General features: G+C 35.9%; 4 protein-coding genes across 5 annotated transcripts; 2 read left to right on the top strand and 2 right to left on the bottom strand.

Moving 5' to 3' along the window:
- Positions 1–555: 555 nt before the first annotated feature.
- Positions 556–38738, top strand: ELF1 (E74 like ETS transcription factor 1). 2 transcript variants are annotated; one of them, XM_031958449.1, is made up of 10 exons: positions 556–765; positions 1276–1537; positions 11186–11233; positions 15197–15371; positions 15612–15719; positions 16642–16806; positions 25900–25983; positions 26327–26519; positions 28871–29338; positions 37592–38738. In XM_031958449.1, the coding sequence occupies exons 2-10, from the start codon at positions 1466–1468 to the stop codon at positions 38202–38204; spliced, it is 1926 nt and encodes a 641-aa protein (XP_031814309.1). In that variant the 5' UTR covers positions 556–765; positions 1276–1465; the 3' UTR covers positions 38205–38738. The 2 variants fall into 2 exon arrangements, with proteins under 2 accessions (XP_031814309.1, XP_031814310.1); XM_031958450.1 differs by lacking the exon at positions 11186–11233.
- Positions 38739–42490: 3752 nt separating this feature from the next.
- Positions 42491–110273, top strand: SUGT1 (SGT1 homolog, MIS12 kinetochore complex assembly cochaperone). The gene is made up of 13 exons (XM_031958451.1): positions 42491–42691; positions 42799–42856; positions 56258–56348; positions 59752–59821; positions 62343–62413; positions 64817–64870; positions 65712–65734; positions 67225–67259; positions 71608–71704; positions 72567–72674; positions 105268–105358; positions 108783–108964; positions 109701–110273. Exons 1-13 carry the CDS (start codon positions 42660–42662, stop codon positions 109800–109802), a joined length of 1014 nt encoding a protein of 337 aa, XP_031814311.1. The 5' UTR covers positions 42491–42659; the 3' UTR covers positions 109803–110273.
- Positions 110274–120194: 9921 nt separating this feature from the next.
- CNMD (chondromodulin) lies at positions 120195–136280 on the bottom strand. The gene is made up of 7 exons (XM_023500584.2): positions 136097–136280; positions 135480–135620; positions 130704–130844; positions 127809–127922; positions 125648–125801; positions 122611–122777; positions 120195–121611 (listed from the first exon to the last, which is right to left on the bottom strand). Exons 1-7 carry the CDS (start codon positions 136166–136168, stop codon positions 121393–121395), a joined length of 1008 nt encoding a protein of 335 aa, XP_023356352.1. The 5' UTR covers positions 136169–136280; the 3' UTR covers positions 120195–121392.
- Positions 136281–248961: 112681 nt separating this feature from the next.
- On the bottom strand, positions 248962–254363 carry PCDH8 (protocadherin 8). The gene is made up of 3 exons (XM_031958452.1): positions 251512–254363; positions 251142–251349; positions 248962–249920 (listed from the first exon to the last, which is right to left on the bottom strand). Exons 1-3 carry the CDS (start codon positions 254143–254145, stop codon positions 249547–249549), a joined length of 3216 nt encoding a protein of 1071 aa, XP_031814312.1. The 5' UTR covers positions 254146–254363; the 3' UTR covers positions 248962–249546.
- Positions 254364–288358: the final 33995 nt, after the last annotated feature.

Consider the following 288358-nt stretch of genomic DNA (forward strand, 5'->3'; position numbering starts at 1 on the left):
CTGTATTACAACTCAGTTTAGGAAACAGTGTTTGAGTGAATTCTTTTCCATCTCTTATTTTGTTTTAATTGCTAATTGGGGAGTTCTATGTTTTTGCTGATGATCTCTGGTATCCAGAAAATAGGCAAAATGAACTTTATTTAAATTAGAAACAGGGTAAATGACTTGGCATAACCTAGCTAGTTTTTTAAAGTTTTGAGGGCAACTGATTCATCACATCAACGTGTTTTTAGATCTCTGCCCTCCTCTTTAAGAAACAATTAAATAATTAATATCCAATGTTTCTATTCCTTGGCTAATATGAGTACTATCATCTGAAATATCATTTAGAATCAATAAATGTTAATGTGTTCTGATTTTTCATGCTACTTATTTCATGTCATGTTTTATGACCAATGATACCTCAGGATTTATTTAAAAATCCTTTCCCTTTTATATATATTTAGAGGTAGGTTTTATAATAAATATATACCTATTTTTTCAGAATTGTTTTAGTTCTTGAGTTGCCTTTATGCTCTTTTCTTATTATAATGTGCAGTTCTTTGCATGTTCTAATTTGCCATGACGTGGTCAGTGCTGTTTCCTTCCTGTTACTCACAAGCCTGTGCTGGAGATAAGGGTACATTTCAGTACATTAAAAAAAAAAAAAAAAAACCATTGAAGACTAGAAAAACACAGTAACTCATTTTTACACCATTTTGTACCTCAGAAGATTTTTTCTTAAGGGCTTGAAGTTCTTTATGTCTTCTGCTTATTTACAGTAAGGTAAAGACAACTTAAATATTTAGAACGGAACCAGAAAACATGACATAGGAATGATTATAGGTATAGGACAGGCTGAGCAGGGATGTATTACTAAGGGGAAAATGATTATACTCATGCTACTTTTAAGTGGGTAATTGACCTGGTTGGAAAAAATCGGTAGAAGGCATAAATTGATTTTGTATATTATTGCCTTGGTAGTAATTATATATTTGCTAATCAGATATTTTAAAATTAAAATATTCTGGATATAATGCAATTTTGGGAAAGTGTTTATGAAAAACTAATAAAAGCTCTCAACAAGTAAATACTATATGGTTGACTTGATCATACATAGTCTTATAGCTTGTAAGGCATCTCAGAGACTAACTAGTCCAAGTCCCTCATTTACATGTGATCCTTTTCATTGGGAGGAGCCCCCCTAGAATTGATTTAACTTTTTCCTCTTGCTATGTTACTTATTAAGTGCTATGTTAAGTGGAAGCTAACAAAGTAACTTGTTTTTGTTTTCAGGGGAAGACATCTCAATGAAGAAAAATAAGTCAACGGAAGGCTTCCTTTTTTTATATTAAAAGACTGGAAAACTCAGAAAATTTGTGTTTTTGACACCTGTGATTTGTACAGCAAGTTGAATATTGAAATCTTCATCTGATACTCGAACCTAAAATTTTTTCTCATGAAGCATTAAGGGGAATGCTTTATTATGGCTGCTGTTGTACAACAGAACGATCTAGTCTTTGAATTTGCCAGTAACGTCATGGAGGATGAGCAACAGGTATGAGACAGAAAGGAAATTATATTTAATTATCTTTGTCTTCTCTATTTGCATCTTTTAATTTTTTAAAAGAGAAATTTTAAAATATGGTTTAAAAACAAAAAGACCAAGTGAAGTTATCAATGAAAGTGAAACTAAAGTGTTTTAGGGAATGCAAACTTTTAATTTTGATGTGGGTCATGGACAGGCAAATTTATTTATTGCATCAAGTTAGTCATTTCTTTGGCATAACATTTTATGGCAATTTGAAAATTTCAGCCTACATGCTGAGAATTATAAAGTGCATGTCAATAATAAGGTTTTTTTGGGGAAAAAAACTATTATGAACTTACATAATATGTTCTATATAATTATTAAAAACAGGCTTGTTAGTATAATGTCCCATAATTAAAAGATGAATCCATGTGCCTCTGGGCAAGTCATTCAGTCTTTTCTGTGCCTCAATTTCATCATTTGTAGAATAAAGTAGTTGAATTTAGAAAAAATTTTTTTTAGTTCTAACAGGATTATATATTGTTTTTAATATACAAGATATGCAAGTGAATATGTGCCTAAAACAAACTTGAATATGTGCCTAAAACACTGAGAATTGAGTAAATATTTTTCTGCCCACCTCCTCTTTCTCTTTTCCCTCCATGAATCCATTGAATATGCTTATCTTTTGTATATTTTTTTTTTTTGGGGGGGAGAATCTTGATTTCTGGTGGAATTGGATGTATTTGAGTCTTTTTTTTTCCCCCTCTTGATTTACTTGCTTTTCCCTAAATATGATATTAATTTATCTCACTGGTAGGAACTATTTTTTTTTCTTTCCCCATTTTTTTCTTTCTAATCCCCATTATCTTACACAATGCTCTACATATAGTCAACACTCAATAAATTTAAATTCTCTATTTTGTGTAAATTGGCAGAAAGCTGTGGTATTTGAGAGACGTTCTTAGGAAGAAGAGTCAGTTACTTGGGATAGAATTATAGAACTTTGAGACTTAGAGATCAACTTCTTTTTACTGATTAGGAAGCATAATAAGGAATAATTAGTGTTGTCACTGGTAAATAAGGAGTAATTGGTTGTGGCAGGATCAGGAAAGGAAGGGTGGGTGCTGGTTGTCAAAAAATCTTGGTAGGACAAGGCAACTACTTCAAGATAAGGGTTACATTATCCTTGTTATAAATTAGTATATTCAAGAGTAAATAAACTATATGTATCAGGCTTTTGTTGGTTTTCACAGGACCTACTATCATCCATATTTATTTTTGTACTTTTTTACTTGTTACATTTAAAACCTGAAAGAAGTTCAGGTAGTTTCAGTTGTTACCCAGCTCTATGAATAAATCTCCTTTTAGGTAATAGTGAGGTAACAATTTTCTTATTTTTCTTGTGTTTAGACAACTTGAGTGTTTTTTGAGAGTATTGTTTAGGCTCTAATCTAAAAAAATTGAAAGTGTCTATCATTTATTAATATTAACTTAATAAAATGTTATTTATTACAAAATGAAAGAAAATGTAATTCAGTCTGGACTCAGAGTTTCAGTTCTCTTTCTGGAGGTAGATAGCACTTTTCATCAATCCTTTGGAATTGTCTTGGATCACTGTATTGATCAGAGTAATTCTTTCTCTATTGATTATTGTTACAATATTACTGTTACTGTGTACAATGCTCATTTTTCTTTATATCAGTTCTTCCCAGATTTTTCTGAAACCCATCCCTTCCTTATTTCTTATAGCACAATAATATTCCATCAAAATTTTGGAATAAATGATATTAAAGCTTTCTTCTGGATGGGGGCATAGAATCAGCAGGCACTGTACTAAGCATTTCACCAATAACCTATAATCTGTAGTCTAAATCTATGACCTGGACATGCATTTGTCGGCTCAGTAAAAATTTTTTGACAAATTTGATTTGAATTAAATGCCCAGAGTTCTATTAAGATAACACTGAAAGACTTGAAAATTTACAGAAATATACAGAAAACTGGTACTAACTGCTCCCAGCAATGAAAAATTACTGCTTCACAGCTTTCTCTTTCTAGGATAATATCCAAAATAAGTCTATTCTTCAAATTGTGTGCTTTACAAAATACACACATGGCAGTAATATAGCTCTCTATGGGAATGATGTTAATTGGGTTTTGTGGGCCTCCATTATTGTGTTTTTATTTATTTTATTTGTTTAGTCATTTTGGTCATGTCTGATTCATGACCTCATTTGAGGTTTTCTTGGCAAAGGTATCAGAATGGAGTACCATTTCCTACTCTACCTCATTTTATATAGGAGGAAGCTGAGGCAAATGGGGTTAAGGGACTTATTCAGGGTCATGCAGCTTGAGGTGTCTGAGGTCAAATTTGAACTCTGATCTCTGCTCTCCTTCATTTCTTTGTCTCTGTCCCTATCCCTGCCCCCCCCGCCCCCATCTCTCTCTCACTCTCTCCCATCCCTCTTTCCCTCCCCCCCACCTCCGCCTGTGTGGTCCCCCCACCCCCATATCTGTTTCTCTCTATGTCTCTGTCCCTCCCACCCTCTCTGTCTCTCTTCCCTCCTTCCTCCCCTCTCCACCCCATTCAGCTTAAAGGCCACGTTCATGAAATGTTTCCCAGACCCCCATCTGAGAGGTACTTATGCTCCCACCCCCTTTTGTGTGAGTATGTATGTGCATGCATGCTCAGGAGGAGGGCTGCATACAGATAGTTGCACAGATGCTTGTATGCTGTCTTGCCCATTAGAATGTAAGCTCCTTGAGGGCAACGACTGTTTCACCTTAATGTTTTTATCTCTAGCACCTGTTATAGTGCCTGACAGATCCAAGGTGTTTAATAAATGCTTATTTATAAGCAGTAGCAATGTCTTGTTGGTATTTGCAATCCCTGCAGGAAGATTCAACAACTTTTTCATTCTTCGTGCATGTGTAGCAGATAGGAATAAATAATGGTTCAATACTGAAAAAGATCTAATCATACAGAAAAATGAGATGTGTATCTCAAGCATGAGATTAATGCCCCAAGTTGGGCATTAATAAAAGTGTATCTAACTTTGTTTTTCTTCTTTACTTCAAGTGTTTTAGAGCTCTTTTATGAGTGTTTGCCTTTGTGCTTTTTTGTTTAGTTATTCTTCAGTGCTTTGCTTTAGGTAAAACAGCATTTCTGGCCTAGTTGAGAACTTTTGAGGCTGAGATTGTATCCCAGGCCCACCCTTTTCTCCCTTTCCCTCCCTTACTGGGCAGGGCTCAGTCCAGGATTTGTTTGGTGAGAGGCTCTTTAGGCTGTCCTGGATTGAGCCTGAGTGCAACCTGAGCCCCTGAGCTCTAGCTGCTCAGGATCCCTGGATCCCCTTCTGTCTAATTCACTCTCCCCACTTTGGTTCACTTTTATTGGAGTCTTTCTTGTTGGTAATTAAGTGATAAGCAGGAGAGTGTGGTGGGTGAGGAATCCTGTGAATGGGGCCAGACTTCTCTAGTGGAGACATCCTAGATTGTAGATTTAGAGCTGAAAAGGATATTAGAAATCATTTAGCTCCATGTCTTACTACCCTGGTTGAAGGCTTAGGAGCCTGGGAAGATAACAAACTACATTTGAGTTAATATTTGGACTAAAATCTGGCAGAAAGAATGTAGAGATGAATAAGCTTGATCCCTCTTAATATTAAAAACCACTCCTTATGTTAGGATCATTCCTTTATAACTTTCTGAAGTACCAGTAGGTTGAATTTCAAATTTAATTCCACTCAGTAAATTAACTTTTTAACTAATATTCAGTATTGCATAGAGTAATTAGTTGATGAGACATTTTTTTAATTGAGGGAAGATATGAGGGATCATAAAACTGAGAGGGCTCCTTAGTTAAGGAGATTAAGCACAGAAACAAGATGTTCCAGCTATAGGTAGTAAAAGAAGTGGATAAAAGGATGTTGAAAACAAACTCTCCTGTTTACTCACTCTCTTGAAAAGTCTGCAGTCCACTGGAGATAGATTTTTTTTTTTTTTGTTTTTGTTTTGTTTAACTCGTCTGAATTGGCATTAGTAGTGTTGCTAATGTAAGAAAGGATGAAGTCATTTTCCAGTAAGGCAGAAAATCTTGTAAAATTTTGTTTATTTAGTCTTTGGATATGGTGAACATTAGAACAGGTAATGAGTGCTGCTGATTTCAAACTTGGGGCCAGCTGCAGCAACTGGAAAAACAGGTCAGGTGCATCAAGCCACATTTAATTATATCTTCATTCTTACTGGGAAGTGAGAATAACGAGTCTTAATTTGACATTTTATCATGAGTTTTTGTAATGTTTGCAAAGTTTTGTAATGTTTGTAAAGTCCTCCCCTCTCCCATATTACTTTAAGGAAATACATACTACTTCGAGATTGTCTGAACTCCCAATTCTGGTGTTTTACTTATGTTTGTTTGTTTTTGTTTTTGTTTTTTTTTTCCTTATGTTCTTTTACTTATGTCTTATTTATTCTGTACATAACTTTTGTTCATATTTGTTGTCTCATCCATTAGATGGTGACTTCTTGAAATCAAGTACTGGGTTTTTGCCTGTGTCCTTGGCACTTACCTGGAACATTACTAAGTGCTTAATAAATGTTTGTTGACTGACTTACTATATTGGGCAAGAAAAAGACCAGAGTAAATGCCCATGTGCTTTGAATAAAAGGAACTGAAAAGCTTATGGAAACTCCCTCCCTCAATACTCATTCTCTGTTAATTTTTTTTTTTTTTTGAGGGAGACAGATGACAGATAAGTTGGTATAAAACATTTACTTGGAAGGAAACCATTATTTCAAAGAATTAGTAAAGATTCAGCTTACTTTTTTCCACTCTTGGAAGTTTTATTCAAAAGAGATTTTGTTCAAAGAGAATTAATTGATAATGATTGCAAATTCTCCTGTAACCTCAATAATAAAAAGATGTGATTTTATGTTCTAGAGAGTTCTAGTGCATTTTTATTTTTTATGCTTTATTTTTCTAATTATTTGGAAATTCTTATTCCTCTCCCTTCCCTTTTTCTCTCCAATAGTGCCATAGTGTGGTGGGTACTCAGTACTGTATGAGTAAATTCAGAGGCTTATTGTATTCAGGAATTGGCGACAAAATTGATTGTAAATGTAGTGTGTCTCTGGCTTTTGCAAAGTAATTTCACATGGCTGTATCTTTTTGTATGAAATAGAGAAATGTGCCTTGCATGATTAGAATTGAGTAATTCTATAAACTAATTGAACAACCACACATAAAGCATTTATTATAAATACTTAAAGTAATGTTAGTCTGAAGAGTGGTCTCTTAGTGTGCTGCCAGTTTCTTCTTCCTTTGGCCCTACCCTATTCAGTATTTTTATTGATAAAGGGTTGCTGAATGTATGATTTAATTAAAGTCCCTCCTGTGAGCACCTAACATATCAGGTGCTGGGGAGATACAAAAATACATGAATTCAGTTCCTGCCCTAAGAAAGCCTACAGCTTATGGGGCTAGCTATATCCCATATACAAATATGCTCCAGAAGGTGTGGTTGACACATAATTGAGAAGACAATAGAGAACAAATATATCCTATGACAAAGTTATGATTGAGAAGGCTTTCTGTGAGTTTAAGAATTAAGCTGATACCAATATTATTTCTTTACTCCTGTCATATTTCAAATGCTATATTTAGATTTTAAATATATCAGTATAGGATGAGAAAGGTAGCTCCTATGAAAGACCATCATGATTTTAAATGATCACAAGTTCAATATATGCTTATTTAAAAAATTAACTTAAGCTTACTCTGTTAGGAAAACAATAGTATCTATATCATAGAGATTATAAATTTGCTTTACTCTGTGCTAATAAGATTATAGCTGGAATGTTTTTTCTTTGCTTTTTAAAAATCTGCTAATCAGATTAAATATCTTATATTTTTCTCCCTGAATAAGATACCTGCAAAGCATTTAGCATAGTTCCTAGAAGCAGGTAATAGCTGCTTACATGTTTATTCCCTTCCCTTTTCCAATTTTTGACTTTTTTTTTTTGCATTAAAAAAAAAATCCCTATTTCTTCTTTTGACATCACTTTCACACTTCATTTCCAAATATACAATCCTTCTCTCCCTAGTGAAGATTTCTCTCTTTTTAAAGGAATTTAAAACAAAACAAAACAAATCAACAATATTTGGGAGTATAGGGTATATGCCACATCAGATGATCACTTATATTGCAGTGATAGTTTTTCTTTACTCTATGCTTATTATACTACACAGAATATTTTCTTCCAACTTGGGCCTCACATTTTTCTCAGATAGCTGAGAAACTGGGATATATCTACAAGTGGCTGCCTTTATTGCAATTAGTGCTATTTATCCTGGATTGAGAGTGACAAAAGGTGGTTTATTATAGGTTTATTCACTATAAGCTTATCACATTCTATGTTATTGCAGAGATGGAACTAAGACTAAATGATGGTAGTTTTTTTTTTTTTTTTAAAGCTCATTATAAGAAAGAACTTTCTAATGATTTAATCCAGAATGAAACATCTTTCTATAACTCCCTCAAAGTCCTTTTTTTTTTGTATGATACTTATTATCAGTCTCATGACAGTATTTAATAATTTAATTTTTTATTTGAATAATTCAAATTCAAAAAAATTAATTTAATAAAGGTTTATTAATCATTTTAAGTAGATGTTAAATAGTTGTTTTGGGGGAAATCATAGGGGAATGATTGTGAATAGAGAATAGTGAATAATTGAGAACAGTATATAATCTCCTTTTTTTTCTGATTTCCTTCAACTTATCTTAATTAATAGCCTGAGAACAGCGGATGTGGTTCTTAGATTGAAAAGTTATGTCAGTTTTAGGCAGCTTGGGTGTCACTAGGGCAGCACCCCCCTTTAATATTGCATTGATTATCATCTTGTGCTTAATTAGCTTAACATGACTGAGTTCCTTCTATCACTATTTTGGTAACATCTGTTATGAGGTTGTTTATTTCATGGAGTTCTTGTGAGATAACTAAATTATTTCCTTCAGGTACCTGCCTCATTTTACTTCCTACTTAATAAAATTACAGATAAAGTTCTTGTCCTAGGCCTCTTTGCTAAAGCATGAGTTTTTTTTTTTAATTGTAAATTTACATCGTTAACAAAACTATATATGCAATATATACAAAATAAACAAGTAATTAGATGGGACTGGAGGAGCACAAGACCCTGGGGGTAGGTCAGAGAAGGTGGCAGATGAGCTGAATTTGGATTTGGAAGGGGATGGAGACCAGGTGAGTTTTCATTCCAGACCCAGAAGGGAAGCAGTGCAAAGGCATAGAGAGGATGGGGTCAGCCTGGCTCCTTGGTTGGACTGTGTAGTGTGTTAGGGGGTAATATGGGATAAGACTGGAAGGGCAGATTGGGACCAGGTTGTAAAGGGTTTTTTAAACGACAAAAAGGAGTTATTTATATTTGATCCTAGAGGGAGTAGAAAAGCTGCTGGAATGAATTAGGATAATGACAGGATCAGCTTTGCCTGTTTGGAAGGTAGATCGGCCGGGTACAGAGGAGGTAGGGAGGACAATGAGGAGAGTATCCAAGTAGTCATAAAGTCCATAATAAAGTAGGAGGGAAAGATAAAGGCTTGAACCAGGAGTGAGTGGCATGGAGAGAGAAGCAGTCAGTAACTGATGGAGTACATGGGGTAAAGGAGATTGCCTCTTTAGGTTAATAACTGGGAAGACCAAAAGGATGTTGTAACCATGGTAAAAATTGGGATGGCTTAAGAGAGAGGGGTTCTGCAGTCAGGGATATGATGACTTTTTTTTTTTTTTTTTTTTAAACATGTAGAGTTTGAGATGCCTATATGGTTTGGAATTCCAGAAGGCAGTTGGTAATTTCAGGAAAGGGCTGAGGTCTGGGTAAAGATTGGGAGTCATCTGGGAAGAGGTTTCTATTTAAGAGAGTCATGGAAGTCACCAAGTGAAAGACTGGAGGGAGAATTCTGAGGGCCTTGGAGTGGAACAGTGGGTGGGTGTGATGATCTAGAGAAGGCACCCTGCAGGTAGGAGTCAGGACAGGGGATACAACCCCATGGAGGAGAGGTCCTAACATTCAGCATCATAGGAATAGCATTACAGCATCCAAAACAAGTTAATACCCATTTACAGTGTAAGGAATAAAGTCTTGATCTTTTGACCAGTAGACATTTCGCCCTACTGTGAGGCTGTTTTCCTTCCTTTCCATTCCCCTTCAAAAAAAAAAAAAAGTCAACCATATGATAATTTTCCCTTAGGTCTTTTTTTCTATGTGATTATTATGAGAGATGAAAATAGGGACTTGGAGCAATATTTTCAGGGCTGATAAGGACACTTATCTTCTTTTTGACACATTATCTATTAATTTACAGCCATTAGCAACTGAAAGGTTAATATAATCCTACAATCAGTGTCAAAGTTGCAACTTAAATTTCTGTCTTGCCTCCAGACAGCACTCTATCCATAGTGACTTAGGGAAACACAATGATTTGATCTTGCTTTTATTTTGAGGAAAATTTTGTTTGTTTTAAAAATAGTGGAAATTATAAATGTGTGTGGAGTTTGCCTTCAGTCGCCTCTAACTGGACATTCCTCCTTGCTCCTGGTTACTTTTTTCCCTTTTTTTCTTTTCGTCGCTATCCTATGTCTGGAAGCATCTTACTAATATACTTTAATGCCTAATAAACTTTTAATAGGATCCTATTGTCTGACAAAGCCTGATAGAAGGAGCTGGAGATGTTTAGATTGGACATCAGGGATAGACACAGGATAGTTATTTTTAAAAAATTGAAGGGTTGTGATATGGAAAAGCATTAAAGGGAAGTAAGTATATAGTAGAAGTTGCTGAGAGAAAAAATTTAGACTTCACATAAGGGAATTCTTTGTAACAATTGGGACTGTAAAAAAATTAAGTTCCTTAGGAATTGAGTTGGGGCAAGTGGCCTCCTTGTGCAAAGGCTGGAATACCCCCATGTCAGCTATATTGTAGGGGGGACTAGGGCCCCAACTGAGGTCTTGGATTGGAGTAAAGGTCTTCTGAAATGTCTTATCTTTTTGATTCTGTGTAATGGAGAGATCTTGGAAGGAGAAATTCTGAATTCTGTCTTGTCACCTCAGGCAAGGAATTACTTCTATCTGCCTTCCCTTGAAAAGGGAAAGGTGAGCAGTGTTTGGACTAGGTGGTCCTTTCAGCCGTCTTTCTGTATTTCTAATAGACAGGCATTGAAATGTTGTTTTTTGTTGACTATATATGTAGGCTATAAAATCCCCCAAATTTCTTTCCCTGTAAAATAGAAAATGCTCACAGGGAACCTCAGTTAATTGACAGTAATACTCCTGCTGAAAGTAATGAATGTGACCTTTAAAAGGATTTGGGCAGTTTGTGATTTTGAAAGTAATTTTCTGCATGAAGGAAACTGTCTGAAAACTTTTTCTTTTTCTTTTTTTTTTTTTTTTTTAACCACTGGAAACTTATGGCATTCCCTTCCATTCTTCTTTCTCTCCCTCAAAAACAAAATAAAAGAACCCTCCTACCCCCTACAAAACCAAAACATGGTCATAGAGGAGTTAGAGATTGTACAATATTAATAATCATAGCTAATAAACTGTATGTGATAGCTTGATCCATACTTCTGCTGAAAAGACTTTTGTTTCTGTTACATAGGAATGCCAGCCCTTGAATTCTGGCTGTGATGAAGATAAGGAAAACCTTGTAAGTTCAACATTCTAGTAATTAGACACTGAATAAACTAAGTTTTATATATTGGATTTCCATCATGATAAAACAATTAAAAGAATCATATGCTGTTTTCATGTAGTACATTGGTTATAATGAGCTAGAATATGATTAACTAGGAGTTTCTAATTTTTAGAGAAAAGCTGTTGTTTTATAATTGTTTAAGGTGTGTGGCACTAAACAGTCTTTTATCAAAACTGGACGTTATAATTTGAAGAGAATACAAAGGTCCTCAAAAAGGGGGTCTATATTTTAAAGTAGTTTGTAATTAATTGTTTCCATTTTAAGAGAAAGCCTGGATAAATAATTGCTTCCTTTTTAAGTTGCTTCATAAAGAATACTGACAGGATGTTACACAACTTTTACATACCAGATTGAACCCTGTTGCTAGAGAAATTGGGCAAAACCTAACAAGTTATTTGGTCAGCTCTCAAGCATTTTTATTTCCACATGTTTGGGGAACAAATTTATTTACTCAGTGAAGTTGGAAGGGGGTCATGCATAGTTTATTGAAGACTCTCTCAGAGCCTGTGCTGGATTGAATCGGGGAACAAAACCACTCTACAGTTCCTATCGCTTAACTGATTTTTTGCTTTGTCTTAAAAAGTTTTTAACTTATCATTGATTTTTATATGTGACAAAGAAAACTGTTTTAGCCTGCAATTTGAGTTAAACACTAGATTATGGTTTGATTTCATGTTAAATTCCTTTCTAGTGTGTTTGAAAAGTACCTTTCAGTGTAGTATTTTTTTTTTTTTTTAGTTTCTTTTCAAATGAGGAACATTTTAAATAAAATTTCATATTGTCAAACATTTAAAAAATAATTATGAGTAAAAACAATTTTTTAACATTTGTTTTTTGTTTTTGTTTTGAATTCCAAATTCTCTCTCTTTTCTACCCTCTCCTTTCCCAGAAACAGTAAGCAATCTAATATAGGTTATACATGTGCAATCATGTAAAACATTTTTACGTCAGTTGTTTTATGCAAGACTCAAATGAGAGAGAGAAATATACTTGTCTGCCTCATACAACGATTGGTTCTTTGGAGGCAGGTAGCATTTTTTATCATGAGTCATTTGGGATTGTCTTGGATCATGGTATTGCTGAGAATCGTTAAGTCATTCATTGTTCTTCATTGTACAATATTGTTTTTACTATGTGTAGTCTGGTTTGACTAACTTCCCTTTATATCAGTTTCCAGGTTTTTCAGAAATCATCCTGCTTTTTCACTTACAGCACAAGAATGTTCCATTACATACAATCGTTTACTACAATTTGTTCAGTCATTCCTCAATTGATGGGTACTCTCTCAATTTCCGGTTCTTTAATTACCACAAAAAGAGCCACTATAAATATTACAAAATTACAAATAGTGTTCTCTCTTGCTTCCCAACTCTTAAACCCCTTCCCCCCCTTTAAAAAAACTTGTGGGATAAAGACCTAGCAGTAGGATTGATGGCTCAGAAGTATGCACAGTTTTAGAATCCTAGTTCTAAATTGCTCTCCAGAATGGCTGGATCATTTCACAACTCCAAACAGTATATTAGTATCTCACTTTTCCCACATTCTTAGCATTTGTTTATCCTTTTACCTTTCCTTTCATATTAGCCAATATGATAGGTATGAGTACTGTCAAATGTTTTAAGGGCAAGGAGTTAGTTGTTTTGGAGGAAAAAAGTTAAGTTTTGGAATTTTTTTTAAAATCTGGTTTTGTGATTTAAACTATATATGGAGAATTGCATTGTGCACGCTAATGATATAGAACAATGATATCAATCTTTACAGACAGTATATTGACTTAGAGAACCTCAAAGTAATATTATATGAGTTGTATTTTTACTTATTTAGTTAAGTAATGCCCTATTACAATTTAATCTGCTTCTGCCTACAGTTTGTTGCCTCCGATGACTCTTATCTGTGATTAATAGACAATTCTTATAGACTTTTCCAAATCTAGGACACTGAAATGCTAAGTGACATCCTTCAAACTTGTTGCAAGTTTTTCTCCCTTCCCCCCCACTCTCCTGCCCTAGATGGCAAGTAATCCAATATAGAATTTTTCTAAATAATTTCCACCTTTATCATGCTGTATGAGAAAAATTAAATGAAAAAGGAAAAAAGTGAGAAAGGGAAAAAAAAGTAAACAAAAAAGAAGTGAAAATACTATGTTGTGATCCACACTCGGTCTCCACGGTCCTCTCTCTGGATGCAGATGACAGTTGAGTCTAGTGGGATTGCCTTGAATCAGTGTATTGTTGAGAAGAGCTGCATCCATCACAGTTGATTATCATATTTCTGTAAAGTCATCCTGCTGGTCATTTCTTACAGAACAATAATATTGCATAACATTCATAAACCATGATTAATTCAGTCATTCTTCAACTGATAGGCATCCATTCAGTTTCCAGATCCTTGCCACTACAGAAAGAGCTGCCACAAACATTTTTGTACATGTGGGTCCTTTGCTCTTTTTTATGATCTCTTTGGAATACAGGTCTTGTACAGATATGGTTGGATCAAAGGGTAGTTTGATAACCCTTTGGTCATAGATCCAAATTGCTCTCCAGAATGGCTGGATCATTTCACAACTCTACCAATAATGCATTAGTGGTATTTTGCTACTTTTAAATAAAGTACCTTTAAATAAAGTATATCCTTTCAGAATCATATTCTTGTAATAATCCCATTCTGTGAATCTTAGTGATAACCTAGAAAATCAAATTTCTTTCATCGCATTATTGTCTCTAATTTGTGTTGGTGATGTATTGTGTGCATTTGTCTACAAGCATGCAAGACGAGTTTCCTTTCTTGAATGTTGAGCTTTTGAATTTATAGCTAATTTGTTTCTTCTAATATTCCATGCACTGTCTTGTTTGGTAGATACTATGAACATTTCCCCCCCTTTCTGTTCTCTCTCCTGATTGACAAAACTGAAGTGACATTCATAGAATCAGGGATCTGGAATTCTCGCTGCTCCCTCCTGCACCTTCCTGACCACCTGTCCTTCCCTGTTTTGTCTTTCATTCTCCCTGAGATTTACTGGTTGAGGTGAGGGAGTGCTTCCCCCGACCACTTCCAGGGTCATCACTACTCCCTCAGTAGTCTTTCCTCCTCTAAGGTCACGAAATCTGTAGCTATCGCACAGTCCAAATTCTGGCAGTTGTTTTCTTAGCTTCTGCCAGAACATTCTCCTCCTTCCACTCCATGAGGCAGTGCCTGGTTCAGTCATTGTCCCCAGACTTCATCAAACATATCAGCATCCCTTCAAACACCCTGATCTTTCCCATCTTCTTGATACTTCCATCCCCCTGACAACAGGCCCCATTACTTCATACCTTGACTAGTTTGTTCTTGATCTTCTAGACATAAGTAGCTTTTCCTTGTTCTAGATCCTTTTCCATTCAGTTGATTTTTTTTTTTTTTTTGCCAAACTGATCTCCCCAAAGCTTAGGGTCTGACATCCTTCCCTTCAATAAACTCCAATGACTCCCTATCACCACCAGAATAAAATACAAAGGCTCCTGTTTCAGAGCCCTTCATAGTCTAATCTTGGCCTCTTTCCAGTCTTCTTGTACTTTTTATTCCTCCCTTCCCTTCCCCTCCTTACTCCCAATACTTTGAGATCCAGTGATTCCTTCCTTGCCACATCTCAACTTGGGGGGGGGGGTTGTTTTTACTGCCTGTTTCCAGGTCTGAAATGCTCTTCCCATACCTGGAATGCCCTCCATTTCTGTCTCCATAGAAGATAAGGACTTACTAGAAAGGAGTATTCTTAGAAATCAGAATAGTGTAAGCTGTTAGAAAAATTTCCTATAAAACATCAGAATTAAATTGATAATTGCTTTTAAAATGTTCTTTTAGTTTTTATTCAATAAATTTAGAATTAATCATTGTCAATTCTCACTCCTTACAAGGATTATTTATTTATTGATTTTTAAGCTTGGTGATCCTGCTATTTTCCCGGCTGTTATTGTGGAACATGTTCCTGGTGCAGATATCCTTAATGGTTATGCTGGTCTAGCCTGTGTGGATGAACCTAGTGATATGATTACTGAAAGTTCATTGGATGTTGCCGAAGAAGAAATTATTGATGATGATGATATCACTCTTACAGGTGAGTGACTATAATGTCCCAAATATTGTGATTTTGGAAAGGTGGCTTCCATGATTTTGATTTTTGATGATAAATTTGGAGATCACTAGTATAGATGTATGATTACAGCAGAAGGCTTAAGTTAAATGGGAATAAAATATATTCCTTTATAGAAATAAGAAATATGAGAAATAAGCATCCTATAAAATTTCATAAGAATGATCTGATGCCAATTTCACTTAGTTTCTTTCTGCATTGTAGTTGAAGCTTCTTGCCATAATGGAGATGAAACGATTGAAACAATTGAAGCTGCTGAGGCCCTTCTCAATATGGACTCCCCAGGTCCAATGCTGGATGAAAAAAGAATGTGTAAGTTTTTAGATAGTATAAGAGTTTTTATATGTAGGTGACTTACATCCCTAATAAAAAAAAAGCAGAATTTTAAATTGAGTTGTGTTAACTCACCTAATATGATACTTTCCCTACACCACCTATATGCTTAGATAGATATCTGCTGTATTTTTAAATAGGGGGCAGGTATATTCACTGCTTTCGTTTTAATTACTTGTACCTGTTTCTCTTTTCCTTTCTTCTCTAAATATTCTATCTTTGGTGACACCTTCTAGAACTATTGTGGCACTCTTTTTTAACTCATGTAATATATACGTTAAAAAGGTTTAGCACATATAACATATGTGTTAGGTTTAATATATAAATAAATTATCTAGGACAGTGTTTTGTATATACAGTGTCTGGTTTTTTTTTTTTGTTGTTGTTGAGAAAGGTGTATCATTCTTTTCCCAAATGAAGGCTCCTGTATAAAAATGGTTTAGAATTCCTATTTTTGCTGATTATTTGTTTATTCATCCATTCCTTTATTTATTGCAAGGCAGTTGGGGTCAAGTGACTTGTCCAAGTTCATATAGCTGGTAAATGTTAAGTGTCTGAGACTGGAATTGAACTCGGACCCTCCCAACTCCAGGGCCAGTGCTTTAGCCATCTAACTTTACCTGGAATTGTTAAAAATAGGTCTATGTGGTCATAATTCTTGTAGGTTTAGTAGTAATTTGTATAGCTAGTTATCAATATCCAAATAATATGCCATATGCTTGTAACATTTTGTTTTCATTTTATTACATCTTTTTTTGCCATGTAATTCAGGCATTCCTTTGAGTAATAAACTTAAGTTGGTAATTATAATTTTCTTTCATCCTAATTTGTTTTTCCTATAAAAATTAAAATTATTGGCTTTTATTTTCTCTAGAGGTAATTATAACTTTGTTTTCTTTAGCTAATATATTTGCTTCATCTGAAGATGAGATTGTTGTTGCACCCATTACCCATGTATCAGTCACACTGGATGGGATTCCGGAAGTGATGGAATCACATCAAATTCAAGATACGTACATAGAATCCCTGGAAACTACAATACCAGAACAACCTAAGAGAAAGAAAGGTGATATTAAATCATTTGAATTTAAAGCATTGTTTTCACTGTGGCATTGTATATTTCATTACTTAACTTTATATTCTTCTTTACATTATAATGCTCATAAATTCTAGAAACTAAAAGAAATCTGAATTCTCTTCTCTTTCTCTTCCCCTTCTTCCCTCCCTCTCTCAATGTGTCTATCTGTCTCTCTCTCTTCTCTCCCCTCCTCCCCTCTCCTTCCCTCCCTCTCTCAATGTGTCTATCTGTCTCTCTCTCTTCTCTCCCCTCCTCCCCTCTCCTTCCCTCCCTCTCTCAATGTGTCTATCTGTCTCTCTCTCTTCTCTCCCCTCCTCCCCCCCCCCCCCATTTTATTTATTAACCTTGTGCTTGTACAAAAAACAGGGTAGGGATAATTCAGTCCATATTTGACTCAATAACCCAGTAATATCACTTCTTGGTTTCTGTGGTTTCTCTCAGGTTATAGACAGTTGGTCATTGTCTTTGCTTTCTTTCTTAGGAATGTCCTTATATAACTCTTTTTGATTCTAGTAATTTTCTTAATTTTTGAGCTTTTTTCCCAAATAGAACAATGATCAGGCTTGGCAATACATTTTCTGCTATCTAGCTCATTTAAAAAATTATTTTAAAATGTATTTTAACATCAAAATACTTTTAAGGTTTCTTGTATCAATTGTCTAATTGTTGAATTGAGTCTTCTGATCACATCATTTCAAGCCTTGTAAACAAATTACAACAGTGCTTCTGAATCATTGAAAAGAAATTAAATCAAATTTTAATTGAAGAGTTACAACTAGGCTGTTTACTGTGATTAACCGTGAAAAAATTGGAATTTTTTTTCACTCAGTAGACCCTAACCCTTGCCTTTTGCTAGTTCAGACATGCTGTTGAGCAAGATTTTGCATACCAATGACAATTTTATTTTTCAAAGCACATCACAGGCTAAAGACACACCAAGCTTACTGAGTAGGCTTTTCCCTTAATTTATTAAATTACAATAAAATCTTACCTAGGTGAAGATGACTATCTTTGTTACAAAATTTTTTTACCTGACTGACCAAGTGAATGCTAAACTTAATCAAATGTTTTAAAAAAGAAAAGTACATTGGTTTTAGCTGGAATTAATGACCAAAAACACAGGGACCATATAACTGATTTAATATAATCCTGCTTAATCTGCATGAAGAGAAATGGTTAGATAGAAACATGGTACATTTTTTTCTTTAATAATAACTTGGAAAACAGGGCAGCTGGGAGAGCAGTAGACAGAGCACCAGCCCTGAAGTCAGGAGGACCTGAGTTCAAATGTGATGTCAGACACTTAATACTTCCTAGCTGTGTGACCTTGGATAAGTCACTTAACCCCAATTGCCTCAGCAAAAAAAGAGAGAGAGAGAAGAAAGAAAAAACAATACCTTGGGACTTCTCATTTTTGTAATACATAAGGTTAGCAGATAAGAGTTGTTCATTGTTAGCCTTTTCTGTAATAATTCTATGAAGTTGGCTCTTCTTAATGTTAGCAAAGCTTATTTTTGTGGTTTTCCAAATTTCCATTATTGAATCCTCTGCCTACATGACGCCTTTCTTTTTATTGGCATCTGTATGAGAGAATCCTGGAGCTTGACCAATCTTTCATCAGCAGCAGGTTGATGAAAAGGTTAGCTCCATTTTACCGCTTGCCTTCTTTTTCAACTGTGTGACAGTATGTATGCTTGGGAACAAAATATTTTCTTGCTCAAAAATCCTCATTTTTCTTCCTTTACCCCTCTACTGTTAGTTCTTTTAAAATCTAGAATTGTGACATAGCAGACTTATCATTCATTCTGTTGGACTATTTTTTTTTTAAAAAAAAGCAATGGTTGGAGAGAGAACTTCTATGTTCCCAAATATTGTAATAATTTCTCTTCGTGTTTCATAAAAACCAAAGAAAAAATGAAACACCTTTATTAAATTTATTAAATATTAGTTATGGTGATGACTGGGATGGTGCAGTCCTTTTCCATCAGGGTTGATGGTGGTTGGTTTACAATGGGGCATGGACTGTGAATTACGACCTTTTTTAGGGTCTGGGGAGAAGTGAGTATACAGTTGATGGCCATGTGCAGTCCATCCCTCATGCTCCTTTAGCCAGGCTGGCTTGCCTGCAGCACTCCTGGTAATTGGCTCTCAGTGGTTGATTGTGGGATCCATACGCCTTTCCTCTGCAGTGATGGTTGCCCTGAATGATGGTTGCTGGGTAGCTACTTTGGGAGAAAGACTGCTGGCTGGGGGCCCTGCCCTTCCTGGTCTCTGCCCGTAGGTGACAGTTGTTGGTGGGCCTGTTGTGCTCTCCCTGGAATGGCTGGAAGCAGGCACTGTGAGTGACGGTGTGTGTGGGGCATGTGGGGCTGCATCCCCAGGATATCTGGTCCTGGGTCTGGGTACTGTATAGGATATGAGGGGAAGTGAAAGTGGAAGGGTGATGGTAGTCTGACCACTTGACACATCTGTTCTCCCTCCAGTCTTCTGATCCCAAACCTCACACTCAATCAATTACATCGTGCTTGTCATATTGAGCGGCTGTTCCCTACAGTGATGGGGCAATGGAGAAGGCTCAACCTGGCAGAATAATGGCGTTTTTGTTGGCTTTCCTAACATAGCAACTTAGAAAATGTGCCAGACTGAATTCTAATTTAGAAAAGCCAAGAAAAAGCCAGGGTAGCTTAGGAAGGTAGAGAGAGAGGTCTGCTGAACTTGGCCAGGAGTGCAGAATAGTGGTAGTGACCATGGTGGCAACAGCAGCAAGAAGGAAGCAAGCCCTTAGATAGAAATTCCTGAACTAGTGCTGTGAGCAGGAACGGGGCTGTCTACATCCCTCACTTTGGGATTGCCCTTCCAGCACAGATCCTGCACTAGATCACTGCTACCGACTTCCCCTAATGTAGCCCAGGAGCAGAGCAGGGGCCCAGCACTAACGCTGCCCTGGGATAACCAAGGACAAGAGACCAAAGGATAGCAACTTACAGAATTTATAGAACTGCCCAACGGGGCTAAAAGTGAGCAAGTCGACCAACATTCTACTGAAATTAAAGGTCACATAGGCAACAGATCTTGCAGAACTCTTCTGAGGATCATGCTGCTTTGGAAGAACCAAAAATTTATAGGCCTCCAGACATGAGTTGTGAGAGAAAAAACCTTAGACTAGATAACCCTCTTCTCCTCCCTCCTTTCCCCTTATTACCCTCAGAAGTAGAGCTTATCTCAAATATAAAGTCCAAAGTCTAGAAAGTTGGTTGGGAGGATGAGGGAAGGAAAAAAAAAACCTGGCTATATAAAAGCTATGTAAAAAAACTGGCTATATAAAGAGATAATATGGTAACTGAGGACGCTCAAAACACAAACTTAGAAAAAGAGAATAGCTCTAGAGCAGGGGTCCTCAAACTACAGCCCGCAGGCCAGATGTAGCAGCTGAGGACGATCTCACCCAGGGCTATGAAGTTTCTTTATTTAAAGGCCCACAAAACAAAGTTTTTGTTTTTACTATAGTCCGGCCCTCCAACAGTCTGAGGGACAGTGAACTAGCCCCCTATTTAAAAAAATTGAGGACCATTTAACATCTATTGGTCATCCTGCCATCTAGGGGAGGGGGTGGAGGGGTAAGAGGTGAAAAATTGGAACAAGAGGTTTGGCAATTGTTAATGCTGTAAAGTTACCCATTCATATATCCTGTAAATAAAAGGCTATTAAAAAATAAATAAATTAAAAAAAAAATTGAGGACCCCTGCTCTAGAGTATGTATAAATAAAGCCTTAAAGAAAAATGCAGAATTAATACAAGTCTGTTAAGAATTCAAATTTCAGAGCTAAAGGAAGAGATTTAAAAAGAGAGCCAAAAAATGATTCAAATAAAAAACCCCAACAAATATAAGTAGTAGAGAAAAAAAAAGTGTGGGGGAAAAATGAAGAAAAAGATTAAACACTTTATGAAATGATGGAAGTATCAGTTTGTACAATCTTTGAAATCTAAACCATAACACAACACACACACACACACACAAAAAAATGTGTGTGCATATATACACATAAGTACATGCACGTATATACATACCACATCTAACTTATTAAGTGAAATTTTGAAGATTATTTAAGCTGTTCCTTTTAAATTATGAGTATACACAGTATAATATATCTTTTTGCCTTGTTAGTGATGTTTAAATGTTTAATCCTTAATTTCATTACTATGAAATTTTATCCATATTTCTGTCCATGGGACCACTTCATTGGATCATCTAAAGAAGAGAGAGAGAAGAAAGAACCTCTCAGATGGAGTCAGGTATTTGACTTGGAGAGGAAATTTTTTAATACTTTTTTAATAATTTTTAAATTTTTAAATTTTCCTTCTCTATTTCCAGGAAGTCAGATTCCTCACTAAGCAGGAGACTTATGCCCTAGAACTAGGTTTTCCTAGTTCTCGCAAGGTTATCCTACTTTCCTGGAGCTGCAAAATGAACTGTGGGTTTTTTCTTCCACCTGAACTCCTCATAGCTCTCTTGAGATTCCCTAAAAAAGATTGCTCTGATCTCTGGTAGGATGAAATATATTCAAATAGAAATTGGAGGATCTTTTGTCAGGTGTGTTATAGAAAGAACTCGCTTTTTAGGTAGTGCTTGAGCGATGTGATCTCTCAGACGGTATTCTGTGATTATAGAAACACTTGTGAAGTAGGTAAAGCAAATCTTGGACAATGAGAGTATCCCTTGTAAAGGCTAATTGATTAATACCTCTTGAATGTTGTTTGGAATTCAAGTAGCTGACATATATACATACAGAAGCCCAGTAATTAGATTTTTCCTCAGCTCATTGAGGCTTAATTTTTATTGAGCAATATAGTTCGATCTCTTATAATGGTTTTATTAAAATACTTTGTTAAAATTAAATTTAAATATTTAATTTGTTCTTTTTAATTTTAATAATATAATTACATATCATTATGCAATAAAACGTAATTATAGACCTTAAGAGAAAATGAATAGCAAGATAGAAATATACAGTATGGGAATATACAGTATGTCTGTCACTAGACTCAGCTAATATCAATCTATATTTGTAACCAAATCTTAGCTTTTTTGCCAATTCTTTGCAAACTTCTACTTTTATCCACTTATAATGCTCTTAAATCTAGCTTTTATAGTTTTGTTCTGAAGACATTAAAAGCCCTTAATGCAGTCCTTTCTGCCTGAATCAAATCTTTGCTTACACAGCCTAACTCCACTTTTTTTTTTTTTTTTTAATTATAGCTTTTTATTTTACAAGATAGATACATGGGTAATTTTACAGCATTGACAATTGCCAAACCTTTTGTTCCAACTTTTCCTTTCCTTCCTCCCATTCCCTTCCCCCAGATGGCAGGTTGACCGATACATGTTAAATATGTTAAATATAAATTAGATGCAATATAAGTATACATGTCCTAACAGTTATTTTGCTGTACAAAAAGAATCGGACTTTGAAACAGTGTACAATTAGCCTGTGAAGGAAATAAAAAATGCAGGTGGACAAAAATACAGGGATTGGGAATTCTGTGTTCATAGTCATCTCCCAGAGTTCTTTCGCTGGGTGTAGCTGGTTCAATTCATTATTGTTGTATTGGAGCCGATTTGGTTCATCTCATTGCTGGAGATGCCCACGTCCATCAGAATTGATCATCATATAATATTGTTGTTGAAGTACATAATGATCTCCTGGCCCTGCTCATTTCACTCAGCATCAGTTCATGTAAGTCTCTCCAAGCTTTTCTGAAATCATCCTACTGGTCATTTCTTACAGAACAATAATATTCCATAATATTATATACCACAGTTTATTCAGCCATTCTCCAATTGATGGGCATCCATTCAATTTCCAATTTCTGGCCACTACAAACAGGGCTGCCACAAGCATTCGTGCACATACAGATCCCTTTCTCTTCTTTAAGATCTCTGTGGGATATAAGCCCAGTAGTAACACTGCTAGATCAAAGTGTACGCACAGTTTGATAACTTTTTGAGCATAGTTCCAAATTGCTCTCCAGACAGGCTGGATGTATTCATTCACAGTTCTACCAACAATGGATCAGTGTCCCAGTTTTCCCACATCCCCTCCAACATTCTGCATTATCTATCCCTGTCATTCTAGCCAGTCTGACAGGTGTGTAGTGGTATCTCAGAGTTGTCTTAATTTGCATTTCTCTGACTAATAATGACTTGGAGCATCTTTTCATATGGCTAGAAATAGTTCCTGACTCCACTTTTAGGAAAGTTTCTGCGTTGTTCTCTGTAATGTTCTTGGTAGATTATCAGGGCATTGAAAAATGGAGAGATGTTGCTTAGGCATAGAGCCCTCCTGATAGTTTTGCCTTTCCTCTGGGGGCATCCTTGGGCTTTTCTTTCGAGCTTAGACCTAGTGGACCAGCAGCTTGCCTTGGACACTGAGCTCTCCAAGCCCTTTGGCTGTCACATCTGATATCTGATTGAAATAGCTTTTGCCTTGACAGGAGTAAAATCGTTATTTTTCCCCATGACTTCTTCACATAAGGTGAGTATAGCATCCTTGTGAAGCCCCATGAAGCTGTAGTGGTTTCTTCTCAGTCTGCTCATGGCCCCTCTGTGTCTCCTCACCTATGCCCTGGTTGGTGCTTAGTATTGTGTCCCTAAGATTATTTCTCCCCCTCTTTTCTTTTCTGGGGAAAGTTCTCACCTAGGTAGTAACTGAAATCTGGTTAACTTGGTTCACACCAGTATTTAAATAATTTTCTTTCTCTCCTTCCACCATTCCAGCAGAAGATAGACAAGTGGTTGCATATTTGTATCATAGTCTCTTTTGTGACTGGAAAATAACCTGAATAAGATCCATTTTACCATATTTGTATTGTGATTTCATTCAAGTTCTCATTTTTGTTGAGTCATTTTCAACTCTTCATGACCCCATTTGGGGTTTTCTTGACAAAGATTCTAGAGTGGATTTCCATTTTTTTCTCTAGCTCATTTTACAGATAAGGAAACTGAGGCAGACAGAGTTAAGTGACTTGTTTGGTGTCACACAGCCAGTAAATAAATGTCTGGGTCCAGATTTGAACTCAGCAAGTCACTTCCTGACTTTTTCCCCAGCGCTGTCTCCAATGGACTACAGGATTTAGAACTGGAAAGAATTTGAGGGGTTATTTAGTCTAATCATTTTGCAGATAAGAAGTCTTAAACATTGACTGTCTGTGTGATCTTGGGCAAATGACTAACTGAATAGTGGGTTTAATGTACAAATTATTTTTATATGCTCTCCTTTTGCATAATCCCAGCCTTAGTTTCCTTACCTTTAAAGTGAAAAGTTGATCTACTTGGACACTTAAATCCTTCCATAGGAACATATGATCCTATTTGCTGTATAAAATTTTATAATTCAACTGGATTAAATAAATAGTTAGAATTTGAACTGAGGCCCTTAGATTTTGGAGTTAGTATTCTTTTGAGTGTGTCCTGATTGATTGCTTCATCTGATCCTGGAGCAAGGAATAATTTTTGGGGGGTGGGGGGTGGGGCATTGATTACTGAAGGAGAGGTTAGCAAGTTTTATTTTCATCTTTTTGCCTTATCTGCCAGTGTTGTATACAAACTATCTGAGGTGAAGCTCTTTCATTTTTTGAAAGAGAAGATAACATTTATCTACCCCTGAATGAGGCCGTCTTTCAAATATTTAGATATTCTTAAACTCTAGCATCTGTCATAGAACAAGGAGGTGGGAGGAGCACCTTATAAAGAACAGATCTGGAATTCTTCACAAGGAATCCCTGAGATATATCCTGCTTATTTCCTTCACTCACCCTTTCCCCTTACCCAGAGCTTCTCTTATCCTGGTTTTCAACCCATCTCTTTCCCCCTCCATCCTTTTCTGTTACTTGAATGTCATTAATGCTTGAATGAACTTTATCTAGACTATTGTCTATTTAGAACCATGCTGACTCTTCTTAAAAAAAAAAAAACAAAAAAAAAAAACTAATATGGTAGAAATATTTCATAGCTCAGTCTTACCTTAAGTGGGTCTTACCCCATACTCTTTTATGGGCATTAAAATTAAATTTATGAGGATAAAAATTTTAAATTATGGTATTCAGATGAAAACATTTGCTCATAGTTTATAGAAATCCAAGGGTATACACATACATATATGTGTATGTGTGAATATATCTTGCAAGAAAAGTTATTATTATTATTATTTTTTTTTTTTTGCTGAGGCAATTGAATTTAAGTGAATTGCCAAGGGTCACACCCCTGGTAAGTGTTAAGGATTGAGATCAAATTTGAATTCAGGTCCTCCTGACTTCTGGGGTGGTACTCTAATCACTGCACCACCTAGCTGCCCTGTAAGAAAAGGTCTTAAACAGGAACCTGAAATATAACTAGTTTACCTGCCACTAAAACAGTGTTTTTTAATGTGACATAGATTTTTTTTTTGTCAAGATATTCAATAAGTTGTTTCCTAATGAATTGAAACACATAAGGAATTGTTAAACACATAAGGAATACAAGATTGCAGTCAACAGCAATTTCTGAGTTTCTCCTAAACCAATGTAGATGACAATAATAGGCAGTTATTAGAAAAGAGAAAATGGAAACTGAAATCTCTCCCTGTCTTTGAGAAACTGCCATAACAGTATTTTAGAATAAACTGATGTTGAAATCAGAAGAGAATGGTATGGGTTCATTTGGAGTCCAAACTGATCTAAAAGAAATATAAACTTCTCAGGAAACTAGCACATCTGTTTTTAAATATGCAGTACAGAATTTTTTTAGCAGTGTTGGTTCTGAAGTAAAAAACTTAAGTTTTAACAATTTTGTAGAAGATAAAGCATAGTTGAGTTTACTTTTTCCTAAGATTATTTTATTAAATCATTTTGTTAGTTAGTTATTTCTACTGTGTAAAATGTTCTATCCATTATGTTCAGTTTTTTTGAAAGTGATTTTCTTTATAGTAAATATAATTTTTGGTGAGAAAAACACATTGCACTATTTAGACAGAAATCGAAGACCTTGATTTAAATGGCATATCAAAAGATGAGAAGAAAATGAATTTGTTAATTGATTGATTTCAGGGAGAAAAAGTAAACCACTTCGACCAGATTCCCCAGCTACTACACCAAATATATCTTTAAAGAAGAAAAACAAAGATGGGAAGGGTAAGTACTACAAGTTGCTTATAATATGTACTTGTCAAACAGCATTTAAAATTGAAAAAATTTTATGGCAACATAAGGAATCAGTCTAAAAACTTTCCTGACATGCTGAAATGAGTTTCACTATTTATTTGATAAGGCTTGCCACTTCCCCTCAAGGAAAACAAATCCATAGAAATCCCCTTTTCCTAACTTTCTCTAATTAGAATAATCTGTTTTTCAGCCTAATTAAAAAAAACAAAAACAAACAAAAAAAAAGTTATGCCATTGTGTTATTCCAAAAGACTTTGTTGCTGATGCCTGGGGGGGAAAGGGAAAAAAAAATTAAAAAACACCTTTGTTTCAGGAAATACAATTTATCTTTGGGAGTTCTTATTAGCACTTCTTCAGGACAAGACCACCTGTCCCAAATACATCAAGTGGACCCAGAGAGAGAAAGGAATTTTTAAACTAGTGGATTCTAAAGCTGTGTCTAAATTATGGGGAAAACACAAAAACAAACCTGATATGAATTATGAAACTATGGGAAGAGCTCTCAGGTATGTAAAATTTCAATAGTTGTATTTGTTTATCGAATGCTGAAAATTGGTATGTTACAGAATAATAAAGTATTAATATGTTATTTTTAAGGATTAAGAATAAATTGATTGTAGAAAACAGAATATAGTTAAATTGAAATATCAAGGGGTTTTTTTTTTTTTTTCTGGAGAAAGGAAGTGAGGCTTTTATAATAATACTCTATGTCCTATGAGATGGTGCACTTAATCAGTTTTATGTCCTGCTCCTGTTTTTCTCTGTAAAAACAGGAAATGTGCAAAGAAATAAGTTGTGGTTGACATTTTGTTTGTATAGAGGTCAGAAAATTCTGAGCTGTGGTCCTCACAGGAATTGTGAATCAACCACAGTGTTATAAAATCTTGCACCATTAAGCTGTATCAGCATAAAGAACAAATGAAATGGCATTATACAGTAAGATAGGATTACCTAGGGGTAATTTGATTTTCAAGTACAACATTTATATACTGTAGTTGGATGTTAGATGAAAAATTTTGTATTTTAGTTATTATAAATTTTTTAAAATCAAAATGATCATTTTACTAAAGGAGCTTTTAGTTTCAATGTTTTTGAACTTGGATCATTTTGACTGAGGCTACAATGATTCTGTATTTGAAGGAGATAAAATTAGTCTTTTTAAATTAAAACTGTTATAGTTTTATGTTTTTTTATTTTAAAGATATTTAGTTCACCTGAAAAATTTTGTATCATTTTTACTGTACTGTACTGAATTTTATAATAACAGTATATTAAATTAGTAAAATAAATCAGTTTCTTGTAGGAAACTCAGATTCTTTGGCTTTGCAGGGATTATCCTTTAATAAAACTAATGACAGGGGCAGCTAGGTGGCACAGTGGATAGAGCACTAGCCCTGAAGTCAGGAGGACTTGAGTTTAAATCTGGCCTCAGACACTGGGCAAGTCACTTAACTCCAACTGCCTCAGCAAATCAAATAAATAAAATAAAACTAATGACAAACATGATGAATTGTACTGCTTTTATATATAGCTATATATTTATGAGTTAATGCCATTTACATAGGAAACTTTTTTTACATTTAATATTTTTTCCAATTACATGTAAAAATAATTTTCAATGTTTATTTTTAAGATTTTGAATTCCAAATTTTTTTCCCTCCTTCTCCAAGACAGCAAGCAATCTGATTATAGTTTATACATGTACAATCATGTTAAACACATTAGTCACGTTGTGAAAGAAGAAACAAAAAGAAAACAAAAGTGAAAATAGATCTGTATTCAGATTCCATAGATCAGATTCTCTGGATATGGATAACCTTTTTCTCTCATGAGTCTTTTGGAATTATCTTGGATCACTGTATTGCTGAGAAGAATTAATCTTAGTTAATCATCAGACAATGTTGCTGTTACTGTGTGCAACGTTCTCCTGGTTCTTCTCATTTCACTCAGAATCAGTTCATGTAAGTTTGTCCAGATTTTTCTGAAATCTGCCTCTTCATTTTTTCTTATAGAACAACAATATTTCATTACAATCATATACTACAACTTGGTTAGCCCAATTGGTGGGCATCCCTTCAATTTCCAGTTCTTTGCCCCCACAAAAAGAAATGGTGTAAATGTTTTTATACATGTAGGTCATTGGAAACATTCTTAAGCCTAAAAATAAACATTTGTTGTCACATTTCTAGGTTTGCCTAATAGAATTCAGCCAATTCTGTTAATAGGGAAGCCAAGGGAAAATGAAGGAAATCCAAATGTACCAGTATTTGTCATGTTCCTTTTTCATGGTCATGTTAGTTTCGGTTTTGTTCCTGTATGAATCCTTATGTTATGCTCTTAATCAAAGTCAATTTGACATTCTTGAGATTATCCTATTGTTACCACAATCTTTTGGAACTTATTATAAGCTGTGAAATAGTGAAAAGGGAGGGCAAGAAGGAAGTAAAGAGATGTGAAACTAGAGATTGATATAATTTACATCCTGGATTCACTCCTACAATCAGGGGATCAGTTTTTAGGTTGGTAGTCACTTCTGCATGCATGTAGACAGAGAAATAATTCTTTGTAATGATGATAATGACCCTAAGTACTTTTGATAGTTCTCAGAATATTAGTCAGTTTTAAAAAATGGCAGAGGCAGCTAGATGATGCAGTGAATAAAGCACCAGCCTTGAAGTCAAAAGGACACGAGTTCAAATACAGCCTCAGACACTTAATACTTTCTAGCTATGTGATCCTGGGCAAGTCACTTAACCGCAATTGCCTCAGCAGAAAAGGAAAAAAAAAAGTTCTTGTGGTGTGATTAATGTTTTTAATAACTCTTTACTCAATCGTACTTGTCTATGTTTTGAAATAGGTACTATTACCAAAGGGGTATTTTGGCTAAAGTGGAAGGTCAGCGCTTGGTTTATCAATTTAAAGAAATGCCAAAAGACCTTATTTACATAGATGATGAAGATCCTAGTTCCAGCTTAGAATCTTCAGATCCATCATTGTTATCTTCAACAACCACTTCTAGCAGAAACCAACCGACCAAATCCAGAGTGTCTTCAAATCCAGGGATAAAAGGAGGATCTGCCACTGTTCTGAAACCAGGGAATTCTAAATCTAAACTCAAAGAGCCTGGGGAAGCCCCACAGACACACCTGTCTACTCTGTCACCTGAGGTTGTGAGGACAGTTCAATCATCACAGGCTCCACATCCTGTTCAGCTCTTTCGGACTGTTCACCTTATGCAGCCAATACAAGCTGTTTCAGAAGGGCAAGGAGCTGTAACCAGTAACATGCAAGATGAAACATTAAATTCTTCTCTTCAAAATATTAGGTAATAAATATGTTTCTTAATTATAGATTATTGAAAAGTAACTTTAGTCCTTATTTGTACATGTAAATATTCAGAAATGAAAGTTAGGTAGATCTCAAGCCAGATTATAGGAGCCAAAATCTTTTATCATTGTTAGGGCTAACCTAACTTGCATGGGGGTGGGAGGGAAGGAGATAGGCTGAGCAGGTATTTAGGCTATTGTACCTATCACAAATATCAGTATGGTTTGATTACATGATTTTCCCTTTTTAATTTACTGATTTACCTATTCCTTTTAGTACAGATTTTTAATACCTTGATTGAACCAGACTAGTTGTGATGCAAATACATAAAAATCCACATATAAAGCTTAGGAGCTTTTATTTGCATTAGATAGAAGTGGTAAGGATCATACAAAATAGGTTTTTAAAGCCTTATAAGCATCTGAGTTGCTCAGGAGTTGCCAGGTCCTGGAATCAGGAATGACTTGAGTGCAAATATAGCCTTGTTTAACAAACAAGCTAAATTAAACATTTAGCTCTTTGACATTGGGAAAGTAGCTTAACTTTGGTCAGGTAGGTGGTGAAGTGGATAAAGTACTGAGGTCTGGAATAAGGAAGACTGATTTTCAGACACTAACTGTACAGATCCTGGACAAGTCACTTATTCTTGTTTGCCTCAGTTTCTCCATCTGTCATGATCTGGAGAAGGAAAGGGCAAACCACTCCAAAGGTTTTGCCAAGGAAACTCTTAAATATGGTCATGAAGAGTTGGTTGTGGGGGGAAAAAAGAAATCAGTGTCTTATAAATTTTTCTTTTTAGGAGCTTATCTGTTTATATTTCATCCCAAGGTGATCTTTCTTGGTGGAGAGAAACTATCATACTACTGCTAAATGGTCCAGATACACTTAGATGGTCACATAACTAGAGGCTGGTTACCAACATTGCATTATGTTGTATCCATTTAAGGAGGACTATTAATTATTCAGTAGGAATTGAAAGAAAAAAAAAGAAAAATGTTAAATATGTAAAAGATTTACCATCCTGCCCCAGGTATGAACCGGCACAGTGACAGAAAGTCCATATTTGCTTTTGTATAAATAAGTGAAATGGTGTGATATTCCTAGATTTGGGGAATGAAGAGAAATGGAAAAGATGAGACAAGTTGGATCTTAGTGTTATTTTGCTTGAATTTTGTCAATTTCTATGTCATAAATTAATTGTGAGTCCAAAGATAACTGTTGAATGGTTGGATTTTATTTTTTTGGTGGATTATTTTACACAAAGATTTTAGATTCTCACACTTGCAGGTTTCAAAGCATTTCAAGTCTATAAACATTAGATTTATAGAATGACTATTTAATTCAAACTAATTTCAAGGGTAGAATTGTGGATGAATGACATTTTCAACCTAATGTGACTATTTACATAAGAATTCTATTTTTAGACTTTTTTTTTTTTTTTTTTTTTTTTTTGCTAAGGCAATTGACTTAAATGACTTGCCCAGGGTCACACAGCTAGGAAGTGGTAAGTGTCTAAGGCCAGATTTGAACTTGGGTCCTCCTGACTTCAGGACTGGTGCTTTATCTACTGCACCATCTAGCTGCCCCTAGATTCATTTTAATAAACAATTTTTTGAGCAAGGATATGTTTGATAAACGTATAACAATAAACAGATAAACTGTTTGATTTTTGTATTTTTATCCCTAAACTTGGTGTCTGCCTCATAATAGATATTTAATATATGCTTATTGATTGACTGAATAAAAAAGTTCTACTATATTATTAAAATAGTGAAAGAAATTTAAACCTCATTATGAATAATAAACTTTTAAACTTTGGATACTAAGGAACTAATTTAATTCTTAGAAGAAGGGAGGAAAAAGTCAGATCCCTTAGGTTTAGTTGAACAGAATGAAAATTTTTAATCCTTATTTTTGGAGTACTCATTAGTCACTTCCTTTCTTCCTTTCATTTTTTGAGATTTTCTTTTTCGTCATTTTTTTCAAAAAAAGAGTTGGTTTTATTGGAAATTCATTTGCTAGTTAGTGTCTGCTGTTCCCTCACTTTCACCTCTTGGCATTTTGAACCTGTGGGAATGTTTATGCTTTTTAGGGGATACAGTGCCCACAGTCACTTTGTTTTCTATTTCTTTCATTCTCCTTTTGGGCATAATAAAAGTGTTTTCCTACACCTCGAGAATAACTTTCACTTTTGAAAGAGATGATTAAGTTGCAGAATGGAATATCACACGAGTGTGAGAGTAAAATTCTGTGTCACAAGTCAAAACAACATAATTGTCACATTGGGTTATCCTCAGTCTGATATAAATAATCTCGTTAGAATATCAGCTCCAAATGTGAAGGTCCTAAAAATATTTTAAATTCTCTACCCCATTGTGGATCTGTCGTCTGTTAATTTGTCATCTTATTTTAAAGCATATTTATGATTTTTAGTTTTTTAAAGGTAATGAATGCAGAATTTCCTGTTATATGAAGCAATATTTTCATTGACTTAACTACCTCTCTTGAGTTTCAAATATTCTTCTAGTTTGGATAAATTATAACTTGAAAACTGACTTATTTATCCATTTCTCTTTTGGATAGTTGTATGTAGTTCTAGTTTATCTTTCTGGAGATAATTATTTATATATTAAAAAAAGAGTCTTAATAGATTTATAGCTGCATAAAGTTAGAATGGCTCCAACCAAGCTTAAGGTGAATTGCAGTAATATGTTTAATACATTATTAATTTCCTAAGGGTAGTAACAGCTGGCAGGGGGAGGGAAGGAGAGGGGTTGGATGAGTCTTATTATTTCTTTTAGATGTAAAATTAAGGTTTCAGAGGACAGCATTTGAATTATATTCCAGATGAAATGTTTGTTAATATTACCAATGAGGATTGTCATTAGTACTGTAGTTTTTTGCTTTTTCTTACTGAATTCTAGAAAGATCCATCCTTATTCTCTTTCCATATCAAAGTGCTCTAATAACTCATATGAAAAGCCTAAGACACCAAATAGAAAATGATGATTGTGAAAACAAAAGTAGCCAGGGTCACCCATTAAGTAAGAGAAAGCCCTCTAATAGCTTCTCTACTTTTTGGTTCATATTGGTTGCCCCCAATCTGCGGCTTCTCCTCCAAAGGTTTTCCTATCTCTTCTGCCTTTTCCCTGCATACCTCCTTCATTTATCACTACCAGTTTGGGCTTCTTCAGTGTGTTTGAGCTTTTTTTCCCCCACCATTTCCATTTGGTTTACTATGCATGGTCATCTCAAGGTACTACCTGTTATTAAATTTTAACTATCCAGATGGACAACCTCAGCTAACTGGAATAGACAATTAAGAAAAAAAGGGGGTAAGTTTAGAGCGATAGAAGAACAATTGAAGAGGGCTCCCGATTTTTAATTGGGGAGCTGGGTTGACTTCCTGCCATTTACTCCTACAATCACAAACTACCTAATATCGAGTCAAACTTTCTGTCTATAAAATGAGCATGATAATAATGTACTACATACCTTCCTGGTTGTAAATCCTTAGGTACTACAGAAAGTGACACTTCCAGTTAGGTTTTTTTATTATTATTATTATTTGTATCCTTCTTGAAGAGGTACTGTTAAGATTGTTATTTTGCTTTTTGTTCCCAGCATTCATCAGAAACTCCTTGAACACAGCAGGGTTAAAAGTTGATTGAATTTTTTGAGGGGAAAAAAGAAAGTATTTTTTAAAATTAAAAAAAAACCACATGTAATTAATATAATTAAAGCTCAAATATATTAGTTATAGGATAGTCCTTTGACATCTTACTACTTTTTTTGCTTTTATTTTATATATTATGCAATTCCAAAAACATTGATCTTGGTTTCTGAATCCACAGAGGAGGGAGAAAATGACTTTTGCAGAGGAGTCATTTGAGCTTAGGAGCCTGATAAAATAGTAGCAAAAAGTGAGAGCTCACAAATGTGAATATCAGAACATTCTTAGAAGTAGATTCAAAAATCTTATTTTTACTATCAGGCCATTTAGTTTGGTGGTAAATATTCTTATAAATAACAGTTGCTGTAATTATTACAGCCCCAAATGTGAATATCAGAACATTCTTAGAAGTAGATTCAAAAATCTTATTTTTACTATCAGGCCATTTAGTTTGGGGGTAAATATTCTTATAAATAACAGTTGCTGTAATTATTACAGCCCAATACAATAATGGGTATCTAAAACTAGTTGATGTATACTTTCTACTCTTAGTATACTCTCTATAGTAATGTGCTAATTTTTTATACTTCAACAAGAGGCATTGTACAAAGGCTAGCACATTTTTTATGATGTGAAGTCAAAGAGAAGAGGATGGAATAATTAAAGAAGGAAAATCAAGAGAGAATCACCTTTTGCAAAACGGAGGAGGCGAATATATCCAAAACTACAGTTAATACTGTCAAGCTGCAGATAAACTAAGAAGAATGAGAAATGAGAACAGATCTTTAGATTTGGAAACAATTATGTAATTAATAATTTGAGAAAGTAGTTCGAGAAAAAGCATTGTTAGGAAGATATATTGTTAAGAGATTTGAGAAGAAAAGGAGTTTGGTGGATTGGGAAGAGCAACAATTGAGAATAGTTCATGTTTAAAAATATTTTGTGCATTTTTTAATAATTGCTTTCCAAAAAATAATTCATTGTAGTTTTTTTTTTCCTCCTTATCTCTGCTTCTTACCCTCAGCCTAATTAAGGAAGTGGACAAAATTCTGTATTTTGGGCACCATCACTGTTGTGTAGAAAAAGTGTTCTCCCATTCATTAATCATCTAGAGTCTAATCATTGTATTTGATCTGAATAGTTTTGTATTTTAGTGTTATCCTCATTTACTTGTAGCTGTTGTGAGTATATCCTCTTAGGTTTTCTTTTTTTTATTCATACAGATTTTCTCATATTTCTCTGAATTTCTCATATTGGTTATTTTCCAGAACACAATATTTTATTTTTCTTTGTGAGAAAAATTGAGATTAAGTGACTTGCTCAGGGTCACACAGGTAGTTAAGTGTCAAGTATGTAAGACCTGATTTGAATTCAGACTCTTCTGATTTCAGGGTCCATGCTCTTATTCCTTGTTCCACTTACCTGAACCTGTAATATTTTCTTATATTTGTATCCTATAATTTGTTCAACTATTTCGTTTTTCAGACCTGTTTGACAGATTCTTTATGATTCTATTTGGGGTTTTCTTGGCATAGGTACTGGAGTGGTTTGCTATGTATTTCTCCCACTCATTTTACAGATGAGAAAACTGAGGCAAAAAGGTTACGTGACTCATGTAGTATCTCACAGCTGGTAAATTTGCCAGATTTGAATTTGGAAAGTCTTCTAGATTCTGGCACTATCCACTTTACTACTTATCTGACCCATTCTGTAATCGGATAAGCATAAAACTTGGAACTTTTTGCAACTGCAAAAAACATTTTTATGAATATTTATTATAGTCTTATTTTAGCAAGAAGTTTGATAAGAGGGAACCTAAATATAGCATGTTAACTTGATATAGGAGAGTCAAAGGAAGGCTTTTACAAGCTTGAGAAGATGTAAAGGTTTTTTGTTGGTACAGAAGTAATTTTCAAATAATGTGAAAATGTTGCCATCTGAAAAGATAAATTAAGAAACTTCTGCTTGGTCCAAGGAGTCAGAAGTAGAATCAGTGAGTGGCAGAAGTACTGGAGAAGAGGTAAAGATAGTCTGTGAAAATAAAATCAAGGATTTCATCGGGAGGAGGAATATATTGTCATTGGAGATCATAAATCAGAGGCTATTTGACCACTTGAATGAGGCTTTGTGATTTTGAGGATCCCACATGGCTTGCTTTTCTCCTGGCTTATTTTTCCCCCCCTTTTCCTCCTGGTTTGAGGGACACCAGATTAAAATGCAAAGATGATGACAGTGGATACTGCCTCTGGTGCATTTTAGGAAGATATGGGTACAGCTGTAATCCATATCAATTAGCGATTGTTTTTGAGTTCCTTTTGATATGCAACCAGTGTTTCAGATGAACCATTGTAGACTTTGAGATACACTTTTTGAATCCTTCCACTTCAACCTGTCATTCACTCCCCTACATTTGTTCTTCTGTGTACTTTGTCCATTCCAAAATAAATCCATATCATAGAATCACATACTTAAAATTGGGAGAACCCTGGAGTCCAGACTCTCTTAAAGGAGGTATATGGAGATATTGCAGAGAACCTTTGAACTTGGATTGATTTAAAAAAAAAAAGTTACATTTTTATTTTCATTAACTTTTGAGTGAAATATGTAGCACTTCTCCATTTATTAAAAAAGCAAACAAACATTATTTGGAAATAGGGTCATAAATTCCCTAGACTTCCAATTCCTTGTGCATGACACAAAAAAAAGGTTAAGATCCCCTGATCTAGTTCAGTTTCTACTTTAAACGGTAGAAGAAAACTTAAGGTCCCAAACTAATTTGGTCAGTGTCGCCCACTAAATAACAGAGTTGGTAGAGGATTAGATTCACAACTTTCATTTTAACTAAAATAAACAGAACTTATTTATAATATTTAGAGCAATAAAAAACATAAATGAGATATCAACAACACATAATAATGGACAAAGCCTTGCTGTTAAAACAAACCATTTTTCAGATATTAAAATTTAGTATAATGTCCCTTGGGGACAAAAAGATACTAGGAAGTGCCTTGGGGAAAGTGTCCTTGAAACAGTAGCAATGAGTCAGCTAATGGTCCAATGCATAGCATGCCAGACCTGGAATTAGTAACACAAATTCAGTCCAGGCACTTAGTAGCTGTGCAGTGTTGGACAAATTACTTATCTTCCACTTTCTCAGTTTGCTCATTTGCAAAATGAAGATAATAGCAACTGCCTTCCAGGGTTGTTATGCAGATCAGATGAGATAATTATAAAGTCCTTAGCAAAGTACCTGGCATATTAAAAAAAAAAATACTATTGTAAATGTTAATCAATTATTACTATTATTGCTAAGTAATAAAAAAGGAAGTAAGTCATGGATTAGGAACTTGCTAAAATCATTTGCTACAGTGTAGCAAACTACCATATTCTCTATGTATGCTGCTTTTTTCACTTTTATCAAATAGACATACCTAATATCTGTAATATTTGAAAATTTGAAATTTACCCATACCCACATATAAAAAAGCCTGGTAATCTTAAATACAGTTTAATATATTTATTTGTAAAAGTAACTTAGTTGTCAACTACTTTTGCAGCTTGAATCCAGTTTAATGATGTTTTGAGGGAACTCAGCTGAGGTTCAGATCTTCAGCTTTATCTGCTGCATTTGTATTTTACATTATAAAATTCTATTTTCACCATTTTGGTTCTCTCTTATTATGCTCTTATGAAGAAATACTATTATTGGTTATTTGGTAGCTAGTAAAGGTTTTTTGATCCATTGTATGAGCTTCTTGTGAGGATAACAGAATTAAACACATTTAATGAAATTGAAAAGTAAACCAAAGAATCCTGCTGCAAAATGTTTTAAACAAAATTATGGTGATTGAGTTGTTCTTCAGAGGGAAAGAAGAGATTGGAGAAAGATAGGGGAGAGCATTCCCAGAAATGAAGACTAGCCAGTGAAAAGGCACAGAGTGGAAATGATTGCACGTTTTTGGCAAGTATAGCAAACAAGGCTGGTATGGTGTCACTGAATCAAAGATTAGTGGTTAGTACCTTTTAACAAGACTAGAGAGGTAGGTAGGAAGGGGTCATGCTGTAAAGCACTTTTAAGTTCTAAACAAAGGATTTGACATTTCCTCCTAGAAAGTAATGGGAGTTTGATTTGGTAGGGGTGAAGGTGGGAAGGTGATATGATAACAGTGACTCCAGAGTGATCCAGAGGGGAGAGACTTGAGGCATGGAGATCAACCAGAAGGTTTATTGCAATAGTCCAAGTATAGGATGGTGAGGATGAGGACCTGCATCTAGATTGTGGCTATGGGAGTGGAAAGAAGGGTAACTTAAAAGACATTTAGGAATTATAAAGTGAAAAATATATTTTTAATGAGAACAATCACCACTTAAGTTTTCTCAAGTTTTCTATATTTTATAGTCTTAATAGGTGTCTTCATATGGGGGTGTAGGTCACACTGGTCATACAATTAACTTATTCCTGCCAAAGAATGATATTTTAAAAAAATGTCTGGTCACCATAATTTTTCATCTTAAAACACATTAAAGATATCTGGATGTGTTGTCATTGTTCTTGTTTCTGTTTTGGAATTTCAACAGGACTCTCCAGACTCCTACCCAAGTTCCTGTAGTGGTTTCTCCTGGGAATCAGCAGTTGCATACAGTCACACTCCAGACAGTGCCACTTACAACAGTCATAGCCAGCACAGATCCAGCATCAGGAACTGGGTCTCAGAAATTTATTTTGCAAGCCATTCCATCATCACAGCCTATGACTGTCCTGAAAGAAAATGTCGTGCTGCAATCCACAAAGCCAGGCTCTCCTCCTTCATCTATTGTTTTCAGTCCTGCCCATGTTCTTACTAGCAATGTCCAGACCCTTTGTAATGGGACAGTCAGTGTGACTTCATCTCCATCCTTCAGTGCTACTACTCCTGTGGTGACCTTTTCCCCTCGAAATTCACAGCTGGTTGCTCACCCACCAGGCACTGTGATCACTTCAGTAATCAAGGCGCAGGACACAAAAGAAACTGTTATACAAGAAATGATAAAACAGGAGGTGGAAGATAACAGGATAGAAGACCTTGAACCAGAGCAGAATATTGAGCTGCAGTCACAGCCCATTGTAGTAATGGTGTCAAGTTCTAATGGATTCCCACCCCATGTGACTGTGAGAAGAGACAGTGAACATTTGGAGTCCATTTCTTATTAATATACCAAACAAATTATGGATGAATTTTAAAAAATTACTGCAATATTTTTTTGTTGTGTATAAAGGATTTGATTCTGAAGCAAATGTTATAGAGCACTGTAATTTTGATAATTAATTATTAGTCAAAACTTAGTTTTGCTTTTCTGTTAAATGTTTAAAAAAAAAAATCTGCGCCTGCTCCAAGGACATATTTTAGAATTAAAGCATGAAGGAACATGCATTTTATATTATGAAGGCTTTCTTTGCAGATCTTTGTCTCAGTTGCTATAATGTATCTTTAAAAAAAAAAAACCCCAAAACAAAACCTTATTTCTGATCCTACATTATGGTAGCTTTTCTGTTTCCAATGTAAATATATTAGTTCAATATAAGGCAACAGTTTATGTAGAAACTATGTTCGTTCCACTTCAAGCTTAACAATAGCAAATATCAAGTGATTTATCTCATGATACATTTTAAAAATTGATTTCTGTTGCCCATCTGCTTCCCATTATAACACCATATAATAAAAAATTTGGTGTGCAAAATGTAAAATGGAGGGAAAAAACTCAAAACCTTAAGCGCAGTCTTCAATCTATGTTGCTTTGCAGGGGCAAACTAGAGCAGTGCTGGAATGGTTTAGTCTGGGCTTTTTAACTTTCTATGTGATCTTGACTACATCAATTAATTTCAGTTTCCTCGTGAGAAATTAGGTGATCTTTAAGATTCTGGCCAGTTCTCAAATAATGTAATTTCCACACTCCCATAAGATGAAAAGAATTGCTATTATCTGTTAATATGTTATCAAGTTGGGCTCTAGGTCCTTTAGTTCTAAAATACTGATTTTAATAGTCTCATACTAAACATTTTATTTCACCATTTAAAATATCAAGTTTTTGTAAATAAATTACACCTGAGGAAAAAACATGTAAGAGTAGTTCTTGGTCAGCATTTTTTTTTTTTTTTGCCAACTCTCTCTCTCTCTCTCTCTCTCTCCCCGTCTCTCTCTCTCTTCTCCTCTCTCTCTCTCTCTCCCCCTCTCTCTCTCTCTTCTCCTCTCTCTCGTCTTCTACTTACTTTGGAGATTTCATTAACTTCTTATAGACTACTGAGTGATATTTAGTAAATGTTGGCTGTGATTTACTAAATGATATATGTGTGTATGTGTATACACACTAGTAGTCTGAATGAGGAGAGGGTACATTTTTTAAGTGCCTACTTAATTTTATTGAAAAATTTTAGCTTTGAGCCAATCTGGCTCACTTGTCAATAGCTTATAAAAATTTAATCTTTCTGTTCTTTATGTAATAGTGATGGGGGGTGGGTGGGAGTGGGATTTGTATACATATATATGTGTATATATATACACACACATGCTCAAATGCACACACATAAATGCATACATATCCAGGCTTTTGAAGATGGAGTAGTTTTAGAATACTTTTTCAACTGTAAATATTGTACATTTAATTTCACAAGGAAAAAAAAAATTAAGTTTTCAGCAAATTTATTTCCTAGTATAGAGATTTTTATAGATGAAAAATCATTATGTTTAGAAGCCTAATGTTATATGTATTCATATTATTATAGAGTGAATTTGTATTTAAGGACACATTTAAAAATTTTGAAATTTCTAAATTTTTTGTATTTTAATTGGTTTATTACTGAATAAATCATGTGAAAAGTTCAAGTATTCTTGTCTGTTTTTAGGGCAGGATCTTTATTTCTAAATATTGTACACTGGACTTTATATACAGTAAGCTTTTAAGCAGAATATTTTGTTAACTATAAAGGATTACATGTAAGTACTTGTATGAATGAAATCAATCTTTCTGGATTGTGAAATAAAACTTTTTTCTCATGATGAAAATGCCTTTTTGCCCCAACAGTAAGTAGTCTGCTCTTTAAGGCTATGTAAATGTGGATGATTTCATCCCCTTCATCAAGATAGTATTCCATCACATTCATATACCATAACCATTTTCCAATTGGACACCTTTCCAGATTCCAAATCTCGAGCATCAATGTGAAACGCAGATTTTTTTTTTCTGTAATTACTGGTTTTGTCAGAATCTGATGAACGTTACACTAAAAATAAGCATGATACGGGATTAGCAGAAACATTATTTGAGGTTGACTAAAGCATCGGTTGCTTTTGATGGACAACCTGAGGATTGAACATTAACAATTGTAAAGATGTTTAAGAATGTCCCGCCTTATCGTGCCAGAGTCAGAATGATAAAAGTACCCTAGCGCAGCAAGCAATTATACATCATCTTTCTGCCCCTTTCCCAGATGAACAATGAAATCTCTTCTGGGAGTCAAACCTAAGAATTCTTCCGGCAAATCCAACGTTAGACCAAACGGGCAGAACAATCTCCAAGCCCCACCCCAGGCGCACGACCCTTGGCAGGGGGCGCCAGAGCAAGAAGAGAGCCCTAGTTTTAAACGGCTCCCGGAGCTCCGCCCTGGAACTTTGGTCGCCTCACCGACCTGGAGGCGGAAGAGGGTCGTCAAGCCTTCCCTTCCCCCCCAGTTTAGCTACAAAGCCAGGGAAGAAACAAACTGATCTCGACTCAAAAGCCAACGGGCCTCGTTTCTCTCCGGGCTCGGATCCCCTTTTACCCCCGCTTTCTTACTTTTCTTTTCCTTTTCTCCCACTAAAAAGCGAGGGACTCGCTATTTCCTGCTCCGACGTCCCCGGAAAGGCAGAGAGCGCGGGAGACGGCTCGATGCTAAGAAACGGAAGTTGGACCTTAGACCCCAGTCCCAGCCCGGCAGCGAATAGGCGCTGAGGGAACCGGAAGCGTTACACTCAATACACGGAAGTCACAGCTCCCACTGCCTCTCTGTCCCGTCAGGTCTGGGCTGTGCGGTCATTCTCGGGCTTGTCGCCCGGGAAAATTCGAGATTGTGGCATGGTGACGTGACACGGCCAGTCGGTGTCCCAGCGCGTTCTGTGCGCCGTTACGTAAGGACGGCGGCTGAGGCCGGAAGGAGCGTGTGTCCTCTGATAACTGTAGCATCTTCTCTGTTTCAGGAGGAAACCGCCCTTCCTGGCTACCTGTGTGGGCCAGCCTACCTATCCGTCGCTACCTTTTTTTCCTTTTCCTCCACGCTAGCTAGCTGTGCGACTCCAGACAAGCCTAACACGGTAGAATGAGAATTATAAAAGTTGTCGTGAGGATCAAATGAATTATTATTCGTAAAGTATTTGGCATGACACGCGGCAGCCACTAAATACTTATTTCCTCCTTCATTCCTCTGTTTTTCCACACTCAATAGTCAAAGGTTCCAATCCATCTTTTCACTTGGAATTATTGGCTCCCATCAAAGCTTCCGTAAAAGACCTTTCCTGAAGTCCGAAAGCCAATCAACACGCATTTATCAGTCGCCCACAAGTATTTATTTAACTCCTCCCAAAATATTCATTTATACACATTTTACAGTTATTCATGTATATCTTATTTCCTCTGATAAAATGTAAGGTAATGACTACGTAGTTTGCATGTAGCAGGCACTTAATATCTTTAAAAAAAAATTTTTTTTATTTAATAGCCTTTTATTTACAGGTTATATGTATGGGTAACTTTACAGCATTGACAATAGGCACTTAATATCTATTGATTATTTTGTCTTGTCCTGAATTAATCCAGATGTATCAAAAGTAGGATATTGATTTGAACTTGTTTTCCTGACTTCGAGCCTTTACTCTTTACACATAATTTTTCACTGTTCTCACAGATGCTAAATAAAAATACCTTTCCCAGCTGTTCAGCTTTTTCTCCATTTGTTAGGAACTCATTTCTTTGCAGTTATTATTATTATTAAGCCATCACACAGCACATTGCTACACAATTTTGGTGTATCTGAGTAGATGGAATGAAAGGATATGGGTAATTCTGCCCGCGTTTAAGCATCAATTCAAATCAATGATCAGAGTGGTCCAATCATCGCTGCACCGACCACGTGCCTGTTCTGCCCCTCTCCCAGGTAATTCTCCAACATTGACTGTGTTTATTCTTTGTAACAAGATGACATCACAACTTGTCCTTTTAATTTTCTATTCTCCGCCTAACTGGTAATAATTTATAATTTTTTTATGTGCTTTTGGATTTCTGACAAGTTTATAGCCTTTGTGGAGCCCAATGGCTTCTCGTATATTCGCTACAATTCAAGAAGGGACTTTCTCGGGTGGGGGAGGGCGGGGAGAGGGGTGGTGCTGGGAGCCAGGCGAGGCTGGCGCCGGAGAGCGTGGGTAGCGCAGTGGGTTGCCTTAGTAACATGGCGGGAGGCGGGACCCCGCCGATGCCGCTAGTCCTCCGGATTCCCGTCAGCCCCCGCGCTTGCTCCCTCTTTCCCTACTACCCCTGAGGGTAGCTCTTCTCCTCACTGGCTGCTCCGGACGGAAGCTCGCTGGGTGTTTCTCCAGAAGTTTCCCCCCCACCCCGGGCAGCTGCAGCGACAGCGCGAAGTATGGCGGCAGCGAGACCCGCAACGGCGTCCGGGTGAGTGGCTGCGGACCTCGGGGGTTCTGCCCCTCGCCCCGGCCTGCCCCTTTTTTTCCTGCCCCCCACTCTGGTAACCGCCGCTGACGTGATTGTCTCCCCGGCAGGTTGTTCCCGCTCCTGTCGGACGGGCAGATCGACGAGGACCCCCAGGCGGCCGTCGAGGTGAGAGCAGCCGGGGTGACAGGCTGACCGTCCTGAGCCGTCCCTTGCCCTTCCCGACCCATTCCCCTCCCCCGCTGACAGGCGCCAGGAGAAAGTCTTCTCCACGCTGTGGAGCAGAAAAACAAACCGCGGCGGGCTGGGGGCCTCCCTTGGCGCTTAATCAGTAACTTGTTGGCTGTGTGCTGTGCGAGGCGCCAAGGGTTAAAGGGGGAAGCCGCTCCCCCACCCCCCTTGTGCTCTGGCAACCCGCTGTTGCACTTTGGCTTATCCTCGTGCGTTTTCTAGAAAGTCGCTGTATACAACTTCCCTCCCCCTTAATGTCCTAATTGAGAGAGGAAAAAAACAAGCAGAAATCCCTGTCGATAGGACAGCCTTTTGTGGGGAAAATAACTTGCTTAGGTTTTTCTGCTCAATGTCTTGTGTGGCTAAGTCGTGGTTGGTGCGATTGGAAGTGAGGGATGAGTATGAATTCATTCTCTATTTAGTGCGCACTCTGCAAATCAGACGGGATGGAGAAAGTTTCACATTTCCATATCTGCCTCCCTTGGAGTGCGAGGGGATGAGAAACACGAGATAGCGAAAGACTCTAGATCAGGAATCTGGAGACTTGGGTTCTTGAATGTGCATCCCTTGATTTTTTTTGAGTTGTTTTTTTTGTGAAATGTATACTTCTCCCTTAGAAAATCGAGAGGAAAGAACTTTGTGAAGCTGGAAATACTGAATTATGAGCTATTTTTCAGTGGGAAAACTTTATATTTTTTCAATTTCTTGTAAAAAATATTTTTAACATTCGTTTCTTAAAATTTTGCGTTTCGGGGCAGCTAGATGGCGCTGTGGATAGAGCACCAGTCCTGAAATCAGGAGGACCTGAGTTCAGATTTCAGGCACTTCATGAATTCTTCCTATTTATGTGACCCTGAGAAAGTCACTTAATCCCAATTGCCTCAGCAAAAAAAAAAAAAAAAAAAAAAAAAAAAGTGAGTTTCTGATTGCCTCCCTCCTTCCTCTTTCTACAAATCCTTAATAAGCCAAGGGGTTTTATACAGATTATACGTGTGCAGTCCTGCTAAACATTTTTTCCATGTTAGCCATTTTGCAAAAGAAAAAACAAAATTCTTCTCAAAACCAAGAAAGAAAAGTTAAATAAAGTATGCTTCCATCTGTATACATAATCAAGGTGGATATTATTTTTCATTAGTCCTGTGGAATTGTTTTGGATCATTGTGTCACTGAGAATTAAGTCATTTGCAGTTGGTCATCATGCAGTATCGCTGTTACTGTGTACAGTGTTTTCTTGCTTTTGCTCACTTCACTGCATCAATTCATTTAAGTCTTCCCTGGTTTTTCAAAATCATGCCACTCCTCATTTCTTATAGCACAATAATATTCCATTATCATCATATATCACAGCTTATTCAGCCATTCCCCAGTTGATGGGCTTCCCCTCAATTTCCAGTTCTTTGCCAGTGTAAAAAGAGCTGCTGTACTTATTTTTGTAAATATAGATCCTTCCCCCCCCCTTTTTTTTTTAATCTCTTTGAAAGTCAGGCCTAATAGTGAGTACTATTGTTGCATTAATGGTACTGTTGGGGTATTTACACTCTTTCTTAGCCAATACCAAAATGTTTTAGCAATTACTACTTTGCAATCTAGTTTGAGATCTGCAACTATGCTAGGCCACCTTCACTTTTTTTTTTTTTTTCATTGATTACTTTGATATTTTTGTTCTTTTATTCTTCCAGATGAATTTTGTCATTTTTTTCTAGCTCTATTAAATATTTTTTTTCGGTTTTTTAATTAGTATGACTGAATAAGCAAATTCATTTAGGTAGAATTTTATTATATTCACTTGTCCTATCCATGAATTATTAACATTTCTCCAATTTTTTAGATCTACTCTTTGCTCTAATAGAGTAAGTTTGATTAAATGTTAGATTCAACATTTTCTTTTTAATTGAGCAGATATGAATTGTTGGTACACCAAAATCCCTGATATGTGTGTATGCTTGATTTTTTTAGTGGTTGATATTCAGTACAATAAACTGAAAATACTTTATTAAACCAACTCCTTATCCAGCAAGTTTTTAATTTTTGTTTTAAAAAGCCTGGAAGATTTCATAGGAAGTAAGCTTTTATACAGTTATCAACAGTAGAAATCTCTTTCCAGACAGTTGCTTATTTTATGACTGGTGATTGAGGTAAAATTCCTATGAATATTAACCCTGAAATACTCTGCAAATCTGAATGGACTTTCACTGAATCTCAGAAGGAGAAAGAACCTTAGAAATTATTTAGTCCCCTTGGTACCTGGAAACACTTGGTCACATCCTATAATAATGCATCTTTTTTTTTTTTCCCATTTAAAGATCTCTAGTCATTCAGCACTCACTATCTTCTAGAGCAGCTCATTCTGCTCTTGTTCAGCTTTAAATGTTATGAAGCTTTTTTCTTAATATCTTAATCACACTTCTTTATAAACCTTTTGTTGCTCCTGTAAGCAATATTGAATAAATCTAAAGGCTCTTCCATGAAAAGGACCTGCAATTACTAATATGGTTCCCTAAATCTTTATTTTTAACTGATTGTTACATGACAAAATTTTTGACCTTTCACCAGTTGGTATATTTTCCCCTGAAATATTTTTAGCTTGTAGTGTTTTTAAAATGTGACAGAACTGATCACAATATTCTAGTACTACCTCTGATCAGGCCAAGGTATAGCAAGATGAGTTTTGCCTTATTAAGGACATTGTAATAATATTAATGGAATTTAAAGGTTTTTTTTTTTTTTTTCTGCTGATTTCTTCTAGATTCTTGATTCTTCTACAATGTAAGACTGAACATGGACTGTTTAATTTTTTTTTCTTTTGTATCAACAACTCCTAAGTAAGAGCTTAATACATTTTTGTTGTGTGAATGGACATTGTCCACAAAAACATAGAACTTTATGTACATAATCTATTGACTAGCTATACCTTTTTCTTTTTGTTAAAGTAGTTAATTATTTGAACCTAAGTGTAAGATTTTACCTTTTTGCCTATAAAAATTTCTTCTTGCTTCTTTATTGTTCTACTATTTGAATATTTTTCTTGGATACTGACATTGTTGTACTGTATGTTATTTATCCATACCAAATTTTTGTTGCCTATAGATTTGATAAGCAACCTTACATGTGTTTTTGCCCATGTCATTGATAAAAAATAACAGACAAGGAAGAATCAAGAAGAGATTCCCACTGTAGAAGAGACAACTCCAGATTGATAATAATAGATTTATCTCCAGATTGATATTTATTCCATTAGTATTTTGGGGTCCAATCCTTCAACCAATTCCAGAACCTTTTGTAGTTAATATTTGTCTTGTATTATGAGTTATATGAACTTTTTAATAGATTGTTATATATCAAATATTCAGAAGTTATGTAAAATGATTGATTTGCAAATATTAAATGAAGTGCTATATAAGTGAAAGTTCATGGTGTGAACTGAGGACTAGCATTTGAAAAATTATTAGATTTTGATACTTTACACTTTACCTCTGGCAGATGAGTACATGAGTTTCTGTAGGGACAAGTCTGCAAAATTCCTTTGTCACAGGAAAAATTGCAGGAGTAGGAAGATGAGATACTTTTCAGGCTTAACTGGAATTGCCTTCTTGTAGGAATGTCAACTTTATTATGTTTCTAAGTGAGATGAATCATAGTGGAAAATAGCAGGCCTTAATATTTTTTGAGCTCTTTTAAAAAAATTAGAGCAGATGGAAGGTAAATGGGATGGGCTAGTTGCTGTAAAACTTTTAAGTTTTTATTTTAACATCATTTTGTAAGACCACTTAACCTTAAATACAAGATAGTTCTTATATGCTAACGAAGGATTATAGCATATGTTATCATAGCATGTTAGCCGAAGCCAATTTATTTATGCTATCTGCTATTTAGGTGAAATTCTCTGTGGACTGTATTCAAGCACTGTTGAACCAATATTTTGTTCCTCTCAAAATCCTTGCAAGGTATCCATTTGTGGCACTATAACTTATAAATTTTGCAAAGCAAAAATTTGGAAACCCTATACATATCTATAATAAATATGGCTTTAAATCTGTTAATGGAGTTTTTGGTTCCAACGTATTTCTAGTCTTCAGATGTATTTCATTTATGTTTATTGTGTAGGCAATAGCAACCATTGTCACTAAAATGTTGAAATTCAGAACATTTTACTCCAGATAAAGTTCTGTTTGGACAGACGCCTGAAAGTTATCTGAATTACTTGTATTGATTGGAATTTTGTTATATTTCTTGCTTTAGATTTATGATTTCTTAGACTCAATTACAATGTTGTTAACAATGAATTTAGCATGTGTTCAAGTATTCTAATAATATTTTCTTTTTACTTAAAAAATTGAGCTATTTCATTTCCTTTCCTGAAGGGCCATGTAAACAGTACACAACCTAACAAAATCCTTGAAACATCAAAGAAAATTAAATTATGTTCCATATATTGTACTTATAAGGCTAGAAGAGATATAATGTAGTGGGGAAAATCCAGTGAGTCAGGAGGCTTGTATTTCATTCCAAGCTCTGCCATTAAGTAGCTGAGTTAGATGGTCCTAATCTATAAAGTGAAGGGGTAAGTAACTAATTGTCCTTTCTGAATCTAATTCTGTAATTTTTGAAAAGATTTACAGTATCCTTTAATCAAAAACACCATATTCCTTGAACGTTTGGAGTTAGAGATTTTATACCACATGCTGTATGTTTATTAATCCAAAAGAAATTTAGGGTTCTTACTTTCTTGTTTTGTTTAGTTTTTACTTTAAAACATGAAATAAAAGATTGTAAATTGTAGATGTGCAATTATTTCTCTTCATTTTATTTAAAAAAAAATGATTGTTCTATAGAAGGTTTTGCAAGGGTCAATGCTGAAAAAATACCCATGCATATATCTTGTAAATAAAAAGCTATAATAATAATAAAAATAATTGTTCTACCTAGCAATTGTAATTAAGAAGTACTAATGATACTTGAGAGTGGACTTGGGTACTGAAAGGGAAAGGTATTTTACTCATATGCTGTGTAGAATTATTGTACCTATTGGATGAGGGAGTGTGAATGGTAGACTTGGAGTTAAAAGATCCATGTTTGAATGCCAGCTTTTTTCTTTACTAGCTTTGGGCGAGTCATTTTGCTTCTATGATCCTCATTATTTTCATTTGTAAAAATAGGAATCTTACCAATCTCACAGTTATTGAGAGGATCACATGAAATAATGCATCTAAAGTTATTTGTAAACCTTGAAAAGGGAATGGAAATCTTTGTAGTCATCTTGTCCATGTCCTATTCATAAAGAACATTTTATTCGTAAAAAATATAACAGACTTTATGCAAAAGTTTGCATAGTATGTTTTTTTTTTTTTTTTTTTTTTTATTTAATAGCCTTTTATTTACAGGATATATACATGGGTAACTTTACAGCATTAACAATTGCCAAACCTCTTGTTCCAATTTTTCACCTCTTACCCCCCCACCCCCTCCCCTAGATGGCAGGATGACCAGTAGATGTTAAATATATTAAGATATAAATTAGATACACAATAAGTATACATTGCATAGTATGTTATGTAAATTTGTGCAAAGATGAGAATATGAATAATTTCCTAAGTAATTGAAAGATGTTGTTTATGTTTAGGATTTTTTTCCTTTTGGTTTCATGTTTGAGTTTTAGCACCTCTGGTTCAAAATTATAAAGACCAGGCAGGTATTTCTAAAACTTGCTGTATTGTATTGTCAAGTGTGCATTAGAACTAACTGTACTTTGAATTGAGAGTTCAGGGAAAAGTGAGAAAAATATTAAAATCTCATACATGGGCACCTTCATTCAGATTCTTCTGCATCATAGAAGTATTAAGTTACTTGGAACTGTGTATAATGCCAATAAATTAATTTCTTTTTGTCCTGTCACTGTTTAGCAAATAAATTTTTATCTAGTGGAAATCAGAATATATTACTATACCTTGGACAAGAAAGTAATTGCTGCTATACTGTATTTATTTCTTTGGTTCTAATTTAGTACAATAAATATTTATTGAGCAGTTACTGACTGCAAAGCCCTGTGTGTTTGCCTAGAGGAACTGAGCAAAATAGATCTTGTCCTGAAAATTTACATTTTACCACAGTCTGGCTGTGAACTATTCTTCAAAATTTTTTATTCAATTTAGCAAAAATCTGCTTTCTAACTCCCTTTCTCCTCTTATTTGAAAATGAAAATACATTTAGTCACACAAACAAAAAAATTTATATGCTTACTAGGTCCAGAAAACTTTTTGTTTCATTTTTTTTACTTAAGACATTTTTTACTCTTTGAATAGGTGGTAGCATCTTTTACCTTTAGTCCTCTGGAAGCATAGTTATTACATTGATCAGAGTGCCTAATTTACTTCAGAATTTTTTGTCTTTATTGTGTTGTTGTCATTGAATAAATTGTTGTTCTGATTCTATTTACTTCACTCTGCATTAGGTCATAAAAGTCTTCCCAAGTGTTTCTCAAACTATCTCCTAAGTAATTTCTTTTTCTTTTATATATTTAATATTTTTCCCCAGTTATATTCAAAACAAACAAAAAAAACTTTTTACATTTGTTTTTAAAGTTTTTGAATTCTAAGTTCTCTTCCTTATCCTCCAGCCACAATTAAGGAAACCACATGGGAAATTATGGAAATTATTTTCATAAAAGTCAGCTTGTGAAACTTGCTATCTCCCATACTAATGAAAATAAAAACCCTCAAGAACAATTAAGTTAAAGAGAAAGTGAAAAATAGGGAAAAACACTTCAAATTGTATTCTAACCCAATCAGTTCCTTCTCTAGGTTTGGATAAGATTTTTCATCTTGTCTTTCAGAGTAGTTGTGGATGATTGTGCTGCTGAGAATAGCAAAGTCATCCACAGCTGGTCATCCCGGAACATTGCTATCACTTTGTATACAGTACATTTCACTTTGCTTGAGTTCATGGAGAATTTTTCAGGATTTTGGGTTTTTTTTTATTTTCCTCTGAGAGCATCCTGCTCATCATTTCCCATCGAACAATAATATTCCATCACAAACACAGACTACAACTTATTTAGCCATTCCCCAACTGGTGGACGTCCCCTCAACTTCCAATTTTTTTGCCCTGAGAAGAGAACTGTTATAAATATTTTTTGTATGTAGAGATCATTTTCCTTCCCCTCCATCCCCCAGCTCTCTTTTGGTATTCAAGCCTACTAGTTGTGGTGCTAGGTCAAAGGATGTGCATGAATTTATAGCCCTTTGGGCATAGATCATATATCTTTTCATCATTTATCAACTGGGGCATGATTTGTTTTTTTTTTTTTTTAATAAATTTGACTCAGTTTCCTCTATGTTTGAGAAACGAAGCCTTATCAGAGAAACTTGTTTTGAAAATTCTTTTACAATTACTATAGCTAACTATCTCTCTCCCCCATTTATTTTCTCTCTCACCCCGTCCCTCTTCAAAAGTGTTTTGCTGCTGAACACTTCCTCCCCAAGATATCTCCCCTTTTATCATCCTACTCCCTTATGTTATCTCCTCTCTGGGCCAGTTCTGATGAGATGAAGGTTCACTTTTTCTCTCTTTCCCCCCTCTACCCTTTCTGTTGAAGCTACTTTCTTGCCTCTTTTTTTATGGCAGATAAATTGTGCCATTTTCACTCTTCTCTTTCCCTTTCTCCCATTATATTCCTCTCTCATCCCTTAATTTCATCATTTAAAAAAACCCAAAAGATATTATCCCTTCATATTCATCTCATACCTGTGCCTTCTGTCTATATATACTTCTAACTACCATAATACTAAGAAAGTTCTATTGAGTTGTATCATCTTCCCTTGTAGGAATGTAAGCAGATAAAACCCTTAAGTCACTTATGATAGCGCTTTCCTGATTACCTCCTTATGCTTCTCCAGAGTCCTGTATTTGAAAATCAGAATTTCCATTCAACTCTGTTCTTTTCATCACAAATGCTTGAAAATTCTGTTTTATTGAATGGTGACTACTTTTTCCTCTGAAAGATTATACTCAGTTTTGCTAGGTAGGTGATTCTTGGTTGTAATCTTAGCTCCGTTGTATTTCAAGCCCTCCTGTCCTTTAATGTAGAAGCTGCTAAATCTTGTGCTATCCCAACTATAGCTCTACAAGTTGTTTTTTTCTGGATGCTTGCAATATTTTCTCCTTGACCTGGGAGTTTCATAATTTGGCTATAATATTCCTGGGAGTTTTCATTTTGGGATTTCTTTCAGGTAGTGATGGGTGGATTATTTTTTAATTTCTATTTTACCCTTTGATTCTAGAATATGAGGTCAGTTTTGCTTGATAATTTCTTGAAAGATGTCCAGCTCTTTATTTTTTTTTGATCATAACATTAGGTAGACCAATAATTTTAAAATTATCTCACCTGTATCTATTTTCCAACTCAGTTGTTTTTCCAATGAGATATTTCATTTTGTTTTAGATTTTTTTTGTTTTATTGTATTTTGATATCTCATAAAATCATTAGCTTTTTTTTTTTTTTTTTTTTTTTTTTTTTTTCCTGGCTGCTTGTAATATTTTTTTCCTTAATCTGAGAGTTCTGAAATTTGGCTACAATATTCCTTGGAGTTTTTATTTTAGGGTCTTTTTCAGAAGATGTTCGATGAATTCTTTCAATGCCTATTTTACCTTCTGATTCTATTACATCTGGACAGTTCCCTTTGATTTCCTGTAAAATATTATCTAGGCTCTTTGCATCATAATTTTCGGAAAGTCCAATAATACTCAGATTATTTCTCCTAGATCTATTTTCCAAGTCTGTTGTTTTTCCAAGTGGATATTTGATGCTTTTCTCTAATTTTTCATTTTTTTGGTCTTGCTTGACTCATTCTTGATGTCTCAATGAATAATTGATTTCTGTTTCTTCAGTTCTGATTTTTAATGAGTTATTTTCTTCATTAGCTTTTTTTTTTTTTTTACTTCTTTTTGTATATGTCCAATTGAGTTTTTAAATGAGTTGTTTTGCTCTATGGAATTTTTTTCCATCTCACTAATTTTTTTTTTTTTTTTTTTAAGTGAATTATTTTCTTTTTCCAATTCACAAATCCTACTTTCCTGGAATTTTTTTTACCTTTTCCAATTCACAAATTCTGTTTTCCTGGGAATTTTTTACCTTTTCCAATTCATATTTCAGGAAGTTGTTACTTTTTTGTAAAGCTTCTCTTTCCTTTCCCCATTTTTCTTCTAACTCTCTTGGTCTCTTCTAGGAGAGCGTTATGTAAAGGGGGCCAGGTAACATTCTCCTTTGGGATATTGTCTGGAGACTGTTTGCTATTAGTCTCCTGGTTGCAAATCTGCTCTTTTTCTGTATAGAAGCTATCAATTGCCCTTTTGATTTTTTTTTAACTCATTTTTTAAAGCCTTTAGGATCTGTCTTCAGGGCAAAGGGGTTACCAGCTTCCTTTGCAAAGCAGGGAAAGGTATAAACAGGCTGTAAGCATGGAGGTATGGGAGTGCTCTGGACAAAAGTCCACCCTCCTCCCCTCTCCAAGCAGAAGTGATTCAGCACAGACGAGCTATAGAAGTGCCCAGTGGAAACCCACTGTGTGGTTTAGCGACTGCCCTAAGGCTAGAGATTGAGCAGTGAAAATGTCACTACCTCAGGCCAAACACCACCCCCCCAGCAGTGGATATTAGCCCGCCTCAGATGGGAAGTGTCTCTGCTCTGAAAGCAAGTCGAGCTGCGGCAGTTCTATTGCCCCAGGCCGAGCCCCCCACTGTGCAGATTAGAGGCTGCCCCAAGCTGTGCACCTTTGTTGTGCAGGTTCCTAACTGTCCCAAGGAAAAGCCCCGTACTGCAGGTTGGGGCTGCCCAGTTGTGCTATGATCTGTGCTGAGTCACTTCCGGTTTTGGGTGGGTATAGCCAGATCCTGTGAGGTTCTGGCGTTTTTTAGAGTGGCTTTGATTTCTCTGCTGATCTACTGTTTAGCAGAGCAATCAGTCTATACCAGTGTCGTCTCTGTAATTTTTTAACCACAGAGACCATTCCCGCCTGGTCTGCGCGATATGTTAGCCTCTTGTTCTCTCCCTGCTTGCACTGATCTTCTCCCCTCAGGACAAACCTATTCTGACAAAATTCCACATTATCTTCGGCTGGTGAGTTGTACTTCTAGTCTTCCTGGGTTTTACCAGTCAGGCGCTATTTTTGAGGCTGAATTTAATAATTGGTCGTGAGAGTATGAGAGCGCTTAGAAAGTCACATGTGCTTTTTGGCTCCGCCCCTTGATTTGTTTTTTTAAGGAATTATTTTTCGCAATTACTTTTTGTACTTCCTTTCCCAGGTGGTCAATTCTGCTTTTTAAGGCATTCTTCTCATTAGCTTTTTAAAATTTCCTTATTCAATGCTCTCAAATGTCTTCTCTAATTTTTTCCCTCTGTCTCTCTCACTTGATTTTCAGAGCTCCTTTTGAGCTTTTCCATAGCCTGAGCCTAATTCTTATTTTTCTTGGAGGCTTTGGATGTAGGAATTTTGACTTTGTTACCATCTTCTGAACGTGTTTTGATCTTCCTTGTTGCCATAATAACTTTCAGTGGCCAGAAACATTTTTTTTTTTTTTTTTTTGGTTTTCTGCTCATTTTTCTAGCCTATTATCTTTTAACCATTTGTTAAAGTAGGACTCCATTTCCTGCGTGGAGGGTGATTTGTCACAAGATTTGGGGGTTTTGTGCAGCTGTTTTCAGAACAGGAATTTGACCATAGGCCCTCTTTCCTGCCCTGGAGCTGTTAGGTGTATGCTTGCCTCTCTGTACTAGGAGATCTAGTGTGGGGGCCCTGGCTGGGGCAGTGCTGGGACTGCATACCACACCCCTCTCCACTAACCTTCCCATCCTCCCTGGTGTTTCCAGGCTGAGAGGTCTGGAAGTCTGTAGCACTGCTGCTGATGCAGAAGTCACAACTCACTGATACTTGGGTCCGAGCTGGGGCTAGGATTGATTGCTGGGCTCCCATCCTGGTTCCACAGACCTTTTCTGGTGACCTTCCAGGTCCTGTTTGGTATCTCTGGGCTGAGAAGTCTGGAAGCCATCAGCATTGCTGCTGATTTAGAGATTGGGCTGGGGGGCCATATCTGGGGTTGGGGCTGCATTCTGGACTCCTACCTGGTCTCACAAACTTTAGGCTGGAAAATGTTCTATTTCGTATTTTTGGGTGTTCTGATGCTGCCAAATTTGTTTAGAGAAATTTGGAGCAGTTTAGAGGAGAGGTTATACAAGTTTCTGTCTTTACTCTGCTATCTTGGCTCTGTCTTCCTAAATAATTTTTTACATCACAGTAGTTCAGTTACATTTAAATACCATAACTTGTTCAGCCATGAAATTGTCTTTCAAATAAGTTTTAATTGGCTTACTTTGTTTTTTAATATCACCATAGTTTTCCTCAAGTTTTCATTCTTTTCTCAGAGAGTCATCACATAAAACAAATAGAATTTTTTTTTTTTTTTAAGGCAAAGGAAAAAACTCTCAGCATAAAAGATTGATATATTGAACAAGTCTGAAAATATAGGCAAGAAAGTAAACCTTTTGCAGACCTTCCACTTCTGTAAAGGTTTGGACTGACAGTGTCTTCCCATATTTCTTTCAGCTAAAAAAGTAATTTTGAATTACTCAGAATTTCAATTTGTTGTGTGTATTTTTTTTTTCTTTTACATCGTGGTCTTTGTTTATAATGATTTCTTGGTTCTTTTTACCTTATTCTGAATCAGTTCATGCAGATCTTTCCATGCTTCTATATTCATCACATTCATTATTTCTTATAGTCAATAATAATCTATTGCATTCATGGATCAGTTTGGTTAGCCATTTCCCAATCAATAGGTATCTACTTTGTTTCCAATTCTTTTCTATCACAAAAAGTGCTAAATAGGGATTTTGGTGTGCCTCTTTGGAGAACTTGTAATATCTAGATCAAAAAGTAGGATCATTTTACTTAGTCACTTTATTTGCATAATTCCAAATTGGTTTCCAGAATGGTTGTAACTTTCATAGCCCTCTACAAGAATGTATTTAATGTGTCTCCCCAGAACTCCTTCATTAATGACTGTTGTCAGTAATTGATATTCTGACAGATTCTTTTCCTTCTTCTAGTCCCTGTTTTTAATAGTGATTAACCAGAGAAAATAAGATGTGTAGGAGTATAGAAGTTGAAGGAAATAGTGAGGTAAATTATTTTTAATGATTTTCTTATTGTTGAGGAGATGAGATTATATCATTGGACATCTTTTTTCAAGGAAAAATATGTAAGCATGATAAACTGGTTCTTTCTGTGGAGTAGAAATTTTTCTTTAAAAAATTTTAACTTCACTATTTATTGAATCCAAAAAATTGGGATTTGCAAGCAAAACCAAAAATTTAAAATGTATGCTTAAAGAAATGTGATAATAAACTAAAATATAAATAAAATGTACATGTTCCCAATTTTATATCAAACTTTTACTTGGCCAGCATAGGAATATTACAAATGAATTTTTAAAAGGCATTATTACAAATGAATTTTTAAAGGGCACAAAGCTTAAACATATATACAGATTACAATGTAATAAAAATAAGAAACTGAAAAGACCTAAATGAAAACTTAATAATTAACATTTAACTAACTAGTGAGTCAAGAAAGCAAATCTCAGAAACAATAATCATTTCAAAACAAAAATCATGTTTGACTAACACCTCAAAATCTCTATGATGCAGCTTGAGGAAAAATATACCTCTAAAAAATGTTACCAGAATAGAAAGGAGAATATGAATATGAAATTAAAAGTTAGAAACTCAAAGAAGCCCCCAATAAGAATGAAAAAGAAATCTTGGAGAAAAAAAGATAAATTTCAAAACAAAAAATAACTAAGAATTATTTTTTTCAAAAATTAACAAAAGTAATAAACATTCAGCATAATTGAAATTATGAAATAATACGAAATTATGAAATGTCAAACCAGAATTAAAAATATCAAATTACACCCTATTATGTAGCTGTGTATCAACAAAACCCTGAACAACAACAAAATGATTATCTTTGAAAACATCAATAACCCAGCTAATAAATTGGGGTGGAAATTCTCAAAGAAAATTTGTGGAATTGTGTGTGTGTGTGTGTATTTTTTTTTTTTTTTGGCTGAGGCAATTGAGGTTAAGTGACTTGCCCAGGGTCACAGAGCTAGGAAAGTATTAAGTGTCTGAGGCTAGATTTGAACTCAGGTCCTCCTCACGTCAGGGCTGTTGCTCTAGCCATTGCGCCACCTAGCTGCCCCATATGTGTATTTTTTTTTAAATGTCTTTTATACTTAAGATGTTCGTTTACCAAGTATTCTTTATATTTTTACTTGAATTTATAGGCACTGACAAGAGCACTGGAAGAGAAACCAGATGATGCAGAATGTTACTGCCAAAGAGCTTATGCCCACATTCTTCTGAAGAATTACTATGGTAACTCCCTTATGTAATACAGTGAGATTATATAAAAGATAAGATCTTTTTTAACATGTCATGAATAAAATAAGGATTAGTGATTATCCTTAAAGATTAAAAATTTTTTTCTTCCTTCATAAAGTAACAGATGAATCACTTTCAGACTTTTTTTTTTCCTTGAGGCAATTGTCATTAAGTGACTTGCCTGGGGGGAAGTGTTAAGTGTCTGAAATCATATTTGAACTCAGGTCCTCCTGAGGCTGGTGCTCTATCCACTGCACCACCTAGCTGCTCCTTGCCCCCATTGTTGTTCTTTAAGTAAAAAGTTCTAATAGTAAGAAGGCACATGATTGGAACCAAAGATTCATAGCTCATAGGATAGTTGAAATGGTACATGTTTTAAAAGATAGAAACCAAAGCCTTGAGTTAGAAGGGACCCAAAAGGTTAGTTAGCCCAGCTATCTCTCTCTACCTGATAAATGAGTCCTTTTTTTACTTTCCCTGGAAAATGATCATCTAACCATTACTTGGACATCTCCTAGTGATAGGGAACTCATGTTTAATGAAATACTCTTTAATTTTTAGATATTGCTAATTATTGGGAAGTTTTCCTTGTATTGAATTGAAGGTTTTCAAATAAATATAGCATAAGATTTTCTAAGTTTTTTTTTTAAAAAGCCCAACCTTCCAACAGAAGCTTTTGCATTATTATTGCAGCTGTGTTTTTGTACCAAAAACCAACATCTGAAAACTACTGTTTTTGACCATTACTATGAAGATCAAGAATTGAAAATAAGCCCATGTAGGAACCAAAGATTGACCTCACCAGGAGAACTGAGTTCTCACTAATGATTAGGTCAAATCTCTGATTGCTCATGTATGAGGAGATTATAAAAAGTGGTAACATATAGCTAGGTCCTGGACTGTGTTTTGGATAATAAAGTACATGAGACTAGAATAGCTAATGATACAGTTAACTTTGGGGACTTTTGTCTCATCTTTGATTTGATCCAGGAAGGGACCTTAATAATCCCTGTACTCCAATCTCCTCATTTTGCAATTTGGAACTAATAAATTAAATGTTTTACCTAAGATCACATAGGTAGTATATGTCAGAACTGGAATTCAAACCCAATCTATTGCTTATTGAAGAATGTTGAGGAACACCCTGAACTTGTCTTTTTGAATTGCTATATTTTCCAGCAACACTAGATCCAGAATATACAGGAGGCCTGAATGTATCAAGAATGAATATCTCCTCTCCACCCTCAACATATGACCTTAGTATTCTAGACCTAGTCACTCTGGGCTAGGTTGAGACATTGCTTGTGCAGCTGGGATCCTTGGAGATAAACAGATCACCCTATCATTATGTTCTAGCATTTTCTAAGTGGAAAGAATGCTGTTTTTGCCATTGCCTTGCTCCTCTTCTGGAGGTCTTTTTTTTTTACTTTTACTGTAGCTTTCTCATTCTAAGCTATATCCCTTTAGGTGGAGATTTTTATTTCCTTCTTTCTTTATTATACTATTATAAATATGCAAGCTTCTGTGTGGATTGTGAACTCTTTGGGCTTCACTTCAATGTTCATTCCTCTTGTAATAAAGTTGTCACATAAGTTTCATAAAGGTGTGATTGCCTCTTGATACAGTCTTGACACTGCATCTTACTAGGTCCATTTAGATCTAAGACTTTTTTTTTTTTTTTTTTTTTTGCTAAGGCAATTGGAGTTAAGTGACTTGCCTAGGGTCACACAGCTAGCAAGTGTTAAGTGTATGAGGTCAGATTTGAACTCAGTTCCTCCTAATTTCAGGGCTGGTGTTCTATCCAATACTCCAACTAGCTGCCCCCAGATCTAAGGTACTTTGGAACCTTAGGGCACTAGGGTCCCACTGTGAGCTTAACCAAGACCTATCTATAATTTTTAAAAAATTTGTTTTAGTGAATACATCCATTAAATCCCTAATAAAACATGGAGCATGAAAAACAAGTTAAAAAATCTTGGTGTAATGCCATATAATATCTCCATTAACTCTGAGGTAAGAGAGGTAATCCTGTCCTATAGGAGTGAAATGGAATAAATTTATTACCTGTCCTGCATGAAAAATCTATAGTTGTTTGAAGATATCTCTGGTTGTTCTCTTTATGTTCTTTTTTTCCAAATTAAGTATCATAGAATTTAGATCTCATTTGTCTATTTCATCCTAGTCACATTCTATTGGGATCCCACCATAATAAACCTAACAGGTGGTTATCCAATTTGAAGACCTCCATTGGGGGTATTGGTATTTTTTAGACAAGTCTGATTATTATGAGAAAAAATTAGGTAGAAATGATAGCCTTTCTATATTCTGCCCTAATCAAACCATAAGTAGGATATTGGGTGTAGTTTTGGACATTAGAGCTTAAATACACTGAGAAGCTTGACAATGTCCAGCAGAGGGTACTTAAACTGGGGAAGGGGGTTCCAAGCCATATGAGGACCTATTAGGGGGAAAAAAAAAAAAAAAAAAAAAAACCAGGATAAATGAAGACTTAAAAGGGTCCTAATAGTTGTTTCCTAGTATTTGAAAGGCTTTCACATTTTAAAGGGATTATACTTTCCTTGTTAGTCCTAGAGGGGCATTGTAGAGACATAGTTAATCTTGATTAATGGCAAGGAAAAATTTGAAGTTGTTGATAAAAATATCAAATGAATAGTTCAGGAATCTGATACAGCTTCACTGGAGACCTACACTGATACTGATTCATTAATTACAATTTTATCTATTGTTTGTTTTATTAAATACTGTGCTAAAATCTAGGTAAACTATTTCTGTGATAGCTGATGTCAGTATTTTAGAAATGTCTTTTCTGATTTATTTGAGCCTTGTATGCCTTTCTTTTTTTTCCCCCCAAATTGTCTTTTTACATTGGTTTGCTTCTTGGGAAATGTCTATTTTGATAGCAAAAAGCTATTTTGATATTCTAATTAACAGAAAAAACGTAGTTTTTAATGTTTCTGAAATATGGCTTTTTGTTTTGCATAATTTTTTCAAATAGCTATTTCAAAAAAGTTTTCCAAAACAAAAAACCTTTGTTTAAAATCAGAATTTAAGAATCATGGGTTTCTTCTCATCTTCCTTATCTACTACCTTTCTGAGCCTCTACTCCTTTGATGGTAACTTTCTTGGTAAAATATTTCTTGAATTTTGTATGTGTGTGTTAATCATGAATTAATCCTCATCTTTTACTTGACTTTGCTTATTTTTCTCATTTTTTTATGAATATACTTAAGTCCAATGTAGAGGAAAAAACTGATTTAAAAAGATTTGATTTGATTAAGTATCAGTGGTAGTGATTGTATAATGGACTATCTGATACAGTGCCATATCAGCTGGTTTAACTTCAACTTACTTTTTTTTTTTTTTTTTTTTTTTGTAGAAGCTATTATAGATGCAAAAAAGTCTCTTGGACTCAACCCACATAATTCCACTGCTCTGCTGAGAAAAGGGTATGTATGAAATATATAATGTAGTAATAACTTTTCTTGTTTGTGTTGAAACAATTTTTACATATTTATAGTAGAGTTGTAATATTCATGGTATAATAATGAATTTTAATGAAAATTTCAAATAGAGTTTATAATTGTTTTATAAGTTAAAGTCAAGAGTGGTAATAAATTTATTAGCTTTTTTTTTTTTTTTTTTTTTTGAATAGTAAGCTTAGGTATTGTTGAATGAATTTATCCTTTTTTTGGTCACTATCCCCTTTGGTTTACTGTCCTTAAATGTTTCTCCTGCTCTTCTACCACTGACAGTTTATTAAAAAAAAAAAATACAAACACATATTTAAAAAAAATTTTTTTTTATGTTAAACATGGTAGAAATACATGTTAAATCTGATATGTGCATACATATTTATACAATTATTGTACTGCACAGGAAAAATCAAATCAAACCAGTAAAAAAAAAAAGAAGCAGTAGAATAAAATGCAAGCAAACAACAATATAAGGAGTGAAAATGTTATGTTGTGAACCACATTCAGTTCCCATGGTCCTCTGTCTGGGTATAAATGGCTCTCTTCATCACTGAACAATTGGAACTAGTTTGAATCATCTGATTGTTGAAGAGAGAACCATGTCTATCAGAAGTGATCATCGACACATATATTTTAAATATTTAAAAAATGTTTCTACATTTTAAAAACTGTTTGGTAGAAGAGTAGGAGGAACATTTTTTTTTCCCTAGCAAATTTATTTATTCTTAATACACATTACTTTATGAATCATGTTGGTAGAGAAAAATCAGAGCAAAAAGGAAAAACCATGGCAGAGATAAAAAATCAAAAAAGAAGTGAACATAGCATGTGTTGGTTTACATTCAGTCCCTTTAGTTCTTTTTTTGGATGCCGATGCCATTTTCTTTCCAAAGTCTACTGTGTTTGCTTTAGATCACTGAACCACTGAGAAGAACCAAGTATTTTATAGTTGATCATCACACATTCTTGTTGTTAATTATGTACAATGTCTTTCTATTCTTCTTGTTTCACTCAGCCTCAGTTCTTGTAAATCTTTCCTGGCCTTTCTAAAATCAGCTTGTTCATTATTTTTTATAGAACAATAATATTCAATTATCTTCATGTACCATAACTTGTTCAGCCATTCCCTAGTTGATGGGCATCTACTCATTTTTGAATTCTTTGCTACCACAAAAAGAGATGCTACAAACATTTTTGCACATGTAGGTCCTTTTCCCGCCTTTATGATTTTCTTGGGATACAGACCAATAATGGCACTGCTGGGTCAAAGGGTATGCAGAGTTTTTTAGCCTTTTGGGCATAGTTCTGTATTGCTCTCCAAAATGGTTGGATTAGTTAACAACTGCACCAACAATGGATTAGTGTCCTATTTTTCCCTTATCATCTCCAACATTTATTATTATCTTTTCCTGTCATCATCTTAGCCAATCTGAGAAGTGTGAAGTGGTACTTCAGAGTTGTTTTAATTTGCTTTTTTTTTTTTTAAAGAAACATTGACTGTAAAGATTTCCCCCCAGATTTGCACTTCCCTTTTAATCTTGTTTCTGTTGGTTTTTGTTGTTGTTGTTGTTGTTGAGGCAATTGGGGTTAAGTGGCTTGCCTAGGGTCACACAGCTAGGACATGATAAGACTTAAGACCAGATTTGAACTCAGGTCCTCTTGACTTCAGGGCTGGTGCTCTATCCACTGTGCCAATTAGTTTCCCCTCCTCTGTTGGTTTTATTTGTGCAAAAGCTTTTAATTTAATGCAGTCATTTGTCCATTTTGCTTTTCATAATGTTCTCTAGTTCTTCTTTTGTCATAAATGGAGAAGGAACATTCTTTATGTTAGAAGTATTTGGTAGTGTTAAGAAGAAAGAGGATTCTGGTCATAATTGGGCTTTTGGATTGAAGGGCTTAGCTAGAATATTCTTACTTGGTGACCTGTGATGTTACAAAGTTGCAGTGTCACAAGATGCATAAAATACATACTTTGACATTAAACTTCTGTGAAGATACCCATGCCACCTTATTTTGTTTTGATGCCTCACATTATTATTAGTCAGAAACATCAACCATTGCCTTTGAACAGTGTGATGTAGTAAAAGAGAGTTGGACTTGAGTCAGGAAGGAGGGCTAATTTGGTGTGTGTCATCCCCCCTTCATATTTAACACAGTCTCAGAGTTTGTAGATAAAGTACTTTGTACATGTTTAAAATGCTATATAGTTTGAGCTTTAATTACCTAGCATATGAGGAAAAACCTTAACGGACTTCTTTTTGAAACTTTTTTTTCCAAAGTGGTGTTTAGTGAGATGACAAAAGTAAATTTTTGCCAATTAAAAAACACTAAATTATAATCATGCTAATGGTCTCATTTATTTTGGTTTTACTAAGATGCTTTGGAAAAGAATTTTTCACATGAGCATGGTGGGAAAAAGTTTAATTTGACAATAAGAAAAAACATCTAACGTTGGCTGTCTTTCATTTGTTTTGTTCTTATATACTCATGCCAGGATAGGTGAATACCATGAAAAAAACTATGCTGCAGCTCTAGAGAGTTTCACAGAAGGACATAAATTAGATGGTAAGTAACAATTACAGTGTATTTATCCAGTATTTCAGATATTTGAATTAGTTGTGGCTGTTAAGTGTTTACATCTAGATTTATTTATTACAATCTTAAATAAATTGCAGGATAGGACTTTTTTTTTCCTCTTCATAGCAATTTCATGTTTTATGAATTGAGTTGATTTTTAAAATAATTAGTCTGAGTCTTTTTCTAGCATTTAAAGCATAGGATAAATTTTCTAGCTATAGAAAAACAAAGCTATAAAAATTCAAGAAATATTTTTTCCTGTTTCAGACTGGTCATGTTATTTTTAAAACATAATGGTTTAGTTTGTGCTTGTTTTGTTTAGCATAAATTCATTATCAGTTTCTGCTCTGGTTTAGTGAGGTGGAAAATATTTTAGCAGTGGCTTTTCTAGAGAAGCAAATTGTAGGTTTGGTCACTTATTATGGTAGAGGGATAAGTAGGTAAGAGGAACCAATAAATTAGGGTAGAATAGCATTAATCTCACAACTCTTCTAAATTGAAATGCATGTGTGGAATTTATTACAGAGGTTTGACCAGTCAGGCATACCACTTAAAGGTTGTTAACCATTAGAAAACCAGTTCAAAGCATTTAATAATAACTTTTGGTTATAGTCATACCAAGATCAATATTATTATTATTTACTTTGAATTACTGACATTAATAATATTTTTAATTGGATTGTAGAAAATTCATAACTTTGAAGCACTATAATATGTTTTTTTGGTCTAGTAATAAAGCAATAAATGATTGAAAATTCCACAGTATGTATTATATTGCTATTCTAGAAGTTTCAACAGTCTCTTTTATCCAGTGTTATTTCTGTGCATGTCCCAAAAAAGGTCTTGGTTCAATTCAATAAGCTTTTTTTTGTTGTTGTTGAATATAAGGAAAATATGTGTGAGTCTTTAGATCTGAACCAGGCTGATATGAATTAACTTTGGAATTCATACTTTTTTTTTTATTTGCAGTAAAAACATATTTTTAACTTTATTTTTCTTGGTGTTTTGAGATGTCTGTGTTTTTACAACATAATTAATATGGAAATATGTTTTGCATGTTGCATTGTTTTTTTTAATAGCTTTTTATTTACAAGATATGTGCATGGGTAATTTTTCAGCATTGACAATTGCAAAACCTTTTGTTCAAATTTTTCCCCTCCTTCCCCCCACCCTGTCCCCTAGATGGCAGGTTGACCAATACATAAATACGTTAAAGTATAAGTTAAATACAATATATGTATACATGTCCGTACAGTTATTTTGCTGTACAAAAAGAATCGGACTTTGAAATAGTATACAATTAACCTGTGAAGGAAATCAAAAATGCAGGCAGACAAAAATAGAAGGATTGTGAATTCTATGTAGTGGTTCCCCCAGAGTTCTTTCGCTGGGTGTAGCTGGTTCAATTCATTACTGCTCTATTGGAGCTGATTGGGTTCATTTCATTGCTGGAGATGGCCATGTCCATCAGAATTGATCATCATATAGTATTGTTGTTGAAGTATGTAATGATCTCCTGGTCCTGCTCATTTCACTCAGCATCAATTCATATAAGTCTCTCCAAGCTTTTCTGAAATCATCCTGCTGGTCATTTCTTACAGAACAATAATATTCCATAATGGAATTCATACTTTTCTTAATAAAACGTATTGTTTATCATAAGTGTGTGAATATTTTTAATACTGGAGAGATAATTCAGTTTCAGAGTCTGTTCTTCGTTCCTGTGGGTATGTTATCTTTTTAGGCACTTATATTCATGTATTATGTTGTTCTGGGTTTTCTGAAGTGGCCTTTTTTTACTGATTTTTTTTTGTATGTATACACATATACAGACTGCTTCCCTGTCGTGTAAAACTCTGCGTAATTCTGCTTTCACCTTTTCTTTTATATGGTTATAGACAAAGTTGCTTCTCAGTGTTTGCAATGATGGCAAAATCCAATCAGTTTATAAAGGCAAGTAAAGCCAGTAAAGAGTTATAGGTGGAGTGGCAAAAGGAAATAGCTGCACATAAAATGCTTAGTGTCACTGAAATTCCCTAAAATCCAATGGGAAAATGAAGAATGTGCTGCTATTATATTTCAAGTCCCCATGCTAATCCAAATGAATGACAAAGAACCCTGATGAATAGAATTACATTTGTGCCCTAGTTGTATCATAGGATTTTTATGGAAACCAGGTAATCAGGAGAAAAACTGTAGGTTATATTTATTTAGTGAGATAATGGGAATTTACAGTTTAAAAAAAATTAATGCTGTTAAAATAACTTCTTTACATATAACTAGACATTAAAATGATTATTCTATTAACTATAATCAGATTCTTAATTGCTTAAAGAAGAAGTGCTTGTATTTTTAATAATAGTGTATTAAAATAAACTCATTACTTTTCAGATACAGATAATACATTCAGCATCTGGATTAAAAGATGTCAAGAAACTACAAATAGTAAGTGTAGCTTTAGACATTTAATATTTATTAAACTAGTTAATTTTCTCAAAGTACTGGATTGATTTTGTCTCCCTGGAATGATTTTTTAATAATTTCTCTATCCTTTGGGGAAAGAGGGGGAGTGTATGTGAAGCAATCAGGGGTAAGGGACTTAACCAGGGTCACACATAGCTAGTTAGTCTGAAGTGTTTGTGGTCATATTTGAACTCAGGTCCTCTGGATTCCAGGCCTAGTGCTCTTTTCCCTGTGTAACTTCACTGCCCCAATTTCTCTGTCCTTTTAACTTAATATTTAACTTAATAAAAAAAATTGCTGCCTTTAAATTTTTTAAACAGTATAAGCAATGTACAAAGTTGCCCCAATCAAAATAATTTTGTAGTAGGATTATCAATGTTTTACTTACAAATGTGTTCTATATAATTAATGTTTTATTAAGTAAACTGATATTCCATTTATTATGTTATTTCTGTGGGACTAAGTATTTCCTATAAAATTGTTCCGTATAGTTTTTAGAACATATAGATATTAAATACACAGTAAGTGAGGTATTCATGGAAGTAAATTTTATAATTTCAGATTTTTATATAGTATTATAATGGCAGTAGAATGGAGATTAGAAATTACTTGAATTGGAATGGTTTGGTATGAGTATATCAATAAAGTAAAGATAACCCTAGTATTAAATTACTTTCTCTCCCAGTTGAAAACGCATACTCAAGATAGGCATAAACGATTTGGATGATATGTAATTGTCATTTTGATTCAAAAAAAGAAATGTGTATGCAGTTATTTTTAAGCATGCCAATTGTGCCTGAAAATGTGTCCTTTTGTATTTTAGAAGAAGTATCAGAGACTGGAATGGTAAGCACTACACTTAAAAGTTTTTATTATCTTTGTTTTACTTTTATTTTAAGTGCTAAATATATATTTGATGTGATTCAGGATGAACAGATTCTAGTTCAGTGGTCAGTACTTATAGCATAATGATTGTTCATTATTTAAAAATTGAAATTAAATTCTATATAGAAATTTTCAGTTGTGCATATTATTTTGGAATGTTTTTAATGCTTAGTTTGCACAGACAGATTCATGTAATGTTTTTGATTTTTTTTTCTTTTTTTTCCCCCTGTACTATATTAGTAAGATATTTAAACAAACTGTTTCCTGAGAAGCAGTTAGTAGGTTAATTCATATTTTAAAATACTTCTGTGTCTGATGCATAATATCTTAACTTGATTATTATAGGTATTTGGTAAAATTGAATCTAAATTTTTGGCTTAGATTCCTGCTGTCTTTATTGAATTTAGCTAATTTTAGAGTTGAATAAAATCTTCCTTATGTCTCTTAGCATCTTTATCAAGTGGGATTATTATTTTATAGCTAATGTGAAAGAAGTCAGCACATATTTCAGTTACTTTAATATTTCTATTGAGATATTGATTTGATTTTTACTAGTGTTAATTTACCTTGGGAAAAATATATATCATTATCAATAATTCATATCAATCCAAATTTGGACTTTAGTCTCAGCTTTTATTTATATTGGCAAAAGTTAATAATACAAATATGACTGAAAAATCAAGGGTATAGTTGCTTTTGAAAGTAAGTGTAAATTTTCTAAAGTTAGGCAGTAATTTTATTACGTATAGATTTGTTAATTTTTGTTTTACTTTATATTGAAATTATTTTGTTATGCCATCCTCTCTTTGCTCTGCCTTAAATGAAGTATGTTACAGTGTATGCTAAATATTACACTTGTAGTTTAATACTTCTGTTGAGAGGAATATATTATTAGTAACCTTTAGAACCAAGTCAGGTCACTGACTTAACTCTAAATTCAGATATCTTTTAGTGTTGTTTTTATTTACATTATTGTGGTTGTTGTGTATATTTCTCTTTTGATTCTCCTTAGCTTATTTCATGTAAATTTTGCTGTTTCTTTGAATTCCTCATTTTCTGCAGTACTTATCACATATTATAATTCAATTACATTGATAAACCACAATTTATTAGCCGTTTTTCATTCAATCAACCATCAAACATTTATTATTACTTTCCTACTCTGTGCTGGGGCCTTTGAATACAGTTATAGAGACAAGCACATTTTTAAGAAAATGAGTAGAGGGATTCCACATGTTTACAACTAAGAAGAATAAAAAAACAGTGTTTACAATTTTTTCCTCTAAAGCCAGAGATCTTTTATTTTTGAGTCAAGTTTTCATTTAGCTTTTCCATTATCAATATACTTTATCAGGCTGTTAAATATAAAGTTTGAAAGTAAATGCATTTTGATGTACAATAATTGCCAGTCTAACTTGTAAAATTTTTTTAATTCAACATGTCTCAATCAGATTGTACAGCAGCAAACTCAACAATCAAAAATCAAGTAAGTATTTTTCTAAAATAGTGTTAAATTGTTCATTAAAGTGACTGTTGTTGGGGAGTTGGGTAGGCTAGGAAGGATCATTATTTCCTTCAAGGAAGATCTTCTACAATTTTATATTTCACCATTGCATTACAACATTAATTCCACGAGTATTTAGTGATTAGTACTGATATTTCAGTTTATTTCAAATAACCCTCTCTTGAATTTACTTTTATCTTGAAGTTACTTTATCTGATCTCTGATGTCATATTCCTTCATCACCTTTCCATAAATTAGGATCAGTTAGCTTCCTTCTCTTAAAGTGTAACAGTTACAGTAACTTAGTAAATTAGAAATGCCCAAGTAAGAAAACAGTAAGTTCTGTGAAAATTTAATATATTATGCCTCTCACTTTACTTTCATTATTGTGAAATTTTCATATAAACACTTTTAGCTTAATAAGAATGACAGCTACTCAAGGCCATCCATGACAGAAGACTAATTGTTATATATGGATTCACAATACAGGAATGAAAAATTGCTTGCAAGCTAGTCCTATCCCTGACAGAGGTAACTGTTTTGGACTGCTTCCCATCTTCGGCTGAAAAACCAGTTACATATATTCTTTTCTTACCTTTGGAAGAGCAAGGGAGATGAGACTAGAAAAACACATAGCACCTTAGTTATTACAGATGCTGAATTTTCCCAATAATTTTGGATTTTCATGAAAATTTTTTTGTTTGGGAAAACATCTTTTTTCAAGATTAGTGGGTTAAAGAATATAGGAAATATGGGAATTTGGTAATTGATCATTGAAAGAGGCGTATGTGTGATTATATTTACATACCCTTCTTCTAGGACTTCTGGAATCTTTTACAACACCATGATTTATATTGTTTGTTATATCACTACTTGCATGTACAATTCATATTTGTTGCACCACATCAAACCTGCACCAGCTGTGGGGAGAGTCATCACTGCTAGCCTGTGCTTTATTGCTATGTGCTTATGTAATACCTCCCATGCTGATGAGTTTGTGTATACCTGTTTCTGGTAAGATCCCAGCCCAGAAACCTGCTAGCAATATCTGGCTTGACTCCCCACTTCCCTGTGGTGTTTGTCATCTGTCTTCCTGAGAAGTCAAAGGAGGGTATGATCATCTCCTTTTTAGTGTTTTCACCCCCTGTCCTGAGAAGTTGGGGGGGGGAGAGGCATGATCATCTCCTTTTTGGGGTTCTCACCTCCCTGCGAAGTCAGGGAGAGTGACCACCTGAATTCTAAAACAAAAGAAAGTGGGAGATGTAGAGGTCTGAAACTCCCAAAAAGGTATGCTTGAATCAGACATGAGAGCACTTAAGGCTAATTACCTATTCATTGTGAGATAATGACTATTAGCATATATTTGGATAAATGGCTCTCCTCACCATTGGTGCTTCCTGAATTTTTGGTGTTGAGATAATCATAGGCAAAGATTGGAGGGCTGGAGGAGAGAAGTCAGAGTCACTTGGAAGGCAGGAGAGGAGGAAAGAAGTTGAAGACTCTGGACTCCAGAATCCAGGATACAATTTTTGGCAAGCTGCATGGCAGCTTGCTTGCCTCCTTCACTTCTCCCTCTAAAGACCAAGGACTTTGATTTATATTGACTCTGGCTGATTCTGAGGCCTTCCAGGGAGCTAGCCTGTACTTTATAAATCATAACTGATAATTATGTATTGATAATAAAAATTTAAACTGGTAAAAAACTGTTAAGTAATGAGGGAAAACTATCAGTATTTTAATTTTTCATTATATTAGCCCTCCTCTACATATTTTGAACTAGGTTTTTTTGGGGGGTTTTATGGAAGATTTAGATTACTTTCTCCATATAATCCATTTAAGGAAGGCACATTTCAACATAAGTAAAGGAGGTTGAAAATCTTAAGAGTATTCTGCCCTTGTTATGTTCTTAATAGAAAAGAAAAGATCTGGAACAAGGTGGCCAATGTAGAATAGAAACTTGGGCCCTTGGACTTGAGAGACCAGCACTCTTAAGCACTGCAAAACATTTATGTGTATATTCATGACATTGTTTTTCTAATGCATTACTTTATGCTTAAGCAGTCTCAGTATTGACAACTTTGATGCTGAAACTTGTGGTGTTCTCTTCTTTAAAATATAATGGTTCTCTCTGGGAGCAGGTTTCTTGGGGGGGTTTTCTGGAGACAGTCTTAGTTTCAGTTCAAAGTAATAATCACCTCAAATATAGCCAGCTTATAAAATCCAAACGTTTAATTTCTCCTTCTGAGTCTTGTCTCCTTGCCTGGGGCTGGGCAGCTTTCTGGAGAGCCTTTCAGACCAGCCTTGGTCTTAGTGGGGAAAGTGTGGGAGGCCAGCCAACACAGTGGTGTGAGATGAAATGATGAATGAATCTGATTCCTCCTCCGAGAGTGGCCTTCTCACTCTCCTCTCAATCTTTTCCATTGAACTTCTGACTGAGCCTCTGTCAGCTTCTTATATACTATCTCTTAAAGGCTGACTCCTCCTCTGAGGGAGGGATTAAGGAAGGTGTGAGTTCACAAAGTTACAAAGTTAACTTTGTGAATCTCCCATACTTGTGAACTCCAATGAGAATTTAAATACATTAGTGAGTTAGAGAATTTGCTAAGTACCATGTTAAATTAGGCAACTGATGTATCACTTTGTAAGGATTTGCTCTAATGTGTGAACCAATAAGCATTATATCAATTCCATTGAGTTAACACTAGGATTCTAACATCTCCCTTGAGTTATCACCTTGTTTCAAGTTCTGGCTCATAACAGAAACTGAACAGAATTAGGTCCTTGCTTTAACCACATTGGTGTGAAAGCAGTGAGGAGAACTCCCCGTAGTTGTGTTTTTTAAATGCTCAGTTCTATATAAAAATGAGTAAATCATCTTTAGTTGTTTCTAAGATATATCCTTGTATCATTTTAACATTCTTGTACTTTGTATGTATTGAGGTAATTAAAAAAAGTAATTTAATATTAACTTAAATAAAACAAGATTAGGAATGCCACTTAAAGAATCACATTAATACCCTCAACAACTGGATAGAGTGTGACTCTATTTAGATATTATCTGCAATAACCAGAAACTTGCTTTGCCGTTTTGTCCCTCAAGGTGGAGCCCTTGCTATTTTTAAGACTTTTTTTTTTTTTCTTGATAAAATGTCAAATAGAATCAATGATTAACGGTAACAGGTCTGTTTTATTTTTGTAGCAAATACTTTTAAGTAATCTTATAATGTTGGAACTAGACAGAACTAAAATGTAACATCTATTTCCATATTTAAAATTTTTGTATTGTAGATTTTGTTAATTAGAACTATTATTGAATTAAGTTTTTTTTATCCTTTTAAAATTTTAAGTGTTTTCTAAAAAACATTGAGTGTCAGCATACCTAACTAAAATTACTTAGTATCTATTTACATTTAGTTTAATTTCAGTGTACAAAGTTTCATAGCATTTTTTTTTCCAGTTACTCTTTTGAGTCCTTTAAATGCTGTTTATTCTCATTCACTTGTTCTCTTGTATTTCTAGTTACCATGTACTCTATTCTTTTAGGTTTCATCTTTTTGTTTTAAAATTTCTGTTATTTCCCAAGTCTTTCTAGATTCTTTTTCTTTCTCATACTTTTTAGTCATTTTATATAATTATTCCTCTGTTATTGGATATTTAGGTTTTTTTGCAGTGATGTATGAAGTTGCTATGAACATCTTTCAATATATTACTCTTTACTTTGTTTTTGGTAAGCTTTCACAGTATATCTCCTACCATGGAATTATTGAGTAAAGGAATATGATTGTTGTTGTAACTTTTACTGTGTATTACCAGATTATGCTCTAAAAAGATTATGCAAGTTTGCATTTTTGCAAGCAATGAAATGAGTATACATGTTTTTTTAGAACACTGCTAGGATTAAATCTCTTTGAATTTTTGTCATTTTGATGGGTATGAGGTAGATAGAGCCTTAAAGTTATTTTAATTTATATCTCAAGGTCAAGAATTGTTAAATTGAAAATTGTTCATATCTTTTTACTATTTACCTTTTGTGGATTGGAAATTGTCAATGTGACCATTTTTTTTCCTTTTTTAACATTATATTTTATAGGAATTTTTGTTACATATTTTAAGTCTGTTTTGAGTTTTTTGCATATAAATTTTGACTTTCATATAGTTGAGTGCAGCTGTCTTGGTCTTAATAATTCCTTATATTTGTTACAAGGAAAACAATTTATTTCTTCTACACAATTGTTATAATTCCTTGATTTAATTTTCCCCATCTTTTTTGCAGTTCCACTTTGTTTTATGTTTCTCATCTGGTTGGAATTCTTTGTGCTTACTTTTAAAGGTATGATTGGTACCAAACAGAATCTCAAGTAATCATTACACTTATGATCAAGAATGTTCAGAAGAATAACATAAATGTGGAGTTTTCAGAAAATGAGGTGATTACTTTCTTTGAATCTTATTTGCAGTTGCTTGTTGATCTAAAACAATTAACTGAAATACAGTTTATGTACATTAGTCCTATTTCTTTACTTGAATTAATATAAAAAATCTAGATTGGTCATTTAAGGATTATTAGCTTAAAATGAGTTTAAAATGTCAATAACATGACAAATCATACCATAGGTGTAGGTTGCTTTTTGAAAACAATATAAAATTTTTTTTCTTGCTTACAAATTTAATATAGAACCAATTTATCAATGCTAAGAAATATTGTTAATCTCTTTAATAATATGGTTATATATAATGGTTCTAGTTTTTATGTTTGAAATCTGTAGAGATTTTAAATTTCATTGTATCCTTAGTAAATATATAGTAACTTGGTGGTTATTTGTAGACTAAAAGTTTATGACAGTTAAATTTGGTGGTGGATAATTTTCGGTGAAGAATTAAATGAAATTATGACAGTTAAATTTGGTGGTGGATAATTTTAGGTGAAGAATTAAATGAAATTATGAGATTATTACTCTGTTTTCCATAAGTTTTCTTGGGACTCAAAAGTGAAACATAGCTAAGTACTTATTATTTCTTTCTATTCATAGAAACCTGAGTAAGGTCAACATGAAAGAATGTTAATGTGGTGCAAAAATTTTTTTTCTTTGAAATATTTTCTATTTGTTTTCTAGTTCACATTTGAATGCCTATATCTGATACCAATTAAACAGAATGTTTTGAGGTTTCTGCCTCAGAGATGATATTTTGTTGGAATAATATACAGTAACCTAGAAATGTTCAAGTTCTTAGAGCTAATTTTAATATTACTATTTTATCCTAAAGTTTAACAATGTCTTTATTTAATAGTTGTCTGCAGTGGTGAAACTTCCATCTGGAGAGGACTATAGTTTAAAGCTTTCACTTATTCATCCTATAATACCTGAACAGAGCATCTTTAAAATACTTTCAACAAAGGTAAAAAGCATATTGAAATAGTTAATCGTTAATAATAATTCTTTAAAAAGATAAAAACCATCAGTGCAACTTTTCATGTGATTTTAATTCTAAAACATGGAATTAATATTCTTTTTTTTAAAGACATGAACTCAGAAATAGCCTACTTTGAACATCAAGAAGTTTAGTCAAATTCTGTTATTGTGTGTGCTTTTTAACTGTTGTTATTGCATTTGTTGACTTTTGTTTAAGTGTGGTGAATTTATTAAAGTGATATTTATTCCTTTAAACTATTAGAGATTAGGGTGACAATGTGTTTTTTACAAACAATTCAACAGATATCAAATATCCACTGTTATAAAGCACTGTATGGTCCTGAGGAGAATAATTTATGTCTCTCAGGAGGTGTGTGAAAGATAGTAGTAGTCATGCATTCAAATAAACTATACATTTATATTCAACTTTAGGGGAGGTACAACTAAATCCATGAGAATTCAGAAAGGGAAAGGATTTTATTCTGCTTGAGAGTATCACTGAAGGCCTTGTGAATTATGTGGTCTTTGAACTATACTTTGAAACATAACCAGTCTTTCAGCAGGTAGAGGTAGTGGAAGGAGGCAGTATAGTCAGTGAGAAATGGTATAAGCAGAGACATGAAAGTGCAAAATTTCAGAACATGTTTTGGGATTGGTGAATAGTTCATTTTAGATGGAACATACTGTGGTTTCAGTTGTGGAGGTCCATGTATATGAAGTTAAGGAATTTAGTTTTTATTTGTTACCTTTATTACTAAAAAATTCTCTTCCCATGATTACATAAATCTGCTTATTTTTATCTGTTATCTTATTGGTCATCCTGTCATAAAATCTAATGTTAGATTAGTATTGTTCTTGTTTGTTTTTTAATAATAATAATGTTAATGATGTTAACTTTTATATAGCATTCTAGGTTTGCAAGTTTCATTTTGCAAATTTCATTTATTTTAAAAAATTACTATAGTTTAAACTTTAAAATTTCTTTGCCTTAATTAAGTGAGGGAATAGCAAATTCAAATTGTGATTTAAATGCATGTTGCTTTTGTGGGGAGGGGCAGTTTGCTTCAAATGACTTGCCCGGGGTCATGCTGCTAGCTCATAAGTGTCTGAAATTGGATTTGAACTTGGGTCTTGCTGGCTCCAGTTCTGGTACCATATCTACTGAACCACCTAGCTCTCCCTGCATGTCACTTTACTTGACTCTTTGTTATTTTATATAATTTTTGTATAAATGCGTTCAAAAAAATTATCCAAAATTAGAATGTAAATCATGAATGCAAATTCAAAACATGAGGACTGTGCTCTTCTAGGAAAAGCATGAACTGAAAGTCAGTTGGCTTGGATTCTAGTTTTCAACTAAAAATTCAGTGTGTGAACTGGGGAAAGTTATAAAATCTTTGGCCTCAATTTTCTTTCCTCAAAGTACAGTTGAAATAAAATCTATTAATGAACCTTTATGAAGTCCCTGTGATGTATCCAGTAGGCCTTGGGAACACAAAGATAAAACATCCTCTTTTCCCAACCTGCTGTCTTGCAGTTTATGTTGTAGTATGGAACACTATGTATGCATAAAAGTATATAATTACATATGTGTGTATATCTCTGTATTTATGCAGAATACATATAGAGAGGCATGCAGGTACAATTGTCTGCATGTGTCTATGCATATAGACAAACAGATATAAATACATATGTGTACATAAATACCGAAAATCAATATAAGGTAATTTGAGAGTAGAGAAGAACTAGCTATTGGGGATCAGGCTGATTAAGTAAAGGCTCCTGTAAGAGATGGTACTTGAGCTAAACGTTGAAGACATTTATAGGGATTTTAAGAGCCAGAGGAGAGGAAGAAGTGCATTATAAGGGTAAATGGACTATCTGTGCAAAAAGATAAAAGCAGGAGATGGTATGTCTTGAAGAATAGAACAGGAAGGTCAGTTTGGCCAGAAAGCAGAGTGATTAAAGGCAAATATAGAAAAGTAGGCTGGTGCCATATTGTGAAAGGTTTTAAACAATAAACACTGAGAGGTTAGTAGTCAATACTAGTGGTAATAGAGAGCCTCTGCAGTTTATTTATGAACAGGAGAATAACAGTTAAATCTTTGCTATATGAACATTACCAATACCTCTGTGGAGGATGGTTTGGAGAGGATAGAAACACCTGGCAAGGAGACCAGTTAGGAGGATCACAATAGCCTTGTCAAAATGTGACAAAGATGTGAACTAGGGTTTTGGCTTTCCCATCTGTCAGTATATTGGGAGGTAGATGGGAGAGTTTCTGAGGAGGTAGAATAGATAGTACTTGGCAGCTGACTGTCTGCAGAGATAGTGAGGGAGAATGGGAGTTGAGGAATTCTACCAGGCTGTGAGCCTACGTGACTAAAAGGACAGGTATAGTGTCTTCTAAGCTTTAAAATTTGGTTTTCAAAAGTCCGATAAATTAATGGCAGTGAATAGTTCATTTTAAAATCTTTTCCGATAACTTCCCAATGAGAGGACAGTTGGTGTCATGACAAGGTGTTTGAACTTGGTACAGAATAAGCATGTTTATTACTGTGTTACCAATTCATGATAAACCTAGCTTGATTCATCTCCATTGTCTGCTCTTTGAGATATATCTTATTTTATGGAGAGTTTTCATTTGAATCTAAGAATGGAAAGATTTTACTTCTATTTCTTTAAGAGAAACCTTTTGATTCTGCAAGTCTTGTGGGAGGACATGATATCAATACCTTGTTTCTATGGTTAGAATGAACAAAAAAAAAAAAGGATACATGCTGTTATCCCTTTTTTATGGAATCTGAGACAGCTTAGACACAGTATCTGCACTTCTCTGACTCCCTATGTACTACTGCTCTGTCCATTGCACTCTCCTTAGTCCTGGTATAGCCTTAGTGTATTAATTTTCCTGACTAGTATTTCATAATGTGGATTCTTGTTGAACTTTCAGTCCTTTAAAACCTTTATATCTTTTCCTCATGGATTTCTGTCTAACCATAGCTCTTTTGTCTTATACTTAGGAAGATGATTTTTTTTTCAAGCCAAGAATAATAAGGCTTTTTACAGGTATCATTGTAAAATTTAATCTTATTAGATTTGGCCCTGCTTGCCAAAATCTTTTTCAGTCCAAACTTTGAACCCATTGTGTTAGCTTTCCATCTTCATTTTGACGACTCTTTTTTTATAAATATGCCATTTGACTTTTTCACAAAATCACTGATAAGAAAGTGAAACAGCAAAATGCCAAGCAAGGATCCCTGGGTAACTGAACAAATAATGAATAAAAAAGACATTTATTAATTGTTTATTTTGTGACTGACATGATGCTTAACATTGGGGATACAAATATTAAGAAAAAAAATCCCTTTCCTTAAAGAACTTACATTTTAATAGGGAAGATAACATATTTATAGGAAAATGGTGGCCTGGGATAGGTATTTTCTTTTGGAAAGTCATAGGAATGGTGAATGGAATGATAAGGTATTTTATTGTCAAGTCCTTTCCAGAAATGGTAATATTGATTTGAATATTATTCCTATACCTAGTAATGTGGGAAGTGAGAAGTAGGTTGAGGAGAAGTGAAAAGAGGGTAAATGTACTATGCATTGTTATGGAAGTTGGAGGAAGAGCAGTTTGGTGGGTCAGACTAGACATATGGTAAATTGTCATAAGTTAAGAGCAGAGATGACTAGGGTTCTATCCTAGTGCTGTTTTGGAGACTAAAGGGGGAATAAAGGGATGTAGCATGAAACTGTCCAGAAAGCATCCAGGGTAGGATCTATGTGGGTAGGACTAAATATGATGAACACATTTACCTTTCAAGAGCATAATGCCCAGGAGCAAAATCTACAGTGCAAGTTTGATAAACCGTGGCAGTCAGGAAAAATGGAACTGTTTTTGGTTTTGGAGGAAGGGCAGGGTTAAATGACAACACCTGTGGTGATATCAGGCTGTGCTCCTGCTGAGTTCTTGGAGGGAATGAGACAGTGTTGGGGACATTGTCCCAAGTTTATATCAAATCATTGCTACTTTTTGGGTCTGGATTTCCAGCCAGTATTGAATCCAACTGATTATCAGTTAACATGTATGTCTCTGGGATGCGCTTCTTCCCTCTCCTCCTCTCTCTCCCCCCCTCTCCCCCCCCCTTATTTAAATAACCTCCTTTGACTTCAGTTTTTCTACTCTTAAAAAGAGGGCTTCAGATTGATCACCTTTTTTTTTTTTTTTTTTAATTATAGTAACTTTTTATTGACAGAATCCATGCCAGGGTAATTTTTTTTTACTATCCCTTGCACTCACTTCTGTTCCGATTTTTCCCTCCCACCCTCCACCCCCTCCCTTAGATGGCAAGCAGTCCTATATATGTTGAATATGTCCTAGTATATCCTAGATACAATATATGTGTACAGATCCATACAGTTTTCTTGTTGCACAGGGAGAATTGGATTCAGAAGGTAGAAATAACCCGGGAAGAAAAACAAAAATGCAAACAGTTTACGTTCATTTCCCAGTGTTTTTTCTTTGGGTGTAGCTGCTTCTGTCCATCATTGATCAATTAAAACTGAATTAGGTCTCTTTGTCAAAGAAATCCACTTCCATCAGATTACATCTTCATACAGTATCGTTGTTGACCTATATAATGATCTCTTGGTTCTGCTCATTTCACTTAGCATCAGTTCATGTAATTCTCTCCAAGCTTCTCTGTATTCATCTTGCTGGTCATTTCTTACAGAACAATAATATTCCATAACATTCATATACCACAATTTATCCAACCATTCTCCAATTGATGGGCATCCACTCAGTTTCCAGCTTCTAGCCACTACAAAGAGGGCTGCCACAAACATTTTGGCACATACTGGTCCCTTTCCCTTCTTTAGTATCTCCTTGGGGTATAAGCCCAGTAGAAACACTGCTGGATCAAAGGGATGCACCGTTTGATAACTTTTTGGGCATAATTCCAGATTGCTCTCCAGAATGGTTGGATTCGTTCACAACTCCACCAACAATGTATCAGTGTCCTAGTTTTCCCGCATCCCCTCCAACAATCATCATTATTTTTTCCCGTCATCTTAGCCACAGATTGATCACCTTTAAAGTCTTTTCTAATTATAAGATTCTGTGATCCTGTATTTTCAGTCTAGCTAAACTTGACACTTGCTCATTATAGAGATATATCCAAACGTGACTGTAGGGCTTTAAATGTCTAACCAGTTTCAACCATGTGACATAGATCAACTTCAATGCCACCTAAGATTTCTTTGGAGGAATATGTTAGATACTTAACAAAAAAAGGTTTTTGAATGAATGGATAAAAGGAATAGAGGTAGAGGGTAAGGATATATTTGTATTGCAAGTTACTCAACTTATCATTAAATTTATAACTACATGCTTGTGTTAATTTACTTGATAGTCCTATTAAAATTTAATTTTAGGAAAATATATCTTTGGGGATGAATTTTTTATATTTCCTTGTATTAGAAAATAAAAATTCTTTGATGAGCCTTTTCCTTTATATTTTAGCTGCCAGGAATCTTGGAGCAGTTGAAACAATCAGCTTTTTTCATGTGGTTGGCAGTGTGCTTCCTTTAATTAGTCTTTATTCCTGGCTTTTAAAAATTTTTTTGATTGTTCTACTTGCATTGTGTTTAACTTATAACCTGAGTAATCTTATAAGAAAATAAGAGGATATATTTTCAGAGATGTACTGGGGTGTTGGTGTTATAGAATACTAGAGTAGAGAATGGGAGATTGGATCCCAGCTCTGCCTCTCACTATCTGGATGACTTTGGAAAGGTCATATAATCCTTGTGGGCTTTAGTGTCCTCACTTTTAAAATGAGGAAGTTGGATTTGGTGATTCCTTTGAACCTTTTAAGCTCTGAATCTTATAACTTTAAATCATTATAGACAGTGTAATGTAGTGGAGCCAGCACTGGACTTTATATTAGACATGTGTTCATGTCTATATATATGAGTTACCTAACCTCTTTGAATTTTAGTCTCCTTGTCTGTAAAATAGGGGAAATTATACTTGAGGAAATGCATCATACTTATTTCTGAAGGCATGGTAATCTATCACAGTTTGTTCAGTTATTTCCCAGTTGATGGACACCCATTTTGCTCCCAATTCGTTACTGCTGCTATAAATATTTTCATACATATGAAACCTTTCCTTTTATCTTTAATGTCCTTGAGGTATATGCTTAGTAGTGACATTTCTGAGAAAAAGGATAATTACAGTGTGATGACTTTTCTAGTGTAATTCAAAATTGTTTTCAAAATGGTTGAATCAAATATATTGCTCTATCAGTAGTGCATTTTGCCTTTCCAACATTGATATTTGTTGTATGTGAGATGTTAACTTAATGATTTGGATAATTTTTTATATAGTTGTTGATAGATTGAATTTTTTTCTTGGAAAACTGTGTTTTCCAAGCCTTTGTTAAGTAGTCTAGTTAAGACTAGTTAGGGGAAATAGTTGGAAATTATTTCTTAGAGTTAGTCACTGATAGGTCTTGGTTTCCTATAAAATGAGGGGACTTGACTAGCCTAATGTAGAACTAAATAAGTTCTTTCTAGCTTTGAATTTCAAGAAAGGACTAGTTATGACAGGTATATAAATAGTCTTAGATGCCTCAGGAGCCTATAGAGTTTGGACCTTTTTAGGGAGTGCCCAAAGATTGCAAGGGTGAAATCAACAAGCCTTGGCAACATCTCTCCTGTGTGGCCCCTTGTCTCTTCTGATACTGCCACCTCTCTAGTACAGGGTCTCATCACTTTGTGCTTGATTGTTGCAGTAGTCTTTTTGGGTGAGATAGTGTCTGCTAGTCTCAGGTCTCCCCACTCATTTCATCCTCTATTTAACCACTTAAGTGATTTTCCTATAACAAAGGTCCAACCGTGACATTCCCTATTCAGTAAACTCCAGCAACTCCCTATTACTTTCAGGATCAACTGCAAAATTCTCTGGAATTCAAAAACCCTTCATAAGTAGCCCCCATTTAACAGTCTTCTTCCAACTTATTCCTTGACAGTTAGTCTTTGCTCTAGTGATGCTGGCCTCCTGGCTGTTACACAGACAAGGTACTCCATCTTTTGGCTTTGGACATTTTCTCTGGAGGATGGTCCCCCATGTCTAGAATGTTCTCCCTCCTAAACTCCTGACTTCCCTGATTTCCTTTAAGTCCCAAGTAAAATTCTCTCATTTATAGGAAGTCTTTTGCAAATCCTCTTAATTCTTTATGCCTTTCTTCCCTCTGTTAATTATTTACTCTTTATTTTATTTATAGCTTGTTTTACATGTATTTCCTTACATGTCTCTTATATTAGATTGCAAACTTCTTGAGGATAGGTCAGGGATTATCTTAATAGCAGTTAATAAATATAATTTGATTCATTTTTTTATGACAAATGCCATGTACTTTAGATTTACAAGAAGAAAGTACATTTGGAAATATTTTAGTATATTTACTTTTTTCTTTGTGTAAGAAATACCTATTATATAAAAATAGACCATTTCCTAGTTATTATTAAAATGGACATGGGCTATTTTTCTTTGCCTCAGAAATTGTCATAATTAATCTTTAGTTTATATTTACTTATATAGGAGTTAACTTGAAGTAACATTTTATTCAAGTAAGTTATAATGCAGAATGTAATTTGAAAATGGCAAACTGAATGTGTCAATTTGAATTTAACCATGTAGTTATATAATTAAATTGCATTGGATAAGTGATTATGCTGTAGAATCAAGGATGAGCCTCATTCTTAGGGGCTTTGATTTCAATAGAGTGAGTATACATATTAAATGACAGTGCTGAAGAGTGATGTTCGCTAGTAGGGGGCATAATTTAAGCTGATATTTAGTAGATTATTTGAATTTAGAATTAGAAGTGACTTGTTCCTGGGCTCACTTCTCATTTAACCCTCAGTTCTGTGAAAATCTAGTCTTGAGATGTAAGCCTTGCTATTCTCAATTTATTTTCCTGGACACCAGTTCTTTTTCTAATCAGTGATGGAGATTTTGTCTTTGATTTAAAGATTTTAAATAATTTTTAAACTTTTCTTATATTGGACTCATGACAGTGAATTGCCTGGATTTTCCCAAGCCCTGATTACTTTTTCTTTTTCTTCTGTTCATGCTACAACCATATTTTCTGTTCTTTTTCCTTCTTAATCCTATTGCCTTGAGACCACAGAAGGGCTGTATATGTTTAGGGTTTATTTAAAAGGGAAAAGAGGGAGAAAAGAGTGTGAGACTGCCGGACAATATAATTAGAATCAAAGAATTTATAATTGTAATAGATTTTAGAGATATATTTACCTCTTCATCTAGGTGATGAGGCACTAGGCATGGAAGTAAAGGAACTTGGTTAAGAACACAACAGGTCATTGAGGAGCTATCATATAGCCTCTAATCATTATGATTCAGTCTTTTCTATTCCTTTGCTCCATTATGTTAACTAAAGACCCTCAAGCCCATAAAGAGACCTGAAATGAAACAGAGTCTGATATATACCAGTTAAAAGCATTTATTGTCTGAGAAAAGGTTCGAAGGGGAGAGGAGCTTCTACAAGGGAACAGAGAGGGAAGGAATACTCAGATGTTCAAAGGGGAGTGGGAAAAGGGTGAGATATTGTAGTGTCTAGGGGCTTTGGAGTGGGGAGTGAGGGTTAAAAGAGAGGACATGTGTAGATACAGATTAAAGGACAAGACATCTATAGACACAATAAGCCAGGCAGCTGGAAGTTTAGAAAGTCTTGAACAAGGTTTTGGACATCTGTAGCTTTTGTGTATCTTGTCCTTGAGCTAGTCAAGGCTGATTCTGTGGTGTCTGGCAGTGACAGGAATCTCTAAAGTCATTTAGAGTTTACTAACAAAAGATCACCAAATGTCAAGCAGTTTTGGATGTCAGAAGCCTTTCTGATTTTTTTTTTTTCACTTAATAGTATTTTGTTTTTTTTCAATTACATGTAAAGATAATCTTCAACATTCATTTTTGTAAAAGTTCCAAAAATTTCTCCCTCCCTTCCTTCTTCCAAAGACAATAAGCAATTTGATATAGGTTATACATGTTCAATCATTTTAAACTTATTTCTGTATACTCGTGTTGTGGAAGAAAAATTAGAACAAAGGGGAAAATCCATGAGCAAGAAAAACACAAAAAAGTGAAAATAATATGCTTCAATCTGCATTCCGTCTTCATAATTCTTTTTCTGAATGTGGAATGTTTTCCACCCTAAGTCTATTGGAATTGTTTTGTATCACTATTTTTGCTGGGAAGAGTTCAGTTTATTATAGTTGATCATCACATGTTGCTGTTAATGAATACAATGTTTTGGTTCTGTTCACTTAACTCAGTATCAGTTCATGTTAAGTCTTTCTGATTTTTTTTTTTTTTTTATTTGCCTGCCCATCATTTCTTATAGAACAATAATAATCCATTACATTCATATACCACAACTTATTTAGCCATTCCCTTTTTGATGGGTGTTCCCTTAATTTCCAATTCTTTGCTACCACACAAAAAAGAGCTGCTGCAAAAATTTTTGTACTTGTTGACCCTTGGGGATATAGACCTAGTAGTGAGACTGCTGGATCAAAGAGTACAGTTTTCTAGCCTTTGGGCATGGTTCCAAATTGCTCTCCAGAATGACTGAATCAGTTCATAATTCCACCAGCAATGCATTAGTATTACAGGTTTCCTATATCCCCTCCAGTATTTATTATCTTTTCCTATCATCTTAGCTAACCTGATAGGTGTTTGTTGGTATCTCAGAGTTGTTTTAATTTTCATTTCTCTAATCAATTGTAATTTAGAGCATTTTTTTTCATGCTGTAGATAATTTTCATTCTTTATGTGAAAATTGCCTCTTCATATCCTTTGACCACTTATCAATTGGGGAATCAATTGTATTCTTATAAATTTGACTCATTTCTCTATATAATTTAGAAATGAAGTCTTTATCAGAAACAGTGGTTGTAAATGATAGAAACACTGGTTTCCTTCTACAGAAACCTTTCTAATTGACTAGTTATGTAACTCCATTGTCCTGTTTCTCTGTGAAAAAGGGAAATTCTAACCCATATAATAGTCATTACAGAATCCATGTTAACAATTATCTTGGACTCAGCTCCCTCTCTCCCACTTTGCCGACTTCTCTCCCTTGTCTTATGGGGGTCCTAACACAAGTGGATCCTTTTCTTATTCCATGGTTCCTTCTGGGTGTGGGAGCATCTGACTCTTTCTTCTTCCCCAGAGAGTAATGTTTTCTCCTCAGAATACTTCTCCTTTTTTTACTTTCATTGGTGGATCAAACACATTAGCCCATTCATTCTCTATTATTAGGCAAACAAAAAGCCTGATGAAAGAGTGAATGAAAGAAAAAAGCATTTGCTAAATGCTTGTTACGTGCTAACTACTGGGCTCAGTGCTGGGGATAAAAAATACAAAATAAAAAATCCAAAGCCAGTCCCTCGCTTCAAGGAACTTATGTTGTAATAGATATAACACACCAGGAAGTGGTAAGTAGGGAGGGATGTTTTGATATGAAAAATTATTGGGATGTTGAGCCACAGAGGAGTATATGAATGCATCAGTGTATACTTTATTCAAGAGCAGAAGTCAATGAAGCATGGAGAGAGCCAGGATTTGATGTAGTTGTGTCAAGTTTTAGAGTATTCTGTCTCTCTTACTATATAATCACAACAGTACCTTAATTTCCTCTTACCCAAAGAGGGACAGGATAAAGAGAACTGGTGTGTACAATTTATTTTTCTCCATCAACTTAGAAATGAAATACAGCAGTATTCCCCAACTATACAAAGTTGGACTCATCTGTAATTGGCTCAAGTTCCATCTCACCCATATTGTCTGAAGCTCATTCTTATAAGAGAAGATGGAAGCAAAACAGCTGAGTAAGCCTGGCATCTCTGTTACTTGTTGATACCCCAACCAGCCTAAACTTTATTTTACTTTTCAGAGCACCTCAGAGTCATCCCCTCTCTTCTCCTTCTTAGCTTTAGTTTCAGAGGTAGAGATGGCCTTTTTTTTTTTTTTTTTTTTTTTTTTTAACAGTACTGCCTTAATACATAGTACAATTTACTATTTTAATAGTATATTACTATTCTATAGTACAGCATCCCCTCTGTATTATTGTTCTATCTTACTTGTTCTTTCCTTACTTCTCGCCCCCTCCTTGTCCATTTTGTCTTTTGTTGCTTATAGATCTGCACTCAATACTTCTATTTTTTTTTTTTTTTTTAATTACATCCCATGCTCCTTTCATTCTGGCTTCTTTTCCCACTACTTACATGAATCTGCATTTTCCAAGTATTGACTTTTTTTATTGTAAAATCTAATGACTTTCCTTCAGTTCTCATCCTTCTTTACTTCTTTTCAGTGTTTGACCTTATTTTTTTGAATACTTGTTCTTTCCTGAATTTTTGTGGCATTGCTTTGTCATAGATTTATTCTTAACTGTTTAATCCTTTCTTTTCAATCCCTTTTTCAGGTTCACATGGTTCACCATGTGTGCTTCTTCTCTGGATATAGGTATACTCCAGAATTATGTACTAGACTCTCTCTCTCCCTCTCTCTGTCTCTCTCTCTCTCTCTCTCTCTCTCTCTCTCTCTCTCTCTCTCTCTCATTCTTTTATTTCTCTCTCCCTCTCTCATTTCTCCCCTCCTCTCCCTTTTCTTTCTCTCTTTGTATCTATCTTTTTTGCTGAGGCAATTAGGGTTAAGTGACTTGCCCAGGGTCACACAACTAAGAAATGTTAAGTGTCTGAGACCAAATTTGAACTCAGGTCCTCCTGACTTCAGGACTGGTGCTCTATCCACTGTGCCAACTAGCTGCTCCTCCCACATACTCCCCCCCCTCATTTCTTCTCCCCCGCTGATCTCAGTTTGCCTTGATTTTTTAAGAAATATGACTGAATTCTATTCAGCAACATGACTTCATATCCAGTCCTCATGTCTCTTCTGAATTTCACATCTCCAACCTCTTGCTTAATGTCTCTACCTGGATGTTTTACAGAAGTTTCAAAGGCAACAGTTAATTATCTTTTCCTGTAAACCAGAGGTGGGAAATCTCTTTTCTGTCAAGGACCATTTGCATATTTATAACATAATTCATGGGCCATATAAAAATATCATGTTATAGAACACAAGCAGTGGGAGATTGTGGTATCCAACTTTCTTTTTTGTCTTTTTTTTTTAATTTTTATGTTTTTCTCTCTTTTTAAAATTTTTTTATGTACATGTATAGTTTTCAACATTCACCGTTATAAAACTTTGTATTCTGAATTTTTTTCTCCTTCTCTTCTCCCACCCCTTCCCTTAGACATTAAGTAATCCAATATATGTTAAACATGTGAAATTATATATATATATATATATATATATATGTATGTATGTATATTTCCACAATTATCAGCTGCACAAGAAAAATCAGGTCAAAAAGGAAAAAATGAGAAAGAAAATAAAATGCAAGCAAACAACAACAAAGAGTGAAAATACTATATTGTGATTGACACTCAGTTCCCATAGTCCTCTCCTGGGTGTAGAAGGCTCTCTTTTTATCACAAGATCTGGAACTGGCCTGATTCATCTCATTGTTGAAAAGAACCACGTGTACATCATATAATCTTACTGTTGCCTTTTACAATGTGCTGGTTCTGCTCGCTTACCTTAGCATCAATTCATGTAAGTCTCTCAAAGCATCTCTGAAATCATCCTGCTGATCGTTTCTTATAGAACATTAATATTCCATAACATTCATATACCATAACTCATTCAGCTATTCTCCAATTGATGGACATCCATTCAGTTTCTAGTTCCTTGCCCCTACAAAAATGGTTGCTATGAACATTAGTGCATATGTGTTGTACCCAGCTCAGTTTATCATCACCTTAGCAAATGATTTTATAGGCCTTATATGACCTGCAGGCTGGATGTACTCCATACCATTCTCTAAACCATGCACTTTTCCCTTTTTTCCCTCTTCCATTCTTTATTTTTGTGAGAGAAGTCACCATTCTTCTTCATAGCCTAAAGAGTTATTCTTGACTCTGAAATTACCCTTACCTCATTAATGCCATTCAATTGCCAAGTCTTGCTGATTATTTCTCCTTGAATTTTTTTGAATCTATCTTTTTTTTTTTTTTTTTTTTTGCTTATACCATAACAACTCTAGTGCAGGCTGTCAATCCTGGACTATTTTCTGGTCTCATAATTGGTCTTGCCTTTGGTCTCTCCCCTTTTAAATTCTTCACTCACATAGTTGCCAAATTGACATTCCTAAAGTATAAGTCATTTCTAGCTTGCTATCAGTGGTAATGAAAAGTCTTATTTAGTTCCTCATGCTGCAAAAAACTACATGGCCTTCTTATAATCAATTCTTTTCCTTCTTATAATTGTATAAAATAGGTATTCCTTTGTCATTTTAGAGTCTGTCTCACACTTATGTTTGAGGCTTCTCATATGACTCACCCCTTTTTATACAGGCTGTCTCTGAAAGAATTGGTTTCCTTATATCTGCCATTTGCAACATGAGTGCCCTTTGAGGCTCAGCATTAGTGCCACTTGCTTCAAAGTGACTCATTACCTCAATTATCAATCTCACCACTTTGTCTTTATTTGGTATGTATCCCCTAGGTACTTATCTGTGAATATGTTGAATATAAATTTTTGAAAGCAGGTACTGTCCCATTTGGGTACCTAGCATTTAGCACAATGACTGTCATAGGTGCTTAATAAATTTTTTTTATTATGGAACATATACCCTGAACATAGCAAAAAAAAAAAAAAAAAAAAAAAAAGAACTTTTGTTTTCTGCTAAGTCCCAATTTCCTACAAACTACAGCTCATTCTTAGTTTTAATCTGTATAGTTTTCTGGGCTCATGTCACTTTTTAATGTATTCTCTTGGTTATATATCTCTGTTTTAACCTGTTTTAATCTTTTAAACTTGTCCTTTTTTGAATTAGAGTTAACCATAGAACCATCTCATAAATGGTACAAAGTAACCATTATTAATTATGTCATTAGTTTCATTTTTCAGCCACCCCACCATATTTTTCTAGCCATTTTCACTTTTAGTATTGTAGGTCATGGGACCACATCTGAATTTATTGAAATATGTTTCTCTAAAGGCTATGATAAATGTAATGTAATGTAATCTCTTGAAAAAAAATCTTGCTGCACTTTTATTTTACCAATTAGTTTAATATTCTGTCTAGAATATTAGTTTTTCATTATTCTTATATGCTGAGAAATGAAGTTTTCATGTGCTTAAGAATTATTATCCCTAATCCAGAGGTTCCATTGTATAGTGTCATGCTCACTTAACACATTGTCATACCAAATCATTAGTTTTAACAGTTAATTTAAATAATCTTCTCTGTGCAGCAGGGGGAGCCAAAATGCAACATAAATTGTATGCAAAAGCTTTCTCCAAACTTTGTGTTTGAGTCTTCCCATTCCTTAGATAAAATTGCATTAAACCTTACAAGAAGGATAAAAATAATTTGCTTACAGTATTTTTGTTAGCATTTTTGAACAATTAGTATGGTAGGTGAATATAGTTTTTACTTAATAGAGTAAGTGAAATTTGTAATTTCATGAATTAGTTCTTTCAGTCTACATTCCTTTTTTTTTTTTCCCTATGGAGTATTTTTACTCCCGTTTGCTTCCGTCTTTAAGGCTGCATGGTTTGCTTTTTTTTCTTTCATTTATACCTATCCAGTGGTTAATTAGAATGAAAAATTTTCTATAGGAAAAGCTAAAATAGATTAATAAATTATTTGGTTAGTGAAATAATTTAATTGAAGTACTAAACTGTTTAATGGTAGGCTAAAATTAAGTTACTTTTACTAAGTGCAAGATTACAGAAATACCTTCCTACTAATCCATTTTACTTTTTAAAAGAAATTTTATTATCTTTTTTTTTTAAAGTTTATTTTTTATTCATTTCAAATTAGAAAAAAGAAAAAAAAAAACATTGCCATGGGCACAGCAGAACATGAGAGGATTCAAAATGAGGCTATAAATTTCCATTTTAAGAAAGTCTCTGTAATAAATATTATATAATGTGGTTAGTCAGAGCTACCTTTCTTTTCTTCCTTGTAGGTTTTCTTTTGCTCTTTCCTGTGCACTTTTAATTCTTTTTTCCCTTCCTTTCTTCCATCTTCTCCTCCTCTCCCCCCAAAAAAACAGCAGTTAAGTGTGGATGTATTTATTATACTTACATACATATGCTTGTATATATATACATATGCATAGATATTAATAGATATCTATTAATAGATATCTACATATCTAATAGATATGCACATATATTCACATTCATGTTCATATACATTTGTGATTATTTGTCCTCTGTTTTTTGAAGGTGAATAACAATTCTTCTTAAGTCTAAATCTTTCTATATTTTTCTAAATCCACTAAGTCATTATTTCCTACACCATTGGAATATTCTAACCTTATGCTCTCTAGTTATTTTAAATTGTCTAAAACTAAAACAATCTTGATTTATATGACTGGCATATAGTGTAGTTTTCCCTATTTTTCCTTTTTTGATTAAATCTATTTTAGCTTTAACTTTAAATCAATGATTATTAGCTCTGTTTTTTTTTCCCCAATAAGTTCTACTCCTAATCATTGTTGTTATGTTTGTGTTTGCGCACTTATTTCCTATTTCTACTGACTCATCTGCTTTACTACCCGTTACCTTGCCACTACTTAATTTACACTCCCCACTCTTCACAAGAATCTCTCCCTTATCCTCTCTTTCTTCTCCTTTTCCCTTACCCCCTCTTGTTTCTGTCTGAATTTAGAAGACTTTTAAAGTACACACACACACACACACACACACACACGCACACACACACACGCACACGCACGCATGTATGTGTGTGTATATATGTAACTATATCATTTGGGAAATCAAATTTGGTCATAATTTTTCCTGCTTAATAAATTTCTTGGCTTTATTTGATTTCTTATTAATTTCTAAGACAATAATCATAGGAGTATGCTTTTAATATAGAATAAACTGGGCTATGCAGTAGTAATTTAAAAAAATTGCTTCTAAATAGAAGTGTGAACTAACAGAATTTCTGTCAAAGTAATCTTGATTTGTGGAAATGTTATTGCCTTCTTGTCTGACTAAAAGATTTAAATTTTTTTCTTTCTCCCTTCATGCTGCTTATGTTATAAAGGAGATGATAGGTTCTTAACAATAATTTCTGATTGGAAATAGTCATCTTTTCAGTGATTGAATCTTAGATCATTAATTTGTTTTAGTCTTTTAATTACTTATTTGTCTAAAATGTGTCCTTAGATGTGAAGAGGGCTACTGGGGAAAAACCCTAATTATATTATTTTGTTTTAATTTGCACTACAACCATCACTTTTTGTTTCTTCTGATCATGGTAGATTATGATAGTATAGTATAACGATATAAAGGTCTTGCAAAATGTATTGTATGTGAATTATGTGTATATGTGCATATATGTGCATATACACAGACATAAAATCTCCAAAAATGGAGAGATTTTGAAAGGAGTGGAAGCTTCAAATTCAGTTTAGCAAATGTTTGTTTAGGTACATAGTGTGTACGAGGCATTATACTTGTGGTATAAAAAAGTACAGTGCATTTTCTCTATCCCTGAGGAGCTTTATGTGTTAATTTCTTGCAAAAAAACCCATAAATGATAACAGTTTTACGTTAACTATAGTACTTAATTATAAACTCAACTCTGTTGAAAATTTGTGAATTTCCTTTAGTTGGTGGTGAAAGAAACCTCCTTACTCTCGGTTATTATAATTTAAGGCTGAATAACTGAATTTCTCTCGGTTATTATAATTTAAGGCTGAATAACTGAATTTTTGCATGCTTTCTTTGGCTTTGGAGTGCATCTTTAACATCATCTTTAGTAAATTCATAAGTTAGAAATCATTATATATAAAAGTTTAAGCTCAAAAGTCAATTAGGGAATTCTTATTAAAAACTTTGTTTTAAGTATTAATTTGAATATGTTTAGGGTATATACTCATTTCTGAATATTTTGCCCTATAGGTAAGCAAAGATAGATGTGAGTATCAAACTAGTTTAGGTAACTTTTGACTTAAATTTGAAACAATCTAGTTTACTAATGGTTTTTAATAAGATTATCTGAAGTAATTATCATAAATTTTTGTAGAGGGAGACTGAAATTGAATTGGTGGTAATTCTAGGAATGTTGTGCCAAAATCATTAAGATTTAAAATCTTAGGATTTTTAAGTGAAAAGTGAAAGTGTAAGTATAGAAAGGGATTCATGGAAATTTAGTCTTATTTTTCCTCATACTTTCAAAAAGCTTCATAAATTGATAGTTACCTGCAGCTGTTTTAATGAATAGATTAACTGTAATTTAAAGTTTAGGTCAGTACATTGCAGTTTAAACAGCTTGTTGCTAGGAGCTTTGACTTTGGATTTACAAAGGCTCTTTTGTTCTCAGGTCTGTGTGGTTCCTCAGGTTTTAGTGGCTTTAGGTAATACTGTGACTTTTTTCCTTCTCAACTATTCAGGTAAAAGAAGAAAGTTTTTAATGTATGATTCAGAAGTAAGAATATAATATAGGGTAGGTGGTTGAGAAAAGAATGGATCATGGAGAATAAATAAACTGAGCTATCTGTCCTTTGGTATTCCATTCCTGTATGTTGCTACTTTTATATCCAACTTCATATTTTTCTTAGAAACGGATGGACTTATACATTTCAGAATGGAAATGAAAGTATGAGTAAACTCTCCAGCATCTGTAGTTGTTGGCACATTCATATTTTCTCCCAAATTATCTAGTAAAAAGTAATTGTGTTTGTTAGTGAAATTAGCTATATTCCTTGATTTTAAAGAGTTCTGCTAGATATTAGATCCTGTAATTTTTAGTAATCTTGTATACATCACTTTTTGTACAAGTTATATGTTATAGCATAACAGATAGATCTCATTTAATATTGTAATGATAGAAGATGATTTTAATTCTTTACAAAAGAATTCCCTTCAAGATTGCTTAAGGTACAAATAAGGGTAGATTTATTTAAAAATGTATCTATATTTAATTTCAAAAACAAGAATTGCAAGCTATATCAATGTGTTATTTAGTATTACCATAGCTGGCTTGGTTTGTGGAGACTTGAAGGCTTGTCTAAGTTCATGGTTCAGGCAGGCAGCTGCATCTTTTTTGATTGCTGCCTATGTCTGAGTAAGTCCCTAGTTAAGTTGGATGCTGTGGTTGTTGAGAGATGTGAAAAAGAAGAGGCAGAAAGATTAAGCAACTGATTGGACATGTAGGTTGAAGGAGTCCAGGATAATGATTATGAACTTGGGCACTGAAAAGAGAGATGTTGGGGAGAAAGAAATAAAATTAGTTCAATTTCACATATTGAATTTAAGATATTTCTGTGACGTGTATTTTGAAATATTCAATAGGCAATTAGATATGGAACTGAACTTTGGGAAAGAGATGAGGTCTGGATAAATTGACCTGGAAATTATTTGCTTTTAGAAATGACAGTTGAAGGGATAGGAACTCCTGAGGTTATCAAGAAAAAAAATAGGAGAATAGGACTCAGGACAATTTAGGAGAAAACCCATAGTTAGGGGGAATGATGTGGATGATGAGCAGGCAAAGGAGAATGAGAAGGAGCAAGCCAGATAATATGAGGCAAACCTGAATATTTTCATAAAAACCCAGAAGAGAGAAGAGTATTCAGAAGAGAAGAGGTCAACAGCTAGACTGGATTAATCCAAATATTGAATCCCATGGAGTTGTTGCATAAATTCAATTTTGCATGATTTGAAGTTATAATTATCTAAAACGTAGCACTTGGTTCCAGGCCAAAAGGAAATTTATAATGTGAATTTGAAAAAACAGTGACATATAGGGATTTAGCTGTTTGTATAAAGTAGATCACTTGTAGAGCTTTGCAAAAGGGTGAGATAGAGCAGTTATACTTCTATTTCTGGAGATAATATTTGTTCTTTAAAATTTTCAAATGAGTACTTAGATGGCCCTGAAGTCAAGAAGACCTGAGTTCAAATGTGGCATCAGACACTTAATACTTCCTAGCTGTGTGATCCTGGGCAAGTCACTTAATCCCAATTGCCTCAGCAAAACAAAAATATAAAATTGCCATTATTTACTTTTTTTGATACTTTTTGGTAGCTTTTTGCATATTGTCATTGTGTCTATTGTTTTCTTAGTACTCTTTGCTTCTTCAGTTATATAGATCTTTCCATGTTTTTCTGTATTCATCCATTTATCATTTTTTACAGCACAGTTATATACTACAGTTTGTTTAGCTGTTCCCCTGTTAATGAGTTATGTACTTTGTTTCCAATTTTGGCCATCACAAAAGGACTGCTATAAATATTTTGTAATACATAGGGAAACTTTGTTCTTATTGATGTCTTCTTTGGTACATAAACCTAATAATGAAATCTCTGGGATCCAGTGAAGGAAGGGTGTGGATATTTCAGTCATTTTCATTTGTATGATTCAAAATTATTTTCCATAATGGTTGTGCTGATTCACAACTCTAGCAACAATGCACTACTGTTCCTATCTTTCCATAACTCCTCCAACACTTACTATTTCCATCTTTTGTTAGCTTTGCCTATTACTTGTGATTTGGAGCATTCTTATGGTTGCTAATTGTTTATAATTCTTCTTATGAGAATTGTTAAATTTTTGTCTCTATTTTTTTTTTGGGAGGGGGGGGAAATGGCTTCTGGTCTTAAATATGTTAATTCTTCATTCATTTAAGTACCAACCTCTCTTTTTTTTAATAAACATTTTCATTTTTTTAGTATTTGTTTTATTTGAGATCATTAAAAAAATTTTTTCATACTTAATAGTATTTTCCCCCAGTTACATGTAAAGATAGTTACCAGTATTCACTTCTATAAGTTTTTGAGTTCCATTTTTCCTTTATTGATGGAACACTTTGTAATTGAATCTATCAGAATATATTATATGTGTACCAGATATTTTTTACATTTTGTAGTTATTTGGAATGGGAGTTTCCTTTCCATTATTGTTATTGGTACTTTATTCTTATGTAGAATGCTAATTTTTTTTTGAAAATTTATTAAATGGCCTATAACTTTGTTGAAGCTATTGTTTCTTTAGTAACTTAGTAAAAGTTGTAAAAAGTTCTTCGTGTTTTTCCAAGTAAATTGGAAGTAGGGATAGTTTTATCTCTTCTTTATTAATCTTAGTGTCTTTAATTTCTCTCTCTTAGTAGATAACCTTTTTTCAAGGAGTTTGGCTGAGAAAAGAAGGAGACATATAGGACAGTAGCTTAAGGAGATTATATGGTCTAATAAATATTTTTGAAGAACAGTACAAAATAATCCTCATTCTTTTGTAACTTTTCTTTGATTCTGCAGTAATTCTGGCAGAGTGGTGGAAAGAAGAATCAAAGTGTACTAAGAACCAGTTTTTAGACTGTGAACATTAACTTACCTTTTGGTAAATTGCTACAAATTAAATTAGAAGACAAAAAAGAGATATTGCTAAGTGGAACTAAGCTAAGTGGAAGGATGATTCTCACCATGGAGAGTTTTCTCAATAGTATTTACTTTTTCCAAATACATGTAAAGATAGTTTTCAACATTCATTTTTATGAGACTTTGAATTCTAAATTTTTCTCCCGCCACCTTTTTACCTACCCTTCCCCAAGAGAGCAAGCAATCTGATACAGATTAATAAACATGTGCAATCCTTTTAAACATATTTCCATATTTCTCATGTTATGCAAGAAAAATGAGACAAAAAAGGAAAAAAGTCACAAGAAAGAAAAAGCAAACACACAAAAAAGGTGAATATACTGTGTTTTGATCCATATCTCTCTAGATGTGGATGGCATTTTCTATTCCCAGTTGATATTGTCTTGGATCACTGCATTTGCTGAGAAGAGCCAGGTCCATCACAGTTGATCATCACATAATCTTGCTGATATTGTATACAGTGTTCTCTTGGTTCTGCTCACTTTATTCAGCATCAGTTCATGTGAGTCTCTCCAGGCTTTTCTGAAATCAGCCTGCTCATCATTTCTTAGAGAACAGTAATACTCCATAACATTCAAATATCAGCCATTTGATGGAAATCTCTTCTATTTCTAATTCTTTGCCACCACACGAAGAGCTGTTAACAAAAACTTTTTGCACATGTGGGTCCTTTTGCCCTCTTTTATGATCTCTTTAGGATACAGGCCCAATAGAGACACCACTGGGTCAAAGGGTATAGACTATTTTCTTGTCTTTGAGCATAGTTCCATATTGTTCTCCAGAATGTTTGGGCCAGTTCATAGTTCCACCAGCAATGCATTAGTGTCCTAATTCTCCCACATCTCCTTCAATATGCATGATTATCTTTTCCTGTCATTTTAGCTAACCTGATAGGTGTTTGGTGGTATCTCAAAGTTGTTTTAATTTTCATTTCTCTAATTATAGTGATTTAGAGCATTTTTTTCATGTGAGTTTAGATGGCTTTAATTTTTTCATTTGAAAATTGCCTGCCCAGCTGTGTCCCTTGTAATCTAGACTGAATTGGTTTTGTTTGTATAAAACCTTTTTAATGTAATCAAATTTATCTATTTTGCATTTCATAATGGTTTCTATTCTTGTTTGGTCGTAAATTCCTCCTCTCTCCAAAGATTCAACAGGTAAACTATTCCTTGCTCTCCTAATTTGCTTATAGTATTACTCTTTATTGCATTTTGTTTAAAATGCAAACTTCATTGGCACTTATTTCTCTACATAATTTGACATATGCTTGTTTTTTCAATTTTATTTCATGCTATTCTCCTTACATTTTGCAGTCCAACCAAACTGGCCTACTTTCAGTTTCTAGACTTTTTAATAGTTTTTCTTTAGTGTCTTTGCCTTGTCAATCTTTCCATAGCTGGGATGAACTTCTTGAAAATGTGTCTCTCTCTCATTTTCCTTCTGCTTTTGAAACCTCAAAGCATTGTGCAAACTATAAGTTTAGCAGTGGTCATTGTTAGCAACTGATAACAGATGACAATAACTCAAGATTATGAACTTCTTTGATTGAGACAGTGAAAGAGCTCTCAACTAAAAAAGCACTTAAGAAAATTTATTATTAATCAAAATAATATAATCAAGTTAATCAAAATAAAATAATTATTATTAACTACAATAGAGTAGTTGCTTAAGGAAGGACCTATTTCTACCCAGTAAGGCAATTGGGCTTAAGTGACTTGCCCTGGGTTACACAGCTAGGAAGTGTTGAGTATCTGAGAGTGAATTTGAATGCAGGTTCTCCTGATGCCAGGACTATTATTATATCCACTGAATTATTTATTTGCCCTTCTATCCAATATTTTAACAAGAATTATAAAACACTTATTTCATCAGTTATAAATGGCATGACATTAGGCTTTCTAATGTATCTATAAATTGCTTAAACAGTAATTAGCTTGGTAACCAATTACATTTACATTTTTTATGACATTACATAAAATGCACATTTTTGTTATTGTCTAATGTGTTTAAAAACCCATCGTTACTGCCCTATTTTTACTGCAACAAAATTGAATATGTATAAACAACTTGGTTTGCATTACATAATTCAGGAGAAATTCTTCTCTGCATAGAGATTTTGACATTTGTTTTTGTGACTTTGGGGAGATTGAGGATCCCTTGATAACACTTTCAGAAATGATCTAGAGATACATGTTTTGCTGCTTTGTTTTTCTCATTACATTATTTTATTTCTGTAAGAAGTATCGACATTAGAAATCTGGTTATTGGTGGTTTTGCTACCTTTGAAATAAAATCTTCACTTATGCTGTACTCTCATCAATCATTTAATCATTTATTAAGCTCCTGCTATGTACTTGGCACTAGGATTCAAAAACAAAAATGAAATAGTTTTAGCTTGCAAAGAACCTACTTCTAATGGAGTAAGTAACATGCATATGTATATAAGATACACTAAACAGAGATATAAGGTAACCATCAAGGGAAAGGCACCAGTAAGTGGAAGGATCAGGAAAAACTTAATGCAGAAGGGAATGTTTGAGTTGATTCTTGAAAGAAACAGTTTTCCATGGGATGGTGAGGAGGGGAACCATTTCAAACATGGGATACAGCCCGTGCAAATGCATGAAAATAGCAGGTGGAATATTGTATATGTATAACCGTAAGTAGTCAAGAGTGACAGGACCATAAAATGTGCAGATGGGGAATAAGGAGTAAGATGGCTAGAAAGGTAGAATGGGGCTAGATTTTTAAAGAATTTTAAATGCTCTGTAATAGGATCTCCTAGAATTTATAGAGTTAGGGAGAATGACATCATAAAATCAGTGTTCACTTGGACAGGCATCTTGAGGATGGAATTGAATGGACAGACTTGAGAGAGGGAAACAATTAGGAGCCTATTGTAGTAGTTGGGAAGAGAGAGTTGATGAGGTACCTCAACCAGAGTTGTGACTGTAACAAGAAAGAAGGGGGAAAATATGTAAAAGATGTAGAGAGAGAAAAAAATAATTTGGCAACTTTTTCATATATGCAAGTGCAGAAGACATTGAGGTGGAGAGCCTACTTTACTAGAAGAATGGGGACATTCTTGACAGAAACATGATAGCTTGGGAGAAGATAGTGGATAGGGGAAGAAAGATAGAGAGTTTTGTTTTGGATCTTTTGAATTTGATGTGCCTCTTAGACATGGGATTTAAAGTATCAAATAACTAGTAGGTGTTAAGAGTGTGGAGTACAAGAGAGAGACTTGGGTTAGCTAGATCTTGGAGTCATTTTCATAAAAATGATAATTTTTTTTTCTTTTTTTAAAAAAAGTTATTAAACTAAATATAAAATAAGAAAAAACCAAATAGAAAAAGAAAGACAGAAAAAGGAAAACCAGAACAAAACATTGTCATGTGTCCAGCAGAATATCAGAGAGCATTCAAAATATGTAACAGAAAAAGAGATTATATTCCTGATTGTATCATTTCTTCCTCTGCATCTTATTTATACAGCATAATTACTATTTTTACCTTTGCCTAGATAATTTTGCTTTTTTAGAGTTAGGTCATACTCAGCTCTGCCCCAATCTTTCTTTTGGATTATCCAATTATTAATGTCAATCTTAGAATATGGTTTATATTTCCATGTATAAAACACATAATATTTTGTCTTTATTGAACCTCTTGAAATTTTTCTTTGATGTTGGCTTTTATATATTAATTTTTTTATTGAGTTTAGGCATGGTTGAGATAAAATCCTGAAAATTTGGGAGTTAACTGAATGCCCATTTTTTTGTTCAATATTATGCTTAATTTTGCCAGATATAACATTTTTGGCTGCAGGTCTGGTTCTTTTGATTGTCAGTGTATAATATTCTAGGATCTGCAGTCTTTTATTATAGCTGCTGATAGATCCTGTACAATTTTTATTGTAGCTCCAGCATATTTGGTTTATTTTTTTGTTTATATTTCTCTTTGATCTGGAGGTTTTGAAATTTAGCAGTAATGTTCCTTTGTGTTCATAGGATCTCTTTGAGGTGATGATTGGGGGATTTTTCCCATTTCTGCTTTCCCCTCTTGTTCTGTCACTTCAGGACAGTTTTCTTTTATTATTTCTTGTATTATTGTGTCAAGGTTCTATTTTTTGGTCACAGTTTTTAGGCAGTCCAATTATTCTTTTGTTTACTCCTCTTGATCTGTTCTCCAAATCTGTTATTTTTTAAATAAGGTGCTTCACATTCAGAAGAGAAGAGTTTTTTCCCATTCTTTGTATTTTGTTATTTCTTGAGCTCTTATAGCTTCACTGGCTTCTTGCTCAATTCTAATATTTAAAGAATTGTTTTTTTCTTTAAGACTCTGGATCTTTTTTTCTAGTTTAACTTTCTTTTCAGAATTTTTTTTGTTTGTTTTTCTTGGATGGTTCTTATTTTTATTTTTAAATTTTTTCTTCTATTTCTCCCAGTTGATTTTCAAAATCTTTTTTGAGTTCTTCTATAAATTCTTTCTGGTCAAATAGCCATTTAATGTTACTCTTTTGAGTAATTACTTCACTATCATCCCTGAAGATATACCCTGGTCTTCCCTGTTCCCATAGTAAGTTTCTATGGATGGGTTCTTTCTCCTTTGACTTTTTGTTTTTAATTATTATTATTTTTTTAATGAGAATTGATTAGTGTAACCACTCTGGTTCTGGGTTGAGGGAGTGAGGGGGGGCTAAGGAAGGAAGAAGGAATGCAGGGGGAAGAGAGGGAGGGAGGAGATGGTGCTCCTAAGTTCACTTCATTTCTCCCTTCTGGTCTGGAGCCCCAATCCAAGAATTCCACCCTCCTGTAACTGCTCACAGCCAGTATGCCCTCTTCTGCACTCACTGGGTTTTTTGGTTCCTTCTTGTCCAGGGTCTGGTCTCAGCATCTGGGCTTGGTTCCTAATCAGCAGGCCTCATTTTTTACAGACTCAGATCTCCGACTCCCCATTCTGTCTGGGGGATGAATTTAGGCTGTCCTAAGAGGACTCCTGTTCTTCCCTGAATCTTACTTGTTTTTTTACCCTCCTATGTTTGCCTTGAGGCACAGTCTTGTTCTATTTGTGTGGGAAATCTAAAAAGCTTGGAATTTTCTGACCATCTTCCCAGAATCTTCCCCATAATGATAATTGAACTCCTTGGAGCTGATGAGATCATCAAATGAGACTCTTATAAAGAGAAATGAGCCCAGGAAAGAGCCTGGAAATGCACCCTTAATCTTTGTTATAGGGATGATACAACAATAGAGACTGAGAAAGAGTGGTTGCTTAGAATGAGGACCAAGAGAGATCTTTGGCATATGTCATATATAACATTTTCCAAAGAAGAGAGCTTGTTCAGAGTAGAGAGAGGTCAGTGGTTCCAAAGCTGCAGAGAAATCAAGAAGGATCGGCATGTGTAGCTTCATGTTAAGCTTGTCTTTCTTTAAAATGTATCTTAATTGGATAGAATTTTTCATTGTTTTATCCTTTACCATATTTTTGCTTTTGCTTCACAGTGTCAGGAAGCCTCAGAATTTAGCTTGAATTGTGGTTGAGCTCAAAGGCACACATTGTTGAATTGGATCATCCATTTTAAAGGTTTGAATACAATGTACTATAAAATAAAGAATTCGCCTTATAAAATGATGAATTCACCTCTTTCATATAAATGTGGCAGAATTTATGCATTGAAGTGAACATGGTTCTTAGAGTAATCTTTAGAGATTAAAATGAATTCAACTGACTCGGAAAGAGTTCTGGATGTGGAGACAGAGAATCTGGGGTGCACATCTGACTCTTTGCCTTACTTACTCTGTGATGTTGGTCAAGTGACAGTCTTGGTGAGGTTCAAATTTCTTCACCTATAAAATGAAAGTATAGAACTAAATGACTTCTGAGGCCCTTTCTAGCTCTTATGTGCTTTTGTAAATAGTTGACTTATTTCTCTTTTAAAAATTTTTCAATAATATTTTATTTTTCCAAACATATACTTTTTTCCCTTTCTTTATCTCCCCCCTCCCCCTAGTCAGCAATAATCTGATATTGGTCAAATATGTGCAGTTCTTTTAAACATATTTCCATGTTTGTCATGCTATGCAAGAAAAATTTTTTAAAAAGGAGGAAAAAACATGACAAAGAAACAAAAAGGTAAAAATATTATGCTTTGATTCACATTCAGGGTCCATGGTTCTCTCTCCAAGTGTAAATAACGTTTTCCATCCCAGGTCTATTGAGATTGCCTTGAAATCACCACATTGCTGAGGAATAACTCTTAAATTTTTTAAGTACTTTATTTTTGTTTAATTTTTAATAATAGCCTTTTATTTTCAAAATATATGCAAAGATAGTTTTCAACATTCACCCTCACAAAACCTTGTGTTCCAAATTTTTCTCCCTCCCTTTCCTCCATGCCCTTCCCCTAGACAGCAAATAATCCAATATAGGTTAAACGTGGGCAGTTCTTCTATACATATTTCCACAGTTATCAAGTTATATAAGAAAAATCATATCAAAAAAAGAAACAAAAAAGCAAGCAACAACAAAGATGAAGATGCTATGTTGTGATCCATACTTGGTTCCCACAGTCCTCTGTCTGGGTGTAGATGGCTCTCTCTATCACAAGGATATTGGGACTGACCTGAATTATCTCATTGTTGGAAAAAGTCATGTCCCTCAGGATTGATCATCCTATAATGTGGCTGTTGCCTTGTACACAATAATCTCCTGGTTCTGCTTATTTCACCTAGCATCAATTTGTGTCTCTCCAAGCCTCTCAAAAATCATCCTTCTGGTCGTTTCTTACAGAATAATAATATTCTATAACATTCATATACCACAGTTTATTCAGCCATTCTCCACTTGATGGGCATACACTCAGTTTCCAGTTTCTTGCCACTACAAAAATGACTGCCACAAACAGTTTTGCACATGTGGGTCCTTTTCCTTCCTTTAAGATCTCTTTTGGGATATAAGCCCAGTAGTAACACTACTGGGACAAAGGATATGCACAGTTTGATAACTTTTTGAGCATAGTTCCAAATCGCTCTCCAGAATGACTGGATCTGTTCATAGTTCCACCAACATTGTATCAGTGTCTGAGTTTTCCCACACCCCCTCCAACATTCATCATTGTCTTTTCCTGTCATCTTAGCCAATCTGACAGGTGTGAAGTCGTATCTCAGAGTTGTCTTAATTTGTATTTCTCTAAAAACCTAGCTGAGCAGGGCTGGTTTATTTCTCCACAGCTGGAAGCCCCACTTGCCTCTTTGGATGAAGAGGGATGATTAGACTGTGAACTGGAGAAACTCCTTATGGGAAAAAATTCGTTTGGAACTTGGCAATTTTGCCACTAGTTAGGAGTTAGTTGTTTACCAGTTATTTAACAAAATTTAGTTTCCTCTACCAAATAGATTGTAAATTCCTTAGGACAAGAACTGTATCTTATATTTCTTTTGCATTTATTGTAGTGCTGTATACATAGCAGGAACCCATATTCTGGGTTGGGTAGTTTGATTGACTTGAGTAAGTGTTGGTAGTCAGCTAAGAACTAAGGTACAAAGTTGTTATTATTGGTAATTCATTTTATTTTTCCCTTGTCTTTGCAAGCCTAACAACTACATTTGAATGTTCTTTTATTGAATTTTTAAAAAAAAATTTGTTTTAATTCAGTAAACATTAGTTCAAACAAATGGGTTAACACAGTGCACTTTCAGAGGATATTATTCACCCCCATGTGCCTTATTATGTACTTGACCAATACTCTTATGCTTCTCTATTTCAGATTTGTGTCATTGATTGCTTTGGCTAATATGCTATTTACCTATGAAAAAAGTTTCTGGAAAAATAATAATGAACATAGGATATTTTAGACATATAGTTTTAAACTTGCTTTAGGAATGAGGTTGTTATAGTGCAAATTCTCATCTGTGGGTTGTGAAGATCCAAATTTTCCTCTGTCACAAGGAATCATAATGCAGAAAACTTCCACAGTATGTCACGGTGTCAGACTAAATAGTGTGAAACTATTTTAAAATAAATTCAGTTCAAATTCAAAATGCTATACTGTTTATTTTGATACTTTGTTCACTGGAATTGTAGCAGTATACTTAGGTTATAACAGTACGTAAAGCTATATATCTTGGTGTAAGTTTCCTAGGAAAGTTCTTAATTCCAAAATTCCTTTTTTTTCTATTCTCTTTGTGCATTTAGAACACATATTAGAACAATCTTTTGGAGCTTTATTTTGTTTTCTTAATTACTCATTCTCCTTTTACTTATTTCCTTCAAAGCTTTTATTTTTTATTTTTTTATCTCTTGCTTCATTTCTTCTAGGTATTCATGTATCTTTGTGAGGATTTTTCCCCTTTGAATCTCTATATACACTTGTACCCTTTTTTGGGGGGTATCTCTGGAGTTACAATAATTTTAGATATTGGTTTATTTTCTTTGATTTGCTTATCTCTCCAGCTTCAGTTCCTTGGCTTTGTCCAAGTTCTAGGTGCTTTCCTGCTCTGCTTTGTGGATAAAATGATTGGTATATTTTTGACCTTGCCTTGAGTCCTTTGGGTACCTGCATTGACCTCTAGTTTTAGGAATTAGTTCTTGGTGTTTTGAGGTTCAGAGTGATGGATCTTTATGAAATAAAGATAATAGAAACCTCTAATGATGATTTCATAACAGAATCTTAAGGACCTTGGAGACCCTGAGCTTGGATTATCATTTTTGAATATTGTAGTTGCAGTGTGAGTTGCTGTCTGATCCTGGTTTTCAGGGCTTCAAAGGTTTTCTTTCACATGGTGCCTTTCCTGACCCCTCATTCTCTAGCTTTGAATATCCCACCCCCAAACTAGTTTATATTTATATATTTCAATTACATGTTGTTTACAACTATAGAATGTAAATTTGAATTCTGGGTTTTGTATCCTAATGCCACAATGCCCGACACATGGCATTTACTTGATGAAAGTCTTGTTGATTTATAAATTGATTTTTAACATAGTAGGATTTGCTGCTGATTAATTAGGAAACTAATAAGCACACCATCCACATCTCTGGGTTCCTGTTTGCAAGATGTGGATTTGTAAAATTTGTAAAATGTGGAAACTGGACTAGATGACCTCTAAACTCTTTTTTAGCTCAAAAATTGTCATGCTTCTGTCTAGAAATCTAATTTATTAAAGTTGGTAAAGAATTTTGACTGATGTTTTGGTATTTAATATGAGTCAATGTAAAAAGAATCGGATTTGTGTTTAAATACAGTTTTGTTATGGTTTTGTAATAGGGTGTAGATTTAAGTGCTTTTTTAAAAGTTAGCATTTCATTAGCATTAATTTGATGTTTCAGTTCAATATAGTTTCACATTAATTTGTGATTTTTACAGTAAGCTCTGAGAGGCAAATAAATTTGCTTTAATTTTCCTAAAATATGTGAGTTCTGGCCCTCCTTCCCTATAATATGGTGTTAAATATGTTTCTCTAAAAATGTTGCATTAGATAAGACCATCTGTCATTGTAGAATAGGCTGCTGGTTTAAAAATTTTATTGATGTATTTTGTTTTATATATCATGACTTTTTTAAACATCTAAGTTGTGTGTATATTTTGTGCACCAGTCTCCATTAATTTTAAAATCTTCCATTGGAATTGGCATAAACAAGGTACTGAAAACATTTTCTCTTCATTCAAAACTGAAATCCATTACTGGATACTGGCCATTTTCACCTGGATCATAAGGATTTCTTTTTCTGTAATACAGTCTAATAAAATGTTTAATGTTTTTAAAAGTGGAACTGCATTATAGAAGTAGTTTACTATTCTAATTAACATAAAACCAGTGATTGAACAGATGTTACTCCTCATAGCATCATAATCTTATTCTTAGATTTTGTTTTTTAAAATGTTGAAAGGAATTACTTCAATATTAATCATTCTAATGTGTTCAGTTTTTAAAATGGAAGACTATTAAATAAATAGGACTTTCTTCTTTTGAAAGTCACTTTTAAAGTTAAAAATATTTATTTATTCACTGTCTTTTATCAGCATTGTCTGTCCAGTAACTTAATATTCATAGATACTTTATTTAAATCATGTAGGTGTTATTTTGTAGGCCCCTTCTCCCTCCTTCCTACTCCTTAATAAATAGGTTAATGACTTGCTACGCAAAAACAAAAACAAAAAAAACAATAACCAAAAACAAAACAAAACAAAAAAACCCCAACAACACAAAAAAACCTCCACACAAACAAATTTGGTGGCTAGTATTTTGATTATAAATTTTTCAAGGCTTAGGCTTATCTTCAGGTTAATATAGTAAGTTGCCTAATAAGTTGTGGTAACTTCAAGTTTTGTAGGATCTTCTAGAGCATATATTTTATTGACATTGCCTTTAAAGACTGTGTAGGGTCTGGAATTCCCCCACCAAAGGAAAAGAAAAGATGGCTCAGAACAGAACCCTGAGGGACATCTATGGTGATAAAACTCTTCTTTAGGTGATGACCTTATTTAGATGCTGTAGTTACTATGTTGACAGAGTATCTGTTCTAAAGTAAAATTATTTTCTAAAAGAGGCAATAATAGTTGCTTTATCACAGTAATATATGTTCAGCTTAAACTCATAGATTAATTGAAAGGTCTATGGAGACAATATGTGAATCGCTGTACTATTCTGTGTAGTGTATTATATTCAATTAACTGTTTCCATATATATTAGCATATATTACTACCTTTACTTTTGTAATAAATTATGCAACTGTATTATTTAGCTTATTACTACACACTGAACAGCACTTAGCCACAGTACGTCTCATAGTCAATGTTGTTTCCTTTTGACTACTATTCTAATTTACATAGTTTTTATGAATTAAATAGCTGATTGTAAGCAGTAGGGATGAACTATTATAGGAGAGATATAGGGTTAGTTACACAAAGGGGAAAATATAGGATTGGATAGAGCCCCAGATAGAGAGCAAAAGGAAAACAATTTGTAATTGCCTCATTGTAAGATCAAGTTTAAGATTCCTTATTCTACTGTGTAAGATGCTCAGCTATCTGACCTATATCATCCTTTCTAGACAAAAAAATAAAAAACATTCCTACCTTCAAAGGTGTTGTATTCAAATTGGGAGGAAAATATTTTTACAGTTAAGTCAGTACCTTATAATTTAGAGTGGGAGAAAGGGATCTAAAAATTTCTTCCATTTTAGTGGAATTTTACTTTGCTTCCCTTTACTCCTTGACTTACCTCAAATTTATCTTATCCTTTTCCTCCTTTATATGTTTATGTATGCCATTCTCTCTTTTTGGAGTGTCCTTTCTTTACAGCTTTGCCTATTAAAATCCTGGCCATCTTTAATTAAGACCCAGATTGAAATACTACTTCCTCATTAAAACAGTATCACCCCCAACCACCCAGCTGATAGCTACTTACTGTCTTTATCATTCATTTGGTATTTATCATATACTTAGCTTGTACTTATTTCTTTGTCTGTCCCATTTTCCTTTCTAGATTACAGGCTCATAGAGGGCAAGGATTATGTCTTATTTATTTTTTGCAATTCTCTAATTCTTAGCATGGTGCTTTGCCCATGAGGGGCATTTGATAGATATTTACTGAATGCATTCATGAATCAAGTGAAATTCTTATTATAGGCATCAAAAAGTGATTGTGACATTTATATAATAGAAAAACAAGTTTCTAAAATAGTGCCTGTGGCCCTTATTCACAGAGTAAGCGTAAGTGTAAATTTTTTGTGAAAAAGATGAATATTGATTCCAAGATCCATTTTATTGATAATTATTAGCAATTGATATGTTTTGTTTTGAATTCTGCATTTTTGAATGATGAGTTTTTAATTTGGAAATAAAAAGATGAATAGAATATCAGTATTTTTAAATATTTTATTTAAGGAAAAGTTGCCAAAATCATGTAATTTATCTTACAAGAATTTGATAACATATAAGGAAACTCTTAAGTCTTTCTGGACTGCTGGCTGTGATTTGTATACATGGAATTTTTTGTTTTGTATTTGTGTTTTTTCTAGGTTGAAATAAAAATGAAAAAGTCAGAGGCTGTAAGATGGGAGAAGCTGGAGGGACAAAGAGATGTAGCCAAACCCAAACAATTCACACCAGGTTTGTTTTCTGACCTTGATAAGCTTGAAATGCAAACACTGTACCATTGACATTAAACAGTAATGAGCATTTTTTCCACTTTCATTATTTATATCCTCAAGATGAAATACTTTGAGGATAATAAATAAGATTGTCCTGGAAATGAATACAAAATTGTAATTCTTGTAAAGGTCCTCACTTTATAAGATATAAGAATTTAGAAACAGTGCCAACTGAAAATGACAGCAGATCTCCAGAAGTTCAAATTTGTATATTGACTTAAATTGTCATCTTGTTAATTCTTTTTGTGTTAGAGTTTCTCTTTGGCTTGTTCGTGTAAATCAGTTGCTTATTTTAAATTCCCTCCCTTCCCCACTTCTCTTCTTTATCCCTTTTTCTTTGCTGAGGTAGTCAAATTCAGATTTTCTAAAATTTCAGGATATTTTGTACATTTTACAGTGCTAATTCCCACTTGGGTTCAGTTTCAGGGAAGTAAATCACATTTTAAGAAGTCTTTAATTCAACAAATAGATTTTAAGTTATCTGATTTGTAGTGTATTGTGTTAAGTGTCAGGGAATTGAAAAGATGCAAAGAATGTGGAACACAGTTCTAGTAAGGGAGATGAATACTGTAGTTGTTCAGTGTGCAGTGTTGTTCAGTCATTTCAGTCATGGCTGACTCTACATGAACCCAGTTAAGCATTTAATGGGCAAAGATACTGGAGTGGTTTGCCATTCCCTTCTCCAGTCCGTTTTCAGGTTCCAAGGACCCTGAGGCAAATAGGGTTAAGCAACATGCTCAAGGTCACCCAGCTAGTAAATATCTCAAGCCAGATTTGAATTGAAGAAGAGGAATCTTCTTGACTCCAGGCCTGGAAGTCAGGCCTGTGTGCCTGTGCCACCTAGCTGCCCTTTAAGGTATAATATGCAGGTGTAATAACAAGTATGAAATGCTTTGTCATTTCAGAGGAGGGGGAGAGACTATTGTTATTATGGAAAAACCAGAGCTCATGCAATAGTCATATTTATATACTTGAGGAAATAAAATTCTGTAATTTATTTGTTATTTTATAGTCATCCATTTTTAATATAAATAGTATGTAATTTGAAATTCAGTGATTTCTGGAGGATTTTTTTTGTGGTCAGATTTTTATCATTTTAGCTGGTTTCATTGTAAATTATGGTTTCTGCACAATGATACATAGTCTAGTACATTATTTCAAATGAGTATTTTGAAATAATCTTTACTTCACATTCCCAAGAATAAAATTGGAGGTAAAATTAGGCTTACCATTTTTCCTGCAAATAAAATTTTACTAATTCATCTGTTGTAATAATAGATATGTAAGACCATCTTTAAAAAATAAAAGTTTTTTTCAAAGACATAGTTATGATATTAAAATTTATTTTAAAAAAATTACCTAATCAGAATAATGCATATACAGGATACTTTGTCTCCTGCTTCATTTTCTTTTGTGGCAAATTAGTATGCTTGTCAGCATCTTGTGTACTTCGAGCTGGAAGCTATAGATAAGTGCAAATCACTTAACCCGTCTCAGTCAGCTGGGCCAATTTCTTTATCATAAAATGGAGAGTGTAACCTTTGCTCTCCACTACCTCATGAACTGATGTTAGTATTAATTAGGTTAGCATTTCCTGGTCCTTTTTCTATCATATTTATAATTTGCTAAACCCACTGATAGAATTGGACAAGGAATGGGTGGGGATTAGATGCTGGTGAAGAAGTGAGCAGGAGTTTGAAAAGAATATACTTTTCAATAAAAAGTATATGTAGGGGTGAGAAGAAAGGCACAAAGAATCCAACAATAAATGATGGTTCCCATATTTAAAGTGTAGGGTAGGAAATGAGAAAACAAGTTCTCATGTTAGGATAAGTATGTATGATGCTACATACCTCTAACTCATTTTGGAGCATCCAAAATTAGTTATTTTTTTATTGGTTTAAACTTCAAGTAATTATGCCTCAGTGGGCATTTATAACATATATAACATCATAGCATGAGGCTACATTATACTATTTATTAGAACTTATGAAAGGTGTATCTCGCATTTAAAGCAAACTTTGTTATTTAGTGGAGGAAAGAATAGATTGTTAAGTTCTACTTTGAAATGGCATGAATAATTATCATGGCCTTTAGGTAGTTTTTAATAATTCTTAAATTATCTTTCCTGGATCTGTTGTCCAGGTCAGTTGTTTTTCCATTGAGATATTTTACATTTTCTTTTTGATTTTGTTTGACTGATTCTTGATGTCTTGATGTTTTTTCCCAATTCTAATTTTATTTTCGTTAGCTTTCACATCTCTTTTTTCATTTGGCTAATTCTACTTTTAAAGAAGTTCTCCCCCCCACCCCCAATCAGTTTTTGTGCTTCTTTTTTCAAGCTGTTAACTCTTTTCTCATAATTCTTCTGTATAACTCTCATTTCTTTTCTTGATTTTTCTTATACCTTACTTGGTTTTTAAAATCCTTTTTGAGGAGGACTTTTAGGGATTGAGACCAATTCATATTCTTTCTTGAGGCTTCAGATGTAGGCATTTTGACAGTGTTGTCCTCTGTCCTCTTACAAGTTTTTTGATCTTCCCTGTTTCCATAGTAACTTTCTGTAATCAGTGCTCTTTTCTATTTCTTACTCATTTTTTAGCCCTTTAACTTCTTGTGGCTTGTCCACTCTGCTAGGTTGGGGTTCTGGGGCTCACATTTTGCCTTCTGCACTGGAGCTAAAGGCCTTACATATAGCTTGCTATTGCTGCTGGTCTGCTGAGCCAGGATAAAGGGCCTCTGTTATTGATCTGTGCTGTGGCTAAGAGCCTCTCACTGTCTTGCCCAAGCATTATCTGTGTTAGGCTGTGAAACAGATCTTTTCTGAAGTCCTTTTAAGTTATTTTAAGCTAGAAATTGGTTTCACTCTGTCATTTTTGTGGGCTACTATAGAATCCATTTAGAGGCTTGATTTAACTTTTCCAAGGGAAACTTGGGGAAAGCTGAGACAACTCCCTGACTTCTGTTTACCATCTTTGCTCCACTCCCACTGAATAATTATTTATGTTTCATTTATTCCTGGTCTCCATAGTTATTTGAGAACCTCAGATAAAAGCATTATACTTAATGTTCATAAAAGTCCTGTTAACAATAAATTCTTTAATGGAGCATGTATTTTAAATTGAATTTTGAATAAAATGCTAAAAGTTTACTATTATAAAGTACTATTTATTGTGGGGTAAAATTCCCAGGATTTTGATTTTGTCAGTTGGTTGAGAATTTTTAGTTATTCAGATACTTATTTAGGTTACAGAGAAAAATGAAATATTATTAAAAATGTGAAACTTGGCTGCTTAGGTGATTTGTTAAAATTTTTATTCCACAACATTAAAGTATTTTTGAAGTGATCAGAATCTGTTGTTTCTCTCTTATTAATTTTGTAGAATCAAAACACCTGTATCCATCATCCTCTCATTATACAAGGAATTGGGACAAATTAGTTGGTGAGATCAAGGAAGAAGAAAAGAATGAAAAATTAGAAGGAGATGCAGCTTTAAACAAATTATTTCAGCAGATCTATTCAGATGGTTCTGATGAAGTGAAACGTGCCATGAACAAATCATTTGTAAGATCATATCTTCTACTTAAAAATTTTTTTCTTTAATATTTTATTTTTCCCAGGTTACATGTAAGACAATTTTTAACATTTGTTTTAAAAACTTTGAGTTTCAGATTCTCTTTCTTTCTCTCCCCCATTAAGAAGACACAAAGGTCACATACATTTCTTTAAAGAGAATTGAGCAAATATCAGAAAATTAAGAGAACTAAATATATCCTTTTTAAAGGATAGATTATTCTATCCTCTCATTTGAGACCTTTTGCATAGATTTTTTTCCTCTGCAAAGTCTGAGGCCAATTGCTCTAAAGGCATAAATTAGCTTACCTGTTAAGGGTTTCATAAGAAAATGGATTAGATACCTTAAATGAAAGCCTTCAAGAAATAATTGTGTTATAATATAAAAACATTAGTTTTTAATGTCTTCAGGAATGTCTTGTTTGGGAACCAGTTTTATCATCTAAACTGGTTAACATTTCCTTTGTATGGAAGTTTGCATTGGAATCTATTTGAATTCTGTTATTCCTCATGACCAGTTATTCCCTAAGTGGCCACAATTAAATGACAAATTATCTCACCCTGATTACTTCCAACTATTCTATATCCCTAGTTATAAAAATAGAACTTACTATTGTTTATCTTTAGGAATGTGTATGTTTAATGCTTTTGGTAAATTTTTAGAAAGACAAAAAAGACAATTCTAATCTTTGGCTCTAATACAATGTAACTTTATGCCTTGTTACAGATGGAGTCTGGAGGCACAGTTCTGAGTACCAACTGGTCTGATGTAGGTAAAAGGAAAGTTGATGTTAATCCTCCTGATGACATGGAATGGAAAAAGTTCTAAATAAATCAGTTTGCTATCAGTGTATTGAATATATTGACCTAATGTCCACTGTGTTTATATACATTGCATTCTGAATTTGAGAACAAATATTTCCTTAAAAAATGATATCTCCTTCCTTCTTTACTTTAGTGATTGCTTTTTCTTCAGTTATTCTAGGTCTCTGAACAAGTATAAAATTCACATTTTATCATTTGACATTTGTCATTGGAGGGTTTCAGATGTACTAAAATTCATCTGTCTTTTTTTTTTTTTTTACTAGATAGATTAGTTTTGTACTTCTACAGGAAGGGGAAATCATTCATTGGATATCTAGGATTCTTCCTTATTTTTGATGCACAGTATTTACTTAATTTATTAGATTTGGCAATCTTGGGTGAACTTAGATTTTTTTTTCCACTCAGATGTTACATTATGTTTGCTTTTTAACTCTGCTTCTGAATGAAGATATAAATATACTTTTTCTATGAAGAAGTTTGGTCTATTTTATTTTTGAAGAGTTTTTAATGAGAACTTGTTATTTGAGACAAATCAAAAAAGAAGTTATAACTTTGTTTCTTTGTGAAATAATGAATAATTGAGCTGGGATTTTGGTCCTTGTTTTCCAAATTATATGCTGCATGGTATAAAAGATGGGGCATTAGATTTAACATACTGCTGTTTGACCAAGCTGCAAGATAAGCTATTTGTACCTCACTGGGAGATGAAGTAAGGACCCCCAAATTAGCTTAAATTTCACTTCATGTGGCTTTTGACACATCATGACTCCCAAGAACATGACAGCAGTAGCTTTTATATCCCCAATTCATAGTCCTTAGAGCTTGGGGTAGTTGAATTTTCAGTTAACTTGACAAGTATTCATAAGTCCAGTCCTGTGCGAAGTGCTATGGACATGCAATAGAAATACAAGGTTAGTTAAATTTAGCAATCTAAGGAGACATAATTTATATATAATCAATGAATGTTGAACCATGGAACTCAATATGATTAAAGTTCAGAGAAAGGAAAATTGCTTCCTAAATTGAAATTTTGATAATGGGCATTTCTCAACTCCAGAAGATGATGGGAAATCTATGGTGCTGTGAGAAGCCACTTAGTTTCTCACCTGAAATCCAAATATTAGCTCTAGTGAGGCTGTTAGGAAGGGAAGAACAGTGGTCTGAAGATCTAGGTTCCAGTTATTTTCTACCACTTAATAACTCTATAAACTTGGGCAAGTTATATGGAACTCTGTGCCTTGATTTCCTTGTATGCAAAATGACAGTTGAGCTACCTTGTTGACAATTTAACCATTTAACATAATTTTTTTTCTGACTTGTTGGTCATCCCTCCATTTTTTTGACAACAGTACTCATTTTTTTTTCCAATTTCTAATCTTTTAAAAAATCAGTTTGCTATTTCAAAAGAAATATTAGATAGTATTAAATTTAATATCTGATTTTAGAAAACTTCTGATAGATACTGATAAAAAATGAATTTTTTATGTGATCAAAGCAATATAAAAGATATTTATCAATTAAATCCACCAATGCTATTCAGTTTCTGTTCTCAACCAGGCCCTGTGGTTGGAGTGGGAGATGCCCAGTCAGCAGTTGATGCAGTTCTCATTTGCAAGAAGATTAAATTCTAAACTAGATGGTTTAGTAACAGGTCATTAGGATCACTTTAAAAATCATTTCTTTGCACCACCATCAATGTGTTGAAAGTTTATTTGTCCTCATAAAGAATTACCAATTTCATTTTAGTCAAGGATGTCTTTCCTGTCCTTCTCTGTTTATACTGGCATTGTGTTGATAATCACTCTGTAGACACACTTTAATGCCTTATTTCTTGTGGCACTTGAGAATTTTGATTTTCTTCTCACTTCTTTTGATGATTTTTTACCCTTGTTTCCTTCAGATATAGCTCTATTCTTTTCTCTTTATTTTTGATCTTGGAGAATTCATATGTCATGGATTGCATAACATGCACATGAAACATCTATTTTCATTTACTTCTGACATTGTTCACTGTCTTCATGTTATCTTCAATGGCCTATCTTGTTTCTTGAACTCACTTAAAACATTAGCAGTGCTATTATACTCATTGTTCATAAGTTTGCCCTTGTGAAATTATCTGATTCCTAACTTCACACTTCTCTGTTCTCACTGTCAAGTGGGCTTCTGGTTATTTTTAGTGTGGACTATCTGTTTTTAATATATTTTTATTTTTTAATGTGAAAAGTCCAATTCTTGTGTTAATGGATGTATTTTCCTCATTGATTTTCATATAGAATTTTCAATCATATATGATTACATATTTGAATAAATTATATAATACTTCTCAGAACTGTGTTAAAGAATATTAGTCTGAGTAGTTTTAAAAGTGTGCTCTATACAAAAAGGTCAAAATGGCTTCCATTATTTGTAAAACACTTTTAGTTATGAGCATTTTAAGTTCTAATATGTTTTGAAGTTTTTTGGGGTCAGGAGAAGTTGTGCAAAATTTCATTCTGCCTTTTTTTTTTTAAGTGGAAAAGGAGTAAAACATTCTTCTTATTGAACTTTGATTTAATTAAAAATTTATACTTTAAAAAAAATAGTTGGCAATATTTTGTGAAAAACTTGAAGTTGATATCTGAACTGCTTATACTAAGACAGCGATTCAGAAGTGTGTTATTCATTATAAATTAGTTTTTCACTAGCTTTTGATATTTTAAATCACTACTGCATGGTATTGGAAATGCTAAATTCACATCAAGTGTTTGTATGGTTAATGGGGGAATGGACTGGTCTTGGAGGTACTTAACAGAATAAATCATTTGTTAAGAAGTCAGGAAGAATCAAATACAATAACTCAAGATGAAATGGTAGTGATGAAATTTAATATTTACATGTTCTACCTTGATCATAGAAAGTGACGATTTTCCTGTTCCCTCTCCCCTGATATATTTTCTTTTTTTATTATAGTTTTTATTACACATAATAACAATTTTAGATACATAGAAATGAACAAATCCTATATAAAATAAAATCCTTCCCAACGCAATATTATCCAAAAATATTTGCTTTTTTAAAAAAAAATGCAATTTTTGTTCTTTTTCCTTTAATTTTCTTTGTACTTATAAAATTTTGATTTTTTCTTTTGTAATCATTGCTATATATATATATATATATATACATTCATAAGTTTTTACTATTTTATATCACTTTGTATTAATATAGCTATTTGTGTCTTTCATATTCATCACATTTTAAGTGGCTCTGTGATATTCTATTACACTTAGGTTACACAGTTTGTTAAGCTGTTTTCCTAATCATTTAATAAATGGCTTTATGTTTTTTCCTTTTTACAAATTAAAGGAACTGGTAATAGTTTTGTAGTAAAAAAGTTTCTTTTAAAAGAAATAACAAAAGGCAGTTAGGTGATGCAGTGGAGAAAGCACCAGCCCTGAAGTCAGGAGGACCTGAGTTCAAATTTGCCCTCAAACACTTAACACTTCACACTTCCTAGCCATGTGTGACCCAGGGCAAGTCACTTAACCCCAATTGCCTTAACAACAACAACAAAAAGAAATAGCAGGATATAATTTTGCTAATGTAATCACTGAATCAAAGGTTATAATTTGTAACTTTTATCATATATTTCCAGATTACTCTTTAAATTTGTAGTTCTACCAATTTTTTCTTTAATAGAATACTGTTTTATTGCTGATACTGTAAGGTCATTTAAATACTTTTGTTTTAAACAAAGCCAACTTAACCATAGCCCTTATTATAAGAGATTTCTAAGTCACTTTCTGCTGTGGCAAAAGTAACACTGTAGGGAAATAAAACTGATTGCAGGATACATTTTACAGAATATCATTATGCTTTCTCTTTTGCAAGCCTATACATATGCAAACAGCCTATTACTCAAGTCTATCAAAAATTTAATATCATGCTCTTTGCCCCATCATTGAATTTTATAGTTTTAAAATATTTGTACCATTTTGATAGCCGTGAAAGGAATGTCAAAATTATATATTATATTTGTTCTTTGAATATTAAGATTTGATTAGTTTTTCAAATAATTATTTTGTGCTTTCTGTTTTGAAAACTTTATATTTCTTTTTTTTTTATCCACTAGGGACTGTTATATAATTAAATAATAAAATGTTAATGGAAATTGGCACTTGGTAGAAAAATAATAACAGCTTTAAAGTATGTTAAATTTTGAAAAAAAGGTTTATGTACATCTCATTTGAATCTCAACAGCCTTTTGAATTAGGAACTGCAAGTATTATTGCATCCATTTTCAAATGGGAAAATTGAGAATAAAAAGGAGTTAAGTGACTTTCCCATGGTCACATGGCATGTATTTATTGCAAGTAGAATTTAAATGAATTTATCTTCCTGACTTGAAGAAAGCTGGGCATGCACAATCAACTAAGCTAATAACCTTAAATTTTTTGTGGTAGAAAAAGAACTATATGATGATTTGACCTTATCAGTGAATAGTTGGGGTTGTAATTTTTTTGTATTTTTTTAATAAGACTTAATGAATTTATCAGTTAAACTTTGCTTATTTATGCTAATGGTAAAGCTGTAACATATATTTTAAAAATTACTTACTCATAGTCATTGTGTTTTTCAAGATTTTTTTCTCTTTGATAGTAGTGATAAGATTTATCCATCCATCCATTTTTTTTTTTTTTTTTTTTTGACTAGGCCCTTTTGTAAGATGGCTATTTAAGACTGTGTTCCACTGGTTCATATAGGCTCATTTGACTGTTTGCTTTGTCATACTAGCCTCTTTGAAATTCTTAATCTGAATTCATTTTAGTCAGGAGTTTTAATTTCCTTCCAATCAAAGCTTTTTCTAGAGGTGCTGATTAACAGAAAAAAATTGGACCTAGAATCTTTGCCTTTTCTGTCTAAAAATGATGTTGAACAGAAATTCCTTAATAGTAAACAAATTAAGAGTTCTGGATCATCCCCAAAATGCATAATCAGGACTTGATTGCCTTTTGTATACTACTCTAGGCTTTAAGTCCACTTGAACAGAATCTAATTGTGACCAACTCTTAAGTAGCTATGCAATTGGAGAAGAGCTATAGTGTGGATAATTGAAAAGAAGAGGTAACCAGGAAAAAAACAAACTTACATTTAACTCATTATAGAAGTTTTTTTCCCTCCTAAAAGATTTATATTCCTAATTATTATAAATTAGGATAATAAAATATTACTATTAATATACATTTCTTGCCTAAAAGTAGGGGGAAATAGCACAGATAAAAGTGCTTGGTAAAAATTACACTGCATTGAAAGTTGGCTGATAACCTATGAACAATTAAAAAGTAGCAATGTGTGTGTACATAAATGGAATCCTGCATGAATGTTTTCTCTTTTTTATTGTCTATTTTTTTTTCCCTCCAAGTGAATCTTAAGAAGGAACTCCGCATAGAAAAGTATAGAGGATTAGAAAATTAGCAATGGCTGTGACCACTGAACATACATAAGCACCAGTTTTTAGGAGAGAGAACTACCAAGTAGAATTATTTCCATTTAAGGATGTAACCTGTCTTTACCTTTTTGTTTTAAGACAAAACCGTAAAAAATTGTTGTGCAAAGTTTTCAGGTATAGAGAATTATATTTGTCTCTTTGGTGATATTGTGTTACAATAGAGCAACCACTATTTAGTCTTCACTGCAAAAAAGTGTTTTCTTTGCTTGGTAATAAAAGAATATGAGAGGAAAAAAAAATAAAGTCCTAATTCATGATTCAGGCAAGCTTTATATCTGCTTATACTTTAAACTAAGCTTAACATAACATTTCATTGACTTATTCTTTATGGAATTTATTATTATACTAATGCTTCCTTGCAAAACACATTGTTGACAGAACTGGTTAGCAATAGAACTAGAATTAGAATATTCTCTTAACACTTGGAAAATATTTTCTTGATTTGATAGTGATATTTTTGATCGCTCAGTTTTTTTTTTTTTTTTTTTTAATAATAGCCTTTTGCTGTTCAAAATACATGCAAAGATAGACTTTTGCAAAACCTGGTGTTCCAAATTTTTCTCCCCTTCCCCCCACTCCCTCCCCTAAGCAGCAGGTAATCCAATATATGTTAAATTTGTGCAATTTTTCTAAACATATTTCCACCTTTATCATGCTGTGGAAGAAAAATCAGATCAAAAGGGGAAAAATGAGAAAGAAAACAATCAACACCAATAAACAAAAAATGGTGAAAATATGCTTTGATTCACATTCAATCCCTATAGTCCTCTCTGTAGATGCAAAAGGCTCTCTCCATTACAAATCTATTGAAATTGGCCTGAATCACCTCATTGTTGAAAAGAGCCACGTCCATCACAGTGATCAACACATAATCATGAGTGGCTCAAAATTTTAATATCATTAAATTTATATTGATCTTAAAACATCGGTGATCATAAATTGAGTGTAGTAGCATCGTGATTACTGACCACCATCTGAAGGGGTAAAAACTCATTCCATCATGCATGCCAGTGTGCTGTCTGCATAGTTTATATCTTCCCACCTTCATCCACTGTTGCATAGCTTTAGCTTAGTATTGATTCACTTTGCTGCCTCTTTAATTCACCTAATTCTTTTTTCTTTCTACACCTGAAAATTTGTCAAAATTGTCTATTTATCCTCACAACAATCATGAGAGGTAAATGTGACTATTATCTCCATTTTAAAGATGAGGAAACTGATACAGAGATTAAGTGACTTGCTCAGGATCTCATAGTTTGTAAGTATTTGAAAAATTGTATTTGAACTTAGTTCTTTTTCACTCTATGTGTAATGCTCTATATACTGCTCTTATATTGTGGATCAATACATCATGAAGTTGGGAATAAAGAGCTAATCTAGAAAGCGTTGAAAGGAAAATTAATTTGATACATGATTGATCAGAAAATAGAAAATGATCCAAAAGTCTTTGTGTTATTTTAGAATTCTGGAACACTCAGTGTGCATACTTGTATATGCCTGAATCTTTTGCTTCGTGCAATACAATTTCCTATTGGCTCATACATAAACCATACCTAATTTTATTAAGGGAGCAGGCTTTTTAAAGAAAAATTTTGGTGAATGTTTTCTGAAAGTCAATAATGAGCTACTGATTAACTTATTTTATACCATGTTTTCTTAATGTGAGGCCCATGTTTGTATATGTGACCTTGGGTAAAAGTCAACCTCCACTATCTAGGCTTATTTGCTGATAAAAGAAAAAAGAACATTGGATTAATTTTTTTTAAGAAACCATCCAACATTCTCTTAAGTCATCTGTACGGAAGTCCTTGAATAGGATTTCATGAGTTTTCAGACTTTGCATGTAAATATTTTTGCTAATGTGTGATTTCCTGGGAGTTTTAAGGCACTGAATGTCAGTACAATTGAGCCAGGAGTTTAAAACTTGTGCCTTCATGTTAGAGAGTTTAGGTTGCTTCTTGTTTGGAGGGTGGAACCATCATTGTGTAGTTTTGGCTGCACGAAGATGTGAGAATTAATGATTTTTTTTAAGGAAGTAGACATTTGTAAATGTGTGCATAAACCAGACAGGTTTGTATATAAAATTAAGTGTTAGGACATGCACATGAGAAACACTGTTTTTGGTAAGAAATATAGCTTGTATTTCGGGATGTATTAAAATCTAATTGTGAAAATAAAGTTTTGAATGGTATAAATGCTTATTAAGAATATATTTACTTTTTTAAAAAATCAGTCATTAGACATTTAAGCACCTCTTATGCATTAGCAACTTTTAGACACTGGGAACACACATAAAAGACCTAAAATTTAGAGCTTTGTAGGGGGGCAAAATGTACATGTTCAGAATAAGTACAAGTTGGGGGAATTAGAAAAGGCCTGATGCAGGAAATGGGGTGCATAACTGTAAAGTGTGAAGGACACTAAGAATTTTGAGGTAGAGGTGAATGGGGAATCTGTTCCAGTGCAGGGGACAGTTGTTGCAAAAGCACAGACAGAAAGGGGAATGGATGCTAAGTGTGAATGAAGGAGAGCAAGAAGGGCATTGTGATTATCATGAAAGTGTATTGGGAGATAGAGTGACATAAGTGTAGAAAGGCACTCAGGTGGTGAAGGACTTTGGATCATAGAAGTAATCAGTCATTGAACAGGCGTGACTTCTTTTGGGAGAATGTCAGTTTGGTGTCTTGAGTTCAGGATAGATTGAAGAGAGGAGAGGGAGGATACTGAAGACAGACAAATTGGGAGACTTTCAGTAGCCCAGGTAAAAGGTGAGGACGTGATGCGTATCTGATGACATCTTGTCAGGAATGCTATGAACAGGAAAGTGAGACAGGTGATCTCTAAGCTTAAGGTTCTGTCATTGTAATGCAGATGTCAACGTAAAATATATATCATGTAATATTAACTTTTATATACTTTGATTATTAGATTCCTTAGAACATACTAAGTTAAAAAGGAAATTCAAAGGAATGCCTAGATTTGTAATAAATTTACATCACAAGATGTCTTGTGCCAAGCCTCCCTTATTCTAGCCTAAATGAAGAAAATCATGACCTTAGGCAATGTTGTGTTTTGAAGTAAGTCTTATGTTTGCAGCCTTCCCTTTTTATACCTTTTTCTATTCACATTGGCAACAATGGTGATCTTCATTTCTGTGTCTATTCTTTATCTTCCTATTCTCACCCTATTATAAAAACTGAAGCAATTAAGATTAGCATACATTTTACCCCAATGGGTTTCACATGTAGTGTACATCATGTACTGCTGTCCTGGTAATTCCTGAGCTGTAGTCACTTCCCTTTATCACATAATCTTTTTTCTTTTCTTTTCTTTTCTTTTTTTTAAATAACTTTTTATTGACAGAACCCATGCCTGGGTAATTCTTTTTTACAATATTATCCCTTGCACTCACTGATGTTCCAACTTTTCCCCTCCTTCTTTTCGCCCCCTCCCCCAGATGGCAAGCAGTCCTATACATGTTAAATATGTCACAGTATATCCTAGATACTATGTGTGCAGAACTGAACAGTTCTTTTGTTGCACAGGAAGAATTGGATTCAGAAGGTAAAAATAACCTGGGAAGAAAAACAAAAATGCAAACAGTTTACATTCATTTCCCAGTGTTCTTTCTTTGGGTGTAGCTGCTTCTGTCCATCATTGATGAATTGGAACCGAGTTAGATCTTCTCTTTGTTGAAGATATCCTCTTCTATCAGAATACATCCTCATACAGTATCATTGTTGAGGTATATAATAATCTCCTGGTTCTGCTCATTTCACTTAGCATCAGTTCATGTAAGTCCCTCCAAGCCTTTCTGTATTCATCCTGCTGGTCATTTCTTAGAGAACAATAATATTCCATAACATTCATATACCACAATTTACTCAACCATTCTCCAATTGATGGGCATTCATTCATTTTTCAGCTTCTAGCCACTGCAAACAGGGCTGCCACAAACATTTTGGCACATACAGGTCTCTTTCCCTTCTTTATTATCTCTTTGGGGTATAAGCCCAGTAGTAGCACTGCTGGGTCAAAGGGTATGCACAGTTTGATAATTTTTTGGGCATAGTTCCAAATTGTTCTCCAGAATGACTGGATGTGTTCACAATTCCACCAACAGTGTATCAGTGTCCCTGTTTTCCTACATCCCCTCCAACATTCCTCATTATCTTTACCTGTCATTCTAGCCAATCTGACAGGTGTGTAGTGGTATCTCAGAGTTGTCTTAATTTGCATTTCTCTGATCAATAGTGACTTGAAACACTCTTTCATATGAGTGGAAATAGTTTCAATTTTATCATCTGAAAATTGTCTGTTCATATCCTTTGACCATTTATCAATTGGAGAGTTATCACATATTCTTTCTAGGCCCTCTCAGGATTTTATCCTACCTAGCAAAAGCTTGCCTTCCCTTTAACCTCTATCTTTACTGATTTGAACTCAACTCCAGCTATCTTCTCCCTTTTTCACCCCTAGTACTCCCAGATACATAGTTTGTTTTCTGACACAGATGATGTTCATTTACTTTGGATTTTTTAACTGCCCCCTCCCCCCAAGAATGTTCCATCCTATGTTATTTCTATCCATTTGTGAAGTTTCTGACAAAGTATATCATTTGAGAATATCTTCTGCAGTAGAATGGCAACCATTTAGAAGAGCATGTTTCATATTTTTAATTGTCCATTAATATTCTTAAATATTCTTTCTTGCCTGAGACTATGCTAATTGTGAGATTTTGTGTCTGTTTCAAACTGTTGCTCTCTCTTGGTTCCTTTGTAGAACCAGCTTGCAGTGGTGCTTCATGTCCCATTTCACTGAATGCAATATATGAATAAAGACCCAGTAACTAAGTTAGAAAGAAAAGGGTGGAAATATTTTGACATTTTTAAATGTATTTTTGTTGGCAGCAATGTGTAATTTATTAAAAATATTAATTTTCACATCACATAAATATGGTGAATTCAAAATTAGTATGTTGTGAGATTAGTGGTCTCTCAAGGGCATCATGACCTTCCTTTTCTCAGCTAATATTTATGAATCTTTCCAAAAGCAACTTTTAATTTTTTTCTTACAGCTCTCTAAAATTGTGGCACTCAGAACTTAAATGTCAAAAAATGTAAAATTTCTTCATGCTCTTGGTTAGAGAAATATTTTAATTTCAAAAGATAATTTGTTATTCCTCTAAGGCCATATCTTCCAAGCAACAGCATTTAGCCCCATTACCAAGAGAGGGATTTATTAATAATTGGACTACTCCAGCAGCCTGATTTGTACTACAAAGGTAGAAATCACTATTCTCCTTTATTCCTGGTAGCCTTTTATTGAAAGTTGTGATTATCTGCTTTTCTAAACTTCAGTAATAAAGTTCTCTCAGCCCTCCTCTACTTTCCCCCCACCCCGCTGAAGATTTATCTTTGGTTAAAGGTATTTTCCGGGAATTGATGGTGTATGCAGACTATGGCATTGTGTGCCATACTCTAATGATAAAGAACTTCCCATGTTGCCACCACTTTGAGATGGATAGATAGCATTTCTATGAGCACATTCCATTTCATAGCTTATTTTTTCCACTTAGTCTCGAGCATATAATGCTATAATGAGCTATGATTGTTTTATACAAAATGACCTGGCAATTTAGCATGAATAATATAATAGGACAACTTGACTTGTGACTTATTCAGTGGTTTGAAAGGGACTTCCAAATGTAGAAATTGAGTTTTAGACTAATTGGACATAACTTTTCACATATACTTTAGAACAGAGGAATATGGTGGTATTTATAAACAAATTGTAAAGCGAAAAAGATTGCATAGGGAAAAAGAAAGAGATTAATGTATGTTTCTGGTGTCATATTGCCGCCCCCCCCCCCCTTTTTTGGTGGATTTTTCCTATGCTGAGAGAAAATACATTGGAAATAAATCATAAATCATTGAAAATTTAAAGCAATAGAAAATAAAAAGGCCTCTAGAGTGATCTAATTATGACACATGATTATATACTAAAGTGTCCTCAATTCCAAGAATCTTCATCTTCGCGCTGTTGTCTCATCATTTCATCAATTTTTTTTTTCTTGCCTTAGTTATTGTGCCTAGGATAGGAAACCCTCTCATACCATACCTAAAATACGGGCTACCCACCAGCTACAGGGCATGACTACTCTGCAAGCTGAGCGACAACCTTGGTAGTTATATGGCCAGGGAAAGTATCCACCAAGAGGCTCACAGATCCTTTGGCAGTGAGTGTAACTCCTCCGACACTCAATACAGCAGATGCCTTCATGATCTAGTCTGGGGTCAAATGTCATGCCTTCACCCTCTTCTAGTTGCTGTAAGAGAAAAGAATTATTTGTATTTTCTTTAGGATGTAAAGTTCACTTGTTACTTGTTAAGTACATGGTTAGAGAATTAGATCCTGAATTTTTCATTGCCACAAGAATCAGTATAGGCTAATGTGAAGGATCTTCAATATTTTTAAGAGTTTGAAAGTTACATGAAATTCCTTCTGATTTCATGGAACCTCTACCTAACAAAACTGCCAGTGAAGAGAGAAAGTGCTACATTGCAGTTTCTTATATTTAATGTGATGTGGTTATCAGGTATCATTAAGCACACAGACACATAGAACAACAACAAAAAAAATCATCTGCTGCCAATTTAGTTTCTGTGGGGCACCTAAGGATTTCTTGTTGGGATGGCTCTTAGTTTCTAGATGGCATAATTTGGAATCAAGTGATCTAATGGTAGAAGAGAGGGGAACTAAATATAATAATTCAAATTATAATTCTCTATCTGGATCCTAGAGAAGTGATATAATTTCCTCCTGCCTTCATTTCAGCACTGGGGATAAAAAAATACTTGAATCTTTTTACCGAGAAAAAGATATTGTACAATAATGAGACCAAATTCTAGAGCTTAACTTTTAACTATAGGCTTCAAAATGCTAGAATTAGTGCAATACAAGTAATCAGAACAAAAAATTGGGGGGGGGAAGTGATTTGGTGGAAAAGATGGGCCAGAATGTGTTCTGACCCTCTGTTTTGTTGCTTAAAAAAAAAAGAAATCTAAAATATTTGGATTCTTAAATTTGCCTTTTTAAGTGCAATGCAGAAAAAAATGTAGGTTAAATAAAAGTTCCAGTTGGGTCTGTCAAGATTTACCTATACATGGGCAAGGGGGCTGGAATGGCGGGAGGGAGGGCTTTATTCTCATAGGTCTATATTTTAAGTTATTACTAAATCACAAAAAAGTTTCCATTGAATGTTAAATGTTTATTTTAAAGTAAATATGCTGAAACATCATTTTAGTGCTGAATTAATGTGACTCACATGGTAAGGATTATCTGGATTGAAGCGTTCTGTATCCTCTTGAATACTGGGCCTTGTTTCATTAACTGGCCTTACAGATCTTGAATTACCCTGTGGTCTACTGTTTGCTCTTCTTGTAGTAGCTTGATGAATTTTTCTCAAGATTTCTCTTCGTTCTCTTTGGTTTTCTGTAAAAAAAAGACATTTCCTTAGGTTAAAAAAAAAAAATTCAAATTTTATTGCTTCTATATGAAAGTGAAGCAGAAAGTCACAATTCAGGTAGGTATTTGAAAAACTTGTCTCTTCTTTGATGAGTAATGAAAATGGCATCTAATTAATTGTGTTTCAAAAACTTTTCAAAACTTATTTTTCATAGATCATGTCTGTTCCCTAGTAAGTATGATGATGAATACAAGCAGTATGGTTTTTTAAAGAATATCAATGCATAATAGTTCTGTTTTCATGAGAAGTTAGTTTTTTAAATTCAAGGCACTTATTTTAATTACTCAACATGATAAAAAGCAGTTAAAAATATTAAAATTGTAGTTGACATTGGTGTGCTCTTGCTCCTTGCCAAATCCTAGAGAAAAGGAAGGTGGCAAGATGGCTTAGTAGCTCATGGAATGACCTAAGGGATCATTAAAACAACCAAAATTCCTTTAGACTAATATGGATATGAAGAGAATTTTCAAAATTAACACTGGACAGAATCTGGAATAGTAATGGTAATCAGATTGCATAGATTAACAATTGTATAAAACTTTACCGTTTGAAAGGCTCTTTCACATCTTTTATCTCACCAAACTTAATTCAGTTTAAAAATACCTCTTGTCCCAATGAAAGAGACAGTTAACTATTATTCTCATTTTATGGATGAGAAAATACATTCTAAGAATTTCAGTTGCTTGTTCAAAGTTACATGGCTACTACTTGACCTGAAATGGGAACTTGGATCTCTTAGCTTCTAGAGTTGTTCTCTGAATGACATGTCAAAACTGAGCATCAAAATGTCACAAAATTTGAAATCTTAACAAAGATCAAATATGCTGAAGCAATTTTTAAGTTATAGATAGCTCCCACTCATGATGTGCGATTTGTTGAGCCCCCCTCTCCCCCCCTGGAGTTTCTGTTATTCAAACACATAAAGGTAAAAAATGTTGGAACAAAGAATTGAGTACTTCAGAGATTTGTTGGGATAATATTAATAAAATGATAATAGCTGACACATATGGGAGTATATGTTACTTGAAAGTTCACAAAGTTCTTCTTTTATATTATCTTCAGCTCAACTTCCATTCCCTTCAAATCTCCCTGTCCTCCTAATTTATTGCTCTAATCTCAGTTTCCTCTCTTCACAGTCTTGATCTGGTATTTAACCACTTCAACTCTACCCTTGATTTTCTTGGCCCTTTGTCCTGCTACTTATTACTTTATCCATTCTCAGTTTTGTGTTATTCTCCCCTTATATTTTATTACTCTGTTCATTTGCTTCTCCCAAACTTCTGATTGCTACAGGAAATCACATCATTCATATTGTTTTGTCCTCTTCTTTCTTCCCTTATAATATTTCCTTTCTCCCTCTTCTCTCTCTTTTTTTTGGGGGGGAGGGGAGGCTTTCTTGTTTACTCCTTGAACCTTCCACTTTACTTGATGTTTTCACTACCCAAGTACTTCTCAACCCTTAGCAATCTGACTTCAAATTCTGCTGACCTTCTCAAAATTCTCCAAGGTCTGTTGTTTCTATTGAAAAAGTAGCAGCTTTATGGTTGGATTAGATGGCCTTTTAAAATGACCTTCTAACTCATTCTGTGGTTTTGGTTTTACCTGTCTTTTCCTTCTCAGTGTCTTTTGCTCAATCACCATCCATCTTTTTGCACCAATCACCAGTATCTTTTGCAGATACTACCCACCAATAACTCTATCCTGAGCCATTTTCTCACTGTTACTTCCTGTTGATCTCATTTGCTTCCATGAGGTCAGATGACCCCCCAAATATTTTAACTCCAGCTATATTCTTTCTTAAACTTTCAGTTCTGAAGTGGGTGAATTGTCAACTGCCTGCTAGATACTTAGGCCATTCTCTAAGACATTTAGTGACTATAATCTGAATTGACCAATACTAAATGGCAACATACGATCTTTTTTGGTTTCCTTTTAATATTTTAAATGTCTGTGTGTGCATAAATATATAGACACACACATGCATATGTGATGTGTATGTATTTAAGCATAAATTTGAAGGGGTTTGCTTTTAAAGAAAAAAATTAATTCTGAAATAATCTCATGTTTAGTTGTATATTGATGAAATTCAGCATGTTATATATAGGTCTGAAATACAGCCTTATAGTAGAGACTTGGCCTTATAGTCAGGAATACCTGGTTTTAAGTCTTGTTTCTGATACTGTAGTCATTGGGCAAATAAGTCACTTTATCTCTCAGTTCTCTCTGGCAACTCCCATAAAACTTAGAATTCCAGAGAATTTCTGAGGATTTTGTTGGATGCTGTAATACTTAACAAACAAATGCAAAATTCATCTCTGCCAGGAGAAGAGATGAATCAAGTATATTACTAGATATATGGACCTTATGATGAGTATATACTTGTAGCTTTGGACCTAACTGGAATCTTTTTAAATTTTTTTCTTTTAAACTAAGATTTGAAAACCAGTGCTTAAGGCTTGAATTGTGTGATGAGTTTTTGCATATACTTTCATAATTCTGTGTGTGAAAATGATTTTATGTTCAGGGCAGAAGAGCAAAATTAAAATGAACAAACAACAAAGATTCAGAGGCAAAACTAAAGAACAAAGTTAATTAAATGAAAAGTATAGGTAATTAATATAATTATTTTTATTCTCATTCCCCTACCTTTAATGCTCAATTACAGTTGTCTTTCTTTCCTCTTTTATCTAGCTTACTAATTTTTAAGGTCTGTCTATATATCTTGATTTATCTAATTGACCCAGTTTTGTTATGCTTAGTGTAGAATAACTTTCAAGATCCTGATACAAAATAGGGAGAATTCTAAGTAGTGTTCATCTGAAAATTAAAATGTTACCTTTTGGATGTGTTGGTTTAAGCCAGAAAATAGGCAGATCTCCACAAAGTTCTAGGATTTTAGGACTCAGGAAGCTGTTATCTTTAATAGGCTGGTCTGCAGCTACCCAGATCAGAGAATTTTCTTCAAATTTAACTGGCATGATCTTGCCTTCCTGTGAGCAGTTAAAACAAAATGCACTGGTAGTTTAGCAGAGGACAATGGGTCATTTTCCACATGCATGGACATATTTGAGATTTAGTTGTTCTTGTAAGATTATTAAATTTTATACAAGTTTCATGGGAAATGAATACCAGGTGTCTTTTGCAGAGATTGGCTTCTTTTTGTAGTTATTTGCATAATCTTCAGAGGTGTGTCATTCAGGGATGCTTCTTTGAATTTTATAATGTTGTAATTGTTGCCACAAAGAAAAGCCTGGGTCCTGAGTTGAAAGTGAAATTTATCTGCTTTTTAGTTTTCGGCTTACCAGCTGCTGATAATTCAAGCTTTAGGAGGAAAAGTAATTGAATGGTCCCCCAAATTCTAATAAAAATACAGGTACCAATCTCCCCTCAGCCCCCTTTTGAAGATAGGTCCAACCCTGCAGGTTTTGTTGTTTCAAAGAGTTTGAAGAGGGAGATGCAAATGATTTCTTCTTTAATGTTTTTTAGTTCAAAGTATTATTTAACATAAACCATTCTGACATTTTCTAGCTGTAGCAAAACATATTTCAGATGTCTGTGGCATCAAGCATACTAGTGAGATTTCAAAGTTAAACTCTAGGTTTTCTTATATAGCAGCTTCCTGAGAGTGGTTTGATAACACAGGAGACAAATTTATTTTGCCAAGTTGTTCCTTTCATGTATTTATTCATTTGCAGTAGGTTGGGGATATCAAAATACTTTATCCTTTTTTTTTTTTTTTTTTTTTAATGTAAAGCAGCACTTCATTTACACTTTTCTCCTTAAGTTTATAGCATGGTAAAATAGCTTCATGTTACTGTGGAAAACTATTCCATAATTAATCCATTTGTTCAGCTTAGACTAAGTTATTCTACCCAATGTTTTATTATTGATGTTATTACTTTGTATATCATATTCATTTCTTAATGCCTAACTCTCCCTTCTCCTCTAAGCACAGTTATCTTTTAAAAGTTGTGTGAAGTTTGTAAAAAATTTATTAAAAACAAATTGCATAAAAGTCTGCTTTATTTTTATCCAAATTGTGTGCCATATAAAATACTAAAATACTAGTGGGGGAGTGAGGTAGGGTGTGTTAAATTAGCTACAACTAATTGTTTTGAAGTTTATGCTTATCAGTGCAGCCTATGGATGTCAGGGTAGAACAGTTCATAGAGGAATTGTCAAACCCAAAGAGAGCCAACAAAGTTTTTTCATTGGCTCATGTTTGGGCTTAACTAGCTAGATGACAGCTGGATAGCAGGAATTCACAAATACAAGGTAAGAGAATTGATTGTATGAAAAAGAACTTGAAATTTATTTTATGCAGGCTCAATATCAGTCATCAGTAGGATGTAGTTGTGAGTTCCTCTCCCCCCCTGGACTTCTCATACCCAATACAGTCTTTTCTTCCCCTGCAAAAAGTGGTTTTGGTTTCTTTAATAGAATTATAATGTCTATTTTTATTCCATCCTTAATATTTTGTTCATTTATGGTTATTACATCTTAATAGGGATATTGACAAACTATATCCAGTCTAGAGACAGTGACTGTACTTGTAAAGGCTCCCCAAGCATTCCTAGAAGAAAAAACTGAGAAAATTTTCATAGAAAAGAAAAAGGCTTCAAGAACAACTTTTTAAAAATCTGAAAAGCTGTCATGTGGAAGAGGAATTAGTTTACATAGACCTAGAGGACAAATTGGGTCCCATATATGAAATTTATGGGGAGAGGCTAGTGGATACACCATTTGCTCATAGATTTTAAGAGGCAGAAATCATCATGCATTTTATAAGATCACTTGAAAAGACTGCATTATGAAAGCGGAGTCTTTAGAAAATAGTTTTTCAGTCACAGAAACAAAAGCAGTAATTTCTTTCAAAAGAAGAAATGGAAATTTGACCTCTGTTCAGTTTTCTAAGAACAGGAGATTGAAGATGAAGGGTTTTTACCACAGGTTATTTGGAATTAGTCTTTCTATTTTGTCAGCAAGTTGCTACTTACCAGTTCTGAGCTGATGCTCTGTTTAGTCTTGGCATCCACCTGAGGTATGTGAGCTTTCACTTGAACTTTAATATAACATTTTTCTCCTCCAGCAAAACGGATTCCAGTGATGCCCTAACAACAACAAAAAGATCTTTGGTTGGTTACGAATAATTGTATTTCTTGGCATGCCATTTGATCCTCCACTTCTTGGAAAACTACTTAATTCTTCAACTATGAGTTCAGATATATCTCCATGAAGCCTTCCCAGAACCCCATTGGCCAGTAGTTATTTTTTCCTATATTTGAATCCTATAGGACATTGTATCACTAATTTTGCCTTTATGACATATAGCCTTTCTATTTACTGTTTTTTATTTTTTAATAGCTTTTTATTTTTCAAAGCACATGCAAAGGTAGTTTTCCAGCATTCACCCTTACAAAACCTAGTGTTCAAACATGTACAATTCTCCTAAATATATCTTCACATTTATCATGCTGTATAAGAAAATATTATTTACTGTTTATTTTGTACATCATCTCTTCCATCCCTTCTACCTCTGAAGAGCAGGCCTGGCTCTTGTTTTAGACTTGCATCCCACTTGAGGGCTACAGAGTAAATAAATCAACACAACTGAAGACTGATTCTTTAACTGACTTTATAGATATTTCCAGAGGACTTTGAGATAAAAGGGTAAATAAATTAACATAATCTTAGACCAGATAGCTATCTTCTTAAATCTTTCTTAGGAGCTTTGATGTCTTGTGCCCACACCCTGTTCTCAAAGTGACTTTACTTTGTCCACTTACTAACCTCAGCAATCACATCATAACAAAGCTCACAACTCTAGTGTCCATAGCAATCAATGGTTATCAATGTGACTGATCTTTCAAAATTTATTGGGTAAGTCTCTTTACTTAGTTTAGTGTTGTGGATTTTAGCATTTTAGGTTTATTATGATATTTCGTTTTTGTGGCAAAAAACAAATTTCACTCTTTAGAACAGAATTCATAAAATTCTAAGAGTTTGAAGAAAGCTAAAGTGAAATTTTGCCCCATATTTAAGTTATAGGCAAAGTGTTTTGCAGACTTTAAATTGAAGAATGTGACTTTCTTTCTCTACTTTTTGAATAAATGTAATAAATGAATGAAAAAGTTTTTGTTAGGCATTTACCTTGTGCCAAGTGCTAGAGATACAAATATGAAAGCCATATGGTTCCTGCCCTTAAAGGAATTTAAAATGTCTAAAGTATTAAATTGCAATTTAATACTTATGGGAGAGGAAGACTGGGAGGAATGCATTGGTTTGAGAATTCACAGGGACAGTCAGTGATACATAACAGAGCTAATAGGTTTTTCACTTGTAGTAGTAGTATTGGTTTGATTATGGTTATATGCTTCAGGAAATGGTTACATGCTGAGGTAGGATGCTAATCTTGTTCCATCATCTCTAAGTCTCCATTTATTCATTGTCCAAAGGAAAGATTAAACTAGCTGGTCTTTGAAGGCCCTTGATCCCTGTGATTTTAAAGATGGCCTGGGTAGAATGTGAAACATGACTTGGGAAGAGTGATTTTGTATTCATACGCTTTTTACTTTTCCTTCTCTCTTTCCTTTTCTTTTTCCTCTGATCAAAAAGAAAGGTTTCAGAAGAACTTAAAAGGTATACTTTCTGAGGGCTTAAGATCTAAGGTGATTGGATCCATTCTACAAGCATATTGATTTTCAAGTTCTTCAAGGAAGATATGCATTATTCTTCCATTGATGACTCTTGAAATCCCTGCCACTTGGTCTTCAAGAATGTAGCCAAAAAAAATGATCAATCTGATACCATGATGGATGAGTCTTCCTGACTTAACTAGGCTCAACTTTTAGACAATAACTCAAAGCCATTGAAGCCCTTTGGTCTTCCAGAGCTTTGTTCTGCACAGTCTTTGAGAACCTGGTTACAGCTATAATGAAGTGATCTGAGTTAAGGGAATTTTCACTCCTACTATAGGGCCCCTAAGTCTAAATTGTGGACCATATTTAATGAAATTTGTGGGAAATTTTGAACTATGTATATGGGATCTGTAAAGATATCAATAGGTAATAAGACTATTAGAATGATTTTTTTTTTGCTTTCAGCTGAGTAGAGAATGTACTTCTGCTATAGTTAATATAGGACAGATTTTTTGTTTCTCCCTTTTAAGTCTCAATCTTCGTACAGAGAAAAGAGAAACGTGTTTAATCAAGAGCAGGAGAAACTAGAGATGAGTGCTGAATTAGGTGCTCTGTGCAGAGAGTACTGAAATCAAATAAGCGAAAGGGGATAATACCAGTTGGAAAGAAAGATACTGTCCATAAAGCTCCCCCCTGCCCCCCAAATTTTCCTCTCTCCTTTCTTTCCTCTTCTCCATTTTTCCTGTATGTCTCCGCTTCTCTCTCTGTGCCCTCTTTTTAACTGTTCTCCCCTCGAATCTATGCAGGGATTTTAAGCAAACAATTTAAGCAAGCAAGTAGTATTAAAGTAGTAAAATAAAGGGAGCTAAAAGAAGCAAAATTATATCAATCACTCCTCCAGTTTATCAAATCAGACAAGTGCCTGGAAACAGGATGAAGGGAAATAAGCTGCTTTTAGTTTCACTACATGTTGATTCCACTGAGCTAATTCTTTGATAATTGGAGGAGTTGGCCAGGTGAGCAGTGGAAGGCTTAATAAAAGACAGTAGTAATAGAACTACACCATCTGATTTCATGCTTTTTTTTTTTTTTTTTAAAGACCCCTGCTTATGATCTAAGCTTGATAACAGATTCTCTCCATAAAAATATATTTACTGCTTGGGTTATGCATATGAAATGGTGCTTCTGCCTGTGCTGGATGAATCCAAAAGGAGTGGAATCATTAAATCTTTAAAATGAGTCAAATCTACTCACATTCTGGAAATCATTAACTTCAATTGCTTCTTCAGCTCCGCTTCCTATTTTAAAGGTCTCCAAGTTGTTCCCAGCATCTATTTCCATTGTTCCCTCCTGTATTTTTCCATTAATACTCATGGTATAATGGACATTGTAAATCTGGAATTGAACAGAAGGAGTTAGTGCCTTTTTTTTTTTTTTAAAGCAATCAGCGGCTCTTTAGCCCTTCAATATACAATATGACTTTCATTTTTTCCAAGGACCCTAACATCTGTCGTTAATAGTTATACATGTATTTATGGTAGAACCTCATCCACATTAATCCCTCAATGCAGTTCTAAACAAAAAAATCTAGAATGTCTTTTGTTCTGCACCCTTTCATGAATGGGAAGTGGTGTTGGCAGGATGCCCAGGGGGATGTGCTGTATTGGGAGAAACCAGCTTGTAATAGTGGTAGTGGCTTAATCAAGAATGGGTTCTAATTAAGTAATATAGAGACAGTTAACAAATGTTGTTTGTTGGGGTGTTTTATAGAATCAATCCTAGAGCTTGTTATACAGAACATATAGTATTTTACAGAGTCACTGAATCTTAGAGCTTGTTAAATAGCTCACATTTGCTTTAAACAAGGTCAATCTTCATGTCTGTATTAGACCAGTACAGGGAATATCTCGTTAAAATGAATTCCCAAGGCATTCACATTGTGTTGTTATGTGTCATTTTGTTGGAATAGAACTAGCAATCACATTCATTCCCTATTTTTGTAGACAGAATTGGCGCCCAGAGTCGTCTTTGATGAATTAGCAAGTATTATAAAGAAAATGTTCCTGGATCTTCTTGTGTGTTTCTTTATTATTTTTATTTTACTTAGTAATTTGAAGCAGCTTGGTATATCAAAGCTAGTATTAAATTAGAAGTCAGATGCAGCTGGGATTGAATTGCAGCTTTTCCATTTTTTACCTATATGACCTTGGGCAAATTATTTCCCTTCAGATCCAAATTTGCTAATAGTAAAAGTCAACAACTTGGATTTTAATAGGTTTTAAAGGAAATGGGAGTAAAAAGAGAGGACTACTTTCATGAATCTGTTAAATGCCTGTTATGTGAAAAGTATTGGAGAATATAGACAAAAATGAAACAGTCCTTGCCCTTAAGGATCCCACATTTTTCATTATCAGGAGCACAGAAGGTATGGTAAGGGAATTCATCTAGACTTAATTCCAAGGGCTCTTGACTTGGGATTCATGAAGTTGTTGAGTACTTATAGTTCAACATAATGGTTTCCTTTGTAAACCTGAGAAGGGGTCCATGGGCTTCACCAGGCTAAGGAAGGATGTAAAGATCTCCTCTTTTAAATCTGTGATCTACTTTGTGACAAAGGAAACTAAAGAATAGCTACAACAATTTGAGTGGACACAATTTTTTTGTGTCTGATTCTCAGTTGACATTTCTCATTCACCCTCTACTATTGGTCCCCACATATGCACACATAGATAAAAAGCTAACCTCTGAGTCTGGAAGTCCCTGGGTTAAAGTACTGCTTTTGACACATACCAGTTGGTGATGCTAGGGAAGTAAGTTCTCAGAGCCTCCAAGAAATTCAAGATAAGTTGTAGAACAGTTATAGATTTGCTTTAATAGCAAAAGTTTCCCCATTGGGGGTTCCTTACCTTAGACTACAATAACAGAGAACTAGGTTAGTAATAATGATGATATCTATATATCTTTAGTTTCCATGTATTTCTTATTGGAGCTATGTAAGTTTTAAAGACAGACTGAGCACAGTAAGAATAGTAGTTGATAGCAAGAAGGGTTGGGCTATAAAAAACATGGCCTTGGGCTCCAGTGAGGTCCCTGGACTCATGAATAGCTCTGTTTTTCCATATTGTTAGAAACTATTGCTACATAAGGACAATGAACTGTCTTGTTTGCCTCAATATTGTTGAATATGGTGCCTTTCAAAGGGCAAATAGGTGTTTTAACAAAGTTCATATAATACAAGAGTGACTTGGTTTCTGTAACTAAAAAGATCACTCAAAGAAATTAGTCTGTGAAGAAAAGACTAAATATATTATTCTTTTGCTACTATTGTTGCATGGGGTAGGATGGCCTAATAGAAAGCAGACCTGGAACTGAGCATGTGCTGGGAATATACACAGTATATACTTGTCTCTGTATACATATAAATTATTCAACAAATTATTATAAAGTGCCCACAACATGCCAAACACTGAAGATACGAAGACAAAGAGAGATGAGAGAATCATGATAGCTAAGAATTTACATCTTCTGGAGAAATGGGAAGCAGTCTCCCTCCCCAACAGGTACACAAACACAATATATAAAGCAATTAGGTAGGGTTGAGAGGGTGAAGCACTAGCAATTGAGGGAACCTGGAAAAACCTTGTGTAAATGACCTTACAGGGACCTGGGAATTACAAGAGGCAGAGCAGTGGAAGAGAAGAGTATTCCAGACATGAGGGATAGCCTTTGCAGCTGCTAAAAAGTGAGAAAAGATACAGGATATGGGGAGCATCAGGGAGGCTAGTTTGGCTCAAATGTTGAATAGATGGTGAAATCCTGGAAAGGTGAGTTGGAGTCAGACTGTTCAGGGCTTCCAAGGCTAAATGAGACTTGGTATTATATCCTAGAGGGCTTGGGAAGCTTGAATATGAGTAAGATAATGGTCAAACCTGTGTTTCAGGAATATCACTTTGGCAACTGTGTGAAGGATAGATTGGAAAGGAAAAGATACCAGATACAGAGAACCAAATAAGAAGCTATTGTTATAGTCCAAGAATAAGGTAATGAGGGTTTGATTTAGAATGATTACTTATGAATAGAAAGGAATGAATTGAAGAAATGTGGAGATTGAAAAATGGGCGTTTGACTCTCTTAGGAATTTTGTTCAGAATGTTTCCTATCTGTATGATATACATTTGCAAGTATATAAGGCTCAAGTCAGGGTTTTACTATAGCAAAATAACACAAGAATACCCTGTAATTTTCTTTATGATCCCATTGGCCTGTAAAATGCTATCAGTGACTTTTATTGTTGACAATTATGTACTTCACTATTTCTGGGTATTCTTAGCAATTTTTTTTTTTCCCATAAAACTAATCAACTTGTGATGAAACAAGACATGAATAATCCTCACTTAATGCATGATTCTTTATTCATTTTAAAATCTTGTGAATTAGAAATGTTTTTCTTAAATTAAGTGCCAAATGTCAGATACATATATACATAGCACAACTAACTATATGAAAACCAGTTGTTTATCATGATATGACAATGAGAATTGAGTTATTTATTTCTTTACTGTTTTCATCTAAAAGTATGAATTTATAGTCAAATACCATAAAGCTTTCCAAAGAGGAGACAATCTTAACCCTCAGTTTCCAGTAGAGATTTATATGTTGAAATCTATTCCTTTGTCCAGAATTGTTGCTTTAAAATGGGATCATATGGCCCAGTTTTTCACTAAACACTACCATTGTCATCTTAAATGATGATGATTTTAAACATTATAGGGCCTCTACAACAGATTCACTGATATCTGGTATGCTTGCTTATCTACATTAGGCCTTGGAGTTTAAGAATACAAATTTCAATGTCTCTGGAAGATGCTGTAAGGTGCAAAATGGCTGGTCGTTTTCTGCACCGTTTTCTCTAAGTACTGGAATTAGCTCATGCTTTGAATTCCCTGGAGAGGGGGAGGAGGAAAAAGGAAGCAGGAATAGACAGAAGAGGAGGGAATGAAGGAGGGGCAGTAGAGAGCTAAAAAATGCTCTGTGGAGAGTTTTAAGAAACAGTCCTTTGTATATACGGGGGGTTCGAGATGGATTTTTCCCCATTACTAGATTTAAGCTCATGGTAGACTTTGTCCAGTAGTTATCGAGATACCCTTTTTACGTAGGAGAATGAAATTCTTGCCTTATAAAATGCACATCGGAACTCTTCCAAGGGAAGTTTGAAATAATTTTGTTCCTTGAACTCCTTCGAAAATAAATATTTGCATACAAGTAAAGTAGGGAGACAATTCGGTGGGGAATTTATTAACCAATGGAAGATTTGGTTTTTAAATATATTGTTTAACATCTTTAAGGACCTTCCATTTTCTTCCTGCACTTCTTTTAAGAGATGAGAAGTTGCTGCAGAAGTCAGATGAAATTGCCTTAAAAGACTTGAGTTCTTTCTAATACCTGGTTCTGGCTGCTCCCTTCAAAGACATTTGGGGCAATCAGATAATTTTTGGAATGTTCATTTCCTTATATTAGTTTTAGCTCTCTTAGGATCATAATCCTTTAGAGCTAGAAAAGTCAGAGCCCTTTAGAACTCAAGAGATCTGGTCCAACCTCATCTTACAGATGACGAAAGAACTCCAGAACGATTAAATCACCTGCGGAAGGTCGTACAGCAAATGAATCCCAGAGCCTAGACCTTATCCTAGCTCTTAATACAGACCACTATTCTTCTGCATTTTTAATATTCATGAATTCCCTAAGACAATAAAAACTATCCTCTGTTGGAATTAGACCATCTCTGGAGCAGGGTCCATTGTGCTCCTAAGGAAACCCCTTGGGGCTCCTTTCAGGGGCTGTCCGGGGGCATAACTGAGCCAGGGCCAGACCCTTACCCCTCCCCACAGCGCTCTTCTCCCTCGCCCTACCCCTGCGGGGCTACTGAGCCCCTCCCGCCCCGCGGTCCCTGGGCCTCCCAGCGCACTTGCGCGCCAGGAGGACCCGGCGCCGGAGTCCGAGCCCCGCTAGCCGTGGTACCCCGGGACTCACATGTTTGTCATTCACCTTCCAGAAGTAAAAGGCGCCGATGGCCCCGAAGAGCAGCAGCAGCGCCCCCGAAACGAGGACCACGGCTCCGACCTTGAGCAGCCGCCCGGGGCTGGAGGGTCTCACTGCCACCGCGGTGTACGCCTACGGAGGGGGGGGGGGGAGACAGATGGGGAGGGCAGAGGGACGGCTCGCACACCGGGCCTCGCCTCCAGGGGCGCGCTCGGGAACCCCGATACGGTGCCGAGGGCTATGGGACCCGGGTCTGCTCCCTCCCTGGCCCACCTTTCATCCCGCTGGGACTCCGCTTCCTTCCCATCACCCCAGCTCCGCGTACGCGCTGGCTGAGTGGGAGGCGCGGAAAGTGTGAGTTACTCACGAACTCGCACACCTCAGCCACACGCACTTTCCGCGGGGACCTTTGGGAGCCTGCACCCTCACGCACACTGGCGGGTCCCTCTGCCCCTCCTGCACTGGTGCCCTGGGTTCTGTCCGGCGGCTTTCCTGGACGCCTACGGGGCGCCTTGGAGGACAGGGACCTGGAGCACGGTCCCAAGCCTACATCTAGCGCCCGCCATCCCTACGGGTCGGCTTGGCCGTGCTCCGGGCACGGTACTCACGGGTGGGCGGCACTGCTCCACGTCCTCTGGGCCCGCTAGGGCGATGGGCACTTTATCTGAGCTCTCGGCCATGACTGCTCCGGGAGGTGCGAAGCTCCACCGGGAGCGGAGGGCGAGTGGTACCTTCCAACGGGTCCCAAAGTGATGGGCATTTCAGCTCCCTCCCCCGGCCTCCGCTGGGCAGCCCCTCCTGGCCCAGCCCAGTTCCCCATCCCCTCCCACTGCTTCCCTTCCGCCAGCTTCCTCCCCAGAGCGAGGTTCAGGGACAGTGACCCCGCTGTTCCCCTCTGCTGCTTCACGGCAAGGAAAGAGGATTCTCCTCTCCACTTGGCTCAGGACCCAGATATCTCCCCACGTCTACTTAGTGCCCCCTCTCTCCCCTGCCTAAAACCCATTGGTATTTCAGAAGCCTGCTTAGGCGGGACAGGGAGGAAAGCGGGGGGCCTCCTTTCCCGGTCCCGTGCCTTCCCTCCAACCCCAGGAAAAACACCTCTAAGTCTGGATTCTTTAGGCAGTTCCATTATTGAAGGGGATGGGACTCAGGGAAGGAGAGGGAAGGTGCTTTGCCATAAAGCCCATAGTGGTACTTTTGTTCAGGTTTTCCCCCATCCCTACTGCCACCTGAAATCTTTAGCCTGCTTCTCTGACCAGGGGTGTGAAGCGGTATTCAAAATCATCTCTATGGTCCTGATTCTCTATAGAGAATTAAAAAAAGCAATTGAGGGGAGAACAGAAAGCTTGTAATTACAGATGAGGGAGAAGTGGACGTACATGCGCCTCAGAGAGGGATCTGATGAAGGAACATGAGTCATCGTGAAATGTACAAAAGAAATAGAAACTAACACTTCCCCCCCAAACCGCCCCTAAAACAAAGGAAGCAAGTAAGGTTTTTTTTTATTTTTTTATTTTTTGAAATTTATCTACTCTGACTTGGAATGCCTCCTAATCGACTGTTCATTGAAGACGTGTTCACCCTCTTCAACTCCTCCACTTGCTTTTCCCAGCTTCCTTCGAGTCCCCCTTAAAATCCCATCTCAGTTATGTGCAGGACACTGTGCTAGGTGGGGAGAGGAATGTAAAGGCAAATATAATACCATTCTCAAGAAATATAAATACTAAATAAATGCTTAACAAAATACTAATAACATCACTCATCTGGCAAAGGTTGAGGGGAGGATCATCATTTTCAGGAGGGAGTATCAGGGAAATCTTCAATCTGGGAAGTAACATTTGAATTGAACTTTGAAAGACAGATTGGACTTTAATAAGATGGAGAATGAGGAAGTGAAGGGAATCCAGACAGAGACAACGTGAGCAAATGTGTGTTTGGAAACCGAGTTGTGTAGGTGTCTTTAAACTCAACCTGTCCAAAGCTGAACTCTCTCCCTCTCCCATCCCTAAGATTCTCTCTTTTTTGACATTTTCCAGGGCAGCAGCATCCTTCCAATCATCCTGGCTTGCAACTTAGGTCATACTCTATTTCCCCTCTATAGCCAATGTGTTTCCAAGTTCAAACTGTTGTACTTCACAGCATATCTCTTCTCTCCTATAACACTTCTTACTACCTTCTTCCAGACCCTCATCACATGGATTATTAGTTTCAAATCTCTTTCCACTCCAATTTCTTTTCCTTTCAGCTGTCAAAATGATCTTAAAGTACAGGTGTAACAGGTCACACACCTTCTTCCATTAATAAACTTCAGTGGCTCCTCCTTAACTCTGTATTCTAATCTAAAGCTCTCTGTTTAGCTTTTCAAACCCTTCATAACCAGCATCATTCCTTCCTGATCAGTTTTCTTAGATTTTACTACCCTCTAAGTGTTCTGCAATCCAGGGATACTGGCCTCCTGCCAAAGTCTTTGAACAAGACACTATTTCATGCTTTTTCATTGGCTAACTAATCCCTATGCCAGAAATGCTTACTCTTCTAAATTCTTTTTTTTCTTCTCTGACTTCCTTCTAGTCCCATCTAAAATCGCACCTGCAAAAAATCCTTCCTAGTCTTCCTTAATGCTATTGCCTTTTCTCTGAGATTACCTCCAAGTGGGTACAAATGTCTTTTATGTACATAGTTGTTTGTTTGCCTGTTGTCTCCCCCATTACACTGAGGGCAAGAGACTAATTTTACCTTTCTTTGTGTCTCTAATGCTTGAAATAGAAAGCATGTGTCCCTGACACATAGTGTGTGTTTATTAAGTTCTTGTTGACCACCCCCAGATAGAGGTGTGAAAATCAGACTGCATTTTAAAGGCATGTGTGTGTGTGTGTGTGTGTGTGTGTGTGTGTGTAGAACACGGCTAATTTGGGTATTTTGTTATACATGTTTGTAAAGATTTTTCTTTTCTTGCTTTCTCAAGTGGGAGGGGGAGAGAGGGAGAAGTGAGAGAATGTGAATCTAAAAATAAAATAAAATAGAATTTTAAAAAACAAGATAAATGCTTCTTGACTTGACTTGACTTGTCATCTAGTCTGGTTGCAGAATAAGAATCACATAATGGAGTAGTGGTTTCCCACTCTAAGCTGGAAAGATCGTTCTTTAATCCTTGGCTAAGCGAGTTTTGATGGGTAATGGGGAGCCATTCTCTGAGTAGAGAAACCTTGATATCAAATAAGATCATATATAAAATATTTTACAAGCTTTAAAATACTGTATAAATGCTAGCTATTATTGTTGTTATTGTTATTATTTTTGTTGAGGTGCTTTTGGAAGATTAATCTTGAAGTACTATGATATAATGGAAAGTACTCTGGACCAGAAGTACAAGAAGACTAGACTCTACTCCCTGTCTTTGCTATTTGTTAACCAGCTGACCTTGGGCAAATCATTTCTTAATATCTGTTTATGCATTTGTTATTGCCTTCAATAATTGTAATAAATAATAAAAACAAGTGTTTAATAAATGTTCAGTCTACATCTACATCATACATATATGTGGGTATATATGGTGGATTGGAATGGATGGGTAGGTAAGTGTGGAATCAGGTGGTTATTACAATAGACACAATAAAGGCACAAAATAAAATTGGTAGTCAACAAGCATTTATTAATAATCTACTCCATGCCAGACTTCATTAAGGAGTTACAAAGAACTAATGATGCAAAGAAAAGCAAAAATACTGTCCTCAAGTAACTGACTTCCTGATAGTAAAAGCAGCATGTATTTTAATAATAAATTTTGTTATTGTTTAATCATTCAGTTATATTCAGTTCTTCACGACCATAGCATGCTAGGTCTTTTGATCTTCTACTCTTTCCCAGATCTGTCCAAGTTCATGTTCATCTCTTCCACATACTATCTTCTCTGCTGTCCCATTTTCCTTTCACCTTCAGTCTTTCTCAACATCAGGGATTCTTCCAATGAATCCTGTCTTCTTACTATGTGACCAAAATATTGAATAATAATAGCTAATATTTATACAGTACTTACTATGTGCCAGTTTCTGTGCTAAGCCTTTTCATTGATCCTCACAATAACCATTATTATCCTCATTTTATAGATGAGGAAACTAAGGTAAATAGAAATAAAGTGACCTGCCTAGGATCACACAACTAGTAAGTGTCTGAGCCTAGATTTGAACTAAGATTTTCCTGATCCCAGGCTTACTGCTCTATCCATTTTCTACATAGCTTCCCCTACAAGCTATATGCAGTATAAATACAAACCAATTTTATAAGGAAGGAATTAAAGAGGATGAACAGGAAAGGGCCTCCTGAAGAAGTGGGGATTTGAGCTATCTTAAAGTAATTAGGGAAACTATAAAACCCAAGTGAGGAAGTAGATGGGTGACGGATAGCACAAATTAACTGGGTCTGGAGATGAAGTATCACAGGAGAATAACAACAGATGTACCTAGACTAAAGAAAGGAATAAAGCACCAAAAGACTGCAGCTAGGAAGAGAGGGACCAGGGGCTTTAAATGCTGGGCAGATGCTTCCATACTTGAGCTTGGAGATAATAGGGAACCAGTCACTGGAATTCATTGAGTGGGGCCCTGTGACATCGTCAAGACCTTCATTTTAAAAAGATCATTTTGGCAACTGAGTGATAGATGGTTGGAATGGAAGGGAAGAGATAGAAGAAAGAGAAAATGAGAAATAGTGATGAATGGAAGTTGAGGATGGATTGCATTTAGGTGGATGTTAGAGTGTATCTGGGAAAGGGAAGGGATCACAGGAGGAAGACCACTTTGACAAGAAAAATCATGATGGTGTCAGCTGAAATAAGGAAGTTGAAAGGTTTTAAAGGTAAGATGATTTCTTCTTTATTATTTAATCTTAAATTGTAAGTCAACAGAACTCAATGGCCATCTATCTGGTCCAACTCATACAATAAAAATCCTTTCTTTATGGACACGTAGCAATTCAGCCTTTTCTTGAAGGCTTCCAGTGAGGGGGAATGCTTCACTTCCCAAGGCAACCCATTCTACTTTTTAGTAGATTCAATTGCTAGGAAGTTTTTCTTCTTCTCAAGCCAATTCTTTTGAGGCAATTAGTTGGATAGAGTACTAGGTCTGGGAGTTCAAATTTGACCTCAGATACCTTCTATTTGGTGTGACCCCAGGCAAGGCACTTAATCTCTCGTTGCCTCAGTTTTCTGGTCTGTAAAATGGGGATAATAAAAGGATATACCTCCAAGGGTTTTTTTTTCAAAAGATCAAATGAATGAAAAGATCAAAATCATTGAAAAGGGCTTAGTATAGTGCCTTGCACATATTAAGCATTGTATACAAGTTTGTTGCTTCCACTCAGAAATAAAACAGAACAAGATTCCCTGTTTTAACTGATAGCCATTCAAATACCCGAAGAAGATGAGGAAGAGATTGCCCCTAAATCTCTCATTATCTCAGATAAACATCAGGTCCTTCAATGGATCTTCATATGACTTCCTTAAATCCCCCTGGCTTCCTAGTTGTCTCCCTACAAGTACTCTCTAATAGCTTTTCTAATATCTGGCACTTATTTCTCCACTTATTTCTATCAAGTCAACATTTATTTTGCAGAGCACTGATGGATGGATATATGAATGTTTGGTCAGAATTATGCTTTCATCCCTTTAGAAACTCTTCCTGGTGTGGGGATCCCCCCCACCATTACTGCTCCAATTTATAGTCTGAGAATTGCCTGGAATGTTGAGATTAACTGACTTGCCCAGGTTCTCTCACCAGTATGTACTGGGTCTTCTTGACCCCAGGATTGGCTTTCCAGACACTATGATATAACTGCCTCTTTTGATACAAAGATAAATAAGACATTGTCTCTGCCTTCTTAGTGCAAACAATCTATGGACATTTTGTTGAGGTACAAGAACCAGGATGGCAACAGCAGAATACAATCCAGCCCAGTGTTAAAGGAGATGAAAACAATGGGATTCTGGAAGAGACTGGAAATATTGCCAGTCCCTGAGGCAGTGCCTACCCAAATCATTTTTAGACTAATATCCTGACTAGATTGGTCCTGAGACAAAGTTTAAGGGGTGAAATGGAACAGGAGCTTAGCTTATTTGCCTAGCAAATTTGGGGTTGGATTAGTTAAATTGATTACTTTAAACTAGTTTATTTATATATATTATAAATATATACATATATTTATTTATAACCATTAAACTAGTCAAACAGACCGCCGTAAAATCAATTTGTTTTTATTTTTATCTTTCCATATGTTTTGTTTTCTCCTTAGTTCCTTTTGGGGGAAAAAAATTCCTGAAAAAGTTCCTTCTGAAAAATTTTTTGTCATTGTTTTTGTCCTAATGGAGTAAAGAAATTTGTCCAAGTATAACATAGTCTAAAGCTGAGATAATTAGGTGGAGTTTCCAGGGGCCAGACATGGACCACGGTGACAGTGGCTGTCCCAGGACCTTGGATATTGTGAGTGAATTCTCTAACAATACTTTGAACCTTTCCCCCCTTTTTGGTGGTAGTGGTGGAGAGTTTTAGATTTGTGATTTCTATGGTGTAGGATATTTTTAAGGGCATTTTAGCCAGAGTTGCATGGCTAGTAGGCGCTAAGTCTCTGTGGTTAGATTTGAATTCCAGACTTCAGGTTTGGCACTTTATCCATTGTACCATATAGCTGTCCCTGTAATTTATAATCTTAGAGAGCTGGATAGGATAAAGAAAAACCAATAGTCACATGGCATAAATCAGAAGCAGAATTTGAATCTGAGTCTTTTTGATTCCTGGGCTCTCTATTGACTATGCTTTCCTGCCTATATTGAACATAGTGGGTGTTTAATTTAAAAAAATATTTTTTGAATTACTGAATGAATGATTGCAAAACCTGCTATTTATCCACAGTCCTAATTCAGAGCATTGGGAAAGATTATCCAAGAATATCTAGAAATGGTGTCAGAACAATTGTGATCCGAACCCACATACTGCAATTCAGACTGGGTTTTCTTTAGAGTATCTCATCTGGTTAATTGTGTAACCAGCCAAAATGTAGCCTTCATCATTTCTAATCACTACGATTTCCAGGGAAAGGGGACCAGACTGATCATTTTCATGCCCTTGGAACAATGCTGCCAGATTCTCTTTGTCCAAGTTCATCCTGACAGTGCTGCCTATCAATTGCAGCTCGCTTCCTCTCGTGAGAAATCCCACCTTAGTCCCTATCAGTTCCAGCGTAGGAGTGGGAACTGCTCCTGGGGCTGACCATCCCGCCGCAGCTTCTTCTTCTTCTTCTTCTTTTTTTTTTTTTTACTGGAAGAAGTAAAAATAGGAATAGAGAAATATGAGGATAGAGAATCATTATGAGGGGCTATTAGACCTTTCTCCTCTTTATTATTACTGAATATTTATTGAGTGCCAACCCACAGGGTACCAGGCAAGTAGATAGGATCCCTGCACAGCAAGTTAATCCATATGCATGTACAATGGCCCCAATTGCCTTGCAATAGAGAGCTGCATGGACTGTGCCCTTAAAATACATCATCTGGGCAGCTGCCAAAAGGCTGATTTATCCCAGCTGGCTAGAAACAATCCCGAGATCATCAACGCTCTTGTTAATTGGAAGAGGAGGGCAGAGGAATCAAGACATTCCTGGGCACCAAGTATTCATTAGCCACCTGGTCTTCCTTAATTATGGTCCTGGTATCATTTTCCTAGTGCTTAGACAAAAATTTTAATATTTGGAATGTATTAATAATGCTGAACATGTCATTTTCAAAATAAGCAATGCCCTTCTGGACTCATTTGAGAACAGAGCCCAGAGAGTGGGTGAAAGCTGCAGAGATTTTGGAGGGCCAGGAAAATTGGCAGTTTGCAGTAACCCCTGTAAATTTATTCCCAACAGGAAACACAAACACATGCAATTTACCCGAATATTTTTTGGTGCTTAGTGATTCTAGTCAATAAGCTTTGGGCTCCATTAAAATGTAAGCTCCTTGTAGGCGGGGACTGTTCTATTCATTGTACTGGTGTCCTCTACTTTTAATATATAGTAGTTACTTGATAAGTGCCTGTTGATTAATGAGCTGACCTAGTCTTTTGTTCTTCCTCACTCTACAATCAATAAAATGTGAGCACTTGTGTTCCATTGAGTCAGAAGTCTTCTCTTTCCCTTCCAAGGAGAATTAATAAGTTATTTCTGCTTTGAGAGAGTAAGGTCTGATAGTATCCTGATACGCTTTTCTCTCTGAGTATTTGAATTTTAATAGGGGTTCCTTCTTTGAGATATAATGTTTTGACTGAAAGAGATGAAACTATTATGCCAAAATTATAAGTATCACATAAGATTATTAGAGGTATATTCTAGAGATACCTTGCATAACCCTTGAACATACAAGAACTGAGTTTGAATCTTGCCTCATACACTTACTAGCAGTTCACATAATCTCTTTTATCTCAATTTCATCTGTAAAATGGGGATAATAATAGCACCTACCTCCCAAGGTTACTGTGAGGATAAAATGAGATAATATTTGTAATTGTTGAAAAATTCACAGTTTTCAATTATGTCTGACTCTTTGTGGCTCCTTTCTTGGGGTTTTCTTTTCTTTTTCTTTTTTAAATTTTAATAGCCTTTTATTTACAGGTTATATGTATGGGTAACTTTACAGCATTGACAAGAGCCAAACCTTTAAAGTTCCAATTTTTCCCCTCCTTCCCCCCACCCCCTCCCCTAGATGGCAGGATGACCAGCAGATGTTAAATATATTAAAATATAAATTAGATACACAATAAGTATACATGACCAAACCGTTATTTTGCTGTACAAAAAGAATTGGACTCTGAAATATTGTACAATTAGCCTGTGAAGGAAATCCAAAATGCAGGCAGGCAAAAATATAGGGATTGGGGTTTTCTTTGCAGAGATACTGGAGGGGTTTGCCATTTGCTTCTCCAGCTCATTGATGTGAAAACTGAGGCAACAGAGTTAAGTGACTTACCCAGGTTCTCACAACTAGGATATGTCTGAGCTATGAACAAATTCTGGATTTGAACTTGGTTCTTTCTATCTCTATACTTGGATCTCTATTCATCTACCAGCCCATTTTGGATTACTATTTGTAAAAATGCTTTGTGAACCTTAAAATGCTAGTTATGATGATGATGATGATGATGTAGTGAATTGCTCATGATCACATGGCTGGTAAATGGCTGAGGCTAAAATTGAATCTAGGCCTTCTATCCAAAGTCCAGTGTTCCATCTGCTACACTATCTGGATGTGGGGCTTTCATTAGAGTATCTTCATTAGAGTATCTCATTTAGTTAATTTAAGTCTTTCTGACTCCAGGCCTGACACTCTATCCACTGTACCATCTACCTGCCCCATGATGCAGGTCCTGTAATAGCTAATAATAATAATAATACCAACAGCTAACATGTACACAGCACTTTATTTGTGGCAGTTATTGTGGTAAACACTTTAGAATTATGATCACTTTTGATTTAGATATCCTAGAATTTTATGAAGACTTTCATGAACCTTCACCAGAGCTGGAACTAGGGCAAGGTAAAAGGAGCTTTTATTTTTTTATTTTATTTTATGCCCTGGGGGGCATAAAATTTGACAAGTCAGCTCTGTTGACCTGTTAAGGAAAAAGAGAGACTGAAGTTGGAGAGAGGATAATGAGAGCAGAACTTTGACACTGTCTCTGTTTGGTAGGATTCCTTATTGTGAGAAGAGAGGATAGATGTCAGATGGAAGGGATGGTCAGTCTTGTCCCAAGAGCCTGTCTGTTGTTACAGACTTTAGTGGCCTTTTAAAAGGCTGAAGCTACAGAGGAAAGAGTGCTGGATTTGGAAGAGCACCCAGGAAGGGAAACAGTGTCTCTAGAAAAGGCCCAGGGACAGTTTCTTTGCATGGAAAATTTCTCCCTATAAACTCCAAGTTATGATTCTTGTTGGGAACAATCTCCCTTCTCAACTAAGCCTACAGTCTTTCCTTGGTTTTAAGTCCCAGCTAAAATCCTCTCTTTTACAGGAAGCCTTTCCCTACCTCTTCTAATTCTAGTCTTTTTCCTCTATTAATTATTCCCTATTTATCCTGTATATTTCAGTTGTTCAGTCATTTTTCAATTATATCCAATTCTTTGTGATGAAATTTGGGATTTTCTTGGCAAGATACTCCAGTGGTTTGCCATTTCTCCAGCTCATTTTATAGATGAGAAAACTGAGGCAAACAGTTAGTAAGTGTCTAAGTGTAAGAAGATGAGACTTCTTGATTCCAAGCCTGGAACACCCTCCATGTGCCACCTAGCTGCTCCATATCTTATTGTATTTATTTATTTATTTGCAGGTTATCTCTCCCATTAGGCTGTAAGCTCTTTGAGGGCAGGGATTTTTTTTTTTTCTTGCCTTTTAAAAAAATCTCCAGTGTGTAGCAAGTAAGTAAGCACTTAATAATTGTTTACTGATTGATTAGTCAAGAGCATTCTGATGTAACTCAATGTTTAAAAGAAGAAAAAAATCACCTAATTAGTAACTGCCTCTCCTAACCCAGAATTTTAGGAAAATCTCAACATGGACATCACTACAGCCTCAGAAACCAATTTGTCATCATGCTTTTCCTCTCCTGTCTCCTCCTTCTTGAAATCCTTTTCCATCTGGAGCTATGAACAAATTAACTGTGTCATGGTTCCTGGATGGAGTGGGCAACCTATTTCCCTGTGGGTCCATTTACTAGTTCAACTGTTGGGATCAAAGTACCCCTTTCTGACTTTCACACTTCTCTGTGTGCTAATTCTTCCTATTAAAAATAAACTCTTGTTGTTTAAATATCACACTTTTCTATGTGTTAACTCTTCCTATTAGAAAATAAACTCTTGTTGTTGTTCAATTGTTTTTCAGTTTTTCTTTCTTTTTAAAAATTTTCATTAAAGCTTTTTATTTACAAAACATATGCATAGGTAATTGTTTTTCAGTTTTTCAACTCTTCATGATCTCATTTGGGATTTTTGGGGCAAAGATGGAGAGGTTTTCCATTTCCTTTCTTCAACTTATTTTACACATCAGAAAACTGAGGTAAATGGGGTAAAGTGACTTGCCCAGAGTCATTCATCTAGTAAGTGTCTGAGACCAAATTTGAACTCATGAAGATGAATCTTCCTGACCCCATGCCTAATACTCTATCCACTCTACCATCTAACTGCTCCATAAATTTTTAGGAGCAGGAATTGTCTTTGCTTTTGTATTTTATTCTGTGTTTGGTACAGCTGTTGGAATACAGAAAGTGCATAGTAAATGATTTATCATTTATTTCCAAATAAAATATTTCTTTAACTACAAGATAAACAACAATTCTATATTATTGTCATATTAATATTCAACCCTCTCATTTCTTTTTTAAAACTGTTTACAAACAAGTAATCACCCATGGCAGCAGCATTATCCATTATGTGCTATAATATATTGCACTTTCCCTGTCCTAAACAGGTGTGTGAAGTAATGATAAAATGACACGCCCTACAAGATTAAAGAGAGTTGATGTGATTAGTGTAAGCACATGAAAGTCTGTGCAGAAGAAGTGAGTTTTAAATAGGAATTTAAAGGAGGGTATCAAGTGCATGAGAAATGGAAAACTGCTGACAACATATGCCCAGACAGAGCACAAAGCTGCAAGATGCTGCCAATGTACAGATGGCAAAAAAATACCATTTCTCCTGGGAGCAGCTGTAACAAAAACAAATAGAGCAACAAAGAGGATCCTAACTTCTTTTATTTAATTTGCAAAAATAACTCCCCCCACAAACATCCAAAATTAAAAAAACCAATTTCAGAATCTAAAAATTACCACAAATAATCCCGTGTTACTCTCTCTGGCTGAATCAAAATCTTCTCTGCACCTGCCTAGTAGCAAGCTGGCTTCCCATATCAGTGCCTGTGAGATATGGGTTTTTTTTTTTCCTTAATCAAAACAAAGGCAATTGCTTGAGCCGACTATTTCCTTTGATATCAGGATCCAGTTTTTATTCAGAAATATTCTCAAAATTATACAAATAATAACATAGACTCTTCAGCTTTTTGTTACCAGGTCCTTAAAATCAGATTACAGAATTATAGATTTAAACCTGGAAAGGTTATCTAGTCTAATCCCTTCATTTTATAGAGGAGAAAACTGAGTTTCATTTTCTTCTCTTTCACTCCTGTCTTTAATTTTTTATAGGAGAAACTATATTAAAGTCAACATTGGTGCTTATTATTTTTTTAAGCCAACCCTCTAAAAGTAATAAATCATTTCATTTTCTCAAAAGAGTGCTATGAACATACCCAAACTGTAGCATTCAGTAATGTGAAAATTGAACTGTCTTGTGAAATGCTTAAATACTGCATATATTTTCAGGGTCCACACTAAATCCACGAGGCATTTATGGTGTCTGAAAGTTGGTTTTATGAACTCCACTGGGCCAAGTTTTGCGGTGAAATCAGATCCCTGAAGTAAATGGGACAGAGGCTCCATTCACTGCTTGGGGGAATTTGTGTGGTAGCTGCTTACAGATTTTCTGACAACATGGTCTCTCATTTTAGATGAATGAAGCACTATTGTTTGGTCATAAGGAACTTTATTAGGAAAGCTGCCCTTGAAGCTGTTTCTCATTGGGCATGTGTGGGGGTGAGGGAAGTAGGCAGTCTCAGATTGTCTTGAAAAAATGAAATGATATTAGGCTTCCACCCCAAATCAATGAACACTGAAGTAGAATTAGTTCTGAAATATAAAATAAGCAAATGTTAAGTAAGAGCCTACGAGGAATAAGGCAATGGAAGTTAATCTGAAAGCATCATCCATCAGTGGGTGCTTTCATGTACCCATCTAGAATCCCAAGGGTCTCAAATGAAATATCTCTGTGAACAGAAATCCTGGAATATACGAAAAAGGGACATTTTGATGATGGTCGATGTTTTATTCTATTATATTTATTGAGACAGCTAGGTGTACAGTGGATAGAGCACTCGACCTAAAGTAATAAAGCCCTGAATTCAAAATCTCAGATACTAGAGATCTTGGGCAAATTATTTGCCTCTGTTTCCCTGTGTCCTCAACTGTAAAATGAGGATTCTAATAGCACGTACTTTTCAGGGTTGCTATGAGGATCAAATGAGGTAATATTTGTATAGTGCTGCCCACATAGTGTGATGATATTTATTATTATTATTATTATTATTATTATTATTATTATGCCAACCCAATGCTTGCTTAGAAGGATTGTGGTATGATGAGATATGTCTAAGCCGGTGTGATTTGTGTAAGTTAGGTTAAAACCTGTTTAGTAAAGCTAAAATGCTATGAGTAGATAGTCATACTAATACACTATTGATAATAACATGAATTCATCTGACCCTTCTGAAAAATCCTTTGGAATCATTCATTCATTTGATGTGCATTTGCTCCCTCACTTAATAATATTTCTTTTTCAATTACATGTAAAAGTGGTTTTCAACATTTATTTTTGTAAGATTGAGTTCCAAATTTTTCTCCCTCTCTCCCTTTCCTTCTTTCCCTCCATGAGGGGAGCAAGGAATTTGATGTAGAATACACATGTACAATCATGTTAAGCATATTTTCATATTAGTTATGTTGTGAAAGACAAATGAGAACAAAAGAGAAAAACCATGAGAAAGACAAAACAAAAAACTGAAAATAGTATGTTTTTCTCTGCATTCAGTCTCCATAGTTCTTTCTCTGGATATGGATGACATTTTCCATCACAAGTTTATTGTAATTGTTTGGATCACTGTACTGTTGAGAAGAGTTAAGTTAATGTTGCTATTACCATGTACAATGTTCTCCTGGTTCTTTTCACTTCACTCAATATCAGTTCATGTAAGTCTTCCCAGGTTTTTCTGAAATCTGTCTGCTCATCAATTCTTATAGAACAATAGTATCCCATTACACTCACCACAACTTGTTCAGCCATTCCCCAATTGATGGGCATCCCCTCAGTTTTCAATTCTTTGCTACCACAAAAAAGTACAAATATTTTGTACATGTGGGTCCTTTTCCATTTTTTTATGATCTCTTTGGGATAAAGTAATGACGTTGCTGGTTATAGCCCTTTGGGCATAGTTCCAAATTGCTCTCCAAAATAGTTGGATCAGTTCAGAATTCTACCAACAGTACACTAGTTTGACATGTATTTTTAAAATACTTATTGCCAGAGACTGTAGTAAGCACTAATGATAAGATACAAAAAAACAAAAACAAAAAGCTTTCTAACACTCAAATGCCTTATTTTATGCTGGAGGAAATGTATATACAGATAAGTAAATAAAAACATAATGTAATTTTTTTTTCAGGGTGAGATTGATGGGATATTCAACTTAATAAGCAGTGAACCTTTGTCCAGGACTTTGAAAGCATCTCTCTATAGAGTTAAATTTTTTATAGGAGAAACTATATTAAGAGTCAACACTGGTGCTTATTATTTTTTTAAACCAACCCTCTAGAGGTAATAAATCATTTCGTTTTCTCAAAAGAGTTCTCTGAATATACCAGAAAATGTACCACTGATACCTTGTTAAAAAAAAAAAAAACAAAGACAATTCCTGATTAGATCTCAGAACTAAGCCTGCTCCAAGATGAATTGGCTGTTTTGAAGCTGTCCCTTGGTATGTCTTGCATCTTGGTGGATGGATTTCAGAAACTGGGACTACTCCTTAAATAATTTGGTTATTTATTTCTCTAAGGAAGATAGACTTTTCTTGGAGAGTCACTTTTATTTGCTAACCTATAAAAGAGAGAAATAACTATATGTGTGTCCTCTCTCCCTGTTTTTTACCTTTCCCTCCATCTTTCTTCCAAAGTAAGGGAAGGGATTTTGCACCCATAGCTTTATGGTAGCCATTAGTGACTACCTTATGGCATAAGCACTTATGCTGACTCAGAGCTGTGTTCATACAACTCAAAGACTGAAGAGAGAGACAGAGAGAGAGAAAGAGAGGGAGAAAGACAGAGACAGAGACAGATAGATAGAGAGAAAGAGAGAGAGAGAGACAGAGACAGAGAGAGACAGAGAGAGAGAAAGAGAGGGAGAAAGACAGAGACAGAGACAGATAGAAAGAGAGAGAGAGAGAGAGAGAGAGAGAGAGAGAGAGAGAGAGAGAGAGAGAGAGAGAGAAGGGGGGAAGGAGGAAGAGAGGGAGGGGAAGAAGGGAGAAAAAAGAAGGAGAGAGAAAGGGGGGAGAGAGAAGGACAGAGGGAGGGAAAGAGAGAGCAAGAGAGGAAGACAAAGAGAGAAAGAAAGAGACAGAAACAGAGACACAGAAAGAGAGAGAATGAGAGACAGACAGAGAATGAGGAGAAAATGTGAATATGGTAGAAGCAGGCAGGTGCTTACCTAGATGGCTCTAGAGGTTATGGAAAAATTGCTAAACATGGTCCAGAATGTAGCCTTCTTTCAAAGAAAGGAGCAAAATGCTTGTCTTGAAAAATGCTAGTCTTGGGGGGTTTCCTGGTAATAAGTACAAACTTTGATGCTGAGTGAAATGAGCAGGACCAGGGGATCATTATATACTTCAACAACAATACTATATGATGACCAGTTCTGATGGACCTGGCCATCCTCAGCAATGAGATCAACCAAATCAGTTCCAATGGAGCATTAATGAACTGAACCAGCTACGCCCAGAGAAAGAACTCTGGGAGATGACTAAGAACCATTACATTGAATTCCCAATCCCTATATTTTTGTGCCTGCATTTTTGATTTCCTTCACAGGCTAATTGTACACTATTTCAGAGTCCGATTCTTTTTGTACAGCAAAATAACAATTTGGACATGTACACTTATTATGTATTTAATTTATACTTTAATATATTTAACATGTATTGGTCATCCTGCCATCTGGGGGAGGGGGTGGGAGGAAGGAGGGAAAAATTGGAACAAAAGGTTGGCAATTGTCAATGCTGTAAAATTACCCATGCATATAACTTTTAAATAAAAAGCTATTATTAATTAATTAATTATTATTTTATTATTATTATAATTAATTACATATTAAAAATTTTTAAAAAGTACAAACTTGAAGAGTTCATGGACCAAATCCTTTAGAGAAAGTAGAGGAGCTCCTGAGCAAAGTGCCTCTGAAATAAAGTAGAACATCACTTATATGGATCCTGTGGCTGGAAGAGGCGAGTTTCTGAACAGAATACTTCTCTGAAGAAAGGATTTCTCACGCTTGTAACCCTGCAGCTGGAGGAACCGATCTCATTATTGAAAAAGCTAAAAAGCCTAACTAGGAGAGCAAGAGATCAGGATGTCTCCATTTCCCATTATATCAGAGACTTGTTTGGAAAGTTGTTGTTTTTTTTTTTTAAATAATAGCTTTTTATTTTCAAAATATATTCAAAGATAATTTTCAACATTTGCCCTTGCAAAACCTTGTGTTCCAAATTTTTCTTCCTCCCTTTTCCAAACTCTCCCTTATTCACCAAGAAATTCTACACATGTTAAACATGTGCAATTCCTCTATACGTATTTCCACATTTATTGTGCTGAACAAGAAAAATCAGATCAAAAAGGAAAAAAAAATTAGAAAGAAAAAAAAAAGCAAGTATTGTTTGGAAAGTTTTAAGTCCAGTGGGAAGGAAATTACATGCCCAAATGTAAGAGTATGTTTGTCTTCTGAGGAGTGTATTGGAAAAAGTTCAAACCACAGTGTGGCACTATGATACCAAAAGGCCTGGGATAGAGCACTTCAGGAGAGAGGAATTTCACTAGAATGTCAGATTGTTATGTTGATAAACAAGTCCCTTCTAAGGGAAATTTATGATCTATTTATTGTGAGCACTCTGTATATTTCCTTTTTTGTTTATGAATTCCTATGAATATTTTTTGCTTTTTGCATCTTACATGGGAAAAATCAAAACTGTTCTTTACCTGATATAAAATTGTTTTCTTAAATGCTTATATGAGAGTTTGGGATCCTGTATTCCATGTATGTGAATTAAACATAAGCTACATTTGGAGATTACGCAGAATAACAGAGAATATGAGTTTAGGGGTGTTTCCTAGGATCAGATGATCCCAAAGCTTGGGGAGATCTTGAACTATAGATTTCAATAAATAGAAAGTAATTTCTGAGATGAAGAAAACTATTAATTAGCAAGAATAAGAAGAAGCTTCTATTCATTCAAAATGAATCTTGAAGAAATTTTAAGAAGCAGAGGAAAGGACAGAGTGTGTTCCAGACATGAGGGAAAGCTTGGACAAAGATGCCAAAATAGGAGAAGGAACATTATCTATCGTAACTGAACCATTAGGCTAGTTTGGTGGGAATATAGAGTATGTAAAGGAGAATACTATACATAACCCTGGGAAGGAAACTTGGAGCTGGACGGGGAAGGTCTATGAATGCTACAGAAGAATGTGATTTTTGTCCTAGAGGTACTGTGGCTTCTAGAGAATAGGAGTTACAAGCTCAGACTTGTGCTTTGGGAGTTTTGGGGGTTGTGTAGAGAACAGATTGGAGTGGAGAGAGACTTAGTAAAGTGGGAATAATTAGAAAGTTATCCCAGTGTGATGAGAGTCTGAACTAGGGTGGTAGCCAGTTGAGTGGAGAGAAGGGGATAAAGATGGGAGATGCTGTAGAGAGAGAATCAACAAGATTTGATTACTGATTGGATATAGGATATAAGGGAGAAGACTGATTCAACCATCAATCAATCAATCAGCTATATTTTATTCAACACCTACTATGAGTCAGACATTGTTCTAGGCACTAGGGACACAAGTACAAAGAATAATACAATTCCTATTTCAAAAGAGTTTACATTCAAATGGCGAGACAGGCACTAATGTAAATATATAGAGCCCAAATAAATTGAATAAGTACAAGTATATGTAAAGAATCTGGATGACTGGAAGGATGGTGGTACCCTTACAGAAACAGGAAAGTTAGGAAAAGTTCAGGATTTAGGGAGAAATATGAGATCTATTTTTAGGGAAAACAAGTTTGAGATTCCTATGGAATATCTGCTTGTAATGGGCAGCTAATATAGAGTAAATGGATAATGGAATCATTTGTAGAGAGAAGTGGATGATAATCGCCAAAATAGAAAATATGGAGGAGAAAACAGGATTCAGGAGAGAATACCATAAATAGGAGACAAGACATAGAACAAGATCCAGCAGAGCAAATTGAAAAGGAGTGACCAGGTAAATGGAAGAAAAGCCAAGAATGACAATTGTCATAAAAAACAAGAAAGAAGATTAGTTTTATCCAGGAGAAGGGGGGAAGGGGTAATCAGCAGAGTTAAATGTTATGGAGAGGTCAAAATGGATGAGTCATGAAAAGAGACTGTTAGATTTTGCAATTAAGGGAATATTGATTATTTGATATATATTATATATAATATGTATATAATATAATATATATTATAATATTGATTATAATTAAGGGAATATTGATAATTTTGGTGAGAGAAATTTTGTTTGTGAGGAGTGTTGAAGGTATATTGTAAAAGACTGATAAGAGAATAAGAGACTAGGAAGTTATAGCAAGGCAAATTTTTCTACAGTTTGAGAAAAGGAGCAGAGATATAGGACACTTTCTTGAAGAAATGGTAGTCATTGAGCAGTTAGTGAGCCAAAAAGTATTTAAATGCTTGCTATGTGCCAGACATTAAGCTAAACAATGGGAATGCAAAGAAAAGTAAAGTAGTAGTGTCAATCAAATATTTATGTGAATGTGGAAGACTTAGAAATGATTGTTAGTAGCAGGTGGGTGTCTTTTAGGCAGGGAGGGTTTGAAAATGAGAGAGAGAGAGAGAGAGAGAAAGAGAGAGAGAGAGAGAGAGACAGAGAGAGAGACAGAGAGAGAGAGGGAAGAGGAGGAGGAGAAGAAGAAGAAGAAGAGGAAGAGGAAGAGGAAGAGGAAGAGGAAGAAGAAGAGGAAGAAGAAGAAGAAGAAGAGGAGGAGGAGGAAACAGAAGAGGAAGAGAAAGAGGAAGAGGAAGGGAAGAGAAGGGAAAGGAAGGGAAGGAAAGGGAAGAGAGAAGAGGAAGAGGAAGAGGAAGAGGAAGAGGAAGAAGAAGAGGAAGAAGAAGAAGAAGAAGAGGAGGAGGAGGAAACAGAAGAGGAAAAGAAAGAGGAAGAGGAAGGGAAGAGAAGGGAAAGGAAGGGAAGGAAAGGGAAGAGAAGAGAAGGGAAGAGAGAGAGAGAGAGAGAGAGAGAGAGAGAGAAATAATTATGGGGACAAGCTGCCAAAAAACATACGAAATGGAATCAAGGTCACAGATTTGTGAGAGATTGGAGAATTGGAGGAGAAAATATAGGATGATGTTTTGGGGCTTGAGGATGGAAAATATTTGAAAAGAAGGAGCTCACTGTGAATGACCTCTTTTCACAGTAAAATATCAGTCCTTTACTGAGAGGGAAAGGAGAGAAGAAAAGGTTGGTGGAAAAAGGAAAGTCACAACTTTTTCAATTGATTCAAGAATCTAAGTAAATCAAGTCCTGGGGGTATACCCCTCTTTTTTGGTATAATAAGAAACAGGAAACAAAGCAGATCAGGACTGTACAAATTGTGTTATATGATGGAATACCATTGTGCTGAAAGAAATGACAAATATGAGGAATATCAGAAAGTCATGGGAAAATCTTTATGATCTGATTGAAAGGGAAGTAAGCAGAGCCAGAAGGACAACATCCAGAGTTACTAGAAGGCAATTGATTACATTGCAAAAATTGCAAAACAACTGAAGCCTGATTAATTGTAATAACCAGTCTTGGCCCAGGAGATAAAGGGTTGCTTTTTATTCTATCAAGAGGAGGATGATTACAGATGCTTCATACACAGATGCTGTAGCTGTGTTAGTTGTTTAGATAGATGATAGATGTAGATAATAAGTAAATGATAAAGACTGTTGTTGTAATTTATTCTTCATTCTCAAAAAGGATCATGACATCAGGGAAGTGATGCTGTGATGTGCGAGTGAGGGAGGCTGGGCAAAATCACCTGCCTCAGTTTCTCCTCCGGAGCCATTTGAAGATTGACTGGAGATGGTCCTGGATACAATGAAAGACCTTGGGCATACAGATTTGTTAAAGATAACAGAACTAGAGGAAAGGTAAATAATAGGGATAGAAAGGTAATAGATGATGATAGAGATTGGTACAGATGTGTGGAACAGGTCAGGTGCAAACTCCTTCCCAATTAACTAATCAGAGACATCATCAGGTACAAAGAGAAAGCATTTATTTAATCCCTGCAGGAAAAGGCCCAGACACACCTGGGAGCCATCCCAGCTCCGCCATGTGCACCTGGAACCCGACCAGCTTCCTGTTTGTCCAGGTTAAAAGCAAAATACTCGAGCCTTCTCATTGGATAAACTAAAAGGACATAACCATCCTTGACCAATGGTCACCAATATTGGCTGCTTTCCATAGATCACATCCCTCCAGAAATCAAATGACCTCTCCAGGGTCCTAGTTCTGGGAAAGGGATCATGTGACTCAATACTGAGAAATACTCCATCCAATCTGTCCCATTCAGAGAGAACATTTATTAAGCATGTACAGTGTGTCAGGCACTGTGCAAAACACTGGGAATTCAAAAAGGACGGTCCTTCTAGGAGCTTACTTCCTAATGCGGGTAGACAGCAATATTGGGGTTGGTGAGAAGGGGTGGTGATAAGTATATTGGGAAAGCAATGTGAATATAAAACATGAAGGATCTATAAAGTTTTAGAAATAAAATAAAATAGCCATCATGGTTCTCTCTGCGCATTTGTCTGGCCAGATGCCCTCAGTGGTTAGCCTACTTTCTGTTTGTAAATGATATCCCATTAACTTTTTCATTAAAGTTTTTTGCTAGAGTAGCTGATGACTAGGGTTGTAACCACTGTGGATCATTTTGGGTCGCAGCTGGAACTTCTCTTGCTATTTATCTTTTTAATGTCCCCTACTTCATTTTGAGATGCTTCAAAATTCCTAGATATGACCTTGCTAGTTATCTACAAATTCAAAGTCAACAATCAAATGGGCCCAGTGTATCCCTCTTGGATACAAGTGGGAATAATACCTAATTAGGAACCAGGGAAGGTTGGCTCAAATTCCAGATGTGTATCTGTATGATTAGCAAACTACTTCCCTTTCCTAGGACGATATTCATTATTTGTGCAATGAAAAGGTTAGATAAGATGACCTCTAACTTCTTTTAGTTCTAAGTCTGTTATTCTGTGATTAAACACTATCTCTGCCTTCTTGGGGTTTACAATCTGGTGGAAAGATAACCCAAAATATACATTATAATAGGCACTATTATGAGTAGTGTATTATAGAGAGACAAAACAAGGTACAATGAAAGAGCTGAAGGAATGGGGGTGGAGAGGGGGAGGCAGATAAGATAGGAGAAGATCTGTGAAAGTGTCATAGAAAAGTTAGGATGTGAGTTAGGCTTCAAAGGATGAACCTGTTCAGCAGGTGAAGAGAGGGAGGGAGCACATTCAAAAGGCAAAAGGAAAAGTGAAGGATGTGTTTAGGAGGCAGAGTAGTCCAATTTTAGATGGAGTGCAGAGCGTGTACTGGGGCATGTAAGATGAAATAAAGCTGAAAAGGTAGGGTGAAGTCAGTATAAAGTATATGATTTAGCCATCTAGGTTATGTATATATTTACAGGGGCTGTCAAAATGTGGCTCAAGGGAAGGTATGAATGGATATCTCTGAAATCTTGCCTACCCTTCTTCAAGTGAAACTTTGATTCTGAAGGGGAATAGGGGAGTTGGCTGGCTACTCTATTTTCTTCTTAGAGGAGATACTAGATTAGATTTATATCTCTTTGCCCCACTAAATATTTTAGAGAAATGATTTTAGATTTTTTTTTTGATTCAAGTTGATTGTCTGGTCTCTATACTTTAGAAAAGAATAGCCCAAGCTTATGTCTTAAAATTTGACTCCCTTCCTATCAAATGGTAATTACAAGAAAGCTATCACAGATAGTGAATAAGGGACAGAATCATTTTTCCAAGCAGACAGCAAATGGAAATCAGAGTTTTCATAGATTAGAATATATTGGAAAATACACAAAGTGAATTTGCTCATCTACTGAAAGTAAAATAACTTAGGTGGAAAGAGAAAGGACAGAGGAAAGAGGTGGAAAAGAAAAGTGGGGAGGGGAAGATCTTAGGGAGACATGATCTCTAGGGTGATGAGTTGGAAATCAGAGACACGTTGCAAAATCTTACAGAAATGAATGTTGAAAACTATCTTTATGTTTAGAAAAATAAAATAAAATTCTATTGAGAATAATAAAAAAATTAAAGTATAATTCATGTAATTCCAGATTCTCTTCATTTTTGTAAGATTTTGTGCTGCAAATTTTTTCCCTTTCTCCCTTATCTCTCCCCCAAACGGCAAGCAATCTGATATAGGATTATACATGTACAAAGAGAATATACTTTGGAAGTTAGATAAATGGGGGAAAGACAGCCTCCCAATGTATCCCTGAAAAAAAGCCTTCTGTTCCAAATTATCCCTTCTTCACCTTCCACCCTCTCCCCTAGATGGCAGGTAGTGCAATACACGTCAAATGTGTTAAAAATATATGTAAATATAATATGTGTATACATATTTATATAGTTATCTTGTTGCACAAGAAAAATCGGATCAAGAAAGAAAAAAAACTGGGAAAGAAAACAAAACGCAAGCAAACAACTACAGAAAGAGTGAGAATGCTATGTTGTGATCCACACTCAATTACAGTCATCTCACTGGGTATAGACGGCTCTTTTCTTCACTGAACAATTGGAACTGGTCTGAATCATCTCAGAATTGAACAATTTCTTGTTGCTGTGTATAATGATTTTCTGGTTCTGCTTATTTCACTTACCAGCAGTTCATGTAACTCTCTTCAGGCCTCTCTGAAATCATCCTTCTGGTCATTTCTTATAGAACAATAATATTCCATAATATTCATATACCATAACATTCAGCCATTCTCCAACTGATGGGCATCCACTCAGTTTCCAGTTTCTGGCCACTACAAAAAGGGCTCCCACAAACATTTTCCTACATGTGGGTCCCTTTCCCTCCTTTAAGATCTCTTTGGGATATAGGTCCAGTAGAAACACTGCTGGGTCAAAGGGTTTTCACAGTTTGATACATCAAATTTCTTCACATGAATTTTAGAGGATTTTAAGTGAATTATATTGGAAAATATCTTAGGGACATGGCACTGCAGAGATGCAAAAGATCAAGAGGTTCCTTGGTTTAACCTGTAGTCCCTGTATAATATCACCACAAATGGTCACAATCCTATTTCCAAATAAGGGCTTTGTTAAGAAGTTTTTTTTTTTTACATCAAGTTTAAATTTCCTTCCATGCAATTTTCACTTATAGCTCTATTCTCTGGGGCCAGAATAAGTGTAATCTTTTTTTTCCACATGACAGCCCTTTTAGTATTAGATAGTTTTATCATATCACATCTGCCCCAAGTCTTTCCTGCTTCAGCATAAACATTTACAATTCCTCTAATAAATTCTCTTCTCATGGTATTGTCACCAATCTGTCACCATAGATATATACCACCAGGAAGCTGCATTGAGAAACACAGCTTGATCCTTAATTAACCCACTCTGGGTCCAATACTAGCTTTGTTATCTTTTAAGGAAAATCTAACCTAACTCATGATACAGGGGAGGGGAAAAGCTTGGTAGATAGCTATTGATCCTATCACATACTTAACCTAAATGGTTTCCCCTAAGGATTCTACATCCCTTTCTACATTGGCTCCTGATTTCCCTACAACTTTATTTAGACATGGGATGGAAGTAGAGCATTCATACCTCCAGTGCCTCCCTTCTACTTTCTTGTTTCCCATCTCACTTATTCTTCCCTTTGATGTTTGTGACATTCAGAGAGAGCCACCTTTTCCTGAGTCATTTTCTTGTCAACCTTTGATGTCTCCCATAGCCTTCATTTTTTATTTAGGTACCCTACAGCTTTGGGGTTGCAGGACCTTCCCAGTGGGGGAATCTTCATTCACATCCGTCTTCCCTAGCTAGTAGCATATGCTTAATTCACAATTGTTTAGTTCTGTTATCCATTTCTGACAAGTGGCATCTACATCAAGAAATATGTCATGGGGTAAAACACTCTACTAAGCCCTCTTCTAGCAGATGTTTGGTTTCTAGTGACTCTGTACAGAATTATTTTCATATCCTTCAAGAAATATATGTATTTACATAGATAAATAGATAGATAAATAGATTTACCCATCTATTTATTTGGGGGAATATAGATTATTGAATTTGGAGTTCTTGGCTTTGAAGTGGACTGTCATTGGGAAGTTCAAAGACATGTATGGAGTAAAGTTAAATATTATATTATATTGTTATATTGTACTATTACAATATATTATATTGTTAAAATATATTAATATATTATATATACTATAATATATAATAATATACTATATATTATTATAATATACTATATTATACTATTAAGTTATATATATGCAATATTATATATATACATACCATACATATACATTTATATATATAGCAATCATTGTACATTATCATATATATCATATATATGTATATGTACATACATATATAGATATAAGTATCTATATCTATCTAATAATGTTTCTTATCTATTTATCCATCTACCTGGCAAAAGGTGTTTGTTTCCAAATAGAACAATCCTTGTGTATATTGAAACAATTGACTGAGTCTTTGAAAATATTCCACGTCTATCCTTCCACTACTCTCCAAAGGGCTTTGTCTCCTTTAAGACAAATTGATTTTTCTTGCCCTTTTGCTTTTGGTTTTCTTCAGTCACACGAGAACAAGTAAGATCATTCAGTGGTTTAGCAATAGAAATGTACTTCTTAACAAATTTCCAGTTTTCCCCAAATCCACCAAATCTTGGATGAATTCTTAGAAATTGAAGAGTCTGTGGCCATGACCAAGTCCGAAGCACTTTTTTCTTCCTTAGGCACTATATACCTCACTGAGAGCATACTGAAAGTTCTGCAAAAATGACATTTGTCATTTGAAAATTTCAGACCATTTTCTGCAAACTGATTGAAGTGTCATAAGCCAAGACATGAAACTGTCAGTTCAACTAAAGTCTTCATTCTTAGCCTTTGACCATTTCAATTCCTGGTATCAACCCTATTCCTCCTTTCTCCAATAGCATAAATGAAAATCCCAGAAACTTAGTTACCTATTACTTTTTTTTTTGTGATTTCACCTTGTTTACTTGCTGTTGTATAATTTTTTTGGCCATCTTTTTAGTCAGGTTAGCTTAAGGTTCATCAATTTTGTCAGTCTTTTTAAAGAATTAGCTTCTAGTTTTATTTATCATTTCTATTTTTTTCAAATTTGCCAATTTGTCTTTTAGTTTTCGATATCTCCTCATTTTTAAAAAATGATTTATTCATTTATCCTTTCCTTTTTATTTTGTTAATGTATATTATTAGGGATACATTTATGTCTTAGCATACCTTGGAAATTTAGGTATATCACTAATTCCATAATTATTATCTTTTCCATAATTATTTCTATCACTTCTAAATGGGAGCAAGCAAGGGCATTTAAAGATGAGGAAACAGACTGAGAGATAATACTTGATCTGTCCTGGGTCACATACCTTTTTAAGCACTTGAAGTGCTATCCAAATGTAGATCTTTCTGACTCCTACTTCAGCCTTCTATCCAACTCTTTAATCATATACCTGTGATTTGGAGTAGAAAAATTTGAAACTTGTACCACTGCTACTTTTCTTTTTCTTAATGCAGTTGAATAGACTTTCCTGCTAAGACACTCACCTCAACTAAAGCTCCATTGTAAGTTCCTTAGTGACAAATATACATTATAACATCTTGATAAAAGGATGTGGCTATTCCACTGTTAGATTCCTCCTATTTTCAACCATCCTGAATCTATTCCTTCATGTCTCTATGGTTCCCTGCTCATCTCTTCCATTGTGTTTGGGGGAAAAAAGCACTTTCTTGAAAAGCCATGTTTTCTTTTCCCAACAACACTGAAGATTTCCTTCATTTTGAGAGCTTCAGAATGGTTTTTGAAACTAGTGTAAAATGATGCTAGTTTCTGGGGACATGGGCTCATCAGATAAGTAGATTTGTTATTCTTTTTTTCCAAGAGAGTAAACTCAATCCAGCTGAACACACATACTCTATTTAGAGATAATCCCTTGGAGAGATGCTAGGTCCATGCACAGACATTGTAGTCATTATCTCCTGCACTTTACATGAAATATTTCTTAGGGAATGCAAATCATATTCCTGCCCTGTGTCTTAGCAAAAGATTCCCAAGAATGGTTTTGCATTGCACAGGTGTTAAGACTCTATACTATTTGTCATCTGTGCAAAGCCCTTCTGTAAAGGTTTTCACCTAACCAAATAGGGTTAGAATAGGACTTCTTACTTCCAGAGCATTTTGATTTCTGAAGAACGAATGGGAGAGAAAGGGTGTTAGATAGTATCTGGAATGTTGGCTAAAGGATTGTTCTGAGTTTTTTGGTACTTTTTGTTAGTTTTGGGTATTATTTCAATTTGCAAAGCTCTGAAGTGAAAGGTACAAAATAAGCAACTTTGGTTAAACTAAGACAACAAAAAGACACAGACAGAGTCTTCCTGAAAACAATATATATATATATATATATATATATATATATATATATACACATACATACATATATATGTATATATACATATATATGTGTATATATAAAATACTTCCTGAAAAGAATATATATATATATATATATATATATATATATATATATATATATAAACAATTTAGCAGCTGCCTAAGAAGTGAGGGCCAATTCCAAATGCATATCAACAAAGATCCCAATTTTCCAGATAAGGAAGTGGAGGCTCAATGAGTTAAGTGATTTGACCATGGCAAAACCAGGTTTTCTGACTCCAAGCTCAATGTTCTTTCCATCCTGCCAAACAAGGAAAGCTGAATGATAACTGGTTTCATATCCTATGTAATTTCTTGGGAGAATATTGTACCTGTAAGTGAAAATATACTGTCATATAGAATCCTAACCTTGCCCAATTTAGGATTGTCCTTTATGAAATCATATATATATATATATATATATATATACCTGTAATGCCTGCAGCTGTGGGTGCTGCAATTGATTGATCTTGAGTTCGGGAGTTCTAAAATGCAATAGGACTAAAGCTGATTGCATGTTCAAACTGCCATAAATAGGATAGTAACTACAGCTAAGGAGAAGTGAACTGACCTGAATTGAAAAGGGAACAAATCAAAGCTTTTATGCCAATCAGAAGTGGGAATCAAACCCTTCACTGTTTAATATACTTCCAGCTTAAATGAGTTAGGAAGATATAGTTTTAAAAAATATGTATCATTAGATTATTTTTCTTTTTCTTTTTTTTTATTATAGCTTTTTATTTACAAGTTGTAGGCATGGGTAATTTTACAGCATTGACAATCGCCAAACCTTTTGTTCCAATTTTTCCCCTCCTTCCCCCCATCCCCTCCCCCCCCATGGCAGGTTAACCAATACATGTTAAATATGTTAAAATACAAATTAAATACAATATAAATATACATATCATTAGACATTTAACATGTTATCAGCAATCCTAAAACAATGTTCTCTTTCCCTCCTCATAAAAGAGTAGATTTTTTGTAAACATATTTAACATTTTAAGAAAAATTTTCCCATTTAACAGAAATCTATTTTCTCACCTTCCTAACTCCCTATTCCCATTATAAAGAAAAAAGAAAAAGAAAATCCATGCAAGAGATAGTCACAGTCAAGCAAAACTAGTTTTTACATTGGCCATGTGCAAAAAATAAGGAATGTTGATTCCTTCTAAATCAATTAGTCAATTAGCATTTGTTATGTGTTTGTTAATGTGTTATAGAGTGTGATACATGCTGGAGATATAAAGAAAGGCAAAAAAAGTCCTTATTTTCAAGGAGCTTACAATCAAATGGGGAAGACAACATATAAACAATATTGTGCAAACAAGAGAAGGCACTGGTATTAATCTGGACTAGGAGAAACTCCAAGCAGAAAGTGAGATTTCAGCTGAGACTTGAGAGGCGAGGAGAGAGAACATCTGGGGTCCAGATGTTGAAAATACAAGGAGTCAGAAGATGGGATTTGAAGAACTGCCCAGATGCTCTGACACTTGGATCTGAAGGAGGTAAGAAGGTATAAAAGATTTTAAAGTCTTTAAAGAAGATTTACATTTTGTCCTAGACACAATAGGGAAAGGAACAAGCATTTATTAGATGCCTAATATGTGCTTAGGAAATGAAGTCTTTTTGAATTAAAATCTCACCTCAGAGACTTACTAGCTATGTGATCCTGGTCAAGTCATTTAACCCTGTTTCCCCATCTGTAAAATGAGCTGGAGAAAGAAATGGAACTCCATTGCAGTATCTTTGGCAAGAAAATCACAAAGAGTTAAACAAAAGTGAGGTGTGAATGAAAAAGACTAATAATAAGGGGGGGGGGAGATACATGAACTGAGCAGGATCTTTTTTTGGTCCACATAGCTTCTTTTTTGGTTGTTGTTGGTCATATATATTCTCTACTAGCGGGCTAGGGCAAGGCAGCTCATTGAAAGGGGCTAAGCTCATCCCGAGCTTCATGGGAAGAATTCCCTAGTCCAGAAGATCAGGGAGGCTCTCTTGATTTTCCCTTTTGCTGACAATTCCTGAAGAGGTATGAACTACCAAGAACCAGCAGGGTATAAATGTATTGAGTCCAAAACAAGGATGATCAAACTTCTCTATGGTATTATTCTATTAATACCTTAAAATCTGGTGTTACAGGAACAGGGTTTGCCTCAAGATTGGCAAACTGTGCCAATATGAGTGAGATGATGGGGAAACTTTGTTCTATGGGTATTTCCTTTTCCTATCATTGCTTTTTTTATTCCTTTCTTCTTCAATCTCTATGCTTCTTTATACAATTTTCTGAATAATTTTCTTGGGGAGGTTTTCTCCAGATGTATATTTACCCAAAATTCTGGGCAATGTAGTTTCTGATAATAGAACATGGCATTTCCTCAATCACAAACCCACCCACTCCCTTAGACTAGATTAAGATGTGAGATAATATGGGACATTAAAGATAGATCCTTCTAGTTAATAAGAGATAAGAAGGTTCTGGTACCAGAAATAATTAGACTACTTGAAAAGGCAGTAAGGAATAATCAAAGAGGGAAGTAATAAGAAATACATGGATTCTTGATGATATAAAATATCCACTTACTTGGAGTAACCTGAATATTTAACTTTGTGAATCTATAAATATTTAACTACATTCAAATATTTAGCTACTTAAAATTGCCTCTCTGAAAAATGAGGTTTTCTAAACACAGAGCCATTTTTCTTGAGGGAAAAATGTAGTCTAAGCAATTCATTAATTTAAAAAAAAACCACCCATATTTCGACAAGTTACCATAGATTACTGTATATATCATGTCATTTAGTAACCTTCTCTGAAATACTGATGGAGTAAAGATGTGATATGGATTTTTTCCTCTCACACTCAGCTTGTCAGTGACAGCTTGTTCCTCTTCTCACCTATCCCTCTCCCTTGCTTTTAACATCTATAAAATCTATCCTTTTCTCTTTATGTTCAGAAATAAAACACAAACAAACCATTTATTTGTTCTTTCCTGTACTTTCTTTCCTGTACTTAAGTTATTCTTTAATAGTAAGAAAGACAATGAAAGGAAGTACATTAACTTGTTTCAGACTATTAAGACAATTCTCCAACTAATTTGTTTATTATCTCTAACCTCTAATTTTGTTATTAGGTTATATTACTTCATGACCCTATGAATCATAGTATGTTAGATCCTTCTACCCTTCACCATCTCTCAAAGTTTGTCTAACTTCATGTTCATTGTTTTAATGACATTATCTATCTCATCCTTTACCACCCCTTTTTCTTTTTACTTTCAGTCTTTCCTAACATCAGGTTATTTTCAATAAGTACCAACATCTCATTATGTGACCAAGGTATTTAAGTTTTAGCTTCAGAACTTCGATATTTGACCTTCCAATGAATAGCTTGAATTAATTTCTTTTACTATTGACTGATTTAATCTCCTAGATGTCCAAGGGACTCTTGAAAATCTTCTCCAGCACTGAATTTGAAAGCACTGATTCTTTTGTATTCAGCTTTTCTTTTAGTCCAACCCTCACAACTCTACATTGCTACTGAAAAAATCCTAAGTTTAACTACATGGACTTTTGTTGACAAGGTCATGTTTCTGCTCCTCAGTATGCAGTTCAGATTTGCCATAGCTTTCCTTCTAAGGAGCAAGCATCCTTTATTTGCATCTACAGCTATCTTTGATCTTTGATACTGCTTCCAGTTATCTATTTGCCAGGAAGTGATAGGATCAGTTACCAAGATCTTAATTTTTTTGATGTTAAACTTCATGCTGGTTTTCTCTTTCACTCCCATCAGGAGACGTCTTAATTCCTCTTCGAATTCTACCATCAGAGGAGTATCATCTATATATCTGAGATTGTTGATATTTCTCCCTGCAACCTTAATTCCAGTTTTTGATTCATTTAGCCTGATGCTTCACATGATTTACTCTATATCTAAGTTAAATAAATAAGGTGACAATATACAGCTTTATTGTACTCCTTTTCTAATTTTAAACCAATCAATTGTTCCATATTTGGTTCTAACTACTGTTTCTTGGCCTGAATACAGGTTGCTCAGGAGATAAGTAAGATGATCTGATATTCCCATCTTGCCACATTTTATTGTGGTCCACACAGTTAAAGGCTTTAGTGTAGTCAATGAAGCAGGGGTAGATATTTTTCCAGAACTCACTTGCTTTCCCCATAATCCAGTGAATATTGGCAATTTGGTCTCTAGTTCCTCTCCCTCTTTGAAAACCAACCTGCTCTTCTTTCAGTTCATATACTGCTGAAGCCCAGCTTGCAGAATCTTAAGCATAAGCTTACTGGTGTGTGTGAAAGGAGTGCAATTGTTGTGTAATTTGAACATTCCTTAGCATTGCCCCCCCCCCCTTTTAAGAATTAGCACATTAATTGATATTTTCTAATCCAGTGGCCATTGTTGCATTTTCCAAATTTATTGGCATATTGAATACAGCATTTTAATAGCAGCATCTTTTAGGATTTTAAATCACTTAGCTGGAATTCTATCACCTCTACTAGACTTATTGTTGGCAAATATTTCCTAAAGATCATTTGACTTCTTTCTCCAGGATGTTGGGCTTTAAATCAGTAAACACACCATCATGGTTATCATGATAACATTTTTCTTGGATAGTTCTTTTGTGTATTCTTGCCACCTCTTCTTAATCCCTTCTGCTTGTTAAATCTCTACCATTTTTGTCTTTTACCAGATTTATTTTCACATGAAATTTTCTCTTAATATCTCTAATTTTCTGGAAGAAATCTTTTGTCTTTCTCATTCTGTTATTTTCTTCTGTTTTCATTCTATTGTTTTCTTCTATTTCTTTGCATTGCTAATTTAAGGGAAATCCTCTTTTTGCTATTCTCTGAAATTCTGCATTCAGTTGATTATGTTTTTCTTGTTTCCTTTCCTTCTTTGTAATGTCTCATCAGACACTATTTTGCTTTCTTGCTTTCCTTTTTCTTTGGAATGTGTGTTTTTAATAATAGCTTTTTATTTTTCCAAATATATGCAAAGATAGTCTTCAACATTCATCTTTGTAAAATCTTGTGTTCCAAATTTTTCTCCCTCCCTCATTCCTTCTCCTCTTCCATAGACAGCAAGCAATCCAATCATAAGCTAAACATGTGCAATTCTTCTAAACCTATTTCCATATTCGTCATTCTACACAAGAAAAATCAGATCAAAAGGGAAAAAACCCAAGAAAAAGAAAAAAAATTAAGCAAACAAACAACAACAAAAAGTGAACCACATTCAATCTCCATAGTTCTCTCTCTGGATGCAGATGGTTCTTCCATCACAAGTTTATTGGAATTGCCTTAAATCACCTCGTTGAAAAGAGCCATATCCATTATAACTGATTATCACATGATCTTATTGTAGTTTTTTCCCCCCAATTTTTTTTGTAATGTTCTCTTGATTCTACTTATTTCACTTAGCACTAGTTCATGTATTTCCAGACTTTTCTGAAATCAGTCTGTTCTACATTTCTTATAGAACAATATATTCCATTACTTTCATAAGTTATAACTTATTCAGCCATTCCCCAACTGTTGTTCATCCATTCAATTTCCAGTTCCTTGCTACTACAAAAACGGCTGCCACAAAACTTTTTGCGCATGTGGGTCCTTTCTCCTCTTTTATGATCTCTTTGGGATACAGACCCAATAGAGAAACTGTTGGTATGCCCCGTTTTATAGTCCTTTGGGATAGTTTTTGGAATTTTTTTTGTTGCTGCCTCCTATACAGTATTGCAAACCTCTGTACCTAGTTCTTCAAATACTCTATCTTCTGGGTGTAATCCATTAAATGTATTTATTATCTTTACTTCATATTCATAAGGGATATTTTTAGGTCATACCCATATGGTCTGATGATTTCCCCTATTTTCTTCAATTTAAGTCTGAACTTTGCAATAAAAAGCTTATGATCTGGGCAGCTAATTGGTATAGTCGATAGAGCACCAGCCCTGAAATCAGGAGGACCTGAGTTCAAATCTGATCAGACACTTAACATGTCCTAGCTATGTGACCTGAGCAAGTCACTTAACTCCAATTGCCTCAGGAAAAAAAAAGCTCATGATCTGAGCCACAGCCAGCTTCAGATCTTGTTAAATTTGATTGTACAGAGCTTCTCCACCTCTGACTGCAAAGTATATAATCAATCTGATTTCTATATTGACTATCTGATTGTAATCCACTATAGTGAATATTTATATTGACTATTCTATAGTGACTACATGTGCCTTTTGGATTGTTGAAAAATAATGTTTGTTATTTGTGACCTTTATGACCCAGAGTAATTCACTTAAACCCTTAATTCTCTGGGCAACTTTCTAAGATTATGAATTTCTTTTTTTTATTTTATTTTTTTATTTAATAGCCTTTTATTTATAGGATATATACATGGGTAACTTTACAGCATTAACAATTGCCAAACCTCTTGTTCCAATTTTTCACCTCTTACCCCCCCCCCTCCCCTAGATGGCAGGATGACCAGTAGATGTTAAATATATTAAAATATAAATTAGATACACAATAAGTATACATGACCAAAACGTTATTTTGCTGTACAAAAAGAATCAGACTCTGAAATATTGTACAATTAGCTTGTGAAGGAAATCAAAAATGCAGGTGTGCATAAATATAGGGATTGGGAATTCAATGTAATGGTTTTTAGTCATCTCCCAGAGTTCTTTTTCTGGGCATAGCTAGTTCAGTTCATTACTGCTCCATTAGAAATGATTTGGTTGATCTCGTTGCTGAGGATGGCCTGATCCATCAGAACTGGTCATCATCTAGTATTGTTGTTGAAGTATATAATGATCTCCTGGTCCTGCTCATTTCACTCAGCATCAGTTCGTGTAAGTCTCTCCAGGCCTTTCTGAAATCATCCTGTTGGTCATTTCTTACAGAACAGTAATATTCCATAATATTCATATACCACAATTTATTCAGCCATTCTCCAACTGATGGACATCCATTCAGTTTCCAGTTTTTAGCCACTACAAAAAGGGCTGCCACAAACATTCGTGCACATACAGGTCCCTTTCCATTCTTTATAATCTCTTTGGGATATAATCCCAGTAGTAACACTGCTGGATCAAAGGGTATGCACAGTTTGATAACTTTTTGAGCATAGTTCCAAACTACTCTCCAAAATGGTTGGATTCGTTCACAACTCCACCAACAATGCATCAATGTCCCAGTTTTCCTGCATCCCCTCCAACAATCATCATTATTTTTTCCTGTCATCTTAGCCAATAAGATTATGAATTTCAAGGAAAATGTCAATAACTTATGTTAGTAGAGGAAGTTCCCTAATCTCAGAGTTTTCTATCTTGATAAAATCAAATTCCAACCTTTTTCTTTCAAGTTAATCCTCAGAGTAATACAGGTCAGCAAACCTTACTCCAGTGAGGTAAGTACAATGGTTCTGTAGACCTTCAGTGTGGTAGTCAGTCTGATCCCTCTTTTCTTCAAAGTCTCCCAAACACTGAACTAGTTGTGGAGATGTGCACATGTGTACATGTGCATCGGTGGGTATCAATGTGGACATTCCCAAAAAGTATACTGCTAAGGTAAGTGAATTTACCTTATCTAGGAAAGTTTTATTAAATTTTTTATTCAATTATTTTTTATATTTATTTAGTTATTCAATATTTATATTTATTCAATCAATTTTATTCAATTATTTATTCAAATCTACAGCATTCTGTACAGAATCTGCAGCATTCTAAACTTCTCCATTTGCTGTAGCTGATGGTTCCATATATGGATGGTGGGGTGCTAACTGATAGAGTCCCTATGTTTTCTTAGTGTTAATTGTTAGGTCGAAATTAGCACAAGCAGCAGAAAATCAATCCATATTCTGGTGCATTTTGGCTTTGGAGACTTTACTGATTTCACAATTATCTGCAAACAAAAAATCTTGCCTCAACATCCCCAAAAGATTTGGTTTTGGCTTGCAGCCTCTTCAAGTTGAAGACTTTGAACAAAGCAGAATTGAAGTAGAAGAAAGGGGAGATGCCCAAGGTTAGAGAGTCCACCCCAAATGTTCAGAGGGACTATTTGTATCCGACCTGTGGCAGAGCATCCAAGCTCATGCTGCTCTGATTAACCAGTCAGACACACAATATTTGGAGTCTAGCATAGTGATGTCATTTTGGTCTTCTTTGAAAGGACCAAACCAATCCACTGCCTACTCCAGCCATATTTCTAACATTGATTCCTTATCTACTGTTTCCACTGTTCCTGCTATTGCCTCACTAATCATTAGCCCACCACTACCCACTCCCAGAGAACATCAGGAGTCTGCAAAATTAATGGCCAATAGACAGGTATTTGTTTGTCCACTTTTGTGTCAGAAAAACACTTTCCTATGAGTGCTTTTTTCTTCTATGAAGAAGTGGCTTAGGTCCTTAGATTCCATGGCCTTGGAAGGGAAGGGGACCAGAGATGGCCCATTGGATAGGGATAATCTTTTAGTTCATTGGAATAAATGGTCTGGAAGTCATTGGAGATCATGGGAATAATGGCACTCAGGGAGTGGTACAGTTACCAAAGGCAGGGTAGCTGCTGCCCACAACCACTGACATTCTTTTATTGACATTTTTCAGTTATAAAAGTCTGGGTGAAAAAAACCAACTGAATAGATAGAAGGCAGTAAACTATAGTTGAAAAACAATTGGCCCAGGGGTCAGAAAAACAGGTTTAAATTTCTCTTCTGATGTTTGCTACTTGCAAGACTTTGAGGAAGCCCCTCTATTTGCCCCAGTTTTCTCAGCTGCAAAATGAGAGGGGAGGATCAGAGATGAACTCTGAAGTCCCTTATATGCTTTAGATCTATGATCCCATGGGAATAAAATTGCAAAGGGGATTCAGTGGGTCAAGTTTATTTATATATGAATGTAACAAAGAGAAATTGGAAGTTAATATTTTGAAATAAGTAGATCTGATGCCCTACATAGCTGCCCTTGAATTTATTCTCATTCAAGTTAATGGAATTCACAACCTGAATTGCATATGCTTACATTTTACTGATAGATACAGTTTGAATATGGCTAAAAGTGGACAATTGTAACTATCTTCAAAGAGAGAGAGGTCAGCTTTGAAAATATGACTTGAGAGCAAGTGATTGGAGGCAGTGGAGAAGGATTTAGAATGCTAAGGAAAAAGCTAAAATTCTCATGCTTTCTGGTTATTGAACTATTTTTTTTTTCTTTTAGATTCAATAGCTAAGGGGTGGAAAGGCTTGAACTCAAGCCAAGGCAATTTTTGTCCTCTGGAAGCAAAATTTCAAGCTGTTTGTATGTGAGAAAGTACATGAATAGCAGGTCTGGACAGAAATGGAATATACTTCAGGACACTATTTCTTTAATGACAGTCCATTAATAATGATGAGTCACTCATCAATTGCTTGGTTAAGGATTTTTCTTTTAGCACTTTCTTCTCTTTTTCTTTTTCTCTCTCCATATATATGTGTACACATATACATATATGTGTATATATGCATGCATCTATATCAAAAATGTATCTATTTGATCACAAGACTTTAAAAAATGAATGTTTTGGATTAAATTTTTCCATAGATTCTCACAAGACTTCTATTTTTGAAAACAAGTCACAGGCTAAATGACTATAACATATTCCTAAGTGATTCCTTATATATACCATAAGATCTCTCAATATAGTCACCAAAATGATGATAGTAATGATTATAGGAACTTATATAAATATACCACTTTGTTTACAAAGTACTTTTTGCACATTTTCTCTTTGCATTCTCAAAATGACCCAGTGAAGTGAATGCTATTAATATCCCTGTTTTTCAAATGAGAAAGAAAATTTAAATAATTTGCCCAAGGTTACTCAGTTAAGTGAAAATCTAAGGCTGGAGTCAAATCTAGGTCTTCCTGGCTCCATGTTCAGAGATGGAGAAAAATACTATGCTCCTTTTCTCTTCCCTTCCCTGTCCCCCAACTTTTTAAAGGAAGGATCATCGGCTTCCTCAAAGATTATAGAGATAGTTTCTGGCACATAGTAATGAGATTGATTGATCGATAATTGATGATTTAGATAGATGATAGATATAGATAGGTAAATAGACTGATAAAGCATTTATTAAACACTTATTATTTGTCAGGCACTGTACAAAATGTTGGATATACAAATATAAGCAATCACCTGTCAGGAACTGGAAAAAGTTCAGGCTAAGAGTTGATTATTAAATTTTAGTTTGAGCATTTACATCTAGATTTAATTTTAATTCAATTTTATTTTAGGAATTAAAAGGAAATGAGAAGGTTTTCTCTTTTTTTTGCTGAAGTGGGTGGTTGATGGGTAAGATTATAAATTCCAAACATTGTCTGCTCCATTCATGTGTGGTTAGCTTTTCTTAATTGTTTACCGTCCCTCCTCCAGCCCTGTTTTGGAAGTTGTTACAGAAGTTGTCCCCTTGGGAAGAGAATGTGGGAAGGCTTTATTTGGAAATAAAGACGATGTAAAAACAAAAGATATCAAAAAATTGCTTTCTTTTAATATAAAAATCACCCACAATGGACTCCACACTACATAATTGATCATAAGTTGCCTAGAACATAGTTCAGCCCTAGGGTTGTCTGCCAGTATTACAAAATGTGTGCTGAACTGGACGCTTTATTTTTCCAATTAATTACTGCAGGATGAGTGCAAATTAGCTTATTTGTTCTTTTCTTATTTAAAGCAATCACTACCAATCCTCCAAAACAAACAACGCCAATAAATCTGAGTAACCCTTGTGGGATAGGACAAGAGCAAATGGCCCTTCTTAACCCTGACATACTGAGATTGATGTGTTTTTCTCCAAGGTTGACTCAGATTAATCCATATGTCTCCATCTTATTTTTCCCCCATCCTCCTGCCTTTTCCCTCCCCCGCCTCCACAAGTCCACTAAAATATAGCTAGTAGCTCTACCTTCTGCTTTCTCTCTCTCTCTCCAGGGGGAAAAAAGGAACTGATGCACACTGCTGGCTCTCGGTGCCCCATCTGACATTGTGTTTTATGTCTTAGCTGCTTGGTGTAAATTGCTTGTAGGCAATTCCCTCCTTAACCTCCAACTGGGGTTTTGTGTTTCCGAGGTACTTATTATCTCAGCAAGTTAGTGACATCAATCTGCTGCTGCCCCTTTGGGATCTCGTGCTTTTAATGAGAACCCTTTCTAAGTGTCCACTTTCTGGGTCCAGAAGCAACAACCAAGACCAAGATAGAATTTCCTTCCCTCCTGCCTCCCTTCCAGAAACCTTTGAATCAATTGGGTTCCCCTCTGACGTGCTGGTTCTACCCACCTAATCTTATCGTTAGCTTGAGAAAAAAATCTCTTTGACCCAGGTGGACTTTTAAAAATGATAATAATGAACTAGATGCTAATACTAATGTCTGTACATTCAACTTGTATGGGCAGGATGCTTAGTATAGTGCGTATTCCTGATAAATACTGTTTTCTAGGGCTTATTGAAATTAAAGTCATTCTATATTCTGCTTAATTATGCCAGTTTTGTTTAGTGTTATTTCCCAAGTGTAGCAGGTACTAAAAACTAGAATACTTAATTAAGTCCCTTCCTCCTCCCAAGGGAAGATGTAAGTCAGAGAGAACAAGTTTAGTGAGAGGGAAGTTTTGCCTAAGTTGCTATCCTTGACCACAAAGAGAGGCACTAACTTTGTTTCTGTCTGTCATGGATACTATTAGTCCCTAGCATGGAATAGTCATAAATGATATTTTTTTAGGCTTAAGCATGAAGTAATCAAGAATGGGAGTCTTCAAATTGGATAATCAATTATACTATCCCACTTATAATAGAAAATGATACCATTGTGTGCCGTGATTCTCTTACCAGGTGAGAATACCCTTCAACCAATCAACTGATAACTAATGGAAGAATGAGTTAATTACAAAAATCCTTAAAGTCATTGGATAAAATGGAGTCATAGTGCATAGGAACGGATCATGAGTTCAGCAAATTTCAATGTTACCCAATGTAGGGAGTAAAAAGAAAATGGAAAATATTCTTAATGGATGAATATATCTGTGACCTGAGGGAATACAGGTGTGGTGGCTGAAATAGGCAATAGGAGATGGGTAATTGGGAAGAGATATGGAGAGCTCAAGCTTTGGGAAGCTAGTCAGAAGGAACAGTTTATAAGGAACAGTCATAAACCAAGTACAGAAAATATGAAGTGCTGAAACTAGATTGGACTCATAGGGGTGGGAAATAACCACAAAGATCAGCTGTGGATTCAATTGATAGCACTCATTACCCTCAGTGAGGTTCCCTAGCATCTGCTAGGAGTGTTTAATATATTTTCCTGCTGTTAAATTAGACTTTGGGGCTAATTGGAGTTGAAACTCATGCATTGCAGGAAATATGTCAGGAGTAGAGAATACCTATTTGGTAACTGATTCTGGGAGAGTTTAATACCAGATTCATTTAATTAAAAATAATTTCATTAAATGTTTTTACTTTCAATTTGTGGTCATCCAGTTTGGTTTAGCAAAAGCTACACTAATGGGGGCTCATAGGATTTAAATAGATGACCAACACAATAATGTCAAACACCTGTGGGTAGTTGATTTTGGATCCTGTTCAGAGGTTAAATGATTTATCTGTGAATTAGATTTAGAGATGGACTGATAAGTCATTCAATCCAATCTCTTGATTATAAAATGAGTAAACTGAGGCCCAGAGAGGTTAGCTACAAAAAGTCACAGAATTAAATAAGTGGCAGAATTCAAATCCATATCATCTGACTCTGAAACCAAGGGTCTTTGATCATGAAGATAGTAAGTGCCTTAGGTCTTCTCTCAGTGTCTCTACTCTTATCCCTAGAATGTTGAATGATGCTGACTGGATTCACTACAAATTCATTAATTTCAGCAAAGGTCTTTATTGTAGCACACCAATCTTTTTATTCTGTTGGTGGTTTGGGGGTGGTGAAGCTTTATGACTCTATATGACTTTAACTATGTGTTAGAATTCTAGACTTGAAGTCAGGAAAATATCTTCATGAAATCTGGCCTCTGACACTTACTAGCTGTGTGATCCTAGACAAGTCACTTGACCTTGTTTGCCTCAGTTTCCTGATCTGTAAGATAAGAGTGAGAAGGAAATGGCAGACCACTCCAGTATCTTTTCTAAGAAAACCCCAACTGGGGTCAAGAAGAATTGAACATGAATGAAAAACAACAACAAAAACTATATTTTTATTACTGTCCATCTCTTCATTGAGCTGTGTAACTTTTTTTTTTTGGTCTTCTTTTATATCTCCTATATCTCTCTTACTTTTCTCTCAGTAGATACCCTTACCTCCTGTTTCATTGAGAAAAATCAAAGCCATCTGTAATGAATTCATTTTCCCTACTCTACTCCTCAGAATCTTCTCTCCATCTTCACCCACTGCTTTTCCATTGCTCTAGTTTCTGAGGAAAAGATATTCTTTTGAAAAAGAATTTTGTCTATTGTATTAGCTATCTCTCTTGGATTGATGTCATCTGAAAATTTCATAAGCAACCTTCTATGCTTTTATCCTTGTTATTTTGTTGAGAGGCAATTGGGGTTAAATGCCTTGCCAAGGGTCACACAGCTAGAAAATGTTAAGTGTCTGAGGCTGTATTTGAACTCAAGTCCTCCTAACTCCAGGGATGGTGCTCTACTCACTGCACTACCTGGTTATCTCTCATTGATCTTATAAAAAAAGTTGAATAACAAGACAAGAACAGATTCCTAGTCAACTCTGCTTATTAGAGAATTTTCCTCTGTCCCAAGTTAACTTATACTTTGATTAATCGATCTATAATCTCATTACTGAGGGTTCTCCCTCCATGAGTGCAAAATAAACTTTCTCCATTTATTTTCATTTTGTATGCTCCTTATTCAGTGTGTTTTCATATGCTATTAATAGAAGACATACTTAATGCACTGGAAGCCTTTTTCTAGGTTTTATAATATTTTATGGATACTAGGGTGACCTTGGGATTGTCTATTTTACTTTACTATCAATATCTGACAATTTTACCTTCTAATCTAATCATCTATAGGTATGGCAATATCCTTTCCAAGGATTCTTATCCTGAGGTCCATGAACTTTGAAAAACATTTTTATAAATTATATTTCAATATAATTGGTTTCCTCTTTTCTTCCTTATGTAATTTATGCATTCAAAAATGTTATTCAGAGAAAGGATCCTTAGGCATTACCAGCCTGCCAAAGGGATGTATGGTATAAAAAACTTAAGAAGCTGGTTTCACTATTTCTTGTGAATGAGTCGTCATTGATGATATATATGCTGCATCTTGTTTACACCTACTATCTGGCTTTCTATTGTCCCTTAGGTCCCCTGCAGTTTTAATTCTTCTGAATTTGTAGTGTTCTATGACACATAATCATATAGAATGCTGGAAAAATTTATGTTAAAAAGATGTACTCCAATGCAGGTAAAAGCTTGAAAATACTGTGCAATTTCCCAGATGTAATCAGCTGTCTCTTCTCCTACTCAGCTCTGGGCCCACTTATTGTCTGTCCAAGATATACGTCCTGAAAGTGCCTCCAAAGCTGAGGGCAGAAGTGGGGCTTTTGCCCTAGTGGTACTGAATGAAAAATGGGGTTGTGGCAAGAATTGGGGCATCTGCAGAAAGACCAAGAAGCAAGTCAGAGAAACATCAGGGTGGTTTGGTGGTGGGACTGTTCCTATTTGGGGCTGGCTACTGAATTCACATTATTTTTCAGTTTTTCAGCCTATTTTTTAATAGGCTAGATGAGGTTAGAATTGTTCAGAGAGCTCTGCCAGAGATGGAACGTCTGAGATTGGGGAAAGCCCTGAACCACTTACTTCATATTGATTCCCTAATTCCATAACCTGGGCTGAACCAAGATCTCAAGTCTAGAGATTCTATAACTCCAGATAAAGATAGCTCCTACTGGAATCATGAGTTGAGCATTAGGAGGGCATTTTTTAGGGCACTGGTGGTATAAAATCACCTCCTATACAATTACAAGCCATAACTTTGCATTCTATGTTATGAGTGTGTGTGTATATATATATATATATATAATATGTATATAATATATATAAAAAGTGTATGTATATATATACACACACACACTTTATATATATATATATATTTATAAATATCTATATATTTATGTATATATTATGTAAAAATTCAATTAAGAGACAAAATGTCAGATCTCATCCAAGGGGGAAGTTCCTTGAAATCAGGGATAAGAACATGATAGAAATGGTCAATTCCTTTCATGGCAGTTTCTCCTCAGTCTTTTCCTTCAACAACCTGAAGTGATGTTGACATCTTCCATTTCCTCTCTTAAAACTGGAAAACAGAAGGACCACAGAATCCAAAAAAATTGAAAAAACTCAAAAAAACCCAGAGATCAAAGAGCTCAAATGGAGTAAACTTCTCTCATATATATATATATATATATATATATATATATATATATATATATATATATATTTGTTTATTTATTTATATATGTATATATTTATTTATTTATATATATGTATATAAATGTATTTGCATGTGTATATACACACTTTTTAACTGTTTATATCCATTTTTCCACAGACTACATCCCCATTCCAGTTCTAGTGTATACTCTCCCTACTCTTCCACTTTTTAGAATCCTAGTTTTCCTGATCCCTGCTACCTGCCAGTGAGTATGGATGGCTCCAATCACCTTAGGTCTATTTTGTGTAGACCTATGCAACTTGAATTCAAAATCCCATTGGTGTGAGATTCTTTCTTCATTGGTGCAATATGAAAGGTGGGGAAAAGTTGATGGCAGTGGAAGAGAGAAATTTATTCCATTTGAGCTCTTTGATCTCTGGGGTTTTTTTTGAGCTTTTTCAGTTTCTTTGGATTCTGTGGTCCTTCTGTTTTCCAGTTTTAAGAGAAGAAATGGAAGATGTCAACCTCACTTCAGGTTGTTGAAGGAAAAGACTGAGGAGAAACTGCCATGAAAGGAATTGACCATTTCTATCATGTTCTTATCCCTGATTTCAAGGAACTTCCCCCTTGGATGAGATCTGACATTTTGTCTCTTAATTGCGTAACTTCTCTCTGAATGGAAGAGCTCCTTAACTCTGTTTTATTAGGTATATATTCCATGTAAACTTTCTCTGAGTTCTGTTTTGCTATCCCCTTGGATAAATGGATTTCTCTGCTACTTACTATGCATGGAAAGGAGTCAAACCTTGCATATAAAGCTTGAGTTCTTTTCTCCACTAATGAATAGCAAGCAATGAGAAGTTTAGTTTAAGCCTGAAAACCACATCCCCTCAACTAATAATATAGATATAATTCGAGCCTTGTACCTCTTCTCTCTGAAAAAAGCTGTTTTCTCTCCTGGCAGGAGTTAAAGCTTCTCTTAGAGAAGGGTGCAGGAAGAACAGGTTAGAGATGTCTGTACTATTTCTCTTCCAACCCTTAAAACACCCCAGTTCTGCAGGTAGAGAAGAACCCTTGTTCTTTATTGATGGAAGGTAAGCTCCTTGAGATCAGAATCTTTTTGCGCTAGTATCTGGCATAATAGGTAAATAGTATGACAGAATTTTGCCAAGAATCAAAGTCAAATTCTTTTTCAAACCCTAAAATTTGAAGACTCCACTATTTTTCTGAAGTCTCAAAGTTACCTTTTCTCCTTACCCATTTCCAATTTTCCATGACTTTGAAAAGATTACCAAGAGAGGTTTATCAATTTTATTTGCAGATTACTTCAGTGTCCTGAAAGGAAATTGTGGTGCAGTTGAAAAAATCTTGAACTTAGGTCAAGAGATCTGATTGAATCTGGGTTCTTCCAGGTCAAATACCTAAAACCTTCTTAAGTCTCAGTTTTCTCATCTTTAAACTAGACGGCTCACTTCATTGTCATGACTAAGATGCTTTGTAAATCTCAGCGTGTAGCATTTAGTTTACAGTGAACTAGTATCATTATTACCTTGGGAAACAATTGATCTGGGCTTGGTAATTTGAACTTATGGAAAGCATCTGGTTGCTGTCTTATTGTCTTCTCATTTCTTTTGTGTTTCGACTCCATGCTAACTTTTTTATTCTTTTATTCCAAGTCTTAGGATAATTTTCTTTGGTTTAAAAAAAAAACAGAAGCAAAAAAAAAAAGAGTTGTTTCATTATTTCTCTGTTTTCTGTTCTATCCATTGCCTTGTCTTCCCTAAGCAGTAAGATATCTATGCCACCTTTGAGCTCCCTTTTTATTTATTTTAAAATATTCAATTTGCCCCCCTTTACAATTGGCATCAACAGAAAATACCTCTGAACTGCAGTGCATCTAACATTATTCCTAAAATATTGTATTTTCTTTTTTTGGTATTCATTCTTAGTTACCAGTTCTGACTTCTATTTTAGAATTGCAATTTTAAAAAAATTACATGAAGGAATAGTGGATATTTATCTTGGAAAGGAGAAGACCTAAAGGACACATGTTAGTTGTTAGTCTTCAACTAGTTAAAGGACTCTCAGGTGGAAGAAGGATTAGATTTATTCTATTTGTCCCCAAAAGATAGAATTAGGAGCAATGGGTGGAAATGTAGGTTCAGATGATTTAGTAGGAAAAAAAAGATGAAAATCAGCAGATCAGGAGAAAGAATAAAGAGAAAATATAACATACAGTTAACATAATTTCATGCTGATGTATTTAATTGAGTTATTGATTCCCCAAATGAGAAATGCATAAGCAAATGGAATGTGACACTATCACTGTTGCCTATAAAGTTTAGCTGATATAAAACCAATGCCCCATTGAAGTCACAAAAGAGTAGAAACTGAATCATCTTTTCTTGCTAAAAGAAAAGCTATGGCAAACGAGTTTTGGGATGTAAAGTCTTAGAAGATGATTGGTGAAAGACTATGAATGTATGGGCTCTTAAAAGAGCAGAATTTTGTGGAAGGAACAAAAAGTTCACAGGGCCTAGAGCCTTGAAGAATGAAATGGAGAACAAACAAAAATAGAAAAGATCAGTTAAAATTTATTTACAAAGTTTTTCTTCATCAGTAGCAGGTGATTGATATTTGGGCTATAATATTATAGTACCCTATCTTCTATGGGAGTAAACAGAAATGAATAATGCTAACAACAGCAAGAAAAGATAGAAAAAGTCATTGGAACTGACCACGTAAACACAAAAGAAGTTCTTGCTGGAGTTGACACAATTTTGAGGGTGTTGAAGGACTAATTCTTTAAGATATTTGTAAGAAGAAATGAAGTCAAATGTTTTGAAATGTTCCCGTTTGTACATGACATCATGCTGACCTTTTAGTGGAGAGAAGGCAGAGGTGATTCCTCTATTTGGGGATCCTTCTAAATTCAGAGATTTTGTGTTTCGATATTCATCTTTAACAATTTGAGATAGACCAATAGCTTTTCTATATCTTTATATCAATTTGTTTTTGATATCGTACTCTTTTCTTCCTCATCAGAATAATTTGAGTTTGTGTCATTTAGATTTCATTCTTGAAATTTTCCCATTTCTCTTAGGCTGGAAGATTCACTATATCCTTGAGCTGAATTCTTTGAAATTCATTCTCCTCACATCTTGGGTCCGAGGAGACCATGACCAATTTTCCATCCTTATTTATTTCAAGGCCATGAGGGAGTGGATATTTTCTCCCAAGATGCTGCTATGGCTTACTTCTTATTTTAATCCACTCTGTATATGGCTTGTATATCTATATATCTCTCTGTCTGTCTGACTGTCTAACTATCCAGTTTTTTACATCTTGTCTCCTCCATTAGAATGTGAGTTCTTTGAGGACAAATCTTGTTTTGCTCTTTGTATCCACAGTACTTCATGTGGTACTTGGTACATAATACATGCTTAATTAATGCTTCTTGTCTTGACTTGATTTCTACTTCTGTGCTTTATTGGTCAGAATTACGTCTAGAAAAGCAGTTTCCCATATGACTTCCTCTGCTTTTAGAAGGATACTGGATGAATGAATGAATTTTGCATCCTGGCTATGAGTCTAAATGACTACAAAATGAAGGAATTGTCTTTTGAAAGGGATTCCAAAAGAACTATAATGAGACAAATATATTTTGATGCTGAACAGCGGGTAGAAACTGCCTAGAAGGCTGAGCAATAATACAGCACCCAAAGTCATTATAGATCTCAGCTGAGTGAAAGCTTTTCCTTGTCTTGTCAGAGAAAAGCTGGTATTATGAGCATTAAATCTTGTGTTGTTGGGAGGCTACACACTCTGAAATGCGGATCTTGTCAGGAATGCATGCTTTATTTACTGTCAGTTTTCCTGACAAATCCATGGAAGGCTCCTTCTGGTACATTGTCAGGTAGGAAAGAACATTTCTAGCAGGCTTCTGGATATCCCTTTTCATTGAGGCCCTCAGGTGGCTCATGGCCATGTTCAGAGTTCACATTCAAAGACTGCCATTTGAACAGAGTCCAAGTCTCTATGGATACTCTGGGCAGTCTGTTCAGCAGGAAGATTTTCTTTCCAGAGAGCTGCACCCCTCTGAATTGGGAAGGGAGGGGGGACCCCCAAAACCCAAACCAATTGCTGCTCCAAGGCTGTGGGAAGGATCCAAATGTGAGTCTTATCATCTCTGGTCTCCTTTAGCTTCCTGGGGACATCAGATTCATTTTGGAAATAATCCTAGGGGACCTGACTTTGGTCTTAGATCTTTTGCCTTTTACTTTTTTTTCTATATTTCATCAGGAAACTCTGAAGCTCCTGATCTTTTCCCCTGACTACCTATGTAACCTACTTTTGCTGTTGTCCCCATTGCTGGTAGATTGTAGTTCCAGCATATAGTTCCTTCTCTCCCTTTTCTTTCCTGCTAAATACTCAAAACCATCTCCCCCCAACAACAACAACAAAAACTATGCTTTCTAGAGTTTATTTGTAAGAAGGATAGCTACCAAGGAACTGCCAATAAGCCCTTACTGTTGTAAGTCAGCACCTTTTTAGGAACTTTAATTGTTAGAGAATTACCCAGAGCAGAGACATTAAGCACTGAACACTACAGAATAAAGCCTAAACCACATTAAAATGTAATTGGGAAGTATTTAACAGAATAAATAAAAATGCCATAGGATATGGATAATGTTAATATGTGATTTTCTGGGTCACCATGTTGTTTGCAGGAATTTTTATGGAGCTTAGTGGTGTTTCTATTTGAAGCTGATACCCTATATTAGAGCACCAAGAGGTTAGTTAACTTTACCTCAGAATTATATATCTAGTAGGTGTTAAAGGTGAACTTTTCTGGTTCTAAAGCCCAACTCTTTCCACTGCACTATGCTAATTCCTTTATTAAACAACATTAAAAACCTGTTTCATTGTGGCACAGAGGTGACCCTGTGCTCTCCTATTTCAAAAAATTCAATTTTGCTTTATTTTTAAGTTTGTGTTCCTTATCTCTTAATCTCCTCACTTTCACCTCACTCCATCCCTTTTGGAAAGCAAAAAAAAAAAACAACCCCAGCAAAACCCTTGTTATAATCACATGTTGTCAAGCAAAACCCACTCTTATACTGGTAATGTTAAAAAAAGTCTCCATCTTCACTGGCTTCATCACTTCTCTATCAGGTGATGGATAGTATATCATGTGTCCTCTGTAATTATTTGGTTCAGGGTTCCAAGTCTTTCAAAATTGTTTTTTTATAATATTGTTGCTATTAGAGAAATTGTTCTCAAGGTTCTGCTCACTTCTCTTTGCATCAGTTCATGAAGATCTTCCCAGGTTTTTCTGAAACTAGCATCATCATTTCTTCCAGCCTGATAATATTGCATCATAATCATTTAATACAACTTGTTCAGACATTTCTCAATTGATAGGCAGACCCTCATAGGAATTCATAACTCATAAGGATTTTCTAATTTTTTAGCACCACAAAAAAGGCTGCTACAGATATTTTTATTTAGGAGACTCCCATATTCTCTATATGGGAGACTGTGTTTTCAAAGGCTTTGGAAGTGGAAGTCAGTTCTGTTTGCTTCTACCAATGGAAAATGTTGCTAGATAGACTGTGCATTGGTTATTTGAGGATCAACCTAAGAAGTTTACAGAGGCTTAACTCATAAATCATCAACGGATCTGTGGGGATAGAAAATGCGCCAAGGTAATCACAAATCTGGAGGTATTGAAATAGTCTCAAGGTGAAGAATATACAAATATATCAGGTTAAAGCATACACATTCAGAAAAGAACAACAGACAATGATGTTCAATCCCAGAGAATCACTAGTATGAGTGAATCAGGAGAGATGCTCTGGGGTTGTGCAAGCTTGTTGTCTCAGGGTGAAGGTGGGAAATTCAAGAAGCCACTGCAAAAGACTGAAAGCCTTGGGCATATGGGTTGGATCAGAGAAAATGTCAACTTCTTTAGTACTTATCTCATCTTCTGGTCTGGTTCTGCTACTTTTGGCCTAAATCTCTATTCCTGCTCCTTGCCTAAGAGTTTTGGATTTTATTTTTCAAAGAAAGGCAGTGGAGTATAGTAGCTGATAATAGCATGGTGTTTTAAGGTTTACAAATAATGCTTCACTTGATGTTATTATTATTCCCATGATTATTTATTAAATATTACTATTTTACAGATGAGAAAACAGACACAGAGTGATTTTTGTGATTTGCTCATGGTCACAGTTAATAAATGTCTAGGGTCAGAAAGACCTTGATTCAAATTCTGTTTTAGAGATGGATGTTATTTTTTTATCATGCGACCACTGGAATTATTTTGGATCACTATATTGTTGAGAATAGTTAAGTCATTCGCAGATAACCATCTTACAGTATTGCTGTTACTGTGTACAGTGGTATCCTGGTTCTATTTAATTCACTTTTCAAATTCTGTTTTAGATTTGTACAGTGAATTGATGAAGTAAGTGCTTAATAAATGCTTGTTGATGTTAATGGACTTGAGGTCCTTTATGATTCTTTGGGTCCTTGGATTGACCTTTTGGCCTAAAGTAACATGGGTCCTGATTCAGAAGATTCATCCCTCCCTCCCTTCCTCCCTCCCTCCCTTCCTTCCTTCCTTCCTTCCTTCTTTTTTCCTTCCTTCCTTCTTTTTTCCTTCCTTCCTTCCTTCCTTCCTTCCTTCCTTCCTTCCTTCCTTCTTTCCTTCTTTTTTCCTTCCTTCCTTCCCTTCGTCCCTCTCTCCCTCCTTCTTCCTTCCTTCCTTCCTTTCCTTTTTCCTTCCTTCCTTCTTCTTTCTTTCTTTCTTTCTTTCTTTCTTTCTTTCTTTCTTTCTTTCTTTCTTTCTTTCTTTTCTTCCTTCCTTTCTTCCTTCCTTCCTTCCTTTCTTCCTTCCTTCCTTCCTTCCTTCCTTCCTTCCTTCCTTCCTTCCTTCCTTCCTTTTCTTCTTTCTTTCCTTCCTTTCTGTTGCCTATTCCTTCTTTTCCTTCCATTCTCTCCATCCACAGAGGGTATCATGTGGAAGATGTGATCAAAGGAATGCAAATTTTTATTGCTGAAATCTCCCAAGATATCTTGGGGTTAACTTGCTAGATTTTTTCCTTAAGAAAATACCTTAAATTCAAATTACTCTGGTTCTCATTGGTTGGCCAATAGTATTTCCCAGGCCAAGCCTCACTTGGTCATTTGGGTCCTGTTTGTCTTAGAGTGAATGTAAAGAGGAATTGTTTCTATTTTGGCCAGAAACCCTGAAAGACTTCACCTCCCCAGATTTTTTTTGACTAGGTAAAAGAGACTATTCTCTGCCTCATTTCTTACTTAGCTTTAATCACTGAGACCTTGTAAAGACCTTAGCTTAAAAAGTTTCCCACTGAATCCCCAGCCACCTCCAATCTTCCTGGTTTATATATCTTACTGCTGCACCGGGATTGCTACAGAGGAGAAAGTAAGCAAAAGGACAAACGATGAATGGCTCTCCTAGTGTCACAAATCTAGTAAGTATCTGAGGCAGACATTGATCTCAACAATTGAATAAATTGTTCTCATCCACCCATTCTACCTGGGAAAGCTTCATGTCCTTGTGTAGTCATCTCCTAACTCATCAATGTGTCTGAGGTTTGTTGGTTAGACTCAGCCTAGTTTAGTCTGTTTGCCCAGATGATTTTGCCAGAGTTCATTGCTAAAGCTTCTTGGAGCCACAGGTGAGAGTTGGGTGGCAGGTGGACACCAAAGGTGGATGGTCAGCTCTGTAAAGGACCAGCCCTTACACCAGGTGTGCTAGTATTCCCTGAGCAGCCCATACACCCTGGCCTGGGAGGGACCACTCAGACATGACTTGGGTGAAGGAGAAATAAAAGGGGGTAGAGTTGTGAAAATCTAGCCAGAAGAGGGTGACTGGTAGTGTTGATGGAAACTTAGGACCAGCTTATCTCAGAGCTTGTTAAAACAGCCCATCCATTATTGTCAACTATGATGGGAACTCAAGTTTTCTAAAATTATCTTTAAAACAATCTCAACATCACAGTAAACATCCTTGTTACTCCCTCTCTCTGAGCTACCAGACTCCTTCCTTTATTCCCTAGATCCTGTCCCTTCCACTTCTCTGTACCCCCCGAACTATAAAAGTTATATTCCCCCAAAAGCAAATTGCTCACTCAATATGACTGACTTTCCTAATCATATTTGCTTGAGCCCATGTGCTATTCATGTAATAAATAGCAAATCTCTATTATCTGTTATGAATGTCTCTAACATTATTTCTTTATGCCATGAACCAAATCTCTCTCATACCATTTTAATAATATTCTTTTATGATTATGCTCTCCCAAATCTATTTCATTATTTCTATTCTATATTATCACTTCTGGCACCTTTATTACCACTTCAGTGTGAAAGGTGGCAGAGACCTCAAGAAGAATAAGGACTGAAAAAAAGCTTTGTAATTAAGAGATCACTGGTAACTTTGGAGAAAGTAGTTTTAGTTGAGTAATGAGGTTGGAAGCTAGAGTATGGGAAGTTAAGAAGAGAGTGAGAACAACGGGAATGGCTGCATTGATTATAGATAACTTTCTCAAGGGATTTATTCTGTCTCCCTGTTCTCTCTTTGGGAACACACAATACGGTTTATCAGAGTGGACCTATGCTGGTGGAGTGGGGCAAGGGGAACCTGTACCCTTGCACAATTTTAATTCTGCTTAGAAATAGCTGAAAGTGACTTGTGGCAGAGTGGACAGCTTTAGTTGACATGTAATCTGAGAAGAGAGATCCTGAGAATGGAATTTCCTTCAGAGCACGGATAAATTTCCTGTAAAAATCATGACGGAGATTTTTTGCACCACTTTAGGCCAAAAATGCAGTTTTTGGACAGAATTCATGAATTCTAACTTCTGAGTGGTTGAAAGGGAATTTTTCAGTGCCTTAGAAAGGATGATCACAAAATTTAACCTTTAAACCAAAGAAAGAATCTTTCCTGGATAACACCGATGTATTTGGGGTTCAGCACACTAAATGATGAGACTGAAGAGAGCATTTTTGCACCAAATAATGGGATTGAGGTCTGACACCAAATGTTGAAGTTCAGTCATGTGAAGAGTTTACAATGGCCTTTTTCTTTGCCTAAAGGAAAAGAAGAGATTATAGACAAAATGAAGAGATACAATAGATAACAGAAGTGGTAAATATGAAATAGATTTGGGAGAGCATATAGTTAGCAAGAAAAGGGGTTTTAACAATTGACCATAGAAAGGGGCAAGCTCCCCAGTGGAACGCATTATTACCCAAGAGAAAGGGAATGCATCATGAGGTAGGAATATGCTATTGATAGGCAAGCTAAATCCACAGAGAAGTTTAACACCCTAAAAGAGTTAGTTCGGAGTGGATGCTGAGTTGGAGACTGAATAAGTTATGGTATATGAATGTTATGAAATATTTTTGTTCTCTAAGAAACGAGCAGCAGGATGATTTCTGAGAGGCCTGGAGAGAACTAATGCTAAATGAAATGAGCAGAACCAAGAGATCATTGCACACAACAGCTTATTATGAAGATTATATGATGATCAAGTCTGATGGATGTGGCTCTTTTCAACATTGAGGTAATTCAGGCTGGTTCCAATGGCCTTGTAATGGAGAGAGCCATTTGCACCCAGAGAAAGGATTATGGGGATTGAATGTGGATCACAACATAGTATTTTGTTATTTGTTTGCATTTTGTTTTCTTTCTCATTTTTTTCCTTTTGATTAGATTTTTCTTGTGTTGTATGATAATTGTGGAAATATGTCTACAAGAATTACACATATTTAACATATATTAGATTACTTGCCCTCTAGGGTAGGAGGAAGGGAGGGGGAAAAACTGGACAATAAGATTTTACAAGAGTGAATGTTGAAAACTATCTATGCATGTGTTTTGAAAATAAAAAGCTTTACAAAAAATAGGGGGGGAGGAAAAAGTGAGTTAGGTATAAGAAGGAGAAAGGCACTATGAGGCATGGGGAAGGGGAGGGAAAAAAGACGTTACATGCTAGTTTTGGGGCTAATTCAAGAGGGATTCAGCAAAGATGGTGTGGGCCATGGGCAGATTTATGGGGGAAATTTTAATCTCAAAAGTTTGATATCATAACTTGCTTTTCTATTGGATATATTAAGGTGGGGTTTCCCAGGACTCCCAAGGAGTGGTACTGTAAGGTTGAGCTGCCCTCCAAAAGTGCCCTTTGATGCTTGCCTCAGGGTGTAATCTCTCATCAGTACTTTTTTAGCCAACCCCACCTACTGAACCAGGACTTCATCAGCATCATCTTTGAAAGTTGCCTTGTGGAAAACCCTAAATTGAAAAATTTGGGGATTAGAGTTTTAAGAAAGAAAAAAAAGGTTTTCTGATGCAGTGTACTCCTGGGGGGGGGCAGAGAGGGGAAGAAAAGGAAAGGAGTGTCTGCATTGATTTTAGCTTAGTATCTTATTTGGAGAGTCAAGTCAGCAAATTATTCAGACAGTGTAGATTTGATGGGAAGGGAATTGCTTACTTGGTAGCCCTCAAGTAGCCCTCAAGGTGTGTTTACCTTTTGGAGAGAATCTGACACTACAGGTCTTTGTAGGGAGACTTTGTAGAGCTCTTTGGAAAACAGAAGCTCAACAGAATATCAAAAAGTTTTCCCCATAGGAATTTCAACTTTGGTTAGTTTGTAGGGGAAATTGATGGGCTATTTCAAGTCATTATATATTTTTCTGTGTTACTATGGGTTTCAACGAATTCTTGGTGTAGTCTACATTTTTGGTGGGATGAAATAAAGGTTGTCCTTTAACCAATTTATATTGAGTATTTATATGGAAGCCGCAGACCACTTTCGTCTACATTTGGGGAACTAGGATATTAGGCAATTTAGAGAACCAACTCTAGGTGGATTTATCAGGCCCCAGAGAGAAACTGACCTTTGGATCGGTCACCAAGATTGGAACTTGGTTCCTCTGGGACCAGAGGATTTTTTTGGATAGGAGAAGAAAATGGTGTTCCTGAATGGAGTGATCATATGTTACACAAAGAAATACAAGTAGGTTAAAAAAAAAGTTTCATCTCAAAAATACAACCCCAACAGCACATAAAGAGCAGCAATTCATCATAGGCTGTGCCAGTGGCTTTTGGTACTCATAACTCTTCCATTGGCGGATTAGCCTCTCAGAGACAGGGCATTTAGGTGGGAGCAGAGTAATCAGTATTTGGGGTATGTATGTGTGTGTGTGTGAGAGAGAGAGATTGAGAGAGAGAGAGAGGAGAGAGAGAGAGAGAGAGAGAGAGAGAGAGAGAGAGAGAGAGAGAGAGAGAGAGAGAGAGAGAGAGAGAGAGAGAGAGAGAGAGAGAGAGAGAGAGAGAAAGAGAGAGAGAGAAAGAGAGGGAGAGAGACAGACAGACATACAGAGAGAGAGAACTGGCATTTTAGGAGCTAATGTTAAGGAAGAGTAAAATTGCTGTTCTTATGAGAATCACTATCCCTAATGTTGCTGCTATTGACACAACTACTTTTGGGGCTCAACACAACCCCCTATCTAGGGCCAACCTTAAATAAAATTTCAGATTTGTTTAGATTAGGCAAAGTTGATTTTTAAACAGCTTTTCTTCATAGCTGAGAAGTCCAGCAATTTCTTATTGCTTCTTAGATTGTCTGGACTGAGGCACCTTGAGGTACCCAACCCAACCTTGTTCTTCCCAATAATAATAAAATATTTAAATATAATTAACAATTATTAATATTAAGCATAAATATTAAATATGTTTTAATAAGTAAAATCTATTTTAATTTAAAGCAAAGTTTAAATACAACAATAACGTATTTAATAAAAATATATCTATTCTTTGTCCCATCCCCTTAGGACCTTGCTTTCTACTGTGGACAGTGAATCAGTCTAATAAGTGACTCTGTGCTAATCTGTTAAGGCATTAATTACCCTGACTCAGAGAGCATATTTACATTTTACCTCCTGGAGGCAAACATAACTGTAATGTGGGAATTTCAAGCTCAGGGGGGAGATGTTTTGACGTAGGTGAGCTTTTTAACAGCCCTCAAATCACAAAACACAACTTGTCCTGGCCTGGGAGTAGACTAGAACTGGGTAGGCAAGGGGTTTAGTGGTAATGGGGGCACCTGTAGCAAAGACAGTGGCAGGGCTGAAGGGATATGGGTTTCTGAGCTGCATGCTTTCAGTGGCCATATTCTTGATTCAGTCAGGATTCATTGTAGTCTCCACAGGCTTTGTTCCTTGAAGCCTTTCCATTATCTAGGAAATAGCAGCCACCGATGAATCATTGAAATCCTTCCTTGCTGCTTCCAGTTAGAGCTAAGGTTGTTTGCAAGAAAGTTTGACATTTGCCTCAGAGTGGAACAAAGCTCATCTGTAAAATGAGCTGCTTCCCCCAAACAGCTAAATGAAGTTTTCATTCTTTTCTTTCCTACATCTTGCTGTTTTCCATCAAAGAATCTTGTGTGGTAATGGCTAATGTGTTTACAACCTTCACACGGGAAACAAATGCTCGGCTTCTCTGCAAGGTGGAGGCAATCTGTGGTCTTGAAAGAGAAATATGAATCAGCCCCTGGAAAAGTACAGAAAGGAACAAAGAAATGTAGAATATTGGATCTGAAAGAAGACTTTAAGAAGCCATCTAGTCTAAACCATTTTTTTTAACAGACCAGGAAATTGAGGGTCAGGTTAAGTGCTTCATTCAAATTAGGGATATCAGTACCCCTAGACTTAAACTTTCCCCCCGAGCTGTTCTGTATAAACAGCAGGATATTTTTCCTTTTCATTAGTAGAAGAGGGAAAAAGCTAAAGCTATTTAATTGTAAAATGTAATTACTTTTAGAATTCCTATCTAACTATCAAAGCCTGAGCCCAAAGCAATCACAGAGAAGCATAATTTTTAAGACTGGAATGAACCTGAGAATTGATTTAGAGTTCAGGGGTTCTTAACTTGGAATCTATGAACTTAAATTTTTAAAAAAATATATTTCAATATAATTGGTTTCCTTTGTAATTCTATTTATCTATTCTCTCTCTATACATATCCATCTATCCATCCATCCATCCATCCATCTATCTATCTATCTATCTATCTATCTATCTATCCTATTCTATCTTATTTATTTATCACTATTCTGAGAAGTGGTCCATTGGCTTCAATGGGATCATTGGTTGCCATAGGATCCCACAACACACAAAAGGTTAAGAAGCCCTATATTGGACCATCCTCATCTTATAGTTAAAGAAACAATTCTGGAGATTTCAGTGATATATGCTAATTATCTAGGATAGGGATACTATGCAAGTATAAATGGCAGTTGTAATGGAAATGGTGGTGAAGATAATTCTGCCTCTGTCATTCCCACAGTCTGTTGTCAAGTTTGCAGATTTAATTTTCCTGGAGGATGGGTAGAGAATGGGAGGGTGGGACCAGTGACTGAAGGGACTTCATGTTTTCCTGATTTATTCCTGCCTTTATGGTGTGTGCTGAGAGGTTGCTATGTCTCACCACTGACAACTGATAACTGCTAATCATGTTCATTGTCATCCCTTTAAAAGTCCTTTACCAGTAGACCACATCCCTAGGACTAGGGAATTAGAATGTTCAGAGGAAACTATCCCTTCCATTGTAATCATAATAACTCATGTTTTTATAGGTTTTTTTTTTCCATTTACAGTATACTTTTCTCATAACCTTTAAAGTAGTTGGCGTATATCTCCTATTTTATGGATGAAGAAACTGAGATTTGGAAAGATAAATATGTGGAGGTAGTAGATATTAGAAATAGAATTAAAATCCAGATCTCTCTACTTGAAGTCTTACCCTCCAATTAAAAAAAATGGATTTATGAGTTTAGGGATATTTCTTCAGCTGAACCTGATATTTTGTGGCCCATGCTAATACTGTCGATGGGGCTTTCCTGACAAAGATACTAGAATGGGTTGCCATTTCTTTCTCTAGGGGATTAAGGCAAATAGAGTTAAGTGACTTATCCAAGGTCATACAGCTAGGAAGTGTCTGAGGTCAGATTTATCTATCTATCTATTTATTTATTTTTAGTTTTTTAATTATTTTTTTCCCCTGAGAACAGATTTAAACTCACAAAGGTAAGTTTTCCTGATTCTAAGCCCAGTGATATCTCCACTGAACAACCTGGCTGCCTCTTCTTGTGATACAGGGAGCTTCACCTGCTCAGCACCCCATGGAGTCTTAACACTTTTATTTATTTTGTTAATTTTTTAACATCCATTTAAAAAAATTGAGTTCCAAATTCTCATCCTTCCACCCCTTTGGCATCCTTTACAAAACAAGCATTGATATTGAGTCTTATCTTACAGAATTATCTTTAAATAAAACTAAAAATAAAGGGAGGAAGCTGTCATAACTTTCTGCCCTTCTTTCAAATGGATTATGGCAAAAGTCCTGAGTATAATAAATACTAGTTAACTAAATGGGCAGCAAATAGAAACACACAAAAAAAATTAAAAAAGGAAAGTTTCCTTTTGTGTAAGCAGACAGATAAAGTGATACTGTATTGGGAATGTCGAGCCCCAGCAGGCCGGGAGCAAAAGTATGTGTGACAGTTCCAGTTCATTCTGCCACTGTAAAAACATGGGGTTTAGGCCAAAGTTTGATAGTTCTGGCAGTTGGGCCTCTGTGTGATTCCTGAAATTATGCAGAAGTGACAGAAATAGATCCAAGCTGTAAAACTCTGCCTTCATCTTACCTGGCCCAGGGGACCCTCATGAAATGTGGAAGGACAGAAGACAGTGTCCTGGGAGATCTTTAATAACAGCAAAGCTTTCCATTCTTTTGGACTGGTTTCAGGGATGGTGAGGGATGTGAAGTTGGAGAGGGGCTCTCCATGGGGCTGGATTCTCTATAGAACAGCAGGGCTCTGTTTTTTGCATACCTCCTGAAGTTGCTTTAATCCCATGAAACCATGGTCCGGAGAATCTCGGGGTTTCATTTAGTTATTCTCTGTGTTTATGTGCGTTTTGGAGGTGGGGACTGATGTTTCATGAAAGAAAGTGGTAGATGTGTTAAATTGATGTTTACTTCATCAACTTTACCCCCTGCCTCTATCCTGAAACGGGAGGTGGGTTTTGAAGGGATGAAGGAGTAGAAAAAAGGCTTTTAAACACAGTGGGGTAGTGGAGAGGGCCCTAGATTCTCCATCCCCTCTGCTTCTGGCACTCTGGTTGTCAGGAAAACCTGAATTTTAAAAACCCTACTTTACTATCTATATAATTCTGGACCAGTTTTGTTCTCCTAGCTTCAATTTCCTCATCTGTAAAATGGGTATAATAATACTCTAGTAACAGATAACATATATAGAGCAATTTGTAACCTCAAAGTGTTATTTAAATGCTAATTTTATTATTATTGATTATTATTGTCATCAAAAAATTTTTAACAGCTTGGTCTCATGCATGGTTGAGGAGATCTGTGGTGTACTTCTTTTCTTATATGATCTGTAGTTTTAAGAAAGTCATTACATATCTTTGTGCCTTCTTAATAATGTACTCAGAAATGTATTTAGTAATAAACTTAGTAACATATTTAGAAATAAAGAGCTAGTAGCTTTCCCACAGCCCTAGCTTTGGGCTAGCTAAGTGGTGCAGTAGATAAAGTTCTGGGAATCATGAAGACTCATCTTCCTGAGTTCAAATTTGGTCTTAGACACTCAATTAGCTGTAATTCTAGACAAATTACTGAATACAAATTGCCTTGAGAAAGAAATGGCAAGTCATTGCAATTTTGTCAAGAAAACCCCAAATGGGGTCACAGAGAATCAGACATGATCAGGGTCATCTGATCCAACTTAGTACTTTCTTACTTACTAGAATTTATTAGAGAGCTTTGCAACTCTCCAATATACTTATTTTCTTGTATCTTCATAAAGTTTTTCCCTATCTTATAAGCAATTTGCTTTTTGAAAAACTTCTTGTAAAGTGAATTCGCAGAAAAAGGCAATAACCATTAATTCCAATAGGGTAAATTTTTATTCTTTTCTAAATCTAAAAATTAACACCCATTGGAATTCAACTTTAATGCAAAAACCTAAAATAAATAAATGAAAACAATGTAAATGATACCTTACCTTACCAGTTGACATGATGCTGAAAGATGAAGTGGTTGAGAACATAAAGAGTGTCATTCTTGAACACTTTCTTCATTTGAGAGGGCATGATGCATGAAATTCCCATTACAAAACCTAGAAAACTTCAGTTCTCTGAAAGGAGAGATTAATAGCAATACATTCAATTATACAACTACAAATAGAACTGCGTGGTAGCTCTTGTTTCAGGAACATTGTAAATGTAAAGAAATTCATAAGCTGAAGAAGGGATATTAAATGAAATTTCTTATTGTGCTATTTTCACAACCCAAATGGAATGTTAGTACTTTTTCTCCACTGCACTATAAGCCTCTTTAGGGTAAGAAGATGTCTCCTGTAGCACCTAGCATTATGCTCTGCACTAGGTGCCAAATAAAATTTTTTTGTAGTTGTTCTCAGGTCTTATAATAAAAAAATATATACTCATTAGTACTGATGCATAGGAAGCAGACATATAAGTATTGGGGTAATAAATACTGAACCCACAAATATATACTAAAATTAATACATTTTAATAATTTATAGGCAGAATTTCCACAATTTCAATCATGCTAAACATAGCAGCCAGCCCAACAGTAAGCTGAACTACATTGTCAAAAGCCTTTCACTTCACTCTGTGGGAGAATAGGGAAGTAACTCTTAGACAAAGCCTATTGACAAAGAATCGTGGGGAAAATTAAAGTTACCGAGTAGTCAGATTCATTTTCTGATTTGCTCTGGTAATCATTAGTTCTTTCCTAGCTTATAAAAAAGAACAGTATAGAAATAGAAGTGTGTGTGTGTGTGTGTGTGTGTGTGTGTGTGTGTGTGTGACAGCTAAAAGATAAAGAGAAATGAGAAGAAACACTAATATTTAGTGTAGACAATCCTGTGTGTCTCAGTAATCATCAGGGATTTACTATGTTACAGTTCAGTATAATAATTGATGTTCATAATGATGACCCTGTGTCACAAAATAAAAGTGAAATTATTTTCAGTAAGCTGATTACTAAGACAGAAATGTATTGAAGACTTTTGGGAAGCATTAAAACTGGTTAAAATAATAGAACAGTGGCTCCCTATTGCTTCTAAGTTCAAATACAAAAAACTCTTTTTGTTGTTCAAAGTCCTTTGTAACCTCTCTCCTCCCTGACCTCACTTTTCCAGTCTTCTTATGCTTTCCTTGAACCCTCCTTACTTTGAACCAGTACTCTTTGAACTTGGGACACTGGGCTTTTTGCTGTTCCACAAACAACATACTCCATCCCTCTGCTTCTGGCATTTTGTCTGGCTGTCCCCCATTCCTAGAATAATCTTCCCTTCTCATCTCACCTCCTGGTTTTCCTGACTCCCTTCAAGTCCCAATTCAAATCTCAAGCTTTACAGAAAATCTTTATTCTTAGTGCCTTCCCTCTATTAATTATTTCCTATTTATCCTATATGTAGCTTATTTGTATCTATTTGTTTGCTTGTTGTTACTCCCATTAGACTGTGATATCCTTGAGGGAAGATTTTTTTTATCTCTTTTTGCATCACTTTTTCTGAGAATTTACTCTACAAGAGGTTTTTTGAAAAGTAAATTTTTTTTTTGCACAAATTGCACAGTTCTTGGTACATAATAGGCATTTAATAAATACGTTATTGACTGACTGATTTTAAGGGGCAAATTTCAGTTCTATGGAAATTCATGTAGAATATTGCATTCCTTGATGGTGCTGGACAAATAAGATGCCACTGAAAATCATCATCAAATATATTGTGTATAAGGTAAGACAATTGAAATAGTGGGATTTGAGTGAAAAAATGCTTCTAGACCTCTTTTAAGACAGTGTAAATATGGACAGTGATTTTGAGACATCTAGAGGACACAGTAGATAAAAAGCTGGACCTCAATCAGGAAGATCTGGATTCAAATCCATATTCAGATACTTATTAGCTATGTGACTCTGTGTAAGTAACTTGACCAAAGCCTATCAGTTTCCTCATTGATAAAATGGAGGTTAATAATAGTACCCATCTCCCAGGATGGTGAAGAAGAGAAGAGATAATATTTGTAGAGTACTAAATAGATCTTAAAGTTTTTCCTCTCCTCTTCCTCCTCCTTGATAGCATTTGTATAGCACTTACCATGTGTCAGACTCTGTTCTAAGTAAGTGCTTTAGAAATGGGAACTTGTTTGATTCTCACAATAATTCTGGGAGTGAGATGCTGTTATTATTCTTGTTTCAAAGATTATCAAAGATGGTCAAGGAAACCCACTTCATAAAGCCCTTCCTGATCTCTACTCTCAGTTGCTAGAGCCTCTGGTTCCAAATTACTTAGTATTTATTGTGTTTGTAACACTTTGCTCAAAGAATCAGTTTCATTGGGTCCAGATTTCTTGGTGGAGATTGATTATTTGATGATCTGTACCTGTGTGGGGAATGGAATTGGTGAAAATTGGAGAAAAGCAGGATCCTGTCCTTTGGGTTTCTAGCTTCGATAAGAAAGAGCTGTCCTAATCTCTTTTCAGCTCCCTAAAGGGAGAGAAAAACTCTGGGAATAAGTCAACACAGAAAGGATCTGGCAATCTCTACCTTATCCTTACCCCTAGCTTTCTGTGCTAGAGATTTTTGGGAATTTCCCTGGGGGGAGATTTGTGGCTTTTTCTTTTGGTGGAACCGAGTTATCATACTCCCAAAGGGAGAGCTCATTCACTCTGTGTATTGTCTTGCCTCTAGTCTCATATGTATACTTACTCTGATTTCTGTTTGCCATCTGTTTGAATAAATGGCTTTTTTGTTATTTGCTATGAGAGTTCATTGTGGAAATGACATCTGAGTCAAGCCTTGATATATAATTTGGAACTACATATCCTGCTAAAAGATATTCATGTATTTCTGTTAAGGGATACCAATCAGGAGTCCAGCTTTGTGCCTCAAAATTACTTCCCTTGGAACGACAATATTTAAAGAAGCAGAGAGATATAATTCTAGCCTGGTACTCTCTTTTCAAGGAGAGCAGGGTGGTCAGTCTCTGATTCTGACTTCCTGCTTTTCCTTCTGGCAGATATCAAAGTCACCCTTAGGGTGGGAGAAGATGCTAGTGATAAATATTCTATCTCCCCTTGAGCCATATTTGGACAGATCTAATGGGGACATACATAATCTAGATGGGCAAAACAGCAGACCTCACACACTCCCCTTACGTGTATATAAATGTTGCCTCCGATTATAGAACTGAGAACACTGCTTTATACAAAGCCTATAAAACTTGTTTATAGATTGGTTGCATCCTGAAATATTCCCTGATCCCTTTTGGAAATGGGCCTTTTCATCTGAATTTGTAACATCTCATTTGCACTTTTTGTTTATTATATAAAATATTGTTGTTTTAAATAAGTTGTATTGTAGTTGTCTGTGAACCTGGTACATCTCCTCTATGGCACAGAAACTCAAAATTCTCCATTTTATCTCCTCCAGGTATTGACAGAGACCTTACATTTAGGTAAATGTTTATTGGATAAATGAAAGAGCTATCTCTTTTTAATCTATTGTCAGAAGAAGGCATACTGCAGACCCTTTGTTCAGTTTTGCTGTTAGGATGGAATGAAGCTCTCATAACAAAAGCAGGTTTATTCATCCCAATGATATGACACAGGATTCAGTGACCTTGAAACAATGCTCAGGAGGACAGGGCTATCATATCTAAGGGCCCAGGTCCCTTGTATAGTTGGGATCCTTAATTCCCAAAGGTGAGCAAGAAATCAAGCAGGAGCAGAGGAGCGTAGCTTGAGCCTTGGGCCAGTTCCAGCTCCGTTATCTTTTCCTAATGTGTGTGCATCTCTATGTGGGCATTGAGTGCATGAGGGTGTGTGGACTCTGGTGCTGTCCTATCCCATCTGGGAGGCGCTTAGTTTTAGGGGTTGCTATGTACAAAGGAAAGGAGGCAGTTTAGTGGACAGTGGCGTGACTCTTGGCTCATTGTACAGCTTCGGAGGAAGGTGTAGGATGGGGATGGAATGATTAATTTTATCTTTAATAGAGTTTTAATCTATTTGTTCCCATTTATATTCCTAATTGCTTCAAAGTGGCAGCTGGGGGGTGGTACAATGGATAGAGCACTGGGCTTTGACTGAGGAAGACCTAAATTCAAATACAACCTCAAAAATTTACTAAATGTGTAATCCTGGGCAAGCCAATTAATCTTTGTTAGCCCCAATTTTCTCATCTACAAAATGGGGAGAATAATAATAGTACCTGCTACCTAGGATTCTTGTGAGGATCAGATGGGATAATAATTATAAAGCATTTAAGCACTAAATAAATGTCAGCTATTATGTTATTGTGATTAATATTTGCAAAACATTTAGCATCTGGCTCATAATAGGCATTTAAAAAATATTTCCTTCCTTCCTTTTCTTGGCCATATATGTTGTTAGTGGTATTAAATCTTTCATTACAAAAAGTTGTAGCTTGTGCTGCGACCATGTCCGGATAAAATTTTTTGGCAGTTTGAGAATAACTGACAGGCCTGAAACCCGTTGGTGAATTAGGAGAATTCCTCCTCTTCTCCCTCTGTAAACATAAGGCATAATGCTCAAAGGAATATAAATTTTGAGTGGTTATTCTTTGCAAGATATCTTGAAGTTAGGGGGCTAGATTTTTTTCTTTCCTAATTTATTTTTTTAAATGGAGACAATTAACACTTTTGTCATTTATGTTTTCATTTATGAATTCATTTATGAAAAAACAGGCTTTGATAAAACTATTGTGATTCTTGACTATGTCTTTAAACCCAATTTATTCTGGCTTTTCCTGATTGGTTAACAATAGGCCCCAGTCCAGGTCTTTCATGCTCATTGAAATTGGGACATTAATGCATTGTTGGTAGAGTTGTGAAATGATCCAACCATTCTGGAGAGCAATTTGGAACTATGCCTAAAGGACTATAAAACTGAGCATACTCTTTGACCTCACAGTGCCATTACTGGGTCTGTATCCCAAGGAAATCTTAAAGAAGGGAAAAGGACCCATGTGTGCCAAAAAAAATGTTCCTAGCAGCCCTTTTTGTGGTAGCAAAGAATTGGAAAATGAATGGATGGCCGTCAATTGGGGAATGGCTGAATAAGCTGTAGTATATGAAGGTGATGGAATATTATTGTTCTATAAGAAATGATGAATAGGCTGATTTTGAAAAGGCCTGGAAAGATTTACACGAACCCATGCTGAGTGAAACAAGCAGAACCGGGAATACACTGTACACAATAACAGCAAGAATGTACGATGATGATCAACTATGAAAGACTTGGTTCTTCTCAGTGGTTCAGGGATCCAAAGCAATCCCAGTAGACTTTGGACAAAAATGCAATCTGCATCCAGAAAACTGAATATAAACCAACACATGCTGTGTTCACTTCTTTTTTATGTTTTTTCTCTCCCGTGCTTTTTCTCTTTTGTTTTGATTTTTCCCTCTCAACATGGTTCATAAAGCAACGTACACATTAAGAACAAAAAATAAATTAAAAAAAGACTTTGACTAGCTCTGCCTCACTTAAATCCATTTCACTTATAAATCAGGATATCCCCTGCTGATGCCATTGGAGAAGGGCAAACAACAACAAACCAGAGGCCCTGAAGGCCACCAGAGCTTAGATCCTACTCAGACACTAAGGTCATCATCCACTGTGTCCTAGGTGTCTTGACTCTTGTCCTTGTGATGGTTCTGGAAGAGAGAATGAGGCTGAAAACGTTGGACATTTCTGCCTCACTTAAATCCAATTCATAGGCAAGTCAAGATATATCATCCATCACATCATGATGCCATTAGCCCTCTTTGAAAAGAAAGGACAAACAATAGCCCTTATAGTTGAGTACCCAATGTCCTTGTTGGTTCTGTTTAAAGGAATAGGATACTGGAAGTCTAACTGGCACCTTTTACTCCATCGTTCCAAAAAAAAAAAAAGCTAAGTATATACAAGGAGTTCAATTTTCTTAAGAAAAAAATAGAAAAGTAATTCACTTCCATATTCTGAATTCCTTCTTAAGTAAGTGGAATGATTTCTCAAAGACAATTCAGTGAAATAATAATAGTAATAATGGAACTAAAGGAACATCCTGTATTTATATCACACCTTCCTTTCAGAGGTCTCCTGTCACTACTCATGAATTCTCTTCTTAGCTCTCTTGGAGAGGAAGGTATGTTTCTATCCCTCTTGAACTCTCGGGATTGTTCCCTATTGCTGAAGGAAGCTGAGTAGCAATTAGGGTGAAAGGATTACTTCTTCACAAAATCTTACAATACCCTGTGAACATGAAAATGGATTTTTTTTTGATGATGTGCTCCAGTGGGGTTTTTTAGGTTGAGAAGTGAGGTTGATGGGCTTATAATTTCTAGGGCTGCCTCTTTTCTCATTTTAAAGATAGACTCTTTTCTAGTCATCAACCACCTGAGCAGTCCTTTAGGAGTTCTAAAAATGATGGTTAATGCTTCCACTGTGACTCAGTCTATTCCTTAAGTGCCCCTGGATATATTATTGTCTTCCTTTACAATGAATAGATAACTCTCCAAGTCCTTGGATACAAAGGGACCATTATGGCCTATTTTTGAAGGAAAGCGTCTTTTCCCTTCTACTCTCTGGCTCTCCTAAACCACAACTGTTGCACCTTTTCTACCTCTTCATAATAAACACAGTGGGGCATTCAATTATAGCTAAAAGCCCTCAATTTAAGAGACAGATTAAGACTCTGTGTGTTGCCGCTAAAATGTTCATTTCACCTTATCCAGTTGTTTTTCTAACCCCTGGGGAAAGAGCCATTAGGGATGCAGGGATGCATTTAGTGTAGTCAGGACTTTCCCAATAGGCTTTCATCACAGAGATCTTTGTGAATCTCTCATTGTAGAACTTATCCATAAGAGGTGAACTGTTGGGCATCCCATCTCTGGTCCCAGGTTAGAAGTCATCAGTAATACAGAATCACAAATATTTACCTGGAAGAGCAGAGAGATGAAGCAGTTTACCTCACAACAATGAACCAGCAACTGTTTTTGTTTGTGAATCCATCAGAAGGAAAAAAGAATCTCCAGACAACATTCTTCTATGCACTTCGTATCTTGTAAGTCATGAAATGAAAGGAATTATCTTTTGTGAACTTTAGGAGTGAACTATCTAGTTGAATTACTGTTTTTTCCTTTGTAATCGTTACTAGTTTATATTAGATACCTAATGATTATGTAGGAATGTAGATGGAACATTCCAAACCATCAGAAGGCTTTTTGATTGGCTAGGAGAGAGGGGGAAACTGGGATAGAAGGAGGAATGAATTCTATGATAACCTTCAAGTGCATAAATATTAAATTTTTGTTGTTGAGATGTTTCAGTCATGCCGACTCTTTGTGACACCATTTGAGATTTTCCTGACAAAAAATTAGTAGGCTGGTTTGCCATTTCCTTTTCTAGCTCAATGTATAGATGATGAGAAGCAAAAAGATGCCATTTTGGAGTAGTCTAGGGAGGAGAGCAAAGTTCCAACTTTGGCATTACCCTGGAGGGGAGGGCTGTATATAGAGAATTTTAACAATAGAGGAGATTTAAAAATAATAGGAATTACTCTTTGTGGAACTAGATATCATAGGTATTTCTATTTGTCATATCCTAGTATGTTGTTAATATATTTACAATTTCCTTTCCCTTCTACATACTTTTCATTGATTAAATTCACAAGGAAGCAGGTGTTATAATTGAATAGTGGCTGAATAAAAAGGATAGATAATTAAGATTTGTATTTAGTTGTGAACGCTATATTTTAGGTTAAAGACAAAATAGATTATGTACAATGGTGTTTGAATGGGAGGCTGAGGGATAGGGCTCATATATTTAGAGTTGAGAGAGTGAAGGATATTTGATATGTAAAAGAGAAAACTTAAGAGAGGCATAGTATATGTTTTCAAGTATTTGAAAGTGTCATGAGATAGAGGATGATACAAAGAACAATGGATAAAAGTTGCAGAAACGCTGATTTAAGAAAAAAACATTATTAATGACATTGTCTAAAAGTGAAATATAGTCTGCCTTGAAATTTAGTAAATTCCCTTTTACCCACTAAAAGTCCTCAAGAAAAGATCAGATGACTATTTTCAGGAATGTTATAGAAGGGATTCCTTTTCACCTGTGTTTTAGACTAACATTTGAGCAACCTGTATTCATTAAATCCTAAAATGAGAAAGGAAGGAATTGAACCCTCAAAAATTGATTTCAAGTCAACCCCATAACCTTTATGACTTTCTCAAGAAGATATTAGTAACAACCATTACATTACCCTTCAAGTTCCTTTCAACCTTTAAGATTCTTTGTGATTCTGTTGTGTGGATATACCTATATCTGTACCCAGGGAACCATACTGACTCAGAGACCAAAAAGGTCATTCCTACTTTGAGCCATGGGTTAGAGGTAAAGTGAAGGAATAGAAATTATCAGAGAAGAAAGCTTGAAGCCAAGGGTAAAAGCCCCTACATTGTTCCTGCATTTTCTTTGGGGAGCTAGAATAGAAGCTGATAAAATTGAGCATAGTATTAGATGAAGGTTGGATCCTTTAAATCCATTTTTAAAATGGAGTTTTCTTGTTTTACATATAAAACTAGATATACATATCTTTTATGACTTTTATTTTGGATCAACCTGCAGTTTGCCTCATTGGTCCATAGAGTGGCATAATTGTGAAGTAGAGATATTTATCCCCTGCTTCTCAATCCTGTTAATACTAGTGCCCACTTCCCTTCCTTAGATCCTCTCTCATGTATAGTGTATTACATTTTCACATCCTCTCAGGTGGTTATCAGCTAATCCCTACTATTTGTTGATAACTACTCAAGATATTAGTCACACACATGGGTATGTGATTTTCATTGGGGGTGGTGGATGCCTTAGCCTGGAATGAACTCTTGTAAAACCTTCAAGAAAATAATGAATCTATAATGGAAAATTTTCAGGCATTATAATTACTGATACTTAGATACTGCTGGAATTGGTCTCCAGAAGAATGGGCTCAAGTTCTACTTCTGACATATCATGGGTGGATTACCTAGGTAAGTTCTTACTAGTTACCTAGGTTACTCTCAGTAAATTGCAGAATAGGTGTTCATCTCCATTGGTAGATAGCATTTCCTTGCTGAGAGTTGCCTATAAAAATCAAATTACAAGTCTAGATAAAAAAATTTTTTAGTTGATAGATGACAAAAGATTGAGATCAGCCTTTCTGTTATCAATTTTTCAAACTGGAAAATGGTATGTCCAAGAACTGGAAATGATCCCTAAGAGTTGTGGCTAGAAGCTATATTCAGAGCAATATTTAGATCAGGCTGCAATTGCTTTTGGTCCTCCAGTGATGAACAAACTGGTTGCTCAGTGATGGCTTTCACAGGCAATACCTAATTGAGAGAGGTTTATCCTGCCTGGACTACAGGCAGAGAGAGCAAAAAACTCCCAGTTATACAGGCTGGTCCATCTAACTGTTCATTATATTTAATATTCAGTTTATTTGATAACAAGGAAATCCTCTCAATGGGCAGGAAGGTAGCAAACTGCCCAGTCATAGACTAAGCTGCCCATCCAGCCTTGCAAAATGGGCTCATATCCCATTCTCTCTCTATTATCTCTTCTTGTAAGTTGTCCTGAATGTGAAATGTCAGATACTGGGAATTTCTTTTTCTCCTCTGCCAAGAGTTTTTCAGAAAAAAGGAGATTTTTTTTTTCCAAGTGGAGACTCCTATATTGCCACAGACTAATGGATATTCTTTCCTGGAATGTGGACATTGTACATCTTAATCTCATTCAAACTAGCCCCAAGTGGTTCAGGGGATATTGGTGTGCTGGTGATAAGAGCAGGGAAATGAAAAGAAAGCACAGTACGGTTTCCAGGCAGCAGTATTTTAAATTGTGAGATGTTTGTTTATGCACCAAGGCCAGTAGAGTTTTCCCAGTCCTTGGTTTTTCTTTGCAATCCCTGGCCAGGGGAAGAGAAAAGAGATGGGATTTTGTATGATTTAGTGCTTACTAGAGTCCAGCTCTTCAGACTTACCTAAGATTATTTTGTAATTTTGATTTCTTCTGGCTTTTCCAAGAGTCCCAAAATAGCACTATTTAAGTAAATATCATGTGAGCTTCTGAGTCAACATAAGCTTTGAGCAACATGTGGCTGGAATAGACAGAGCCTTCTATTGATCCCAGGCTTTCCAGCCTTGGATCCCTCCCTTCCCCTTCCCCTGAGCCTTCAAGGGCACCTTATATGCTTAGGGCACAGTTCAACCTTTGTGGCTAATTCAGCCCTGTTCTTTTTTCCCTTAAAGCTTCCATTTCAAGGTCATTTCCTAGCAGGACTATATCTGAACCAATTTGGAGATCTAATACCTCTCGAGCTCACTTATCTGTACCATATAAACAACATCTTGCTATATATTGCCTTATTTTCTGTCAATACTGTGTAGTTTAACACATTAATTCCAATGAAATTGTCCCTGAACAAGGCAGTATAGAATAGCCACATCTTCCCACTCTGTGCTAAGCTCCTGGTATGTGGCAATCATGTCTCTGGTTGGCATTTTGTGCCCTTGCTTGGTACCTGGAACAGTGTCAAGTATCTAGTGAATATTCTAAAATGTGTTTACAGGGGAGCCTCCATAATCCTCAAGGATTTTTTGGGTGGAAGTTAGACTGGGGAGAGTTAAAATGGAGAGTCAAATTAGGGCAAAGTTTGGTTAAAGGCTCCGTGTCAGAATAGGAGAACGGAACTAGGGACAGACACATAGGTGGGTGGATCTGAAAACCAAGTTCTGTACAAGGTGATTAAGCCACAAGGAAAAAGGTAAACCAGAAGGATTTAGGATCATTAGCCAAATCCAAGATTGAAGGTGACTATCCAAGCAAAGGTAGGTCAGACAATCAACAGAAGTCCATGTGGTATGTGGACAGCCTTGAGGAGGTCTGGTGGAAGATGTGGAGGAGACAGGAATTTAGGAAGAAGGCAGTCAGGGGAATAGGTTATTAGGAAGGGAACCAATCATAAGAAAATAGGGGGGAGTTGAGTTACTAGAGTTTAATTTAATTTTAATTTAAGTGGCTAAAGTCAGAGCAGGATCAACAGTAATACTTATTTTATATATGTTCAATGAATTATAGATTTAAGATTTCTAAGGAGCAATAGATAGAATAGGTCTTGGGTCAGGAATTTGGACAGGAATGTCTGAGTCCAAATCCTGCCCAAACATTCTATAACTGGGTGACCTGGTCAAGCCACCTTTGTGAAGACCTCTGTCTGTCTCAGTTTCCTCATATGTAAAATGGGGGTAGTAATAGCACCAACTCCCAAGATTCTTGTGAGGATCAAAAGAGATAATATTTGTATAGTACTTTGCAAATCTTAAAGGACTATTTAAATGCCAATTATTATGATTAAACTCATAATGAGCAGAGCTTGGAGGCAAGTTAAGAACAAAAAGGATATTTTTCTTTGTTGTTATATTGAGAGAGGGAAGGAGGGCCAAAAAAAGGAATAGGATCTTTGCATGGGAAGGAATTGCCATCATTAAATTATGGCATCTAATTCACATTTCTACATATGTGGATCACACAGGAGATAAAAAGTCAGGAGACAAAAATCACTAGAAGGTTGGAAGCTAAAATGTGTGAAGAAAGGCTAAATATATCAAGATCACTAAGCTTGAAGGAGAGAAGACTAAGTCACATAAAGTATGGATTCCAGTTTCAAGGCTCTTTGGGAAAATAAAGCAAGAAGGTTTCCTTTGTTGTTTAAGGTCAGCATAGAGAAAGACTTCCTGAATGTCTAGTCAGATCATTATATTTTCAGGAAGTCTTCCTTTTACAACCTTGTTTTCACCTGCTGAATATTTCTTTTAAAAATCTAACTTTGTTGGTGTGTCCTCTGTAGATCCACAAATCTCATTTTTTTCCCTCCATATAGGAATAATTTCCCTTTGTATCTTCAGATTTTAAAGCTTTAGCATCTTCCCTTGTTCTTGGGCTAACTTCCCTTGATGTGTTTTAGTCCATGAGATTCTGCTTGTCTATCTTCTGAACCCTTTGAAATCTGCTTTCTCAGAATTTAGAATGCATGTCAGATTGTGTTCAGATTTCCTCTTCTTCCCACTCTTGTTCTCTTCTTCCCAATATCACCCTATAATGTTCCCAGCATCATTTCTACTCAAGTTCCAATTCCTTGGTGTTAATGAGAATCATATCCAGAAAAGAATTTTCCTTTGTGAATTCCCCCATCTTTTGAAAGATATAATCATTTCTAAGACAAGTAAAGAAGTTATAAACTGTTCTGGATTTTGCATAGAAAGATTTTCAGGACATATTTGGATAATTGAAATCCCTAAAAACTACCATATCATGTCTCTGTGTCAGATTTGTATTTCCCAAATTCTTTTAATTCTGTCTAAGTGATTTATATTTCAATAACAATGACATTTTCCCTTTGACCTTCACCCAAGTATTCTCTGTCTTGCTTCCCACCCTGTTCCCTGGATTTCTTTATATGAGGATACCTTCTTAATATAAAATAGGGCTTTACATTATTTATTCTCTGTTTCTTTTGCATAAGATATTTCTCGTCCAGAGTCTAGGTCTAGTAATGGGTTTCATCCTTTCAAATTTCAGTGATACCTATGAGAGCAAATTTGCCACTGCATTAGGACCACTTGCTTGTTGCTTAAACTTTGAGCATTCATATATGAACATTTGAAGGGGTGATATTTATGTGGTAATAAATCTTGGATTTTTCTCCTCTGAACTTCTAGGTATGTTGTTATTCTTTTTCCTTCTTTGTAGCTTCTCTATGGGTTTCTAACTTAGGAGATGTTCATAAGTAGTCTCCCATTATTTTTTAGGGCTTAATTTTAAAGCTCTTTAAAGATACTTGGAAAATGCATTTTTATTAGTCTTGGCTTATTATCTTTGGCCAGGAGTCAGCCTCATTATATTTTAAGCCATGGTCTAGAGATCCACATCACACTCTTAGAAATTACCTTTTTGGCAGATTATTTGAGAGTGATTTTAAAAAAAAATCCTTTTACCTCTTGATTTCAATTAAAAAAGTGAGAAAAATATGAGATATGTTCTCATTTTTCATAAGCTTTTTTTTTCAGTACTGAAAAACTTGATAATGTTTGAAATTTCCTTTTTGTAGTTCCTTTTTTGTGCTTATGTAAATCATCAGAAATGGACAGTTGTCATCCATTTTGAAGTTTTGGGAGGTTCCATTGCTTTCATAGATTTGAAAGGTAGCTGCCTCATTACCCTTGAGCAGGAAATTGTCATTTGCTGATATTTTTCTTTTATGGCTCTCAGGCTCTCTGGATGATCTTTCATCTGATATTTTCTATTACTCTATTGTATCATTCTTTGGAGGACAAGTAACTCCCCTTTCCTCAGAGCATTCAGCTTTCTCTTCAAGAAAAGTCTTCTATTATCTTTGAAATAATATTCTTCTACTCTTTAACATCCTGACAAGGGTCAAGTCTCCCTTCTTTCACTTTAGATCCCTTTACTCTACTTGCATTGAAGTTTCCCTTCTGTTTCCTTTAGGAACCCTAGTTCTTCCTAAAGACCTTGAATCTGGAGAAGCATTCATTGAGTGCCTTCATCTCCTTCAGGAGAGAGATTAGACAGTACTTGGAACACAGATAACAGTTATATCTTAATAATTTGATAGCCCTACTCAAATTCCTTTCCTTAGTCTCAACAATTTGTCCCAACTACCTTACTCTTTCATCAATTTGCCTCACATACCAATCCCCTGTATCAATTTGCTCTGTCTTCTAACTGTTCCAATTACTTTCTCTTTTTTAATTTGTATTGTCTTGTCAACTATCTTCTCCTTATCATCTTAAGGTTCTAATCTTGTACCTTCCTAGAGCCTCCTTAATCCTTTTATAGATTACTTAATTGACCTGACAGGTCATAGGTTTCATCCCCCTCATTTTACAAGAAAGGAAAATAGAACCTAGGAAGATTAAGTGACTTTATAGATTGATAATGCTAGATTTAGAAGGTACCTTAAAGGGTATTTTTTATTTATAGGTGGAGAAACCAGATTCCTGGGAAGATGAAATAACTCACTAGAAGTAGGTCCAAGGGTCAAGACTGAAATCTAAATTCTTTGACTCCTATTTTAGTGTTTTTTAACCTATATTACATTGCTTATCCAGGCTCCCAGCTAGCAAGGCCCATTTCCATTATGGAATGTCCTAAGATTGATCTTTTCTTCTGAACTCCCAAACATTTCTTAGGTTTTCTGGCATACAAGCTAGCATTTAGCTATATGCTGTCTTGCATTGTTTCTCTCTGTATATGTTAGCTTCTCAATTATATTGTAAGCTTTTGAAATATGTAAAACTCTTTCTAATACTTATATAGTTATAGGAGAGTGGACTTAGAGAAGCCTGGATTTGAATTCCTTCTCAAGAATGTACCAGCTGTATGACCTTGAGCAAGAAATTCATTTAACTCTCTCTGCCCCTGAATTTCTTCATCTATAAAGTGGGGTTTTAAAAAGTAGCTATTCCATGGGTTGTTGTGAGATTCAAAGAAAGTCAGGTCTAAAAACTGGTTTGTAAACCTTAAAATGTTATCTAAATATCTTATTATGTATTATGTATGTATTATGATTGTGATTATTTATGTTTGTATCACCTTAGTATTGAGTGAAATCTATTTCAGGTATTTGATAATACTTGTTGATTAAGTAAGTAAGTGATGAAAACACTCAAAATGGCTAGGAACATCCCACTCTTTCTGGATTATAGGCTCAAATCCAAAGTGCTTAATGAGTCCCAAGATGGAATTTTCTTCTTTGGCAAATAATCATGGCAATTTTTATAAGATCTATTTTTATATTCCTCCAACATCAATTGGAACATATCACTCTCATTCAATTCAATAACATACATTTATTAATCTCCTGCTATTTACTAGATGTGGGAAGGCAAAGAGAAAAAAAAAGGCACTCAAACTCTATTCTCAGGTATCATATCTTCTAGTTAGATGTTTGCACAACTACAGATGATATAAAGTAGAGTTTTATAACAGTGAATAAAAAAAATCCAGGCCAAGATTTATGAGTGCTCTTAAAGAAAGAGCTTATTTTCAATTGGGGTATCTTTATAAGGAAGAGAAAGTTTCTAGCGGGCAGAGATGGGGATAGGGGAGAGATGGAGCTGAGAACATTCTATGGATAGGAAGAATCTGTGAATTCATGGAGGTGGGAGAAATCAGCTTGGACAGGTATCAGTTCAGTTTGGCTAGAAAGTGGAAGAAATAATTAAAAGAAGGAAGTGAGACTCAAAAGGCAGTTTAGAGCCAGATTGTGAGGGACTTCAAATACCAAGTTAAGGAGTTTGTATTTCATCCTAAATTCAATAGGGAGTCACTGAAGCTTTTTGAATGGGGGAGTGATGTAGTCAAACTTGTGCCTTGGAAAGAGGATCTTGGCAGCTGGGAGAAAGATGGAGTAGAAAAGGGAAAGACTAAGAACTGAAGAAATAAATGGGACAATATTACAAAAGTATTGGGGACATAAAGGATACCATTCTTCCCAAAAATGTAGCTTGAGTGTGGTTCGTGCCATGGGAGTGTAGAGAGGTAATGAGAGAGAGGAAGAAGGTAGCTAGTGACTTGATGCTGGTGGCTGGGGTTGCTTTTAGAAGCTGTTATAGATGAGAAGGAAAATCATGAATAGTGCTTTGACCTTCCTAGTTCCACTCAAACTCCAAGTCCTACTGCAGGTATTTTCCATGAATTTATATTTCTTGAATCCTAGAAGAAGATGGAGAATCTAAGTCCAGAGAGTCTACTGGATATAAAGAGCCCAGCAGAGTAAATCTGGTCTCTGATCCACGCAACCCCAGGACACGGTTATTTCTGTGAATTACATGACTTAGAGGATAGACCTTAGTCATTTACCTAATAACTCAATAGTTACCTAACTCATAGTTGTCTTGTGAGAGCATCTCCTGCTTCCATCCTCCTCTCCTTCCCCTCTCTCTCTGCTGCTTTTGCCAATTTGTTGGGGTTCAGGACTGCTTTTCTCTAAACATGGCTAGTTACAGTTTAGCCTTAGGTTGTCAATCTGAACCCTAGAGGCACTCTGAAGATTGAGTCAGTGGATTTAATAATAATAATTATTAATAAATTAACAATAAATAAATAATAACAAATAATAATAATAAACAACCTAATTTTGGACAGTAATTTATATTTAACAAAAATTTTTTTGCACAATTTTCTTCTTTCATCCTCACCCTGATCATCTCAGGTAAATAAAGCAGGAATCCCTTAATATTGCTGAGGAGGAAGCTAGAGTTACCCCACTTTTAGTAATTGGCAAGAGTAGGACATGCTGAATCTGGATCTTCAAAAGTATACGTTGAGAACACGCTCCTATGGGCAGTTTGATATCTTTCAAATAGGATAAACTCTAGTTCCCAAGCTGGAGTAGCTCAAGGACCATGGAGGATTCCACATAATAAACCAGTGTCCTGCTACCATGGAGATTAGTTAGAGTGATAGCTCCCTCGCTTAGGGGTTGTGATGGGAGCTAGATGTGTAACATAACATTCATTGACATCATTTTAATAAGACTCAGACATTGCCACGGGAGCCTCCAGAGCCTTAAACTGAAATAGTTTTGCTGTCAAAAGCTTGAGATTATATTGACACTGCAGAAGGGAGTCTATGGGAAATCACTGTTGATTTCTTTTGGGGCAATAAATTTCCTCATAGAAACTGGCTCTGGGGCTCTGCTCAGAGGCAGAACCTACCTTTTTCGAGGGGGAGGTACAGTTCTACTCAAGTCAATTTTACAGCTGAGTGGATAGAGGCCCTAAGAAGGCAAAGGACTGAAGTTAAAAAAATATATAGACAGGGTAAATGACTCATTAAGATTTGAACCAAGGACCCTTGTTGAACTTCTCACCCTTTGTTGATCATTACATTCAACCTAAGAATGTTTAATGCGATTCAAGTTCTAATTCAAGACCAGGGTGAAAGGGGTGAAAAAGTCAGGAAAAGTATTTCACAGATTTTTTTTCTTTTAATAGCACCACCAAGGAAACAAGCACACAGGAATGGTCCATCTAGCCAAGACTCTTTCTATTTCACTCTCTTTTAATACCAACTAAACTTACTTTTTAAATATAATCTTCCATTTACTCATCAATCAGACTGTTTTCTAGGAGCAAGAGAACAGGAGTACTTAGAACATCCTTTTCTTCTCTATTTCATCTGTGGGCAAGAGTCTAGGAGTACTCAGAGCATCCTTTTCTTCTCTATTTCATCTGTGGGCAAGAGTCTAGGAGTATTCCGAGCATCCTTTTCTTCTCTATTTCATCTGTGGGCAAGAGTCTAGGAGTACTCCGAGTATCCTTTTCTTCTCTTTCACCTGTGGGCAAGTGTAGGAGTACTCAGAGCATCCTTTTCTTCTCTATTTCATCTGTGGGCAAGAGTCTAGGAGTACTCAGAGCATCCTTTTCTTCTCTATTTCATCTGTGGGCAAGAGTCTAGGATTACTCAGAGTATTCTTTTCTTCTCTATTTCATCTGTGGGCAAGAGTCTAGGAGTACTCAAAATAACCTTTTCTTCTCTATTTCATCTGTGGGCAAGAGTCTAGGAGTACTCAGAGTATCCTTTTCTTCTCTATTTCATCTGTGGGCAAGAGTCTGGGAGTACTCAGAGCATCCATTCTTCTCTGTTTCACCCGTGTTACCAGATTTTATGACTTCTGCATCTGTGCCCTACCTACTAATTTCATAGCTTCTTATCCTTCTTGACTCTCACAAACCTAACCTCACTGTACCTGTGATCTGCTGTAGGATACATTGCTCTATTTTGGATGAACCTGGTGTTCATTCTTCTTGATCTTTATCTGTCAAACCCTGTTCTTTAATTGCCTCTTCTTTCATTTCTCCACATCTCCTCAACTGGCTCTTTGCTCTTATTGGGATTTCTAACCAGAGCTCCCTTCAGATTATACTTCTATATCCATCTAATTTAATACTGTCCTTAGAAGTGAGTTCACTGTACCCATCTCCTGTCTTGAACATTTTCATTGTCTATCTTTTCTATTCCTGCCCTCAGAGCCCAGAGTATTGATGGATATATGGAGGCTATAAAAATTAAGATAACTTTAATTCAGCCTCTTTTGATCATCAATCATTTTATTCTTTTCTTATTGATGCCTCAGAATTCTCCAAATAATGTTCTCTAAACATTAAATCTTCTTTAATCATCTTCTTCAGTTATTTCAGGCCCTCAGTCACTGGTCCATTTCTTGGTGTTTGATTCTACCTCCAACTTTCCTGAAAACATCAGAGCCATGTATCATGAGCTCTTCCATCTAATATCATGCTTGCTGCTTCAGTGTATGTGTGTCTAGACCTCCTTTCATCCTTTCCTAGGTCTCAGAGGAAGAAGGAATAATAACTTGCATTTATTCAGGGCTTTAAGGTTTGTGAAATATATTTCTTAGCAGTAAGCCTGCGAGGCAAACATTATTATTCTAATTTTAGTGATGAGAAAACAGACACGGAGACTTAGTGACTTGACCAAGATCATATAACTAATAAATGGAAGAGCTGAGATTTAAATCCTTATTTCTTTGATTTGAGTGTCTTTCTACTTACTATATTATAGTGAATTCTATTGAATTATTTTATTCTCCAAGATGAGTCATTCTGTGTTCCTTTTTCACCTCCTGACTCCACTTCTAAGACAATGCCTTCCTAAACTCTCTTGTATTTATTAGTTATCTCTAGCATTTCTGGTTTTTTCCTCTCCACAGACACACATATTTTCACTATCTTGAAAAAAAACCTTTATTCTGAATCCTGCTGTCTCTTCTAGTTTCTTTTCCAGTTCTAGCTTTCCTTTCACTGATTAACTTCTTGACCCACTGTTACCTGCCTGTTGTGTTCATTTCTTTGCAACTCATTTCCTCCTTGAAGTCCTGCAGTATGATGAATAGTCCCACCACTGGTCCCACATCACTTCCCTTCATCATGGATATACCTACCCTCATGGCAGGGAGCCCATCTCCAGAGAGGTCAAGAAAAAGATAATTTGAAAATTATATTCTGTCTTTGGAGATAAGCAGCCCAACAGTGGCTAGCAGAATTGACTTGGAATCAGGAAACTGAGGGTTCAAATATCACCTTTAACACTTTCTAGCTGAGTGATCATGGATGAGTAATTACCTTTCTTGGATTCTAACAGCTAAAGCTTATCTGCTAAGTTATAGTAGATCTCTTAAGTTTTTGCACCAATAAAATCATGGGTTATTAACCTATCTTTTTTCCTTCCAAAGAGATTTCATTTTAGATAGATAAAGCAATTATTAAATGCTTACTATAAAGTATATAAGCTCTTTGTATATAATCAAGTAAGACAGTTGTTGCTTGCAAGGAGTTTATATTCTGATGGGGAATACAAAACATGTTTTAGGGAGAACAATAATAAATTTGGAAAGTGTTCAAAATACTTTATGATTATCATCTTAATTGAAGTTAAGAGTAAGCCTGTGAGATAAATAATTTAGGATGAGGCTCATGTTTGAATGTGGCCAGTGTTTTGACCCTTATGGTAAATATGGCATTAGGACTATTATTGATGATAGCCTTGAATTCATAATGGTTTCTGGTTTACTTATTGTTTTAAGAAGATCAAATGAGATAGTATTTGCAAAGTGCTTAGCATAGTGCCTGGCATGTAGTAGGTATTTAATAAATGCATATTTTCCTTTCCCTTAAAGGAATTTTGTAGGCTTCCTGGGAAATCAGTGGTGGACAAATGCCTGATGCCCAAATTCCAGCTAAAACAGAATCATATTGTTTTTTTAAAAATGACTGACTTGGAATTAAACCAGAATGTCAATGATTTCACCAAATTGAACCTGGATAAAGTGATGTTTCATTTGGTTGAAGTCCCAGATATCCAGGCAATTCTGTGAAATCTACACTACCCTCTCAGGGACTCCCAAAATTGCCCTTTTTTTCTCATCTAGTTTTTGAAGGAAGCACCTGGTTATAATGGAACTGAAGGGACAAAAAAATGAAAAGAAAAAAAAAACCTGTCACCAAGCACTGACTATTTGAACTAAAACATTGAGTTCTTTCTTTTTAAAAAGACAATAACCGGATCACAGAAAGTACAGTGTTTGACTGTTGAGTTGTGTAAGAAGAATTGGTGGCCTCAGGTCACATTAATCAGTTTGTGCACCAGCTTGTAGAATGCCCAAATTAGCCTTCGCTTGGGGAGATCAAGATGTTTCCCTTTCCTGAAGAATAAAAACAGATTGTTGTGAGCATCCTCAGTCATGACAAATAAGATCTGCATTTTGTGGGTGAGTCAAGAAGCAAAAGTAAAATTCAAATCATAGGCTTGACTGATTTCCATTGAGATTTGAGCACCTCTCAGGGTGGTATGGTGAGGCAATTATAGTACAGCAGAAAGAGGATTGTATTTGGAGTAAAAAAACAAAAAACAAATCTGCATTCAAATTATATCTCCATCACTTATTGGCTGTATGTCTTTGGGCAAATGCTTACCCTGAGCCTCAGGTTTCTTATTTATAAAATGGTCTAATAATACTTGTACTACCTACCTCTAGAGATTGTTGTGAGGATCAAATGAAGTAATATTTTGTACCCCATTGAAGACGACTTAAATATCAGCTATTACTATCAGTAATGTTGCTTTCAAAGACCAATTGCCTTCTGCGTATTTTAAACTAGATGTCTTTTAACATCTTTAAACTCCATGCAAAACCATTATTTTTTTCTCCTAGAACCTATCTCCCCTTCTAAATTTCCTTTCTGCTGTTGAGGACATGATTATCCTTTCAGGTATCTTTCAGGTATAATCCTTGATTTCTTATTTTCACTCACATATTTAATCTGTTGCAAATCTTAACATTTCTACCTTGCAACATCTTGTGTTTTGTGTGTGTGTGTGTGTGTGTATACATGCATATATGTCTGTCTGTCTCTATCTTTCTGTCTTTTTTTACCCATATAGACATTATCCTGATTCATGACCATATTACTTCTTCCTTGCTACTATAGCTGACTCTATTTGGTCTTTCTGTCTCAAATATCTTCCCACTCTCCTCCAATCTCCACAGAGGAGCCAAGATGATTTTAAAAAATCTTTTATTTTCCCCACAATTACACATCTAGATAATTTTTAGCATGAATTTTTTTTACAAGATTTTGACTTCCAAATTTTTTCCCTTCCTCCCTCCCCCTCTTTCCTAATATGGTAGGCAATTTGATATAGATTATGCATGTGCTATCATGTAAAACATTAGTCACAGTTGTGAAAGAAGAAATAGATCAAAAAGAAATAAAACAATAAAGTAAGAATAAAAAATAATAAAGAATAAAGTAAGTTTAAAAAGTATGCTTTGATCTGCAATGAGCCCATCTTTTTCTGGACGTTGACAACATTTTCCTTTGTGAGTCCTTTGTATTAGTCTTGGATTATTGTGTTGCTGAGAGAGCTGAGTCATTCATATTTGATCATGACATAATGTTGGTGAATGTCTGCTCTGCCATATTGGGTTTCAGGATCTCTGATGGGTTTGCTGAGGTGAGACTGGCCAATGGCTTGCTGGGATGCTTCCTGTACTGGACTGGGCTTCCCTTTTATTCGAGTGAGACAAATCTTTCTTGCTGACCTTTCAAGTTTCTTGGAATAAAAGATTGCTTCACCCAGCCTTTTTGCTGGTTCTGTCATTTTAGACTTTGTTTTGATAGGTTATTTTATGGTTTTTTGGAAGTGAATATAGGAGACTTACAGTGGCTTACTGCTCACTCCTGTATCTTGGCTTCTCAAAGTTTAAGATGATTTTTCTAAAGCATAGATTTAACTATGTAAATTCCCTATTCAATAAACTCTAGTGGATCCCTATTATTTTTAGGAAAGAATGAAAATTCATTCATTTGGCATATTCTTTAAATTATAAGATTTAAATTTTTTTTTCAAATCAAGAAAAATCTATTTTTTTCTTTTATCTCATTCTCTTCACTTAAAAAGAAAGAGATCTCTCCTTGTAATAAATAAGCATAGTCAAGTAAATAAATTTCCATATTGTTCATGTGCAAAAAATATATGTCTTATTTTGCATCCCGAGTCTATCACTTCTCTGTCAAGAGGTTGGAAAAAGTGGACCATAATTGCATTAATCAGAGTGCTTAAGTCTTTAAAGGTTAATTATCTTCACAGTGTTAAAAATGCTGTAAAAATATATACTGTAAAAAGTTCTTCTGGTTCTGCTAACTTCTTTCTCTATTAGTTCAAGTCTTCCCAAGTTTGTCTATAACAGTTTATTTTTTCACTTCCACTGCATAGTATATATTATGTTATATTCACATATGAGAACTCAATTTATCCCCCTAGTTAATAGGCATCCCTTAGTTTCCAGTTCTTTATTTTTTAGGAATAGTTCCAAATTGCTTTTAGAATGGTTGGACCAATTCATAGCTCTCATATTTTTTCCCCCTTTTTTTTGTCAGTTTTGCAATTTGATGGGCATGACATGGAGTCTCAGAGTTTTTTAATCTAATTATTAGTGATGTGGAAATTTTTTTCATGTCATTTGGGTAGATTGGATTCTTTCCTTTAAAAACTATTTTTCATCTCAGTTGACCACTTATCGACTTAAAAAATGGCTCATACTTTTATGAATCTGGATCAATTTCCTACATATATTGGGAATGATTCTACTTTGGCATTTAAAGCTCTTCATATCCTGACTATCCATGAGGAAGGAAGAAAAATGAAGAAAGAATTTATTGACTTAATTATATGCCAGATACTTTGCTAGGTGTTTAAGCATATTACCTCTTTTGAGCCTTAGCAGCCCTTAAAGATAAGTGCTGTAATTATCTCCATTTTATAATGAAAGAAAATGAGTCAAATAAGTGACTTGCACAGGATCACATAGCTAGTTTCTGAAATGGAATTTGACTCCAGGCCCAGAGCTCTATGCAATGAGCCATCTAGCTTCTTCATAGGTATCAGAGAACCAACATTTCCTGGTTCCGTCATTAACTAGCTTTGTGGTTTTAGGTTAGTCATCAACTTTTCTGAGCCTTAATTTCCTCAAGTGTAAAATTAAAGGAATGGATTAGGACAGTGGTCTCCAAACTGCTTTGATTGTATGCACTCATCAGTAAATGAGCAGGGTTGTCAAATTATTAAGATTATGAGATTATCTGTGCTCTTTGTCCAGGAGGAGGTGAAAGGATGCTTTCTCCATCATTAAGGATGTTAGAATTAGGGCTCTGAAGGAAACAGAAGTGAACTTCAATGCAGGGGGTGAAGGGATCTGAAGTGGAGGAGGGGAGACTTGACCCTTAAAAATTTTGCCATATACCATGAGAAACCACAAGTAAAAGGGGAATTGTTTTTGATTTCAATTTGGAAGAAAGTTTTCATAATTAATCTATTCCTCTTTCATTATATGGGTGGAATATATCATACCTTAATTTCCTATTTATAGTTGATATTTTAGCTGTATAAACTATGTGTTTGACCTTGAGCTAGTCACTTATGCTCATGACTTCAGTTTCCTCATTTGTAATAAGGCAGATGGGTTAGGTGACTTGTAAAATCCTTTTTTAGTTCTAAAGTTGTGAATAATAAGAAAGTTTGGCTAGAAGGTAGAAGATAGGAAGCAGAGGAAATATATAATAGGACTAGAAAGGTATGTTGAGATCATGTTATAAAGGGCTTTGAATGTCAAACATGGAAGTTTATATTTAATCTTAAAATTAAATTTATTAAGTGTGTATATTAGAGAGAATATTTGTATGTGTGAGTTACAGAAAGAGAAAAAATAGAGGAAGAAGAGAGAGACAGAGAGACAGACAGAGAGAAAGGAGGGAAAGGAAACAGAAAAAGAGAAGAGAGAGAAGAGAGAGAGAGAGAAAAGAGAGAGAAAAGAAGAGAGAGAAGAGAGGAAGAAGAGAGAGAAGAGAGAGAGAAGAGAGAGAGAAGGAGAGAGAGATAATGAGAGAGAAAGAGATTGAGAGAGAGAGAGAGAGAGAGAGAGAGAAAGAAAGAGAGAGAGAGAGAAAAAAGGAGGGAGAGAGAGAAGGAGGGAGGGAGGGAGAGACATATATGAGAAAATCATAGAAACTTTCACAACACACCCCAGTACCTGTGTTTCCACCTTGACTGAAATGTTTTCCCCTCCCACTGTGGTGGGAGGCTGAAGGTTAATGAAAGCCATACATTTCCTGATTTCCTCTCCTGATGTGTTCCTTTGGGGGATGACAGGTTTGTGATTTGTGGCTAATGTGAGAGTTAAGGCAGAGAGGATCTGTGAGAAGGCACTTGTGCTCTCTGCTTTCTCTCCCCCCAATAATGGTGACCTTGGGGACATAGTTTTTTTTGCTGCAATTTATCCTACCAGTGCTAACTAATGCATGATATTATAGAGAAATTGTAATTTTCCCTAATTATACTGTTTTGCTTCCCTATTCTATGTGGTCTAGTGATTTATTAACAATTGGATCTAAAAGATCAAAGTTCTAGATAGTGGAGGCTGAGCTAAGAGCTGGGGAGACTGCAGCATTTCCCTGGTAATCATTCTCTTGCATATAGATAATAGAAACAAAACAAGAGAGGAGTAGTCTTGTCATTTTGCTGTCATTCTGCCTCATAATAGCCCTCTCACCCCGGCTCTGTTCCTTTGATTTTTTTCTTCCTTGTGTCACTTGGCAGAACCTAAATTTTTGGCACACTTCTTGAGACCTGGGAAGGGGCAGCAGTAATTTGTCTGTCTTGGAAACTGTCTAGCATATTGCCATGATGGCAACATGATTCGCGCTGGAAGAAGGGTTAGATTTGTGTTGCTTGCTTCTATAAGACAGAAGCAGGAGGGAAGGAAAAAAAAGGTTTGATGTGAAGAAAAACTTTAATTGTGGATTTTCCCTTATAGGAAGTCTTTTGGGAAAAACTGAAGGGGTATCCATTTGAAAGGATTCCTTTTTGGGGATAGACAGGGCTATGTTGATTTCTTGAAGATCCAAAATGGAACTTGAGATTTGCTTTAAGAAAAATTATTAGTTCATCAGGATTACATTAAAATATATATACAATTATATTATATATTAAAATATAGTATGCTACACAAATATATTTTATTATTAATTAATAGAATAATATTTTATAGATATTGTATATATAAATTATGTGAGCTATTGCCATTAGGTAACACATGTCCTGGCCCTATTAGCCTAAATCATAGAAAACTGGCTGTGTGCCTTTTGATAAATGACATTTCATTGCTTTGGCTATTAATTTTCTTGATGGTCTCTCACAATGACCAAATGCTGAAGGAGTTTAAGGTGGGGTGTGTCCCCTGTGGAAGGTTCTGTCCTCAAAGACAGAGACCCAGGGGCAGAGAGACAGAGACAGGTAAAATTGCTAATCTCTTCTTTTCCAAATTAAATGACTAGCTCTTTCTCTGCTCTCAGCACTAATGCACGCTTTCAGCCTCCCTGATAGACTGCTGGTGTTTCTTAAAGCAGATCTCTGTTAACCTCCCTTTCAGCTCCTCCGTTGCCTGTTGTAAACATTTGTCCCCAGGCTTGAAGAGTATTTGATTAATGATGTTGTCCTCTGATAGCCTCTCTATTTGTTCTATCCTCACATAGAACTGTTCTCCCCCCACCCCATCTTTTCTTAAAACAATAATAGCAATGACAAAAACAGTCTCTTCCCCATGGGGGTAAAGAGTTTGGATGCCTTTCATGAATATGTTTGTCACATTTTAATTTCTTAGCTGCTAAAATTTTACCATAAATTGTGTAGCAGTGCATTCTGGGAGTCTTCAATCCCTAAAAGGCTTTTTAGCTATATTTCAAATACATATTTTGTCAAAGTCTCGATGCTCTCTGCTGAGCTATTTCTAACAAGTACTCTCACTAAACAAATCTCTTTGAAAATGCATTAGATAACACCCTCCCTTCAATTCCCTATCTTCCTTTCTGTCTAAACTGAAAAAGCCAGTTCATGTTATTAACGACAAGTCATTTTGCAGAGGGCCTGGGTTAATAGAACCGATAACTGGCAAAATATAAATGTATAACACTAGGATGCTGAAGATAAAATTGGGGTCTAATGCTGAATATGTAATGCACGGGATGAAAAGAAAAGCTCATGATTGTTGTGGAATTCTCTAAAATCATCTAGGGAAGTTAGTCATTGCAAGCTAGGTGATTCATATTCTTGTTCATCACTGATGCAGGTTCTTGTTTCTATTGTGTTAGCCTTCCTGCTACTGATACTGCCAGGTCCCTCCTGGCCCCCTGGCCTCCTGCTTCATTCCACTCTCCCATACTCAGTACCAAAGAGCTGGGACCTGACCTTCAAAGAGCACAGCTTTCCACAAAGTCATCATTCATGACTATTTTCAACTTTTGTTTTCTTCCTATGGATTATGTATTCAGTATTGAGCTCCACTATTAGCTTTAGCATTCTGGTGTTACACATTTATATTTTTTTCCAGTTATCAGTTCTATTAACTGGGGCCCTCTACAAAATGACTTGACCCAGTATAAGATCTAAGTATAATTTTATTTTTAAAAAAATTTATAATAGCTTTTTATTTTCAAAATACATGCAAAGATAGATCTAAGTATAACTTTATTTTTAAAAAATTTAATAATAGCTTTTTATTTTCAAAATACATGCAAAGATAGATCTAAGTATAATTTTATTTAAAAAATTTATAATAGCTTTTTATTTTCAAAATATATGCAAAGATAGATCTAAGTATAAATTTATTTTTTAAAAAATTTATAATAGCTTTTTATTTATTTTATTTTTATTTTTATTTTATTTAAAAAATTATACTTAGATCTATCTTTGCATATATTTTGAAAATAAAAAGCTATTATAATAGCTTTATATATAATATAATAAAAAAAATTTATAATAGCTTTTTATTTTCAAAATATATGCAGGTAGATCTAAGTATAATTTTATTTAAAAAAATTATAATAGCTTTATTTTCAAAATACATGCAAAGATAGATCTAAGTGTAATTTTATTTTTTAAAAAAATTTCTAATAGCTTTTTATTTTCAAAATACATGCAAAGATAGATCTAAGTATAATTTTATTTTAAAAAAATTTTGTAATAGCTTTTTATTTTCAAAATACATGCAAAGATAGTTTTCAATATTATTGGTGACTACTTTTAGGCCAAGGACATCATATTTCACCTGACTGGGGTTCTCTGGTATTCTTAAGGGGGTTAGGTATCTTTAATCTCTCTCATTAACTCAAGCCCCAAGTTGATTGTGCTTCCTCAACTTTAGGGTATCCTCAGCGTCTCAGTTTCAATTAACTCTATAACAAATTAAATTTTACAAAGGAATATTTGTTTTGTTTGTCCTTGATTTTCAAAGAGTACCAACGCCATCACGGAGATGTCTTCAGTCATGTATGGGCTGGATTTAAGTGGGATAGAGTTGCACAAAGTCATCAGCTTCACTCTTCTACCGTCATAGAAGTCCAGTGGAAGGACAAAAGTCAGGACAATTGGTGATGGCCTGGGATGCAGTAGATGACCTTCAATGTCCCCAAACCCCCAAACCTGGAGGTAAAATCCTTCTTACACCAACTCTTTTTATTTTATCTATTTTTGTGGAGAGGAGGGATTCACCGTTTAAAAACTCAGTCCCCTATGTAGCATTATTGCATCAAGTTCCAAGTCTAAAGCTCTCCCTGGGCTTGCATCCCAGCAGCTTCTTAGGGATTTCTGACTGGGCGGGCAGCATCATCTGACCTGGAATACTGCCTCCATTGGAAAGGGAAAGGACAAATGAGAAAGAATCAAACCTGAATCCTATGCTTGGGTCAAAGGACTTAGAAGGGAGGGGGGGAGGTAACTGTTCCATATCTTTTGAAAAGGGGTGAGAGACAGAGAGAGAGAGAGTAAGAGAGAGAGAGAGACAGAGACAGAGAGAGACAGACAGACAGAGACAAATAGACAGAGAGAGAGGAGAGAAATACAGAGAGAGACAGATACAGGCAGAGACAGAGAGATGGAGAGAGAGGAGAGAGACAGAGACAGAGAGACAGACAGAGACAGAGAGACAGAGAGAGAGGAGAGACAGAAACACAGAGAGATGCAGAGAGACCCACAGAGAGAGACAGAGACAGAGACACAGAGAGAGTCAGAGAGAGAGACAGAGAGACAGAGACAGAGAGAAATAGAGAGAGAAGTGACAGAGAGACACACAGAGAGACAGAGAGAGACAGAAAGACACAGAGACATAGGGACAGAGACACACAGAGAGAGACAGAAAGACAGAGAGAGACAGAGACAGACACACACACACACACAGAGAGGAGACACACACAGAGACAGAAAGACAAAGAGAGAGACAGAGACAGACAGAGAGACACACAGAAAGACAGAGAGAGACATAGAGAAAGAAACACACACACACACACACACACACACACACACACACACACACAGAGTCTCAGTGTAATAATTTTAGAATTGCAGCCTGTTCCAGCTATGCATCCAGCCAGTGGAAAGAGACTGTTCACATCCATTTGGTGAGAGAACAAAGGATGTCTTCTTCTAGATGTCCCTAACATGGATTTCTCTATCTCAGATGATCTGAACATGTAAAAAAAACCCTGTTATATATGTTTTGGGAAAGCTTTCCCCATTAAGATTTAAAAGAGAGCTTTTTAACCTGAGGCACCAAGAAGTCTGTGGATAGATTTCAGAAAGGGGGAGGTCTACGAATTTATGATTTTTTAAAATATAATGTTCACTATAATTAATTTTTTGTATTACTATGTATTTTGTTTTATGAATTTAAAAAAAGATTATTCTGAGGAGTCCATAGGTTTCACCAGACTGTTTATAGACATCCACAATCCAAAGAAGGTTAAAAACACTTGATTTAAAAGAATAGAGTAGGCACTCATTTCATTTAAACCTAGTTCCTAATAGAGGTAGAGGAATGAATTAGGTGAATCTTTGTAAATCTATTTGTTTAATGTTTCTTCATTATTCATTGTAACATAGATTTAATTTCTATTGACCTGGCATGATTTCAGGGGCATTAAATTCATTCAAGACCCAGATTCCCATTAAAAAAAGCTTTTTGTGCCAGGATCTTGGGAAAACTCAAAGCAATCAGAGCTATAGACACATGCAGATGGTAATGCTTTAATTTTTAAAAATAGTTGTTTAATGAAGACAACAAATACCTCTTTTAATTATAACACAGACATTAGAAACACTGAAAAACTCCTTAGAGTAGAGATTCAGTAGGAAAGAATTTTATGTCTTTTTATTTCTTAATTAACCCTCCTGGTTGATAAAAACTAAATGCCAACAAAGGGAAGGAATTCACTGCACTCAGTAGAAATGCTTTGAATAAATAAGGAAACAATTGAAAGCCAATATGACATGGGTTTTGAATTCTGGCTCTTCAATTTTACCAGCTATGTGATCTTGGGGAAGTTACTCTCTCAATTCCCTCATCTGTAAAATGAAGAATTTGATCTAAGATAGAGGTTCTCTCTCTCTCTCTCTCTCTCTCTCTCTCTCTCTCTCTCTCTCTGTGTGTGTGTCTGTGTGTGTTTGATGCCTTTGATAGTCTGGGTGAAACCTGTGGACCCTTTCTGAAAATATTTTTAAATGCATAAAATAAAATACATAGAATCACAAAAGAAATCAATTATATTGAAAATTTGTTGTTCAGTTATCTCTAACTCTTCATGCCCTCATTTAGAGTTTCCTTTGTAAAGATACTAGAATGGTTTGCCATTTTCTTCTCCGGCAGATGGGAAAACCAAGGCAAACAGGGTTAGGGACTTGCTAAATAAGTATCTGAAACCACATTTGAACTTAGGAAAATGAGTCTTTTTGATTTAATACAACTTTCTTTTTTTCATAATAGCTTTTAATTTTTTTCAAAATACATGCAAAGATAGTTTTTAACACTTGTAAAACCTTGTGCTCCAAATTTTTCTCTCTCCATCCCCTCCTCCCCTCTCCCCTAGACAGCAAGTAAACCAATATAGGTTATACATGTGCAATTTTTCTAAACGTATTTCCACATTTATCATGCTGGCACAAGAAAAATCAAAAGGAAAAAAAACAAGAAAGAAAAAACAAGCAAACAACAAGAAAAAAAAGGTGAAAATACTATCGTGAACCATTTTCAATCCTCATAGTCCTCTCTGGATGTAAATGGTTCTCTCCATCACAAGTCTATTAGAATTGTCTCATACAATTTTCAAAATATAAAACTCTTCAAAATTGAACCCCAAAATAAAAATCCCAGATCTAGAATATGATCTTTAAGTTTCCTCCAACTCTAAATATATGATTCTATGAACTAGTCTAGGGGTCTTCAAATTTTTTAAATAGGGGGCTAGTTCACTGTCCCACAGACTGTTGCAGGGCCAGACTGTAGTAAAAACAAAGACTTTGTTTTGTGGGCCTTTAAATAAAGAAACTTCATAGCCCTGGATGAGGGGGATAAACATCCTCAGCTGTAGCATCTGGCCCGCAGGTCATAGTTTGAGGACCCCTGAACTAGTCTAATGAAACTGTCTGGGTATCTCCACAGGTGGAACCAATGTAATTCAGGGCAAAGAAGTACTCAAATCGACTTCATCTAGCTCCTTTGATTTTTCTACAGCATTCTATGCATCCCCAATGTGGACCTTGATTGTCTCTGCCTTCTTTACAGAAAACTCATCATATTTTTTTCTATTTGTCCTGTCACAACTCAGAAACATTTTCTTTCTTTCTTTCTTTCTTTCTTTCTTTCTTTCTTTCTTTCTTTCTTTCTTTCTTTCTTTCTTTCTTTCTTTCTTTCTTTCTTTCTTTCTTTCCCTTCCTCCCTCCCTTCCTCCCTTCCTTCCTTCCTTCCTTCCTTCCTTCCTTCCTTCTTCCTTCCTTCCTTCCTTCCTTCCTTCCTTCCTTCTTCCTTCCTTCCTTCTTCTCTTCTTCCTTTCTTCCTTCCTTTCTTTCTTTTTCTTCCTTCCTTTCTTTCTTTTTTCCTTCTTTCTTTCTTCCTTCCTTTCTTCTTTCTTCTTTCTTTCTTTCTTTCTTCTTTCTTTCTTTCTTTCTTTCTTTCTTTCTTTCTTTCTTTCTTTCTTTCTTTCTTTCTTTCTTCCTTTCTTCCTTCCTTCTTCCTTCTTTCTTTCTTTCTTTTCTTTCTTTCTTTCTTTCTTTCTTTCTTTCTTTCTTTCTTTCTTTCTTTCTTTCTTTCTTTCTTTCTTTCTTTCTTTCTTTCTTTCTTTCTTCTTTCTTTTTCTCTCTCTCTCTTTCTTTCTCTTCCTTCCTTCCTTTCTTTCTTTTTTCTTTCTTTCTTTCTTTTTTCTTTCTTCTTTCTCTCTCTCTTCTCTCTCTCTCTCTCTCTCTCTCTCTCTCTCTCTCTCTCTCTCTCTCTCCTCTTTATTTTCAAAACATATGCATAGAGTGTTTTCAACATTCATCCTTGCAAAACTTCGTGTTCCAATTTTTTTCTCCCTTCCTTCTCCCCAACCTAGAGGCAAGTAATCTAATATATATTGAACATATGCAATTCTTCTATACATATTTCCACAATTATCATGCTGCACAAGAAAAATCAGACAAGGAAAAAATTAGGAAAGTAAACAAAATGCAAGCAAACAACAAGTAAAAGGGAGAATATCATGTTGTGATCCACACTCAGTCCCCATAGTCCCCTTTCTGGGTGCAGAGGGCTCTCTCCATCACAAGTCTATTGGAATTGGTCCCACGCATGTCATTGTTGAAAAGAGCCTCCTCCATCAGAATTGATCATTGCATAATTTTTTTTTTGTCAGAAGCATTTTCTAGCTTTTTTATAATTCATAATGAAATTAAAAGGTGTTTTTATTGAAGCAAACACACACACACACACACACACACACACACACACACACACTCTCTCTCTCTCTCTTTGGATTTGGACACATCCATTTGTTCCACCTCCTCACTGTGGGCCAAAGGGGCCGAAGCAGAAAAGCACTGCCCTGCCACCTTGTGGCCTCCTGTTAACCTTGGAAGGTCAAAGCTGGGAGCATCTCCATCCTGTCCTTTATCCATCCATCCATCTAATATCTGCATCGTTGCTGTCTGCATGACCGAATTGAACTTTTGTGCTATCTTTTCCTTTTTTTCCAGGGCATTCTTGTTTTCGATTAACCCCCGAGAAAGTGGAATTGATGGAGAATTAGCAAACAATAGTCTCTAAAAATTGCCCCGGGGAGAAAGAGTTCAAGATAGAAGGAAGAGAGTTCCTTAAAAGAAATGTTCAAGAGCCATGTCAGATTATTGTTTCATCTCCCTGGGCAGTCTCTCAAAGACAGCTCAGCTTTCCGGGGCAAAGTTCAGGCAGAGAACTGGTACCTGCCACTATTATCACCTAGCCAATTGAGGAAGTCAGGACAGATGAGGATTCTTTTATTATCTCATTTATCATCCTTGCCTGCAATCCAAATTAGTTTCCACCTCACATTCTGATCGTCTCGAATTAAATATTGTCAGATGAAATACTAATAGCTTTCCTCCATGCCAAAAAAAAATGACTTTCAAGGCATGTATTATGTAAAGGATTATAATAAATTAAATACCTAAACTGGCAGAGTGCAAACAATTTTGACTTAGATCTAAATGTTTGCATTGGCTGTTTAAACATTTAATTTGTTGGAATGGGAAATATCATTGCGGCATAAGCATGTTAATTAAACTTGGGCCTTACCGACGTGAGTCATCCCACGTACGCAGAGCATGACAAATATGGACAGTAAGAGTCAATGTATGCTGATTTCTCATTCCCCAAATGAACACTTTACATCTTTAAACCCTGCAGCCATTAGTGATTTTTAATGAATTGTGCTGTCTTCTCTGAGGTGACTTTTAGATGATGACATCAGATATTGCTAGGCTGGGGAACAACTTTGCTAATTAAGTTCTGGGGAAGTTATCAACCACAGATAATTGATTAAAGTGCTTACATGGATAATCACTTCCATAGATTTAAATTCATTAAATAAATAGATGAAAGAATAGAAGATAAATAGCATCCTCTAAAACCAGGTCAACTACTATGAAAACTTAGGTATCTTTATCATTGTCATCACCTTCACCATCACCATCATCATCATTCCTCATATTTGGAAATTACGAAACTTTCATGTGCATTACCTCAACTGATTCTCAAGACAACTCTGGGTGGGAAGGGTTTCTTATTTCATATTATAGATGATAAATCTTAAGTAGGGAGAAATATAAAGTGAATTATCCAAGGTCACAAAGGTTGGGGCAGCAGAGCATGTTGAATGTTCTGACTATAAATGGTAGGTATTTATCACATCATAAGTAGTTAGCCAAAATATTATTACTTGATTACTACTGTGTCTCAGATTGTTGTTCTGGCCCAAACTCTGTTAGATTCTGCTGGAATTTGGTCTCTTCTTTAACCTATTTTTTTTTTTTTTTGCTTTCAGATTTAACCTTGAGCCACTGACCTTCACCCATGACAAGTATGATTCCAGGGACGGATTGTACCTATACTCTGAGGACTAAACTAACTAATTATACTGAAGCTCAGCACTAGCAAGCTGTCCACTAGTGGTGAATTCTTTGGCCATGGCAACTTTGGGAAATAGAGAAAAGTTCAAGATCACCTTCAGCTCTGGACAACTTTTTTTTTTTTTTTGATAGCAAACCCAATTTACTTCTTTTTTTATAGCTTTTTATTTACAAGATATATGCATGGGTAATTTTTCAGCATTGATAATTGCAAAACCTTTTGTTCCAACTTTTCCCCTCCTTCCTCCCACCCCTTCCCCCAGATGGCAGGTTAACCAATACATGTTAAATATGTTAAAGTATAAGTTAAATACAATATAGGTATACATGTCTGGGCAACTTTTAAAAAAACTTCACCCTTCTCCTTGCCAAAGCAAATTCTTTTATCCCATTTCCTCCTGACTTCTTCACCAAAAAGGTCCGATATAATTCTCATTCTATCTCTCATCCTCAGTCTCTCCCTAACCACTGACTCATTCCTTTACTACATACTGACATGCATCTGGTTCACTCATCCTTAAAAAAATCTCACCTGATCCTATCATCTCTAATAGCTATAATCACATATCTTTCATCCACTTTGTAGCTAAACTCCTTTAGAAAACAATCTACAAGAGATGTCTTGATTGCTTCTCCTGACACTTTTTTTAAACCTTAAACTCTTCTAAACACTGCAATCTGTCTTCCAGTCTCACCATTCAGCTGAAACTCCAAAGTTTGTGAAGATCTTCTAATTGCCAAATCTAATGGCTATTTCTCAATGCTGAAACTCCTTTATCTTGCTTCAGAATTTGACACTGTTGATTACTATCTTCTGGATACTCTATCCTTTCTCTGTTTTCATGATACTGATATTTCCTGTGCTCTTTCCACATTTCCATATCCTTCTCCTGAGGTTCTTTTGTTGGTTGTTCATTCCTGTCATGAATCTATCTGTGGGAGCTCCCAGTGGCTCTTTCCTACAGCATCTTTTCTTTTCCTACTATTTTAGTTTTCTCATAAACTCCCGTGGTTTCAAGAATCAGTTTTATGTAGATGATTCCTAGATCTATATATTCATTTCTAATTCCTCTGCTGATCTTCAGCCATACATTTTTAATTGCCTCTTTGACATTTCAAACTGGATACCCTGTAAGAATCTCAAATCATCCCAACTCAAATAGAACTCATTATCTTTCTCCTCCTCCAAATTTCTCTATTACTATCAAGGGCAAAACTATCCTTCCAATTAGTTCAGGATCTAAAACTTCATTCTCCTCATTGACTCTTTATTTTTACTCACTCCACATGTCTACTCTATTGCCAAACTCTGTCATTTCCACTTCACAAAATCTCTTATTTCTCTATGTCTACTTCTCTCCACTTCAGCAGTCACCATCCTACTTCAGACCTTCATCACCTCTTATCTGCATTATTGCAATACCTTTCTGACTGGTTTCCCTGACTCAAGCTTTCCCACTCTAATCTATCCTCATCTTAAACTGAAAATTGATTTTTCTAAAGTGTAGTTGTGATCATGTCACATTCCCAGCTCAGTGAAAATCCAGCGACTCTTTTTCAAACAAGATCAACATAAAGTGTTCTGTTGGGCATTTTTAAGCCTTCCCACCTTTTTATGTCCTTTCCACACATCTACCATCTAGCAACACTGGCTTACTTGCACTTCCTTGAACATAATACTCCATGGACACTTACCATCTCTGCTTTTGAACTAATTGCCCCCATGTCTGGAATATACTGCACCCTCACACCTGCCCCGGCTTTCTTTAATGCTTTGCTCAAATCTCATCCTCTCTTGGAAGCCTTTCCCCATATTATCCAGCTGTGAATACTCTCCCAATTCAGATTATATTCACCTATTATGTATTTATTTTCTACTGTCTAATTTTTTACAGGTTGTCTTTTCCATTAGGATATGTGTTTGTTGAAGACAGAACTTTTTTTTTTTGCCTTTCTTTGTATCTTCAGAACTTAGCACAATGTCCCGTACCTTGTAAGGGCTTAATCTGGTGGCTACCATTACTAAATCACTCAGGTAGCCCGATACTCTGACTTTCTACTCCTGCTCTACTAATCAAGCTGAATCCAGGGGCTCCTTGCCCCACTGAAACCCAAGCTTCTACCTGTATCATTTCTCTCAGCAACTCATCTGTTGGTGGTTCAAATTTCTCTTACTGTTGGTTCACTTTTTTCCCATTCACTGAACCTCATAGAAACTCAGAGGGATCATCTAGGCCCAGGAGAGTTTCAATCCATCCATCAATCAGTCATTTACTCAATTAAGCATTAGCTAGTGTTCGATATGGGCCAGACAATGGGCTAACCTCATCACTTTGCAGTGTGGTTAGGGCAGCTTACCTCCTTTCCCAGAAACTCAGTCTCCTTTGTCAAGTGCAGATAATGCAAACTTTCCTACTACTCTAGAGGTGTTTGTGTGGATGTTGACAGTTAATTATCTTAGCATTTTAAAAAGACTCGCATTGAAGTCTGATGGGTATTGTTGAGAAGAGCATCTCCAGGCTTTTGAGAATAGTTATTAAATGTATGCATTTGGTTACTCCCGTCATCCAGTGCACAGCCATCAGCCCCTTAGTTGTATTGATTGCATTCTGATTTTTTTCCCCCTGAGGAAAGAAATTAAAATGTTAAAAAAGTATAAACCCAACCACTATCTACCTTGCTTGAAATGAATTTCAAATAATAATTTAGATAATGTCAGGATAGAAATAAAATTTATGAAAGTGAACAAAAAAGCGAAAGAAAGGAGGAGAGGGAAGATTTTCAGACAATCTCAACTTTCAGATTGTGTTCATTAGGTTGCTTTTTTTCTGTGTCCTTCAACTCTCTCTCACACACCTCTCTGCTCCTTTTTATTTAAACATGTACAGCCAGGTGACTTTAATGTTTGTGAAGAGAACTGGAAACTATGAAGGTGAACTGTACTATACCTTTCAGTTCAGAATTTTCTCTCTTTTCAAAATCATCTCACAAGGTCTTAGAGACCTCAAAGTAATGAATAATTATTCCCTAATAATATCTCACTTGTAAACTGTATTCTCTTGCTTGGTCTTCACCACATTTCTATGAGCTTACCAGAGCAGGAATTATTAACTTCATTTAATAGGCAAGAAAGTAGAGAATGTGAGAAAATGATTTATTCAAGATTATACTCCTGGACTCCCAATGTGATGGTTTATTGTGCTATATCAAGTTTGGGGATTATCAGAATTTCTCTTTGTGAGAAACACTATAACTGGGGTAATGAGGGAAGACCTTTTATAAGGAGATGCCTCTTGATCTGAACATTGAGAGGATATGTGGATTCCAAGACCTTGGGGCAAAGGATGAGTATCCAGGCATGAGGAACTGGCTGTGTGAAAGAATTGTAATAGGTACTGTATGGGGGGAATAATAAATAGACCAATCTGGCTGCAGTGTGTGTGTGTCTATTTATGAAGGGGAAATTATGTGATCAGAAGGTAGACTGGAGCCAGTTTGTGAAGGGTCTTAAATGCCAAACAAAAGAATTTATAATTTCTCCTAGAAGAGGCAGAGAAGTACCAAAACTTCTCGAGCAAAAGAGTGACATGTGCTTTAGGAATATCAACTTGACAGATATGTGTTGGACGGATTAGAGAGGCAGGCACTGGAAACCAGGAAACCAATTAATGTGGGAGGCTATTTAGGTAAACCCAGCAAGAGTCAGTAAAGAAGGTCAGACAGTTTGCTCAGCAGTGGGGTTAAGGTATAATGACTGTCCCTCTTCTAATTTCAGGGTATCTATGGGCTGATTATCCAGCCTGAGGATTCATGTTTCTTGATTCCCCCTTTTCCTCCTTTTGCCTGATTCTAAACGATATCACTTGCTTGTTGGCATTATTGCCAGAATGCCAGCTCATACTGTTTTAGTTTGTTCTTTGTCAGTGAAGAAGATTGAAACTAATGATTAAAAGTGAAATTTGAGGACTATTTCAGTGATATGTGCTCTCCTTGGGCAGGTGGGTAAATATTGTCAGAATATTTCAGTCAAAGTCCTTTCTCTGACAAGACACCTCCGTGGACCTATTGGTCACAAATATTCAACTGTAGTTCTAGGAGTAACCTGAGAAGAGAAAAACACATAAAAAATCTTGACAGGTAGAGGGAGAATTGCTCTGGGGAATATCATATGAGGGCACAAATGTCATATAGAGAGAATTTTGCCAACTGGCTGCCAGATGTGCATCTGCCCTATGTTGAGATGCTGTACCAGACACAGCTGTTCTTCCCTTTAGTAAATCAGATGTGGAATGCAAAATGCCATCTGGAACATAAACTTGGCAAAGACTGGCAAAGCTAAGTGAATCCATGTGTGAAGTTTTTTTTTAAGCTTATCATTAGAGTTTTAACATGTTTTGGGTACCAACAACTGAAACAGGGATGAGCTGCTCCTTTTCCCCCTTCAAAGTCCCTTTTCCTTGAAGGTCCCCACACCCTCCCCAATTCCCTGCTGCCACTATTTATCAGGAATGGGGGCTTCATCTCCCTTTACCAGAAGGATGAAAGAAAGATATACTCTTGTAGAAGCAATAGGAGAGATGCTGGTGTATAGTGGGAACTTACTAGGAGTAGATTTTAAATTACTTGAAATAAAATTCTGGCCTTGCCTTTTATGATATGGGACATCCGGGAATTCTACCATCAATTTTAGGTGGAACAGGCATAGAACCACTGAACTGGAACTCAGGATGATGTTTTATATGATATTATATATAGTATATTGTAGTATAGTATATTATAAATATATATATATATATATATATATATACTTATTCAAATCCGGTTTCAGATAATTATTAGCTGTGTGACAACTTCTGCCAGCCTCAATTTAACTCATTGTAAAATGGGGATAATAGCACTGTGAATATCAAGTGAGATAACATTTGTAATGTGCTTGGCAAGTCACTTAATGACTGTCTGCCTTAGTTTCCTCATCTATAAAATAGAAATAATAAATAGCATCTATCTTTCTAATCTTTTATTGGGGAATAATTTTGAGGATCAAATGAGATAAAATCTCTTAAAGTTCTCTGCAAATCTTAAAGAGTTTTATAAAAGCTATTGTTGTTGTTATATCTTACAGCCCATAATTTCATCAATTGATTAGAAGGGTCTTTTAAAAAGTGATATTTTATTTTTTCTAATTATATATAAAGATAATTTTAACATTCATTTAAAAAATTTTGAGTTTCAAATTTCCCCCCTCTATCTCTTTCCCTCCTTCTCCCTGAAATGGTAAGCAATTTTTAATGTGTTATATGTGTGCAATCATATAAAACATTTTTATATTAATCATGTTGTGAGAGAAGAAACAGTTCAAAGGAAAAAAATAAAGTGAAAACAATATGTTTCAATCTGCATTCAGATATTCTTTCTTTGGATGTGGATAGCATTTTCCATCACAAGTCTTTTGGAATTGCATTGTTGTGAAGAGCTAAGTTATTTAGAGTTGATCATCCCACAATGTTGCTATTATTGTATACAATATTCTCTTGATTCTGATCACTTAGTTTTGTTTCAGTTCATGTAAGTCTCTGCAGGTTTTTCTAACCTGAAGGTTCTTAACCATTTCTATCCTTCTCTCTTGCCCACTACCAGACTGACCTAGATAATCTCTATGAGATTCCAGTTCATGGGATAAGATTGATCTCATGGTATGTCATTGCCCTCACTGCCTTTTATGTATATTCCTAATAAATTTGTCCAAAAACCAAGGGAAAATGCCTACACTATTTATGTACATTTCGGAGACCCCACCCAGGGTTTTGTTTTCAATTCAGGGTTTCATATTTTAGGAAGGACATTGATAACCAGGTATGGGTCCAGAGGAGGGTGAGAGGGTTGATCTTAAAAGGATTGGAGACCAGGTCATGTAAGGATCATTTGAAAGAAAAGGTTTAGCCAAGATGCTGGAAGATTTAGCAGCACATTTTATCTATTTTCAAGCAATTAACAAGCTATTATGTTAAAGATGAATTGGACTTGATCGGCTTGGCTCCAGAAAGGAGACTCAGGAACAGCCACTGGAAGTTGAAGAGAGGTTGATTTTTGTCTAAATATGAGAGAACAAACAAAAACCTTTCTAATAATTATAGTTGTGACTGCCTGCTCTGAGATTCTGTGAATCATAATACTGTAATGTCTGTGACTTGATCTTCTGTTGACCAGGTTTTTATTAACTACTATTTTTATGATCCAATGACAGTTATAAATTTGCATTGTTGACTGCAGCATGAAGAGAACCTGAAATGCTTTTTGTACCAGCAAATAAAAAGTAAGTTGTGTTTTTGTACTTACTTAACTCTTGTAGCCTGTCTTGTATTTTTTTTTTGTGCTAGTCCTAACTTTTAAACTAGACTATAACTTCTTGTGGGATACTGATTATGTCACATTTCTGTTCTTTCCCCACAGTGCCTGAGTAAATAAATGGGGCTCATCTTACCTAATGTTTGTCAGCTCTGCTCCTGAAATAAAGAGCAGCAAACTATCTTCCCAGTGGATCCACCTCCTGTTCTTTCCTTTACTCCTAGACAGAAGACATCTAAACTTCAGTGTGATATTGTGGGAACTCTGTGAATCTGGAGTCAGAAAAACCTGTTTTTAACTCTTGTCCCTGACACTTATAAGTTAGGACTTATAAGTCCAAAGTTTTATGACTTTGGACAAGTTACTGAATCTGTGTCTACACATTAAAATGAGAATATTTTTTATATTACCTACCTCATGGGTTATTGTGAGGATCAAATAAGATAATCATCATTAAGTATCTGGTAAACCTTAAAGCGCCATATGTGTCAAACCATCGTGTCAAACTCAAATAGAGGAGAGCCACTAATTCATTTTAAGGATCTATACTGGCTTCATATTGATATTTTAAAATATATTATCTGTGTTTTGTGGTATTTTTTATTTATTTTGTTAAGTATTTCCCAATTATGTTTTAATCTGGTTTAGCTGCAGGTGGGGTTGGGAGGGAGCACACTTCTGCATTTGTTTTTAGAAATCATAGTTATTTTTTTTCAAGACCGCTGTATCTCATCCTACCATTTATTTATATATTATATAGCATGCAAGAACACTAGGGAAAGGGCTCAGATGTATATGAATAGAGCAGAATTGAAGATTTTTGAAATATTTGATGGAGCTGATGGCTGAAGTCAGCCTGCTTGGCTTTATGGCTGTTGAACTCTTCAATGTATCAGTTCCTGCTATTCATAGAGCAGTCTTCACATGCAAACCAGATTCCTGTGATTTCATGGTGGTGTCTGATTCTATTTTTATTTGTACAGAACTAATCTGGAGAGGTTTGCCTCCTTATCACCTGATGGAATGGAGAGGGTCAGCCAAAATACCATCATAGCAACTCAACTGGTAAATGATTTAAAAATCAATATGAGTCCAGGTAATTGTCCTGAATAAATTATCTCTGTTTAATTGATGCTAAAGACAGAGAGGGTGGTATAGCTAGGAAAAAGCCGGGCTGGCATTTTTTCTGGAAAATGGCTCAATGGTTTGCTGGCAGTAATCATGACCTCCCTCCTGAATTCATGTGAGGAATAATGGATAAAAATGATTCAAATGGCTTGGAAAATGAGGCTCCATCTAGGGCATTACAAAGAAGTAACAGTCCCATAGATTTGATTCATATAATGTGACAGAAAACAAAAGGCCCATTTCTTTATTCTTTCAACAAAATTTATCAAGTACTACTATGGAAACAGAGAGTTAAAATGGAAAGAGCATTGACTGGGGAATAAGAAGGACTGGGTTCCAGTCACACTTCCGAAATTTACTACCTGTATGACTCTGGACTTCACCTCTCTGAGTCTCAGTTTCCTCATTTGTAAAAAGAAAAAGTTGACAGCTTACACCCAGGGAAAGAATTCTGGGAGATGACTATGAACCACTACATAGAATTCCCAATCCCTATATTTTTGTCAGCCTGCATTTTTGATTTCCTTCACAGGTTAATTGTACACTATTTCAAAGTCCAATTCTTTTTGTATAGCAAAATAACGGTTTGGACATGTATACATATATTGTATTTAATTTATACTTTAACATATTTAACATGTATTAGTCAATCTGCCATCTGGGGGAGGGAGTGGGAGAAAGGAGAGGAAAAATTGGAACAAAAGGTTTGGCAATTGTCAATGCTGTAAAATTAATCATGCATATAACTTCTAAATAAAAAGCTATAATAATAATAAAAAAGAGAAAATTGAATGAGGTCCCCTTCAGTTCTAGATTTGTAATCTTATATACAAACCCCCCCCAAAAAGAAAAATATAAGAAAATTTAAAATACCCCATTGGAAAAACAACTGATCTAGAAACTAAATCTAGGAGAGACAATATAAGAATTATAGGACTTCCTAAAAGCCATGATGGAAAACAAAACAAAACAAAGGCAGGTTCTGTGTTGGGGGATACAAAGAGAAATAGCACATAATCTGCTCTTTAAGGAAATCTACTTGGACAGGGTGCAGAAAAGACATGAATGCAGCTAAATAAATATAAGAGAAGGAAGTGAAGGAGGCAAAAGAATAAATCTAGAAAAGTCTTTTAAAATTCAGTAATATTTCATTTCCAATCACATGAAAAAACAGCCTTCAGCATTCATCCCTGCAAGACTCCAAGCTCCAAACTTTTCCCCCCTCCCTTTCTTCCCTTATCCCTTTCCCAAGACATAAGCAATTCAATATAGGTCATACATGCACAACCATTCCAAACATTTTCCCACACTAGTCACACCACAAAATAAAAATCAGAAAAAAAAGGGGAAAACCATGAGGAAAAAGCAAGCAAACAAAAAAAGGTGAAAATACTATGCTTTGAACCGCACTCAGTCTTCATAGTTCTAGACTAAGTAAGAGGTAATGAGTACATAAATGAAATGGAGAGAAGAGAACAGATACAAGGGATTTTGGGAGGTAGAATTGATAATTATTTTTAAATGAATGAATGAATAAAAAATTATTGAGTGGTTACTTAATACATACATATATATAGTGAGACAATCCTTGCTCTCAAAGAACTTTCATTCTTTTAAAAAAATTTCTATAGTGTGTTATTTTTCCAAATATATATATAGTTTTTTTCAGCAATCATTTTTTTGTAAGATTTTGTGTTACAAATTTTTTCCCTTCCTCCCTTACTTTCCCTGCCAAAGACAGCAAGCCATCTGATATAGGTTAAATAGGTTTGGTTCTTTTAAACGTGTTTCTCTATTTGTCATATTGTGCAAGAAAAAATCAGACCAAAAGGGATAAAACAAGAGAAATAAAAAAATAAACAAACAAAAAGGTAAAAATACCATGCTTTGATCCATATTCAGTCTGCATAGTTCTCTCTCTGGATGCAGATAGCATTTTCTATCCAAGTCTATTGGAATTGCTTTGAATTGTTGAGAAAAGCCAAGGCCATCACAGTTGATCATCACATAATCTTGTTACTGAGTATAATGTTCTCTTGATTCTGCTCGATTCACTCAATCTTAGTTCATGTTAAGTCTTTCTAGGCTTTTCTGAAATCAGCCTTCTCATTATTTCTTATAGAACAATAATATTCTATTATAGCCATAAACCATGATTCATTCAGCCATTCCATAATAGATGGGCATCCACTCAATTTCTAATTCCTTGCCTCTACAAAAAAGAGCTGCAATAAACATTTTTGCACATGTGGGTCCTTTTCCCTTTTTTTATGATCTCTTTGTGATACACTCTCAGCAGAGACCGTGTTGGATCAAAGAGTATGCACAATTTAATAGCCCTTTGGGAATAAAATAAATTTCATTTTAATCGGGGAGATAATCCATATAAGAGATTACAAGAGTGGGTCACATGGAAAGATCTGGTGGTCTTTGGGGTTCAGCTGTAGAGCAGAAGTAAATGCATTATCCTAATGTTTTTTCCAAGGGCAACTAGGTGGCTCAATGGATAGAGTGCCAGCTTGGAGTCAGGAAAGCTCATCTTTCTGAGTTCAAACATGTCCTCAGACACTTTTTAGCTGTGTGATCTTGGCCAAGTCCTTTAACCCTGTTTGCCTCATTTCCTCATCTGTAAAATGACCTAGAGAAGGAAATGGCAAACTATTCCAGTATCTTTATCAAGAAAACCCCTAATGGGAACATGAAGAGTCAGACATGACTAAAAAAGCAACGGAACAACTACAGTTATTTCTACTGGTAAAACTGCATCCATTTCCGATATGAATCATAGGGTCAAGGACTTAAGAGGTAATTGGGTTGTATGGTGGATTGGAAGCTGGAGCTCCAGTTAGGGAGACTCAAGTTAAAATCTTTACTCAGATACCTATTAGCTTTGTGATTGTAGGCAAGTCACTTAACCTCAATTGCTTCACTTTCCTCATCTATAAAATAGGTATAATAATAATAATACCTACTTCCTAGGGTTGTTGTAAGAATAAAATGAGACAGAATCTATAAAGCATTTAGATGACATTAAGTGTTATGTAAATTCAGGCTATCATTGTTATTATCATTTTCATTGTTGTTATTTTCAGTAATCATAATCCAGTAATCCAGAAATGGAAGAAGCTCTAATTCTTGCAAAATCAAAATCTCTATGAGCCTTGGATGATGGCTATGGAGGGCAGGCTGGAAGCAGGGTCAGTGACCTGAAATTTTTTGCTTTTCCCAGAAATCTTGGGCTTAAGATCTTGGCTCTCTCAATTGGGGTATGGGGGAGTATGGTGGTTGAAGTGTGACAGTGGTTCAGTTTACTTGGTTCATTTGACTTCTTGTCTCTTCCTTACAGTGCCTTGCTGCTTGGCAACTGACTGTAGAATTGGGGGTGGCTGTGAAGATGATGGAGAAGGAATATTTAAAGAGGTGGCTGAGTTTTTCAGCAAGGGCATTTGGGAGAAAAGAGATATCAACAGGAAAAAAGGAAACATTTCAAGGGGGGAAATAATGACTTTAATTTTGGAATGTTAAATGTGAAGATAAGAGGGGGCATTCAGAAAGAGTTGTCCATTATAAAGGGAGACATGTAGGACTGTAGTTTAGGGAAAAGATTAGATCAGAATCTAGAGGTTTAGAAGTCATTGGCGAAGAGATAATAATTGAATTTGTGGTAGCACATGGGATTACAAAGAAAAAAAGTATAGTAGAGAGAACCCCATACCATCATATTTTCTCTGCTCTATGAGGTCATTTTTTTTCTATTTGGAGAAAGGGAATTGATTCTTAGCAAAATTGATAGATTAGTATGAGTTAAAGGACTTGTATATTATACTCTATGTCAAATTAGAATATGATACAAGAGGATAAAATTTCAGTCAAACATGGAAAAATGGAAAGAATTGAGCATTGAAACTTCTGACTCCAGACATCTCTTTCTTTTTCTTTCACAGTCTCATCTCAAAATCATTACTAGAGAGAGGGAACATTAGCAAACCTCTGGGGCACGGAATAATACACACTCAAACCATAATCTTTGTATTTTTCTAAGGTCATACAACTGGCAAGTGGCTGAGGTGGTATTTAAACCCAGGTCCTTTGATTTCAAATTGTTCTTGCCTCTGTAACATTGACTTTTGGGACAAAAAGAACTCATTTTGAACTAGAAGAGTGCCTCAATTTCCTCCTTGGTTTTGTATGTAGATCCTAGCTTGAAAGAAAATTTACAACATAAAAACTGAAGAAAGACTGAAAATGAGCATGAATCATAGTTCATGTAAAGTATGTGCACAGTGAGCAGAGAGCAGAGATTCTTAGCATCTTTGTAGCTATTACCGTTTGATCATCCACAAAAACTTCCAGTGAAACAGATAATTAAGAGCATTTATCAGGGAAGGAATATAAAGCACAGAGAGGATAATTTATGGTTGCAAGTCATCTGCTGAATAACTATGGACAGCAATTTTTTTTTGCATAGCCCATCCCTGATCTTTCTAAAATTGAAGTGGGAGAGCCTCACCATGAAGACTTGCCCTGGGTCTGTTTCCTACAGAGAACACCTCCAACTTACCCTCTGCGAATTACGTTGTATAGAAAAATGGACTAATTAGCCAAGGTTCTGAAAAGAGGAGCTTAAAAATGAAAACGAACATGGAAAATAATTATACAGGCAGAATGTAATTTGATACTTTAATCAGCAACACACCTGCTGTTTTTATACAATACCAAGCAAAGAGTGTAATATAGTGATGTGGAAAGGACTCTGGCCTGGGAGTGAGTACATCTGGTTATGAGTTCTAGCTTTGATGTAAATAAATTATAGGGTTTCAGTTGGTCTGTGAGCCAGTTTTTTAATCTGTTATGTGGGAGTGGGATACAAGGTTCTGCCCAACACAAAATATTTTATGATTCAGTGGAGTGAGAATTTCCACAATAATTGGGTTCATTTGATGTATGTTGATAATTAATCCAGAAAATTCAGCTCATCAAATGAGCCTGAAAAAGAGTATAACCTTCCTTATGGAGTATTTTTTAAAAGTAGGAGACAAACACATGATCATTTTTATTTCATCTCAGAGAAAGTACAGAAATCACATATTAGTCTATAAAACCCCAGAGAAACCTTCTCTGACTTCTATTCAGGATCAAGATTTTTTTTCCAATATAAGAATCTAATTTAGCTTTCTCCAACTTCCCCCACTCCTGCACTGGGGATAAGAAACCTATTGGGCTAAATATACACACTTACACAATATGGGAATTGTCCATATCAAAAAAATCTGTCTCATTCTGCCCTTTGAGTCTATTACTCCTCTGCCCAGAGGTGGGTAGCATACTTCATTATAAGTCTTCTGGAATCATGGTTAGCCACTGTATCAATCAGAGTTCTTAAATCTTTCTTAAATTGCTTATCTTTACAATATTGTTGTTGATATTAGGGGTTATTTTTCCGGTTCTCCTTATTTTATACTACACCAGTTCTTCATCCAGTCTAGGTTTCTCTGAAAATGTCAATCAATGTACATTAAATGCTTACCATGTCTCGGGTATTGTGCTTAATTAAGTACTAGGGATAGAAAGACAAAAGACAATTCCCTATGCTCAGGAAGTTTAAAATCTAATGGGAGAAGACGACACAGAAAGAAGCTGAAAGGTGGGGATGGTGCGGGGAAGGCAGCAGGAGTGAGGAATATTAAATTTCTTATAGAAAAATGCCCCATTAATCACTCCCTAAAAGGCATAACCTTTGTTTCCAGTTCTTTGCTACCACAAAAAACTTGCTATAAAATTTAAAAAATATTGATATTTTTTCTCTTTCTTTGATATCTTTGGAGTATAGGCTTAGTAGTGGTATCATTGGATCAAAGAATATGCAATCCAAATTGATTTTCAGAATCAAATTGATTTCCAGAACACTAAGTCACAACTCCACCAACAGTGCCTTAATGTTTCTGTTTTCTTACATCTCCTTCAGCATTTGTCATTTTTCAATTTTGTTAACATTGGAGATAAAACCTCAATGTTGCTTTAATGTTTATTTTTCTAATTATTGATTATTTGCAGCATTTTTCATATTATTGTTGACAGACTGGATTTCTTCCTCAGAAAAATGCCTGTTTATGTTCTTTCACCATGTGTCAATTAGTCTTTCCTTTTTTTTTTTAATATAAAAGTGAACCAATTTCTTATATATCTCATATATGAGAACCTTCTTAGAGAAACTTCTTGCAAAGATTTCCTCCCCCCTCCAGTTACCTGCTTCTTTTCTAAGTTTAGCTGCATTGATTTTATTATGTAAAAGTTCTTTGTCTTTTAAAATCTTTTATAATCCAATGCCCTCCTATCTTTCTAATCTTACACACTAGTCCCCTTCATGTACTCTGGTTTAGAAATGTTGGCCTTTTGGTGATTACTTGAATTTAATTTCCTGACTCTGCCTTTTCACTCTGTTGTATATGACCTCTCTTACTAGAATAAATTTCTTGAGGACAGGGATGATTTTTTTTTTGCCTTTTTTTGTATTCCCAAATAATAAATGCTCATTAACTGACTTACTCAAGTACTACCCTAAGAGTTTGAACCCTTCCTGGAAGGAAATGAATTTGGAGTTGTTAGGGTCTTTCTAGTGAGAACTTTATTGTCTGAATGTAATCAAAAAAGTCAGTCTTTTTTTTCCCTGAGGCAATTGGGGTTAAGTGACTTGCCCAGGGTCACACAGCTAAGTATCTGAGGTCAGATTTGAACTCAGGTCCTCCTGACTTCAGGGTTGGTGCTCTATTCACTGCACCATTTAGCTGCCCCCAAAGGCTTTTTTTTTTAACCTTCTTTTTTCTCACTCCCGCATCTCTCTTGTCAAGGCTTAGTCCTTGGCTCCTCTTCAAGCTTTATCCTCTTCAATAAGTTGATGCTGCTCGGGCATTCCATCTCCTCTCATTAGGTTAGGTTCCAGAGCATTTTAACTTGGGACTGTTAGAGAGGCTATGGTAAGAACACCTCCTTTTTCTCTAGATGGCCAGAGATTCAGCAACTTTTATTACTAAGAAATGTGTTTTCTCTCTCCTGGAACCATGTGGATGACAGGATATGCAACCATCACATGTCTCTTTTAGGCTTGTGTCAAAGCAACCAGTGGCAAAGAATTTGGGGTCTTAGGACCATATACTGCTTCACCACTACTTCCCACTGCTGCTATTTCCTGGGTTAAGAAACTGCAGTCTCTGAGGATGAGGGCAGGGATGGTTGATTGATATATGAGGGACTTTGCCGATTTACAAGGGCCTCTCAGGACCAATGATTACTCTTGGGTTTCTGGTCTGTGATCTGTATTGATTTCTTTCTAAATTTCCATTAAAAAAGTATAACCTGTGGCTGAGCCATTTACCATCCCTTCCTCCTCTTAACCTCACCCCCAAAGAATCTGGACTCTTTTGGATCAACTCCTTGATTACAAGGAAAAAGTTTTTCTTTCTTGGGTTTCTTGCCTTTTACATAGATTAATTCAGGAAAATTGTCCAAAATTCAGGAAAAATTTTCAAAATAAAATTTAAGCATAGTCATGTTTATGATGGCCCAAAGGTAAGCACAGGATCTTCAAATCCTGCATAATTATTCAAAATACAATATGGGTCTTGTATATGATATAATCTTTATTTCACTCCATAGATGATGATTAAGATGCTAAAAACTCACTGGAATCAACAAACAAATACAGATACACAAAGCGCTCAAATATCCCATGTGGTCCCTTTACTTTCAAAAGTTCACCAAACTTGGGATTAGTGTTGGAGAAATTTTCTGCCATTCCAATGACTTCCTCTTTTCCATGGAGTCAGTCCTACCAAATTCTCCTGAGACTAGCTGCAGTTTAGATCTCCCCAGAAAAGTCAGCATGTTTTGGACTTTGTTAAACAAAGAAAACCCTTCTCTTTGGATTTGCATTGTCTGAATAATTCATTGAATTACTCTTGAAGTAAGACGCTTCAGAAGAACCATGTGGACTTTCCTTTTATACTACAAAGAGCATGCTGTGTTAGAAACTATCTCTTGAAGGTCAAATTGAAATCTCAAATTCTGGAGCTCATCAACCTGATGTTTTTAAGAAGGCAAATCTAAAGGCTGATACTGCCAAAGAAATTTCCCTTTTTCTTCTAGAAAACTAATTCAAAGATCTTGCTTTCCAAGGAATTAAAAATCCTTTCTTTTCTACCTAGGAGAAATTGTTTTGAAATCTTCTCTCAAGCTATATTAGCAAACACATGATCTCACAGTGACCATGTGTTTGTTCTCTTAAGTTGCTGTTAACTGGTTTTTTTTGGAGGGGTATGTGTGTGTGTGTGTGTGTGTGTGTGTGCATGTTCCTTTCCCCATTCTTTAATTCAGAAAAGGAGAGGGAAGTTCCCAAGGACTGAATCCCAGAGATTGAGAATAACTTGCTTTTATATGCCATACAAGAAGTGAAGGATCTTCAATCAGCCTGCTGCTAGGAGATCCTCCATTGGGCTTGCCACATTGTTCAAAGGCCAAATGTACACTTGTCAAAAAGACTATTTTGTGGAGAACTCACACAGGGCAAGTGCTCACAAGGTGATCAGAAAAAGCCATACCAGGGCACTCTTAAAGTCTCTCAAGAATTTTAGAGTTGGTTATATGACATAGAAGACACTGGCACAGGACCACCAGCATGTCATGCCCAAATTAGAGAAGGTGCTGTGCTCTATGAGCAAAACAGAATTGAATTAGCTCAGGAGAAATTCAAGATGTGTAAAGTTAGAGAATCCATTCCAAATGTATAGAAGAACTATTGTTGTCTGACCTGTGGCAGAGCATTCTGAGCTTCTATTAGACTAATCAGCCATAGTTGGACACACTAACTCGACTTTAATATAGTGATATCATTTTGGACTTCTTCAAAGGACAACAATCAAAAGGTACTATTTTCCCATCAGTTGCCTTCAAACAACGGCACATTAATATTCTGTAATTCCATCAGTTTGATTAAGAAACTCTTCAATTCTAGACTAACAATGAATCACATCCTAAAATCTGATCAGATTTGGGGAACTCTTTAATTTGATGAGGGATTTCCTTGATCCACTACCTATTCCTTACAAGGAAAATGGTAAGGAATCAGGAAATATTTCGCATTGAGTCTATAGGGAAACAACTAAATCTGCTGTGACTGAATGAAAGATTTTAGTCAACTATTCTTAAGTCATGAAGACCTACTCTTAATTGGTATGTGTGGTTCTTCTGGATTCACCAAAATTCATGGAGTTGTGCAGACTGCAGCAAACCTGACAGGTTGAATTTCTTTCCATCACTTTTGATTCTGCTGCTTCTGTGTAGATGTGTCCTTAATAAAATGCAGCAACTGGGAGAGAATGAATCCTTTGCCAGATTTGTAGATAGTTCTAGCCGTTTGTGCTTGACTTTTTGTTGGTTGGCAAATAGAATTTTCCTTCTTCCTCTCTCAGTTACTAGAAGTCCTGCAATTTGAAATTTTAAAGCTTATTTCTTAAAAGCACCTTCCTTTCCTCCCACTTTTAATGACAATTTCCCCACTACTTTAAAGAAAGGCTTGAGATTTGGTGGGTAAATGGTGGCTTTTAAAAACAATCGAGTTTCTATATCTATGGGTTTGTTCAATTTGTATGAGACTGTGAGACTGTCACTGATCCCATGGCACCTTGTCTCCTTTCATAAGGAGAGGTTAATAACTATAGTACTGAGTTATTATAGAGAGAATATTGAAAAAGGATAGGGTATTTGCAAAGACCTAGGGAATTCTAAGTTACAGAGCTCTGTAGAGATTCCAAGCATTGTATTATTTTGATAGTGTTTGCTTCCAGACCTTTCAGTAGTTCAAATTACCCTTGTGGTAGTGAATGTAGTATCATGTGAACATGTTTGTTCTTTCAAAATGAGTTTTTAAAAAACGATCAAAGCTTGTATTTGCCAAGTAAAATTAGCTGAGGATCCTACTAAAAATAACTGGGCCAAAAAGGATGACAACTAACTCATCCTGACTATAAAATAGCATTTTTCTCTTTTTAAAATATTGGTATTTGGAGAAATGTATCCTGTTTTCATTCTATTTTAGAGTGCACTTTCCAATATCTATTGCAACCACTTACATTTTAATTTTCTTAAGTGGTTTCCTTGATGGATATTTTATTATAGGAAGTATAGGACAGTCTTGCCATCAGGGTGGGCCCTAGACAAAATTGTGGAGTAGATAAATTTTGTCCCTTTCTCACTGGTGACATATTTTATTCTCCTTAGACCTCTGACCAGTCCTGAAAACTAGGTTTGTTTATGTTATACTTTGATTTCTTAGAGGTGGGATATTTAACTTTTTCTGACTTTCCATGACTGTGTTATATGTTTCAGACTTCTAATTTCCTTGCCTCTCATTCAAAACTTTTTTTTGGTTCTGTTCCCTCAGGGTTCTATTTCTGTTCTCTTCAAGGACTAATCTAATAAGCGACTTCATGCTAGTGTCTATAACAGATAAGGATTTAATATGTTATTCCTCTTGGAAAACATGTTCAAGGGATTTTTTTCAAGGAATCTTAGATATAATAACATTAGGGTAAGACTTTTGGGTATTTTAGGCTCTTTGGCTTCTAGACGGGAGAAGCATTTTTGTACAAGGGTACACTTGGGACCTCTCAAATTGTGATAGGTTGTCAACTGCCTGTGCTGTTTTTGAATAATAATCTATCTGTTAGACATATAAAAGGGTGATGGGCATGGGCACAGTCTTGTGACTGTACTGAAAGATCTTCCATTCCAAGTGATAAGACTTAAGGGTTCAGAGGTTGGAGAAATCCTGAGAGCAAACTCAAAAGCACAGTATTAGGGACTCACCCATAATAATTCTGTTATTGTAATATTTAAGCAAGAAATATTAGGAATACTTTTAGAGATCTTTATGGCTCCATAAGATATTGCATTTACATATGATAACTACTTCATTCATTTATTCATTCAGTCTTTTGTACTCTACTTTTGCCTATGAAGAAAGCAGCTGCTTCTTTTCTTCATAGGTAAAAATAGAGAAGGGGAAAGGAACAAATATTTAAGCTCACTATGTGCTAAACACAGCTTCTCAACTTATCCTCACAATAACTATGTGAGATAGGGGATATTATTATTCTTTTTTATAGTTGAGGAAACTGAGGTATATAGAGGTTAAGTGACTTATCCAGAGTCACATGTAGTTTTGAGACTTGGTTGAATTCAATCTTTAATCCAGTCTTGCTACCTAGTCTGACAAGGAACTTTATAAAGTTTTAGTAAGATGTTCTAAATCTTTATCTGCCTCTATTGCTTTTAGCTCCTTCAGATGTGCTAGTATAGTATATTTAAAGCAAGAAATTTATCTTCTTTTCTCTTGAGGTCCAAATACCTTTTATTGATACACTTCATTCGATTTTCTTCATTGTACCTTCTTACTTCCTAGAATGCCTGCTGTCTTCACTAGGTAAAACATGAATACGAAAAACAAATTCTTAACTCACTATTGTGCACTACTTCATTCCTTCACAATAACATATACTGTCTCTTATTCTTTCTTATGTGGCTGGGCTATAGCTTAATGCCTTCTCAGATCTTTGATTTAACTTCTTTCTCATAATCTTCCTTCCTCCCTTCAGCTACCCTACTCGAATACCTTTAAAGAATTCCTTATAATCGTTCCTTACCTCCTTCCTTCCTTCCTTCTTTCCCTTCCTCCCTTCCTTGCCCTCATCTTCCTTCCCTTTTCCTTCCTCCTTCCTTCCTCCTCTCCTTCTTCCTCACTTCCTTCCTTCTTCCTTCTTCCTTCCTTCCTTCCTTCCTTCTTCCCCTCCTTCCCTCCTCCTTCCCTATTCCTTCCTCCTTCCTTCCTTCCTTCCTTCCTTCTTCCTTTCTTCCTCTTCCTCCTTCCTTCCTCCTTCCTTCCCTCCTTCCTTCCTTCCTTCCTTCCTTCCTCCTTCCCTTCCTTCCTCCCTCCCTTCCTTCCTCTCCTTCCCCCTTCCTTCCTTCTCCTCTCCTTCCTTCCCCTCCTTCCTTCCTTCCTTCCTTCCTCCTTCTTCCTTCCTTCCCTCCTCCTTCCTTCCTTCCTTCCTTCCTTCCTTCCTTGCTTCCTTCCTTCCTCCTCCTTCCTTCTCCTCCTTCCTTCCTTCCTTCTCCTTCCTCCTCCCTCCCTTCTTTCCTTCCTTCCTTCCTTCCTTCCTTCCTTCCTTCCTTCCTTCCTTCCTTCCTTCCTTCTCCTTCCTTCCTTCCCTCCCTTCTTCCTTCCCTTCCTTCCTTCCTTCCTTCCTTCCTTCCTTCCTTCCTTCCTTCCTTCCTTCCTTCCTCCCTTCCTTCCTCCTTCCTCCCTCCCTCCCTCCCTTCTTTCCTTCTTCCTTCCTTCCTTCCTTCCTTCCTTCCTTCCTTCTCTTCCTTCTTCTTCCTTCCTCACTCCCCTTCTCCTCCTTCTTCTCTTCCTTCTTCCTTCCTTCCTTCCTTCTTCCTTCCTTCCTTCCTTTCTCCCTTCCTTCCTTCCTTCCTCCTTTCCTTCCTTCCTTCTTCCTTCCTTCCTTCCTCTTCCTTCCTTCCTTCCTTCTTCCTTCCTTCCTTCTTCCTTCCTTCCTTCCTTCCTTCCTTCCCTTCCTTCTTTCCTTCCTTCCTTCCTTCCCTTCCTTCCTCCTTCCTTCCTTCCTTCCTTCCTTCCTTCCTTCCTTCCTTCCTTTTCTTTCTTTCTTTCTTTCTTTCTTTCTTTCTTTCTTTCTTTCTTTCTTTCTTTCTTTCTTTCTTTCTTTCTTTCCTAGATATATACTTTCCCATATTGGAAGATGTTAGAGCACAATTTAAGTACATTCATGCCTAGCTCTACTTTTTTTTAAAAATAGGAGCTTCTACTATCTTTAGTAGGCATTCTGAACCTGAATCACCAAGACCTATTACCAGGGAAGAAAAGGAACCAGTCTCAAAGGAATGAATTTTAAACTTAAAGCTTATCCTATCCCTTAATTTGGAAAATGTAGGTTCTCTCTTTAGCTGCTAGGCCATGTTACAATTTTAGAATCTAGTTGGAACTTCCATTAGACGGTTTATTTAAAGACAAGCAAGGCTCTGTCTATCTAGTGCAAAGTTTAGTTACCTGCAGCTGATCTGTCTAAATTTGGTGAGTAGCCAAGAGCTCTTGTGTGCCTATGCTTTCTCTAGGCTCAGGAGAAGCCACCTTTACATATGATTTCTAGGAAGCTCCAAGTGCTAGTTTCTATTTATTATACTGCTACTAGTCATAACTAATGATAAATTAGCATTTTATAAGGTCCTCAATAATAATATCTCACTAAATGCAAATAAATGCAAAAAAACAATTTTGTTTTTTGGGGTGTGTATGTATTCTCACTTATTTGTTCCTTTCAAGTGTTCAAGGAAGATAAGCAAATGTTATATAGGACAAAGACATGAATCTTTCTCCAACATTTAGAAATCATTGATTAGAAAAGGAATAGTACAATTTCTAGGGAAAATTCAGGTTTCTTCTTTTAGTCATATCTTCTGAGTAGTTTTTCTTCTCCAGACCAACTTCTCTACCTTTAACATAGGGATTTTATAAAGTGCCTGGCATAAATGAATATGTATAAATATGTATATAATATATGTATACATGTATATATACATATCTACATATATCTGTATGTGTGTATATACATATACATATGTATTTATTCATATTAAAACAATAGTTTTTTTATTCTAGGAAGAAGATGCTTTAATTTTCAAAATCTGACTGTGGAAAGATTGACATTAATCTCAAAAAAATAATCTGTGCTTGAAAAAAAGACTTGTATATTTCTCTATGTTATTTATGAATACCAAAATACAGGAAACTGGGAGACAGTATGGTATTTTTGAAAGAGTGTTGAATCTGGAGCCAAAAGAATCTAGGTTAAAATCTTGAATCTGCTATTTACTACTTGTATGCCTTTGAGGAGGTGACTTACCTGCTCTAGACCTCAGTTTGCTCAACATAAAATGAGGGGATTGGACTAGACTTTTGGGGCCCTTTACATTTGAAGAATTTAACTTAGAACCATGAACTTAAACTCAAATTCAAAAGAAAGTCCTTAAACACATGACAAATCCTTTATTAGTGTGCTTATAAGTGACACGGTTTACAGAAAACCAAATGTAATTAAATAACATTGAACTTGAAATCTACCACAGACTCAAGATATACAAGTCACAGTTGGCAAGGCAAACTTCACAAACACTAGGCTGTTTAAGGTGAAAGATAAAAGTTCTAGTAAGTGATTCTAACATATTGAGATTTTTGTGTCTTACAGACAGTTCCTTTGGCAATAACTTCCAGTTTTAGCTTTTATTATATAAAAATAGAACAAAATTTCATTATGTACAAACATTACATTACACAATGTACAGGTTAAAAACACTAAGAAAATGACAAGCTGCAAGGGAACTAAAATCTAAAGCATGGTAAAAAAAAATTAAATACTGCACATTTCATAAAAATTACATTAACTACATTTTTTTTTTGTTTGCAAATACCAAACAGTACTGACGTGATTGGAAATATTTTCCAACAACTTCATTTTAAGGCACATCTTGCATATTTATATATACAACACTGAAACCAGCCAATAACTTAGGGGCTTTTGGAGTGACCTGTATATGTGTGAATACATGCAGTGTGGGGTTAAACATTGTCATTGGTCCCTGACTGAGGGGGCAGGTACCTAGCAGGAGGGGGTTGGTAGAGGGGTACTCCAATTTCTTGCAGGTCTGGGAGTCTCCCTGGGCGGGGTGGGGAAAGCAAAGTGATTGTCCTGTCATAGTCTCTGTGCAATACTTTTTCATAGACACTCTGTAACCCTACTGTCTTAGGTAGCTGAGCCTGGTAATAGTTGTCCCGTCGAAGAGGATCCCTAGGCAGGGAGGTACTCTTACAGAAGGTTGATAGCTGAGCTGATGGATGAGGGGAAGGGTGAGCATTGGTTCGACCACAGGATGGGCTCCAGCATCGGTCTGAGTGGCCTAGGATCTTACACTCAGCGGTACAAGCCCATAATCCTAGAGAAAAAAAAAAACAAAAACAAAAAAAGAAAATATGAAGATTATAGTTATACATACACACCTATATTTCTTCACTCCTACACACTATCAAAGAAATATTATTTAAGCAGACTTGATCATATGACTACCCTATTCAAATCACTACAGTGACTCCTTTTGCTTCTAGGATCAAATGTAAATTTCTTTGTTTATATCTTCAAATCTTAAGATGGATCTCCATCTCTTTTCAGACTAATTAAATATACACACTTTCCACTCTGTTCTTCACTTAGCTACACCCTCTTCTATCTCTGTCCCTTTACAACGGCATTCCACCCCCTCCTTTCCTGGAATATATTTCCTCCTCTCTTCCTTTAAGATCATAACTCAGGCACTATTTTGTACATGAAGCAGATTTCCCTGATCTCCACCTCCTTCCCCCAACCAATTGCTGGTGTCCTGCCCCGAATATATTATATTTAATGTCTTTGTATATATTTGCATTTGTTTATTTCATATCTTTCTGCATGTAGTTTTACACTTATTTATTGTAAGTCTCATTAGAATGTCTTCCTTCCTTTTTTTTTTTTTTTTTTTTCCGGTAGTTCTATCCCACCAAATAGTGCCTGGACCATAGTAGGCACTTAAAAATACTTGCTGATTCATTTATTTCTTGAGTATATTTAAAATGTGACTTGAAACATTTTGAGAGTGATTAAAGATATTTTCATTAAATAACAATATTATGAATCTCTCCTGTACCTTTCAAAGGGAGCTTTAAAACTAGAGGCCATCAATAGATTTTCCCCAGTTGTTAGAGAAATCTATGCTGAGAGACTAACCATAATCTTCCTACTAAAAGAATGACTAATTAATTTTTGAATACCTCCTTTCAAAAATTAATTTTAAGATGATAATTTGTGGTCAAGACACGTAGGGAATGCAAGAGTATCATATTTGTAGTCATAAGGCTTGGGTTCAAATCCTAGCTCGGCAACTTCCTGTGTGACCTGTGAAAATCACCTCATCCCCTGTAAATTGAAGGAATTGGCCCAAATTGCCTTTGAATGTACATCTCTAATGGTTTTTCTCTCAGCTCTCAAGCTATGATCCAACGAATACTTTCTTTTAAGAAAAAGGAGGAAAAGAAAGGAAAAAAGAAGAGGTTTAAAAAAGAAAAACACCCAGTATGAGTTTTGAGAAGCCCCCTGTGGCAACGAAAATCATACGGAATCTTACCACTCTGCATGTGGTTGATGAGATCCTTTTTCAGGGCGTCTCCACTGATGTCAGAATCGCTGTCATTGAAATCACTATCGCCCTTGCCACTATCTTTGCCGCTGAATTTCTCGGCTTCCCGACCAGATATAGTATTGAAAGAGTGACCTTTCCAAATGGCCACAGGAGGCGCCGGTTCCTTTCCATAACCAGGGGAGTTGTTGTAGGGCTAGAGGGGGGAAAAAGGGTCGAAAGGGTTTAGAAAGAAATGAAAAGATTCAGGCATTTCTTAACAGCTACAGCCACCCCATTCCTACCTCCTTTTACCACCTCTCCTCTCCCCAATCCTCCCTCACCAGAAGCCTTACAGGCAAGTACCCGAATGCCTAACCTCAGCATGTGCGCCCCGGAGCCGCTTCTGTCCTTCGTAATGACAGGCATTTTCCCTGGCCCCGCCGCCGCCCTCGGTCCCTGGAACTTCAGTGGCAGCGACCACAGTCTGGGAGCTTTCCGCTGTGGAGCCTCCGAAGGGCGCTTTGTTGCTGCTGCTGCCCGTGGGGAAAGCAAGCACGTCGAACATGTTGGGCCGAGAGTTGGGTCCGAGACTTCGGTCCTCCGGGGAGCTCGGGGACGAAGGTCCCCCGCTGGCACTGCCAGGCCTCTCCTCCCTGCGCGGCCCACCCTTGCGCACTTCCTTTTTGCGGCGGTTACAGGTGGTGGCGATGGTGATGATGGCAGCCAGCAGGAGTGTGCAGCTCCCCGCCAACACAATGATCACGATAAGCGGGGTGTCCCATTGCATTGACCCCGTGCCACCGAGTCTGGATCCTGGGGGACGGGAGCGCTCGGGGCCTCCAGCTGCTGCTGGCAGGGACGACCCAGTCCCACCTCCCGCCGTCACCACGAAGCTAACAGTGGCGGTGGTGGAAAGGGGAGGGTGACCAGAGTCCGATACTGTTAACAGACCCCGGAACACGCGGCCCGGAGGGTCCTGGGACAGATCCCCAGTGAGCACTATCTCCCCTGACCGGCGGCTTATGGAGAAAGCCTCTCGTGGTTCCTGTTGCAACAGGGAGAAGGTCAGCTCTCCGTTGGGCCCCTCGTCGGCGTCCCGGGCCTGCACGCGCGCCACAGCAGTGTCTCGGGCTGTGCGCCCCGGCACAGCGACTTCCAGGGAGCCATTGGCCGGCGTGGGATGAACAAGGACTGGTGCGTGGTCGTTCTGGTCCAGAACCCTCACTTGCACTAGCGCGGTGCTGGAGAGCTGCGGGGAGCCGCCGTCACTGGCCTGGATACGCACGTCCAGCTGGCGCAACACCTCGTAGTCGAAGCTCCTCAGCGCGTAGATAGCCCCTGTGGAGGGATCCACTGACACATAAGTGGACACGGCCTCCCCACCCCGACCCACTTCGGCCTCTAATAACCGATAGGTCACCTTGCCGTTGCGGCCCAGGTCCGGGTCTCGGGCTGCTACGGTGGCTAGGTAAGCGCCCGGGGGATTATTCTCTCGCACGGACACCTCATAGACAGGGCGGGAGAAGAGCGGAGCGTTGTCGTTCTCGTCTCCCACGCGCACCGTGTAGGGCCTCACAGTGCGCAGCGGAGGGGAGCCGCGGTCCTCGGCCACCAGGGTCAGGTTGTACTCGGAGATGCGCTCGCGGTCCAGGGGCGCCGCCGTCACCACCAGGTAGCTGCCCGCGTAGGCCGGCTGCAGTCGGAAGTGCTCGTGTCCATAGAGGGCGCATCGCACCTGCCCATTAGCTCCCGAGTCCCTGTCCGAGGTGCTGACCAGTGCCACGAGGCTCTCTCGCGCCGCCCCCTCCGGGATAATCGAGGCTACCCCAGACTCCGATCCTCCGGGCCCAGCAGAGGAGGCCGAGGCTGGGGCTGCGAAGGAGGCAGCCGTGTGTGAGCCAGGGGGGTCGTGCACCGCGGCCGTGGCCACCGCCAGAGGGGTGATGGAGATGTCTGGCGCGTTGTCATTCACGTCGCGGATGCGCACAATGACCTTGCAGGTGGCAGAGCGGGGCCCTGGGCCTCTATCTTGAGCCCTCACGTCCAATTCGTAGGTCTCCTTCCGCTCATAATCCACAGGTCCAGCTAGAGTGAGGCGGCCTGAGCGCGGGTCCAAGCGGAAGAGGCGCCGAGCCTCGGGTGGGGTCCGGCTACCAAAGGAGAACACTACATCCCCGTTGGGCCCCTCGTCCGGGTCTGCGGCGTCTAGGTCGAGTAGCAGGGAGCCCACGGGCGCGTCCTCCGCCAGCTCCACCTCGGTGACAGCGCCCTGCGGGAAGGCTGGGCTGTGGTCATTGGCATCCAGCACCCTAACGCTGAGGGCTGCTGTGGCCGAGCGGGGAGGGCGTCCCCCGTCCTGGGCCACCAGCTCTAGGCTGTAGGTAGCTTGGCTCTCACGGTCCAGTTCCTGCAGTAGCACCAGGTCGGCGCATTTAGCGCCGTCCGCCCGCGTCTGCAGCTCCACACGGAAGGGGCTGTGTGGCTCGGCCAGGCGCAGGCTCTGGAGGGCGTTGGAACCCACATCCTCGTCCACCGCTACCTCTAAGGGGATGCGGGTGCCCACGGCCGCACTCTCTGACACTTCCACGGGGATCTGGGAGCGGGGGAAGCGGGGCGAGTGGTCATTGATGTCTCTCACCTCCACCTCCACGTGCACCAGCCGGAACTGTTCCTGGGAGAAGCTGACCACGTCGAAAGCCAGGATACACTGTGGGGACTGCCGGCAAAGCTGCTCTCGGTCAATACCGTTCTCCCCGACGGTCAGCTGTCCGTCAGCTTCTCTCACCCGAATCAGAGAGCTGTTGAACTGCTTCATCAGACGGAAGCTCATTTCTCCGGAGGCTTTCATATGCATGTCTTCAGCCAATGTACCTATAACTGTCCCTGGGACATCCTCTTCAAAAGTGCTATATCTCACTGTTTTGCCCAGAGTTAGTGAGATTAGCGAGCAAAGGCAGAAAAACTGCAAAGAAAAAAGGCAGGGGCTGCCCCCTTGCCTGACAGGAGTCATGCCACCTGCTCCGATTTGCTTTTTTGAAAGGCTAGGGGCAAGTCTTCTTGCAGTCACTATATATTTTTATTTCTCAATTTAAAGCCTTTCGCTCGTCAGGCTCCGCGAACATGCTTTGCTCGAATTCTCTTACGAAATGGAGCGTGCGGTCTGCAGCCTGAGTCCTTCTAGCTCTAGAGATGCCCACGGACCCTCCCTCCCGCCCCGCTCCTGCTTCTCCGCCTTCAGAGCCGAGCTGCAAGATCTTGCCTTTAGTAGACGCGGATATGCAAATCGTCTGAGCTTTACAGCCAATGACAAGCGTCCCTTTCACACTGTTCTCCTGAATGCCTCTCAGAAAATCCCTTTAATGTGGAAAGGCTTAGAGAGGAAAACAAGAAAGGAAAATTAGGGAATCTTTTCTTTGTTTTCTTTAACTCTTTTTCAAAAAATTTTTTGAGAGCAATCCGCGGATGAGTTGGCACTGGGAGCGTGGAGTAAAATAAGCTGAGTGTTTTGTTAATTGTGCCACTCAAGCACCCTGCTGCTGAACAGGTGCCTTGAGTGCAAGATCTGGAGATCACTACTACCTAATCTTGGTTTCTTTCCCCCCTAACTCTGGTTTGTATTTACCACAGTTCTTACATATGCATACACCCACCGACCTCTCCCAATATTTACTTTCCCTGGCTTTTGAGGTATTGGTTTCTTTCTTCTTCTCGTCAATAGTGATCTGATTAGCCCCTCCCACTTAATAGGGAATCGGAAGGATAACTGGAAATTGATTTTATTCACATTTGAGTTCCTAATTGTGCTTTACTCACGTGAAATCTAGCGATCAGAGAAGTGATTTGTCTTTCAAAAAAATATTCCTGGGATATTTTAGTATTCATGTCACTGTCCAAATGGCTTTCTTTAAGCCGTGGGCTCTAGCAGGCAAGGGAGGGGGGAAAGGTCCAAATAGGATTTAGCATAAGCTTGTGGATATTTGGAAAGGTTTCAAAGATCAGACTGTATCAAAGGCTTATGAAGCTCTCGTTAGCCGTAGAAATATAATAGCATGGCAGGCTATCCCATTTGAGGCACCAATGTCTGTATTATTTCAGTATGAGAAGGGAAAGGGAAAGAAAGTTGAACAGTTTCCACAGCAGAGTTGGACTAAGTTGAATATAATGAGCAAACGCCACATGTATCCATTATGTGTCTCTATTCATTCCCAATCACTGCCATAACTCTTTGACTAAACGATGATGGGCGCTGAATCACACACAATGCCCAGCTCCTATTAAAGTACATTTAGAGACCTATCCCTCCTGATGCCCTGTTACGCCTAGTTAGAGGATTTTCTTTTTGTCCTAATAGGGCCTCTCTGGGAAGCAACATTAGTCTCGTTTCAGAAGAACAAAATAACAGCGTGAGGTTGAAACCTGGCACGAACCTTGGGGGACTAAACCATCTGCCTACAAAAGTAAGAAGACAGAGCAGAGTGAATCATTAAGTTTTACTGCTCCTTGATCCAGAGGGATACAGTAACATTACTAACATATGAAATACATTGGATACTTTTCCTTTTTTTTTCCTTGAAAAAGTTCCTGATGTTCAGGGTGACTGGACTGAAGGTGACTATAGCCTGATTACAAACACATCCCTCTAGAGGCAATCAAAAAAAAAAATAAACAAAGGAAAGGGAGAACAAGCATAGGACTCACGAACTTGTTACGTAGATTCTACTGAATAGCTGATATTCTGAAATAGCTAACTAATAATCCTTGATTTTTATAAAGAATCTGAATGGCTTGAATGTCTGAATGACTTTCCCAGGTTTTCATAATTGTATTTACTTAGATGTTGCCCCCATAAGTAGCCTATAGAGGGAGAGGGGAGAGAGAACAGTATGGTAATTATCTACATTCGAATAAACTGGAAAAGTCCCATAATTAGAGAAAAAGAGAACCTCATAAAGTATAAGTTGCTTAACTTTTCTTTGGTGCCCTGAGGCCTACCTACCCCTTCTCATCTTCCTTTTTGCTAAAAAAAAAAAAAAATGAGGCAAGTTATCTTCAGTACTGGAAAATTGGGACACAGTGGAATATATCCAAAACTTCAGGGCAATTAGGTGACTTCTTTCCATGAACGCCACTCCTTGTGGTTATTTTCCACCTTTCCCCACAATTGCCTAGTAACATCTATCTCTCCATTAGGAAGGAATCCTATGTGCAGGCAAAGTAATTTTGCCTTTCTTTCAACCCTCTTTAGGTTCTGGAGAGAAACTTTCACTAATCCAGTTCCTACCCTAGACACCCACTACGTTTCCACAACCCACCCTTCCCCCTTTCTCGAAAGCCACCGACTACTATCAGTTCAGAACTCAACCCCTGCGGACAGCGAATTTGTTGCCAGAGGTGACAAGGAAAATGTCAGGCACCTAGAGAGCTTTACTGCCAAGAGAAGTCGAGGAAGATGTGAACTGAATGCTCCGTGCCAAAATCTTATCTGTCATTGAATCGCGGAAAGGTGACTCCAGCTGCTACCCTGAGTATTAACATCTGCCCAAATCTCAGCTGGTAGCGGCATGAATTCTTTTGAGCGATAAGCAACATTTCTAGTTGCTCAGTTCTCCTCTCGGAAAACCTCCCCACGTTGTCAGTGTGTGTCCACGGGTTTTGGATGGGAAACAACCTATTACACCAACCTATTACATCCTAAACATAAAAGACCCGGGGGAAATTGCGTATCGCTGTTTATTTTTGTGTTCTTTCTCTACCTTAGAGAATTGGAACATCCTGTTCCAAAGTCAAGCTACTTTCTCTTTGGGAGTCATGGGTCTCAGGGCTTGGGTTACGCAGTTTTAAAGACTGGATGCGTTTGATTTGCTTATGAGGCGGAAGGTCAGGCTGACAATGAGAGAGAAAGGGAAAGAGATAAAGAAGGGCTGATAGATGAAGGAGGGAAGAGCTTGAGGGAAAGAGACGAGGAAGGAAATAATAAATGTAGGTAGCGGGCTTCCTCTTTCATTTTCTACCCTGTCAGGTCTTTCATCGCTATGGAAGCAGCAGCCACCGGAGCAGTGCCAAGAAGCCCCCTCCCACCTCTCCCACCCCCAGCCCAGGTCTGTAATGAGTGCTTAAGATCCCTTTTAAAAGTAATTACCACGAGAGGTGTGATGGCACGCGAGCGAAGTGAGCTCGGGTGCCTGCGGATTGCCAGTATTCTCCAGCCCTGCCGGCTGTAGCAGTCAGATTATGGAAATGGGATTTAAAATAGCGCATCAGCGCCCAGATCAAATCCCCGAAGAGGAAGGAGCAGGGTTAAAAAAAAAAAAAAAAAGTTCGCCCGGCGTTGATCTGGCTCTACAAAAGCTGCTCAAATCGCCTTGTTATCATACCAAAAGGCTTGGGCAGCCTCAAAGGAGCCCCTTTCTCTTTATCTTAGCAACTTAGCAGACAACTGTCTGTGCAATCATGAGAACAAACATGGCCCACAATGGTTGGCATTTTCTCGGAATGCAAATGTTGTGGGCTCAGAAAAGCTGGATTTCTCTGACTCAGCCTAATACCAGCATTGTGAAACTCGCGTGCAGACAGCGAGATTGACATGGGTGTCACGTGATGGATTAGATCTATAGGAAAGTTTTCAAAGACTCGACAATGGGTGGCTCAGCTTGATCTGATATCTCCCACAGTTTAGAGGGGGAAAGAATCAGGATATATTCTCATATGTAATAGGATTATCTTTTCCATTTCAAGTTCTATACAGCATGTAATTTATTTTTAATTAGGATTAGATCTACCAGGAAAGAGAAACTAGGCTACTGGAAAGTGCAATTCTAAGGATGGATGGAGAAAGAAGGGTTATTTTTTAACCTTTTAACTTTTTAGAGCTCAGGACCATGTTTTCCCCTCACACACTCTCTTCATGGAATAAACCTCCCAGAGAAGTTTGTATCAAATGTTCAGTGAAGCAGAGATCAGAAGGTGCTTTTCAGATGCATCCAATTCATTTTTTGTAGGGGAAGCATATTTTGCAGAATTGCCCTTACGGGTCGAAGATACTGGGCTTTGCTTGAGTTAGATTTGCAAAAGTTGAACTCTTGTCTTTTCCATAGTCTGGATTCTCACTAGTGGGTTCTTTTTTTTTTTTTTTTTTTTTTTTTGATTACGCCAAAAATGTACTTTTAAAAAATTTTGTCAATACTGGCACAGTCATTCCTAAATGTAAAATCTGACACTAAATAATTTTAAAAGGAGGATCTTGATTCCTACAATTTTAAATCAGTTTCTAGAAAGTAGGGAATGTGTTTGGGCATTAGGATTTTCACTACTGTGAAAATGTATTCTTTTAACTCAGTTGATGAACTTTATCATGTGTCAACTTCCTCTATTTCCAGAGGAACAAAAATCCTTTATTATTTCTAGGCCTTAGTCCCAGGCTCTCCCTCCCACTAAATTCTGAATCTATCTCACAAAACTAGTCAGGATTTCCCCCTCAACTTTCCTTTTAAATATTAATCATACAGAATTATACAACCTGATGCTTGGACAGGAAATCATATAATCAAACCTATTATTTGATGAGATGTATACATCTCAGATGAGAAATATGTCATAAAAGTGAAAACTGAATGTTCAATATTCCTCAAAAGGATGTTCACTACTATTTACTCAAATCTTTAGTACTTCATGTGAAATGCTGTAATGGAATAATGCATTTTGGATAATTACCATTTTCCATGTCTGTTTGTCTCAGTAACATCTGTGCTCTGAATCTGCTTCCTGGCAAAAAGTCTAATCCCATTTATAGAAGTAAACATGGTGATAGGAGCATGGATTATGAAGTCTATATTATTGTTCTCAGGCCTTTGCAAAATATATTAGTAGTCTTCTCCACCTGGCTGCAACCAAATATTGACAGGAAGGAAATTCCAATTACTTTTTCATCAATTTCTGTAGAGGATATATGCCGTAGTCTAAGTTAGATAGAGTAGAATTAGAAATTTTTTGTTTTAGATTCAGGAGTCAGGTTCTGATTTTTAGGAAACAGAACATTCAGCCTTCAAAGAAAGACAACTTAAAGGAAATATAAAAAAAAAGTATTATATTGTCATAGACCACTGTTTGTCAACCCCAGGTAAAACTTAAATCAAGTTCATTGAAGAAAATGTCCAAAAAGGTCTTTTGGAATGACTCAGAGAGGGATTTCAGTGCATCTGAGCAGCATAATTCTGGGGCCTGTATGTGGCCAGGGAACAGTGAATCCCAAGGAGCATTCAGATGAATGTTCACTGTTGCTGCCCCAATGCCTAGGCCAGTAGAGGGAACCAAGGTGCCTAAACAAGGGGGAAGGTAATCCTAATAGGGTTGGATCTTTCTACCTCATCCTGAAGTCCTGGATGAGTACTGTGATGGCTCCTGTAGGAGGAATAGGAGAAGAAGGGTCCCCAGAGCCTCTTGATAGTTCTCATTTTCTTGGACTTCCTCTTCAGCTTTTTACACTGTGGCCACCCATTAATGGGCATTCTATCCTTTGAATTTTTGACAGTTTATTCTTTTGGCTCTTCTTTTTTTGTAGGGATAGCCATTGTCTCTTCAGTAGTCAAAACTACAGAAGAATCAGAAAAGAAAGTTATCACCACTAACATCCTCAGTACTGTCAAATCGTTCAACAGATAATATTTTATCAAAGAAAACAGCACTAAAGAAGACGTATAACCATCTGTCTCACCACTGCACCCAAAGGAGGATTGGGCTTTTTTGTCTGAATTGTAGCTTCTTCTGTTAGAATGTGAACTCCTTAAAAGCAAGGACTGTCTTAATTTTCTCTTTGCAACCCCAATATTTTTCACAGTGCTTTCTATACAATTAGCAAATAATAAATGCTTTTTCATTCATTCATTTTTCCCATCTCCTTGATTTCTCCTCCTTTGAAGAAGGAAGAAGTGTTTCCTTCTACCTAATACTTAGTAAATAAGGGCATCTCCTAAAACTATATTCTTGATTTTTCTCTGTCTATTCTCCCTCTTGGTTTGTGTAATAATACTAGCATCTTCAAAGTGCTTTACAAAGATGATTTAATTTGATTTCCACAATAACTCTATGAAGTAGGTACTACAATGTTCACATTTTGCAGAAAGGGAACCTGAGGCTCAGGGATGTTAAGAGACCTGATTGGCTACAGTTTCTTAGTTAAAAAGAGACAGAATTCAAACTCACATCTTCCTGACTCAAAAATTAAGCCCTCTATTAACTAGGCTCTCTACAAATGAATGTGACGTTTGTATCATCATACCTGTTATTCACAAATCTGTATTTTGAGTTCAGATCTCTTATTTGATTTCCGAGCTTTATTTTTCTAATTGTTAGTTGAACATCATCACCTTTGTGCCTTGTTCCCTCATACTCAGTATGTATAAAATTGAATTTTAATTTTGCCTTTAAATTTTGTTCCTCCTCTTTGCTTCTTTATCTGTGTTTGGCACCATCTTTCTTTTAGCTAGTTACTAAGGCTTGAAACCTAAGAATGATATTTAATTTCTTCCTTTCCTCCTCATCCATCAACAGTAAGTCAGATGACAAGTTCTGTTGATTTCATGTATTTGATATTTCTCTCATCTGTCCCCTCCTTTTCATTCTTATTGAAATTGCCTAAGTCCAGCTTTTATTACCTTTTTGTTTAGACCAGTGGTGTCAAATTCAAATAGAAATGGAGGGCTACTAAATTATATATATATATATATATATATATATATATATATATATATAAAGCCCTCTACTGAGTACACACTGACTTAATTTTTAAAATACAGCTCTATATTTTATTTTTATTTATTTTATTCAATATTTAGGAATTTCATTTTAATTTGGTTAAGGCCATATTTGGGAGTGATATGGGTCTCACAAAACCCTTTTGCACTATGCCTAACACCTGGCCCACACTAGAATTAATCTTCTAATTAACCTTTGAGCCTCCAAGCTTTTTCACACTTCAATATAGTCTTTACTCCACTGGCAGATAATATTCATAATGCACAAGTGTAATTACTTTTTTCTCCAGATTTCTGATTCTTATCGTGAAAAATACAAACTCTTTGGTAATCAAGACCCACTAGAGTATGGTGCTAGTCTTTTCCCAAATGATCAGATATCACTACCCTTCAGGCACTCTACATTCTAGCAAGATTAGACTATTCACTGTTCCTTTATCTCATTTTGCCCTTTTTATACATCTGTGCTCTGGGCCATGATCTTCCCTAAACCTGGAATGATCTTTTCTATATTAAATTCAATTTAAAATGCATTTATTAAGCACCTACTATATTCTAGGTACTGTTCTAGGTGCTAGGATTATCAAGACAAAAAATAAAACAGTATGTTCCTTCAAGGAGCTTACATTCTACTTGGAGGAGGAAGGATAAAAATTATATGCATGCAATAAGTAAATAAAAATGTATACAGCATAAATACAAAATAATTTTAGAGGGCACCAACTACTGGGAAAATGGGAAAGGCCTGTTATAGGAAGTGACATTGATCATAGCCTTGAAGGGAGATAAGGCATTAACAAGTTCAGTATGGAAAAGGAGAAGGTACCATGGATGGGGAATAGTCAGTCCAAAGACCTGGAGATGGAGATAGGATGTTATCTGTAGGAAATGTCAAGTACTGTTGGCTAATTTCAATTACAGGACATAATGTATGTATTCTCAATCACTGAAATTCTTTTTTCCTTCAAGTCCTTCATATGTCATCTCTTTTGGGAAGCATCTCTTTCCATGATTTTCCCAGGTATAAGTTATCTTCTTCCCTCAACTTTTTTTGTTTGTGTCTCTCTCCAACATTTATCCTGCTATAATGGTGTTCTTTGCTCATCCTTCCTATTAGAATGTAAGGTTCTTAAAGACAAGGATTGTATCATTTCTTTTTTAATCCTAGCATCTAGCAAGTAAAATGACTTAACAAATTTTATTTTAGTGGATGTGGATCTCTTCCCACTTATGGTGATTGTCATGAGGGAAGAGGGAAATGAGAAATAGCTGCCTTCCATTCTTCACTAAGCACATGGAATGTTCTAAAACATTTGATGCTACAGAAGCCAACAGAGTGTTCAAGAAGAATGCTTCACTAGTGTCTGTGAGAATCAATATGTGATTCTCCACTTGTCCTTCCTGAAATTAGTACATATATTAGGAATAGTGGGAACTGAGAGATGAAGGAAGAGTGGTGAGGAAAGGACAGTAAAGGGGGAATGGTGATTTAAACTGCTTCTTAAAATGGATCACAATCTACTTTTGATATAGAAATGAATCTTGCCCAAGTGGTGACTGAGTTCAGGATCATAGGTCACTGACTCAGCTTAGTAGAATTTCATGTCTAGTGTTCTAAATAGATTTTATGACATCCAGAATCAGGATGGAGTACCATTGAATTTTAGAGCTGAAAAACTAAACTTAGAAGCAGGGATGTGCTAGAGCCAGCTCATATAGAATAGAGAATAAAGTGTTAAATTTTCAGTGTGAACATTTATATCTTAGGAATCAGCAAATGATTCAAACCAAGGCTTGGTTTATTGTTTTGTTGATTGTCTAGACTTAAAAAATGTTAATAATGCAGATCAGACTTAAAAGGGTGTCACATATGCATTTTTTCCCCACAGAGAGCCAGTTGTTAAACATTTGTCAGCATGCCTGTCCCCCCTTAGAAGACATCTGCTTTAAACTCATTTTATAAATAAAGAAGCCAAAGCCCAATAGTCAACCCTAGCATTGACAATAAATTGTTTTAAGAGCAATAGAATGCTATCATGCTTATAAATAGGTTGAATGAAAAGTGATTTGATTCTCCTTATGCATGAATACTTGGTACTGTACATTGTGGGCCTGGCTCTGGAGAAAATTTTAAAAATTTGATTGAAAGAAATTTAGAAGGTAATTTTCCATTAGCCCTAGTGAATGCTTGCATTTATGAGTAATTTTTTCCTCATATTAGGCAACATTTTCCACATCAACATTAATTAAGTACCTATGATGTGTCAGGCACTGTGGGAAGCACTGGGGTTACAAAAGAGGCCAAAAATTTCCCCTCATACCCTATTCTTCAATCTTAAGGAGCTACCAATGTAATGAAAGAGGAAAAAAAATGCAAACAACTATGTACAAACAAGATTTGTCTATACATACATATTTTACATATACATATTATATATGTACACACAAATATATATATATATATGTGTATGCGTATATTTATATTTCTCTATATGTATATATGTATACACACATCCACAATATATACAGGGTAAATTGGAAATTATCTCAGCGAGCCCTAAGATTAAGGAGACCTGGAAAAAAGATCTTGTAGATCCTGGGACATGTCTGGCTTTGTTGGAAGAATATGGTAAAAGAGAGAGGGGGAATCAATCTTTCTTCTAGGAAAAGGTAGTTGAAATGTACAAGTATTAAAAGATGGCATTGTCCAGTAAAATACTGTTCTCACTTTTGTCTCTGTATCCCTTCTTCTCAACATAATACATAGTAGGAACTTAATAAATATTTTTGGTATTTAATAAAATATATTTTTAAAATAAATGTTTATTGATGTGGACTTAATAGTAAATTTTTAGACTCAGGAAAAATTTAAGCAATTTTTCAATGTATCTTGTTGACTGCTCATCCCATTTGTTTGGAAGTCTGGAATCCTGCAATTTCTTCATGACTGTTGTTGACAAACAGAGCCAAAATTCCCTTATAGTTTAGGAAATTGAGGCAAATGATCATCTCTTTGAAGTTTTAAGTATGGAACAATGAAGAAATGTAAGGACTTCAAGGATTTAATTTGTTGCTCATGTTCTATGACAGCACTTTTTGGGATAAGGTGGTTCTTTATGGAAAACAAAGGTTATAGTAGTCCACGTGAATGATCAATGAAGAGGGATCATAATTTCCTGTCAAAACCATGTAATCAATTAAATCTTGTCCTTATACTAAGTAGTTAGATGATTTTAGTTGTTAAAAAATACAACAGATACACCTTTGTGAATGTAAAGTTTTATTATTAATAAAATACATAGCCCAGGAGAAATGGAGGTAGAAAGCTACAGTTTTTTCAAGGTAGGAGTAATTTTGTATGTAATTTACTAGCCTTTTTGTACAAAATCATTGTTCTCTAAGTTCAGAAAACTTTGATTTAGATCTTTCTCTGTATCTGATACTTTGCTTCTGCAAATGGTCACAGTTCACTTTTGATATGGAAATGAAGCCTACTCTGGCCTTTTGAGGCTAGGACCACAGGACACTGGCTCTGCCCAACGTAAGTGGAAGTCTGGTGTTATAAATTTCTTTATACACCTGAAAGCATTTTTAGATCATTGATCTCATTTATTCAAGAACAAGATGGAGTGAGGAATGATAAACTGTATGGAGATTGGCTACAACCTTGGGTGATTTTTTGTTTTTGTTTTTTTAGTTACAGATGCATGAGGAGAAATGAGCTAGTTGGATTAGTTGTAGCAATCTTCTGCACCCCTTTCATCCCTATTTTATATGCAGCTATTCCCAGGTAATTAAACAATTGTTTATGTGCCTTTCCCATGCATCTTGATCTGTGAAACTATCCAGGGAATTTAGATCCAATCTTCCTGATGCATTTTATTTTGAAGTCCATTGAGATGTCCCCATTGCCCAGCTCCAAAGGCTAAGTCTTAAGGAGTTTTTTCCCCCCTCTCTATGCCCATGTGTCTATGTGTACAGGGAGTTGTGGATATAAATAACCTTTCATCACATATTAGTCACATTGAAGCCAAAGCATAGCTTTTCATTCTTAGACAGAAGAATTGCCTATTTCTACTCTCACAATGCTTTATTTATTTTAGTAGGGAAAATAGAGAGTGGAGAATTGGAGGGTTATAATGGAAGGTAAGGATTAGCCTTGCCAATATTTAAATTATATGGGTATATGTATTTTTTTCCCATGGAAAAACAAAACTTCCTGAATCCCTGTTGATTCCCCTGGCTGTCCAAAGGGCAATGTGAATTACATGTTGTTACCCTAAGGAGCCTCTAGGCCCATTTAGAAAGTTTTTGAGTTGGTGAGGTGAGAGGTCTGGAATTGGGGAGATTAGGGGAGTGTGGCGGATCATTTGTATTGGAAGAAGAATGAAGATTGAATTCTCACTGCCCTGGCTCCAAGCTCTTTGCTTTGGTGTCCAGTGTGGGAACCTGAAATCAGGAAGAATAAACCTCTTCGTTCATTGAACTGCAAGCCCTCCCGGGCACAGCAGTTTGTAGGGCATCAATCTTGCTTTGCTTTGCCTCGAGGCCCTTGTATAGGAGACCCTTGGTCTCAGGGGACTGAGTAGAGGGTTAGATAGAAGGATCAGAGCCCCCACAGGGAAAAATAATGTGACAAGCTGTCAGGACACGGCGACTGGGTGACTCCTGTGAGCTCTGTGGCCAGGGGGCCCTGCCTGGCCCCATACCCTTCAGAGCTGAGAGCTGGGAGGAGGAACAATATAGGATGTGTGATGGATTACACACCTTTCCATCAAAACCCCAGTGAAATCTATTGCTGGACTTTTGGAAAAGGAGGAATGGAGCCTCTTTGCCGGGGAGTGGAATCATGTGAATTGATTTCCTAGAGAAAGAGGATTTGGAGGAATTTATCCTGGAGCAAAGTCCTTGATTCTATAGGACTAAAAAGGCCATTCACTGAAGTTACCTGTGGGGATAAACTTGTTCGACTGAATTCTGAAAAAAAATATTGCGTATTTTGTTAAAAGTTGTGTTTCCAGCTGTGATAACATATTCACCTGCAAAATGAATTTTGTTCTGTCATCACTGACCTTGGTGGTAGAGAGGTTGTACAGATCCAGATGGCTTACAGACAAATCTGAAGTCTTAGCATCTCAGGCAACTGAATTATAAACTTCATGAAGTCAGGAACCATATCTTATCTAAACTCTGCATTTCTTCCAGTGCCTAATATAGTGTTCCTAGTCAAAGTTTATTTGTTTACTTTTGGGATGTGATTTTGACTTGTGAGGCAATAGAATATAAACCCCTTTAGGGCAGCTACTGGTTTCATTTTTGCCTTTGTATTTCTAGAATCTTGCACAATGTTTGTCTCATAGTAGGTGTGTAATAAATGTTTTTTTCCAGTTGCATTGAATTGAGGTTTTGAACATATAATTTAATTTTTCTTTGCTGTAGAAAATGACAGTTGGAAAAAGCACTGCTCAAAGGCATATATGTCTTCAAATCCAAAGAAGGTCAGAAGTAAATTAGAAATGTGCTTATGTGATAAATTTCTTAACCTTGACTGATTAGCTAGGAAAGCTTCAGAAAGTAGAAGTCTGAGCAGTGATAATGGAATTGTTTGTCCTCGCCAGTGCTTGGGGACAACTTCCAAAGGACATTTTCATTAATCAAAATCTTACTGTTGATTTTTTAATGATCATCATTATCATAATTCTATACATATATACATTTAAATAACGTACATATTTATATTTGTGAAACCAGTTAAACAACTCCTATTATTTGGGGCAATATAGATGAAAAAAGATATCGTTGTGGCTATGTACAAGTTTATCATTTGAGACATCATGCACGTAGATAGGTGACAATAATGAAGGCAACTAAACAAATAATGAAGAGGAACATTAAATTAAATGTTCTCTAAATTAAATGCTCATTAAACAGAATTCTATATACCTTTGAACGTACATATTTATATTTGTGAAACCAGTTAAACAACTCCTATTATTTGGGGCAATATAGATGAAAAAAGATATCGTTGCGGCTATGTACAAGTTTATCATTTGAGACATCATGCACGTAGATAGGTGACAATAATGAAGGCAACTAAATAAATAATGAAGAGGGACATTAAATTAAATGTTCTCTAAATTAAATGCTCATTAAACAGAATTCTATATACCTTTGCTAGCTCTCTGCTGTTTGCAGGATAAAATATAAACTCGTCAGTGACATTTAAAGCTCTACAAAACCTAGATCCAATCTACCATTCTAGCTTCATTTAAAATTATTTCCATCCCATTCTCTTTATTTAATTGCTCTTCACCACCTACCTTTTTATCCCTCCTTCTCAGTAGTGGATCTTGTTTATAACTTTACCAAGAGAAAATTACATCATCTATGATCAACTTTCTCTTCTTTCCAGTTCCACAACTCAACTCTCCTCAACATCATTCCCAATTCTCTTTCGTTGCTCTAATAGTGAAGAAAGAGATGACCTTGTTGAGGCCAATTGTGTCTGTTCCCAGTCTTCTTCTAGAACTCTAAACATTCATCAATCATGCTTTCTTTTGAATCATCAATCTCTATTTGTCCACTGGTTCCTTCCCTGCTGCCCATAAACATGTTTGGGTCTCCCACAATCATAAAACAAAACAAAACAAAAAACAACCAAAAAACCTTTCACCTCACTCTGCCATGTCCTAAAGCTCAGTGTCTCTCCTTCCTTTTATCACTTATACTTACATCTCACTCATTTCTTTTTGCAATATATTTTCCAACTCGACCACTTGACTCTTCTCTTCCAAGTTTTCAATCATTTCTTAACTGTTAGATCTGGTGGTCTTTTTTCAGCTCTCATATTTATTTATCTCTCTGCAGCATTTGACTCAACTGGCCATTTGACTTCTTCCTGTCCATTCTTTACTTCCTTATTTTTTTTCAATATTGCTCCCTCTTGGCTTTTCTCTTATATGTATGACTGATTGTACTTGATTTCCTTTGCTGAATCAATGTTCACAGCCTATTCCCCACATGTGAGCCCATTACAAGATTCTGTCTGCCCTTTTCTCTTTTCTCTCAGGAATGTCATTAGCTCTCATGGGTTCAATGATTATCTCTATAAAGGTGAATCCCAGTTCTATATTGTTAACCCTTATCTCACTTCTAAGTGCCAGTCCTAGATTGCTTGGTGAATTTTTCTACCCAGATGATTCAAAAGATTTCAAATGCAATGTCTTTCAACTAGAACTCATTATATTTCCCCCTAAACTGATCCTTGGGTTGGTGTCTCTATTTTTGTTGGTGTCCCTATTAATCTCCAGGTTTGCAACTTTGAAGCCATCTTCTATTCTTCATTCTTCCTTATTTCCCTTTTGAAATCTATTGTTGAATCTTCTTGATTCTATCTCCAAAACCTTTCTTGCATCTGTCCCTTTCTTTCCATTTATATAGTCACCACCCTAGTTAAAACCTTTATAATGTATTTCCTGTATGATTGCATGGTCTCCTAATTGTTTCTCCTATCTTCATTTCCTCCTCTCCAAAGAGGCTAAATTGATATTCCTATAGACCATAACACTCCATCACTCAAGAAACTTCAGTAGCTCCCTAGGGGACTTCTAACATAAAATACAAATTTCTATGCTTGATATTTAAGTGTCTTTGCAATCTAGAGCCAATATATATTTTCAGATTATTTTCATATTATTCCACCTTATGTACTATGCCTTCCAGCCATACCAGCATCTCTAGTTTTTATGTCTTTGTATAGATTTTCCCCTATGCCTGGAATACTTCACTCAGTGTTAACTTTTGGAACTCATCTCAAATGCCACTTCCTACATGAAACCTTTCCTGATTACCTTAATCATCAGTTGTCTTCTTTTTCTAATTTACTTTATATTTTGTATTTATTTATCTATATATAAGTTGTTCCTATCCCTTGAAAGCAAGAGACTGTTTAATTTTTGTTTTGGTATTCCCACTATTAAGCACAGTGCCTGACACATAATAAATGATTCTGAGTTAGATTAATTTGAATTCTAACCTAACTGAGCTATTTGCTCCCCATTACATCCTACTGTTTTCCACTTTCTTTTCTTTTTTTTCAATAAATTTTTTAAATTTTTATTTTTTTAATTTTTTTATTATAACTTTTTATTGACAGAGCCCATGCCTGGGTAATTTTTTTTTTTTTTTTTTACAACATTATCCCTTGCACTCACTTCTGTTCTGATTTTTTACCCTCCCTCCCTTCACCCCCTCCCCCAGATGGCAAGCAGTCCTATACAAGTTAAATACCTCATGGTGTCTCCTAAGTATAATATATGTTCCACCTTCTTTTCTTTACCTTTACTATCTCCTAGGCATAATATACTTTCTCTTATCTCTCTTCAAGGAGATCCTTCCAGGACCATTTCAGGTACTAATACCTCCCAGAAGCTTTCCCTAATTATTCCTTACACCTCTATTCAAATTAAAGTGATCTTTTCCTCTTCCAATTATTCAGGAGTACTTTGAGTGTGGCGCAGTGGTTAGAGTACTGGTCCTGGGGTTAGAAAGGTTTGGGTTCAAATTCAGCCTCAGACAGTCAAGCTTGTGTGACTTTGGTTAAATCACTTAACCTTGATTGCCTCATGAGGAAAAAAAAGGAATTCTTTGGATCTGTAATTTGCTAACACAAGTACCTTGTATTGTGGGTATTTTGTATTGTATTTCCCTTGCACTTGTTCCTCCATAGAATGTAAGATTTTTGATGATGATGATATTTTGATGCTTGTGTGTATATTGCTTGCCATGTCACCTAATACAAACTTTAACTTCAGTTTGTATTTTATAGTTTATATAGTTATATAGTTTACAAAGTTTGTTGAATTTCAATACATTTCATGAAGAATTGTATTCCTCTATTGGAATGTAAGCTCCCTGAGGACAGAGAATGTTGTTATTGTTTTTTTAATTGAATCCCTAATGCTTAGTACTATGTTTGGCATATAGTAAATACTTAATAAATGCTTGTTCATTTATTTATTGCATGTTAAAATAGGATAGAACCATGGGGAGGAGATTGGATTTCAGTAGATTATTGAAACAAAAAGCTCGGTGAGCTAGGGTTGTGGGAGAGAGTGATTTGTTTCAGGCATAGGATTTAACCTAGGAAGAAACTAAGAGGATTGGTGACTTTAGAAGATTCCTCAGGTCAAAAACAATTAACCTTTTAAGCTGAAACCTAGCTTGTTTTTTTCCTCTCATACTAAGCCTCAGTCTCTTCCCCAGAACTTTAATAATTGACTATAGAAAATTTCCAACTAGACCTTCCAGAGACATCACCAATTTAGCATATCCCAAACTGAAGTTGCTATCTTTCTCCAATTCCACCCCAACCCCCTTCAAGATTTACTACTTCTAAGGCATTATTATCCTTTTAGACTCCCAGGTTTGTAACTTCAGTATCTTGACTCTTCACTTTCCTTTACCCAAAATATTCAATTGCCACTGTCTACCTCCATAACATCTCTTCCACCTCACTCTTTCTACTTAAATAACTATCACCTTCTATAATTACTTCTTACCTAGATTATTACAACTGCTTCCTAATTGATCTCCTTGCTTCAAGTCCCTCTCCACTTAAGACCATCGTACCTACTGCTGCCAAAGTGATTTTCTCAAGTGCATCTCTGACCATATCTCTTCTATTCAATCACTTCTAGTGGCTCTCTATTATCCCCTAGGACAGAATATAAACCTCTCTGTTTAACTTTTGAAACCTATCACAAGAGCTTTCCAGCCCCATTGTGTATTACTTCCCTTTCTTCACTCTGCTATCCAGTGAAATTGCCTAGTTGCTTTTCTTTACATATAACATTCCATCTTCTGTCAGTCTCTGTCTTTGTACCGACCATTGCTCATGCCCAGAATGCCCTTTTTCTTCTCCAATCCATAGAATCTTCTGTGCTTTAAAGGAAAGCACCTTCTACAAGAAACTTTTCCTGATACCCCCAATTGCTACTGATCTCCTTCCCAATTTTTTTTTTTTGGTTCAGGCAGAAGTTGTTAAGTGACTTGCCCAGGTCACACAGCTAGGAAGTGTCAAGTGTCTGAGCTCACATTTGAACTCAGGTCCTCCTGACTTCAGGGCTGGTGCTGCCCCTCTTCTTCCCAATTTTTACTACTTTACTACTTTTTTCTATTGTTTTGTATATATCTCTATGTATTTCACTCCCATGTCAGAATATAAGCTCTTTCTGATTAGGCATTCTTTGTATTTCCATCTCCAATGCCTCATGTAGTGCCTGTCAGTGCTTAATAAAGGCTTGTTGATAAATTTCTTTGAATGTCTTCATCCCTTTAATAACTACATTCTCTGCTATTCCCGGGATCTGGGAATACATGCTGCTAGCACTCCCTATGGTTTTTAAGGGTTTTTAACTCTCCAACAGCTCTTGGCACAGAAGTAGAGGAATACCTTTTTAATCTTAGATTACAGTTTTTCAAAAGGAACTTAACTAGGGTCTCTCCTTTTCTTTTTTGATACTTTCTCACTTGGTGATTTCATAGGTTCAATGATCATTTTTATGCAGATGGGGATGTAGAAGGTGTTTAGGGAAGAGTAGTATCTCTGGTGTGAAGGTCACCAAGCCTTTTCATGGATGTTTTACACCTCTGGTGTTTACCTGATCCACTAACTCTCACTTATGGCTCCAAGAAACTGTAGCATGCACAGTGGCCACACCTTAGTAAATTATTTTGGTAGAAAAGATAAACCAGGTGGAGGGTAATTGAAGAGTCTCAGATCTGTTTAATGAGTTAAGGGAATGTCTATCCCAAGCAGATTAAGACTTCCCCTGGTGTAATGGGGTGGATAGAACAATTCCAAAGAGCATGAAGGCAGGTGCTGTGGAATACTTATAGCTTGGTTAGACACTGAAGTTGTCTGGGTATCCACTGCCTCTTGAGCCATCACCAGTCATCTTGATTTTGTACCACTGGACTATTAACATCTCTGGAAGAGAGAGTGAGGCTAATTACCTGGTGCAACATTGCCTCATTTAAATCCAATTTATACCTGAATCAAAAGATATCACCCATTTCACCATTTTTACTTATCTCAAAGTCCTAGGGCAATAGACAAAGTGATGAAGTTGCAAGTGTGGATACACTGGGAACTGTAGTCGCAATCCACAGGCAGCTCAGGCCATAGAGTGGTCTTTTCACTGGAAGCAGTGGTAGAATTCCGCAGCCTCCTGGGTATCAGAGCAGTTTTTTTAAGGATTACATTGCTCACTTCCGGGTGTGAGGAAAGGGCTAGAAAAGGTGCTCTAAAAATTGTCTGCTTACCCAACCCTGACCTGATTATTGTGATAAGTGGGGATTCCATCATGTGGTCAAAACATAAAAAAAGGATAAAAACTCCACAAAGATGATTCTATTCACCATCAGTACATGGTATGTGCCCACAATTATAGACAACACAAAAATCAGCAGACATGAAAGTTGAAAAGATCTTGTTGTGACATAACTCAGCAGGTATTGCATCCAAAAAGCAGTCCTGAATGAAACAAGGCTAGCAAATGAAGACCAGTTTACTGAAGCTGGAGCTATATACACATTTTTTTCTGGAGTGGCCCCAGTGAAGGGGAGCTGGTGTAGGTTTTACAGTCAAAACTAATTTAGTCAACAAGCTTGTATGTCTATCAAAAGGAGTGAATGACAGGTTCATGACACTGTGATTGCCACTTGCCCCCATTATTAGTGCCTATACTTCCATTATCATGAACCCTGATGAAGCCAAAGACAAATTTTATGAAAACCTGGGGACCCTATTATCAATGTGCCCAAAGAGAACAATCTTATAATTCTGCAAAACTTTAATGCTTGACATGGTAGGGAATCCTTGGGAAGGATGGAGTTGGAAACTGCAACAACTTGTGATTATGTAGTCTGTGATTATGAAGACCCTTGTATCTCATGACTTTCTCATCACCAACACTGTCTTTCACTTACCTAAATGCAATAAAACTTCATGGATGCACCCTTGCAGCAAACATTGATATTTAATAGACTGTGTAATTGTAAGGAGAAGACACAGACAGGATGTAAGAGTGATGAAGTAATGTGTGGGACAGATTTCTCTACTGATCATAAACTTATCCTCTTCAAGCTAAATATTTGCATTCAATAAAAGTGTTGACAAAGATCCCTAAGGCAAAATGACTACCAGAAAGATTAATGTCAACAGATTATAGTACTTCTCTGAGTGGGAACAGTTTATTGCCAACTTGGAGGAAAAATTGAGCCAACACACAACTGGCAACAACAGAACAGAAAAGGAGTGGGCAGCTTTCAGAGATCTGGTGTGCTGCATTGAATTTGCTCATCTTTTTCACAACACTCACAAGTGTCAAGACTAGTTTGACAAAAATGATGGGGAAGATTCAGAAGCTACTAAATGAAAAACGAGAACTCCACAGGGTTTGCCAACAGGATAATTCATCCATCTCTAAGAAGACAGCATCCGATACCAGCAAAAGTATAGTACAAGTGAAGTTTAGAGAGAAACAGGATACTTGGCTCAGTAAGAAGGCAGAAGAAACTCAGTTTTATGAGGATAGTTACAATTCAAAGCATTTTTATTAGTGCTCTGAAGGCTATTTATAAGCCAATGACCTATGGGGCATCTCTACTCTGCACATTGTTTAATGATAAGGACATGGTCCTCAGGAGATGAACTGAACATTTCCATAGCGTTCTCAATAGACAGCCATGACTCAATGCTGAAGTCATGACTATTTACCTCAGGTTGAAATAAATTCCTCCCTAGCTGAAATTCCAATGAAGAAGAGGTTTTAAATGCCAAAATATGGCAAAAGTGGCACCTGAGACTGATTTTATTCCAATTGAGATTTACAAGGTGCTGGTGGGGGGGGGGAGTCCATTGCTCATAAACAAGCTGACTGTAATTTTAGTTTATATGGTAAGAGGAGGTTATGCCCCAGGAGTTCAAGGATAACACCATTGTCCATCTTTTTTTATTTCATTTTTTTATTATAATAACTTTTTATTGACAGAACCCATGCCAGGATAATTTTTTTTACAACATTGTCCCTTGTACTCAGTTCTGTTCTGATTTTTCCCCTCTCTCCCTCCACCCCCTTCCCTAGATGGCAAGCAGTCCTATATATATTGACTATGTTGCAGTATATCCTAGAAACAATATATGTGTGCAGAACCAAACAGTTCTCTTGTTGCACAGGGAGAATTGGATTCAGAAGGTAAAAATAACCTGGGAAGAAAAACAAAAATGCAAACAGTTTACATTCATTTCCCAGTGTTCTTTCTTTGAGTGTAGCTGCTTCTGTCCATCATTGATCAACTGAAACTCGAATTAGGTCTCTTTGTCAAAGAAATCCCCTTCCATCAGAATACATCTTCATATGGTATCGTTGTTGACATATATAATGATCTCCTGGTTCTGCTCATTCATGTAAGTCTGTCCAAACCTCTCGTGTTCATGCTGCTGGTCATTTCTTACAGAACAATAATATTCCATAACATTCATATAATTGTCCATCTTTATAAAGGAAAAAGGGAATAGATTATTCTGTGGCAATTATGGGTGTGGTGAAGCTATGTGTGTATCTCTTAGTCATTGCTGGAAAGATTCTTGCCAGAGTCCTCCTTAATAGTCTGATCCCTCACCTGGAAGATAATCATCTACTTGAGAACCCCTGTGGCTTCAGAAAAGGCAGGTATGATCAGTATGATGTTTGCATCCTGACAACTCTGGGAGAAATGCCAGGAGCAGAACAGAGGCTCGTACACATTTATGGATCTGACCAAGGCCTTTGATACTATTGCACATGAGGGATTATGGAAAATTATGTCAAAATTGGGTTGCCCAGAGAAATTCATCAGTATTGTATGTCAGGTTCATGTGGTCATGATTACTTAGGTCCTGGATAATGAATAAAGCTTTCATGCTCTCTCAGTCACCAAAGGAATGAAACGAAGAAATGGGCTTGCTTCCATGCTACTTAGCATGATATTTTAAGCCATGTTGTTACATGCCTTAAATAAAGATGAACATGTCATCAAGGTCAACCACCATGCTGAGGGCAATTCTTCTATTTGAAAAGGCTATAAGACAAGACTGAAGTGGAGGGAGTGTTGGTGCATCATTTTTTGCTTGCAGATGATTGTGCACTCAATGCAGCCTCCAAAGCTGAGACGTGTCAAAATATGGATCAGTTCCCTGATGTTTGTACTAATTTTGGCCTAGCAATTAACACCAAGAAAACAGTTCTCCATCAGCCAGTACCATTCCATCTATAGGTGGAACCATCAGTTGCAGCAAATGAAGTTTTGAATGCTGTGGATGAGTTCACTTACCTTGGCAGTTTACTTTCCAGGGATGTACACATTGATAATGACACATGCATTTCCAGAGCGAGCTCAGTGTTTGGGTGGTTCTGAAAGAAAGTAAAAGAAAGAAGAGATATCAGACTGACTACCACCCTGAAGGTCTACAGAACCACTGTGCTGACCTCATTGCTGTAAGCCTGTGAAACCTGGACAGGATACCAGTACCATGCCAGGAAACTGAATTGCTTTTATTTGAATTGTTTTAGGAATATTCTGAAGATCACCTGGCAGGATCAGCTACTAGATACTGAGGTACTTTCTTGCACTAACCTGTCAAGCATTCAAACTCACCTGCAGGAAGTGTAATTCTGATGGGCTGGCCACATTAGTCCAATGTTAAATGTATGCTTGCCAGAAAGATTATTTTATGGAGAACTCACATAGTACATGACTTCATATGGTGGTCAGAAAAAACCATACGAGGACACTTTGATGGTCTCTTTTAAGAATTTTAGAACTTATTGCATAATATGGGAGATATTGGCTCAGGACTGCCCAGATGGTGTGCCCTCATCAGAGAAAGTGCTCTGCTCTATGAGTAAAGCAGAATTGAAGTCGCTTAAAAGAAACACGAGATGCACTCCAAATGGTCACATTTGTGATTGTTTGTGATTGACCTGGGTGTTATTTTGATCAGCCAGTCAAGACATACTGTAACTTGACTCTAACCTAGTGATGTTATTTTGTTCCTCTTTGAGAACAAAGAATAACAACTATGGAGATGATTCCTAGGTCATGCATCCAGACTGAATCTCTCTTCTGAGCTTTATTCCTACCAACTGCTTACTGGAAATTTCAATTTCTCTGTAGGCATCTCAGACCAAAAACATGTCCAAAACAGAACTTCTGATATTTTCCAACAAATCTCTCCCTTTTCCAAGCTTTCCTCTTAATCACCTAGCTTGTAATTTCAGTTTCATTCTTCATTTTTTACTCTTTCTTACCCCACATATGCAATCAGATTTCAAATTTTCTGATTTCTTTCACTACACCTCTCTGTCTGTCTCTCTCTGCCTCTGTCTCTCTCCATTCACACAGCCAACAGCCAACTTCAGGCTGTCATTACCTCTTCTCTAGATTATAGCAAAAGATTTCTGAATGGACTTCATGCATCAAGCCTCTCCCTTCTCCAATCCATCCTCCACATAGGTCCAAAAATGATTTGACCATCTCAGTCTTCTATGTCATAAACCTCTGGGTTCAAATATAAAGTCCTCTGTTTGGTATTTAAACTCTTCACGTCACTTAATGCATTACTCCCCACCACTATGGGATCCAGCTGAACTGGTTTGCTTGCTATTTTTCCATTTACAACATTCCATCTTTAGTTCTTGTGCTTTTGAGCTGGTTGCCCCTTCTGCCTGGAATTCTCTCTCTCCTAATCTCTGCCTTGTAGAATTTCTAGCTTACTTTAAGGCAGCTCAAATGCTTACCCACTGCAGGAGACCTTTTTGGTTTATCCAGTTGCTACTGCTTTTGCCTTTGAGGCTATTTTCTATCTACTAATTTATCATGTATGAACTGATATATGTATATGTTGTGTCTCCCCATTTCTTTGTGTCTCCACCATTAAGCATTGTACTTGATGCTTTAATAAATGCTTATTGATTGACAGGCAACTAAGAGAAAAAGGAAACAAATTACATAAAATATAGAAATGGATATGTTTTCAGAGCATACCTTGACAGTCTGGAATGATGATCTAAATCAAAGGTGAAAAATATCTGCAGCAAAAATCCATATGAAGAGAGCCTGAGATTTTATTTATCTTTAAGGGCAATATATATGCTTATGTGTATATGTGTGTGTGTGTATATATGTATGCATTTTACACATACTCATATATATTCCTTTTCTTACCAGTTACATATCATTCTCTGGTCTTCAGTTCTCTTGGTCAAAATTTATTTTATTTTGTTGTTTTTTCACTTACAACAACTCCACCTTTAGTTCCTGTGTTTTTATGCTGGTTGCCCTTTCTGCCTGGAATTTTCTCTCTCCTCCCCTCAAATCCCCAAAGATATGATATATTATGTCATATCCATAAAATAAGTTTACTATATAGCAAATTATTCAATCTTTCAGTGAATCCATGATCTCATCCGTATGCTTACTTTTTCAGTGGAAACTGCAGCCCATCCAATGCCTTTTTATCCTGTGCTAATTTTTTTGTCCCACTTCCTTTCACTTTTAAAAATACATGTGGCTTCTTTTTATGTCCCCTCACTCAAATAATTGGGGTATCATTTGGCAGTATAATTCTCTTGTGCCATGCACATTTCTTTCACACTTTGAGTTACCTATAATTTTGAATCTTCTGAGATTGTGGTTTTCCCTGATCTGTAATCATATAGCACTACTAAAGAAAACTGGTGTACAAAAGATGCAGAAATGAATAGATTGGCAACAGGAATACCTTGACTGATTTCCCAATGTTATAGAGCCTGATCTCCTCTTCTTATTCAATTCTTATGTCAATTTATTGTCCATATCTACAATTTTGAAGATATATGTATCAAAACAACATTTATACCAAACACTTTCCTAGGCACCATATAACAACAAGAAATAAATCATTGTCCTCATGGAACTTGAAATCTTTCTATTGAAATAATAAGTACTTGGATAGACAAATATAGAAAATATACAAAATAAATATGAAGTAATTTTTGTGAGAGGGAACCCTTTTGGGGCTGGAGGGCATCAGGTAAAGACCTGATATATGAGGAGTCATTTGAAATGAGGTTTAGAGGAAGCTAAGGAATTCTAAAAGATAGAAGTGAGAAGGGAGGACATTCTAAACTTTAAAGACAGTGTGCAAAAGCATCTCTCTCTCTCTCTCTCTCTCTCTCTCTCTCTCATCTATTAACTCACAGGGATGAGGTTAAAGATTCTTGACCATTAATGCACATGTTTCTGTAGTTGTATCTCTAATGGAATCCCATGGAATCATCTCATAAAATTATCCCACATGCATGAGAGATAGCTTATAGTCATTTGGCCTTATTTTTTGTACTACAGTCAATTAAAAATTAATAAGCCATAGAACAGAAATATCTGACATTACATATGTCTTTCAGTCACTTGTATGACTGTGAGGGATGCTGGTTTCTTTCTTATATTTTCATCAATTATAAATTTTATGTGCACATAAATAATTTTTCATAAAGCTTTGGCAGAGATAAGAAAGCAAATTGATGGTTGTATTTTCTTTTCTTTCTTTTTTCTTTTATCTTCCATTTTTTCTTTTTCTTTCTTTCCTCTTCATTCTTTTCTCTTCTTTTTTTCCTTCTCTTTATCTTTGTAAAAGTGCATCTGTGTTTTTACTCTTCTTTTGTAAACTTCTCTTTGTTCTTATTTGAAAACTGATCTCTGAGTGACTAGAAAATTGAATCACTTCCTTCATGGATTTATTCTGTGTACATTTTGGTCAGGTTCAGCAACCTTCATCACTTCCTCCTTTAAGTGCTATTGTGACTTCTCCAAATAGTAGATGGGTCTCAAAATGTGGCAATTCCATTATTGTTGTCAATGAGAATAGATTCACAGGACACACGAGTTTGTTCCATGTTAAACATTAATTTCCCTTATAATTTCATCTACAAATGCTCTCATTACATTCTGGTTTAGTTGGGTTTCTTGTCAAGCTCTGGGCAAGATAATTTTTCATTTACCCCCTTTCCTCAAGTAATACTGCTCATAATCTCCTGCAATTTTTCTCTGAAATGTTTCATAAAAAACCTTGCATTTTCAACTAATGTCACCCTTTGGCTGCCATATCTTTGTCAGCATGGTAAAGATGTGTGTTTTCTGACTGAAAAGTCTCTTCACTATAGTAACTGTTTTGTGTCAGTTAAACTTATTTAATAAATGGCAGTAGAGTCAATTTCTTTACTTTTGTCCATTTTCCATTTTTCAAGGTCAGAAGTTTGATGAAACATGTTGGGTTGGGATTGCTGTGATGACTCACAGCATTTTCTCATTTTAATCTTTTTTTTTTTTTCCTAATTTGATGCTGATTTTACCTTTGTTCTAACCAGGAAAAATCTGATCTCATGCGGTACAGAGCTAAGTTGACTTTTTTGTGATGTTACTTGATTGAACAGTACTTTCCAATTCTCTGCAGCAATATTTTATTTAAAAAGAAAGCCAAAATATGCTAGACATAGTGAACAATGAAAAACAACAAAAACATTAAATTGACTTCTTAACAGATAAAAGTTGATTTGATTCAATTATAGGAATTACTTCAGAATCAACTATCTATATCAGAAAAGAGGTAAAATTATAATATGTATAACTAAGGAGGAAGTTATTTATCATATCATTCTATTTCTGTCTTTTTCAGCAGTTCACCTTTCTTATTGTTCTTTTAACTGTGAACATTTTTCAATACTTAGTCCTCAACCTTCACTTTATATGCTCTTGTCTTTTATCCTCCAGAGGAATTTGATTCAATGTTTTTCCACCAAACAAACATAACTTTTATTTATTTATTTTAAATTATTTTTTAAATGAAAAAGCATTTATTTTCTCCGAGCACCTAATATAAGCAATGCTTTATGTTAAGAGCTAAAAGGGGTATTAAAAAAATAAAATTCAACTCCTGTCTTCAAGGAACTTATCATCTATCAATGAGTAATGATACATGGACATAGATAAATTTAGTACAAAATACGATTATCTGGAGCAAAACGTATGTGACCCTAGCATTGCAGTCCTATTTCATGGACTGGAAAGGCTGACAAAAGTCAGATTATAATGGACTAATGAGATAATAAGATCATTGGGCTTCATTGGGTAGACAGAGCGTCATAGAAAGTTTTCTTTTACTGATCATTAGGGAGATCTGGCAATGCTGTGTGATGTGCACTGGAAGGGAACAGAGTATCAACGGGAAGACTGGGGAAAAGGCTAGTTAATGCAATAGTTCAGGTGAGAAATGTGTCTAAATCACAGTTCTTTAAACTGTGGTTTGTTACTTCAAATGATGTCTTATAACTGAATGTGGGGGTCACAAAATTATGATTAATTATCAATTAGGTGTTTGATTTTTATACCTGTTTTATATACTTATTTACCTGGGATCACATAAAAACTTTTTGGGTGAAAAGGAGTCACTGGTAGAAAAAGTTTAAGAAGCCCCAGTCTAAACTAAGGTAGTGTTAATAACATAGGACATGTTAGAGGCATTGGTGAATAATTAATTCTTATGATTTCATTTGTCCCTTCTATGTAGATAACTCCCAAGGCTTGCTCTGATTAATCACTTGAATCCCATATCTTTATCTCTAACTGTTTATTGGATATATTTATTTGTATGCTTGATGATCATATTAAAGTCAACATATAGAGAACCAAACTGGAGCTGGAGTCAGGAAAACCCGAGTTCAATCAGGCTTTGGACACTTACTAGCTATGTGTCTTAGGGCATGTCACTTTATTGTGGCCTACCTTAATTTCTTCATCTGTAAAATGGAGATGATAATAGCACTTATTTCCCAGGGTTTTTAATGAGGATTAAATGAGATATTTGTAAAAGTGCTTGGCAGAATGCCTAGAACAATTTAGGTGCTATGTAAATATTAGTTGTTGTTATTATTACTGCCCTCTTCCCAAAAAAGAAAACCTGGGCTTTTTCCCCTGATTTTTTTCAGCAGACCTCCATTTTCCTTTTCACATGGATTCTAAACTTTGGCATTTCAAAGGCTGGATGGAATGTTTAAAAAAAAACTAGGAATGTTTTAGAAGCAATTCCTGGAATAATAGGATGGATTAAGTGGCCTCTGAGGCACTTTTCAATTCTGGGATTTAAGAAGCCTTTGAGAAACTTTCCAATTCTGTGATTCTTAAATTCTTTGTTTCATTCCATTCCTTTTCTGATAATTTCATCATGACCTGTGTATATTATTCTGCACTTAACAAATACCAAAAAAAAAAGAGGTGAGCATTTCTGTCCATTTACTAAGTAGAACAGAAAAAAAGTAGGATTGCACATGAAGCCACAATTATATTTTATGTAGCTTGTCCTTTCTCCCCAATAGTATTTTATTTTCCTAATTACATATAAATATAGTTTTCAACATTCATTTTTGTAAGAATTTGAGTTCTAGATTTTTTTCTCCCTCCTTCCTTTATTCTCCCTTTCTCCAATTCAGCAAGCAATCTGATATAGGTTATACATATACACTCATTTAACACATATTTCCATATTTGTCATATTTTGAAAGAAAAATCAGAACAAAAGGGAAAAACCACAAGAAAGGAAAAGCAAACAAACAAAAAAAAATGGTGAGAATAGTATGTTTCTATCCTTATTCAGTTTTCTTAGTTTTCTCTGGAAGCAGATGGCATTTTCCATCCTAAATCTATTGGAATTGTTTTAGATCATTGTATTGTGTAGCTGGTCCTTTTAAAAAGTATTTAATAAATTCAACACATTTCTTTATAAACTGTCCTATTGTCTGTGTTTTCGTCTGAACTTTCTCCTGTTCTCTCTGTGTATTTGCTTTTTGTGCCCCCCCAGAGCTGTCATATATTTTAAAAATGTGTCATTTTTATTTTATTGTATTTTTAAATTTAACATGCATTATATTTTCTCTCTTCAACTTTCCCTTCCCCTCTAAGAAAAAAAAAACAACCCTCTTTTAATGAATATGTATCTTCAAACAAAACAAATCCCACTCTGTCATTTCCATGTCAAAAATGTACATCTCATTCTACATGTTGAGTTGCTCACTTTTCTGTCAGGAGGTGAGTGACAGAAATCATCATTAGTCCTCTAAAATCATGTTTGGTCATTTTATTGGTCAGATTCTTCAAGCTTTTCAAATTTTGTTTGTCTTCTGTTGTTGTTCAGTTGGTTCAGTTGTGCTCTTGACCCCATTTGGAGTTTTCTTGGCAAAGATACTGGAGCAGTTTGCCATTTCCTTTTCCAGCTCATTTTATAGATGAGGAAATCTAGGCAAATGGGGTTGGATGACTTGCCCCATAAGTATCTGAGGTCAGTTGAACTCAGATCCTTTTGACTCCAGGGTTGGTGGTCTATCCATTGTGTCACCTAACTGCCCTTTGTGTCTTTATGATGTTGATATTATTATATAACTTGTTCTCCTGGTTCCATTCACTCTGCATCAGGTTTTTCTGAAACTGTCCTTTTGGTCATTTCTTACAACACAATTATTTTCCATTGCATTCAATCATTCAGGTGAATCTCAATTGATGGGAACCAGCTCTTTGAAAGCAGGGACTTTTGTTTTCCTTCTTTTCTCTATACTCCCAGTGCTTATCCTAGTACCTGACATACAGTAGATGCTTAATAAATGCTTATTGACTGGACTTTTCTTTTTTCTTTTGCTATGACAAAAAAGAACTGCTATAAACATTTTTCTACACATGGGTCTTTTTCCTCTTTCTTTGATCTCTCAAAGTATTAGTCTAATAGGGGTTTCTGGATCAAAGGGTTATGCACAGTTTAGTGACTTTTTGGAAATCTTTCCTTTTCATTCATCATTGTGACCAATTTAGTTTTAAGTTTTCATCATTTTGTATTTAGAAAATGCTGGTGTTTCTACTTTCTCTCTGATCCTAGCCTCCCTCCTTCTTCCCTATGACCCACTTGACACAAAGTCCCAGATTACTTCACAACCATTAATGAATAACTCAACACTATTTATCAGTAGCATTTAACACTTTCCCACATTTAATGGCATTTCCCAATTGGCTAAATAGATTATAGGGACCTTAAAATGAATTGTTGGTTTAGGATAAACTCAACCATAAACTCAGTGGAGTCAGGACAGATTCAAGCCACAAAAACCTCGGGGTTAGTCTCTGTTTAATAAACAAGGTAGATGAGATGATACATAAAGAACCCGGGAGTACAGTTAGTTCTCTTGGGTCTGCTTGCGGCTTACATGGTTGACAGAGCCTCTGGGATTGTCAGGCAGTTGAATTCCACAGCAGTAGGACTCATTCCTTCTTACTTCACACACTGGTACTCAGTGTGCATTTCTGACACATGCTAATGAGTTTTTTTGAGGTGTAAATGCAATTGCACTGAATTTTAGCAGCTTTTTTTTTTTTTTTCTTCCCCAGCACTCTGAACCTGTCCCTGGAGCCTGAATCCTACAAAAGATCCAATGTAATCAGATTTTACTGGGTTTGAAAAAGAGGATGTGATTTTAACTTACTTTATAGAAATCCTCATGGAAATCCTAATGTCCAATCCTAAGTCATTTAGTGCTCTTATAACAACAGAAGAGGTAATGGCTTAAGTGTAAAATAGGAAGATGTGGGAAGTCACTGGATCTTCAAAAAGTATGCTAATCTGCATAGTTGCTAGAATATTACAACCAATGCCATTCTAGGAATATTTTGACATTTTACTTCAGATCTGTGACCACTGGGGAGTGATGCTTCAATTGTTTTTGCATGTGTAGATTTATGGGGGCACTTCATATAAATAAAAGAATTAAGAATGTAGCATAATAATTATAGGGTTTCCCCCCCAGGGCATACGAATAATACACATATGCAAGAATAAAAATGGCCCTTTTATATGTAATATCTTGTATAGTATGAGATAAGTTTAAAGAAATTGGGACTGTTGAGCCTGGAGAAGAGAAAGTTAAGTGGTCATTTGATAAATGTCTTCAATTATATGGGTTGCCATGGCCAAAGAATTTGCAGGGGTCCTCAAACTATGGCCCGCGGGCCAGATGCGGCAGCGAGGACAATTATCCCCCTTACCCAGGGCTATGAAGTTTCTTTATTTAAAGGTCCACAAAATAAAGTTTTTGTTTTTACTATAGTCCGGCCCTCCAACAGTCTGAGGGACAGTGAACTGGGCCCCTATTTAAAAAGTTTGAGGACCCCTGATCTAGGGGCTAGTCCACTGATGATAAGCTTCTTTGTACTTGGTCTGGCCTCTTGTACAGGAGACCAGGACATATTGTTGCCAGGACATATTGAGTATGACCCAAAGTCTTTTTGGCTTTGTAGAATGTGCAAAATAGCACATTCCCCTTTAAATATCATTTTAACGAACAGGTAGATGAAAGTAATATGCAGAAAACCAGGGAGTGTATGTAGTCTTCTTGAGTCTTGGTTGTCCTTGGCACATAGAAAGAGTTTAATAATAAATGTTATTTATTAATAAAATCAATTCCTTTCTTCCTTCCTTCTTTCCTTCCTTCCTTCCTTCCTTCCTTCCTTCCTTCCTTCCTTCCTTCCTTCCTTCCTTCCTTCCTTCCTTCCTTCCTTCCTTCCTTCCCCTCTGCCTTTTCTTCTTTTCTGAGTGAAATAAACTTATACCAAAACATTACTATTTTGTACATAGAAAAATATTTTTGACATTGGGCTGGTAAAACACTGGAATATCAAGAGAGGTTGTAGAATCTCTTCTATTTAGTAGATACTAAAAAAGAAGATAGGTAGCTGTTGGTCTCAGAGATTTTAGACTCACTATGCCTCTGACATATACCAGTTGTGTGATGCTGGATAAATGACTTAAATTCTGAATGTCTTCAGGTAATTCTCTCAGACTTTAAGTAGTGTTGGTAGAGGAACTGCCTCATAGTGAGGTCTCTATACCAGTCCTCTCTATCCCCATCTCTCTCCCTTACAATGTATGTGTATCGGGATTACTCTGTAAAACCTTTAAGTAGAGTATGAATACAGGTTGTTATAGTTTCTGTTAACATCATTATGCCTGAAGACATGAAGCTAGATTACAAGAGCTTTCCCAGTTCTAAGATTCTGAATCTTTTTATGGTTGAGCTGACCCACAAACTGATAAGAGGTATTATGCTGTGAAAGGAGCCCCTCATTTACTCCCTGTAATTGATTCCCTTCCTTCCATTAATTCAGGGCCTTTTTGTTTTCTCAGTAAAACTCCATGTGTACTCATATATGTATATTTGTGTATGTCTGTCTATTTATCTATCTATCTATCTGTCTATATGCCTCTATTTCTCCTTTCTCTCTCATATACTTAATTCTTCCCTTTACTCCTAGGAAGTTACCAGAAGTACATCCTGTTTGATGCAAAGGGGACAAAAATCTTCCCTTAGCCCCTTTCACAGATTCTTCCTCCTTTGATTTCCAGAAAAGGCTTTCTTGTCCTATATGGCCATTACCATGGAAACCTTGCTTCATCCCTTCACAAGAAGCAAAGTAATGAGTGTGTAGTAGAGAATATATAGTGAATCTTCCTTAAAAGTGGTTGTTCCATAGTGGTAGGCAGAGATGTGACTAAAACAGGATAGTATTTTGCCCCAGGATGAACAGTTAGTTGTCCAAGGATAGAGAATTTGTTTTTACATTTGAATAAGGCATGATATTTCTCTAAAGAATGAAAAAGAGGGAAGTGGAAATGAAGAAACTGATTAGATATGTAGAACTATGGTCAGCCTTGGAACAGAAGCAAGATCAGCAGAGCCTTTTTCTCTGAGTGTTACTGGAATGTGCAAGGAAAGAAAGAGAGATGATAGAAAAGGGAGAAAGCATTTCCCCTCCTTTTAGGTGACTGAGCCTTCTCTTGATTCTGCGGACCTTTTATTTCCTTGTGTTTTGTTTTTCCTGCTATTTATAATTTCTTGAAACCCTGATTTTGGGAAAGAGGGCCAGGTTAGAAATGTGGTGGGCCATCTTGTGAGGGGAGAGGGCTGGGTACTTTAGGCTGCCCTGAGTTACAAGCTTCTCTAGATCTAGGAATTCTCTCCAACTCTGAAAACACCTGTCCTAGGAGATGGATGCTATGGGTGTGGCAAAACAGAACTTGAAACCATCCCTTCAGCCTTTTCTGGTAAATATAGGGTGTCCCCAAAGTCTTGGTGCAATTGTAAACTTTTAGAACACCTCTGAATATCTGCTTCTAATATCCTCAGGATTTTTCTTTTCCTAAAAGCTTTTTCAAGCTACTAAGTCTTTTTTTTTTCTCAAAGTGTATGGATAACAAAGTCTGGGAAACCAAGGTGGACTTAGGAAAATCAAAGGAATCCTGTACCCACTTAGCTTTTTGTCCTAAATCATGATACTAGAGGTTATTATTTCAGAAGAATTGATGCTACCAATGCCTTGTGTCCCTGGAGGTAGCCAAATTTCATTAATCTGGTTGAAACTTTACTGGCAATCAGGAGAACCGAGTTCTAATCTCTTCCTGATACTCACTTTAGGAGTCACATCTTTTGTATAAAAAAATCTTGAACCAGGTCCCTGTTAGCTCAAACAATCTCTGATCCTATGAGTTTTGGATTTCAGTGGATTCTACCTCCCTCCCAGCTCTTAACTTGATACTTTGAAGATTTTCCTGGAGGGGGAGTTGTCTTTGTGCCCTTTTTTCACTCCTTCTCTACGAGATCCACCTGTGTTCTGTAAGACTTACAACCCCATTTTAACACTTTATTGAAGATACAGCTGATTATTTGGAATCCTTAAATCTTTGTCTCTTTCTCCCCACCAACTGGGTGATATCCATCCCTAACCGTCCCCTTCCACCCCAATAAGAACTAAATGTGTGCTGCTTGACCTGGGAATGACGTTTAGTACTTATCCCAGGTGTGACAATTCCTAGTTACAGATCTGATGGTGGCAAATCTTCTACCAGACACTCTTCTAGGGTCTGGGGGTGAAGGGAAAATGGGGAATATAATGATATTGTTCAATCATCTGTGGACCCTGGCAATTGTTGTAGCTGGGAAGATTTCTGACTTGGCAGGCTGTATGATTACCAGAATCAGCAGTCCCCTGGTTAATCAGAATTTCAAAGGGCACTTTTAAAGATGAGAGGGTTACATGTGAGACAGCTATTAGTGAGGTGTTAAAGCCATTTATCCCTTAAGTGAGGAGTCTAGGAGTTTGGCAGACAACCAAGGGTTTCACGTTTTTCTTTTATTCCTACAGAGATTGGCAAAACCTAATTTCTTACAGGTAAGGGCAGAAATCCACAGTCCACTTAGGGGATGGAATGCCACATAAATTTGGATTTTAAATGTCTAGAATCATAGGATTTAGAGATGAAAGGGACTTTAGGGATCATATAATGTACCTCATCACACACACACATTTTACAGCTGAGAAAAAAGAGGCAACTGAGTGTGGTGGTATTGTAATTGCTGCTTCCAGGGAGCTTGAATCTGGTGGATCTTTTGATTTTAGGTGTTCTGAGCTGCAGTTGACTGAGCCAATTGTATCTCTCTGCTAAGTTCAGAATTCCTATGAGGTAACTTCCCATGTGTTTTCTTAATGGGTATAGGGATGGGGACAAGGGAGAGAATCTGTAGCTTTCGTAGTTTTTAAAAAAATAAAAAATTGTTTTAAATGTAACTGGGGAAAAATAACAAAATTAAATAAAAAACCCTGAAAATTTAAATGAGCTAATACAAAGTAAAGTGAGCAGAACCGGAAGAAGAAGGTACTCAATAACAGCGATATTGTAATGATGGTCCACTGTGAAAGACAGCTATAAGAAAATGATCCAAGACAATTTCAAAGGACCCATAATGAAAATGCTATAAACCTCCAGAGAGATATCTGATGAACTCTGAGTGTAGATTGAAGCATACTTTTAAAACTTTCTTTATGTTTCTTGCTTTTCGTTGTTTGTTTATAACATAACTAATATGGAAAATCTTAAAGATAATTTGAGTTGGAAAAGCAGAAAATTAAAAAAATCTAACAGAATTGATATGATGAGCTCCCGGGAAGGGAAGAGGCAGCAGACTGCTTAAGAAGGTACACATTCATCTGAATTGGAAATGAAGTAGATCAAAGTTCCCAAGCCAACCAGACTTGTGGCCAGATTTTTGTAACTGATCTCTATATTTCAGCCTAGGTAAGATAAGGAGGGAAAGGAGGAAAGAGTAAGGGTAAAGAAAGAATAAAGAAAGAAAAAAAGGAAAAATGGAAGAAAGGTGGAGAGGAAGGAAAGAAAAGGAAGAAAGAAAGAGAAAGAAAAAGGAAGGAAGGAAAGAAGAAAGGAGAAATGATGAAAGGAATAGAGGAAGAAAAGAGGAAGGAAGGAAGAAGAAAACCGAAAGAAAACAAGGCTCAGAAGTTGAAATA

This window comes from Sarcophilus harrisii, chromosome 3 (assembly GCF_902635505.1).
Source record: "Sarcophilus harrisii chromosome 3, mSarHar1.11, whole genome shotgun sequence".
Taxonomy (NCBI): Eukaryota; Metazoa; Chordata; class Mammalia; order Dasyuromorphia; family Dasyuridae; genus Sarcophilus; species Sarcophilus harrisii.

Bases quoted from the DNA above. Each gene is read 5' to 3' on its own strand.
- ELF1 (XM_031958449.1), top strand. From the start codon at position 1,466: ATGGCTGCTGTTGTACAACAGAACGATCTAGTCTTTGAATTTGCCAGT. The intron at 15,720-16,641 runs GTAAGTTTTTAG...TGTTTTCTTTAG, and splicing joins GCTGGATGAAAAAAGAATGT to CTAATATATTTGCTTCATCT. The intron at 16,807-25,899 runs GTGATATTAAAT...GATTGATTTCAG, and splicing joins ACAACCTAAGAGAAAGAAAG to GGAGAAAAAGTAAACCACTT.
- SUGT1 (XM_031958451.1), top strand. From the start codon at position 42,660: ATGGCGGCAGCGAGACCCGCAACGGCGTCCGG. The intron at 59,822-62,342 runs GTATGTATGAAA...TACTCATGCCAG, and splicing joins ACTGCTCTGCTGAGAAAAGG to GATAGGTGAATACCATGAAA. The intron at 72,675-105,267 runs GTAAAAAGCATA...TGTTTTTTCTAG, and splicing joins TTAAAATACTTTCAACAAAG to GTTGAAATAAAAATGAAAAA.
- CNMD (XM_023500584.2), bottom strand. From the start codon at position 136,168: ATGGCCGAGAGCTCAGATAAAGTGCCCATCGCCCTAGCGGGCCCAGAG. The intron at 125,802-127,808 runs GTAAGTAGCAAC...AACTGCTCACAG, and splicing joins AGAGCATCAGCTCAGAACTG to GAAGGCAAGATCATGCCAGT. The intron at 121,612-122,610 runs GTGAGTCACATT...TTTCTCTTACAG, and splicing joins ATCCAGATAATCCTTACCAT to CAACTAGAAGAGGGTGAAGG.
- PCDH8 (XM_031958452.1), bottom strand. From the start codon at position 254,145: ATGACTCCTGTCAGGCAAGGGGGCAGCCCCTGCCTTTTTTCTTTGCAG. The intron at 251,350-251,511 runs GTTAGGCATTCG...TCCCCCCTCTAG, and splicing joins TCCGGGGCGCACATGCTGAG to CCCTACAACAACTCCCCTGG. The intron at 249,921-251,141 runs GTAAGATTCCGT...TTTTTTCTCTAG, and splicing joins CATCAACCACATGCAGAGTG to GATTATGGGCTTGTACCGCT.